General features: G+C 37.4%; 11 protein-coding genes and 2 long non-coding RNA genes across 35 annotated transcripts; 7 read left to right on the top strand and 6 right to left on the bottom strand.

Annotated features, from left to right (window-relative positions):
• The first annotated feature begins 71,245 nt into the window (after positions 1-71,245).
• LOC126757929 (uncharacterized) lies at positions 71,246-157,200 on the top strand. The gene is made up of 4 exons (XR_007666800.1): positions 71,246-72,057; positions 78,600-78,661; positions 156,125-156,800; positions 156,858-157,200. It is a non-coding gene; the product is annotated as an uncharacterized LOC126757929 (long non-coding RNA).
• LOC126757921 (methylenetetrahydrofolate reductase) lies at positions 123,356-130,708 on the bottom strand. Its single transcript, XM_050471848.1, has 3 exons — positions 129,762-130,708; positions 129,257-129,345; positions 123,356-123,847 (listed from the first exon to the last, which is right to left on the bottom strand). Exons 1-3 carry the CDS (start codon positions 130,312-130,314, stop codon positions 123,458-123,460), a joined length of 1,032 nt encoding a protein of 343 aa, XP_050327805.1. The 5' UTR covers positions 130,315-130,708; the 3' UTR covers positions 123,356-123,457.
• On the bottom strand, positions 140,658-170,740 carry LOC126757926 (ADP-ribosylation factor-like protein 5B). 4 transcript variants are annotated; one of them, XM_050471856.1, is made up of 6 exons: positions 170,659-170,740; positions 169,614-169,757; positions 145,068-145,276; positions 144,869-144,994; positions 144,670-144,779; positions 140,658-142,430 (listed from the first exon to the last, which is right to left on the bottom strand). In XM_050471856.1, the coding sequence occupies exons 2-6, from the start codon at positions 169,657-169,659 to the stop codon at positions 142,382-142,384; spliced, it is 540 nt and encodes a 179-aa protein (XP_050327813.1). In that variant the 5' UTR covers positions 169,660-169,757; positions 170,659-170,740; the 3' UTR covers positions 140,658-142,381. The 4 variants fall into 4 exon arrangements, with proteins under 4 accessions (XP_050327813.1, XP_050327811.1, XP_050327812.1 ...); XM_050471854.1 differs by lacking the exon at positions 170,659-170,740 and adding an exon at positions 170,440-170,639 and having other exon boundaries at positions 169,614-170,307; XM_050471855.1 differs by lacking the exon at positions 170,659-170,740 and adding an exon at positions 170,440-170,639.
• A 109-nt stretch (positions 170,741-170,849) lies between these two features.
• Positions 170,850-176,305, bottom strand: LOC126757902 (trichohyalin-like). Of its 20 annotated transcripts, none has more exons than XM_050471805.1 (4): positions 175,508-176,305; positions 175,019-175,354; positions 171,272-174,239; positions 170,850-171,211 (listed from the first exon to the last, which is right to left on the bottom strand). In XM_050471805.1, exons 1-4 carry the CDS (start codon positions 176,199-176,201, stop codon positions 171,160-171,162), a joined length of 4,050 nt encoding a protein of 1,349 aa, XP_050327762.1. In that variant the 5' UTR covers positions 176,202-176,305; the 3' UTR covers positions 170,850-171,159. The 20 variants fall into 20 exon arrangements, with proteins under 20 accessions (XP_050327762.1, XP_050327775.1, XP_050327778.1 ...); XM_050471818.1 differs by having other exon boundaries at positions 171,272-173,771; XM_050471821.1 differs by having other exon boundaries at positions 171,272-173,771; positions 175,097-175,354.
• A 3,353-nt stretch (positions 176,306-179,658) lies between these two features.
• On the top strand, positions 179,659-182,595 carry LOC126757928 (uncharacterized). Its single transcript, XR_007666799.1, has 2 exons — positions 179,659-179,809; positions 181,570-182,595. It is a non-coding gene; the product is annotated as an uncharacterized LOC126757928 (long non-coding RNA).
• Positions 182,596-192,125: 9,530 nt separating this feature from the next.
• Positions 192,126-276,704, bottom strand: LOC126757905 (serine-rich adhesin for platelets). Its single transcript, XM_050471825.1, has 7 exons — positions 275,306-276,704; positions 198,995-200,207; positions 198,712-198,925; positions 197,961-198,643; positions 193,864-194,066; positions 193,575-193,727; positions 192,126-192,477 (listed from the first exon to the last, which is right to left on the bottom strand). The coding sequence occupies exons 1-7, from the start codon at positions 276,215-276,217 to the stop codon at positions 192,343-192,345; spliced, it is 3,513 nt and encodes a 1,170-aa protein (XP_050327782.1). The 5' UTR covers positions 276,218-276,704; the 3' UTR covers positions 192,126-192,342.
• LOC126757901 (uncharacterized) lies at positions 213,562-229,957 on the top strand. The gene is made up of 6 exons (XM_050471803.1): positions 213,562-216,869; positions 221,740-221,928; positions 227,012-227,153; positions 227,299-227,451; positions 227,522-227,894; positions 229,583-229,957. Exons 1-6 carry the CDS (start codon positions 213,572-213,574, stop codon positions 229,850-229,852), a joined length of 4,425 nt encoding a protein of 1,474 aa, XP_050327760.1. The 5' UTR covers positions 213,562-213,571; the 3' UTR covers positions 229,853-229,957.
• Positions 239,590-247,421, top strand: LOC126758053 (carboxypeptidase B). Its single transcript, XM_050472048.1, has 7 exons — positions 239,590-239,869; positions 242,165-242,237; positions 242,429-242,676; positions 245,971-246,168; positions 246,254-246,395; positions 246,504-247,029; positions 247,185-247,421. The coding sequence occupies exons 1-7, from the start codon at positions 239,590-239,592 to the stop codon at positions 247,419-247,421; spliced, it is 1,704 nt and encodes a 567-aa protein (XP_050328005.1).
• LOC126757918 (carboxypeptidase B) lies at positions 261,940-273,287 on the top strand. The gene is made up of 5 exons (XM_050471844.1): positions 261,940-262,143; positions 268,879-269,294; positions 269,584-269,778; positions 269,832-269,985; positions 272,334-273,287. Exons 2-5 carry the CDS (start codon positions 268,985-268,987, stop codon positions 273,097-273,099), a joined length of 1,425 nt encoding a protein of 474 aa, XP_050327801.1. The 5' UTR covers positions 261,940-262,143; positions 268,879-268,984; the 3' UTR covers positions 273,100-273,287.
• Positions 276,705-277,856: 1,152 nt separating the features above from the next.
• Positions 277,857-280,034, top strand: LOC126757916 (inhibitor of growth protein 3). Its single transcript, XM_050471842.1, has 4 exons — positions 277,857-278,014; positions 278,214-278,285; positions 278,344-279,271; positions 279,334-280,034. Exons 1-4 carry the CDS (start codon positions 277,987-277,989, stop codon positions 279,869-279,871), a joined length of 1,566 nt encoding a protein of 521 aa, XP_050327799.1. The 5' UTR covers positions 277,857-277,986; the 3' UTR covers positions 279,872-280,034.
• Positions 279,872-280,768, bottom strand: LOC126757927 (mpv17-like protein 2). Its single transcript, XM_050471858.1, has one exon. It carries the CDS (start codon positions 280,677-280,679, stop codon positions 280,140-280,142), a length of 540 nt encoding a protein of 179 aa, XP_050327815.1. The 5' UTR covers positions 280,680-280,768; the 3' UTR covers positions 279,872-280,139.
• A 69-nt stretch (positions 280,769-280,837) lies between these two features.
• Positions 280,838-281,987, bottom strand: LOC126757924 (mpv17-like protein 2). Its single transcript, XM_050471852.1, has 2 exons — positions 281,867-281,987; positions 280,838-281,707 (listed from the first exon to the last, which is right to left on the bottom strand). The coding sequence occupies exon 2, from the start codon at positions 281,669-281,671 to the stop codon at positions 281,087-281,089; it is 585 nt and encodes a 194-aa protein (XP_050327809.1). The 5' UTR covers positions 281,672-281,707; positions 281,867-281,987; the 3' UTR covers positions 280,838-281,086.
• A 96-nt stretch (positions 281,988-282,083) lies between these two features.
• LOC126757907 (DNA ligase 4) lies at positions 282,084-286,112 on the top strand. Its single transcript, XM_050471827.1, has 8 exons — positions 282,084-282,345; positions 282,409-282,541; positions 282,606-282,779; positions 282,857-283,776; positions 283,851-284,297; positions 284,363-284,506; positions 284,565-284,972; positions 285,038-286,112. Exons 1-8 carry the CDS (start codon positions 282,172-282,174, stop codon positions 285,407-285,409), a joined length of 2,772 nt encoding a protein of 923 aa, XP_050327784.1. The 5' UTR covers positions 282,084-282,171; the 3' UTR covers positions 285,410-286,112.
• The last annotated feature ends 2,246 nt before the right edge of the window (positions 286,113-288,358 follow it).

Raw genomic sequence — 288,358 nt, 5'->3', positions numbered from 1 at the left:
ATGATCTTAAAATGTTCGAAAACATAAATATACTTGTACATAGAGTAAAATTTACGAAAATATTCAATAAAAATTTTAAAATAATCAAAGAAAAATCATAATTTTAGGTTTGACTAAATAACTATTTAAATAGTTTTTATTTATTTTGATTAGTAGTTTTGTTTTCCAATCCATTGCACTTGCACGATAATTTCCACATATCCAAAATCACAAATACAAAATACAAAGACAACACCAATACACGAGTATACGAGTACGAGTAGGAGTTATGCAAATACAAATAAAATTCGTTATTTCAACAAAAAAAATAAACATTTAGTGATTACAACAAATAGTATGCGTCAGTACAACCGAAAAATATATATTATTGTAATATGCACGATCTTCGACAAACAGAAGTTATTTTTTATGAATTTTATGTGATTTTTTTCACATCTTTTTGTAAACATATGAAATTTGGCACAAAAATAACAAGAAAATTTTTCAACCAAAATAGTAAATATTTGGTGTGAACTCACTGGAAGAGCCTCCGCCAGCGCCCGGTGGCGGATATGAGAACCAAAATTGATGTGCCAGTTTGGTGGGGGTGCCCAGAGGGCTATCTGCAATAGAAAAGTATCTAATGAAAATAGATGCGATAGGCATACACATACTTATATAATATAGTTTATAATATACATATATACTCTATAACAAAATATATGTATATAATAATATGTATATATGTATATATTCATAAAGAATATAAAATTTATATTAATAATTTATAGAACTTTCTGCGTTTTTTAGTTCGAAAATTTATTCCTAATCCTAACCACAACACAGATATAAGCGCCTAAACCAACAGTTGGTTGTTGTGACACTCAAAATTAAATAATTCACAAACTCTATGCATTTCCAAACACATTTGTTTGGCTGCCAGCTGCAGTGGTCACACTAAAATCGCACAACAACAACAACACCTAGAACACCCGAGGTGCTAAGCAGCGACTATAAAATTCACACAATCATCATCGGTCACGTTGAGTCGTGCCAAACAATCACATGGATTTGGCGGATTTTGTTGTTGTCGTTGGAAATTCATACCTATAGTACACACACGCTCGGTTGTCGTCCACTTGGCTGAGTGGCAGGCGTTCGCACACATTTGAACGCTTGCCAAAATTGGGTGTTATGAAATTTTCAGTTTCACACCAGTCACAACGAGTCGCACTGAATGAGATGAGATAATGACAGCTCTCAGAGGTAGCACCAAACGAGCGTTAGATCAAGGGGGTGCATTTAAGCGGTTGAGGACCCCGTTTTAGCCATATTCATTTATATCCGAACTGGTCACTAAATTTTTGAAATATCCAAAAGAAAATTTTTTTTAATATTTTGCACACCTCATTTTCTCCACAAGAAGTTACTCTTTTGTATGTGTATGTGCGAAAAGCTTTTTCATTTGACGTAAAATCTTCAACAAATTTGGCATGGATTATTGCTTAAGATAGATTCTTCAGATCACAATAGCATAGATTCCTTATAAACTGACCGATCAAAATATATATAAATAAAATCCCTTAAATCACTTTATGCTAAAGAAATGCACATGTGAAATGTATTTTGGGGTTTCATGGGTTTCCTCGGGTAAAAAACAGCCATTTTTCGACAATTTTTTTCTCATATAACAACTTAGAATTTGTTATGGTTACAAACATATACTATTAACAAAGTAATTCTGAAGTTTTTGGAAAACATATTTCAACCGACGACGCCATTTCCGATGATCCCTCGGAAACAAGATGCAGCGCGTTGGCAGGAAACCTTACAGGATCATCTAACGTGAAAAAATACGTGTTTTAGCTAAAACTGTAACTTAGACCTTTGGTCCAAGGAGAAAAAAACTGAAAATTGGATTTTTGGCAGACATTTTTACAAAAAAAATTAAAATTTCAGTGAAAATTTCGCGAAATTTTTTTTTCAAATAGTTGTAATCGAAAAAATATTCTTCATCCAAGTCTTTAAGAATTGTAACTCAAAGACCTGTGTAAAATTTCATGAAGATTGGTTGAGTAGCTCTCGAGAAATCTTGTCAACCGAATTCGAAAACACAGTTTCGAGAAAAACGCGTTTAAAGACGTCGCACTTAGCCGAGCTAGTCTCGTACGCACAAGTTCTCAAGGCTGTACCTCCGAAACTTTTACTCGGATCATCTTGAGTATTTTGGACAATATTCTAGACGTGTTGTACAATTTATTATTGATATTTTAAAAAGGGACAATGTAACAGAATATTTACTATATTTATTATGTTCAACCGTGTCAATTAGTCAAAGCAATTAGGTTCTAAATAGGGTCAATTAGTTGTAAGTTCATATACACTCAATTTAGCTTCTCTAAATGATATTTTCCTGGAGAAGCTAATTTTATGAATAATGTCTTGTCCTTGTAGCAAATAAGTTTTCTGTCACTTTATATTATTTATAATATTTTCCCATTTTTTCTAGAATTTTTTGACAATTCTTATAAATTTATTATAATACTTGTAAATTTTCTTAGCAATTTTATGTTCCATTTCTTATGCTTAGGTTTGCCCTTAACACTTTGACTTGTCATTTTTGCACTTGACATTTTTCTCTCTTTTCGAACACACATTTTTCTCTCTCACTGGACAGACACGACACGCTTGAATATTGAATTTGACACAAATTTATTGGCAATTAGGCACTAATTGGCAATTACTTACTATGGGAATATGGTAGGTTTATGTATGGGTGTTAGGTCGCCGACTTCATTAATTGGCAATTAAGGCGGAATGTTGGACATAACATACTACGTACAGGTTTGTTTTTTGTTGTTTTCTATAGAAGGAGGAAGCATCGAAAGAGGGAGTGCGGAACTTTAATCTGTTAAACCTAACCTACTCCCATTTCATGGGAACATACCTACAGCTTGTGTTACCTCTTATGTCGTTATGTAAACATTAAAATATTAGGAAGAAACAATCGCCCTAGTAATAGGCTTCTGGGCTACTAACTTCAAGCAAATATGCTTTTTGGCAGCAATAATTTGGGTGAGAATATTTGCATTTAGCTCGTCATTGATCTGAGAATTGTTTGCTTTCAAATATCAGTATAAAAAATAGAAACTAAACTTTCGCGATCTGTGTAACCAGTCAAGGTTATGGCTTTTGAGCGGAAAAATTCAGCAATTTTTGTGGAAATTATTACACAACTGCTTTATTTTTGTAATAAAATAAAGAAAATAAGTAAGAAAGGGCTAAGTTCGGGTGCAATAGAACATTATACACTCTTGCAACTTGCAGAAATCAAAGTCAGGGAAATACCTTAAGGTGTAAAACGTTCCTTACTTTTTTAATGAACAAATACAGAAATCTCAAATTTAATGGAACATGTTTATTATCATTCAAAAGAACATTCTTTGACATTTATTTTTTGAGGATTATCCCTCTCAAATGTTGGCCGCGGCTACGGCTCAGATGGTCCATTCGTTCAGACTAATTTTCGATGACTCGTTCAAGCATTTCGACTTGTAACTGGCGAATGACACGTGTGTTGTTTTGTTCGAAGCGGGATTGTCCGCCTAGACTTTGGACTTTACATATTCCCACAGAAAAAGTTTAACGGTGTGATATCACACGATCTTGGTAGCCAATCGACCGGCCCAAAACGTGATGTGTGGGAAGTGGCACCGGCTTTTTGAAACCAAATGTCGCACGAGCTTCAAATTCAGCCGTCAAATAATCAGTTATCACGGCGCGATAACGGTCGTCGTTGACGGTTACGTTCTCACCGGCATCATTTTTGACGAAATATGGACCGATGATACCACCAACCCACGAACCACACTAAACCGTTGTTTTTTCTGGATGAAATTACAGCTTTTGAATCTCGTCAGATTGTTCTTCATCTCAAATGCGGTAATTTTGCTTTATGTTCGAAAATGTCGGATCTTCTTGAAACTTTTCAAGAGCCCATAGAGTGAAGCGATGACGCATGAGAAGATCGAGCGGCTTCAGTTCTTGCACAATCTGTATTTTGTACACTTTCAATTTAAAATCTCGACGTAAAATACACCAAGTCGCTCCATACGTCAATCAGAGTTGCTGCGAACGACGCGTGCAAGACGTGGTCTTTCGATCGAATATTATGAATGCTGGGTCTCAAGAAGGGGCATGCCGTTGCGAATAATACGCTCAGTAGGCCGAGGCCGATCATATGGAGTAAAGTCAGTCGGGATGTTCGAAAATCCTGATACTCCTTTCGACATACTGATCATTAATATATATTTATATATAACTCTATAAAATACATATATATACATATACGAGTATATAACCCTCTATCTATCTCGCTTAGTTTTAAGTGCTACGTACAATTATTAGGTTAACAAAAATATTATACTCTTTAGCAACATGTTGCAAGGGCATAATATTATGATTATAAAATTAGTATCCCCAAGCAATAAACAAACCCCACTGTGCGCCTTCGTTTATGACTGGATATATAATATAGACAGCTTTCGACAGCGCTAAACAGCTTCTCACAGCTGAAAGCGACCTGTTACGGTGCTCAATATACTTTGTGGTTGTATGATTATTTAGTTTATTTTGCGCTGCCCCTTGCCCTTGTCCGCGTTGCTTCCCCAGAGAACTCGCTCGGCAGCGACAGTTTTATGACCGCCACCGTTGGCAGCCCGAACTGCCGAGAGCATGTGTATGTGTATGTGTGTGCCAAAAGCCACTGACTTGACGCTCCTCCTTTCTGTGCACGCCCCCTTCGGCGCGACTAGCAGCTGTCAAGCAATTGCTGTTGTTGATTGAGCACTTGTGGAATATTGGACCTTTGGTGTGGGCCAGCGGCGTGTTGATGACTATCGAAAGCACATACACACGTTCATGGAAGCTGACTTGTACTGCTTATATGTATGTATATGTAAGTATTTACTACGTATGTATATATATTAACTTTTGCCTCGAACCGTAAATGTTTATGTGTGTATGTGTTTTGTTTTTGTAAATAAACACTATAATTGTGAATATTTGGCACTCTTCTTTGAATTAGCTTGTAAAATGTAATTTTTCTCATCACATTTTTTGAAATATTATATTTTTTAGCAGCAATTTTAGAATATTTCTATAATTTTGGCAAATTGTTTAAGGAGATTTTTGAGAAATGAAGTTATGAATATAGCTGATACCAAACAAACTAATAGAAAGTCACCCTAGCAGTCATAACAAAGCGTTTAAAAGCAGCTTTTCAAAAGCAAGAATATTTGGTCTGATATGAATTGAAGTCAAGACACGTTAAAAGGCGATTTTAGATGACAGAAATGCTACTTGAACGCTATAAAAATCATTTTTGCACCGGATTGAGAATGGTGATGAAAAATATATTCATTACGATAACCCCAAACGCAAAAATTATATTCTAAACCTGTCCAACCTACAAAATTAACGTCACAGCCGAATATTCGTGACGCCAATGTAATGTTCTTTGTATGATGGAATCAGTAAAGTCTGCTGTATTATGAGCTTCTAAAGCTGGGTGAGACCATTCAATTGGAACACTGCATCTAATAAAGCATCAAATTGGAGCGCGCGATTGTCGAAAATAGCCTGGAAATTGCTACTAGACACGGGACAATAATTTTCAACCATGACAACGTTCGACCTCATATTGTAAGAACATATGGTATAAAAACAAAGCAGTCTTTCTTTATAAACGTTGATGTTAAAACTATTTTTAATTGCTGTTATAGTCCACAGCAAACAACAAAGCAAAGTAATTGGTTCGTTTTATGTTACTGCTAACCCGCCGAGTGATCTCCTGTAATTTGGTTACAGCATGCACAACAGTGTCATGTAACAGGAATGTTACATATTTGCGCATACAAGCGCAGTTGTTGTATTGTCATCACGAAGCAGGTGAGCAGCACTGCAGAAAAGAAGTACAACTGAATGATCGAATGTTAATACGATTTCATTCATGTTCGTTAACATTCTCTGTTTAATAGTCGTGTGTCGGTAAGTCGTGATCGCGATCAAAGTTTGTGAAAAAATAATAAATTATTCATTTAATGCATTTTATTAGTTTTATTTAAAATTTATTTGATTTTGTGAATACAAAGTGATAAGTGTGTGTTAATTAATAGAAGTAAAAGTGTGCAAATACAATTTAGCAAAGCAGTGCACAATGTGTTGGTTTGGCATACATGTTTCAGCATGTTCGTGTGAATAATGGGCCTTTACTCGATAGTAGTAAATTTAAGTTTAGTAAGAAATTTATCAATATTGGTGATATGAAATTGTTTTTATTGTTCGATCAAATCGTTTAAAATATCCGACGTGTGTTTAATTGAAAGAAATGTATGTATGTGAAATATGTATGTATGTATGTATGAGCAGGCAATAAAAGGTAATGTGAGCACACGTACAATGTATGTACATATGTATATGTATGTATGTACATCTGTTTTATATTAAAGCTGTTTATAATCATATGTTTATATGCATGTTGTGCATGTATAAATATATATTTATGCTTGTACAATTGTTTGAACAAATGCATATAATTTATAGAAAAAAGCAATAAACATAAATATATGTACATACAAACGTGAATTTCTTAATTAAAAAATATTAAGCCAACAACTCAAGAGTTTTATTGAAATTTGCTCTCTCGCCCTTTTCTCTTTGCTTTAAACAAAAACCCGTAAGCATTTTCCGTGAATTTGTTTTATTTTTGTTTATTTTTTTTTGTGCTGTGCTGTTTTAATTACATTCAAAATTTTAATTATGCCGGTTTTATTGATTATAACAATAAAATTTATTTGTTTACAAACAGTTCGGAGAAAATCGTATTAAAAATCATGTTAATTAGGTGTTCGGCTGAAAAACAAAAGAACAAACATTGGCAAGTAAATATTAGGAAAGGAAAACGCTTGACCGTGATGTTTGTTGGAAATATTATACAAAAAAATTTTAATTTTTTCGATCTGTCTGGTCTAAAACTTTAATAAATTTTGAACATAAAAGAGAATTAGCAATAGTAATATGTTAAATATTTGAGGGGGTATTCCAGTCTATAAATAAACAAGTATAGAAGGTACTATTCTTTAAGTGATTTAAGAAGCCAATAAAAAATGTAGATTGCCAATTTAACAATTCTATTAATATATATTGTTATCGTGATAAATGATATCCTTGACAACAGGAAACGAGCGTTGCCGCCGGGTTTAGGTTAGTTGCTAATAAAAATATAACATGAAATATCGTAAATGTAAATTTTCTGAACTGAACTTAACCAAAACTATAATAAAATTAATTTCTGCTCTTCTTTGTTTTTTCCAGGTATGTGTTTGGTGTCTTTCTAAAACTTTCTTAAAATAACCATTTGAAGCCAGAGTAAGTTTGAAATTATTAAAAACGAACTAAATATTTTTATTTAAAAAAGAAATTTCTTTTCACATAATTAAATAAGAATCATATCTCCTGCTCTTATTATGAATTAATTAATGAATGAATCAAGGCTATATGACGTTTTTCCTACTTTTTAAGGTCCTCCTATCTTTAAGTCAAAATATGGCAACAATATACATAAAATGTGATTGGAGGAGGACTTTGTGTAAAAGGAGTTATTTTAGACGTGTGGTTTTCAATTAAGCAATACATTTTGTAGTGTTGCCCATTGCCACACCTATTACTTGATTTATAGTCAGTTTGGTGTGCCATTTGATAATGAACAGACTTTGTTTGGAATAATATCAGCCATTAGTACATATATATGTATATTTAGAACCAAAATAATGGTTCAGAAAAAAAATTTTGTTCAGAGAAGAAGCTCCTCTCTGTTTGCATGGGTGCGTTAATAAACAAAATTGTCGCATGCAATCGATAATTTTGTACTCATACAACAAAAAGAATGGATTTCCGAGAAAACCCTTCAAGAAAGTACGGAAGTTGGGGATAGTATTGTCCCGATTTTATCTATTTTCCTCACTAAGGTATCTCAAATACAATCACCAATCATATGTCATAAGTCATAAGATGTTCAATAATTCTCATATTGGTTATATCCCCATATAGATCAAATTTTCGCCCAATTGTATCTATTTTAGGCCCAAGGAAATAACACTCTTTCATTTTCATAGAAATACTCTCCTTTTGGCCGCTACATGAGACATCAAAAGTTTTCATACTCTCAATTTGTACTCACATTTAATTGGTTTTTCAATAAAAGCGCTACAAAAGTTTTGAATAAAACAATAACGGTTTGGAATGGTTATGAAATTCTTTATTCCTGTGAATGTACATTTGATGCATTATGTATGGAACTCGATTTCTTTTGCATAGGCACTACGGGCACGCTTGCAGAGGCTGAAACCACTTCTCGACGGTTTTCAGGCATAAATCGGCCGATACTGCTGCAGAGTATTTAAGTTCGATATTCGTATGTAGTTCATCAATCGACGCTGGCTTGTTGCCATAGACCATCGACTTGACGTAGTCGCACAGGAAATAGTCTAACAGCGTGAAATCACACAACCGAGGCGGCTTGTGACGCCGTCTTATTGGAACCAAATATTGTCCAAGTCCATATCAACCAATTCGAGCCAAAAATATTCAGCTATCATTGAGCGGTAGCGATTCCCATTCACAGTAACGTGCCGGTTTTGATAATCAAGGAAGAAGTACGGCCCAATAACGCCGCCGGCCCATAAACCGCACCAAAACGTAATTTTTTCCGGATGGTGACTCATGGAGTACGTGTAGATTGCTACCTAACCAATAACACATATTTTTCTTATTGACGAAGCCATTCAGCCAGAAATGAGCGTCATCGCCGAAAATGATTTTTGTATTAAAATTTCTCCACCAGACGCTTAATTGTTGGTCTGATAGGACGATTATGACGACCATAAATTGGACGTAGCGCTCTTAAAGTTGAGACTGCTGACTCCGAAATTCGGTAATGAATTTTAATAATTTCGACTCGTTGTTGGATCGGATAGCTTTCCATGATGAAATGTCAAACCTTACTGAAGAGAAATGTCAAAAGAACGGGAAAAAAATATGACGTCGTTTGCTGTCCCTATTGGTGTACTTTTGTAGTGTACCTATTGAAAAACCCTTCATTTCAAAGGGCTGGCATAAACGAACTAATCAAAATCAACTTCTTGTATGGAACATGCTTTATTTGTTATTCGAGAATTGTGTCTCAGCTGCGGTAGAACCGAAGTTAACATTTTTTGTTGGCTTTATTGAAAATTCTTAACAGCTAGCAATCCTCGAAAATACAGTTATTTTAGCTTTAAAAAGTCGTGGTAGTTTTTGGGATTTTTTTCAATCAAAATGTCTTAATTGGTGGTAAAGATTTAATTTGTTGAACCCTGCCAGTAATACCTCGAAAAATTGGACTCAAATTTAGCAATGCTAACACTCTGTATGTTGTTGTGTGCATTGAATTTGTGGAGGACCATAATTTCTTATCTTCAAAATATAAAACTAAAATTGCGGAAGTGTACTTTATATTTTCTATCGGGTCAGTTACTGAACGCCCAACTTACCTTGCTCATTCATAATCACTTGCGGTGTCTGCGTTTGCCGCAAAAGCTCATTATGTGAATCGCACATTCTAAGTTTTATTTCAAATAAAAAACAATTACAAACAGCCACTTCTCAGTATTTGTCTGATGGATTCATGCGCTTATTTAAATTTCAATATCGGTGCATTACTAATCACTATGAAATCTATATTTGAACATATTTGCACAATACAGCCGTTAATATTTGTTTATAAAAGCAAATTAAATAAATTTTTTATTGCCACTGAATCGACAAAGCTCCTCCGCACTTTTCACATAACACTCAGGAATCTTTTCACACGTAATAAACGCTTAATACTGGCAATATCCGCCGGCGAGCCACCGCGTTAATGCCGTTGCCATATTTTGTCGAGCCATTCGAAAGAAATCCAATTAAAATTCGCAATTTCGATGATTTTCACAACAAATTAACACCAAAAGCAGCCATAAAACGAGATATTTAAGAGCTTATTTCTTAAATTAGCTTCTCCAAACAAACAGAAATGGCCCACAACACACAGCGCCGGCCGTTAAATGGCAAACTGTCGTCAGTCGCTTTTGCAACTCAATAAAAATTTTAAGTATTTTTCGTATTAGAAAAATTTCAGAAGTGAGCGGCGAGGAGCCCGCAATATATTGGCGACGCGCTTCATTTGCACGACAACGTTTCAAAAAAATTTTTTTATTTTTTTTATTTTTGGGTTTTCTGTTTTGTTTTGCATCCAAAAATACACACTTGCACACAGTGGTCGTGCGAAGTGTCGACCCAAAGGTACGCGCAGCGCCTCGCCTCGCCGCATTGCTTTGGCCGCACCGCACGTTCGCTTGGCAGCGCTCATTTACCGTTACTTTGTTTACTTTTCACATTTTTCGAGCTATCAAAACTCATAAATTCTCGCAATTGGCTGGCTATTGCAATGAGTGTGGCTGACTGACGTCAAGACAAGTGGTGATTTTGGCATTTTCCACCGAACTGAAATTTCAAATTCATTTTCCAACAGAGTGGGTCGTAAGCAACAACAATAAAAATATGTGTAATAATAATGTTGGAGGAAAAGTTTGCAATGAATGTGTGAACATTATTTCCACGTATTGAATATCAAAATTAATATATTTGAAAAAAAAAGTAAAAGAATAATGCGAAAATGGAAGCGCAAAAAGTCACGCCCTTCACTTTTTGTGGTCAAAAAATACTCACCCCAGTTAAATTCCACCAGTAAACTTTGAACAAGTGCCACTATTACTTACCCAAACTTTTGCTTCACTTTAAACTGTTCTTAAGTTTTTGGCGGCCAATTTCACTTTTTACACACTAACACAGGCACAAATACAAGCTCATGCTCATTAATAACATTCACTAATTTAATTCTTAATTTCGCGCTGTGTGGCTTTTTGCCGCTTCTCAGAATTTCAGTGTGATCTTTGTAGTGGGAGTCAAGTGCTCTCTAAACTGTGATGATTGAGGTTAATGTTATCACTTCTATGTTTAATTGATTGTGTTTTGTTGTTGCTGTTTTTAAAAAGTTTTTTTTTTTTTTTTTTTTGCGGGTGAGGAGGTGGAAAATGCCTTCCGCATCATCAGTGCTGTCGTCACAGCAACGGTATGTACCACTTGCAGGTCACTCAAAACCCACCTCAAACAGCCGCCCACCCTGGGACTACGTTAGAATTACTTCAAATTGTTCGTGTTTATTAGGCCAACCAGGTCTTCTACCGCGTTGTATTCTCGTTGCCAACGCACACATTCAAAGCATGACCGGATAGCAGCTGGGTTGTGTAAAATCGATTTCTCCAACCTTACGGCTTGTCCAAAAGTCCAGATCTTTTATTAGTCTGGCCGCTCATCTGCCGCGACTGTCATTCTCCCATCTTTGTTGCCATCTTCCCATGGTCATCTTTCCGTATTTGTTCTATTGCGCTCTTATTATTATCGGATATTTTCATTAGCTCCCACAGCTTTTACCTTTCATATGCCAGAAGGGGCATTACCGCTTATAACTAATATTGCATCGCCTGACACTGTACGGTAGGCTGCAGTGCGGTGCACTCTTGCCACTACCTTACGCCCGTTTTCCTTTTTAAGCACGTCTGCCCAGATCTCAACTCCGTATAATAGCACGCTGATTGTCGTCGACATTAGGACCTTTCTCTTTTTTTTTTTGGCTGGGGCCTCTTATGTTGAACATTAGTCTGCTCAGTTGGCGTGCTGGATTTGTACCCAGATAGTTAGTCTGGGGCCCAATGTTATGCTTAGGTAGTTTACTGCTTTTTGAATCCTAAAAATATCCGTAGACGTTTGCATGTTTATCCCTGGTAGTATGTGCTTATTTGTTAGCAGTAGTAGCTCTGCTTTTTCCGTAGCGAGTGGAGCTTGTGTGAGTCAAGCCATGCTTGCGTCCGTATCACCTGATCGACCTGATTAAGCTTTCTTCGCGCATCTTCTGTGCCTATTTCTGCTATTATTGCTGCAATGTTGATCGCATAACCAATTAAGTACGATTCGTCTGGCATTATGAGTTTTAATATAGCGTCGGAGCTGATGTTCCACAAGTCTGGGCCTAAAATGGTACTTTCTGCTGCTCCTGAAGTGACCGCTAGCTGTCGTGATTCCTGTCTAGTTCGGTATAGCATTTTTCTGTTGATAGCTACGCACCACTACTCTGAGGTAGTCGGGAATTTTAAAGCTTTTTTCGCTAGGCTATTGAATGCTTTTCGGCCATCTAAAGTCGCCAGCAACACTATTATTTTGTATTCTTGCCATTTACGTCTACACTTTCAATTACTCATTTTTATTGCTTCCCAGAGTTTTTAAAAAGTTCGTCAACCAAGTAATAGTATTATTTATCGACTTTCTTCTCCACACATATGCTACACATATGTATTTAGCTCTGGCATTGCATCCAGTATCGTACAAAAAATTGGTTTGGAAAAAACTCCAATTTAGTTTTAAAGGCGCGAAATACATTCGACGACGATCAAACCCAGTTTTATTCATATTCATAACCACATTCTGACCAAGAAAATATTTTAATTTAATTTTATTGATCCCGCCAATACATATTCAAGTGAAGTATGATGCAATGCTCACGGGCAGCCCGCTCATTATTTTAGGACATTGGACCAGACTCGACATCACGGCTGTTTAAACTATCACCATTATATCCAAGAATCACTACAATGTGGGAACATATTGTTAAGATCGGAGCTTATAGCATATAAGTAGCTGCAATTTAAACTTATTCTTCTTCTTTATTGGCGTAGACATCCCTTACGCGATTATAGCCGCATTTAGAACAGCGTACCATCCGAAATTATCCACGAACTCGAAGTTATGACAAACAACAGTGACGTGGGGGCCAAGTGGCGTGCGCGACGACTGTTTGTTTGATGACAGGAAATATTTCGACTTACCCTAGTTCACTACCAGACCCATTTGCTTCACCACTTTGTGCAAGCGGGAGAAAGCAAAATTAACGGCGCGGTTGTTGAGGCCAATGATATGAACATCATCGGCGTACGCCAGCAGCTGTACACCCTTATAAAAGACTGTACCTTCTCTATTTAGTTCTACAGCTCGAATTATTTTCTCAAGGATTATATTGAACTAACGAATCAAAGTCAATATAAAGGTCCTCTTATACGTATACCACTTTATACCATTAGAAATGCATCTATTAAGGGTATTATAGTTTCGGAATTAACCTTTTTTTTACTTTATATAGCTGATAAGAAATATTAGCCAATAAAGTCTCTTTGAAACTATTAAAAGTTTTTAATAAACTTTTTTTTCCAAATCAAAGTTAAACAGCATCAACTCCTACACATGCTTCTCAACTGTTTCTGTGTGGGTATCTCTTTTAGGTCTTTACTGAAATCCTCATTGTTCTGCGTCCTAAGTGCCCGAGGTCATGGTTACCGCAATGCGCTTACCCAACCGAATTGTATTGCGCACCGCTGAATATATTCATATAATACATACATATGTATGTATCAACTTGAGTGTAGGCGGGAGCAGGTCTCTATGTAGGTTAAAGCACTGCTACAATACACGCAATATTTATATAAAAATGGAAATAAACATATGTACATATGCAAATATTATTATAGCATATGAGTTGAAAGTACAGCATTGGTTGCATCCCAGAGGCGCACATACACACACATGTACAAACTAGATTGTATATCGCTGTATATGAAAGCATATTTGTTATTATGTTTCATACTTTTGTTGTTCTCTTTGTGTGCACTTTGAAGGATTAAAAAATAAAAACGAATACTATAAATAAAAAATATTGTAAAAATAGTGAATGAGCGTATGCTTCTGTAGTTTCACCGATTCTTTGTAAATATGCATACGCAGCCTTGAATAAACATATATACATATGTACATACTTAGTAAATAACAAATAAGATTTCTGAAAATTGAAAATATATTTGTATAGCTTACTGCTGACATCGTTAACTAAACTTCTTTAATCCCTTATATGTAAGTACTTATATCTGGCACTAAAATCTTCTTCAAACAAAAAGAAGATTGAACAGCAGAAATATTTGCTTTAATTTGATAATTAAAGTAAAAATATTTAATTCACATAAAGTTTAGAATTTCGTAGCGAAATATAAACAAAAGAAATGTACTCATAGGTCGTTCACCGATTGAAAGCATTTTTTGGTTTCTCGCTTAAAATCTATTGGAGTGAGGCTCCATCGGACCACTATCAAATTCATGAACATAGTGAATGCCGTAAATATTGCAGCAGTGAATAACATATTTAACAGGTCAATTGAAAAGTCCCTGACATATAGATGGCGCTACTGGAATTAAATCAATATGATTTTTACTTAGCTCTAAACTGAAAAAGCCGTTTGTATACATTTGACAACTGTCGGATCATTAGCTTGTAAATTATATCATCTTGAGTGCAGCAACTTTTGATATTGAGAAAATTTATAAAAAGAATTTCGCGTATTGATAAAATATTGCCTTTTGAAGGGAAAAATTCCAGTTGTAGCAAAAACTTTCCTTGATGAAAATATCAAATAAAATCAACCAACAACGATGGGTATGCCAAATTCAGACGTGGTGAAATGAATACCGAAAAAGGTAAACGCAGTGGATGCCCAAAAGAGTTTGTTATCGACAAAAATACCAAAGAGGTCCACAAAATAAATTCGGATGACCCTAAAGAGTCATGTGTAGAAGTTCACGCAAGTGAGGAAAGTTCTCTGATCGCCATTCACTTGGGAGTGGCCAGAAACGATTCTTTTACACATGGCTCAAGCAGCTGACTACTTCCGGTCTTTGACCAAGTATCCTCTGAATAGCCTAAGAACATCCGTTCGAAGGCGAGCTAATGTGAGAAGGCGAAACATCCCCTCCGCAGGTTTGTGCGCTGGGTTTGGGACCCGCCACGTAAAAAATCTTACCAATGAAAATTAACAATCAGCCTCGGATGAGAGACCCCCCTTTTGATGACGACAATGGCAAACGAAATAAGGACTACGATTTGAGGGCATGCACCTGGAATATCCGGACCCTTAATTGGGAAGGTGCCGCTGCCCAGCTGGTTGATGTCCTCGCGAAAATAAAGGCTGACATCACCGCCGTCCAAGAAATGCGATGGACGGGACAAGGACAGAGACGAGTAGGTCCTTGTGACATTTACTACAGTGGCCATATAAAGGAGCGCAAGTTTGGTGTTGGATTCGTGGTGGGAGAGAGACTCCGTCGCCGAGTACAATTATTCACTCCGGCGAATGAGGATCTAGCCACAATCCGCATCAAAGCGAGGTTCTTCAACATATCGCTGATTTACGCCCACGCCCCGACGGAAGAGAAGGACGAAGTGACCAAAGATGCCTTCTATCAGCGCTTGGAGCGCGCTTATGAGCGCTGCCCCGCCACGATTTCAAAATCGTGCTTGGCGACTTTAACGCCAGGGTGGGCAAAGAAGGTACATATCTTTGGCACTACGGTCGGTAAATTCAGCCTCCACGACGAAACATCCCCAAATGGGTTGAGGCTGATTGACTTCGCCGGGGACCGAAATATGGTTATCTGTAGTACTAAATTCCAGCATAAGAAGATTCATCAAGCTACCTGGCTGTCTCCGGATCGAAAAACTACCAACCAGATCAATCATGTTGTGATAGACGGAAGACACGTCTCCAGTGTTTTAGATGTGCGGGCGCTCCGAGGTCCTAACATCGACTCGGACCACTATCTTGTTGCAGCTAAGATTCGCACCCGCCTCTGTGCAGCAAAAAGCGCACGCCCCCAAACACAAGGAAGTTTCGACAGTCGAAAAGCTGCAATCACAACAGACAGCCGAACGATTTTCTACTCGGCTTGCACTCCTGCTCTCTGAGAGCACTCGTCAACAACTCGGTATAAGGGAAGAGTGGGACGGCATTTCAAACTTTTTACGTACAGCTGCAAACGAAACAATTGGTTTTCGGAAAGTGCAAAAGAACAGCTGGTACGACGAGAAGTGCTGTGTCGCAGCGGAGAGAAAACAGGCTGCCTAACTCGCAACGTTACCATCGACCACTACACGTGCGGGATGGGATAGATACCGAGAGTTGAAGAGGGAAGCGAGACGCATTTGTAGACAGAAGAAGAAAGAGGCCGAAATGCGTGAGCACGAAGAGCTTGATAAGCTGGCCGACAGGGGTAATGCTCGAAAATTCTACGAAAAAATGCGGCGGCTTACAGAAGGTTTCAAGACCGGAGCATACTCTTGTAGAACTCCCAAATGTGATCTAGTCACTGATGCCCAGAGCATACTTAAATTATGGAGGGAACACTTCTCCAGCCTGCTGAATGGCAGTGAACGCACAACACCAGGAGAAGGAGAACCCGATTCCCCAATCGATGACGATGGAGCAGACGTTCTATTACCCGACCATGAAGAAGTTCGAATAGCAATTGCCCGCCTGAAGAGCAACAAAGCGGCAGGGGCCGACGGATTGCCGGCCGAGCTATTCAAACACGACGGCGAAGAACTGATAAGGAGCATACATCAGCTTCTTTGTAAAATATGGTCGGACGAGAGCATGCCCAACGATTGGAATTTAAGTGTGCTATGCCCAATCCATAAAAAAGGAGACTCCACAATCTGCGCCAACTACCGTGGGATTAGCCTCCTCAACATCGCATATAAGGTTCTATCGTGCGTATTGTGTGAAAGATTAAAGCCCACCGTCAACAAACTGATTGGACCTTATCAGTGTGGCTTCAGACCTGGAAAATCAACAACCGACCAGATATTCACCATGCGCCAAATCTTGGTAAAGACCCGTGACAGAAGAAACGACACACACCACCTCTTCGTCGATTTCAAAGCTGCTTTCGACAGCACGAAGAGGAGCTGCCTTTATGCCGCGATGTCTGAATTTGGTATCCCCGCAAAACTAATACGGCTGTGTAAACTGACGTTGATTAACACGAAAAGCTCCGTCAGAATCGGGAAGGACCTCTCCGAGCCGTTCGATACCAAACGAGGTTTCAGACAAGGCGACTCTCTATCGTGCGACTTCTTCAACCTGCTTCTGGAGAAAATAGTTCGAGCTGCAGAACTAAATAGAGAAGGTACCATCTTCTATAAGAGTGCACAGCCGCTGGCGTATGCCGATGATATTGATATCATCGGCCTCAACACCCGCGCCGTTAGTTCTGCTTTCTCCAGGCTGGACAAGGAAGCACAGAAAATGGGTCTGGCAGTGAACGAGGGCAATACGAAATATCTCCTGTCATCAAACAAACAGTCGTCGCACTCGCGACTTGGCTCTCACGTCACTGTTGACAGTCATAACTTTGAAGTTGTAGATAATTTCGTCTATTTAGGAACCAGCATTAACACCACAAATAATGTCAGCCTGGAAATCCAACACAGGACTGCTCTTGCCAACAGGTGCTACTTCGGACTGAGTAGGCAATTGAAAAGTAAAGTCCTCTCGACGAACAAAAGCTAAACTCTATAAGTCGCTCATAATTCCCGTCCTGCTGTATGGTGCAGAGGCTTGGGCGATGACAACAACCGATGAGTCGACGTTACGAGTTTTCGAGAGAAAAATTCTGCGAAAGATTTATGATCCTTTGCGTATTGGCCATGACGAATATCGCATTCGATGGAACGATGAGCTGTACGAGATATATGACGACATTGACATAGTTCAGCGAATTAAAAGACAGCGGCTACGCTGGCTAGGTCATGTTGTCCGGATGGATGAAAACACTAAAGCTCTGAAAGTATTCGACGCAGTACCCGCCGGGGAAGCAGAGGAAGAGGAAGACCTCCACTCCGTTGGTAGGACCAAGTGGAGAAGGACCTGGCTTCGCTTGGAATATCCAATTGGCGCCACGCAGCGAAAAAAAGAAACGACTGGCGCGCTGTTGTTAACTCGGCTATAATCGCGTAAGCGGTGTCTACGCCAATTAAGAAGAAGAAGAAAGTGATTTTTACTCGTATACTGGAAAGTCAAAGAGTCAAATGGAATTTAAAATTGTTGTATATTAAAATTGTAGTATATGTAAGCGTGGTTGTAATCCGATTTCGCCAATTTTCTCACTGGGACATAAGAAAATAAAAGCGATGCTATGTACTAAATCGGTCGGTCGAGTCCCGAGATATCGGATTACACCAAAAAGTTGGCGGTGCAACGCTCTTCGTACAATTTTCACACTGGCTCCTATAGATGTTTCCAATACTATCTCGGTGGTAAAATTTAATGTCGCTCGTGTTTAGTTATTGATTTTTATAGTTTTTAACAGTACTAACGGTACGGTATGGGGAGTGAATGTCGGTAGGAGTTTGTATAATATTTGCGCTAGGCGAATTTGGTTGTTATTGGCTTAAGTGTTTAAATGATATGTACATCAAATTTATTAATGCGGGGCCACGTCCATTTGACGACATATTTTCAGGGTATATTAAGTTTGTACATAGAAATAATGTAATATCGAGAAGAAATTGTTGAGACCGTTTGACATGGTATATATATAAATGATCATGGATTATGTTGAGCTGGTCGACTTAGCATGTAGTCTGTCCGTCCGTCTGTCTAAAGTATATATGCGAAGGCTATATTAGCTTCACTGCAGTTTTTAAGATAACCTTTTGAAATTTTGTAAACGTTATTTTCTCTTCTAGAAGCTGCTCATTTGTCTGAAATGCCGATATCGGACCACTATAACACATAGCTGCCATACAAACTGAACGATCGGAATCAAGTTCTCGTAAGGAAAACTTCCTCATTTGACGACATATTTTCAGGAAATTTGGTATGAGATATTGTACATAGAAATAATGTAATATCGAAAGAAATTGTTGAGATCGGCGTTTGACATGGTATCTTCACGAAATTTTACATGGATTACTGCTTAAGGTAATAACATAATCTCCGGTGGATTACTATAGCATATAGCTTCCATACAAACTAAACACATAGCTACTAAAGGAAATGCGCCTGTGAAGGCTATATTAGCTTCACTGCAGCCGAAGTTAACGTTTTTTCTTGTTTCAATCTTTTTTGCACACAGATTACATATTAGTTTCATATCTTAATTTAGTCCTTAGTTATGGCACTTTATAGGTTTTGGGTTAATGGCGTTTTGTGGGCGTGACAGCGGTCCGATTATGCTCATCGACGAACTCGTAATTCTCATTATACTAGAACGTGCACAGCAGTTTCATTAAGTTATCTCAATTTTACTGTTTAAACAGCTTGCACGGATGGACAGTTGTCACCCGAATTTAAACTTTTTATACTCGTAATCCTCAGCATTTACATTTATAAATTTTGTCTATCTCGGTTAGGTTTCGGTAGTTAATACAACCGTTAGTGAACAAGACTATTATACTCTGTAGCAACAAGTTGTAAATGTAAAAAAATGGTATCGAAAAGTTTTTCCTTTGTGTATTACCTTTGAAGGCAACTATGTTAAAAAAAAAATTCGAAAGAATGTGTTTTACATGATAGGTCGGGGACTTAAATGATCTGGCTTATTATGGAAGATGGGCAAAGCGCGAATAACTCCACTAAAAAATGGATTTTTTTCATGAAAACCTTAAAGTGTGTGCAACAGCAACAATTTTAAAGTGAAGCAATATTTTGCTTAAAAAAGTCACAAAACTATCGCATTTTAAACGGTTACTATATGTGGGAAAGTTGTCATGTTATTATTATTATTTTTTGATTTGATATTAAGTACCGCCCAGTTAATTGACTTTTTTTGCATTTAACGGTCTTCAAAACTACTATAGCTATGTCAAAAACCGGTATCACAGAGTCGTTTTTTCAGGCATATAGTCGTCATGTTTCACAGTTCAAAAATGGATTTATGCTGAGAAATCGGATAATAACCACGCCCACCTATTACAAAATTTATATTTATTTCAAAACATATTGCATATATAATATATGGATTATCAATAAAACGTCAGAAACACTAAATTTTACGGATATAAATGGCAGAAGGATATGATATATTTTTTTGGTTAAATTTCCTCTGAGAATGGGTCTCAAAGCTTCCGCCCTTTACTAAAACCATATCGCAGGAGCTACTAGACCGATTTCAATGAAATTCGGTATATAATATTTTCTTAACATTGGGTGATGACATGTTCGCAAATATGGGTGAAATCGGTTCACAACCACGCCTTCTTCTAATATAAAGCTATTTTGAAATCCATCTGATGCCTTCTCTAAATATTAAGATTTTATAAAACCTAGTAAAAATTTGTAAACATTTGTAACTGTTTTTTATTTTTAATACATGTTTTTATGATGACGCGTGATGATGAGCGGAATAATAAAACTTTACAAAATTTTTCGTAAAGCGTACTATTTGAAAAAAATTTGAAAAATATGTAAATGACAAATTATGAAATCTCGATTATCACTTTACCATGCGAGAGTATAAAATGTTCGGTGACACCCGAACTTAGCCCTTCCTTACTTGTTTGATTTAATGTTAAGTACCCTCAGTTTATTGACTTTCTTCATCAGCATATTGCTTCTCTGCTATGGAGTAGGGTTGTTTACGAACTTCGTTCAATATGTTCTACATTCCACTTTTTCAAAAACCGGTATCACTAAAGATTTTATTTGCTTGCAAATTTTGTCAGTGTTTCTATGTAGTACCTGTGTGTTTCTGGTTTATTGAAATCATTATTTATGCTGTGAAGTCACAAATCTAATTATTTCGCTGGTTATGTGCTAATTAAATTACCTTTTTCCGTTGACGTATAGGGTGGAACATAACATATTATTAAATTTTTAAATTTATATTTATTTCATTTAATTATATTTATATGGTATAATATATGGATTATCACATATATTTTCACCATACATATACCGGAGATATTATGATATATGTTTCCGGTATTGGTTAAATTTCCTCTGAGATAGGGTCTCAAAGCTTCCAAACTTTATGCTGTCAAAAGTAGTATAAGGTCGATCTAGGGACGGAAGCTACTCCGTAAAAAATACCTGTAAAAACTTATTTAACAAATATTGGGTTCTATGCTGTTCTATGCTTTGCATTGTTTGTAAAATAAGCCAAACAGTTTTTTATTTTTTTCCTCACATACCATGGAAATTCTCCCGAAAAATACCATTCTGCTAGAGTTTGCGGTCCTAACACAATAAATATTAAGATTTTTGATTTCCCATATATGTAAATAACGCAGGAATATTTTCTTATTTACTTGTGTGGGAGGTGGCGCCATCTTGCTTATTTATTTTTTTTTTTAAGAAATGTTAATCGAATATGGATGCAATGGCAGCTCTTGAATCTCTTCACGTTGTTCTTTGAACCAAATGCAAATTTTCTTGCTTACATACCAATTTAGGCTCGAAAACGTCGGATCTTCTTAGAACTTTCAAGAGCCCATGGAGCGAAGCGATCCCATTTGAGAAGGTAGAGCGGCTTTAGTTTTCGTGTACACTCTCAGCTACGGCTACTATATTTTCTTCATTGTATGTAGGACGTGGTCTATTCGGTCGATTATTATCCAATAATGAATGCTGGGTTTCAAGATGGGTGATAGTGCTGCGAATAGTAGTCTCATTAGACCGATTATATTGACCATAAGTTGAACGAAGCACCCGAAACACATTCTTTCCAAACCTTGAGTTTTCGTAATAAAGACACCTAATGACCTATACTATGCTTTTTGAATAGTATCACAAGTCTACACTGAGCTTTTGAACAACCCTTTACAAGGCGCAATCAAATTACGGCAAAGATTGTAATTTAAATTATGGGGTCTGAAGGGAAAACTTGATGAATTATGAGAAAAAGTAAAACAGTTAAAAAGTGTAGGCTAATTGAACACCGCGTGCAAGCAATGCAATCAACTATAAAGAAGAAGAAGACATAAAGTGAAAAAAAATTAAGAACAAAGTTGAACATACGCTGCAGGAGCGAGGGCGATCCCAAGCGCCAAGGCACCAAGGCAAGAAGAAATTACATTAAAAATGCAACGACAAAGTGAATGCGAAGAATGCCACGACAAGTGCCGCACGTAATAGAAAAAACGTGTGTGGTGCGGAAGAGAGGGGAAGAAAAGGTAGGCTTCATAGATGATGATTGAGGGTAACCTAATATGCGCCTACTTTGCTGAGTGCGTATGTATGTGTGGTGACACATCTCCGTACGAGGGCACAACTGCCGCGCCAGTCGTGCAACAAAAATGTAATGGATAAAAATCGAAGCAGCAACATTAAACATGAACAGTCAAAAGGAAATAGAGTGTAAGCGAATTAAAGTGCATGGGAAGCAGCCGTTGGTTCCAATGAAGCGGGTGCTATGACATAGTGTAGTTTTATACGTATGTGCGTATGTATGTATGTATATCAACCATTTGAGGACATGTGGGAGCTAGCTGTGTCACAGATTCTCCGGCAAGTAGGCTACAAAAGGTTTGCGGATGTATGAATGCTAATGTTTATCTTTATATGTATGTGTGTTTGTGTGTGTCGGCAAGTGTAATCAAGGCGTAAAAAGGATGTGACATTAATAGCATACATCAGCATAGCACTCGAGTAATAAAAATGATGTCAAATAGAGCAAGAAGCGAAATAAAAGGCTATTCATAAAAGACGACTCATTCGGATTCAAAGAGCATGCTCTTACTTAGTATATTCATACAATTACTCCTGTTGAATATACATATGTACACATATATGGATTTGCTATAGTAGGTTTCAATAAGATATAAATTGTTGTGTTTTTCATAATTTCTAAACTGTAACGACATTGTATAACAAAAGACGGAAGCACTTTATTTGTTGCAAATGTAAGATTGTTCAGCTATAGAACTAAACTGATCAGACTATTATATAGTTTGGAGGTCTGTCCAAATATATAAAGCCGTAAATAATTTCTCGCAGCAGCGCTGAAGTATTAACAGGACTTTTCAATATTAGGTGATACAAGCGACTTGTTACCTCTGGACGAAACATTAGTTGTAACCTCATTGGTTTACGTAAAATTTACAACGAGCTCTTACTACAAGTGCCAAGAATAACCGTCTTTAGATTCAGAAGCAGGAGATAGATTAGAGGGAAGGAGCATGAAATCCGAACTTATGTATGAAAAATGAGTGGATTAGAGAACAAAAAAAATATTATTATTATCGTCACTTGGTTTAATGTTCCAACAGAAGCCTTTGTTAAAAGAAAGCTTACGAACTCACATCGGTTATGATGCAGGAATGAATAGAACAGCTAAACAGTCCATCATTTCAAAACCGAGTGCACCTCTAAAACAGCATTACCAAAATGGCATCTAATCTGGATCCCAGGTGGGAAAGAGGTAGCCGGGAATGAACTGGCTGTCGAACATGCCCGCTATGCAGCTACTTCTGAGATAGTAAAAGCGGAACCGTGCATTGTGGTTGGTACCAAAACCATAAAAGAGAGAGTGGCTAGGTGAACGCCAGGCAAAGTTATTAATGGATGGTAAAGACCTCACTATGTTTATGACTAGAACTAATCTTCCCAAAAGCAAATTCCGGCTATTGGTTACATTTCACACTGGGCTTTTCACCACGAAGAAGTGCCTGTTTCACATGGATATATAATAGCCTCTTGTGTTAACTGCCGGTTTTACGCCTTGGAGCCAGAAACTCCCGAGCAGCTGATTTTATACCTCACAGCAGTCAATTGAGGTAGCATCAAGGCCCTTGAATCTACATATATGTATACCCGAATAGTGATCACATCGCCGGCTCTTGACATTTAATAGGGTGATGAGCCTATGTGAGCTTTTGTGACAGAGGAGAATGTACAATAAGGCTTAGATCGCGGTCCAAACCTCAACTTATTTCTATCCATCCCTAATCTAACAATCGATTGTTTCTTTCAAATGATATGTTCGGAATGTGCAAATTATTGGAACTTAGGTTAACAATTGTATATTACTTTAAAAAATATATCAGAACCCAACTCTATTATTGAAGTTTATTTCCCTTTTGGTAATGCTCCTCATAGGACCTTTTCTTTGGTCAGGACGAGATTACCTTCCTTCTTCAACACCATTATGCTGTTTATAGATAGATATTTTCGTTTTTTCGCTGTCCATACTGTTTCATACGACCCTTGGCTCAACCAGATGAGCTGTCGGGTCTACTTGTATGTTTATAAAGAGGTCCGTCGCGCTAGATGCGGTAATGCCACTGTTATTTCTCAAAGCGATCTTTGCTAAATCATCAATCTCTTCCAGATGTTCCACTGCTTTCCATGAAAATCAAAGTCGAAGTTTAGAACAATTTCTCTGAATCTACATTTTTAAAGTTATTAAAGTTTAAACAAGTTTAGATTAGGACTGGGTAAAAACATAAAGAATTTATCAATCAGTTCTAGAAAATGATCTAAAAATATAGAATACGAGTATAACTTTATTCCAAATATCCTCTACCACATGCTCACGCTATGAACTTAACCTCTTGAAACTCTATGCCGACTATAACGGTTGTTTTCTAGCCAGGGCCTTAAAAAATGTCTCTTTGTTGAGCTTGTAGTGTGCAGTAATTCCGATTATTCCATAACTCGCCTGTCATCACTCAGCGGTTATTTTCCCTTCTCCTCCCCTTCATAAAATCCTAAGCTCGAAATTAATTTTGGCCGAACAATGGTGCGCGGAAATGCAGATTTATGGCCCTAAATCTCAACTCAGCTCATTTAAATATTGTCACGTTTTATGTATGCAGGATACTATATAAAATTAATTCTACTTAAAACCAAATCGCATTAAATTGTGGTCGAATAGAACACACACACACACATCAGTACATAAGCAATTGGGCTTGTAAGCTCTTTGCCTTTTAAGGCAAGAGGAAAGGAGTAAGGGCGCACAAAGCAATGAATAAAAAGCACTTTTTCATGTTATTTCGAAATACATTTGTCAAAGCGAAGCATACCAAAGCCAGAATCGGTTGTCAAAAGCGAAATAAAAGTACTGACTCACATTCAAAGCAGATTTCACTCACATTTTTATGAGCTTGCCGAACAAAAAAGGGCGACCAGCATAAAGCAAAAAGGATAAATATTTAATGAAGTGTTGGAACGGATAGAGACATGTAGCACAAATTTAGTTGTGCAGACCGATGCTCGTGTGAGCATTGCTGTACTTCAATGAATCTACATTTTGCTCAGCGCCAGAGTCCTTTTCATATTGCTCTCATAGGACCTTTTTTACCAGCAGCATAAATGTATACATTTCTTGCATTCGACGCCGGTTGGTTGTAGCCGGTTGTCACAAGACTAATGAAGATATACATAGTTAGTTACCCTCATTCACCCACGCCAGCACTTAAATGACAAATGACCCAAAAAGGATGGCCGGTGAATTAGCACATAAGTAAGAAAACTTTGCATTAGTATTCCTAACATGAGTTGACTATTTCACGAACTGCGTATGATGATAGGCACCGGTCACATAAGGTAGAATTACAATATTAAGCAAGAAAAATTACTATATTCATATCTCTTACAGAATTAAGTTATTTACGTTATTGAAACGCGCTTATGGCTAAGAACGAAGCGTCTACGTAACCACAGCGAACCGCTGTACTATGTCCTAGGCTAGGAGTTTTTTGTAGGTTTAATAGATTTCCACGATATCAATCTTTTTAAGAAGCTCGATGTCTCCGATGGATCTTAATTACGAGTGTTTGCTTTTAGCAGTGTTTTAAATGCCGTTATAGTAGAACTGAGTGCACCAATCATTTGATTTCGTATCTTGATGCATTGTAGAAATAGATATAGCTGTCTACAACACGACCTTTGGTCTGCATCACATGTGATCATTAAATGTACTTAACTATACCGATACGTCGATGTTAGGACCTCGGAGCGCACGCTCATCTAAAACACTGGAGACGTGATCTATCACAACATGAATCTGGTTGGTAGTTTTTCGATCCGGAGACAGCCAGGTAGCTTGATGAATCTTCTTATGCTGGAATCTAGTACGATACGTCATATTTGTGACTATACTCTTTGTTGGAATTGCAATGCATTTAAAAAAAAGAAACTCAATGGACTCCATGGTCGAAGAACCATCAGTTTTCTGTCGACAAAATCTCCAGTTTTTGCATATAACTTCAGCCTCCAGTAGCTAGCACAGAAAAAATAGATCAAAAAATTACCAAAAAACCATTAATGAAGAATGCTACCGACAAAATCAAAATGGAACAAGCGACGTCCCTGAATTTGTAACCAAATTCAAGGCTTATGTTGCAAGACCGGTTAAAAATCGGCTATTGGGAAAAGGACGGCTGGGAAGTTTCGCCTCACCCGCCTTATTGCCCAGACCTTGTCCCTTCTGATTACTGTTTGTAGAACGCCCTCACATAGTTAACGTCACCATAGAGTCTGAAAAATTTGATTGATTTACTATTCACCACCAAGCCGGCGCAAGTACTTTTGAAATTATGGGGTGATCCATTTCGAGGTTCCCTACTTTTTTAAAGAAAAAATATAGCAACTTCAAATTTAATGGGAAATTTGTATTATCATTCGAAGGAACATTCATTTAAACCAGTAAAAAAGAAATATTCTCTTTATTTATGCGGATTTTTTCCTTTTTTGCATTAAATTCAAATAGCACACCTTTTTTTTATTAAAACTAGTAAAAAAAAATATTCTCTTGAGCCATTTTTTTTTAAATTCAGTTGTATTATTTCGGCATCTCGATGATCCTTTTTCAAGTTTTGCTTGAAAATTGCCTAATACTTCTCTATCGGACGAAGTTCTGGAGCGTTTGGAGGGTTCTCCTCTTTTTTAACAAAATTGACATTGTTATCCTTCAACAAAGCCAAAGTAGAATGAGCGTAGTGCACTGTGGCTAAATCGGGCCAAAATAATGTTGGCACTATGTGTTTTTTATAAAATGGTATTAGGCGACGGTTTAGACACTCCTTTTTATAATTGTCGGCCGATATAGTACCCTTTCTGAAAAATGGAGTGGTCTTAAGGCCGCAAGATCAAATAGCCTGCCAGATGAGTATTTTCTCGCCAAATTTTTCTATTTGAATTGTTGACACTGACTGGTCGACAGTACCATCTTTTGGTTTCGTATAGAATTGGGGACCTGGTGATGTTCTTGAGTCAATTTTTTCGTATGTTTTATCGTCCATTTTAACACGCTCAACAGAATCTTTTAGCAAACGCCCGTACAACTTCCGTAGTCTTGTTTTCCCTATTTTTATTTGTCGTTGACTTTTTTTGGGAATCTTTTGTTTTTATAAGTTTTTAAATTAATTCTTTACTTCACTCTTTGAATCATAGTATCACTGGTTTTAGCTTTTTTCGCCAAATCGCGCACAGACCAATGTCTGTTTTGGTTTATTAAGGCCAACACCTTTGCTTCAAGATTTGGATCACTAGGGCCTTTTTTTCGCCCACTTTTTGATACATCATTAAGAGAACAGGTTTCATTGAACTTTATTATAATATTTTTTTACCATTTACACTGAATTTAAACCGTTTTGCTAGCTTTCTGTATGAAATCCCTTTTTCAGTGTAGTAATTGTGCACAATTTGGCTACGCACGTGTTCTTTGATTCCAGCCATCGCAAAAATGATATTACGTATTACGAAGAACGAAAAACAATAGAAGCAGAACTGATCATGCTTTTTAACGGTACTTACTGCAATGCGATCAAATCGCTACTTCCTGAGAAATATTGAGTTGAAAGTGTGCAGTTTCTTTTCGGTACAGTCCTTATTATTTGAAGATTATCTCTTTCAAATGCTGGTCACAGGTACGTCCCATCCATTGAGTTCAATTTTTGATGACTCCTACGAGCATTTCGACTGGTAACTGGCGAATGACTATAAGTTATTTCAATTTTTAAATTTTTAAATTTTCATTTTTCATTTTTGAGCATAATTTTCCATATGATCCATTTATAATGGTAAAACTGTTCTAAAAGTGGTAAAACAAAACTTAGCAGCGGTTACACCGCTTCAATGAAAATCTGCGTACTCTCTTGTAACAATGTGTACAAAGTTACTCACACGCGATGTCTTCCTTAGTATAAGCATTACTGATTGATATACAGTAGAGGCCCGCTAATCCGTATCAATTAAAACCGGTCCCTATCCGGAATATAAGGAAATCCGGATTACCAAAGACATAGCAGAACTATGTATTATGAACAAATATTTATAAATTTCTGTTTGTTTATTATAACAAATAATATACATGTTCCAAAAAAACAAAAAAAACTTAAACCAATAAAGCATAAAAGCGAATATAGTGAATAATAAACATGTGATCCGGATTAGAGAATACGGCTAGAGAATGTCGGTCCGGATAACAAGGGACATAATAGAAATTTTGAGTTTTTTAACCCTGTCCAGATTACAGTGGAATCCGGATTAGGCCATGTCCGGATTAGCGGGCCTCTACTGTATTAATATAAACTTAATACATACGAGTATATAATAAACTTTAAAAAATTTCAATATTATTATTTTTGACGAAACAATCGCATTCGCGATTTAAAATTTATTGATAAAACTATTACCTGTATAAATGTGACTGTAATAATAATGTGAATAAGTTATCCAATTGCTTAAATACATACATATCGTTGGTTGAGCCGTGAATTTAAACACCGAGCAAAGAGGAAATTCAATATAATGACCGTTCACAATGGCAATATCCGGCATCAGATAAAAATATTCTTGTAAAAATGGTGCGGCTACATAGCGGATATATTACATATATATACATTGTGACAGAAAAGTACCCAAAAATTGTGTATTAAACGCAAACATTTAATATTTATTTTGCCGCCTTTAAAGTAATCCCCACCAAATGTAATACACTCATTTCAACGAATTTGGTTTTATCTCCTCTATTGGCGGAAAACGGGTTCCACGGAGCGGAAATTTCAGTTTGGGGAACAAGAAAATTCACACGGAGCCAAATCTGGTGATTATGGTGGTTGATCGATGGTATTCATTGCGTTTTTGGCTTTATATTCATGCGATAGTGGACTATCAAACGCCTCAATACGGCCAAATTGAACCGGACCAAATTCAAGATGCACCAAACCACCAATATCGAAAAAACAATGGCATTACCTAGATTTTTTAACGCCTTTGACGTTGTTTTTCGTTTTTTTTTGTTTCGGCTCGGTTTTTCCCTCCATTTCGATAATTGTTGACTATTTTGCATTTCAAACTCATAAACCCTTGTCTCAACGGCAGTTATAATGTTCTCCATGAATGTAGTATCGGAATTCGTACGATCAAGCATGTCAAAAGACACTTGTTTACGATACTCTTTTTGAAAGCATGTTAACTTTTTCAGGAAGAGTCGAGCAAGAACGCGTTTCATACCCAAAATATTCACCAAATCCAAATCACCGTAAGCCTTTTCCAACAATCGCAACGATTCCGCACGCGAATTTGACTAGAAATTCAAAATTTGAGACAATTCTTTGTTCGATATTTTTATCCATTGTAAAAATCGCAAAGCACTACTGTTGTGTACAGACTTAAGCAGATGCTGAATTTAAACTGGCTGACAGATCGCGCTCATATTTGGCATAGTAATTGAGGTTGGTCCTATTATTTTAGCAAAATGCATTTTTTTCAAATTAAATTTATTTATACATTTACTTTTGGGTGTGGGTTTCTTCGCAAGTTGATGGCTGTTTTTTTAAGTTTTTGCCCTAAAAATAAGAATTTAATGCAAACAAACAATTTATTTTCAATTTAAAGCATTTTGGTACGCTGAAACTTCAGATGGCATTTAAAAAGAAACAAACACTCAACTTGAGAAACAACACAGAACCTTAAATATTCTTTTTCCATGTATATTGCATGGGATTTATTACTATTTGGTATTAGTCAAGCAAATGTACAACTTTGAAAAAAATATTTTTGATATTGTAGTACAAAATGTTTCGCTATATAAAAAAGTTTTGTTAACATTTTCCATAATAACAATCCCTTCGAAGTTACTGCGTATAAACTGATGCATCAAATGCGCTGAGCATTCATACAAGTGATCCATACATTCGGTGTTGCTCATACGGCATGGTGTCCTATAATACTGAACATTTAAATTTCTTAGAAAATTGAACGTTCTTCATAAAAGTCGCTTACAAATTTTTCATAAACCTAATAATTTAAAACATATTAGGGCTTGAAGTTTGATTATTTTAAGTCAAAATAATTTTCTCATGGATCTTATAATTCAATGAAACAAAAATCATTATAAATCAGAAAATTCTCATATTCGTACAAAATCTACTGCTCTCCAAAAATGATCTATAATTCTTTTTTAATATTATGAAACGTGGTATTTCTTCAAGTGCTTGGAAGCGAGATACGAATTATTCTATCTGGTAATATGAGAAATAGAAAATAGTGAGGCTCAGGAGACTATGAGCTCAAAGCTAGTCAAGCAGTGTCTGACCTCAGTAGCAGTAGCATCAAACTGCTCCCATATAAAACATGTTAGACTGCATGGCCACTGCGCAATCGTTGGAAATTGTAAGGGCGATGAGCTTGCGATAAAATGCACCCAAACTCCATCAGGAGAGGAACGGGCTAGCTTCGTTAACTCAGGCGCTAAAGGCAGTGAGGCTAAAGATTTTGGCTAACACAACCTGTCAAAGTTGCAATGAGGAAGGTGAGGTGGAATCATTTACACATTTTCTCCTCCACTACCCAGCTTTCGCCAGGCTATGGTTGAGGCATCTCAGTTGCCGTACATTTTACGAACCCGGTGTATTAGCTGGAATTGAGTTTAGCCACCGCAATTAATTTTTTCAGATTAACAAAGAAATTTTTTTTTGTTTTTGACCCACCCTAATATATAATTATACAATTTACATATAAATCCACAATAGAGTTTTACTTCAGGTTAATTATACTCGAATATTCAGAAACCGTCAAATCGGTTAGCTTTATATTTTTGAGGAGCAGGAACATACGAGTACCACTTTTGTATGTATAAAAGCAAAACTTTAGCATTAGGGTAACTAAACATTATATAAATCATACATGTCACTTAAATACCATTTGTTTTAAGATTAAATGACTTTTAGAGTTAGGTTAGAGAAATGAGTGACTCCAATTAAATAACAATTAATGTTTATTATTAAAATTACTAGGCAAACATAGAGTGTAATGACGTCAGCAGAGAAATATGTTGCGACAGATATTATAATATAAGTGAATGCAAAAGGAAACCACACATCACACTTGTTGATTGACACATTTCGGCAATGCACATAACAAATGCCAAATGCAATAAGCTCATATGCGAAAGATATACAAGAATGCAGTTCGGTTATTACGCAATGCGAGTTCGTTGCTATGTATAGTATAAACAACAACACTGTAATTAGCATTGACACATATCTGCTTAACATTCCTATATACATAAATATATACATATGTGCATAACTATGCAGCAGCGTCTAATTTCGCATGCTTGCATAATTATGTGGCTTATCTAGAGATATGCCTGTATATTCATGACTATGTTATATCATCAGCGGTACTTATCGGGCAACTGATATGGCATCTGCTTAGGCGATTAGAAAGTATTGGGTCGTTCACCAAGTAATAAAATTTTCTGACAACAGCTGAGTTTATAGAATTTTTTCGCAGCCAATACACATAGCTTAGGTTAGGTAGGCCAATTAGCCATCAAAAAACCAGTTTTGGTCCTTAGCGATACCAGATGTAGTTCAGTAGCTAGGTCCATGAGAAGTAGTCCTTAAGGATGACTGCGCTTGATGCGAGTTTTAACAGACTCTGTGGCCTCACTGTCGGTACCTCCTCCAGTGTATCATACCGTGGGGTCCCCAGATCCTTACAAATATATACACAGAATATGCTGAATTGTTTCTCTGATGTCTTGCTCTAAACATTTTCTGCAGTCTTCTCGATCTATCAGCCCCATTCTGCGGGCGTGTGTCCCCACCAGTCAGTAACCAATTAGTATTCCCATCATATTTCTACAATCTCTTCTATCGAGTGTCCCTGGGAAGTTTTTGTACTTCTGACCTACTGTTTTACATATGACTTTTGCAGTTTTCACCCAAGTAGCTTGTTCCATCCGGTTTTGATTTTCTTTGCCATACTTCTGTCCACATCGTCATTTTGGCAATCTATGGGTAACCCAATGTTGATCACGTTTTCGGGTGTTAGCCGTATACCATTCGTGGCAACCTCATCTACTAATTCATTGCCCTCAATGCCTTTCTGACCTGGCACCCAGTAGAAGTGAATTTGTTTGCTTTTCGCAACATATTCCACTGCTTCTCAAGACACTTCTGGCCGATATGCGATACGAGTTGACTGCCAAGCAGCGGCTGTCTACGTAGATGTTGACTCTGGAATTGCCTGCAGGTGCATTAGAGGCTAGCTCCGCGGCTTTCGCAATAACATAGACTTCAGCTTCAAATACACTGCATTGGTCCCGCAAGTTAAAAGGCTGCCTTATGCCTAACTCTCACACTTAGCTGCTTTACCGTTATGTATTATAATAACTGATATAGTAAGGCTTGTTTGTAAAAAAAAAATGATTTTTTTTAAATAGCTTTTGGTTGGTGCCCTATCAAAGATGTAAGGTCGAAACGTCTAGAATAAATTTGAAAGCTTGACATATGATTCCTCATATGCTTATAGAACGAACTTGCTTCGTCGGACTAACGACTGTCTTTTGCTTATCAAACGTCAAAGATGTGATTAATTTTTGAAGCGCGTTGTTACTGGCGACCAAAAGTGGATTGGTTACAAGAAAAAGATCATGGTCTGAAATGGATGAATCAGGTTATATTGTCTGTTTTGTGCGAATTCAAAGGAATCGTATATTTCGTGCTTTTGCTCGACAATAGCACTATTAATTCTGAAGAGTTTTGTCAAGCGCTGAACAAATTGAGTGATGCACTCAAACAGAAGAGGTCAGCATTGATCAAGAGTAAAGGTGTAGTGTTCCGACAGGACAATGCGAAACCTCATACAATTTTGATGACCAAACCCACCACATTCTCCAGAATTGGCAACTTAAAGCTACTAGTTCCGGTCTCAAATCAGAGTCGAAAACCATTTGAACCAGTTTTTGCCTGCAAGGATCAACAGTTTTATCAGCATAAAAGCAATTTCTTGCTCGAGCTGGCAAAAGGTATCGGATCGAAATTCCGTACATAAAATTTCATTAAATGCTTTACACATAAAAAAAATCGTGTTTAACTTGTACTAAAAGAACGAGTTTGCTTAGTGAACGACCCAATATACTTGTACTATTCGGTTTTGCCGAAATGTGCAGCTGTTTGATGCGTGAGCGCGCATGCGAAATGTGTGCGATTCAAGTGAAGTCTGGAATTCAAGCGTTCCAAATCGTGTGAACAAATATGTAGCTGTAAATATGTATACTTGTATGTGCATTTAGACACAGAGCCATTGTTTTTGCGTGCGCCCGCAGCTGCGCAAACAATGCGCCATGATTGTAGACAATGGCAGACAAAAGCAACACATTAAAATTGCGCATACATACGTAGCATTGATAAGTATGTACATGCATATACGTGATTTTCACATGCTAAGTTCTTTGCACGCAGATGCGTATTGACTCGAGGGCAGAGAAAAAGCAGCTGCGAATCGAGTGAAAACGTTCAGCGTGGGCGAATGGGCAAACATTAAAACGCAAAATCAATTATGATGATAGCTATTACACACGCCAAGCCGCTGCAGGTCAACAGCGATGTCAGCGAGTGTCATTTTATGTGTGTTGCATGCTGTAGCAATCACGTTTTGCTTGGCAGTGCCCGGTATAGATTTGTATGGATGTGGATGGAAGGAGGTGCTGACATTGCATGGAAATATAAAAGATTCTGATTCACAAAATAATTTATTATAACTTCAAGCACACATTTTGCAAATATACATTGTGACAAAAAAGCAAGCGGAAATTGTAATTAAATTCAACACGGTAAATGATATTTTTCAAAGTTGATTTTGATAGATACTTTGAGTATGGAACGGGTTCTTGTTTGACTCTTCCCGATAAAGCTAAATTTGTTTCAAAAAGTGTGCGATTGTGACCGAATTTAAAGCCAAAGCGCAATGAATACAATCCATCAACCACCGTATTCATCAGATTTGGCTCCGTGTGATTTTTTCTTGGTCCCCAAACTGAAATTTCCGCTTCGTGGAATCCGTTTTATTGAATTGATAAAACAAAATACGCTGAAGGAGCTGAAGGTCATCCTAAATAGTGCTTATGAAAAGTGTTTCGAGAACTGAAAAATCGTTGGCACAAGTGTATTACTTTTTTGTCAAACTCGGCAATTTTATTATATTTAAACATTAAAAAATTAACTAAAAAGCTTGTGAGGTTGTTTTGGATAATCTACGTAAAGTTTTGTGAAATTTTTTTGTTAAATGAGGAAGTTTTTCATACAAAGACTTGCTATTTAATAGCAGCTAACGTACATATGTATAACCTATTTTGGTCTCATAAAAGTGGCCCTATATCAAGCAGCTCCTTGAAAAAAAATGCAGCTTATCGGACCACAAAAATATATACATAAATATACAGACTGCAGAGAGGCATACGTAGCTAAATCTGCTCAGATTATCATACTGATCAGTAGACTAACTAAGTATGCCCTTCTCAGGATATGATTATGAACGAAGTCTAAGCGTATTGTGCCATATACTTCGTTTGAATCTTCAAGTGACTTAAACAACTAATTTAAGAGTAATGAAGCGGTAGTAGTAGTGGAAAGTAATAGATTCAACAGTTGCGCGAAAGAAATTAGTCTACTTGCCACATGAAATTTTTGTGGGGAAATGTTAAATAGGTTGCGTTAGGTTATACTGGTCAGCTGTCACGCTATACATAGACCTGCAAGTCCATAGTAATGCCAGATGAAGGTTAAGGTTTAATTTGAGGTGAGGGTATGTGATCTACTTTATCCACCAAACGCCTTCTTATTGTGTGGGATTCACCTAACGCCGCTAATATTGTAGCTGGCTTTTCTGTAGAGCTTCAGATATGTTGAACAAACTTTCTAGTGGAGCCGTGTAGTGGTCCTTAGAATCTCCGTTATGTAGAAGACGAGTCACTGTATTCGCTCCAACCATTTTCTCTATAAGATTTTGCCAATAAGCCCCATGTAGACCCTAGGATCTTCCTGTATGCATGTAGGGCACAGCCGGGCTTTTTCACTCTCTTCTTCAAATTGAGTTTCCGTAACTATCTAAAAATACTTCCGGATATTTGGTATGCTCTTTAATTTTCAATTCAACCACGTTAAGGCTTGCGGTTTCCATGACGGGATTTAATTTTTTTATTAAATAATCTACGTTAAAAAATTTTACTTTAAATTTTAAATAATGTACATATGTATATCATTAGAATGAAATAATTTTAAATTTTGCATTGAATTTTAGTTTTTGTATTTCTTTTATTGTATTAGTTTTATTTTAATTATATTTTTTTTAAGTTTCAATTTCTAGTAGTAAAATTTTTTGACAAAATGGCGGTTTCTAAAAAAAATTGATTTTTGACCAAACTTTCGGTCTTTAATTGTTTATAAAAAAGAATAATATTTATCGGTGAGAAAAAATCTTGGTTTAGTTACTAAAAAATATATTTAAGAAGCTCGTGTTGAAGTTTGAGACTAATAGATTTGGCCGCTTTTGAGTATGTTAGTGTAAATGCGAGGCGAAAACCTATTTCGTTCTTACCAAATATCAGATCTTGTGTGTGTTATTAAAGGGAATTCACATTACAATTCGAAATCTTGGCTTGTTATCGATTCTTTTAATGACTCGTTTCACAAAACTAAGTTATAGTTTCACACTTTGCAAATGCTAATGGGTATCACATTGAGCTGCATACATATTATTTTGAAAGCATGTCTGAGGTAGATGAAGCCTCTTTTGCACATTTCTTATAACATCTATATCCTCTGACTGTGTAGATACGAATATTTCGAAAATATATTTAAAATTCTGAATTTCTCTGAAAAGCTTAATATATATTTAGACTTCACAATAAGTCATTCAAAAGCAAAATATCAAGAAACATTTTTGGACAGATTTTTTTTATATTTAAGTAATTTCAGATTTGATCCGATTTAAAGAGTCAAAATTCTCCCAAACTTTACGACGAAGTCTAATAAAATAAAAAATGAAATCGTTTATTTTGCTGTTTTAGAACCCGTGTCCTGTGGAGCAATTTCAAATTTTATTTTATTGAAATTGCAAAAATTGCTAAACTTGCGACCACAAAAGCCACCGTGTGCTCAATTGAATGTTGCTCGTTACACTTAAATGACAATAAAACTAAAGCACCGGAAATACTTCGGCAAGCAAACATCACGGACAAAGACCCAAAACGATTGCACAACATACCGCTATAAAATATTGTAATAATATAAAGGAGAAACATTAAATTCTGCTCAGCCAGCATGGAAAAACTAAAATATTATTACCACTTCTTTGTGCAACAACATACAACAACAATATAATTGTGGACAATTTGAATAGCAACAACTTAACCGCAGCAAGCAGCCGAGAAGAAGGAACCACTAAAAGAAGCGATGGGAAAAGTTGCGCCAATAACAATGGGCAGAAAGTCGCCACCGCAGCTGAGAGTTGGACGCACACAATGACAACCGCCGCAATAACGGTCAAGTGTCTCACTTGTTTCGTTGTGTCGCAAAAGGAAGGCAATAGCAGACAATTTGAAAGCGCAAGTAATTGAGCCGGCCAGTAGGTGTGTACTTACTTCCGACTTTCGCCTGTGGTTTGCAGTAACGGTGATCTATATAAATAAAAGTAAGTATATACATCTATGTAAATGCATTTGCTTGGCTGCTTTTAGTGAGAAGAGGAGCACGGGTCAACGCAAAATGTTTTTTTTTTTGTATTAAATGGATGAGGCTTCTCAAGAATAACCTCTTCAGTGCCTGCGAAGATGACAGGACGCAGCAGTTGGTTGAAATAAAAGTCTCCATACATACACATACACATATACACAAATATACACATACATACACACTTATAATATACATAGGTGGTTGTCGTATGTAAAGTAGAGAAGCACTTTCGATTGCTTAGCTGAAAGCGCCTAATAACAATAAGACTTCAGTTGTCTGCATTTAAGTGCTTTGAGTTTTGTTGGGTGGACAGTTTTTATACCAAAAATAGAACACTTTTTTCCGTTCAAGTTTTCGTGACCATCTAATTGAAGGCAATGATAAAGAGAAGTGATTCATTTAACTCCATTAGCCATCATTTTCTTTAGAATTATTATTTTCGTTGTTGACTTAGTGACAGACTGTAATGAAGATCCTGGACTCGTTACTTTGGCGTCGTTATTGTTTTGTGCTTACTTTTGAAAGCTTTCTTCTTTTCTTTTTTCTCTCTTTTTTGATTTTTTTTTTTTTTTTTGTATTATCACATACTATATGATTCCTAAACGCAATAAAATATTTACAGTTAATTCACTTTGAGTAACAAGGAATTTCAAAAGAAACAGTAAATTCATTAGATGTTCGATGAAAAAGTAAGAATATTTCCTTTCAGATTTCACCAAAACTATCAAAGCTTGTGACTTTGAAAGGAAAGAAGTAAATTATAATTTGTTCTTAGGAGAATTCGTAACTTAAAAGCATATCATATAGTTTTAGAAACGCCTAGCTTACCGAAATAAGTAACTCAGACGGACATAACATAGAGGTCATTAAGATGATTCTGCAGCATTACTGATCGATTAGAACTCGGTATTTACTGAGTTGCAATATGGTTAGAAGTCACTCGATATTACTACACATTCAGACGCACACACTATCGAACCAGGTTCTAAATAATGAAGAAACGTTACAAAAAGTCAGGCGTGGGCAAAAAATTTGATTTTAGAGGCTAACAATAACAACATACAGGTAGTACCCAGAATGAAAATAAATACCTTAACTCAAAACTCAAGCGAATGATCCTGGAGAGAGCATTCCTAGTACATTAGGACTGGGCTCTAATATTTTTTCGAAGGTTTTAAATATTGTATAAGACTTTTTGAACTAAAAAAAAGTCGCCCTGAAGAAGGATTCATAAGAAATGTTACATATGCTCTAGAAAAGTCCAATATGTTAAAAATTTTATCATAAATGATTTATGGTATTTTTATTAAAAAAAGATTTTTCAAATTTTTTGTAAAATCAAAAATCTTGTTCATTGTACACAGGTTCACTTTATCTCATACACCCGGTAGTTTGGTTTTTGCCTCATTCTAATGTGCATATCCCACAAAACACTAAAGCTGTATTAGCCATACTTGCTGGTCTTCTAAACCCTCCTCATACAGCGGATGCGCCAGGCGCCATTAACCGAATCCTCGGTATCTCAGGAACTACTCAACCAATTTGTTACATCATATAATTTTGACATTCTTATATCACAGTGTAAAAAGGCCTAATTCCGATATAACACAATTTCAAATTCTAGCTGACTTTACTGTACATAAATCAAGGAGCAATGAAGATATCGGATTAAAAGTTAGCACAGAGTACATTTGAGTAAGCCATCTAAGATACAAATATTGTAGAAATTGAAGTATAGATTTTATGCCTCCTGCCTGATACATAAGTAATATATGGAACTCAGCTCAGTTATTCACGCACTTACTTCATCTTTCCTTGTTTTAATTACAAATATAATTATGTTTTCAGTAATGTCAAAGGTTTTCTGAATACTTTCATGAAATGCAGTTCTCAGTCGCATATAAATACGGTTTCTTTGAGTCGTACTCGGGTAAGTATGAAAATAAATGAATTCTGTAATTAATTTTGGCCAAAGCGAATTTCAAATCAACAAGCATATACGAAATCTTCTCCCGTTGTTATTCCTGATGAAAAGATTTTTAACCAATAAGTTGTAATATACGATTTTATCAAATAAGTAAAGATGAGCTAAGTTGGGGTGCAATAGACAATTTCTTTCATGTACCCTTGTAACTTGTAAGAATCAAAGCCAGGGAAATACTCTTAACTATTAGATCCCCTGGAAACTCCAAACTCTGTATATTAGGTGTATGGGAGCTCAGGGAAGTATTGATCCCACTCAACCCATTTTTTTACTTTTTAATTTAGTGCTTAGTTATTGCAATTTATAGGTTTTGGGTTAATGGCATTTTGTGGGCGTGGCAGTGGTCCGATTATACGAACTCCTCCTTACTTTTTGGCCAAGGAACATATGTATATGCCAAGCTTAATTATGATATCTCATTTTTTACTCAAGTTACAAGCTTCCTTGGACGGACCGACAGTAGACAAACACTCACTCGGATTTTAACTCGTCTCGACATCCTGATCGTTTATATACATATATAACACTATATCTATCTCGCTAGTAACCGTTAGGTGAACAAAACTATTATACTCTTTAGCAACATGTTGATAAAAATAAAAAGATTTTTTTCCATGGAGTGAGTACCGGGAATAAAAACGAAAATGCATAAAAGCTCCATATCTAACTGTCAAAAAATAAAAACTTTTTCTACAAATGAGTGCAAAAATACGAAGGAACATAAAATCTGCGGGAAATGTGACAGATGTGAAAAGTTGTGTTTTACGACTTCCTGACCCAAATATCCGTTAAGTGGATCTACTATTACCCGCACCGAATGCTTGTTTGTAGGCATGAGAGGAGCATTTGATTGTCATTTACAGTGCTTATAATTCACTTTACCGTTAACCTTGTGCGTTATCGCACATTTAAATCAACTTTTTATCATTCAGAAACGCTCTTGGATAGTTTGCAGGCATTTTTAGCGCTCTTAATATGCAAATCATGCAACGACGATGGTACTTAGCAGCAAATGCTGGTTTGAATGGATAATGTGAATGGAATATGTTCAGTAACCTACTAGTAAATGTAGTATGTATAGCAAAGTATGTCATAGAAATAGATTACCGAGTGATTACTTTGCTGTTTCAGAATCATACACATACACACAAATACATACACGTAAATCCATTACTTGCCCCAATCAACTCAGAGGCCCAGCAGTGTTCGCCTGTTTCATTTGCCATCTGCAGTAAGCACTGTTAATCAGCATTAAAATTCGAAGTCACACATGCACACACACACATTCACATGTAGTTGTGGTCATAAGTAGTTCGTAAGTAGTCGTGCAGGCCACACTCTATATATTCCTGTATGTGTGTGCGTTTACGCTTAGTCAATATTGGCAGCACTCAATATTAGTCATATTACGCACTGGGCACATAAAGCGACCGAATTGCTGTCAATAGCAAACACCCAACGGAGGTCATAAATTGCAGCAGCTTGTCAGTAAGGCTCCGCTTGTATGCCTCTCCCTTTGTTGATAGCTGCTAAGACTACTTCTGCCATGCAACCCTATGTGCTACTGCTTATGTGGTCTTTGCAACAGACACATATCTGCAGGCCAATAATTAAGGTTATCACTTCATTAAGTTAAGGATCGCATGTGCGCAAGGCAAATCCTCCATTATATATGTGACCTATTTTAATCCCCGTTTGGTATATTGTGTTAAGATGAATTTGCTGTGTTTTATGCATAATTGAAACTAACAGTAAAATTATTATGCTAGGAAAGTTAGCACCTAATCAAACACAGTATTAATGCTGCGTACGGAGACAATGAGTTGTATGAACTCGATTCAAGTCGGAATCACATAACATGCGACTAAAGAAATTCTATTTATGCCATTTTTTCTCATTGAAGTTAATAATAAACTGCTTTGCAGTTGATGGATACAAGACAGGACTCAAACTATAATAACAAATCTCCGGACTTACTCGACCAATTTCGGTACATAACATTTCCCTAACGATCACATGTTACTTTGTGAAAATGGGCGCAATCGCACATAAATCACGTTTACTTCACATAAAGCATAATTTAAATTTGAGTTGTAACTTTCACTTTCCAGTATACAAATCAAGCTTCTTCTTCTTTATTAGCGTAGACACCGCCTACTCGGTTATAGCCGAGTTTACAACAACTCGCCAGACGTTTCTTCTTTTCGCAAGGTGGCGCCAATTGGAGATTCCAAGCGAAGCCAGGTCCTTCTCCACCTGGTCTTTCCAACTGAGTAGAGGTCTTCCTTTTCCTCTGCTTCTCCCGACAGGTATTGCGTCGAATACTTTCAGAGCTGGAGTGTTTTTGTCCATTCGGACAACATGACCTAGCCAGCGTAGCCGCTGTCTTTTAATTCGCTGAACTATGTCAATGTCGTCGTATAACTCATACAGCACATTGTTTCATCGAATGCGATATTCGCCGTGGTTAACGCGCAAAACAATACATCTTTCGGAGAACTTTTCTCTCGAAAACTCGCAACGTCGACTCATTAGATGTTGTCATCGTCCAAGCCTCTGAATAATGAGTGACTTATAGAGTTTTGTGTTTGTTCGTCAAGAGAGGACTTTACTTCTCAATTGCTTACTTAGTCCGAAGTAGCACCTGTTGGCAAGAGATGTCATCAAAAGGGGGGTCTCTCATTCGAGACAGTTGTTAATTTTTCATTCGGGGCTTTTTTTACGTGGCGGGTCCCAAACCCAGCGCACAACCCTGTGTAGGGGATGTTTCGCCTTCTTACTTTAGCTTGCATTCAAACGGATGTTCTTAAGCTACCCAGAGGATACTTGGTCAAAGACCGGCAGTCGTGAGCTGCTTGAGCCATATGTAAAAGAATCGTTTCTGGCCACTCCCAAGTGAATGGAGTTCAGAGAACCAGAGCCAGAAGTGACACGAAGCTAAATTAAGCGAAAACGAAGCTTGCGGAATGATATTGGTTGAAAATTTGACGAAACTCACGAAGAATCAATACAGTTTTTGACGGTGCATTATTGTGGTGCAAACACCAAGAGTTGACCAATAATTCCGACCTCCTTTTTCGAATATCTTTGCGCAAAACATAGCATAGTACTCAAATAATATTCCTTGTTAATAGTTGGGCAGGCATTGTTTCACTGATCCTTCCGATATTCCAACGCTGCCAGTAAGATCTCGGACTGGATCGGATCATCTATTCTCAAGCACCAATTCCTTTTATTGACGTGTTGATCATCAGGCGATATTGATGGCCGTCCTGAACATAGTTGGTCGTCAACGCCTTCTCGACTCTCTTTGAATAATTTGTACCAATCAAAAACACTTGCTCGCGACAAACGATTATCACAGAAGTCTTTTTCCAATATTCTGAACGTTTTGGTACCAGAAATTTGATTCTAGAAACAAAATTTAATAGAACTTTTTTGTTGCATAATTTCACTCATCGTAAAAATCATCGAATGTCCTACTGTAGAAACAAAATACTAAACACTATTATTTTGATGAATTTGGGTGTCACGGACAATCATTCATGCGAAAATTGAAATTTTAAAGTCTTACTATTTTTTGCCCACTATTTCAATGCCAATATGGGAGTTATTTTAATGAAATTGAGGGAACGTATTTTACTAATAACAGTATATTTTTATACTCTCGCAACAAAGTTGCCAAAGAGAGTATTATAGTTTTGTTCACATAACGGTTGTTTGTAAGTCCTAAAACTAAAAGAGTCAGATATAGGGTTATGTATACCAAAGTGATCAGGGTGACGAGTAGAGTCGAAATCCGGATGTCTGTCTGTCCGTCCGTCCGTCCGTCTGTCCGTCCGTGCAATCTGTAACTTGAGTAAAAATTGAGATATCATGATGAAACTTGGTACACGTATTTCGTGGCTCCATAAGAAGGTTAAGTTCGAAGATGGGCAAAATCGGCTTACTGCCACGCCCACAAAATGGCGAAAACCGAAAACCTATAAAGTGTCATAACTAAGCCATAAATAAAGATATTAAAGTGAAATGTGGCACAAAGGATCGCATTAGGAAGGGGCATATTTGGCGTGGCCCCGCCCCTACTAAGTTTTTTGTACATATCTCGGAAACTGCTGTAGCTATGTCAACCAAACTCTACAGAGTCGTTTCAATCAGGCATTTCCATATACAGTTTAAAAATGGAAGAAATCGGATAATAACCACGCCCACCTCCCATACAAAGGTTATGTTGAAAATCACTAAAAGTGCGTTAACCGAATAAAAAAAAAGTAAGTCAGAAACACTAACGGAAGAAATGGCAGAAGAAAGCTGCACCCAGGCTTTTTTTTTAAATTGAAAATGGGCGTGGCGTCGCCCACTTATGAACCAAAAACCATATCTCAGGAACTACTATACCGATTTCAATGAAATTCGGTATATAATATTTTCTCAACATCCTGATGACATATGGGTGAAATCGGTTCACAACCACGCCTTCTTCCAATATAACGCTATTTTGAATTCCATCTGATGCCTTCTCTGTATAATATATAAATTAGGAACCAATGATGATAGCGGAATAAAACTTTACACAAATATGGTATTTGAGCTGAGGTAACCCTTGTGGAAAAATTGTCGTGATCGGACTATAACTTTTCAAGGTCCCTGATATCGAACACGAAGAACTCAGTGCTTAACCTAACATAACCTAATTTTTCACCGAAAATATCGGTAAATCTCTCAGACATTTTCATGTAATTCAGAGGGCATCATTTTTATGCTCTCGCAAAAAAGTTGCTAATAACTGTATCTCGATTATCACTTTATCATGCGAGAGTATAAAATGTTCGGTGACACCCGAACTTAGCCCTTCCTTACTTGTTGTACCTAAAATGAATAAAATCGGGTGAAAACTTGGCCTAGACCCCATTCAACTAGCAAACCTATGCACCTGAAGGTGTTTCCCCGACTTTGAAATTAGTCCTTCCTTCTTGTTTTGTAAAATTTATTGCACATTTTTTTGAGAAAAATAAAATAGCCCAGGATCGCCATTTTGTATCAAATTGACAATGTAAAAGTTGTTACATGTTTGATAAAGCTTGAAAGGATGATAAGGAATATCGCGTTCGTAGGCTCTAGACTGACCTCAAATCTCAATTCTGGGAAATTTTTTATGTATCTCATGGAAAAGATGTGTTTTATTCGGTGTAGCATTCCAAAGGTGGATAGCATCAAACACATACATAGACAACATTTGAATTTCAAAGAAATTTATTTCCAAATTCGAGTTCTAAGCCACAAGCAAGAAAGAAAATTACATCGAAAATCTTTCACTTTATGCAAACCTTCAGTACTTTTGGAGTATAAATAATCCAAAGGAGACTAGCATGTATAAGAGCGCTGGCATATAGAAAAAATTCCAATGCAGCAACCAGTCAGCTTGAAAACAATATTAAACAAGTTTCAGCATTTAGACAAGAAATAGGTCCAGCTATGCTGGAAAAATTGATACCAAATTCGACTAACAAGATTATGTACGTTGACTGCAGGTGATGATTTGTCTGCAATTCTGTTCAGACGTTAAATGCCCCAAAACTTAGGGTACAGAACAACTGTTCTAACAACTAAGCAGCTTAATGGGAAAAATCGACTTGTTCAAAATTTCAGATCAAAAAAGGCTGAGGGATTAATTCGCACATAGTATGTATGTAGACCGACAGAAATCGCTTCCATACCAAGTCATCGGACAAAATCAAGTTTTTGCATCGACAACTTTTTTATTTGACTAGATATCTTCACGAAATTGGCACAGATTATTATCCAAACCATCATACGTTCTGACCGATCCAAATGAAGATAAGATATATGTAAACCCTTTTATGCTGACCATTTGTGAGGGGTATAACAGCATCACTGCAGCTGCAGTTAACAGGTTTTCTTGTCTATTATACCTATATTTCATTGATATTCCACAACATTTAGGGTCGCGAAAGATTGATTTTAAGTTGAAACTATTTTTTTTTTTTTAACACGCATGCTTCCATATACTTTTTATAATGTATGTAGTAGATGCCATCGATGTAATTGACTACAAAAAAGTATGAAACTCATTATTCTTTCGAAAGTGAGACTGCTACTTGCGTAAACGAATTGTGCTTTCGCTTGCTACTTTGGCGCGCTCAAAAATTTGGAAATGCACTCGGCCAACCGAGGCGCTCACATGTGGCAGCTGACGGAAGCATAAATCAGCGCCTGTCAAAATTTCGCCATAAAATGCTGCAACGCTGCGCCATTTGCCGTGCACACGCACATACACAGAAAATTCGTAGCTTGTAATCTCGGTGGCTGATGTGCATCAAGGCATTCCTTTTACACACGCAGCTGATCGCACACACTTTCGCACATACTTTCAACGCCAGCAACGATTTTACTTTGTCATTTGAACTTTTCGCGACAGCGTTCTTAACAGATGATAAACGACGCTCGCCGTTGCTGCGCTGCTGCCAGCCGTGCTGCCAGAGTTAAGAAAATTAATTCCTTTTCAGTCTACTGTTAAAGAGTAGAACACTTTGTTTTTGTTTCTCCACATTTTTGTTGACATTGATAAATGCTTGTAAATATTCGCGACCTCATATTCGAACACGCACACTCATGCACATATGTACACACATATTTTCTCACACATAATCTCAAGATCTTCTGCAAACGCACCTGTCAGTTTGTAACTGTTCACTTGAGCTAGTACTCAACCCATTTATAACGAAATGAACACCGTGCTTAATCGCTTTACACGAGTTTTGATAACACAGCACGAAAAACAATTTTTCCCTCAGACAATTTTGGTGGTAAAAAATTCAAAGTTCGATGGCAGACTCCCCTCGTAAAAAGTATGGTGAACTTTTTGCTTCGCTTATAAAGGCTGAACCACTTCAAGGCTCTCTACTTTTTTAAAGAAAAAGCAGAAACTTCAAATTTAATGAGGAATGCTTATTATTAGTCGAAAGAACATTATTTGGCCTTTATTTTCTGAAGGTTATCTCTTTCGAATGTTAGCCGCGGCTACGTCTCAGATGATCCATCCGTCGAGTCCAATTTTCGATAACTCGTTCGAGCATTTCAACTGGTAACTAGCGAACGACACGTGTAATATTTTTCTCCAAGGCCTGAATCGGAGCGGGATTGTCCGCACAGACTTTTGAATTTACATGTTCTCATAGGAAAAAATCTGACCGTGTGATACCACACGACCTTGGTGTCCAAACGACCGGCCCAAAACATGAAATAAGCTGCTCACCGAAGTGTTCTCTCAATAAATCCATCCATTGTTGGGATGTGTGAGAAGTAACGCTGTTTTTTTGAAATCAAATGTCGCCCAGATCACGGGCTTCAATTTCAGGCATCAAATAGTCGGTTATCATGGCGCGATAACGGTCATCATTGATGGTGATAAGCTTTTTCATAGCAGACACCATAGATGCTCGGAGATAGCGCAACATGCCTCCTTATTTTCAAATAATCAGAGACAAATTTTGATGAACAGAAACTGAGTTCTGCATAGTGGACCTACCAGAGGTCTTGTCTAGTGTCTACGACGGCCTACCACATAGCATCAAGCATATTGAATAATGTGTTAACTTCAGGTACTCATACAACAACTTAGTTCTGAGCACAAGTACATTCCAATAATAATTCTTGCAATTTCCAATATCAAAGAAGTCGTAAAGGATTTAATGTTTTTTTATTTTAAAGATACAAAATGCCCAAATAGTTTTAGATCAGCTTGCGGAGTTGACAATTATTGGGCAGATAAAACTTCAAATCCGTTCTTTTTACTTTATAAAGACAGATTTCTGATAAGCTCCTAGGGTTGTGGTTCAATTTATTGGTTTGTCAGACTCGTAGCCTTATGCAAAAGCTGATATCATAGGTAAGATAGAAAAGTTCCGAGCTGTGCTTCCCGTTGAAAAATAACACATAATCTGGAGACGTTTCACGCCCTTTTAACAACTGTGGAGTAGTGTCTCGAAAATGGAACGAATAATAAGTAAAACGAGATGAAAGTTAATATCGCTCGCCAAAATTCTAACAAGTGGCTCATAAAGGAAATGGTTTCTACTACTGTGCCTGATATGGGATATGTTCTAATAACAAATGAGAATTTTTGTTTTTGAAACAAATTTTTATTCGTTTGTCTACGTTAATGTTGTGGCCTTCAAAATAGACCCCATTCACTGGCACTTCTCTCAGCACTTCTTTCAAACTAGATTTTTGGGATAGCTTTAACTGTCTGGTAAAAGATAGGTACTTTAAGGTTATCGTTATTTTTTGGAGATAGAAACGGACCGCTGTCTGGCGAATATGGAGGCTGAGCATAGTTACAGTATGATTTTTGGCTAAAATTCACGGCTAAGCAACGAGGTATGAGCAGGTGTATTATACATAGTAGTAGTGCAAAAGCCATGAACTGTTGTTTCACAATCGGGTAGTGTTTTTTGCCGTTGCTTCACGCAAACGGCGTTGAACTTGTAAAAAGTGCTCCTTATTATCCGTTTGACCTTAAGGTTATGCCATTAAGGTCGAGGAACACTCGAGCATTATCTTCATCACTTGTTATAACACGTTTCAGTTATTCTGAAAATCGTTGTTGACTTCTTTTAGTGAATCCTGAGCACTTTCTTTTCCCGCTTTTTTTGTTCAAATCAGGAATTTTGAAGCAAATTTTGCTATTGCTGTAGAAAAAAAAGTAAGCATATTGCTTGCACACAACTTGTGTATATTTTCAGCCTAGCGAATCAACAGTTTCATGTCGTTGGAATGATTATGATTCTAGACAGTCGTTATTGGCGTCACACATCATCAATTTCGGTACATTAATAAGCCATCAATAAGCAGACAATTCGGTTAGCAAAAACATTATTATGTTATTAATACAGCAAATTTTATGTACATATACATGGTTACATATGTATTTATATTTTCGTAAGCTGTGCATGGTGCGTGTATGTATATAGAATTGCTTTTCGTAAACTTTTTTTACCTAAGAATAAATTCTATGAATATACTTAACCAATAGCCAATCAAATCAATCAATAAACATTGTGACAAAAGAATTCATCAATATTTATTTTGTCGGCAACAATTTGTTTAGTCCTCGAAACACTTTCCTTAAGCACTTCTGGGGATAGCCTTCAGCTTCTTCAGCTAATTTTGTTCTACCTCTTCGATCGACTGAAAACGGTTTCCACGGAGCGGCAATTTCGGTTTGGGGAACAGAAAAATCACACGGAGCCAAATCTGGTGAATACGGTGGTTAATCGATGGTATTTATTGCGTTTTTGGCTTTAAATTCGTGCAAAACTATGGATCGATGCGATGGTGGTTTATCAGCGTGAAAAATCCATGAATTAATTATTATTCCACAATTCTGGCCCTTTTCGACGAATGTTCTTACACAAACGCCTCAATACGGCCTTATTGACCGTCTGTCTTTCCGGAACAAATTCATGGTGCACCAAACTACGAAAAAAGAAGAAAACAATGAGCATCCTCTTGATTTTTGAGTGATTTTGACGTGGCTGTTTTGATTCGCCTCGTTGTTTTTCTTCCTTTCCGACGATTGTTGAATTGTTTGCATGTCAAAATCATAAGCCCATGTTTCATCGACAGTTGTAATGCCCTCCATTAATGTGGGATCAAACACTTGCCTGAAGATTTTTAAGTACCATATTCTTCACTTTTTTAATATTTTCATCAGTTGAATAGGTCGAACGTCGTACAACGTCCGGTGTGTTTTACGTGGGCACCTGCTGACGACAGCCTTACTCCACGGCGCTCAAAAACACATGCGTTGATTAGCGCCCTGAGAATGCAAAGCATTTTCAGTACCAATTGGCAGTGTGGAATGGACACACTAACCACCTTGGTAGGGTTCGAGGCCCATCTAAAACCTCTGCCGTGCTTTGGGTCCGGCACCCGGTTGCAATGCAACTCCACATTCAACTGACAAAGTCAGTTCTTCCCGCGATTTGGGTTTTAACCACAACCACCACGATACTCCCCGAGGGGCCAGGTTGGAGCGAACTCCAAGGGCTCCTGCTCCCCGTTGTACCATAATTAAGTCTCCGGACAGACCTCATAGCCGAAACTACTACCAGTTGAGCTTCCATACGGCTCTGGACTGGGGGCCAGGGGTTGGACCCCCTACACACATCACTCACACACACCAATCATACAGAAACTAACCCTAACTTCCACCTAACCGCCTTCGCCGCTTAAATAATTCACGCGCAAACGACCCTAACTGTTCGGTATTTCGACTAGTGGAGATCACACCACTAACATCTAATCGTCCATCAGTCCAGCTAATCCCCATACCACCCAAATCCCTAATGTCCGAGTACATCGGGCACTCCGCAATCAAATGCGACCAATTTTCCGAACGTTGTACAGAACGAAGCATCTCTTCAAAGATCCCTCGACCGTCTTTGAAGGCTTTGTACCACACGTGTTTTTGATAAAATTGATTCATCGTAAGCCTTTTCCGTACACGAAATTCAGTTAGAAATACGAAATTTGAGACAAATTCTTTGTTCGATATTTTTTTGCACTGTAAAAGTCGCAATGCACTATTGAGATGTAACGACTTAAGCAGTTGCAGATCTCGCTCAAATTTGGCAAGTAATTAGTCCTACCAACTTAGTATAGTAATTTTTTATACCATGAGCAGGGTATATTAAGTTTGCCACGAAGTTTGTAACACCCAGAAGGAAGCGTTGGAGACCCTATAAATAAATTATATATTAGGGTGTGTCATTCTGAGTCAACATTTTTTTTCAACTGAAAAACAGAAAACTTTCGAAAATGTGGAAAAGAAAGTCACTTAAAGATGAGCTCTTAATATTAAATTAAGAGGTGATGTTTCAAATTTCCTGTTTTCCAGATAAATAACATATCTTCACGAAATTTGATATGGATTACCGCTTAATCTCCGAAAAAATTGTTCACTTCGGATTACTATAGCATATAGCTTATATACAAACTGAACGATCGGAGGCAGATGCTTGCATTGCAGACTTTTTCAGTTAACGAGATATATTTTGCAAACTCGTCGTGGTTTATTCTCTAAGGCAACACTGCAATAGTTGAAGAAATTTTGCCTTTTAAACATTATAATTTTTTTTCCATTAAGTTTATGTTAATTATAAATCTTCTTAAATTTTGAAATAACTATAAGCGTCTAAAAGATCCAATTTCTTTATTAAATAACCTTAATGTTTCTAGCAAACAACCTGGCTAAAAAGAACTAGTGCAATGTTTTCCTTTGAATGAAAACCACTGGTCGGTTAAGTCCTTAGATTTACTTAAACACATAGTTGCTAAAAGAAATGCACCTGTGAAGAGTATATTAGCTTCGGTGCGGTCGAAGTTAACGTTTTTTCTTGTTTGAAATATCATTTAACCGGAGAATTTAACTACAATTTCCGGGTTCTTTTTTTGGCAAAATGTATGGCAATGTAATGTGGTTTCAACAAATGAGTAGAAAATTTCAGGTCGATATCTCAAAAACTGTGTACGAGTTTCTGTATAAGGAGGATAATTTGTGTGCCTGAATGGCAACTGTAGCGCCACTTGAATACTGAATAGTCACAATTAATTAATTGAGAAAGAAATTACGGTCTAAAGCCTACTCCTCATGTACGCATTATACCCTAATTGCTTCAAAACGGCGTATGAATATGCAATATACAAGCACTACCTACCCACTTCCCCTTAACGAAAGCTAAAAGGTCACAAATTAACTGTTTTATATTATATCTCCCTCCCACACTTCTATCGTTATCATGTCCCATTTTCTTCATACTCACATGAGAGCGGCTGTTAAATTTCATTACCATGACCGCTTTATTAACCTTATGACCTTCGTAATATTACATTATTAAGCTCAAGAGACTTTAGCGTTTTTGTTATGAGAATACATATAAAAACACCAAATTACCAATGAGTCTGCAATTTCGTCTGAATTGCTGAGATTATTAGAGAACAAGGAAAATGGGGAGATTTTGGTGAAATGAAAACAAAGCTGCGGCTAGAAGAAAGCTCTTATATTAATTAGTTGCAGTTGTAAAAAATATGAGTGTAATTTTTGGTTGTAATTTAATATTTTTTAACAACCACTCCCGGTTTTCCGTGAATTACAACTTTTTGAAAATGTATTTACATATGTATGTATACATACACATATATTTCTTTTTATATAGTCGAAAGTAGCGTTGATGAAATATAATATTCATGAATCAAAATAAAATATATCAAATAATTAATTTTTTTTTTCAACTGTATACTCGTAGTTGGAGTCAGAATTTTAAAGCTTCCCACGCAATGATTTGAATCGTCCTTTGATTTAAGGATTTCTCCAACTTGATTTGAAATAAGATTTTTTCATCATTTTAAAATGTAACAAGATAGATAACAGATCAAGCTTGGAAGAGGTTTTGGTCTGAAATAAACTTTGAACTGATGTAACAAACTGGAGTTACTAAGGACAAATGGGTCTATGTATGACGTGATAGTCGGCCAAAATAGCCAAACTTAACCCAATGTAACGCACAGCCTTATACATTTGTATATGGCTTGAATATTTTAAATTTCTAAGAGAAATAGTATATATGAGCTCAAAACTCGTAACTCGTATGACTTGGAATTTCTCACCGCCAGATTAGCTGTTGTACTGCGAAATTTAAAAGGTCATAAAAAAAACTGACACATACGAACGCCCAACCCTTTGATGGTTTTACTATACTGACCTAGTACCATCACCCTGACTTGGAATTTCTCACCCCCGGACAATAATCCCAAAAACGATTCCACAGTGTAATTTACTTCTAAAGTTTGCTTATTCTGCCATCGGTTTTCCTGCTTCCATATTGACCAGTATATATTGAATTTGAATATAGAGCAAGAAGCCATTTCTAGCCGGAGTAAATTGGGAAAATGTTTAAATTCTTAAATTCAATTAACATTGTCTACTATAAGTGTGCTTATACAAAGCAGTGTCGGAAATTATAATGGAATAATTTGGAGTAGACAAAAAAGTGCTAATAATGGGAAAAAAGTCTTCAGTATTGGTATTCATAATGATCAAGATATCCGGAAAAAAATGTATTATCTCACATTCTTAAATTTGGGATATTTGAGGGAGTTGTACTATATGCCAGAACAAAGTTATGCAATTTTAAAAGCAGCTTTGATAAACACTTTTAAATTAATGTTAAGTAATTAATGGAAATGTGGTTGATTCATTATAATTATTTAGTCTTATTAGAAAAACGTAACAAAAAAAAATCATAGTGGAATGAAATCCATCGGAAAATAATATAAACTAACAAAAATGAGAGGAAGAACAAAAAGAAACATTAACTTCGATTGCACCCAAGCTATAATACACTTGACAAATTCAAAAGTTTTCCATACAAGGACTTGAGTTAGATTGACCCACCACAAATAAAGTACTTACTATCCAAACTGAACAACTTCTTCGGATATTTTAGCGTTGCTTTGAGCAATAATCCAAAATAACTCATAAAAAATAAAAAAAATATGTATATTCAAGTCTATGATTATGATCGTTCTGTTTGTATGGAAGCTGTATTCTATACTGGTCTGAAATCGGCAATACCAAGAAATCAGCACATTTTTGGGGAAAGCCAGATCAACGTCTCATTAACTGAAGGACTAACACGTCAATTGAAAAGTCCCCGTTCTACAATAATAAATACATTTGTTCGCCAAATTCCTTTTTTTTATTCAACAAAGTCCCTTTCACTGGTGATTCATTGATTATATCGACTTTTTGATACCATTATTGTAGTACAATTTTCCCTTTGCTTCAAAATACGCTTCAGTTTCAAATGTTGGCTATTGTTTTCAGTGACTTGTGACACAAAACAGCACTTTCTTTTTCGCGATCTCGTCCTTCAAGGGATCTAATAACAGGCTCTCAAGGCTATTCCGGAGAATGCCTTCCGCGACGCCTTCAATGCTTGGAAATCGCACTGGCAGCGCTGCATCGACGCGGAAGGAGCCTATTTTGAAATTTTTTAAATAATTGTAACGATTGGTTCAAAAAATTTATTTAAATCGGCTCAGTCCTAGTACTTTCCGAACAAACCCTGTACTCAGTCTCCTGTATTACTCCTTACAACTGTTATCTTTGGCATTGTTTTCCACAATTGAGCGCGATTTAGAATTGATTACTTAATTGTCCACAGTATGAAAAGTTTGACAAGAATTAATAAAAATGTTTGACTCACAACTGTTTGTCTCAATCTAACCGTCAAAGGACTGGTTTTTTTAGAAATTCAACATCGTTAATAAAGCTTGGAACACATCGTGGTCAACACTTTTAGTAACGCACTTACCTATGTAAGGCATAATTAATTAAACAGTACAAGGACACGCGTTACATACTTCGTTAATCAAAATGAAGCAGACTGCGCCGCACATCTGTTAGAACAAATGTCTACAAGTGCGTAGCGACTAGTGTCGGCAACAAACCCTTGCTTAATATTTATTAGATCTGTTGGCACACTTGCGTGTAATTAACTGTTGACTAGCGACTGCATGCGTGGATTTCCGTCGAAGTACACTTGGCAAACAACTTTCATTTATTATGCAACAACACAGTTGCATAAACACTTACACGCCAATGACGTCAATGACACGGGCTGTGTTGGAGTGCGTGTGTGGCCGGAATTAAAATTAGAATCAAATGCATAGGTGGCAATTCCTACATTATAAATTTATGAAATCAATACTTCAGAAACACGCTGACAATATGTGAATGGAAATGGTCCAAATTCTCTTAGCAACCTGATATAGATTAAGAGAAATATTGTTAATTAATTTTGTACCTCCGTCTTATAATACCAAATATTACTCAAACTCAAATTGAATTCATTTTTTTGAAATCAACAGCAGAGGTGGCAGTTTAAGTATAACATTAGTAGTGCCGAATCAGAATTAAGTGATAGGCACAGAAAGTTCTTGAAATATTCTTCACATATTATTAATGCAATATAGGTTTATCCATCCCACGGTCATCTTAAGGGGTCACACCATTTTAGTGCCACGAAAATTCATGCCGAACTTTTTAATAATTTTGAATATTTATTTATTTAAATAATTTAATGATGTTAGTTTTGAATTTGTTACGTATACAACACGTCGGTCCATATATCTATATATATATATATATATATTATATATATCTATATCCAAATACGTATTTTATGTTATAATGGGTTCTCAAAAAAGTCTTGCGGTATTTTCATTGAATTTATTTTTTTTTATTGAAATTGAAGTGAATTTTTGATGACTCATGCCCAGCTCTTGACCGATGCTACGGCTGCTACTATGCCAGTCTCTTTCGACCAATTTAGCGATTTTATCGCAATTTTCGAGGACAGGCCTTCCGGAGCGTGGCGCATCTTCGACCACCTCTACACCAGAACGAAAACGTTGAAACCATCGATGTGCGGTGGAAATGGAAACTGTATTGGGTTGAGATGCAGGTTTGCCTTTATCGTAGTAGTACTGTAAAAAATGCCGTATTTTCTCTTTATTTTGCTCCATGTATGCGACGCTATAACTCACGAACGACTTAAAAGAAACGAATCAATCAAACACGTGTTAGCGCGTGAAATGCGCTTTCCAAAAAGGTATAGCATGACCCAATGCGACGAATAAAACTAGAATTACGCGCTTTCAGCGCCAATTATATAAAATACCGCATGACTCTTCTGACAACCCATTATGTAAACATGCGCATAAAATCAAATCGTTTGCGTTTTGGCATACTTTATAAGACCTTCATCTAAGCTTTTAATGCTTTAAGCAGCAAAAATAATTTGAAATGGCTTCACTCCAAATCACAATACCTCAAATGAACTTAAACTATACTTAGCAACAGTTCATGAAATCACGTTAAGAATGAAACTAATTACAAATGTCGGGTATTCATTAGCTACTTTAGGGAAAATTATTCGCGTATTTTATACCAACCAATAATTAATAAGTGAAATGTTAACAAAAGATAAGATATTCAACTATATATTTACGTATTTTTTATTAAGAAGTAATATCTTGAGAAGTATCATATGTACAGGTATAAGTAGCATATATCGAGTTCAAATATGAGCGAGCATACTAATTAAAAACAAAAATCATTCAGTTGTTGAGGAAGTCGAGTAGATAGAGTAAGCAGCAATGTCTACTTACGATATGCGACTGAGAGACGGATAATTTGGGAGGATAGATAAAAAGTTTCACTTTAATAATATATTGGGTAGTCGAAAAAGTCTTTTCGTATTTTGTCAATAGATGTCATTGCAGTCGTACATATATCTCCAGTGCTACTAATCACATTGTGTCATACCATATAGCGTTGAGAAGGTGAGATTTTAAGCTTCAGTTAACAAAAACAAGAAAAAAAGTTAACTTCGGCTGCACCGAAGCTAATATACCTTTCACAGGTGCATTTCTTTTAGTAACTATGTGTTCAGTTTGTATGGAAGCTATGTGCTATAGTAATCCGATCTAAACAATTTTTTCGGAGATTATATTATTACCTTAAGCAGTAATCTGTGTCAAATTTCGTGAAGATTCTACGTCAAATGCGAAAGCTTTCCCTACAAGAACTTGATTCCGATCGTTCAGTTTGTATGGCAGCAATATGTTATAGTGGTCCGATATCAGCAGTTCCTACAAATGAGCAGCTTCTTGAAGAGAAAATGACGTTTTCAAAATTTCGAAACGACATCTTAAAAACTGAGGGACTGCAGACAGACGGACATGGCTAAATCGACTCAGCTCAACATACTGAACATTTATACATCTTCTTCTTCTTCTTAATTGGCGTAGACACCGCTTACGCGATTATAGCCGAGTTAACAACAGCGCGCCAGTCGTTTCTTCTTTTCGCTACGTGGCGTCAATTGGATATTCCAAGCGTAAGCCAGGTCCTTCTCCACTTGGTCCTTCCAACGGAGTTGAGGTCTTCCTCTTCCTCTGCTTCCCACGGCGAGTACAGCGTCGAATACTTTCAGAGCTGGAGTGTTTTCGTCCATTCGGACAACATGACCTAGCCAGCGCAGCCGCTGTCTTTTAATTCGCTGAACTATGTCGATGTCGTCGTATATCACGTACAGCTCATCGTTCCATCGAAAGCGATATTCGCCGTGGCCAACGTGCAAAGGACCATAAATCTTTCGCAGAACTTTTCTCTCGAAAACTCGCAACGTCGACTCATCAGTTGTTGACATCGTCCAAGCCTCTGCACCATATAGCAGGACGGGAATTATGAGCGACTTATAGAGTTTGGCTTTTGTTCGTCGAGAGAGGACTTTACTTTTCAATTGCCTACTCGGTCCGAAGTAGCACCTGTTGGCAAGAGCAATCCTGCGTTGGATTTCCAGGCTGACATTGGTGGTGTTAATACTGGTTCCTAAATAGACGAAATTATCTACAACTTCAAAGTTATGACTGTCAACAGTGACGTGAGTGCCAAGTCGCGAGTGCGATGACTGTTTGTTTGATGACAGGAGATATTTCGTCTTGCCCTCGTTCACTGCCAGATCCATTTGTTTTGCTTCCTTGTCCAGTCTGGAGAAAGCAGAACTAATGGCGCGGGTGTTAAGGCCGATGATATCAATATCATCAGCATACGCCAGCAGCTGTACACTCTTATAAAAGATGGTACCTTCTCTATTAAGTTCTGCAGCTCGAACTATTTTCTCCAGAAGCAGGTTGAAAAAGTCGCACGATAGGGAATCGCCTTGTCTGAAACCTCGTTTGGTATCGAACGGCTCGGAGAGGTCCTTCCCGATTCTGACGGAGCTTTTCGTGTTGCTCAGCGTCAGTTTACACAGCCGTATTAGTTTTGCAAATTCAGACATCGCGGCATAGAAGCAGTTCCTTTTCGTGCTGTCGAAAGCAGCTTTGAAATCGACGAAGAGGTGGTGTGTGTCGATTCTCCTTTCACGGGTATTTTCCAAGATTTGGCGCATGGTGAATATCTGGTCGGTTGTTGATTTTCCAGGTCTAAAGCCACACTGATAAGGTCCAATCAGTTTGTTGACGCTGGGCTTTAATCTTTCACACAATACGCTCGATAGAACCTTATATGCGATGCTGAGGAGGCTAATCCCACGGTAGTTGGCGCAGATTGTGGGATCTCCTTTTTTATGGATTGGGCATAGCACACTTAAATTCCAATCGTTGGGCATGCTTTCGTCCGACCATATTTTACAAAGAAGCTGATGCATGCTCCTTATCAGTTCTTCGCCGCCGTGTTTGAATAGCTCGGCCGGCAATCCATCGGCCCCCGCCGCTTTGTTGTTCTTGAGGCGGGTAATTGCTATTCGAACTTCTTCATGATCGGGCAATGGAACGTCGGCTCCATCGTCGTCGATTGGGGAATCGGGTTCGCCTTCTCTTGGCGTTGTGCATTCACTGCCATTTAGCAGGCTGGAGAAGTGTTCCCTCCATAATTTAAGTATGCTCTGGGCATCGGTGACTAGATCACCTTTGGGGGTTCTACAAGAGTATGCTCCGGTCTTGAAACCTTCTGTACGCCGCCGCATTTTTTCGTAGAATTTTCGAACATTACCCCTGTCGGCCAGCTTATCAAGCTCTTCATACTCACGCATTTCGGCCTCTTTCTTTTTCTGTCTGCAAATACGTCTCGCTTCCCTCTTCAACTCTCGGTATCTATCCCATCCTGCACGTGTTGTGGTCGATCGTAACGTTGCGAGGTAGGCAGCCTGTTTTCTCTCCGCTGCGACGCGGCACTCCTCGTCGTACCAGTTGTTCTTTTGCACTTTCCGAAAACCAATGGTTTCGGATGCAGCTGTACGTAAGGAGTTTGAAATGCCGTCCCACATTTATATACATACATATATATTTTATAGGGTCTCCGACGCTTCCTTCTGGATGTTACAAACTTCGTGACAAACTTAATATATCCGGAGAATCTGAAAAAAAGCTTCAGCTGTTCAAAAATGAGTGAAAATAATGAAGTAATTCGCTATATTTTGAAATTTTTGTATAAAAAAGGGATGAATGCCACGCAGGCCGCCAATGAAATTTTTGAAGTTTACGAAGGCGATGCTGTATCAGTTCGAGTAGCGCAACAATAGTTCGCTCGCTTCCCTTCTGGAAATTGCAGTATGAACTCTGGTCGACCTTTCGTTGGAAAAATCGATGAAATAATAGGCAAGATTTATCAGGGCCGTCACATAAGCAGCTAGGTAAGGAACTTAGCAATCATCATCAAACGGCTTTGAATCATTTAAAACAGGATGGCTACAAAAAAAAAAATCTCTATGTTTGGGTATCACATGAAATGTCTGTGAAAAATTTAAACGACTGAATTAACACCTGCGATTCTTTGCCGAAACGAAATGAAATCGAACCATTTCTGAAGTGAATGGTAACAGGAGACAAAAAGCGGATCAAATACAACAATAGTGTGCGAAAAAGATCATGGTCCAACAAATGTTCGCAAAGCCAGGATTGACGCCTCAAAGGTTATGCGAAGCATTTAGTGGAATTGGAAAGGAATCATCTACTATGAGCTGCTCCAGTGGCCGGACGATTGATTCTACATTTTACTGTCAACAACTGATGAGATTGAAGCTATCAATCGAAAAAAACGGCCAGAACTGATCAACAGAAAGAGCTTCGTCTTCCATTAGGACAACGCTAGACCACACACATCTTTGATGACTCGGCAAAAACTGGAAGAGCTTGGCTGAGAAGTTTTGATACATCCACCATATAGCCCTGACCTTGCGCCATCGAACTACCAGTTGTTTCGGTCAATACAGAACTCCCTTAATGGAGTAAAGTTGGCATGAGAGAAACCTGTTGCTTTGATGGAAAAATGTCTCTGGCACAAAAAAAGTAAAAATGGTACATATTTGGTTCATTAGAGCTCATTATAAATATAAAAAAATATAAGTTGAAGTTTAATTAGAAATACGACTTTTTCGACTACCCTATATTTATAGTAGCTGGATTATTGCAACTATCAACACACTAACCTATCTCATTTAAGATGTTGCCGTTGTTCTAGTTCTACATCTTGTTAACCAAGAATTGTTTAGGACTCGGGTATCTACAACTGATTTTAGTTCAGTTTAAAAGCCTGAATCTTCATGAATTGTTTACAGACCACGTGGACGGAAAATCTCTAAATCTAACAATTTGGTTTCCTAGATCTAGTCGTCCATTAATGCACAGTAACATTGTTTATTTATTATTCAATATGGCAACACTTAGGTTAAAAATGTGCATTGAGCAGACTTTCATTTGGTATAACGTTGGTAATTTGTTGTTGGTAATTTTATTTGGGCTTGCATCCGTATAAAATTATCCTCACTCAAGAGCTGAAGCCATTGGGCCACCGTAAACGTCATGGATTTGCTGATTTTGCCTTCGAACAACTTGAAAACGGTAACGATGTGTACTAAGTCTAAGCAAACCATATTTAAATGCGCGTCGCGAATTACAGATATTCCCTTATTAAGCTTCCCGGATCAGGTCCGAAGCACAGAACGATTAATTTTGTAACCGAATTTCACGAAATGGTTTCATTAAATGAGATTGTGCACACAAAAATACAAAATAATTAGCGCAAAATTTTAATTTCTCTAAACAATGAAGTTCAAAAGTGGTTTCAACTCACGCTAGTGACCATATTACTAAAATAATATAGTTGCATTTCATTGGAACTTTCGCATTTGCACGCAAATTTCATGTAAAATAAATATCATAAAATAATGCGCTGTACTTCCGGATTACGGGCAATTCCGAGTAATTCGCGCCATTCGAAAAGTTTTCGCTTAAAATTGCGCAATTGTTGAGCTGCAGTGTTTTTTTTTTTTCTTTTTTATATGTTTTTTTATTATTTTCTTTTTTTATTTTGCGCGCTTTTGAGCTGAACAACAACCAGTTGACGCTTGCTGCCACTAACAACTTTGACAGTCTTGTTGCCGTATGTTTGCGCTTCCGTTGAGCTTATGTGATTGAGTGCTGCTTTTTTATACACACATATGCTTAAATGTGTGTGAGTGTGCGTGTGTGTATGTGCGCGCACATTTCCGACGCATCTTCCAATGCCATTTCGTATTTTTATTGCATATGTATTTGTTTTTATCACCGTTGTCGACAAGCATGCTTTCCCCGCAGCTGTGGTTGTGCTGTCGTACACACACACATGCGAAAAATTTGTATGCACGCATGCACATAACAACAGCTTACCATACATGCTCGTATGTGTCAGTGCTGCCGCAGCTGACACGCTGTCATAGAATTTACACTTTCCCATTGCATACACACAGGCGCTGCACAGCATTATTCCACGCCGCAGTGAGTTGTTTTGCTTATCTGCGCTGCAACTTGTTAAATTGTCTGTCGCGCGCAACAAGCCAGAACACCAAGTGAGCAGGGCAAATGAAATCAGCGATTTCTATGCAGAAAAGTAAACACACTCATACATATACAATACTATACAGTAACCAAATGTATGGTATAGTTTGCGCAAATGCAATTTATTGCAATTGTATGAAGTTTTACAGTTATAGCTGAAAGAAAAAAATCCACCGCTACACCCCACCCCTGCCCCACTTCACAACAAACAACAAACACTTTGTGCCCACGTCGCTACAAATGAGCGATAAGCGAAATTATGTGCGCGAAGTGGCTAACATGCATGTGTATGTGTGTGTGTATGTGATTATGTTTTGTACTATGTTTTCGCTCGTTTCATTTCCTTGCTTTTCGTTTCCGTTGCCATCACAGCGCGCTGCATTTACGCTTTATTCCCGCAGCCATTTCAACATTTCACTAAATTGCAAGTTCACAGCTGCCGCAGGCAAGCAGACGCTCCACAATACAGCTGCGACAAGCAACTGCAGAAGCTGCATTATTGACATACCAGCATGTGTCCTTGTTGCCTGATTGTTATAGGCTATGCCGTTTGCTTGTTTATGTGTGGGCTATGTGTTGCTGCCCTGCAGGAGCAGAGGAAATGCTTTAGTGCAACTCTGAAACTAGATTTTCTATAAACTATTTGTTTATTGAAATCATACCAATACTTATCTCAAAATAGTTGAATTATAGCCGCCTTTAATTTGACCAGCGTTAGAGAGTGGCGAATCGAACAAATTATGTTAGGTAGTTAATTGGCAGCACTTACTGCAACCTTTCGTTAGCTGTCTATATGACATTTCAAAAACTTCAAATAATATTTTAAAAGACCCAGGTTTCGGAAACAAAGCTATAATACCCTTCACAAACCGTTCCCACGACACTCGTGTCCAAGTAACCGGAACGAACCCGGAATTTTATGTCACCTCGGTGCCATACCTCTGTAACATACGTCGAACTTACTTCAGGAATGTTTTCTGCCGCTATAAAAACAACAACAACCCTTTACAAATACGAAAGATGCCAAGAACTTCATTTTGATCGTTTAGTTTGTATGACAGCCATATGATATATAAGTCCCATCTGAACAATTTCTTTGGAGATTACACAGCTACCTAGATCAATAATCCTTGTCAAATTTGGTGAAGATATCTCGTCAAAAGAAAAAGTTTTCCATATGTGGACATGTGTTTGATTGTTTAGTTTGTATGACAGCTATATGCTATAGCTAGTATGCTACATATATCGGACTGATATCAGCATTTCCGGTAAATGAGCAGCTTCTTGGGGAAAAGGTATATATACAAAAATTTAATCTCGAACAGACAGATGAGCATGGCTAAATGTACTCAAAACTAGTATTCAAGGAAATATCGAATCGTTGAAGATTTATGACTATATATGTATATAATAACTGTATACATTTATAAATGTAAACTTTTCGAAAGAAATTTATTTGTTGTATCAAGTAAATCCAGATTAATCAAGAAGCAATATCCAAATAGTTGCGTAGTGTTATAGAATATTATCTTTGCACCAATCATCTACCAGATCCGAACTCTTTTCTCTTGTCAAAAAGTACATATTTGAGCACAACATTACAGTTATACAATTCAATTCATTGTAAGAGAGTGTGTTGTTATTTAATTTAAAGGATATGACTTATTTGATAGTTTAGTGTATTTAATTATACCAGTTTATTGTCTTTATACCACTTGTTTGTTCGATTTGCCACTTTGCAATGTTTGCGTTGCTGCAGACTTTGTTCTTCATACTTTGTTCTTCCACATACCGTATTCCATGTATCAACCGAAAAAGTTGAAGACAAATTGTACACCAGTTGTAAACTATCTTTATATAAACTATCATTTAACTCAAGGATAAATCAAAAATACATATGCGACAAAAACTTGACTGCCAAAAACGGCCTCTCGAACGATTGTTATAAAATGCAAGGAAAGAACGGCATGACTATATATTAACTTATATATAATTCAAAAAACGCTTTACGGTGTATTTTCGTTCCAAAACATCAAAAAAATAAGATTTCAGAAGAAGTTCACTCATTTATCCTACTTGTATAACATGCTAATGATCATATCAAACTACTTTATTCATACCATAAATCACAAGTCCAGGTTTCGACCGAAAATCTGACTAGTGTCACACTACTACTCAAGATGGATTTAAAATCCTATTATAAATTCATTTATTTCCTGAGGAGTTGGGGACTTCGCTACCTAGTACAACCGACAGAACTAGATTCTGCTAAGCAGAACAGTTTAAACGTAATAAATTTTTGTAGATTATCAAAATTAATGGTAGGGCTAGGGCTCCGACAATTGAAAATAAGTTTGTCTATCAAATATAATGTTTCTTATCAGCATCAGCATTATACGAATATACTATGAGCAAAAAATAGTAAGACTTTGTTCATAACTTTAAAATTCTTGACTTCTTCGTCAAAATCTATGTCGTCACTTTCAAGGTACTCCCCCTTGACACCAATAAACTTGTTCCAAAGATTTTTCCAATCCTTAAAACAGTTGTTAAAGTCAATTTCCCGAATAGACTTCAATGCGCGGAGCGCTTCACGTTTAATGTCTTCAATTGACTCAAAACGGTGTCCACGGAACGATTGTTTTAGTTTGCTGAATAACCAGAAGTCACACGGAGCTAAATAAAGACACGATATTAGTTGAAAATTTGGGAAAAGCTGTCGAAGAATTATTTCGGTGCATTATCGTGGTGCAAAAACAAATCATCTGATTCCGGTAGGCCCATAATTCCGGCCTCTTTTTCGAATCCTAGCTTCGGGCAAACGACGCGTAACACTCAAATAATATTCCGTATTGACTGTTTCGCTTGTCTTAGACCTTAAAGATCTTTCAAATGGGCTTTACTGATCATTATGATCTAAGTGAGATCTCTGACTGTAATTCGTCGACTCTCAAGCACCAATTCTTTTATTTTATTGACGTGTTGTTGATCATTCCCGAACCTCTTTGAATGATTTTTACCAATCAAAAACACTTGCTGGCGACAAACAATTATTATCGGCACCAGAAATTTGATTCCGCCTACAAAATTTAATGGAGCTTCTTTGTTGATTTCACTCATCGTAAAAATCGCCGAATGCACTTTATGTACTTCAGAAATCCAAACATATTCTAAACACCAAATATTATTTTGATGTAACATGTGGTGCAAATGTCACTGGAAGTCTAGAAAAAAATATTTCTTCGAGTGGGTATTCGCCCGAAATTCAAAAGTCTTACACGATTTTGCGCGCAGTAGTATACGATAGCAGCATACTTTGTGACGAGTAGAAGATTATGAAAGAATCTAAAAGATATGCTAGAATTAGGCTACATTATGGTTATGCTGCGGATGATTATATTTTGTTGTTGTACCCCAACTCTTTCTGAAAAATAGTGTCGTCTTAATACTCTTTATTATCATCATTGCTTGTATAACCTTTATACGAGTAAGAATCTGCATCAATTTTGATATAACAAAAATGTAACAAAATTGTTCTAGTCCTCAACTAGTAACCCGACTGATTCCGGTTTTTCCTACAGGGTCTGCATTTGTATAGAATGTACGAGTACTCGCGTGACACACACGCTGCGCAAACACTACTAACATGTCTCCCGCTTGCATCTATCAGTGTATAAATAGTATATACATATGTTTGCAACTAGATATGTGAGTGGAGATTTATATACATACATATGTGTAATCAGCATTTGCTTTATGTTTCCATTTCCCTTTTTGCGCCCTTTGTGAGTGAAAATGTATTGTATTGCATTATATTCCATTTTATATGATTTTCTTCCGCTCGAAAACTTCGGAAAGGGATTTGCATATTGTTTGCATGCAAAGTACAGAAATAATTTCATAAGCATTTCGCTAACAACCGTTAGCTTTCATACGAGCGCACAATCGTGAAACTTAAATGAATTGAAATCATATTTTATTCGATTATATATTGTAAGGTTTTTATTTTTGAAGGGAATCGGATTAAAAATATTTTGATTGGTTGCAGATATTATTAATAAAAGATTGCCTTTATATGTATATAGTACACAGGCATATGCAAAGTAAATTTAGATATCTAAATTATTTTGTAGGTATGAAGAAGAGAACGTATTTTTGCTTAATGTTTTGAATCATGAGAAAATATTTTAGAAACAAACTTTGTACAATACGTAACCGAATAAATAATTTTAATGCGAAATTGTATTTTTAAATGCAAAAAGTTTCAAAATATTCTTTAAAATAAATAATGAGTAGGCCTGCATCAATTATTCGAGCAATATAAGTTTGAGTTTGAGTTTAAATAAATCGAAACTGTGCGTGAATCAAAAATCAACCGAAATCATCATTGAAATTCATGGAAATGGAATTGAACATCTCCAAAACATCGATTTATCGAATTTTGACCGAATATTTGGGCTTACGAAAGGTGTGTGCACGGTTTGTTCCGCACAAATTGACTGACGACCAAAAATTGCTCAGAATCCAACATTCGAAGGACGATTAGTTGACCAAAAATCGCATTTTAACCATTAACCACTCTCCGTATTCACCTGATATGGCACCGTGCGACTTCTTCCTTTTAGGAAAAATACATTTGCTCATGAAAGGAAAGCATTGTGCAGACGTAGAAGCCATTCAAAAGCTAAAACACTCGTTCGATTCCAAATTTCATCTGATACTTTGACTTTCCAGAGTACAAGTCAGGAACCAATCACTGTATTCGGATACAAGTTTGCACAAATAGAGCTTCTGAAGTGCCACCCCATGACCGAAAAATTCTCCAAATCAAAACAAAACTGCTTTTCTATATTATGTACATATGTATATAATTTATAACCAGAAAACGCAATCAGTTCCATATAAATCTATCCCTTACAAGCTTAAGAGTAACTTCGACTTTGAATTAATTAACTGGCTTGACACGAATCATTCCTACGCTGCTTAATTGCATCCAATTAATTATGTACACTGTATTAACGGGGTCTCTCTTAACAGTATTCTATTAATTTCGCTGTCATGGCGCTGATAATTAAAGCTACAATTTATTTGTAATTGCCAATTTCAAAGCGATCGTCCGTCATTAGGCAATCAAGGTGTGAACATCCAACATTCAAACCATGCTGACCTCCCCCTGCCATAAGCTCATAATAGTTTAAATTACATTTACCCTGCAGAATGTCGATTTCTTCTTGTGCCCGCCATTTTACTTTGCTTAGCTGACAGCTGCCAGTTTGCCGTGACACTTCTGTTTGCTCAACAAAAGCTACCAGAGTGAGAAATATTAGTCAACTTCTATTCGATTTGCATATATTTAAATAGATTGCTTGTGTATGTATTGTGTAAACCAATATTGATTAGTTAATGAATACACTGACTTAAATACAATTTAATTACATTTTGCTTAAAAGATATTTAAATTATTTTTGTGTTATTTTAATAAATATTGGGTAGTCGAAAAAGTATATTTTGAAATTTTTGTATAAAAAAGGGAAGAATGCCACGCAAGCCACCAATGAAATTTGTGAAGTTTACGGAGACGATGCTGCATCAGTTCGTGTAGCTCAACAATGGTTCGCTCACTTTCGTTCTGAAAGTTTCGATGTGAAAGATGCAACTCGCTCTGGCCGACTTATCGTTAAAAAAGTCGTTGAAATTATGGAAAAGATTGACCAGGACCACCGTCACATAAGCTGCCATGACGCTAAGGAACTTGACATTCATCATCAAACGGTTTTGAACCTTTTAAAAAAGGCTGGCTACAAAAAGAAGCTTGATGTTTGGGTACCACATAATTGTCAATGTTGATTGTGAAAAATTTAATGGACCAAATTAACATTTGCGATTGATGAGATTGAAGGAAGGACTTCGTCTTCCATCAGGACAATGCTTGACCACACACATCTTTGATGACTCGGCAAAAACTGGGAGAGCAAAAAGTGGTCAACCAAAATGGTACATATTTGGTTCATAGAGTTCATTGTAAATGTAAAAAAAATAAGTTGCAGTTTGTTTTGAAATGCGAAACGACTTTTTCGACTACCAAAATTATGGTATATGTATAACCCCATATCAATTTCGGATATTTTTCGGTGACAACACAAACAATCGTCACTCTGTAATAACATGTTGCAAGTGCACAGAAAACACCCTTTATAATATAACAGATTTACGATTCTGTTATTTTCAATTTAGTTGGCCATATTCTGTTAAGGGGGTATTCTGGTCTAGAAGCATGAATTTCAGGTAATTTTTAAAGTGTCGTAAAAAAAGGCAATTAATATTTTTACCATCCATTTTTTATTAGTTATTTGTTAATTTTAGAAGAGTACAGAAAAAAATTAAAAACTAAAAAAAGTAAAAAATTTCAAAAATTATGAGCGGACGAAGTGGGAGGTCCCTAATAATTTCCACGTGACCATACTCATGATTTCAACCCTCCTAATGGCCGGAACTACGGAAAAGTGGGAAAAAAAATTTTCACAAAATGGCGACTGCCTGAAAAAAAGTGGTTTCGGATCACTTTTTCTGACTATTTCGAACTTTTTGAAAATAATAAAAATAAAAATTTGGGTTGGGGCTAGTTCCAACCATAGACAAGCTTATAAAGTAGACTCTTTAAAAAATTTCAAGTAAATCGGTGCAGTAGAACCTGATAAATCGTGGGTATCCTTCCGAAAAAGTCAGTTTTGAGAAAAACGCGTTTAAAGTACACGGGTCAGAAAAATGCCTATATTCTTGAATAGTTAAACTTTGAAAATATAAAAAAAAAAAATCGATTTTTTTAAATTTCTAGACCAGAATACCCCCTAAAGCATTATCTGAGTAAATATCAATTAAAATTTTTAACGGATAACGCTCACGGACTTCTTCAACTGCCAAAATGATTTCAATTATGCAAAACAAAAAGAAAAACCATTTATGTTTGCCTTTAAGTGAAAACTTTGGCAGTATTAGCCACTACAGCAGCTGCCAAACTCAACTCAGCACGTAGGGCTTTACAAGTGCTAGGCGCTCGTTGCCGCTCGCACCAATAACTTCTCATAATTTCACTGAAAGCTAAATGTGCTAAGCGCGCTTGTAAATCAAATTAAATGTGTTGCAAACATCGCTACTTGCAAGAGAAGTTAATATTTAACAGCGCAACATAAGCAGCCACATTTACTCGCATTTATCAGCAAAAACACTGGCAGCATTTCAGTTTAAATATACTTAATTTCTACAATTTCATGCATATTTCGTGTGAAGAGCCCAGAGCAGACCCTCAATACGGCTGCTCGAGGCTCATTGCTCAAGGTTTTGGTGTGCGAAAACTTTTTGCCATTCCTCAAGCCGGCAGCCAGCAAAGTTTAGCAGCGATGCCACAGGATAAGTTATAATTTTTCGTCGATTATTTGGGGGCGAACCCCCCGCAGTCAAGAAGCGCAGTGAGTGTGTGTATGTGCGAGAGTGCGAGCGTTTGCCTTGAAATATGCATGAATGCCTTTTCAATAAACTTCCAATATTAATTTCAAATTTCAGACACGCAAACAATTGGCATTTGGCCAGTCAACTATGAGCTATGTGTGTGTATGGTATTTATGTAAGTATTATTGTAGTATTTATGTAGTTGAAAGTTGGCAAAGAAGTCGCAGGGTTAATGGCAGCAGGAAAAATTAGGCAAAAGTTTCGAATGCCTCTTGCCTTTGAAAGTTTTATTTAAACGCTTTATTTTTTTGTTTATTTATGTTTCGGCAAAATTCACATATTTTGGGCACACGCCACCTAAACTGTGCACAACAGCTAGTTATGGTGTCAGAGATAGGGGAGAGAACAAAATTTATAGTTTGAAACTTTCTCTTTACTCGCCAGATGTTTTGGTGTGCATGCTAAACGAAACAAGTACGGAAGGGCTTAGTTCGGGTGCAACCGAACTTATTATACTCTTGCAACTTGCAAGAATCTAAGCCATGGAAATACTTTAAGGTGTAAAACGTCAAACAGACGATTTTTGGTCAAATAATCGTCCTTAGAATGTTGGATTCTGACCAATTTTTGGTCGTCAGTCAATTTGTGCCGAAAAAACCGTGCACACACTTTCGTAAGCCCAAATTTTCGGTCAAAATGCGATAAATCGATGTCTTAGAAATGTTCAATTCCATTTCCATGAATTTCAATGATGATTTCGGCTGATTTTTGATGAATTCACGCACGTTTCGATGGAATTTCCGGTGATCACGGATTTTGATTGGCCCACATGTTGATCGTGATTTATGTCCTCATGACCACTTTTAAAACGATGAAACCACTCGTGCACTCTGCTACGGAACTTGTTTCATCAATTGAAATGTTTCGGTAAAAGTTTTACCAATTTTGAAACAAAATTTAATGTTGGCTCTTTGTTCGCAGCTCATTTTCGCACCGATAACACAAACATACTGACACTTAAAACGCAATAACTTCACGTCCAATCGATGAAATGTCACGAAATTCTCACTGGACAATCGATAAAGAAATTGAAGATTCTAACGCACCAGTTAATTGGCTATGCGGACGTCAGTGCAGCAGTAATTACAACAAGAGACGCGAATAAAGCTTAATCAGGTCGTGATACGGACGCAAGCACGGCTCGATTCGCACAACCTTCAGCTCGCTACGGAAAAAAACAGAGCTACCACTGCTAACAAATAAGCACATAGCCCTCGAGATAAGTATCTAAAGGAACCTCAGACTAACCTTCTCAATACAAATCCAGCACGCTGCAGGAAAGGTAGCGGAGATCACCTCCCAACTCAGCCGACTAATGGCCAACTTGGAGTCCCCTAAGAAAGCGATAATGCGCTCGACAATCAGCGTCCTATTACGAAAGGCTGAGATCTGGGTGACTAAAGAACCCATAAGTACATTCGATAATAACAAGAACAGTCTCAGGCAATATAACAAATAAAGAAAGATAATGCCTCAATTGAACTTCTAGCATACGAAAGGAAAAGGCTGTGTGAGCTAAGGAATACATCCGATAATAACAAGAGTGCAATATAACAAATAAAGAAAAATAATCAGAGTCACAGCCGATAGAAGGCTAGACTCTAGACTTATGGACAAGCCGCAAATTCGGACAAGTAGACTTTTACACAACCCAGCTGTTATCCGGTCTCGGATACTTCAAAAAGTACCTCCATAGACTGGGAAAAGTCGAAGACCCGGCAAGTCCATACAACGAAGCAACAGATAAGGATGTTGAACACACATTCTTTGAATACGTACAATGGCATCGAAAACTGCCAGAGAAGACCTCGTTAGCCCAATAAACGCGGACAATTTAATAAGCGTCATGCTGGAGAGTAAAGCAAACTGGCGGATTATCCAGAAATTCGCAGCAATTTTGCTACACAGCAAAAGCGGGACCTGGACGCAGGTGCACAGATGCAAATCTCTTGATGAGAAAATTGGAACGCCACCCTGAAGTAATACAAATGTGGTCCCATAGAGGGTGGTTTTAGTGACCTGCAAGTGACACATATCGTTGCTGTGCTTAGCACGAATAATCCGGAAGCCATTTTCTGCCCCCTCACCCACAAACAAAAAAAAAAATAAAATAGTCATGATCTTTACTTTTTTTCGTTATATTCCGTTACGTTTACAATTTCGTCATGAAAAGATATACGCAAGAACAATGCTTATAAATTATTAAACTTTATTATCAAAACAGTCGTTCTCCAATTGTAACTTATGATCGTAATAATCGTCCACCTGTGCTCACTATTCGTCGAATTGTTGAAAATTTCGAGCGGTTATTTTCTTTATAAAATGTTCAAGCGGCATTGCGACAAAGAACCGCTCGAAGTAATGAAAATATTGCTGCCATTTGGGCAAGTGTTGCTAAAGACTGCAATTTGTCGATTCCAAGACGTTCTCAAGATTTGGGACTGTCGTAAACCATAATCTGGCGTGCCACTTAGAACGTACAAACACGAATTATTGCGAGAAAAGTTTGAAGAATAGATTATGTCAAGAAATTGTGACATTGAATGGCCTCCAAGAAATTGTATTTAACACTATTATATTACTTTTGTGCGATTATTTGAAGTCATTTTTCTTTAGCAATAGACCAGACTCCCTTCACGCTTTAGAAGTCAATATAATACGCAGAAATTGAGTCCATCGAATTTATTCCTACAAAAAAAGTCGTGGAGGCCATTTGAGTGATATCATACTCAGAGCATAGTTGTATCGAATGTACTTCATAAAAAATAAAACCAAATTTCCAACAAATTATTAAGTGCTCATAAAACATTTCGTTTTTATGTATTCAACATATTCAGTTATTAGAATAATTTGGTTACTTTAAAAAAATATGAAGAATGGTGTATTTATTTACTGTCTATAGTGATACGTATACTGCCATATCGAACTAGACGCTGCAGGTCTACAATAATACAAATATTTTTTGAGTCAGTATTTCTGTCAGTTTATATAAATAATTTCATTTCACTATTTAGCTTGAAGTTAATTTTTTGATTTTCGAAAATGATCTACCTTGGTCTACTAGCAATATATGATTTCTGCGATTTTTGTTCCATATTTTAGTTTTCGGTGCAGGTAATGTGACTTAGCGTTCAACAAACGCTTCTCCTATACTCGTTGTAGTCATGTAAAAAATGCTATTGATTTATTTACTTTTATTTTATTCAAATAATAAATTGTCGATAAAACACTTCCAAAAGTAGAAAGTAAAAATTAAAGGTCATGATAAACTATATTATTACATTTTATTTTCAGTAAGCATTTTAAAATATTTTCAGATTATATAAAAAAATCGCATGCGAGTTCTCTTATTTGACACCTCTATCGCCAAATTGCTGCTAAAACAACTAACATTACAATGAGAAGCAAAAACACCTACCATAATGCAGTAGGCATGTAACGAGTGCATTACTTCTTCGCGATGCTGCGATGAGCAAACGCAAACGAAGGTGGACAAAAACAACGGACGCCTTCTCCATATTCAGACTGCACCACAAACAACTTACAATAAACACAACAGCATTGCCGCTGTCGTGGAGTTTCTCTACGAAGTCACTTAACATGGGCTCAGCGTCAGTCAAATGGAAATCTTCAATCGCGTTCGGTCAATGGTCAAATTGTCAATAATGAGCTCGTGTTGTCAACGCGTACGAAATTAATAGTAAAAGTGCTTTTTAAATTATTTTATTTGATTTAAAATCTTGAGTCGGAGTTGTGCAAATTATATGAAAAGTTAAATTAAGTGTGAAAAGTTGTAAGTATTCTACATATTAAAAGCAAAAAAATGTGTGCGAAGTGAAATAAAATAGTGTGCATAGGTAATGTGGTTTTCTGTGATATGTGTTAATGCTTGTTAATGGTGTTAATAACGAAGGGAGTGCAAATCAAATATTCTATATCATTTATAAATCGTGATGTAGTGAATTAGTGAAATAATTTCTTTTTAAATATATTTCTTAAAATGTGAAGTCGCTGCGTTCGTTTTTTCGGTGTTCGTCTATAGTCGTTTTCTAATAAACCAACAACGTCGTTCGCACAAACAAACAAATAATATCGGTGCAGCAGAGTAATAAATTTTTTGCTGTAAAACGTAAAGGTGAGTACAGGGTGTTTGTATACTAATTACTTTGTATTTTTTAAGGGAATTAAATATATTTTATTAGTACCTATTATTATTATTTTTTATTTCTTATAATTGAAATTAAAATAAATTTGAAAAAAACTCTAGGAACTAGGGCTATTGGTTAAAATAAATATATTTGAACAATTCATTATTTGCATATTTTCAATAGTTTTATTGTTAATTTCAAAATTGCTGAAAAAGTTAGAATAATATTTAAAACTTTACTTTAAATAAATTTGAAGTTTTTCTTAAGGGAGGAGTTAGGGTTTGAAGGTAAAAAAATACTTTTTTTGCGAATTTATTTTTAAATTTGGATCGAGTAATTTTTTGCGGACCTTTTTTACATTATTGAGCACACTTTTGACAATATAGGGTAAGAACCAAGTGGAATTGTGCTACATGGGAAGTTGGCGTGATTATTGTCCGATTTTTTCGATTTTCGTACTGAGACATAGGAATATCGTCGGTTGGGCCCCGAGATATGTGATTTTACCAAAAAGTGAGTGGTGTCACGTTCATTGTCCAATTTTCACACCGGCTCTCTTAAAGCCCTCTCATACCATCTAGGAGGTATAATTTTAGGTCTCTACCCTAGTACCCTAATATGGGAAGTGAACGGAGTAATCTTCCGATTTCATTTATTTTCAAACTGTTGCTGGGAGTTCGTATAATATTTGGGTTGGATAAATTTAATTGTTATAGCTTTAGTGGTTTTGAAGATATTTACAGTAATCTGGGGCGGCGCCACTCCCACTTTTTCAAAAATATTTTGCCCACAGATGCCCTTTGTTATGGCTCCACGGAACCGGAGTCAGGCCAATAATGTTCTATTATTCATTAATTTAGTGAAGGGCGCGGAAAAAGGCTACTTTATCTAAGAAGCTTTAAATTTTCTTAAGAACGGCTCTCATTAGCAGCTCCTATGCACTCAGGACTACACCAACAGTAGCTCTTAATGCCAGTTCTATGTGTCTCTTGCACATTGTCAACAGGCCCATTGGTGCGAAGTGCGCTCTAAGGCTCAGGGAAGTTGGGTATATGAAAGGTCCAACTAGGGTAAGGCTTAAATTCTCTCCTCATGCAATTGAATCATCAAAAACTTAAACCGCTGCGTCGCAGAGGCTACTCCTGGTGCATGTTTCTCGACTTACATACCGACGACGTATTTATGAACGAGTAAAAGTCCCTGAAGACGAGACAAACTGAGCTTTCTCACGAATTGGTCGAAGCTAGGAGGAAAGGTTGGAAGGGGAGTCCTCTGCAAGGAAGTTTCTGTCAAACTTAGCTTTAGGCTACCAGACTATTGTATTGTTTTTCATACAGAAATGGCTCCTATCAAGGTAGCAGTATACTTACTGATTCGGAAGGAAGTTCCTTTTAGGAGGTGAAAAAGGAGGTCTGAAAGCAGAGCGGTAATACTAGCGTTGAGCTCACAAACTGTGCGCTCAAGGTTAGTCAAGAAGTGCTTAGTCTCACTAGATTTGGCTTTAAGCTACTTCATTATCAGGCCCGTTTGGGTGCTTAGTCATTTTGGAAGCGCTGGAAGCTGCATAGCCCCCCATAGGGGCAGTAGCTTTCTTACATTGGACAGATTGGTATGGGAACGAGTTGGATCCCCATTATCGTCTTGCCTTCTAGCGATGTTTGACAATCAGTCTCTGTGTGACTGCGAGATCTTTCTGGGTCAGAGTAGAATAAGGAAGTTCTACTGAAGAATTTCACCTTCGCAAAGGTCTTCTTACCGTAAACCTAGGAGTTCTTACTAAGCATTTTTAAATACGCATTCTTCATGCTGCAAAGCTAAAATTCCAGTCAAAGTTGTATGGAAGAAGATGAGGTGGAACTATTCACTCATTTTCTCCTCCTTTCCGCTTCACACACACTGCGTTTAAACCGACCTTAAGGCCACAAACATAGCTCCACGCATGTTGGGTATCAAAATTATTATCACTATTTATTTAATAAATGAACATTTTTATGGGCACACTACTGTGTTGCGGCGCATTTCCCTAGCGCATAATCATTATTAATAGCAACATTTATTAATTTACCGATAACATATCAATTAGGAACGTCAGCCATTCTCCTCTTTGTACTTTTTATGTTCGCTGATGGCAGCGCTATAATTTTGAAAACAAAGCCTGGCGGTAATTTCATTCAGTAATATAAAATACAATTAAACAGTGTTCTATAGCGATGATAAACAAAATGTTTAGTAACGAAAAAAAGTGAAAGTATTATTGGAGAATGAGCACATAGCAACAGAATTCAATTTTAATTGTTCGAATATAGTAATCACCTTCCTCTTATGAAATCCCAAGAAAAAAATGAAATATTCACAGATTCATTCATGTTATTTAAAAGCGCTGACCGAATAACACGTTCAATTCGATTATATATGAAGAGATACAGAAATGTAAGGCGGAATAAAAGTCTTTTAAGGGTTATGATACGATAAGCCATCATTTTATTTGTTAACAACAGAGCGATCTCATAATAAACGAGGCCACAACTAGTGTAATCGGTATTCTCTTAAAATTTCTTTTAGGATCGTTGGTTAAAATTCCGTGCGGAAATAACTGTAGCCCTTTTACATCATTCGCTTTACTTTCTTACCAAAGATATAGTATTAGTGACTATAAAGTTCTTACATAGATCGAATTGCCAGTTGTTTGTTCGATTTAACGCTCTGGAAGATCTGGCGAGTCGTATCCAGTTAACAATAAAAGTAGTCAGTGTAGTTTTAAAGGCATATTTTAAATGCTACAATGCTTAGGGCTCTACAAATTCGATCGAACATGAGAACTGAACCATTTAAAGGAAGCAGGATAATGTTAAGGGGTTGCATGAGTTTACGGGTTTCAAAAAATCGTTTTTTTTATTGTCTTACTAAATTCTACAACATCTCTAGAATATTGCCCTAAGTTTATCCGAGTAATAGTTTCGGAGATACAGCCTTGAGAACTTGTGCGCTCGAGGATAACTAGGTTAAGTGCGCCGCCTTTAAACACGTTTTTCTTTAAATCGTGTTTTTGAAGTCGGTTAGCAAGAGTTCTCGAGAGCTACTCAACCGATCTTCATGAAATTTTACACAGGTCTTCTTCACAATTCTTAAAGACTTGGAGGAAAGATTATTTTGCGGTTACAACTATTTGAAACAAAATGTCGCGAAATGTTCACTGAAATTTTAATTTTTTTTGTAAAAAAAAGTCTGCCAAAAATCCAATTATCGGTTTTTTTCCTTCGTCCAAGTTCTACGTTAAGGTTTTAACTAAAGCAAGTATTTTTTCTGAGTGGTCACCGGAAATGGTGTCGCAATGGCCGAGTTTAAATATTTTTTTCATAAATTTCAGAACCAAGAATAAAGCAGGCTGATGGCCAACATTGGAGAACCGACACATAAAAAACGAAAATTTTTGATGTAGATTGCACTGAATGGCTTGCTGTAGGGACACAGTTATGAGCACACTCATTGAAGAAAATTAACCGACTTAAAGCCCAGAAAAATATATCGCATAGATGCCATAAGGGTGGAACCGGCTTTTAGGAGAAGCTGTATCGGTAATAGGGGGAAGCACGCCCATTGCCTTACTGCAATTTGAGAGAAAGACGGTATGGACGTTGAAAAAACAAAGAACAAATGTCACAGCCACCAAAGAGGAGATAAGAAAGAATAAATTGGAACAAACACGTTGTGAGCAGGGACTCATGAAAAATGCTAGGTTAATCAAAGGAAGAAAGAACATGCCTGCTTCAAAACAAGGAAAACTGGAAGACTTAAAAAAACGGTACCTAGGCACAGATAATTACTAGTAAATCTTAAAACGAGAAGCATGGAACGTCATCCTGAAGAAATGCGAAAGTGGCCCCAGTTTCCTAGCGATGAGTGCATTTGTGACCAGCAAATGGCACCTTGCATTGCAGTGTGTCGTCAATGATGATGCGGAAGCTGGTTTTCTCATCATCAACCGAAAAAACAAATCTACAGTGACATTATTTAAGGGGATACTCTCATGTGAACGCACATATTTTACCATTTTTGAGGGAATTTTTTTTTAACAAAATTCAATCATTTTAATTTTTTAATATATTTTTATTTGTATTTTGAAATGTACAAAAAAAAAAAATTTTTCGTTTTTTACATTTTTAATATATTTTTTTTTAAATCAAAGTAGTCCTCAACAAAAAAGGTAGTTCACTGGTCATAGTGATAGCGGCTGTTCATATTGTCTGAAATAAAAAAATTTAATGGATTATTATTCAGTAGTTCTGCGGCTATCGTCCCTACCAAATATAATCAATTACATTAAAAACAAAAAAATGTCGAACTTCAAAAAAATCACGAAAATCTTGTTTTTTTTCGTTAAAAACCGTTTAAAAAAACTATGGAAATATTTTCGAAAATAAACAATTCTGATAGGGACGATAACTATAAATTAGTAGAAGAACATATCGTCACCTGAAATACAAAATAACGTAACAACATTTTCGGAAATTTACAGTGGCAAGAATTAAACACGAAATAAAATAGAACATGAGTGAAACAAAATTTTAATATTGGTTAAAACTGGTTTATATCTGACCGCAGAATCTGAAAATGTTGAACATATGTAATATTATGTATGTAATTTGAAGTAGTGAAGCGTAATCAATAAGACACTCAATTTCGAATTTTTTGATGATACGTTATTTTGCATTTCAGGTGACGATATGTAAATTTTAAACCAATCGGTTGAATACTTTTTTTAGGACCATGACAGTTTCAGAAAATGATGATTCGAGAAAAATGCGTTTAGAAACGTAGCAGCTGCAGATTTGTCATGGCGCCTGGTAGACAGTCGCTTACGACACGTCGGCGACTATGAGCTGTAACTTACCAAATACTATGAATTTCGGTCTGAATTTTTCACAGCATGTTCAATAGGTGATTACATGAGAATACCCCCTTAAAAGACGTCCATACTACGCAAGTATGTTGACATTTAGAAACTGTGACATCTTCTAAACGGTCAGCTTTTGAAACATTAGCTGTAAATTCCGTTGCACAAAAATATCTCAAATCATGAAAATAAGTAAAAAAGGAATTAAATGAATAAAACCACATTTCTCAGCGTATTTCATTCACCATGTTTGATTCACAATTCAAACCCTTACGCTTACAATTGTTATCGCCATTGTTGTTGTCTGTTTAAGACCGCACTGCGTGCTGTTGAGTTAATCCCCGGGATCTACACCAAAATAGCGAACATTCCGATACGTTCATTTCTTATATGATGCACCAGAGAAGGGAGAGGGGAAAGGAAAAAATCGCAATACAACTTTATTTGACACAAGAGCCAAGCAAGTAATGGTTGAATTAAACATTTTCAACTGAATATGCAACAAGTTTGAGGAGAGACAAGGGTTAAAGAGATGACAAGAGAGCTCGACATCTCTCGCGAGTCCGCTCCAATGATTTTGGTGGAATTTTGGGTATGAAACTCGTTCTTGCTCAACTCGTCCCAATAAAGCTGAAATTTTTTCAAAAATAGTATTTTAAAGAGGTCTCCTTGGATATGCTTGATCGTGCGAAGCCCGATCCTAAAAACCACGTCAAAGCCGCCCAAAAATCAAGGTGATCCTCATTGTTGTTTTCTATATTCGAGTTTTGGTGCGTCATGAATTTGTTCTGGAAGGACAGACGGTCAATAAGGATATCTATTTGGCTGTACTGAGGCGTTTGCGTGAGAACATCCGTCGAAAACGGCCAGAATTATGGAAAAACAATTCAAGGATTTTATATGATGATAATGCACCATCGCATCGAGCCACGATTGTGACCGAATTTAAAGTCAAAAACACAATGAATATCATCGATCAACCACCGTATTCACCAAATTTGGCTCCGTGTGGTTTTTTCTTGTTCCCCAAACTGATGTTGCCGCTACGAGAAACCAGTTTTCAGTCGTTCGAAAAAATAACACAAAATTCGCTGAAGGAGCTAAAGGCCATCCCAAAAAATGCTTATGAAGAGTGTTTCTAAAACGGGAAAATCGTTGGCATAAGTATGTTAATTACTTTTAAGGCGACAAAATAAATATTGAGGAATAATTTAATATTTTGCGTTTTATTTACAATTTCCGGGTACTTTTTTGTCACAGCTTAAACAACAAAAATTAAAGGAAAAATAATTTACAGTCAATCTGTGATCGGGGTGAGGAAGAGGAGGGACGTAGTTGAATTTTAATTTTGAAACTTTGAACCGTACAGAAAAATTTATAATTAAAATAAAAGTTGTTGATTATGAAAAAATGTACAACTTTTTGTAAGTTATATAACTTCAAAATTTATGTGAAAAATTCGAATAATCAAGTTTTTGATTATTGTTATTTATATATTGAACAAACATTTTATTTTTTGTAAAGGTATAAAATTTAGAATCAAAATCTCAGCAGTTGAATTCTTTTATTTCTGTAGCTAAGCAGTTTTTCGTTTACTATATGCATGTATACTTACAAATTTTCTCGTCTTTAAAGGTTTGGCGAATTTCGCTCGAAATGAGAGTAATCGTTTACATAAGGAATTTTACTAAGATGAGGTGAGCTCTATATTAAATTAAATATGTATAATAAATTCATTAAGAATTAACAATGTCGACTCTAAGTGTCTTTGCCATGTATTGTTAATATATTTTATATAGCTAAATAGACCATAAATATCCTATTTCATATGTAGTTCATCTCCAAGAAAGGAGTAAATCCACTTCAGCACAGGCGTTCAAAAGCATACTGTAATTGCAGTTAAAATATTTGCAAGAATTTCATATTTTCAGAAGCTTGGTTAAATTATCACTCAACTGAAATGCAAAAAATCATGAAAGAAACCTAATTGTAACTGAAAATATATAAATTTCAGCATGGAAACACTTCGGATTCTTCTTTCATCGAATTAATATTAACCTACATATGTTGGATGGCACGATCAAAATCTGGACTTACGTAGTCCTTTGTTTGCCATAGAAAATAGAACTCCCGTACTTTAAAGATCGGCAAAACGTTTAGTGAAAAAAAATGTGCAAATGCGCTTTATATCTACTTATTATTATATGTTCGGAAGGATGTTGAAGGATACTTAAAATCTAAGTCTTAACCTCCCGAATGCGGGACAGTCAAGAAGGAAGTGCTGGCTCTGCCGCATATTATTCTAAAAGTTTTTGCAAGCGGTCCGACCAGATTCCTAGTCTTACAGCATGCGTGCCAACCAAAAAATTAAATGGCTTTCTTTAGTTTATTAAAGTTTATCTTTCACTGACGTCGAGTTTTTTTTCTTGAATTTTTCAGAATTTTTGGTACCATTGGCCCAGCCAAAATCCGACGATTTTGGACGAAAAAACGACCTATTTGTTATTGTAAATTCTTAGAAATTAAAATTTTGCAAAAACTCGATTCCGTCATTCGAGAGCTATACATATATATGTAGAATATTTGTACAAAATTTCAAAACGATCGATGAAGAAGTTTTTTCTGTATCTGAGTGAATGGTCACTTCCCTGAAGGTGGATACCCTTTGGGAAATCTGCTGCTCACCTTAATGTTTTGTAACCTCAGCCTGGAAGACAATGCAGTAGTCAGTTCTGAAAATAGAGCTGTTATTCAACCTCCTGTAACTTCGTTTGATCCATCCGTAAAGAAGCTTACTGCCCCTCTCCTCCAACGGCTATTCTTCGAGATGTTGATGGTTCAGAAAAAAAAAAATGGAAAAAAAGATCCAGATGATCCGGTATGCAGTCAAAACTAATAAAGATGTCTGGTGTTCAGAAACATGCTCACAACCCAGATTTATTGATCTTAATATTAACCTACATTTACGCTGCAATGTCACACAAAGCGTACTTTAAAACTAATGAATCGCTGAAACAACAAAGATTTATTGAAAATTAAAAAATATTCAGCAATGACAAGACAATGATCGCAACAACGAAATATACGGTTAGAATTAGCGCGAAAAACCAAAATATACACACCGTGCAACCCACAAGGTCTTTACGTAAGAAAAGGACGAACGATCACAACGTACCTACACATATGAGTTTGGAGTAGAATTATTAATTGGACTTTACAAAGCTCCTAACGTAATTTATCTGTAAGAAATTCATAGTTGCAAAGTCAACTCTAAAGCTCGCTTGGTAAATATTATATTTTAAAATGGAAGTTATATGTTTTGAGTCGTTTTTAAATTCAAGATTTTAATCACAAACTTAATTTTTTCAGTCTTCAGTGAAGCATTCTATAACAAAATTTGATTTTTTAAAATTGATTGTACAGATATTAATCAGGTTTCTACATATTATAAGCGAAAAAAACTATTTGCCGGTAAATTTCAAAAAATGTAAGACAATGTGATTTTCTCGTAGATCTGGGTTCCCCTCTCCTTATGTAATAAACGACTATTTGGTAGAGCAAGTTCTTAACTTTGTTGATTTGGGAATTACTATGAACCCTAAGCTTAATTTCAGTCTTCATATTGATAACATAGTCTTGAAAGCAAAATGCATTCTCAGTTTTGTTAAACGTTGGTCTAAAGAATTGAGAGATCTGTACTAAAACACTTTTTACGACTTCGCACCTATATTGAAATATAGCTCTGTTATATAGAATCCTTGCTACCAAATCCATTCTGACAAGTTAGAGTCGGTACACAAACTATTTTATCTTTTCGCCTTAGGGCATTTCAGATGAGATTCTAGATTAAGTCTTCCAATCCATACACTAGCCGTTAAAATCGTTTTTTCCAGACAGTTTAAACCAAAAATTTTTTTGAACTCACGAAGCATTCCCTCGCATATGTTATGACTTGAATTCTCATTCTTCCACATTTGATTTAACTGATTCACTTTTCGAATATAAAAAGACCAAATGGCTTTCTTTCAAAAAATAAAATCGTAACAATTGCTTATAACGTATTTTTAATCTTAGCTGTTGAAATTTTTGTTTCTGTAGCTGAGCAGTTTTAGATCTCGATGCTTAGAAACTTGCTTGCCTTTCGGCGGATGCGCCCTCGCGTCGCTTGGGTCGGCTTAGGGTAATCGTTGGGTTATAGTAATAAAATATAAACATATGTATGTATATGTAAAATTAGTCTAAAGAGTTCATCTTATAACAAAGACAAGTATTTGAGTGGCATATAACATTCAGTTAAGGTCGTGATGTCATCGAAAACTTGCCTCATTCCAGTTCTCCATCCACCACTGTTAATGCTGATATTCCATGCTATCAGCATCAACAAATTTAAGAAACAATGATTGGAATCGTCGTGTTGGCAGAGAATTTCAAAAGCCCTTATGGATCGACTCGACACATTTTGGTAAATGCCGAACTCGAATCAAAAGAGCTTAATCTGTTGGAGAAACGGCCCCCGAGTAGAGGTCACAATAGAGATGTTTGACAAAGTAGCTAAGAATCTAACATTCATCAAACGCATTTTTACTGGTGACGAGACGCAGGTCTATGAGTAAGATGTAGAAATTGTTCAACATTCTACCAAATAATGCTCCAATAGTTAGCCTAACCGAAAAACTTAAAATTAGCAGAAGGTAGTCACTGAAGGCAAGCCCAGCCAAAGACATTTAACAAAATGTGTGCTATATATATTTCTGAAAAAAATGTATATTTATCAACGAAAATGGTTTTATTTTTTTTCAAAATATTCTCCATCAAGATTTATACACTTTTGCATGCGCTCAAACCAATTAGGCGTTGTCAAACTACGAGTAGTAACGGGAGATGCATGTATGTAGAAATATTTTTTTCAATAGCCTTTTTTTTGACAGATCACGCGTGAGTCGTGTGAAGCTGTCATATTATTTTTAGCATTTCATCATGGAAAAACTTACTCCTGAACATCGTTTACAAATCAGTCAACTTTATTACGAAAATTAACGTTCTGTTAAAGTTTCACTCAACTTATTGTCAACATAATCGGCCTACTAAGCTTACTATTCGAAAGACCATCACTCATCTTAAGGCTTAGCATTCATTATTGCATAATTTTTGACCGAATAGACCACGCTTGCGAGCCCGCAGTGAAGAAAGTATAGCAGCTGTAGCTGAAAGTGTACACTAAGACCGTGGAGAGTCGATTCGGCCCCGTTCGGAGCAACTTGGAGTGACGAATGGAACGACTTGACGCATTTAACGTCGAGATCTTAAATTGAAACTGAACAAAATACAGCTTGTAAAAGAACTGAAGCCGCTCAACCTTCCCAAGCGACATCACTTCGCTTTATGGCCTCTTGAAAAGTTCCAAAAAAATTCGACGTTTTTAAGCCAAATTTTGTTCTGCGATGAGACCTATTTCTGGCTTAATGGGTATGTGTATGTGTGTATGTAAACAAACAAAATGGCCGCATTTGGGGCGAAGAGCAACCTGGAGAAATTCAAATTCTGTCATTTCATCCAGAAAAAAATGGACACCACAATCGTGTGATATCAACCAGTTAGTACTCGTATGACGTGTTTTTTGTCAGCCCGTGTCAAATTTGATCATAGGCTACTGCGAAACTGACAGTCAGCTGTCAAAATATCACTGCAAGATTTTTCTCATAAAACCACAAATTCCTACAGGGTGCGCACACACAATTAAATATTGCCATTTCGACAAAATCATTAGGACGCACATTGTGGGCTACAGACAGAAAGTCCCCGCCAATTAGTTAGTGTCTCATTTCCCCCGCTTCTTGTACTCACCAGCAAATGATTTTTCCTTGGATTTTATGTGTTGCGATTAGCTTCTACTGATGTTTACTCATGCACAACGTTGAATTCATTTGTTCCATAGAAAATATATGGCTTCCCTTGGCTACCGTTGTACTCCTTAATTTTCTGTTGTTGCTGTTGTTAAACTACTAACGGCATTTCATTCGCCATTTCGTTCAACATTTGGTGCTTATTTTGCGCCTTTTAGTTTTATTATTAAATATGGTAGATTTTCAGGTCAGTGACGATGCTGTGATCATTAATGTCTCGGACCCATTTATTATTTGTTTTTGCACGTGTTGTTGTGGCATACATGTGTATGTAGGTGTGCGATTGCTGCTGCTGCTGATGGTGGCGCAAAATCTAAATTGCCATCATCAAGCCTAACAGTAGCAACAACAACAATGTTCGACACCAAAAGCTGGCGTTGACAACTGTGATGTTCGACACCGTTAATATGCGAACGTTGTAAGTGAACTACTGTTGTTGCTGTCGGCGTTTAGCCACCAACGAGCGACTAGGGGCAATTAGTGTTGTTGATTAGTTGTTGCTGGGGCTGGGTTTGTTTGTTTTTCACAATTTCTGCTCGTTAATTCGTTTCGTTTAGTTTGTCGTTGCTGTTTTCATAACTTTTTTTTTTATTGAAATATTTGTGTTTGAGGTTATACTCTACGGTGACGAAAACCTAACAATTATTAATTTCAAACTTTTGTGTGTTTTATACTTATGTATTTCGCTTGTGTTATTGTTGTAATCATTTGTATATATATATGTAATTGCGATATTATTTTTGTGTTATATTTTTGTTATTACTATATGAGTATTATTAATACTGTGTTAATATTTCAGAATAATTTGTGGCTTAGCAATAGAGTTACACACACACTTTGCACACTTTTACAGCTTTTTATTAAATTTATTGCTTTTTTAGAATAGTTTAATATCTTCAGTTAACCAGAATAGACGCGAAATGCTGACTTGATGATTTTGCTATTAAATTTGTTAGGTTATAATTAGTTTGTTCTAACTGTAAATTTTTGAAATATATTTTTTACTTTTTGGTATTTTTTTCTGTATATGTATAAGCACTACTTATTTATGAATTTAATTAAATGCTTCTTAATTATTTTTTCAATTTTTCTAATCAGTTTAACTAATGTTTGCTTTCCTTTCGCTGTATGAGAGTAAATAATTTAGAATTTTCACTAACTTTTTTATTTTTATTAGAGAACTTAGTTTTTAATTAAGTCTTAGTATTTAAATATATTTTGAATTTTTAAGTTTTCATTTCACTGTATGGGAGTAAGTATTATAATTTTTAATTTGTTTTTCTTATATAATTTGAGGACTTAGTTTTTAATTATTGTTTCAATTTTTAATTTATATATTTTTATTTTTTTTAATTCACACAATTGTTTTCTTATACATATATTATATATATTTTTTTGATGACTTAGTTTTCAATTAATTTTTAATTATTTTTTTTAAATAATTTATAGTATAATTTCTTCTAAACGCATATTTTAAAAGTTTTTTATTTATTTATTGAACTTTTTTGTATATATATTGTATATTGCACTTATTTTTGAATTAAATCAAATACTTCTTTATTGTTTCTACTTTTTCTAATCGGGTTTACGCATTTTTGCTTTACTTCGCTGTAAGAGAGTAAATAATTTGTAATTTACACTATTTTTTATTGTTTTCGAAGACTTAATTTTTGGCAATTTTTAATTTTTTAATTATTATTTAATTTTACTTAATTTCAATTTTTAAACATTATAATTGTAATAAATTTCCAGTATGTTTTTCTTTAAAAACTTATTAATGATTTAGTTTTATATGATTGTTTCAATTTCTAAATAAATATTTAATACATAGTACATTTATTATTTAAGCATATATATATTTTTTTAACTTTTAACATTTACGTAATTTTTAATTATTTATTTTATAATTATATATAATTTTCATCTTTAAATATTATAATTATAATACATTTCAGTGTTTTTTCTTAATTAATTTATTATTGACTCTTTATTTTTTTTTAGTTATTAAATATTATTTTTATTTATAATTTAAGCATATATTTGTAAGAGCAATTTTTGTGGCTAATATTTGCTCTTATTAAATATCTTCGTAGAATTTTTTTTTGTTTTCACATCAATTGTTTCAGTGAAAGTATCATTTAGCTTTTTAATAATTTCCATTCAAATAATATTTTAAAAATTTGGTATTTGGTATTTGAACAAAACTCCTATTTTAATTTTTTTTTTATATATTTTAATTTTAAATATATTTTTAATTTTTAACAATTTTTATTAGTTTTATAATTTTTTAAATATTTTTTTATAAATAATTTTATAGACTTTCTATTTCTTTTTTTAACTACTGTTTAATTTCTTTTATTTGTGTTATAATTTAACTATATTTTCCTATTATATTGTATATTATTAAATATTTTATATATGTATATTTTGTAATAAATATTTTTTAAGTTAGTATGAAAAATTTGATATATTGACACAATTTGTTAATTTAACAATTTTTTATTTGCGATTACTTTTGTAAATTTTATTAATATTTTTTATAGTAATTTTATGACTTTTTTATTTTTTTGAAATTTTTTTTTATTTTTTGTTTTATATTTTTTTTTTTAATTTTTGGCTTATTTTTTTTCATATAATTTAAATAGAAGTTCTGTTTCATATATTGTTATAAGTTTTCAATAGCTAATTTTATTAATTTAAGCTACAAAATTTGTTAATTTATTTTTTTTTTTTAATATTTTCTTCTTAATAACTGTATAACCTTTTTGTTGTTTTTTTATTTTTATTTTATATATTTGGTATATTTTATTTTTTTTTTAATATTAAAAGTAGTACTTCTACTGTTTATATTATTATAAATTTTTTTATATATTTTTTACAATAGTATATTTTTTTAATCTGAGCTGCAAAATTTATTATTTTTATACAATTTAAACTTATTTATTTTGGTTGAGCTTTTCATTTCTTTAATATTATTGATAAAAATATTTTATTTATTTAATTATTTTATTATTTAATTAATTAATAATCTAATTTGCTTACATATTTTCAAATTTATTTTTTTATTATTAAATGTTTTTTAATTTATTTTTTTTTTGTATTAATTTTCACTAAATTGTTTGGAACCTGCTTTTTATAAAGTATTTGATTTAGATAAGATCTTTTAAACAATTTTATTTTGTTTTAACTACGTAATTTTAAGCATTTTTTACATATATTTATGCACAATTCACTTAAAAAACTAAATTTTGATATTTTTATTTTTTATTGCGAATATTTATTTATTTTGGAAAAAACATTGTTCTCACTTTTCACTTTTCGTTATTTTGTGTTTTGTACTCACATTTACCTTTTTTATATATATTTTTTTAAATCTTTTTCTTTTACTTACATTTACCTTTTTTATTTTTAATTTTTTGTGTTTTTCTTTAAGTTTGGTGTATTAGTTTTGAAATTTTACCGAGCTGGTAAAACCAACACTTTTTGATTTATTTTATATTATGTGCTTTTATGGCAATATTCTTCACTATTTACTTAATCTTTCCGATGTTTATAACATTGTTTTTTTTTGCTTGAATTTTAATCTCTATATACTTACATATTTGTTTAATGCTTTTTGTTAGTAGAATATATTTGCAACCACAATTTGTATATAATATGTACTGATTTGTACTTATAGTTATTAGAAATATTTTTACAATTTGTTTTTTTGTTTGTTTTTTGTTTTTACTTTACACTTGAAATGCTTTTAGGCTTTATTTTTTTTTTAATTTCAAAAATTTGCCGCAAATAACCAGCAGGTGATACTTTCTGTTTTCATAATTTAATATATCATATTAAACACTTTTTAATTAAATTAATCTTGCTAATGACAATTTTTTTTAGCAATATCACTTTTTTTTAACTTTTTAAATCATAATTTTCAATTCTTACTTTAGAACTTTTAATTTATAGGCTTTTATCTATATACGCATAATACATTTTTTAGCTTAACATTTATGAATACATTTGAAGGATATGTTTGAATTACATTATTATTTCACTTGTCTATGCAATTTTTTTATTGCAAATATTTTTTTTTTTAAGAATTTCAAAATTCAAACGATTTTTCCATGAACGCTGCTGTGGCGGCTGCACCTACAAAGGCAATGAAATTGCGTATGAAATACCGTTATTCTCTGTATCCGTCACTTGCTCATTTCAATTTTAGATTTGTGGCTGCACATTGCCACAAATCAAGCCGAATTGTATTTCGCACATAAATTTAAACATTTTATTTGATTTCCATTTGGTTTCGCTGAACGAGCACACATTAATTTTTTTCGATAAATCAGCTGATTTATAGCGAACTTTTTTCGCACGCTTACACAGCACCGCATGCGGGCGAACTTATTTTATTTATTTGATTTCTGTCAGTTTTAGTCACGTTTGGACGCACACACATGACCGTTATGCGCAGGCAGCTGTGTGTTTGTGTGATGTGCTGGTCTTAACGTTTAGGCCACAACTATGCTTCGTGTCATCAACGGCAGCAAATCGTTGCGGCTCTAATGCGCTCTCCCGTACTCTGTCACGAATATTGTGCCGAGTCCTTTTGAGTAACAACTAGTACAGCAACACCTCGCTAGTCGGCTAAGGCAAACAAACAAACACCCACACACACATCCACCCAACCCCGGCGCAAGAGCAACGAGTGTCGGAGGAGGTGCGACCGGCAGCGACAGCAACGACGTGCAATCGGAGCCGCAGCCTCCACGCTCACATACTTATAACACATACATACATATATATAAACACAGCATCTGGCACACACACATAAAGACAGCGTTTGGAACACACACACATATGTATATAACTGTAAAATTGAAACTTTAGCATAAAGATATACTTATGCAATTGCAGTTTTGCTGCTTTTTACCGTTTCTTTCTTCGCACAGATTCCATTTTTTACTAATTTTTCACCTTGCCAAACACGCTAGTTATTTTATGCTTCGGTCTTTCTTTCGCTGCAATTCCTGAATCGCCTTTCGCCGTTCTCCATTTTGTTGCCCAAATTCCATGCTCTGTTATTGGATCGTCAGCGAATCGCTTGAGAAGCGGCATTAGCAATTGAACTGAGCTGGACTATCGGCTTTGACTGCGTGTCGGCGCATCCTCGAATATGCCACACTTATGTATATATGCACACACATATGTATGTATGTGCATCCATTGCAAAGTGTGTGTGTACGTTTGTAAAATGACATTGGCATAGAGCAAAAGACATAACGCTCGCCTGCAAGGGCACTGATGACGCGTAAGCTTTGCTGCCATGAATGCAAGAAGCCACCATTGTGCTGGGATCTACTGAATATTAAGCTGCTAATACAACCGCAGCGCACTGCGTACACATGTATGTATGTGTGTATATGTGCGCAATATAAGCATAGCAAATTCTCTACTTCCTTTCAAACAACTTTCAAGTAATTTAGGTGTTTATTTCATTGAAGTTTCCACTAAGCGCTAAGTTGTTAAATAAATTTCAATTTGTTCGGCAATAAATATGATTTTTGGAGAACAGGCATACGAAGCAATGAAAGCGTTACTTTGTAACTTTACTAATTCTTTAGCCTGTCTAATTTACACTTTTTAGCGAATGAGGAAAGAAAACGCTTTTAAATAACGAAATGTCTGTAAAGCAACAAGCCATACTATATCGACTTCAGTAAAATCGCTTAAGGGGGAAGCCTGCTTTAGAAGCTTCAAAAAACCGAATTTGCTTAAATCTCTTAAAAAACATCTAAGAATATGTCCCCAAAGTTATAGATGGGAATTGCAAATATTGTCGAAGCTAGAGGGGAGAGCGCTTAAGCAAAAAGCGAAAACTTTGACGCGCGATTTCTCGGTTTTTCATTTTTACGATTTTTCTTAATTGGCGGACAGGATAGAAAAAAACTAAACGTCGTATGGAATTGGGGCAAAGTTTATTATCTTTGGCATTAAATTATCTTCTATTTAAACTAAAAAAAACTAAGAAAAGTCAAGTTTGAACATATTTTTAAACAACATAAAGTAAAATTTTTTTGGTCAAAAACCACTTTTTTCAATTTAAAATTTTTTTTTTTAGAATTTTTTTAGTTTAAATAAGTTAGATAAGTTATTAACAAATATAAATCTCTTTGAATTTTTTGTTTCCGATAGAAATTGCGACCTGCATCCTGCCCGCCGTCCGACAAATGCACATGCGAGGTGCATCGGGCAATTGCTTCCCAAAGGCAGAATATCAAAGATTTCGTATCTAAAAAATTTGTGAATGATGCTCAAGTATATAACTATAAACCCTAGAAATTTCGCTTTGATCAATTATTTCTTTCCCTTCCAAAAAAATCTTCAAAAAACTCGAATTTTTGAAGCCTCTAAAGCAGGCTCTCCCCTTAAAGACTTGAAATTTAAAACGCAGTGTCCCAAACAAAGAAGAATGTGTCATTGAAAAATGGAAGAAAGTGTCCGTTCAAAGCATTAAAAATGATAGATGCAGCTCATTTGCATTACTTTCCAAATAAGCGAAGAACTCGATCAAGGTTCTCCATAATGATCTCGGGTTTCACCTCTGTAATGAAGACACGTTTTCTTAACTGTTTAACCAACCAACGATTTTGCAAGACAAGTGGGTTATTCCTTCGAGCAAACTCTGAATTCTAGTATGCATGAACATTAGACTGTGCCAAATAAATAAAATATTTTTTTTTTTCGGTCCCATATCAAAATTTTGTTGAGAGTCACGAAAAAAAAATTGTGTAAAAATTTTAGCCCTTTATCTTCATTTTTCAGTTAGCGCTCGCAAAAATAAGAATTTTCGTTTTTTTATTAATTTTTTGGTTATAGATAATTTAAAATACCAAATAAAAAAACCCTTGGTATGGTTTTGTAGGAAATTAAATTCTCTACAAAAATGATCCTTTCTCGAATTTATAGAATCAACACCGTTTTTTTATTGCGCATTCAATTACAATTTGTTCTATGATTTTTATTTTCAATTATTGATAAACACTTATTAAACTTCTTTCCAACGAAAAAAACAAACTAAATCAATTTTTCTAGAAATGTTTATGATCTAAACAAGTAGTTTTTATACTTTAATAAATGTGAATACTCTTAAGCTGTTAATATTTTTTATTTTTGAAATAATGAATTTTATGCTAATTTTATCTTTTTTTGCTTTTGTCCTTATTATTGTGTCAAAGCTTAGTAAAATTCATGTTTAGAGTCAGAATTCCACAAATCTTCGACTTAGTAGATAGTTACTACAAACAAAATATCTTAAAAAGCTTACATTAAGTAAAGAAATGATGAGCTATTGTCAATTCTGAATTCAGAGGAAAACTCTTATCTTCTACGTCATCTGGTAGAGGTGTTAACAGGCCTTTACTTTTTTCAATAACAAAAAAAGTTCTTCAGGACAGGAGTTATCACATATGTATGTATATCTTTTTTGAGTCTTATATCAAATAATTTATCCAATTTATTGGTGAATTTTTATACCCTGAACAGGGTATATTAAGTTTGTCACGAAGTTTGTAACACCCAGAAGGAATCGTCGGAGACCTTATAAAATATATATATAAATGATCAGTATGTCGAGCTGAGTCGATTTAGCCATGTCCGTCTGTCCGTCTGTCTGTCTGTCTGTATATATACGAACTAGTCCCTCAGTTTTTAAGATATCGTTTTGAAATTTTGCACACGTCATTTTCTCTTCAAGAAACTGCTCATTTGTCGGAACGGCCGATATCGGACCACTATAATATATAGCTGCCATACAAACTGAACGATCGGAATCAAATGCATGTATGGAAAACTTTCACATTTGACAAGATATATTCACGAAATTTGGTATATATTATTTTCCAAGACAACAATGTAATCTCCGAAGAAATTGTTCAGATCGGTTAACAAGGTCTTGTATGGAAAACACTCGCATTTGACGTGATATCTTCACGGAATTTGACTTGAATTACTGCTTGAGGTAATAATATAATCTCCGAACCTGTGAAGGGTATATTAGCTTCGGTGTAGCCGAAATTAACGTTTTCTCTTGTTTTATTTTCAACAGATGAAACTCAGAATGTTTTTTAAACAGCTACTTAACCTAGGTTTCCGCAGCCGCCCTATAGCCCAGATGTGGCCCCTGTACTTTTTTGTTTCCTGGCCTGACAAAACCCATTAAAATTAAGCATTTAGTGACGAAAGAGGGGACCCAAGCCACATGCACCTCGGCTCTCAAGGCTATTCCGGAGAATGCCTTCCGTGACGCCTTCAATACTTGGAAATCGCGCTGGCAGCTCTGCATCGACGCGGAAGGGGCCTATTTTGAAAGTTTTTAAAGAATTGTAATGATTTGTTCAATACATTTTTTTTAAATCGACTCAGTCCTATTACTTTCCGGACAAACCCTGTATGTACAAACAATAGAGTGTCAAAACAAGCTGAGGTTTTTTCGCTTGTTACTCTGGAAAATTGGTTTGATAGGCACCTCTAAGAAAAGCTATCCAAGTAAGAGCTCTTAATTTCAACGGCCTTCGGTTTTCTTTTTTTGATTTTTTCTTATTATCAGATAGAAAATTTTGTATCTTGCTTCCAACTACTTGAAAAAATACTTCATTTTACGGCATTCAAACAAAATTTTAATGCTATTCAAATCGAGTCTATTATGATTTTTTCGTAAACCTAACGGTTTAATATCTTTTAACGGTTAAAATTTTATTATTTTTACGAAAAAATGTTTTCTTTTGAATTTTCTAACATTTTGCAAGAACATAAGTTTCTTTCTACCCTCCCTAATAAACATATATGACAATTTGAATGGAATTATATTAGATAAGATTAAGTAAACAGACTGATTACATTGGGCACGAATGATCCCACTTGAGGTACTAGAGTAAGACTGTCCGTTGTAATGCCCATAAATGCTAGGTGTGGACAAAAAAAAGTGCAAAGCACCAAATTTATTGATACGGCGACTATCAATTGCAGACAATTCGCCGGATTCGTACAAAGTATGGCAACGGATGCGCTTCTTCCTTAGTTTGGCAAAAACTGGACAGTGGAGCAGAAAATGTCTAGGTGTTTCCCCCTGACTTTCTTACTTGCAACTTTGACAAATAGTGTCTGCCAAAATCTTTAGCCTTAGTAAGAGCTTACAGTTCAATGGACATTTTCCATTGCCGACCAATACGTGCAGATCTCGCGGGAAGCCCATTGATGCACCAACCGAATGCGCGAAGGCAGAGGAATTACCAAGGATTTGATTATTCGTGCCTTTTCTTGCAAGCCCATTGACTTAAAAATGTTCGTCGATTCCGCTATGGTTGTAGACAATTTTTGATATGACAGTAGCTTGATGCCACTGCTAGTGAGGTCATGCACTACTTGATAAGCTTAGAGCTCACTGTCAGCGAACAGAAGCCCTATACAGCACCCTGCTATCGGAGTGAATGCATATCTCCTTAAAAACAGCGTTTTCGGAGAAGTACATCCGCTGCCCTTGACTTTCAATGTCCATCCACTTTACAAAAAGTCATATCCTGTCGAAAATTTTTTTGCAATGTTTTGATATATCCAGCTCTGTATTAATGATTTTCGATTTTTTCACGTCACATTACTTAAAAAAACATTTTTTTCCTTTTTAAGAGAGTATTAGTCAGAATCAGTAAAGTTTTCGTGCTGCGTACAATTTTAAAGTATTCTATAGATTTTCTATTGGTGATAAATTTTTGAAAAATTATGTCTTAAACCAAATGAAAGAATCCTAAAAGTTTCAACAAGTCTCCTCTAACGTTTTTCTGCGGGAAAAGACCGTCGTTAGAATCTAAACCTGCCACTGAACTTACTGAAATGTGACGAATTCTCCATTCGAGTGTTATTCTTAAAATCCTTTGACTTTTATTTGCAACTCATCCTATACCCAATGTAATTTTGCACACACGTACTATACAACGAAGCTCAGACGCATTAAAATCGGCTGCCTGAAGCCACTAAGTATTTACCATAATTAAGAACACACACACACAAAAAACCGAAAGGTCAACGTAAACTTGTTGACGCATGCAAATTAGTTGACAGCGAAATTTAAACACTTCGGAAATACATAAATTTCAGAGCAGGAGAGTTCTTATCTCCACCCCACTTTACCCCGCGACGAGCACAACAAGCATACCGTATCGAAGTTCTGGAAAATTTGAAGTCTTTCCAGAGAAAACGCTCTAAATTCATTCCAGCCGAGGCATATTTATAGGCGCTGCAAAGCGTTATGCCGAATGCCAACGCAATAGACGGGCAGTCAGTCAACCAGCAGGCGCGTCAAAAGCGCACAAATGCCAAGTGCTATGCAAAATGCTTGAGTCAACGAAAATAACAACAAAAATTTAAAAAAGGCCTAGTGCTAGACACACATACACACGCATATATGTGTATGTAAACCAACCATGTGCGCGTTTGGATGTGTAGTTGGCAATGGCAATGCTATAGTAGACAGCAATAACTACAAGAGCAACAACTACGAAGGAGTCTGAACGTTGTCAACCGCAGCAACGACGAAGATTGTGTTGACAAGTGGCTAAAACAATTGAAAACGTTTTCTGTGTGCCACCGCTTGCAATCTGCTCTGTTGCGCTTTTTCACTTTTTTGCTCGTTTTTGTGTTTTTTTTTTTTTGTTTTTATCTGTTACACATTTTTCCGAGCGCCTTTTGTGGTTTGTACGTTGTGTGGGTGTGTATATGCAGTTGTGTGTAGTTTCGGCTTTCCGTGTTGTTTTTCAGCTTGACTATTTTTCTGTTTTCCATTTCGCTTCGTTTATTTCTAATCTTTTTTGTTGTTTCTTGTTTTTTGCGATTTGTCATCGTAAGGGTCTTTATGCTCTGCTGCCTTGCGCTTAGTTGCAGTCAGTAGAACGAGTCAAATTAGGGTAATTAATGCGCATTCGTGGTTCGGGATTTTTGCCGTTGTTGTAGTTGTCGATGCAAGTGCGTGTTTTTGTTATGCTTCCTCGTTGTTTTTAAGCTTGTTTCGCAGTGTGCTCATTTTAGGTTACATGGTTGGTATTTTTAATGGTCTTGGCGGAAGATTAACGACAGATCCATTCGTTTTAAATCGATTTACTTAAATCGGCATTCGATTTCAATGATGAATATATGTACATATGTATGTCGAAAGTTGCAAAACACACATCGGTTAACAAACTACGTCAATATAAGTATATATGTATGTTTAAGATCTGCTCACCATTAGCCTTCCATTAAAAAATAGCGAATCGGACAACAACTGGTATAAATCTCATAAGCTGGTATAATAAAGTGAGGCAAGCGACCATTAGCCTTCCCTTAAATTAATTAATAGCGAATCGAACAACAACTGGTATAAATCTCATAAATTTTATAATCAAGTTGAGTAACCATTTAAACCACTTTTTATAAATTTCATTAAAAAAAAATAGCGAATCGAACAACAACTGGTATAAATCTCATAAACTGGCATAATCAAGATTAACAAGCGACCATTAGCCTTCCCTTAAATTAATTAATAGCGAATCGAACAACAACTGGTATAAATCTGAAAAAACTGGTATAATCAAGAATTTATACCACTTTTTATAAATGGATCAATATATTTTTATTAAGGAAAAGCAAGCCTCAAAGATAGTAACTAAAGCGAGAAGTAGTTGTGTAGATACTAATGTTTAACTTTATTTCGTTAAAGAAATTTACAAACTATCATAAATAAAAAATTACTACTTTTGAACACATTTTACTCGGTATGGTCAATTTAAACAACAAAATATTGCAATAACGATGTAAGGAATCCATTTATCGAAAGAGTTAGTATTTGATTGTCATAAAGCTTTCAAGGAAAGGCAATAACACCAAGAAAGTTAAGAGAATTTAACTCGAAAATCGCCTTACTAACGTTAGAGTAGGGTCTAAGAGTGGTGTCTACGCCAATAAACAATAAGCAGAAGCAAAAAATTAGAGAGGTACCAAAGGTGCTCAGCAACTCTCCTTTATCGACTCAAGCACTTTTCTGTTCTAAGATCTATATTTTTTTGTACAAGTAATGTTAATTATGGGACTCAGAGGAAAGCGAATAAAAACAAAAGTCATCACTAAAACGCCTAATTCACAAAAATTGGCCTTTTATGCCATTTTACTGCTCGCGAACGTCAACAAATGGCCGATATCAATCAGAAAACTTTTTTTTAATTTGTTAATTAAATTTAAACAAAAAATATAAAACTATTAAAAATTTAGGTAGAATTTTAAAAGAACCATTTAAAGAAAATCTCGTGAAAAAATTGTGGGAAAAAATGCTATAAGTTAAGACTAAGGATTATTTTTTTTATAAAATATTAAATATTAATAATAATGGGTTGTCAAAAAAGTCTAGCGGTATTTTCATTGAATTTTTTTTTTTTTTATTGAAGTTGAAATGAATTTCTGATGGCTCATGCCCAGCTCTTGACTGATGCTACGGCTGCTACTATGCCGGTCTCTTTCGACCAACTCAGCGATGTTATCGCAATTTTCGAAGACAGGCCTTCCGGAGCGTGGCGCATCTTCGACTACCTCTACACCAGAACGAAAACGTTGAAAGCATCGTTGTGCGGTGGAAATGGAAACTGTATCGGGTCCACAAACTGCACAAATTTTATTGGCGGCTTGTGATGCATTTTTGCCTTTATCGTAGTAGTACTGTAAAATATGCCATATTTTCTCTATATTTTGCTCCATGTTTGCGACGCTATAACTCACGAACGACTTAAAAGAAACGACAATCAATCTAACACGTGTTAGCGCGTGAAACGAGCTTTCCAAAAAGGTATAGCATGACCCGTTGCGACGAATAAAACTAGAACTACGCGCTTTCAGCGTCAACTAGCAAAAATACCGCAAGACTTTTTGACAATTATATTTGCCAAACGATAAATCGGAATTTCAATACTAAATGGTGATATGAAAGGAGGCGTTAAGAGGATTCATTTTACAAAATAAATATTATTTTATATCAATCCAAACTGTACTCGGATTCCAATTTATTATTAAATTAAAAAAATGGTCTGAAATTTTATAAGTGCTCTTTCTTCCTCCTTTCTCCTAAACCGATAACTTGTGTACCCAGAACAGGGTTAAGTTTGCCAAAAAGTTTGTAACACCCACCCAGAAAGAAACGTCGGTGACCCTATAAAATATATACATAAATTATCAGCGTTCTATGTTCCTTTTTCAGTCACTCAGTTTTCGAGGTATCGATCTGAAATTTTATATACGACCTTTTATCCCCTAGAAACGTCTCATTTGTCGGAACTGCCGTTATCGGATCATTATAGCATATTTTCTTCTTCTTTATTGGCGTAGACACCGCTTACGCGATTATAGCCGAGTTTATAATAGCGCGCAGAGGTGACCTAGTCACTGTAGCATATATGTATGTACTACATAGCTGTCATCGCTGAACCATCGTTGTCAAATTCTTCTCAAGAACCTTTTGTATTTGTGAAGAGTATTATTGGCGCATATAATACCTTTTCTTTTTTTACTTTTTTCGTTTATTTTCATAAAGTTTTCTCTTAAGAAAAGTATTATCAAGGTTTGGGCACAGTTTTAAAGTTAACTATTTTACGTTTTGGAATTAATAGCATCCTTAATTTTCACTTTCAAAAACTTTCTCAAAACCAAAATTCAATGCAAACATGAACTTTTTCAACCTATAATTTTTTATTTTATATATGTCTTTTTATTATTTTACAACTCTTTTTAGTGAAAGTCATTTCTGCTTAATTAACTTTAATTTTTACACTATATATTTATATTATACTAAACGTCCTCATTGTGTTTTCATGGAATTTAGTTATTGTTTTTATAATTAAACAGATTCTAACTATGTTGAAATTTCCAAAAAAAAAAAATCAACAGTAAATAGTTTTATACTTCTGAAGGATTTGTCGCGCCACTATATCAACTCCAAACCACAACGTTCTACTGCAGTCACTTCCATAACAGTCACACTGGCAAGCACTCCATAAACTCATTTGACAATAAACACAAAACTTTCCCAAACTCAAAAACTTGCAAGAAATTCCACAGCACATATCTTTCTCGGTCATAAAGCTGACAAAAACAACACGAAAATTGCTGAATTCCAAATCGCGCAGCAAAAAGCAAGCAAATAGCTGTTGAAAATTTAGTTGACCTGCATTTGTATTCGCACATATCATCAACAACTTGAGCGAAAAGTTAAACGCTCAACTCTATTGCAAAGCCACCAACCGGAGGTAGCGAGTGAAAAGTGATATTACTTATACGCCCCGGCTTACAAGCGGAGCATGCACGATATGCATTTAGCAGTGAGTTGTTGCGGATATTCGAGTACTGCAAACTTGTAATATATGCTACAATTGCAAATCGAACGAAACAGCTGAAGAAGCAGACTACTGGAGAGCCACACACACACACACAGATATACAGAGGTAGAAAGTTGCAGGAGGGTTGCAAATGCCACAGCAACCGGGAAATTTCAGCAATTTCACACCTCCAGCACAAACAAACACACGCGTATGCAGGCGGAGAAGCCTAAAATCACCAGCGTTTTCGTGTTTGTTTTTTTTTTTGCAATATTTTTACAAATTTATTTTGACTGCCACCAGCACACTTGCAGGCTCGATAATAGCGTTGATAGTTTTATGGCTGGCGATAATCAACAATAAGAGCAGACAACGCTTCCAGTGGTTGCTACACACATACACATACATACATACATACATACAGACAGCACTTTAGACTTACATACATACACTCAGAAATATATTCATTCATACAAACATACATATTTACATATATGCTTCCCCTTATGTATGTAAGTAATAAATGCGGCCAGCTTATATGCCTCAAAACATACATATGTGTATGTATGTGTGTATATGAGCATGTCTACTTGCCAGCTCGTGAAGGCTGTTGCTAATTTTTTGCCTTAGCTTGCTGTTGTTGTTCTAACAGTGTCTGTATGTTAGCGCGTCGTCTTTGCTGCAGTTTTCGCGCAGCCTCAAGGCATTTCTTGTTGCTCACTTTTTAACACAGTCTACACGGTTTTGAAAAAAATTATCAAAAAATAGCAATTATTTATAACAACAACAAAAATGCTATTAAATTTCCAGCAAAATTTTATTTAAACAGAAAAACTTGCGTTTAAAACTGCCTTCAACCAAATTAATTTCGAAATTTTTTTTTACAAAATTTCAAAGTTTTATGAACTTTATAAATATTTCTGCACTTTTTTCACAATTTTTACAAATTTCCAACAACAAACACTTTTTATCCCATTATTCACTTTTGCTTTGAGATTTAAATTTCAAATTTTTTTTTTTGCTTTATTTGCTTTTCTAAATTTTGCTAGTTTTTTGTTACCACATATAGCGTCGCTCGAAATGAATTTCGTATTTTGAAGACAACCACACTCGTTTGTAGCGAGAAACACTCTGACGCTGGGCCAACTCGCCAGCTGCCTGGCTACTTGGCAGCGCGCTTGTTTATTTAGCTCGCTACTTGCATGTGGCTGTGTGCAAAAATTCGCCTTTATCTGTTGTTGCTGGCATTGCTGTTGCTGCTGCTGCGGCATTGCTGACACAGCTGACTAGCGCACAACACACGAAGCCCCGCACCGGCGGCCGGTCGCTTCGTTTGCAGCAGTGGCAGTAGTGGCAGCAACCTGCAGGTGATTTCCCTCCCTGTGTGTGGTGTTTACCCGGCAAAGCAGCAATCAGGCTGTAAAAGCTTGCAATTTCGTGTAGAAACGAGTGAATTGTTGTTGTTGCCGCTTTTGCTACATAATAACATTAAGCGAGATGTTACAGTAGCTCGTTGCTCATCGTTGCTTGTTTGCATGCTCTGCTCTGCTATTTGGTTGAGAGCACAAGAGAGGAATAGGCTTGGCAAGCGAAGACGCTAGCCGAATAGCAACGAGTACAGCATCGTTGTTGCGATTTCTGTAACGGGGTTTCTGTGTATCAATAATATTGCATCAATTTAAAAAAAATCAGGAATTTACATTACTCCTTGTCAGAAGGTTTTGATTATTTTTTAGAGTTTATTATATTTTGTAGCAAGAATTTTCTTAATTTTATGGGCAGAGCTTTTCGAAAAATAATGGTAGTAAATTTATATTTGAAACAAGACCTAAAGAAGAAAGGAAGACCTAAGTAACCGCACATTTCATACTCTTGCATCTAGCTAGGGAAGAACCTTCAGGTGCATAAGGCTTGTTCGTTATATGGGATCTAGTGCGAGTTTACGCCCGATTTTATTCGTTCTAAACACAAATATGCCCCGTTTTTAGAAAAACACGCTCTCTCAATTTTATGAAGACAACACACATATCGGCCGATATATGTATGTGTTATAAAGTCATCCGGAAGTTCGAAAATCTTTATATTAGTTATATGAGTGTTGATTCCGCACATTTGTAGCAGGCAGACAGACTACTATCAGGAATATATAACTCACACGTTGATCGATATTTTCTGTAAAAAGTCAACTATAAGCATTGGGTCCACATATTCAGTACCTAGGAGCTTGAAAAAATTTTGATTCTATATAGTTTCCTGATATGTTAATCCGGTCTTAATTTGTATACCGGTAAGGGAAACTCTGAAATGGATTTTAAAATTGGGAAGTAGGCGTGTTTTTTTTTGGTTTTGTTTCCGAAGGGGGAATCTTCTAAAGATACTGTCAGGGTGAAACTGGCAGCATGCACTATTCACATTGTCCGCTAGAGTCCCCCCTGCGGGTAGGGGGGCCCCTTGCGCTGGAGGGGGAAGAATATATCCGTGGTAAGGCATGCCTGTCGTAAGTGGCGACTAAAATCCACATGCACTGTGTCTGACATTACAGGTCTTGGTTTAAATGTCAGCATGGTCTAAGTCAGAAATAGTGCTATAATACTCAGCTTGAAATGATATTATAGACTTTATATTAATTCCTGTTGTTCAAGCGACAAATGTCACCAGTCATTAAGTTTGGGATTTTGGGAGCTCAACTGGTAGTAGCAAAAGCTACAAAGTCTCACCAGAGACTATAACCTGGTACCACGGGGAGCAGTTTGCCCTCGGAATCTGCTCATTACTTGGCCCTTTGTGGAATTCGTGGTGGCTGTGGTTTGAGGTTTGTACCCAAATGCAGGCAGGGCATTTAGTCCAATGTGGAGTCGCATTGCGGCCGGGTGCCAGACCCAGAGTACGGCAAAGGTTTTAGGTCGGCCTCGTACCCGACCAAGGCGGCTAGGGTGTCCCTATCCACCCAAACCAATTGAAACCAAGGTATAAGTGCTGAATGCATTTATGCTTTGGGGCGCTGATCAACGCATTGTGTTGACCTACGTGCTTCTATCAATAGAAAGCACCGTGAGGTTAGGCCTTCGCAGGCAGGTACTCACGTAAATCACAACGGACTCTGTCCGCTAAAGTTCACCTCTTTAGGGACCACGCCCAGACAGTTTTAAATAACTATGCTGGACTTCCGAAACAGTATGCCTATGTACTAAACCTTTAACTCCGGCTACCTTGGCTTGTATTTGGACCTGCGGGACTGCCGTTAAGCACTACTTCGCAGGACCAAGCTGGGCGATAAATGCCTCTTCACATCCTACCTCTAGGGTAATTCATATGATCTTATGGTTCTTCGCTGCCTTTCTTTTTCTTTATTGCGGCCCGCTCTTTCATTTTAACCCACACCAGTTGTGATCGCAACATATGACTCACTACGTTGTCGGACATCATTTTTTCATTTGTTAGCTTTTCTATGGGGGTTCTCTGCACTACATAACTCGAGCAGGAGAAAAAGAAAAGTTCTTTAGCTACGATCTTTACGGCAATATCGTTCGCATAGCTGTGCTTCTTTTGGCAGCGGTAGTCCTAATACCCCAGCGTACAGCACATTCCATAGTAATGGACCTAGTACGGACCCTTGTGGTACTCCCCCTGTCACCATGTGGGTTTTTGAACCTGTATCGGTATCGTACAGCAGTAGTCTGTCAGACAGTAGCTGCTAATTGTCCTCAGCAGATACCCCGGGGTGTTTCTTGCCTCTAATGCCCTGAGTATATGTGGCAAGTATGCCGAGTTGAAAGCGTTTTTCACATCAAGCGTAACAACTGCGCACTATTTCTTTTCTTCATGCATCCATCTCGTGCCCTCTATGGCCTTTGCTGCAATGCCCGTCACTTTTCCAACTGTGTCTAACGTTGACCGATGTCTTCTAAATCCAAATTGGTTTTGAAATAACCCAGGAGACTCCTCTTCTAGGTGACGTTCTAGGCGTGTGCAAATGAGTCTTTCCAATATTTTGGCCATCGTGTCGATCATGCAGAATGGACGATATTCACTCGTCTCTCCAGCCGTTGTTTTTCCGAACATTCGCGAAAATTTCTTCATTTAGACATCACTTATAAAGTTTGGCGAAAACCTCTTGTTATGGTTGATGGCGATTTTCAGTGCCTTGTTCGGAATGCCATCAAGTCCTGGTGACTTTGCGTTGCCAAAGCTCTCCGCCACTTCCATTACCTCCTTCTCGTCGACTGTTGAGGATTCCAACGGTATCGTTCTACTCGATTACGGTTCTTGCGTTGGGAAAAGCGTTTTCACCACCTTTTCTAGGAGGGTCGGACAGGACGTTTTTTATTATTATTATTTTTTTTTTTTGAAGCATTTTCGCATCTTGTGTGGTTTGGCGCACCTTGGCTTCTTTAGCAAAAGCTTCTTGCTTTATGGCATTCGCTTATTACTGTGTTCAATCAGTATGCGGGCCTTTGGGTTATGTTGTGCCTTTCCGTACACATAGCAGCATCACAGGCTTTACTTATGTGCTTCACCAGCTTTTCAGCACATCGGTCGACGCTGACATGACTTAGAATATTTCTTCATCCAGTGTTTGCACCTTCCACCTGGATTGTATTCTTTCGCTAATAATCCGGTTTCGCCCATTTTCACACTGTGACATAACAATGTCAGAAGAATGTCACTTCACGTTGGGTGAAATCGGTCGGACATGCCTCGAGCTATGTGATTACCTTCAAAAGTCTGCGGTGCAACGTCCATCGTCCAATTTTGATACCGGCTTCATTTAAGCCCTTACATACCATCTCGGTGGTAGAATTTAATGTCTCTGGCGTATTTAGTTAAGTTACTAGTAGCAAAAGAGATCTTCCGTTACTTATTGGAGTTTCGGGAAGCATTCGCTAATGGTTGCAAAATACTTTAAGAAAAATATTTATTTTCATGTTATTTTTCCTGGAGCAATTTCACCTTTCTTGGGGAACAGTTTTGGTGCTGTAAAGTTTCGAAAATTTAACTAATATAGCGATCGAAAATGGTCTACAGACTGTGGCAGTTCTCACAGAAAAAATTTTATTTAAGAAAATGTCCAATCCACGATGTTATTATCAAAATAATACAAGAAATACAGCCTTAAAAAATCACCACTGAAATATACTCCGAGAAATTGATACCGCTATAACACCTCGCCACCTCTCAGCTTAATGAAATATGCTCACTATGCTCTCATTTTCTGAGCGTAAAGAGTTGAAGTGTTGCACTAACCGAAAAACTCTCAAAATGCAGCATCGCAAGCGAGTATTCTTCGCAATGTGAAAGTGAATTGCATCTAAGGAGCAGATAACAAAGTTTGAATGATGAAAATGGCAGCTACAATGAATTGCAGAAACTACCGCCACACTCTCGCACTAGTTTAATGAGGACATTTAGCATTTAAGTGCAGTTTTAATGGCATGCAATAAGCACTGCTGCTTTTAATGATACTATCACGAGAGCAGAATCATGTGTGGCCTAATAAAGCGGGATTTTGGCTTTAGCCAGCAGCTGCTTAAAGCGAATACGCTCTCCTTTCTTCGTGTTAAGCACATTCTACTTGTCAATTTACACATCCAACCATACATATGTATGTATGTATGCAATATCAAACAGCCATCCAGTGCAATGCTTATCCGTGTTTTAGTCAATGCGAGCAACTTGTCGTAAGTGTTTGTCGTAAACACGTGATTTGCATTATACAACGCCTTCACTTCGTCAGCGTTGAAGGGAGACTTTGCATGATGCCCACTCTCAAACTCATACCCACTTCACATATGCTGCCATGAATTCTCATCACTTATCCACTGCACATCGTGCGGCAAACCGCCAATCAACCCATCAATCTCACACAACATTCACACTCTGCGAGCGCACCTTAAGTGCAATGTGGACAAGCGCTTTTTTTGTTGTTTTCCTCGCATTCACTAACTGCTATTTATTCGTTACTTTGCCACACCAGCCATTTAATGGCGTTCTTTTCACACTTCTTCATTACACACGAGTTAAGTTTTTTTTTATTGGGCAAGTTCTTTTCGTCTCTCTAAGCTTCGCATATGTAGGGAGCTTCAAAAATGAATTCAATCAATTTAATTTGCCAAGCCACAGTTAATTGAAGAATACGCTTGAATTTTCCGTTAAATTAGAATATGAAATAAATCTTTTCTTATTGAAATTAGTAAACTAGAAAATTAAGAATTTTCTAACTAAACATCGGTTAGTAAGAAAAACCAGGTATGAATCGGTTAAAAAATCGGTTAATGAACGTATCACTATCCACTGCACCAAACATGCACATAATATTCTCTTCACTTTTAAAAATGAGAGAAATCACTCACGACCACGCCCAATTCCTTCTATATGCCACCGGAATATCTTCTTCTCTCACTCAGTCCGAAGTAGCACCTATTCGAAAGAGTTCTTCTACGTTGTATGACATTGTTGTTGGTGTTGATGCTGGTTCCAATATGGACGAAATTATCTACAACTTCGAAGTTATGCATGTCAATAAGCGATGATGACAGGAGATATTTCGTTGTGCTGTGTGTGTGTTATCTATTCTGGAGAAAACAGAACTAATGGCGCGGTTGTTGAGGCCAATGATGTCAATATCATCGGCGTACGCAAGCAGCTGTACACTCTTATAAAAATGGTACCTTCTCTATTTAGTTCTGCAGGTCGAACTATTTTCTCCAAGAGTAGATTGCAGAAGTCGCACGAAAGGGAGTCGCCTTGTCTGAAACCTCGTTTGGTATCGGGAGGTTCTTTCCGATCCTGACGGAGCTTTTGGTATTGCTCAGCGTCAGTTTACACAGCCGTATTAGTTTTGCGGGGATACCAAATTCAGACATCGCGGCATAAAAGCAGCTTTGAAATCGACGAGGAGGTGCTGTGTGTCGATCTTCTTTTCACGGGTCAGTTGTTGATTTTCCAGGTCTAAGGCCACACTGATAAGGTCCAATCGGTTTGTTGATGGTGGCCTTTAATTTTTCACACAGTACACTCGATAGAACCTTATATGCGATGTTGAGGAGACTTATCCCACGGTAGTTGACGCAGATTGTGGGGTCTCCCTGTTTGTTAATTGAACAGAACGCACATAAATTTCAATCGTCGGGCATGCTTTCGGCCGAACACATTCTACAAAGAAGCTGATGCATGCGACTTAGCAGTTCTTTGCCGCCGTTTAAATAGCCGGCAATCCATCGGCGCCCCGCCGCTTTGTTGGTCTTCAGACGGGTAATTGTTATTCGAACTTCTTCATGGTCGGGCAATGGAACGTCTGCTCTGTCGTCAAATGATTGGGGAATCGCGTTCACCATCTCCTGGTTCTAAATAAAATTTTTCTGATGGAATGTATCATCCCCTAGGCAGGCTAGAATTTGCCAGCGGTAAGGTCTGCCTGTCGTAAAAGGCGGCTAAAATCCAATATGTCTATTATTTGGCATGCCTCAAAATTTTAGTCTCGTCAGGAACAGTGCTAAAATACTCACCTTGAACTGGTATTATAGAACTTGAATGTGATTCCTTCTAATGTAAAGACATTTGAGGTTCAAGCGACAAATGTCACCAGTAATTGAGTTTAATAGGTGCTCATCTGGTAGCAGCAAAAGCTACACGGTCTGACTAGAAACTTAAATCTGGTACTAGGAAGAGCAGTTAGCCCTTGTAGTTCGCTTTCCTTTGGGAAGACTCGTGGTGGCTATGGTTGAAGCCTAAAGCCAGGTAGAATTGAATATTAAGAGGTTATGGGTAGTCAGAGGCACGAAAAAATGAGAGTTTTCAGTATTTTTTTTTGCTATTAAATCATGTTATTTTACAAGAGTTGTAATATGGCATTATTATAGGATGTGTTGACGTAAAGTCACGAAAATTTCAAAAAAAAAATCTTAATTTCCAAAGTTATAGTTGTTTGTGTTGACCCTGTTCCAAAAAAAGGTACTTGCGGTGACAAGCATGAGTCCTTGGAAATTTATCTAAAATCAATCGGACAAAAAAAATTAGTTTTATAAATAGATAAACTCGGGCCTGATCGAAGGATTTTTTTTTTATTTTCAAAATTAACAAAATGCCGGCCTCAGGAAATTTTTTTCTAAATTTTTGCAGTCGAAATGCTTGCACGAGTCATCGAAAAATGGACTCAACGGTTGAATCATCTGAGACGTTGCCGCGGCCCATGTATGGAAGAGATAATCTTCAGAAAATAATTCCTTTCGAATGATAACAAACATTCCCCATTAAATTTGAAGTTTCTGATTTTTTGCTTTAAAAAATAGATCACACCGTATAAGTGTACCATACATGTCAGGGTGTGTTTTAGAGGGGGTTCAGATGTTTTAGGATATAAATGCCTTCCGAACAAAAACTAATTATCGCGATACCTCACACACACATAAAATGTTTTGAAAAGTAACGTTGCATATACGCAACAGAGGAAGAAAATGGATAAAGGTGAGGTACTGCAAAAAGGTACCCAAATCGGCTACAAATCACAGGAATAAAACTTTTATGAGGTGGTTATTTCTAAACTGCCCTATATTATCTCTGCGTTATTTTAAAATATGAATTAGTCCCATAAATAAGATTTTGCAAGCTGAGAAAAATTACTAACGATTTTACTAATTCTCCCTCCTTCCTTTTCTATTTACTATGTTATGCCTAAAGAGGAGACTCAAAAGGACCAATACTTAGAGTTCTTTCTACTGAATATTACAAGAAGATATTTCTTAATAAACATTCCTGCATTCAAAGACTTTGGTCCAGAATCTTCCTTAAGTTTCTTTAACTTTAATTCCACGGTTTAATTTAGTTCAGACAAGTCAATCAACATAATTTTACTAAACTTTACAGTCAGCTGCCACATAAGATTTAAAATGTATATATGTATATACATCATTAAACATTGTTTAACTCATATGTTTGAACATGTGAAATAAAATAGCAGTAAATTTGTAAATGCACTTTTAGTATAGTCATTATTTTTATTCATCTCCCCACACATCAATTGTTTTTCTGCTGTTGTAAGCATTTTGCTATATACCTGACACGCATGAATTAACGCAGCAACATGAGAAAGAAAGCAGGAGAAGTAAAGAAAAACAAAAATGTGAAAACTAGGCGAAAACAGGAAGTGCATGGGAGCCGCATAAAATGACCGTAAACGAAATGAGTTCAATTAAAAGCAGGAAGAAATAAAAATGTGACAAGTGGCGGTGGCATTATAAAATACATACATACACATGGTATATACCTTTGTATATGCTTGTGGTAAATCGCTCGAAAGAAAAATTAAACAGCAGGAAACATAAAAAGGCTATAAAAGACTTACACTTGGTCAGTACAGAAAAAATTCGAAATGCTTTATTTGAGTATAGTTGCGCTTTCTGACCTTTAAAATTGTTTTATGCTTAAATTAAATCGAGCGGAATTCAAAGCCCATAAATAAAAAGTGGATTTTGGTACAAAATGCAGTAATGATGTTCTTATTATCTATATATACTAACTGATACACAACTGAAATAGTCGATAGCTCAACATTTTTAATAATAATAAAACAGTCACTTTAGAACTTGTCTTTTCATGCTTGCTTTTACGCACCCGCCGAGTGACTCTCAGCCTAATTCTAAGCAAATATCACTTTTCTAACTCTGAAATTCAACTAGCCATTAGTCTAAGGAATACTCACACCTCAAGCATTAAAATAATCAATAGACACTCCATGAGTTAGATTGTATTTATATATGGCGATTATCGTAAGTAGGAGACGAACTAATGACTGTTGGCAAAAATAGTAAGACTTTTTAATTTAAATTTCAAATGAAAGCCAACCCATTCTTAGAATTATTTTTCCTCTAGGTTAGTATGATTGTCGGTGACATTTGTGACATTTGTATTATACAGAGAAGGCACCGTTGGAATTCAAAATGCGTTATATTGGAAGAAGGCGTGGTTGTGAAAATAATATTTCATATGTCATCAGTGTTTAATATACGAATTTCATTGTTTTTCTGAGAATACATTTTGGTCCAAAGTGCATTCGGCGCCATTTTTCCGTAAAATTTAGTGTTTCTAAATTTTTGTTAAACGCACTTTTAGTGATTTTCAACAAACCTTTGTATGAAGCTCTGTTCATTTCTTCCATTTTTGGTGGAGATGCTTGAAGGAAACGACTCTACAGAGTTTGGTTGACATAGCTACAGTAGTTTCCGATATATGTATAAAAAACTTGGTAGGGGGCGGGGCCACGCCCACTTTTCCAAAAAAAATACGTCCAAATATGCCCCTCCCTAATGCGATCCTTTGTGCCAAATTTCACTTTATCGTCTTTATTTATCACGAAAGTTTATAGGTTTTCGTTTCCACCATGATGGTAGTAGGCCGATTTTGCCCACAACTTAACCTTTTTATGGAGATAAGAAATACGTGTACCAAGTTTCATTATGATATCTCACGACAAGAACTTGCACGTCCGGACGGACAGACAGACATCAAACTCTACTCGTCACCTGATCACTTTGGTATATATAACCCTATATCGACTCTTTTAGTTTTATAAAATAAAGTTATGTGAACAAAACTTGGTTTGTTAAGAATCGACGATTAATAAATATACGCTTGTTTTTCTGAAGTACATAAAGTGCATTCGGCGATTTTTACGATGAATGAAATGGGATTCACAAAGAAGCTCTATTCAATTTGGTGTGCGGAATCTACCATTTTATATTCATACTTCAAATAATTTTTTGGGTCCAAGAAATTAATGAAAGCACGATTGCTTCCAAAATCAATCCCTTTTTCCGAAAAACAGCGTCGCGTTAACGTCTGTGAAATAATTCCTCTCTTCTACCAGAAAGTCATGAAACGTATTATTACTGGCGATAAGTTTCTGATCTATGCTTATGACCTGAAAACAGATGATCAATCGGCCAAATATCGTGACAAAGGTGAGCCGAAGCCGAAAAAACCACGTCAAAGGATCAAAGGAGGTCAAAAATCAAGATTATGTTGACAGCTCTCTTCGATTATCGAGGTGTGGTGCACTCCGAAATTCTTCCGACCGGTCAAACTGAGCCGACAACTCTTGACTACAAGGCACCTTTGCATTCTGCATTGATTCTGCGTGAGTTTTTCGCCAAACTTTTAACCAATACCACCGTATTCGCCAGATTTACTCCGTGTGATTTCTGGCTATTCAGAGAACTCAAAAGGCAAAAGGGAAAACCGATTTAAGTCAATTGAAGATAATAAACGTGAATGGGCGTATGATTAATTGACTTTAACAACTGTTTCAAGGAATGGAAAAAATTTTGACACAGGCGGCCTAGGGCCAAAAGGGATTACTTTGAAGGGGCGACAAAGATTTCGAAGAACAAATTAAAAATTTTAAAATTATTAAATTATAAACAAAGCCTTACTATTTTTTGCTCATAGTAGTGTGTACCTACATATATCTGCCATCTATCCTTTCATCTGGCCATACATCGGACAACTTGTGCAATAGCGTAGATCTTTTTTTTATTTTATTAATCCTGGAATAAGAAAAATTTGTATCAGTTTACCTACATTAATTTTACGTTTTATTTTTTCAAGAAGAATGCCACGAGTTTGGAGATACCAAACATGAACAATTCTGGTTTATTGAGACGTTCATGGACTTTTAGAACTTATCCCAAGTTTCAGTTCACGTCAAATGTAGCTTACTTCCGTTCCCATTCATTCCGTGTCTTTGAATGTAACATATTTGAATTAATAATATTCGGTACTCGATTTTTTCAAATTTTATACTGATGTTTCTAACAATTAATGTCTCTAACCAAAAAAATTAAATTCGAGGAAGTTCAAAAAAAAGAAAAATGGAAGAAATTCTCTAATTTTGAAATTTTTGTTTAAAAAAAGGAAGAATGGTCGACCAATGAAATTTGTAAAGTGGTATATAGTATAGGCTTCCGTTCTGTTTTCGATTTGCAGTTTACATGATGGAATAATAAAAAAAATAAGTTAAAGTTTGATTAGAAATACGAAAAGACTTTTTCGACTACCCAATAATCTGATTATTTGTTATCCCTGCTGTCTGAAAATAGTTCTCCTTTATTTTTATAATGATTAATTTCTTTAAAACCCTTCTTGTGTTTATTATTGCCTTTTTTTGTTGGTAGTGCCTTTTATAAATGTTTTAATAGCTTGCGGCACATACTTTTCTCATAAACATCAACAATATTTGTCATTAACAACACGCATGTAATAATAAAAATATTTTTAATAATAATCTGTTTACAACACTAAGTCGATTTTTCAAAGCAACATCTGGGCCATTGTATACATCGTCAATTTTTTTTGCTTTCTTTACGGGGTTGGACGTGGGCGCTCCGTCTACGCTTCGCTTGTCACTTGGTGTTGTAATAAAAAGTGAAATTCGAGAACTCGCATTGTTGGCAATTTTTCAAATGTACTTACTTACATACATACTCAACACATAACAGTGTCAGCAGCAGAAGGTGTTGCAGCTGCACTAAAAAGGTGGGTCAATAATCGCTTGGTTAACTGTCCGAAGTACACACAGCTCTAAAAATATACAAGTGTATAATTTACTTAGAATTTTTTAGTAGGGCATTTAAGAATTTTTTTCTCTGTTCTTTTTTGTTGAAAGTAAATTAGTTCAGCAAAAATATTGGTACAGAAGATGTCGACATATAAGAATGAGCTGTTTTTTTGTTATGCCGGCGAAGTTTTGGAACCAGAACTTTGCAAGAGAAATAGAGGGTTACATATTCAAATTATGTTTATTAGACACAGAGGTCAGAGACAAAAAGTGACATGGTGCTATTATATATACTTGTATATAAGTAGAACGTTATTAACTAAATATTATTTGAAGTGGGGAGCTTAAAAGTTTCATTATCACATACTGACGCAAAAATTCGGTTTTATTACGTTTAGCAAATGTTCATTGTTCATTCGCTATCTTTAGTGCGCCCACTGCCCCCGGTACTTATTTCGCTTCGTTCCAACTTAGCAAACCACTTTTCAATGAATGATATCATTGGTGCAGAGTCCAAATAATATCGATCAATCCAAACCTGGACTTTAAGTGTATTTTTACTTAGTATGAGCAAAAAATAATAAGACTTTGTTCATAATTTTAAATTCTTAATTTATTCTTCAAAACCTATGTCCTCTCATTCAAAACAATTTCCTTTGGATCCCATACAATTGTGCCAAAATGTTTTCCGATCCTCGAAACAGTTGTTAAAGTCAATTTCATGAAAAGCCTGTAATTCGTAGCGATTCACGTTTAATGTCTTCAATTGACTCAAAACTGGAGCGGTCGTTTGAGTTTGCCGAATAGCCAGAAGTCACACGGAGCTAAATCAGACGAAAACGGTGTTTATGGCACGATATTGGTTGGAAATTTATCGAAAAACTCACGAAGACTCAATGTAGTATGCAACGGTGCATTATCGTGGTGCAAAAACCAAAAGTTGTCGGCCCAAAATTCCGGCCTTCTTTTACAAATACCTTCGCGCAAAGGACGCATAATACCTAAATACTATTCTTGGTTGAAAGTTTGCTCTGTGTAAAGGAGTTCGGTGTGCACCACGCCTCGATAATTGAAGGAAATTGTCAACATTGCCTTGATTTTTGATCTGCCTTGCCACAATACTCTGCCGATTGGGCTGTTTCTGGGTTGAAGACATAAATCCAAGACTCATCGCCAGTAATACTTACTATGTTTCATGGCATCCCGAAAGTCGGAAAGCACTGTTTCACAGCTGTTAACGCGACGCTGTTTTCCGAAAAAATTCAAAGATTTTGGTACCAATCGTGCTTTCACTTTTCTTAGGCCCAATAATCTTTTAAAATGGTTATCACTGATCCTTTCGATATTAAAACGATGCCAGTCAGATCTCTGACTGTTAATCTTCGATCCTAAAGCACCAATTCCTTTATTTTATGGACGTGTTGATCATCAGTTGATGTTGATGATCGTCCTGGACGTGGTTCGTCGTCAATGTGTTCTCGACCCCTTTTGAATAATCCAATCAAAACACTTGTTCGAGACTAACAAAAATCTCCAAAGCCTTTTTCGAACGTTTCGGCACCAGAAATTTGATTCCGCACACAAAATTTAATGGAGCTTTTTTGCTGAATAATGTCTGAATTCACTTTATCTACTTCAGAAAGACAAGCTTATACTAAACACTAATGATTATTTTGATATGAAAATTAGCATAGATGTCGCTGACAGTCATACCAACCTAGAAAAAAAAATCAACAATTGGGTTTTCGTGCGAAATTTAAATTAAAAAAAAATACTTTCAGCAGCAACGCACAAACTTACTAGGTGAGTGCTTGCTGCTATTGCAACAACAAAGCACTAGTATGAAAATGGTTAAAACAAGTTAAATCAAACCTATGCCAAAACAGTCCAGCAATCCTCACGATATTTTAGCTATACTGCTGAAAAGCACTACAAAGTATATATGGCAAAAAGTACACATTTTAATAGTTAAGCTCTGAGTTTGATATTACCAACTTTTAGTAGATTTTTCATTTCGCATAAATTACTTTACATCTAAACTCACCATTATTACTTTTATATTAGATTTGATTAAAATTGGTCTACAACTTTCTCTAGCCACCATAAATATTAACAAAATAGCATATGAGACTCCTTACCCTTCATGTTAGCACTATACTGCATACATTTAGTATGTACTATATATCGGTCATAAGAGAATGTTACCTCCTTACATTAAATGTGGCCTTGGAAACATTAAAAAGTATATTTGGACAACTTGTAATTGACAGGAAATGAGTGTTGCAAACAACAACAAGACCCATATATGCAATACAATCTGCAACAAGTACATACAAACAGTGGCATCTGCAACAATGAAACTGTTGACATTTATATTGACAATGGAAAATTCTAACTGAATTTCGGGAAATTTGTAGATGACGAAAATTGGCAAAGAAATAAAAATGAAGTCGAGTTGAATTTCAAATGTGAACATTAATACACATACTATATGTAGAGAAATTCTCAGAAGTATTACAAACCACTCTCGGATACGCATTCGCATATGGTAGAGAAGTTCAGAGTCGCTTGTGTGTGTCCCGATCATGTGTAGTAATGAGCTCATTGATTTAATGTTCCGCAAAAGTCTGCAGTTTGTTGTTTGGGGAGCTTCGAGCTCCTCCATAATAAGTGTTCTAGAACAAATTGAATCCTCAAGGTACGAGCTTTAGTGATTGCCAGCACTGGCCTAACATAAGGTGTAATTAAAATCATACAAGAGGATTTCGTCTCAAGGAAAGGATCATTCGAAAAACATTCTTCCGCATATATTTTTTGAAGATTATCTCTTTCATAAGTTGGCCGCGGCAACGTCTCAGATGGTTCAACCATTGAGTCCAACTTTCGATGACTCGTTTGAGCAATTCGACTGGTAACTGGCGAATGACAAGTGTGATGTTTCGCTCCACTGAATCGAAGCGGAATTGCCTGCATAGAGTGTAGACTTTACATAACGTCACAGGAGAAAGTATAACGGTGTGAGAAAGTCACACGATCTTGGTGACCAATCGACCGGCCCAAAACGTGAAATTACCTGCTCACCGAAGTGTTCTCTCAATAAATCCATTGATTGATGCGGTGTGTGGGAAGTGGCGCCGTCCTGTTGAAACAAAATTTCGCAAAGATCACGAGCTTCAATTTCAGGTATTAAATAGTCGGTTATCACGACGCGATAACGGTCGGCATTGATTGTTCTCATCATCATTGTTCTCACCGGCATATTTTTTGAAGAAATATGGCCCGGTAATTCCACGGACTCACAAACCATGCCAAACCGTCTTTTTCGAGATGAAATGGCAGCTCTTGAATCTCTTCACGTTGCTTGTCGTCCCAATTGTGCAATTTTACTTGTTTACATACCTATTGGCCCAGAAATGAATTCGGCGTTAAACGAAATTTGGCTCGAAAATGTCGGATCTTTTTGGAACTTTATAAGAGTCGTCGTTTGGGAAGGACCAGCGGATTCAGTTCTTACACGCGGCTTCAGTTCTTGTACGATTTAAATTTCTCGGCGTAAAATGCACCAAGTCGTTCCATACGTGAGTCCAAGTTGCTGCGAACGGCGCCAAATCGACTCTTAACTCTCAGCTACGGCTACTATATTTTCTTTACTGCGTGCTGGACTTGGTCTATTCGGTCGAATATTATCCAATATGAATGCTGGCCCTCAAGATGGGTGATGGTATTGCGAAGCTCGCGGCTGCGGCTCAGTAGACCGATTACGTTGACCATAAGTTGAGCGAAGCGCGCGAAACTCATTCTTTACAGAATTTTCCAAGATATCAATCGTGTCGAGCTTATCTGCGTAGACAAGCGACTTCATATAGCCAAAAAATCGGGGTTAAATCTCATGGTCTTGGAGGCCGCTTCACAGACTCAAGACGTGATTTAACGCGGTCACGAAAAGTTTCTTTCAATAAATTGATTGTTTCGTTGGTTGTATGCCATGCAGCGCCGTCTTATTAAAACCAAAGGTCGTCCACATCAACATCGCTTCATTCAGGCACGAAAAGTTCATAAATCATGGCTCTACAGCGTTCCCCATTGATTAAAAAATTATGACCGGCTCCATTTTTTTGAAGAAATATGGATTTCCTAAGAAATATGACCCGATTCTACTATTTGACATTTTTGACAATAATATCATCAGGAAAAACTTTCTCAGATCTCTCAGATTGATCCGATATTTTTTGTTAGTATTAAGATATAGGCAATAAGGATCTCAAAGTTTTATTCGGAAGTCTTCAAGACTACTTTTGATAATGGCATGTCGCAAAGTTAAACGAACTGGATTTGATTATTGTGTGAAAAGCGATTATTATAATTGAGTGGTTGCAGTCCAATTTCGCACATTTTCAAACTATAATTTAAGGGACTGACAATGATATTATGTACCAAGTTTTGTAGAATTTAATCAAGCAACTGCTAAAATTCGGGATTTCACCTAAAAGAAGGCGGTGCCTTGCCTATTATCCATTTTTTATACAAACTCACTTGAGTTCCATCCGTACCATCTTTACTGTAAAAATTAATAATATATTTCTTAATCTTTCTTCTAATGATGCTAGTATGATCATATAAGTACGTGTAAACATATTACCAAAAATAACTTCATAAAAAACACAAAATCCTCGATATTTCTATGCCGGCGTCTTCTGCCGGTTCATAGTATAACATCAAAAGGTGGCGGAATCACTTATTCCAATCGCAAATTGTTTATACAACTGTTGCCAAACCAAAAAAGATGCCGCAAAGAGTCGCACAAAAGATTCTTTGCCAAAAAGCAAAAACATATAAACACAAAATGACGAAAAAACATTAAAACAACATATTTCAATGAATTGTTTGCCCTAGAACACAAATCGTTAAATAATTGTGCTCGTATTTGTTTTCACTTTTTTCGTTTTGCTTTTTATTTTTATTTTTTTTGTTTTGTTTTGTATTTCTTAATACTACTTCTATTATTGTATAGTATGTCGTCGAATCGCCAAGTGGTTGTTGATCAAATTGTCACTCAACTCATTTGTTATTACACTTCCGTCCGCAAAGTGCCAATGCCAAAAAGTTAGCAACAACAAACAACGGATGATTTTAATGGCGAACAGTGGAGCTTTGTGTAGTAATATGTATCATATGTATGTCTAAAGCAGACATATATGTATACCGAAACTAGTCTCAAATAACCATGAGAGCAAGCAAAGAGAATATTTATCGCTCGTAAACCGCCGACTAATATGAAACATTTTGGTCAAACAGGATGGTTTTAAAAGGTGATCAATTTCAAGGTTCCCTACTTTTTTAATGAAAAAACTCAGAAACTTCAAATTTAATGAGAAATTGGAAATAATTGGAAAGATCATTATTTAACATGTATTTTTTGAAGACTTTTTCTTCTTCTTAATTGGCGTAGACACCGCTTACGCGATTATAGCCGAGTTAACAACAGCGCGCCAGTCGCTTCTTCTTTTCGCTACGTGGCGCCAATTGGATATTCCAAGCGAAGCCAGGTCCTTCTCCACCTGGTCTTTCCAATGGAGTGGAGGCCTTCCTTTTCCCTGCTTCTGCCGGCAGGTATTGCGTCAAATACTTTCAGAGCTGGAGTGTTTTCGTCCATTCAGACAACTTGACCTAGCCAGCGTAGCCGCTGTCTTTTAATTCGCTGAACTATGTCGATGTCGTCGTATATCTCGAACAGCTCAACGTTCCATCGAATGCGGTATTCGCCGTGGCTAACGCGCAAAGGATCATAAATCTTTCGCAGAACTTTCCTCTCGAAAACTCGCAACGTCGACTCATCGGTTGCTGTCATCGCCCAAACCTCTGCACCATATAGCAGGACGGGAATTATGAGCGACTTATAGACTTAGCTTTTGTTCGTCGAGAGAGGACTTTACTTTTCAATTGCCTACTCAGTCCGAAGTAGCACCTGTTGGCAAGAGTTATCCTGCGTTGAATTTCTAGGCTGACATTGTTGGTGGTGTTTACGCTGGTTCCAAGATAGACGAAATTATCTACAACTTCAAAGTTATAACTGTCAACAGTGACGTGAGTGCCAAGTCGCGAGCGCGACGACTGTTTGTTTGATGACAGGAGATATTTCGTCTTGCCCTCGTTCACTACCAGACCCATTTCTTTTGCTTCCTTGTCCAGCCTGGAGAAAGCAGAACTAACGGCGCGGTTGTTGAGGCCAATGATATCAATATCATCGGCATACGCCAGCAGCTGTACACTCTTATAGAAGATGGTACCTTCTCTATTTAGTTCTGCGGCTCGAACTATTTTCTCCAGAAGCAGGTTGAAGAAGTCGCACGATAGGGAGTCGCCTTGTCTGAAACCTCGTTTGGTATCGAACGGCTCGGAGAGGTTCTTCCCGATCCTGACGGAGCTTTTGGTGTTGCTCAACGTCAGCTTACACAGCCGTATTAGTTTTGCGGGGATATCAAATTCAGACCTAGCAGCATAAAGGCAGTTCCTTTTCGTGCTGTCGAAAGCAACTTTGGAATCGACGAAGAGGTGGTGTGTGTCGATTCTCTTTCACGGGTCTTTTCCAAGATTTGGCGCATGGTGAATATCTGGTCGGTTGTTGATTTTCCAGGTCTAAAGCCACACTGATAAGGTCCAATCAGTTTGTTGACGCTGGGCTTTAATCTTTCACACAATACGCTCGATAGAACCTTATATGCGATGCTGAGGAGGCTAATCCCACGGTAGTTGGCGCAGATTGTGGGATCTCCTTTTTATGGATTGGGCATAGCACACTTAAATTCCAATCGTTGGGCATGCTTTCGTCCGACCATATTTTACAAAGAAGCTGATGCATGCACCTTATCAGTTCTTCGCCGCCGTGTTTGAATAGCTCGGCCAGCAATCCGTCGGCCCGTGCCGCTTTGTTGTTCTTCAGGCGGGCAATTGCTGTTCGAACTTCTTCATGGTCGGGTAATGGAACGTCTGCTCCATCGTCATCGATTGGGAATCGGGTTCTCCTTCTCCTGGTGTTGTGCGTTCACTGCCATTCAGCAGGCTGGAGAAGTGTTCCCTCCATAATTTAAGTATGCTCTGGGCATCAGTGACTAGATCACCTTTGGGGTTCTACAAGAGTATGCTCCGGTCTTGAAACCTTCCGTAAGCCGCCGCATTTTTTCGTAGAATTTTCGAGCATTACCCCTGTCGGCCAGCTTATCAAGCTCTTCGTACTCACGCATTTCAGCCTCTTTCTTCTTCTGTCTACAAATGCGTCTCGCTTCCCTCTTCAACTCTCGGTATCTATCCCATCCCGCACGTGTAGTGGTCGATCGTAACGTTGCGAGGTAGGCAGCCTGTTTTCTCTCCACTGCGACACGGCACCTCCTCGTCGTACCAGCTGTTCTTTTGCACTTTCCGAAAACCAATGGTTTCGGTTGCAGCTGTACGTAAGGAGTTTGCAATGCCGTCCCACAGTTCCCTTATACCGAGTTGTTGACGAGTGCTCTCAGAGAGCAGGAGTGCAAGCCGAGTAGAAAATCGTTCGGCTGTCTGTTGTGATTGCAGCTTCTCGACGTCGAACCTTCCTTGTGTTTGGTGGCGCGCGTTTTTGCTGCACAGAGGCGGGTGCGAATCTTAGCTGCAACAAGATAGTGGTCCGAGTCGATGTTAGGACCTCGGAGCGCACGCACATCTAAAACACTGGAGACGTGTCTTCCGTCTATCAAAACATGATCGATCTGGTTGGTGGTTTTTCGATCCGGAGACAGCCAGGTAGCTTGATGAATCTTCTTATGCTGGAATCTAGTACTACAAATAACCATATTTCGGGCCCCGGCGAAGTCAATCAGCCTCAACCCATTTGGGGATGTTTCGTCGTGGAGGCTGAATTTACCGACCGTAGTGCCAAAGATACCTTCTTTGCCCACCCTGGCGTTAAAGTCGCCAAGCACGATTTTGACATCGTGGCGGGGGCAGCGCTCATAAGTGTGCTCCAAGCACTCATAAAAGGCATCTTTGGTCACATCGTCCTTCTCTTCCGTCGGGCGTGGGCGCAAATCAGCGATATGTTGAAGAACCTCGCTTTGATGCGAATTGTGGCTAGACGTTCATTCACCGCAGTGAATGATAGTACTCGGCGACGGAGTCTCTCTCCCACCACGAATCCAACACCAAACTGGCGCTCCTTTATATGGCCACTGTAGTAAATGTCACAAGGACCTACTCGTCTCTGTCCTTGTCCCGTCCATCGCATTTTTTGGACGGCGGTGATGTCAGCCTTTATTTTCGCGAGGACATCAACCAGCTGGGCAGCGGCACCTTCCCAATTAAGGGACCGGACATTCCAGATGCATGCCCTCAATTCGTAGTCCTTATTTCGTTTGCCATGGTCGTCATCAAAAGGGGAGTCTCTCATCCGAGGCTGGTTATACCTATTCACTGGGGGTGTTTTTTTACGTGGCGGGTCCCAAACCCAGCGCACAACCCTATGCAGGGATGTTTCGCCTTCTCACTTTAGCTCGCCTTCAAACGGATGTTCTTAGGCTACCCAGAGGATACTTGGTCAAAGACCGGAAGTAGTGAGCTGCTTGAGCCATGTGTAAAAGAATCGTTTCTGGCCACTCCCACGAATGGCGATCAGAGAACTCCATCCTCCTACACATGACTCCATCCCCCATTTTGAAGACTATCTTTTTTAAATTTTGGCCACGGCTGCCTCTCAAATGGTCCATCCGTTGTGTCCCATAATTCCACCGGCCTACAGGCCACACCGAACCGTTGTTTTTTCTGAATGAAATGACAGCTCTTGAATCTCCTCAGGTTGCTTTTCATCTCAAATGCGGCAATTTTGCTTGTTTACATACCCATTGAGCCAGAAATAGGATTCATCGCTTTGGCTCAAAAACTTCAAAACTTCTTGGAACTTTTCAAGAGCTCATAAAGCGAAGCGTGGTCTATTCGGTCGACTATTTTCCAATAATAAATAATGGGTTTCAAGATGGGTGATAATGTTGGGAATAGTACGTTCAGTAAACCGATTATGTGATTATGATTATGAAATACTTCGTAATTTTATGCTATATACTACCATTGTTAGAAAGTTTCCATGTAAATCGAACCTTTTCCTTCGATAATTTGATGTAATTTTAAGGATAATTTCATAATGCCACTCTAATAGAAAAGCTATTGGCCCCCAAGTGCGACAATCGATTTTCACAAACTTCTTTGAGGCGCATTTTGCACCAGCAAAATATTTCGGCATAACCTGGAATAGGTAGTAATCACGTGGTGCCTGGACTTTAGAAATCCTTTAACCAAGCTTCTGGAGCTTTTGGCAAGTCAATATCGATGTGTGTTAGCTGACAATGTCCTTATGGAACACTATGCATCTCACATTCGAATTAAGAGTTTGGTAGAGGAGCAGCTCATAGCAGATGATCCACTACCAGCCACAACAAGCACATAAGGAAGCCTTCTTAACCGCCAATCCTGGCTAGGGCACCGCTTTGAGCTCCTCGCCGAATTCGACCACGACCGTTTTCGCATGACGTTGTCTTAAATGACGCAGTTTTCATCACCAATAAACATCCGCTTCAGTATTACATAAATAGATTTTGTTGCAATTCCAAGATCGAACATAAAATTGTAAAATATTTTCTATTTTCTCTTTGCTGGTGTTCATTTTTAACGCATGTTTACACTATCCCAAAACTGTCGGAAAAGTTTTGTAGTACGAACTCATATCTTTCTAACGCTTAGTCCTAAGGTCTATTTTGCCGTCCCCTAAGTCACAACAACTCACATAGCCCCAGCACTAGTTGCTATTGATGCGATGTGATCCCTATTAGGAAACATGGATTCAAGGTCCTTTATCATGCGTCTGCAGACTGCTTTTGTTAAATAAGTGCTTTTTGTGCTTTCAATAGTGCAGAATGCGACAATTAGCTGGAATTTATCCCTTGGGATAATAATTACGTTTTTAAACCTTCTAAGGTTGTAACCACCCATTAGCAACTTGGCCTGGAGCAGGCCTTGGAGTTGTTGCCAACATGAAAACCGGATTTCGTATTTTGTCAATAGAATAAATTCGAAGTTGAAAAAAAGTTACAGCTGTTCAAAAATGAGTGAAAATAATGAAGAAATTCGCTATATTTTGAAACTTTTATATAAACAAGTAAGGAAAAGCTAAGTTCGGGTGTCACCGAACATTTTAAATTCTCGCATGATAAAGTGATAATCGAGATTTCATTATCCGTCATTTACATATTTTTCAAATACCGTATTTGTGTAAAGTTTTATTCTGCTATCATCATTGGTTCCTAATGTACATACATATATATTATACAGAGAAGGCATCAGATGGAATTCAAAATAGCGTTACATTGGAAGAAGGCGTGGTTGTGAACCGATTTCACCCATATTTCGTACATGTCATCAGGGTGTTAAGAAAATATTAAAAACCGAATTTCATTGAAATCGGTCTAGTAGTTCCTGAGATATGGTTTTTGGTCCATAAGTGGGCGACGCCACGCCCATTTTCAATTTTTAAAAAAAGCCTGGATGCAGCTTCCTTCTGCCACTTCTTCCGTAAAATTTAGTGTTTCTGACGTTTTTTGTTAGTCGGCTAACGCACTTTTAGTGATTTTCAACATAAACTTCGTATAGGAGGTGGGCGTGGTTATTATCCGATTTCTTCTATTTTTGAACTGTATATGGAAATGCCTAAAGGAAACGACTCTACAGAGTTTGGTTGACATAGCTATAGTAGTTTCCGATATATGTACAAAAAACTTAGTAGGGGGCGGGGCCACGCCCACTTTTCAAAAAAAATTGCGTCCAAATATGCCCCTCCCTAATGCAATCCTTTGTGCCAAATTTCACTTTAATATCTTTATTTATGGCTTAGTTGTGACACTTTATAAGTTTTCGGTTTCCGCCATTTTGTGGGCGTGGCAGTGGGCCGATTTTGCCCATCTTCGAACTTGAAAAAAGTTACAGATGGAGCCAAGAAATACGTGTACCAAGTTTCATCATGATATCTCAATTTTTACTCAAGTTACAGCTTGCACGGACGGACGGACGGACAGACAGACATCCGGATTTCAACTCTACTCGTCACCCTGATCACTTTGGTATATATAACCCTATATCTGTCTCTTTTAGTTTTAAGACTTACAAACAACCGTTATGTGAACAAAACTATAATACTCTCCTTAGCAACTTTGTTGCGAGAGTATAAAAAGGGAAGAATGCCACCCAAGCCACCAATGAAATTTGTGAAGTTTACGGAGACAATGCTGTATCAGTTCGTCTAGCACAACAATAGTTCGCTTGTTTCCGTTCTGGAAATTTCGAAATTTCGATTTACACTGATGAAAGTTTTACTCTGATGGAATAATGTCTCTAGCAAAAATGGCAAAAAGTGGTCGACTAAAATGGTACATATTTATTTATTTATTTATTAGTGAAAATATAAAAAATAATTTTTTAAATTTATTTCAAATAAATATCATTACTTATTTATTTCCAAGTTCTTTGGTTGCAGAAAAAAATTTAAAAGCGATTTCATTCATTTCACCCAAGCCAACAACCATTCGATACAGTACAAACTAAAAATTCTTTAATACAATGAATGCTGGGTGATTATTTCAAGTTTTGCAGTAGCTAATTTTAATTACATACATACGTAACGTAAGAACAACGTTCACAAATTATTCAATTTTATTATCAAAACAGTCGTTCTCCAATTGTAACTTTTGGTGTGCTTTTGACTTTTTTGGTCATAATAATCGTGTGAGCAAAGTTCGCTATTCGTCGAATTAATGAAAATTTCGAGCGTACTTATTCTTTACATGTGCAAGTGCCAATACGACGAAGAACCGATCGAAAGGCAAGTGTTGCTGAAGACCGCGATTTGTCGATTCCCAGACGTTCTCGCGAATTTGTACTGCCTCAAACCACAGCTTGACGGATTTTGAGAAAGAATTTGGGCTTGCATCCGTATAAAACTGTTCTCACTCAAGAACTGAAGCCATTGGGTCACCGTAAACGTCGTAGATTTGCTGATTTTTCCTTGGAACAACTTGAAAATAATAACAATTTCTTAAAAAAAATCGGTTTCCTCGTGAGGCTCATTTACATCTAAGTGTTTCTGTAAAAAAAAAAACTGTAGACTCTGGTACGAAGAAAATGCACAAATTCGTTCTCCTAAATTGACAGTTTGGTCTGGTGGAATCATCAGTCGGTACTTCTTTCGAAATGAAGCTGGTGACACTATGATGATAACCACCTTTTTATGGTTGCAATTGGAAAAAGTTGATCTGGTCCCAACAAGACGGGGCTACGCACCACACAGCACGTGCAACAACCAAATTATTGCGAAAAAATTTTGGAGATTTTAGTTTTCCTTGATTTTCCCAATTTCTTGGAAGACAACTGACAAATGAATGACTGCGTATCAGTCAGAATTTACTTTGTTTATTCTACTGGTATGGTTGTGAGAAGTCCTGTTTTTACAAAAAAACAGGCAACCCATTTCCTTTATCCTTTTTCCTTCCGGTCGAGAGATCGTTGAAGACATGCCTCGTTCTGGACGACCTTCGACCTCTTCAACTGATGAAAATATTAAAAAAGTGTAGGTGCTTGAAAATCGTCAAATAAATGTTAAAGAGATGGCAATAGATTGTGTGGGATATTTTGAGTACGAAACGTGTTCTTGCTCGTCTTGTTCCGATAAAGCTAATTTTTTTTTTCGAAAAGAGTACCGTAAACAAGTTTCTTTGGACATGCTTGTTCGTACGAATTCCGTTTCCACATTCATGGAGAGCATTATAACTGCCGATGAGACATGGGTTTATGAGTTTGACATGCAAGCAAGTCAACAAACTTCGGAATAGAGGGAAAACACTAGCTGAAACCAGAAACTCATTGCTCATTGTTTTTTTCGATATTCGTGGTTTGGTGCATCATGTTTATGTTCCGGAGGGACAGAAGATCAATAAGGGTGGTTAGTACGAAGTTTCGGCGGTATTGAGAACATCCGTCGAAAACGGCCAGAATTATGGAAGAACAATTTCTGGATTTTATATGATGATAATGCACCATCGCATCGAGCCATGATTGTGACCGAATTTAAAGCCAATAGCGCAATGAATACCATCGATCAACCCTCGTATTCACCATATTTGGCTCCGCGTGATTTTTTCCGGTTTTCCAAACTGGAGTTGTCGCTCGGTGGAACCCAGTTTTCAGTTGATCGTAGAGATAAAACAAAATTCATTGAAGGAGCTGAAGGCCATCCCAAAAAGTGCTTATGAAAAGTGTTTCGAGGAGTAGAAAAATCGTTGGCATAAGTGTATCACATCTGGTGGGGATTACTTTGAAGGCGACAAAATAAATATTGATGAATAATTAAATATTTTGCGTTTTACTTACAACTTCCCGGTACTTTCTGGGTTTCCGATTTTTTCTTCTGGCTATTACAAACTTCATGACAAACATAATATACCCTATTTAAGGTATGTTGTTAAAAATTAGCTACTTCTCATTGTTACTAGTTCAAGGAACTTTACATTGTTTATATACAAATTTCTATATTCACTATAATTTACTATTTACAGTCTTATTTGAAATTGTTTGAATTGTGCTAATACAAATAACTTAAATTAGTTATGTACTTTCTGTCTGATTCATATTAAGAACTTGTTGTATCGCTTGCTGCACACTCTTCAAGCGATTCATGGTGAAAAAATGAAATCCATAAACATCCAAATTACTATCCAACAACATTTGCACCGTGCGCACCGCATTCTCCACCGCAAACGCCTTAAATGCCTTGCGATCTTCTTCTAGTTCCTTATATTTACTCAACTGCTCTTCGGGAATCACCGCCTTCACGATGTTCATTATGAAGTGCAAGATTCGCATGTTATCCGGCACAATAACGCCGACAATGATCGGCACCGTGATGCCGATATCGCGGCATTTCTGCACAAAACGTATAATGGACTCGGGCGTGAAGCAAATTTGTGTGACTATGAAGTCGGCGCCGGCATCCACCTACATATTGCGTAGACAAATAAATAAATATTGTGTTTTCATTAATGAGTAAGCTAGGCAAATATTAAATGTTTTTAATTACTATTTATATGTTTCATTTAACTAATTTGTTGGAATTTTTTCTTTCATGTACCGATTTTTCATTGTCATTTCGGGGATTTTTCTCAAACCAAATATTAATAATTGTATTATATCCGGTGTTTAAGTGCCAGTTAATGAGTTTAATCAACTTGTCGAGTTTTATTTTAAAATCGCTTGCTCATATAGCTTTTACGTTGTTCTACTTTTTGTGAGATGGGCATTCAGTATTCCAAGTATGTTAATTACAAGTTTCCTCACAATGAAATATCAAGTTTTTCAGGGGAATTACACACATAAGCTGGCCATACTAGCCCAGTTAAGTGTCTAACAACCGGTAGAACATTAATTTATATTTTGCACATCGTAAAACTCGGAAAAAATCAGGAAGACTGCTAGCTACGATATTCGCTCGTCATCATCATAGTAGTCCCCGCAAACTACAAATTTTCAATCGACATCGACCAATGGACTTTCAAAAACATTTTTATTGTACAAGTAGTATATATAATATAGAATATTTCGTCTGCCAAGGAATGACTTCAATAGGTAGGATAGACCTCTAGTGGAGCTAATTTGCACCTTCAATCATTAGCTGAGCCTCAGTGAAGTCAATAATTAACTTGCTCAACAACCAGGCAAATGTAGTATGAATGAAATACAAGTATGAGCCAAACATTCCGACTATTAAAACTCAAAAGAACGGACATAAGAGCTCAAGTTTAAAGAGCTTTAGTAGGAGTGCTTACAGGGCGCTAGGAACACCATATAATGGGTAGCTATCAGGATCTTCTAAAAGAATGCAAAGCTTTGCCACTCCACCAACATACTTATGTCTGATATTAAAAAAGAAACAAACCGGTATTGTAATGATGAATATCAGCTGATCTAGTCATTGATCTCAACCCGTCCTTGTATGTACATTACTTGAAAAAGAAAACTTTCACATGACAAATGTGATAAAGACAGAAAAGTACAAAAAGACTAGAGTCAAGTAATAAAGTGTAATAGTTATAGATTGACAGATTACGCGCGAAATTATAACGGGTTTTTGAATAAGAGCGCCACAAAAGTTGTTTTTAAATAAAACAAAAACGGTTTGGGATATCAATGAAATTCTTATTCCTGTGATGCCCTTACGTATGGAACTCGATTTCGCTTGCGGAATTCCAGACGCTGAACCAAACTTTCGACGGTTTTCAAGCATAGGTTGGCCGATACTGCTGCAATTTCACGTTCGATATTCGTTCGAAGTTCATCAATTGACGCTGGCTTGTTGGCATAGACCATAGGCTCGACGTAGCCGCACAGGAAATAGTCTAACGGCTTTAAATCGCACGACCAAGGCGGCCAATTGACCAGCCCATTTCGTGAGATAACACATTCACCAAACTTGGTTTTCAATAAATCGATTGTGACACTCGCTGTGTGCCTTGTGGTGCCGTGCTGTTGCAACCATATATTGTCCAAGTTTATGTCATCCAATTCGGGCCAAAAATATTGTCGAACGGAAGATGTACGACTCAATGACGCCGCCGGCCCATAAACCGTACCAAACCGTCATTTTTTCGGAATGCAATGGTGACTCATGGAGTACGTGTGTATTGCTGCCTGACCAATAACGCAAAATATGCTTATTGCTTATCATTATCAAGTTGTTGCTCAGCCCAATTTACGAACATACAACAATTCTGGTGGTCATGCGGCTTCAGTTCTTGAGTCAATTTGATCTTGTAAGGATGTAGGCCAAGATCTTTTCGCAAAATTCGCCACAACGACGTCACAGAGATGTCCAACGCTTGAGAACGACGTCTGAGGGACTGATTTGGGTCTTCCTCAATTGATGCGCTAGCGGCAGTAATATTATCGACACTACGCGCACTTCTTTGTCTGGTTGGCAGGGTAACAGTTTGTATTGTGCGATTATGACGATCATAAATTGGACGTAGCGCTTTTAAAGAGGCCACTGACTCCGAATTTCGGTAGTAAATTTTAACAATTTCGGCTTGTTGTTGGATCGTATATCTTTCCATGATGAAATGGCAAACCTTACTGAAAAGAAATGTCAAAAGAGCGAGAAGAAATATGACGTCGTTTGCTGGCCCTTTCGGTCTACTTTTGTAGCGTCCCTATTGAGAACCCCATTGTAATCTTAAAATTAAATTTATTCGTTCTTGAAAGTTGCAATATTTTACACAATAAGTAAAAAACTCCGATGAGTTTCATAATTTGTTAGTATTAAGCCACATATAAGCCATGCGTCATTTAATCTTTCATTCGGATCTCTATTGAAGAATTTAACATTGAAACAGATTTATTGACTTAAAGAGTGATAATCACAACAATAACTAATACTGACTCAAATAGAAAAATAGTTTTTTTCATGTTGTTGTTGCAAAAATGTTGTGAACCTCAACAGATGGAATCACTGTTTATTTACTTGCTACCATAAGCGAATGATCAATGGCAAGAACAAGTTCGCAATGTCAAAAATTAATTTTATAGGCTAAAAATAGTATGGCGTAAAAGTGCGTCAATTTCCGTCTGTTCTTGTTTTCTAAAATTTTGCTATGCAAATAGAGGTTGTTAAAGCTGTTATATTTATATTGAGATTATTAATTAAAACGAACTTAATTTCAATAATAATAGAGATTACAACAATTCATTTTCATTACTTAAAAATTAGTAATCAATTGTAAGTACAAATAAACTGTGATTTAATGATTAAGAACAGTCATGAATATGCAAAATATTATTTAGTTTTTTCGATTACTTTAATTAATTGTACGATTAATATTTAAATAATAGTAGGCAATCTACTTATATAAAATACTTAAATGTAGAACAATAAATGTCAAGTGCAATTACCATTAATGATCATTATTACACGCTTCTGATATCAACAGGGCTGGGTTAATGTTAGAGTTGAACAGTATGTTAACAACATTGCTGTTAAATTTTGCGGTTGAATATTTTACCCAGAGAATGTTTAAGGACATCTTTAACATTTGTTGTTCTAGTATCTATGTATATTACATAGATTAGATTTTAAAAATATTTTTCACAGACTAATGTTTTTTTATATATTTAATGAATGAGTGCAAATCTCTTCTTCAAATGTCACGTTTCTGAAAGCAATCTTAATCAAGCATCAATCGTATTTCTAATCTATAAACTTTGTTACTATATTTCGAAAGCATATTTTTGTTTTATAACACATAAAAGATAAGCTCTGCATTTTTTATGTATTTCAAAAGATTTCTGAAGTTATGCCTAGATGAATAGGTCTTTTATAACCAGTGATCCAGGTAGAGGTACTTTTTTCAATAGCCTTTTTTCGACAGATCACGCTTGAATCGTCTGAAGCTGTCATGTTATTTTTGTTCAGTATTGTTTAGTATTTCATCATGGAAAGAGTTACGTCTGAACAACGTTTACAAATCGTTCGACTTTATTACGAAAATTCACGTTCTGTAAAGAATGTGTTTCGCGCGCATCACTCAACTTATGGTCAGCACAATCGGCCTACTGAGCGTACTATTCGCAACACCATCACACATCCAGAACCAGCAGTCCTTATTGGATAATATTGTATTTAGTATAGATTTGCGAGAAAATGGTTACTCAATTGTATAAAGAACGTAAGAAAATTGGATTTAAGCCATTTTTAAATATATAAATATTAAAAAAGCGAAAAAACGTAAACTTCTGCTGCACCGAAGCTATAATACCCTTCACAACTGCATTTTTTGTAGCATAAGAGAATTTAAATGATCTCTATATTGATTTTAATCGGTCAGTTTATATGATAGTTATATGCTATAGTTCTTATATATCTGTGGTTCCGGCAAATGGGGCGCTTCTTGGTGAGAAAAAGACATGTGCAAAATTTCAGGTCGCCATCTCAGAAACTAAGCTACTATTCCGCATATATGTATGTAGTATATAGACGTGCAGACCGACGGACATGACAAAATCGACTCAGCTAGTCACGGCGATCATTTATATTATATTATATATACATATATTGAATAAGGTTCCCTACGTTTCCTTTTTGGTGCATTGGTACAAACATCGTGGCAAACTAATATACCCTGTTCAAAGTATGTACATATGTATAATAAATTCGAGTAGAGTAAGGTAATGACACCAATATACGAACAATGTAAGTTTGAAGCCAAACAAATTCATTTCTCGATATATTTGGGTTAATTAACCGTATCGACGTTCTATTTTATTTCTAATAATTTCATTAAAGCAAAAAGAACGGAAATAGTGGAATTAGAGTGGAAAAATGAAATCTGCAAAATGAATTTAATAACAGTAATTTTTGTGAAAATTAAATATTTTAAAGCGAATCTGTAGATACATATAATGAATATAATTGACAGCGTCTAGCAATAGGGATGACGATAAAAATAGACTGTCTGTTCTATTATGGCGTCCTCATCGGCCTCTATTTCGTTCGAAATGAGGCAGAACATGCCATAACCAGCAATAGCTAGCTTTATTTTTACAAAAATGTATGGTTTTAGTCGGTTATTTCATTATATGTGAATCTCATGGACAGAGGTTTCATTCAGTTTCGGAAATTGCATTTTTCGAAGATTTTACGAAAATGAAATTTCGTATTTTACGAAAATAAAATTTTTTGAAAATTTTAGTTTTTTTAAAAATTACGTTTTTTAAAAAATTAATTTTATTTATTTTACACATTTCGAAAATTTAATTTTTCTAAGATCGTCTTATGAACAGGAGTTTCGGAAATTGCATTTTTTGAAATTTTCAGTTTTCATAACTATGTACATTTTACGAAAATAAAATTCTTTGAAAATAAATATTTTTCGAAAAAACATTGTTCGAAAACCATATTTTTTCGAAAAGTACGTTTTTCGCAAATTTCACCTTTCGAAAATTGTATTTTTCTAAAATTGTCTCTTGGACAGGAATTTTGTTTAGTCGGAATTTCCTTTTTTCAAAAACTACAAAAAAATTAATTTTTCAAAAATTATAGTTCTCGAAAATTTCGTTTTTTCAAAAATTTAATTTTAGAATATTATGATTTTCTAAAATTATATTTATTTATAATAAAATTATATTTCTTCGAAACAGCATTTTTAATTTTTTTCGAAAATTACATTTTTAAAAACATTTTTCGAAAAATACGGTTTTCAAAATTTAGTTTTTCGAAAATTTCGTTTTTCGCAATTTAGTTTTTTTGAATATTAAATTTCGAAATAGATATTTTCTAAGGAATATTTTTAATTAAATCAACCAAACGGTGGTCCACTATTCACCACAGTCTTAAAAATATTAATAAATAGAACCCACCTTCTCTTTGAGGTACTGCATATCTTCCTCCATTGACTTAGATTCCGGATGTCCTTCAGGATATCCGCCAACACCTATGGATATTGTGTCTGCAAATGGCAAAGAAAGAGAACTTAAAGAGTGAATTCAAAAGCTTTCAGCTAGCGATGCACGTGCGACAAAGTAAACAAACAGAAATCAAGCTAACTCCACGCGCTCATCTATCATGAGAGAGTGCTGCAAATGCATTCTGCTATCAGCTCGTGTAATCAACTATTAAGTATTATACAAACAAATAAATAAATTAATTATACAAGCACATGCAATGCGCTGGCAATTTGCACTGATGTAATAAAATGCACCGTGTTGAATATGACAACAGCAAAATCGAAGACTAATTTGGAATATTTGAAAATGCAACAGTAAATTACTTGAATGTGTAAGCACCAATGTTTTACAATTATGACAAGCAACTATCTATAGATAGCACGGGATATCAGTATAAGCTAGCTCAAGTGTCACTTACCGCCGCGTTTACTGCGTATATACTCGACCATGTCTTTTGCGTGCTGAAATTGTTGTTGCGGCACCACATCATCGCCGCGCAGCGCCAAAACGTTCGTGAAGTTCAGTGTTAAAAAGTCGTCGAGGCGCCGGGAGTCGGCGCGATAGCAAGTGAAATGCGGCATCACCACCACATGTTGTTGTAGCTGGCGGCCCAAGCTGATTGCTTCGATCGCGTTGACATCCTCAACGTTCGCATAGTCCCGACCCAACCACACAAGCGATGTGAAAAGCGGCAGCAGCACGTCAAAACTATTGTAGTCCAGCAGTGATGGTTGCTTGCCATAAGAACGCGCCGTCAGCTCGATACCGTAGAAGAACTCTTTGGCGGCGATTTTTTCCTTAAAAAGCTCCGCCAACTTACGCTGTTCGGGCGCCTGTTGTTTGCTGGAGAAGCGCACATAAACCGGGTGAAATTCCGGTCGCGGCGCTGTTGGAAGCGGCACGTGTCCACCGCAAATGCTCGTAGTCGCATTGCAACTATTCGTCGCCGGCACATAGTCGGGATTATGCATCGTTCTCTGTATTCTTATATCACTTATTCGGAAATTTAGTTTTAAAACTAAAATTTTGTTTTGATATTGCGTTAGCAGCACTTTTAGTTGTGCGTCCGTATCCGCAGGCGATAGCGATCTGATTGACGAATAGTTTATCGAGCAACTGAATGCGTTCGCTGCGATGGAGTGATATTGCCGATGACTTCAGCGTCGCGTAAAAAGCTTTAGTGCGCTCGCAATTCGGCGGTGTTTTGAGCGGCATTAGGGTGGTCATGTTGAAAAGCTGCTCTTTGCTCAGTACACAAACACAGCTTCAGCCTCTCTGGCATGCGTAGATGTGCGCTCTTGATTAGAAAGAAAATCAGAAATTTGATTGACCCAACTTTGACATACCGTGTTGGTAGTAATAATAGAAACGTGTTATTTACACTTTTTGGAAAATCGTCCGCTTTGGCTTGCTTTCGAATATCAATCCTATAGTTACCAATTGGCAGAAACTATTTTGTCTACCTTCACGTTAAAATTTCTGGCCTATTTTTGACGATGGATTGCAAAAAAAATACACACGATACCATTCGGTTTTCGACGCTATCTTTAATGCAGCACTCCCGCTACGACCTTGTCTACCTCTCGGCAATATTTTCAGTATCAGAACCGGGAAACCAAAAAGGTTTTTTTTGCTTAATGTTTATATTTCCAGTTATGTCTGCACACAAGCTTTTTTGAATATTGAAAATTTGACGGCAATTTTTCGAATGATACATGTTTTTGATCATATTTTCCATGCTAAAAAAAATGTAAAAATACAAAAAATTCAAAATAAGGTCTTTTTCTTCTTCTTTATTGGCGTAGACACCGCTTACGCGCTAATAGCAGTGTTTACAACAGCTCGCAAGCCGTTTTTCCTTTTCGCTGCTTGGCGACAATTGGAGCCAGATGTCGAGTGTTTGTTTGATGACAGGAGATATTTTGTCTTGACAGGGACCAGATACAAATGTTAGGTGTAATTCTTTGTTTTTATAACGAAGGTAAATTTTTTTTTTTTTAAATCTTCCTTCTTCACATTTTTTTGTATTATTCAAAAAAAATGCTGATAATATTATACCAAGTCAGAGCTTTCGGAAATATGAATGTCCGGTAACTCATCCCCATGTAAAAGAAGCTGCTTTACCTCATTATCTAGGTATATAGATTTTAGAGTACCTGTATTTTGAGGTACTTATATATTTTGAAGTTATGAAAGAGTCTGACGAAACCAATAGAGCGTGCCTTAAGTCTTCCATCGTGTACAGTCTCAAAGTAATTAGAGTGTGGTTCAGCCTATAATTGCGTAAATCTTTGGTTCTTGCTTCAAGCGCCGGCGATTTTCGTGAATTTAAAAAAGAAAATACTCTATCGAATGTTTTGAAGTTCTTTGGACATAATAAGGTACATTCTCAGCTCTATTTTAAGACTTTTCCTTACAAAAATATTGACAAATAACGGAGTTTGTGCTATCTTCGGAGGTACCAGTTCCCCAACTGTTGGCATGATTCCGGCCGAATGAGTAGCTGAAACAAAAAATTTAAAAAGGTTATTAAGGTGGAAAGTATTTCCAATACAACGACCTACGATTATTGAAAAATATCATAAATTAATAAAATGGCATAGCTCTGAAAAAGTGTAGTTTTTTGGCAAAAAATTGTCGATTTTTTTAATGCAAAAGGAAAAATCCAATAATACCTTGATTTGTTCGTTGTAAAAAAAAAAATTCGGTGTCCTTAAAAATATATGATTTCTCTAAACATCCGCCATGTTGGCCATTTCTTCTACTGTGCATGGCGAGATGTCTTATGAATCAGTTACAAATTTCGAATATATTTTATAGTTTTGTCTGAATCATGATAATAAATATATGTATATTATATTAGGGTGTTTTTTTTAACTATTAATTTTTTTCAATCCTATCATGAAATTTCCTTGGAAATACCTTAAAAAAATTCCCTGAAACTTTGAGCCCTTATTAACATTAAGGACTGGACCAAGGCATGTAAAAGTTTTGCATTGAGAATACACGGGATTCGTGATTTTTTATCTTTAAATTTCTGTAGCTCAGAGGCATTTTATGGCATCGCTTTGACTTTAGACACATATTCCTCAGAATTGAACACTCTACAAAAGTGCCCATTGCGAAAAAGTCGAAACTCACACCGGCGAGGTAGTAGGGGGCTTTAAACCTCACTTTTCCATGAAATTCGCATTTTTTGTATATATCTCATAAATGACAAAAGCTATAGAAAAAATGTACATGAAAAAAATGGGTCCGAGGTCAAAATATCATTAATACTTCTCGACAAAGTAAGGCTATTCTATAAAGCCTTATTATATTCATAAATGGTATGTAATAAAAAATCTATGAAAATTCTATAAATTTCTAATCTGCGAAGGTAGACGCCCTCCTTTAGATAATGATCACTCAGCACCAGGTTCGCAAGACTGCGCTGTAAGCATCTGGGGTTCCCAGGGTATGATACACTGGAGGAGGAATCGATAGTGAGGCCACAGATTCTGTTAATTCGCGTTAAGTGCAGGTATCTTATACTCCTCATGGACCTAGTAACTGAACTCCATTTGGTATCGCAAAGTACCAAAACTGGTCTATGCGCGACTCATTGGCCCACCACGTTAACTTAACCTAACTTAATGGAGCCCAAAGTAAATAAGATCTTAGACTACTCTAACAAAATCTTTGTGATCCCTAAACAGCATATACGGTTTCTTTTTATAGTGAGGATTATTTTTAAAATACCCAAAAGTAATACAAATTATATAGAGGATACAATAAGTTTGCCGCGATGCTTGTAATACCCAAAAGAAAATATCAGAGAACGTATAAAAAGTATAAAAATTATCAGCTTGACGGCCTGATTCCTTTTATCAATGTTCATCTATCTGCCCGTCCGTACATCTGTATATGTAAAAGCGTACTAATCCCTCAGTTTTGAGATATCGATCTGAAATTTTGCACCCGTCCTTTTCTTACCAAGAAGTTCCTCAATTGCTGCCAAAGATTTAAGTTCTTGTCAGGAATATTTTTTATTTGAGAAGGTTATACAGCTTGGAAACAACTGTAGGTAGCGATTTTTCTTCTCTTGGTAAGAAATTATTGATGCCTTATCATCGAAATTATAGTGTGACAGCACCAAGTGTTTTTGTTTTTAAGATATGCAGTTACTGAGCGCACTTTAGACTTGAAAAAGTTTCTCAAAAATGCATCCGCTCTGAAAGTTAACCAAATCGACTTCTAAGGCCCACATTTCAACTACATCGTTCCGTTTGAAGCAAAAAAGTGAATTATCATCATCCTATTAGCAGTCATCATTTTCTATGATAATCTAACTAATGTTGTTTTTAAACAAATTTGCGTCAAGACTTAACCAACCCTATATTTGTTGTTGCTTTAGATTCTTGCTCCATATTTTTGGAGCTCAGCATACATACATACTTGTATTTTCGTTAAGAACTTGTATATGCAAGCACACGTCAAAGGTATTACAAATTATTGCTTTGGAGAATCACTTGTTTTACTCGCTCTCTTTATCTCTTAAAAGCTCTTCTCCGTTTGTCAATATCTATTCAATAAAATGGTATTTACTCACGTGTTCTCTATTGCCGCTGCCGACATACATTTGGTATGTACAACGTACATACTTATATGTAAATTCTGGTGATTCCTCCACAGAAGAGTAGGTTTATATATAGTCATATGCATTGTCTTGTCTCTCATTCAATTTCTTAGATGATAAGACAAGTTAATGTTAGGTCGGGTAAGCTTTGTTAATACAAAAATGCAAGTCATCTTGTTGAAAGCATATTTAAATATAATCCAACATTCTCAAAAATATTGACATATATGCAAGTATACGTACTAAATCTTAACAAGTTACTAGAAAAAATATTGATTGAAAAAGGCTAACATCTTCTTCATATAAAAGTCTGCGCTTTAATTTATATTTGGATTTCTCATTAATGATTTTTAAGATTTGCGGTAATCGTGGGGTTTTCATATGACGACTAAGCACTATGTTTAAACAGAAATAGTTGAGTTCCATCATTATCTCAAACTCTTCGATGGAAATTGAAGAAAACTGATTTCAGTAAAAACTGCCCGGTAGTTTTTAGCATTTACAGATTTGCTGTAACTGCGCTATGGAACAACAACTTATGTAGCCAATTCGTACTAAATTTTCTGAAGATTTTTTTCTAATGTCTGTCTATCTTAAAAGCACTCTTCCACATTTAAGGTCTTTTGAGATTGACCGACATTAAACAAAAACAAAGTTTAGGTTAGATTAATTAATAAATCACACGCAGACCAGTTTGGTTCTTTGCGATACCAGATGAAGTTCAGTTGCTAAGTCCAAGAGGAGTAGTCATTGTTCAGTATGCCTGCGCCTGACACGAATTTTAACAGACTCTGCGGCCTCACTATCGATATCTTCTCCAGTGAATCATACTGTGGGGAGCCCACATGCTTACAGCGTAGTCTTGCCAATGCGGGGCAAGTGCACAAGAGATGCTGCATTGTTTCCCTGGTGCTTTGCTTTATACATTTCCTTCAATCTTCGCGATGTATCGGCCCTAATCTGCGGGTGTGTGTCGCCACCAGACAGTGACCCGTTAGTATTCCGATCATGTTCCTACAGTCTCTTCTATCGAGTGCCAATAGGAATATTGTGTACTTCCGTTCGACTGCTTTGCACATGACTTTTGCAGTTTTGCACGCAAGTAGCTCGTTCCATCGTCGTTTGATTTTCTTTACCATGCTTCTGTCAAGATCGTCATACGAGTATAGACAATACACCATTCTTGGCAATCTTGTCCGCTATTACATTGCCCTCGATGCCTTCGTGGTCTGGCACCCGGTAGAAGTGAAGTGCTTGCTTCTGGCAACACTTTCCACTGCCGCCCTGCTTCCTAAGACACTTCTGGCCGATATGCGATACGAGGTTACTGCCTTGATTGCTGCTTGCCTGTCTACATAGATGTTGACTCTGGATTTGCCTGCTGGTGCATTAGAGACCGACTCCGCGACTTAAAAGGCTGCCTTATGCCTAACTCTGGATAGTATTTCATACATTTTCGAGCCATCCGTATAGATGTTTAGAGCGTTGCGAGGAACTAACATACCGTTACACCAACCATCGTTTTCCATGTTTACTTTGAATCTTCTTTCTCAGTTGAAAAGTGGGATCATTTAGTCGGTGTTTGCCCAACCGCCATTACCCACCGAGCAATGTTCGAAGGTTCTATATGCAAATTCTCCTGCAGCCAGTAGTCGTCTCGCCAATTTTGCTAGGCACTTTTCAGCGAAGAGGTCTGTAGGTGGCAGGTTTAGTACCAGTTCAAGAGACGCCGTTGGAGTTGTTCTTAAAACTCCCGTTATGCACTTTCCATTGGCTTCCGGTTGGTGCATTTTCGTACGCCTATCCACTATGTGACTGCACCGTAGAGCAGAATTGGTCTAACAATAGCGGCGTAGCACCAGTGCATAAGAGAGGTAGAGAGCCCCCAGGTTTTCCTCACTATTTCTTCCACAGCAGTTCGCTGTCAAAGACTACCCCAAAGTATTTGGTTCGGTTATAATTATCGGGGATACAAGTCATTTGTTATATCGATGAACTGACGTCAAAAAAGAAAGGAAGAGCTAAATTCGGGTGCAACCGACCATTTTATACTTGCAACTTCCAAGAATTAACGCCAGGGAAATATGTCAAGATGTAAAACATCAACCTGAGGATCGGAATCTTAGCAATTTTATATATACTTCCCTCCACGATTCAACTCTTTTTGGACACACAGGCATATGATTGACAAGAAAAGATTAACCCCGAATTTCAAATATACTATCTCACATATTGACTGATATTTTTCGTAAAAAGTCAACTATAACCTCTGGGGTCTAAATATTCGGTACCTAGGGACTTGAACAGTTTTTGTTGGATTTGGGCATCTGGTCATAAGGTGGCATACTCTAATGGCATTATTCGTGCAAAGTTGTATCCCGTCATTTTAATTGCTTCCTGATTTATGTACTGGAAAGTGAAGGAAGTGGTAGGCGGGGTTGCAGTCCGATTTCGCCAATTTTCGCCCTGTGACATTAAAATGTCGCGTATCAAATTCGGTTGCAATCGCTCGAGCAGTTCCTGAGTTATGTGATTTATCTAAAAGTGAACGATGCCACGCCCATTGTCCAATTTTCACAACGACTCGTATAAAGCCCTTTAATGCCATCTCGGGGGTAAAATTTAATGCCTCTGAGGTATTTAGTTATTGATTTATCTCGCTTGTAGTAGTTTTTAACAGTACCGTTATATGGGGAATGGGCGGAGTCATCCATGTTCACGCTGTCGGTAAAAGTTCTTATAAGAATTGCTTTGTTCTTTGGCTGTTGAAGCTTTAGTGATCTAGGAGATATGTATATTAAACTTATTAGAAGGGCCACGCCCTTTTTTTGTCTTATTTGCCCACAAGTGCCTCTTACCACTACGATTCCCTGTGCCAAATTAGAGTTCTATTCCCTAATTTAATGCTTATTTATGGCACTTGATAGGTTTTCCCTTAATGGTGTTTTGTGGGCGTGGCGGTGGTCCAATTCCGCCCATCTACGAACTCCGTCTTGCTTTCGTCCCAAGAAGCGTGTGTTCCATGTTTCACCAAAATATCTTAATCTTCAAACTCTACTCAAGTTACAGCTTGCAGGAACGAAGGAACGGACGGATAGACATGCAGTCACCCGGATTTCAACTCGTCTCGTCATCCTGATCTTTTTTATATGTATAACCCCATATCTATCTCGCTTTGTTTTAGCTGATACATACAACTCCCAGCAACATTTTGCGAGAGTATAAAAATCAATCAATTTCTGCAGAAATGAAAATAGCTAGGAACACTAGCAGCAGAGTTCTGCTGAGTTGACAGTCCTAGACCGGATAAAAAATCTGGGTCCATTCCGGTTACGTAGACCCGACTGTCGTGGGAAGGGGAAAAGGCTATGCCTCCCGAATCGCTCATAGTATTATAATGTAGTAAAAGATAGTTTTTTTTCTAGTAACGAGATTTCTTTTATCAACTCATCTCTTTCTTTTCACTACATCTTTACATATTTTTTTTTTTTTTTTGTAAAGTTTCAAGCGGTTTTCTGACGACTGCATCTTGACACTTCGATTGATTATCAAGCTCTAGCAGCGTACGTCACAGCCGCCAATTTAAACCAATTTGACAAGTAATTTATGTAATCAACTTGAAAGCAAGTTGTGGAACGTTGAACTGCTGTGTAATAGCTGTTTTCCATATAACTTTTACTTCGCTTTACCTCAGACATTTGCTTTGACAGAGAAGTTCGATGTATGCTTTTGTATGACACGTACGTTCACACCATCTTTTTTCACTTTGCCAAGCAACAGTCGCCATTTTTATTAACTAGTAGCATGAAAAAGAAAGCCTTCTTTCTAACGAACTCTTCGCTATCAACGCTTTATTGTTAGATATCAATTGTCAAGCAAAGCGTGCAAAGTTGTATGTCAATAAGAGTCGCGTAAACTATTTTTATTACTACCCAAAACAAAATATTTTAATTAAATATTTTATTTCATTCAGTCTGGTTTATTTAACAGACAAATAAGTATTAATAGGTATTTAAATTTTTGCTTGACGTCAGAAAATCGTTTTAGTATCCAGGCAGCTCTTTTCAAAAGTATTTTATAATCTGCAAACATAGTTGCATTCTCAATTTGGTCGGCTGCACTTCATTACCAACCGAAATGTGAAATAAAATGCAATAAAGTGCAACAGTTTGAGTGCCTATGCGTGAATGGTAAACAAATTTTTTAAGATATAACTTTTTTAAAAAAAAAAACGCATAAAATTTGCAAAATCTCATCGGTTCTTTATTTGAAACGTTAGATTGGTTCATGACATTTACTTTTTGCAGATAATTTCATTTAAATGTTGACCGCACTCCTTTTTTTGGGCAACTGCAAATATGTTGTCTTCCAAAGCTGGAATAGTTGCAGGCTTATTTCTGTAGACTTTAGACTTGACGTAGCCCCACAAAAAATAGTCCCAAATAGTGGCCAACTTACGGGTCCATTTCTTGAGATGAATTGTTCTCCGAAGTTTTCCCTCAAAATGGCCATAGAATCGCGAGCTGTGTGGCATGTAGCGCCATCTTGTTGAAACCACATGAAATTCAGTTCTTCCATTTTTGGCAACAAATAAAATAACGTTGCGTCCAACAGCATCTTTGAAAAAATACGGTCCAATGATTCCAAAAACCACACCAAACAGTGCATTTTTCGGGATGCATGGGCAGTGCCGCCTTTAGACTATTTTTTGTGGGAACGTCAAGTCTAAAGTACAAAATAAGCCAGCAACTATTCCAGCTTTGCAACATTTCCGAAGAAATTCGTGCTCGAAAAAGTTTCCCAAATTGGACTTCTTTGAAATTATCTTCAAAAAAACTTAAATGTCATAACCAATCTATCTAAAAACCGATTTTTGAATAAATTATCAATTAAAAAATCACCCGAAAAAGCTGCGATTACTCAGGCATAATGGCTATTTTTTCATATACAAGAAGAAACGTTGACTACGGCTGCGCCGGATCTATAATACCCTTCACATAAACAAAAGTTTTCATACAAAAACTTAGTCTTGATCCTTCAGTTTGTATGGCAGCTATGTATATGCTATAGAGGCCCGATTCGAACTACTTCTCTGCAGACTGTACTATTACCTTGGATAATAATTCATGCCAAATTTTGTGAAGATATCTCATCAAATAAAACAGTTTTCCATACAAAGACATACTTTTTATAACCTGTTTGTAACACCCAGAAAGAAGCGTCGGAGACCCTATAAAGTATGTATATAAATGATTAGTATGTTGAGCTGAGTCGATTTAACCATGTCCGTCTGTCTGTCTGTCTGTCCGTCCGTCCGTCCGTCCGTCTGTATATATACGAACTAGTCCCTCAGTTTTTAAGATATCCTTTTGAAATTTTGCAAACGTCATTTTCTCTTCAAGAAGCTGCTCATTTGTCGGAACGGCCGATATCGGACCAATATAACATATAGCTGCCATATAAACTGAACGATCGGAATCAAATGCTTGCATGGGAAACTTCCTCATTTGACGATATATCTTCACGAGATTCGACATGGATTACTGCTTAAGGTAACAATATAATCTCCGAAAAAATTGTTTAGATCGGATTACTATAGCATATAGCTTCCATACAAACTGAACACATAGTGACTAAAAGAAATGCACCTGTGAAGGGTATATTAGCTTCGGTGCAGCCGAAGTTAACGTTTTTTCTTGTTATCCTTCAGTTTGTATGGCAGTTATATGCTATAGTGGTCCGATATCGGCGGTTCCAACAAAATATGCATATACAAGGTGCCTTGCAAAGTAAACAGGACTTTTTGAATCTAGCGCCCCCTGGTGGCACCATCTATGTATATGTCGACGATTGTCCAGTGAGAATTTCATGACATTTCATGGATTGGAAGTGAAGTTATTGCGAAAATGAGCTTCGAACAAAGAGCCAACATTGACTTTTGTTTTAAAATTGGTAAAACTTTTACCGAAACATTTCAATTGATGAAACAAGTTTATGGCGATGATTGCCTATCCCGTAGCAGAGTGCACGAGTGGTTTCAATGTTTTCAAAGTGGTCGTGAGGACATAAGTGACGATCAACATGTGGGCCAATTAAAATACGTGATCACTGGAAATTCCATCGAAACTGTGCGCCGAAATCATCATTGAAATTCATGGAAATGGAATTAAACATCTCCAAAAAATAGATTTATCGCATTTTGACCGAACATTTGAGCTTACGAAAGGTGTGTGCACGATTTGTTCCGCACAAATTGACTGACGGCCAAAAATTGCTCAGAATCCAACATTCGAAGGAATCATTAAAGAGGTCAAAAAGTACAAAAATCACATTTTTACCACTAACCACTCCCCGTATTCATGTAATATGGCACCGTGCGACTTCTTCCTATGAAAGGAAAGCGTTACGCAGACGTAGCGCCATTGAAAAGGCTTGCACCGGCATACTGGCGGCCATACCGGCCACCGAGCTAAAACACTCGTTCGACATGCTTTTGGACCGTGCAAAAATCTGTATTGAAGCAGGAGATTATTTTGAATAAAATAAATTGATTTTTCCGAAAAAAACCATTTAATGTTTTTTTAAGTCCTGTTTACGTTGGAACACCCCTTGTATAAAAATATTTAATAACTTTTCAATAACCATTTAAGTTTGTAATTTTTTCATCTTAACCGCAAATAATTGAAAACACATCGCTAAAATTAATTTTTGTTTTTATTTATTGCGTTAGCATAACTTTTCTCTTAAAAATCGCTTAATTTGGTTAAACTTACTTACAAATAGACATATTATTTATTGATTTCATTTAATTTTATGTTTAATTTGTTGTTATATTTTGGCAAATGACATCTCTGTGCTAAGTAAATCTCACTGTTTCCCTATGTAAAAGACTATACATAAAGTTACTACACGGTGGCAAAGAGCAAGCAAGTGAGCAGCTCTAACTTCGTTGCTTTAGAAATATTTTTAAATACATTTCGTTTAATAAGCGCTCACTATTGATTACTTTTTCGTTACTATTACTGATTTACTAAACGCAGCAGGCGAATGTATGTATGTAGAATGCTGGTTTATAATTATTACTGTAAATACATAACGTCAACTAAAATGCAAAATAACGGGACATTCATAAGTTGGCAGCCGAAGGAAAAACGATAAAATAGAAACCATTCAAACTGAAACAAAATTTGAGTTTTGGTTATAAAGTGGTTATATATTGGTTATATAGTGGTTATACAACGGTTACATATTGGTTATGTCTGACAAAAGCTGATGAATTTAATGCTACATATATGTTATGAATCGTAAGCAATAAAAAACTCAATTTCGATTTTTGACGTTGCGTTGTTTTGCATTTTAGTTGACGATATGTATGTTTGTATGTAGGCAAATTAGTTGTACAACACTGCTGCTACACAATTATTGAAAAAAAACATACATATATGTTTGTGTAATTGTAACGAGTGCGTTGTGCACACGCTCAGTTTAGTGTTACTACACTTACACATATTTATTTATATGTTTATATATGTACTATCTCAATATTTAACATAATGTTTATAATTATTTAATGGAAGATTCAATTTTCTTTAAATACAATACATGCAAACGTTTTATAAATCAAACACGCTGGCACTAAGAACCATTACAACGGCTCTACTGTTCGTCTAACAGGCGTGCCGCTACATAATTTGTTGTTTTTGTACACATACATGCATGCGTATATGGATTTCATACATTTTATATAATAGCTGCCGCATTGTATTCAGCACTAAATCACTCATTCATTAAATATAATCGGTAGCGCCGGTGAATTGTTAACAATTAAAAATAGAGAAATCTCAAAATGGAATTTGAAAAATTTCTTAATTTATTTTAAGCATCCCAAATGTAATTATAAACTATAAATTGAGAAGCGCGAATTTTGAAAATTTTATCTAACGCACAAATTGGTAACAATTGGTTTATATGTTTTGCAACTTAAACTTACTTAAACTAAACTCAGCGCTTGCAGCGCAGTCACGCGCCGCTAAAGCGTTTGTCGTTATCAATTTCCGTTAAACTTTATGCAACGCTGTCTGCTTGCAGCCTACAAATAGTTAAGGCTACGCTCACAAAAACTTTATTTTTAATATACAAACAGTTATATTAACTTTTTTATATAAACTTATTTGAAAAAAAAAAATAATAATTTTTTATATAAACTTATTTGAAAGAAAAAAAATTATTAACCTATGCGCTTTTATATAATGTATGTTAAATTTTCCTTTTTTTTTTTGTTTTGTTATTTTCTATTTTCTATTTTCTCTTATTTTTTTTTACATTTTGTTATCATAAAGATTCTTTACATACATACATACATATATAAAATTGTATTATTTAATTAGCTATATACTATCGCAGTCCATATTTGACGTCTGTCATTTCTTTTTGATGCGCTGCACGATCCACTCGAGCCCCTGATAAAGCCTAGTAACAAGAAAGAGTTGATTATTAATTTTTTTAAGGATATATATGTATATAGTAATATTAATATATATCGACTCCAAAAATGCAAAAAACGTATCATCAATCATCATCGAAATTGAGTTTTTTATTGCTTATGATTTTCTACATCATATTACATACATACATATGTATATGTAGCATAAAATTTTCAGCATCCGCTGTCAGATATAACCAATATGTAACTGTTTTATAACCAAAACTCTAATTTTGTTTCAATATGTGTGGTTTCTATTATATCGATTTTTCCTTCGCCTATAAAGTTATGTTATTTTGCATTTTTGGTGACGATGTGTATGTATGAATCCATAAAGTAGCAAAATACATTAATAGCTAATAGTTTTTGAAGTGAAGGCAAAGTAGTAAAATTGGGGGACTGCAGGGCAGAAATACTGCACTTCAAGCCGCCACCGATAATTTGCCAAAAGCGCTGCGAAAGATTTCAGTTAAAGTTTCGATGAATTGACAAATCTAACCGAAACTCTTGTGTATGTGTGACCCATACAGTTTCTCATACCTATAATAACCCATAACTTATAAAAATTTGAGGAAAAAAATTAATTAAAGGGTCGTTCATCACTTTCTTACGCAAAGCCCTTATGAGTTTCATAGTGCATGTGTTAGTTTCTGCGGTAACTCTTTCAATGTATTGGGGCTTCGGTTGCTGTGATTAGCTGGGTGCGCTGTTTTTCAATATTTGGGAATGCGTAGGGGCCGTCCGGGATGCGTAATCGGAACGGCCCCTAATTTTTATCTGGCAAGGTCTTCAATTTCAATATATGTATTATAAAGAAAAAGTTAGAGTCTTCAATATACTCATATATCACACTGAATATAAAATAAGCGAATTAATGTATTACAACTATTTTCAAAGTATAAAATATTAATTGTGAAATATTTCAAACACGAATCTTTTAAAATAGTAAATTTTTACTATGTACGCAGAGAAGGCTCAGTACAGGTTTGCAAACAATACATTAAAAAGAATTTAATTGTTTTTTAAATAACAATTTTTTACTTTGTAAACTTGAAAATTTTAATAAAAATTCGAAAATTATTTTCAATGAAATTAAAAAATTAAAAATAAATTGTTAATCTCAAATGTCGGTTGGAAAAAAATTTTATTCCCAGTATTATAATTAAAAATTAAAGAAAAATTGTTTTTGAAATTACATTTTTTCGCTAATAATAATTAATCTCGAAAATATTAATGAAAAATAATTTTCAATCCCGAATGACGTTTTGAAAAATTAAAAAAATATTTAAATCTAAAATGCCGGTTTGAAAAAAAAAATTTATTCCCAATATTAAATCTGAAAATTAAAAAAACAAAACTGTTTTTGAAGTATTTTTTCGCTGGCTTACTTTGTATTGTACCATTTCGTGCTAGAGCTCGCCCAAGAGCCATCATCTTCAATACTCTACAGCAGTGACCGACAAACACATCCAAGAAATTCACATTTTATCAATTTTAATTCTTATCAAATGTTTTAATTAAAAAAAATTTCTACACTGCTTCGTTACAATTTGTATTTTTAATTGTTTTTAATATATTTTTTAAATATTAAGACTAGCGGACAATTTTATTAAAAATATTATTTCCATTAATCCAAGAATAAAATCACAGTTAAATATATATTTCTGGGCACAATACATTGTAGATATAAATTTTTATTTTTATTTATTTATTTTTTTTTTTTTTTTTCAAAATGGAAATTTAGTTTAAGTTATCTCAAAGCCTCGAAAATTATGCACTCGAAATTTGCAAATCTAATAATAAGCCACTTCACATCATAACGCGCTCGGTGAGATAACAAAAGCGGTTAAAAATATACTAAGCACTTCTAAACTCTAAGAGGTCCGAACACGATTATGAAAGCGCATGAAAAGAAAGATTTATTTGTTCTTTTCTCAGCACAAATCAATTAGCAAATATGCATATTTTATTACGTTCGTCATAAGCGGCCATAATAAGTGCTTAAGTGTGCTACTCAAGTTTCAAAGTCAAAAAAAAGTTGGAGCTGATATTTACATACACCGCCTAAAACGATTAAATAAAACCAAAACGAACCGAAAACGTCACGATTACGTAAATACACAAAAGCGTATAATTCGCGTAATACGTCAACACTGTCAAAACGCTTAAGCAAATAATAACAAAAATCATGTTTGTTTATGTTCTTTATGTTATATGTATGCATACCCCTCGCCGGTGAGCGCGCAACACGCCTGTATATGCCATTGATGTTTCTTAATCGAGGTTAAATCCAATTGACGTGAAATTTCCGCGGCTGACATAGCACCCTTGAGATCCTGCACAAAAGTGAATGAAAAGTAATTTAAATATAAATCAAAAATTCCCATTTACATATATAAATAAATAACTATGTATGTATACAAACCTGTTTATTTGCATAAACTAATAGACTGGCTTTGCAGAGGTCTTCATGCTGCAGCATACGATACAGTTCCTCGCGCGTAACAGCCAAGCGTTCGCGATCCGTCGAATCGATGACCATAATAATAAACTGCGAAACAATGAAAGCGGATATATCGATGAATTGGCAACTTTTTTGTGTTAAAATCTCACTTAACTCATACCTCTGTGTTTGTATAATAAGTGCTCCAGGCGGCGCGCAAACTCTGCTGTCCGCCCAGGTCCCACACCAGAAAGTGTATATTCCGCCACACCACCTCCTCCACGTTGGAGCCGATTGTGGGGCTGGTGTGTACGACTTCATTCATAAGGAATTGATAGAGTATTGTGGTTTTGCCAGCATTATCCAAGCCAACCATCACTAATTTGTGCTCTGCGAACAAAAGAAGAAAATGAAAATGGAAAATGAAAAATTACTTTCAATAACAATCAGCAAATTGTTGCTAGCAAGCGTGATTATTATCAATATTTCGCACACGGCTGTTCATAAGCAATTTTTACTACAATAATTATCATGTTTTGCTTTCGTCGTGATAAGGGGGCAATATTTTAAGTTGCTAATTGTGTAATGAATGTGTGAGCTATCCTCGGGAAATCAAGCGCAATAAAAAAGTTGTATTATCAATAACGGCTGAAGTGTTGTACAGCTGTGATATTTATCTCAAGCTTTTACGCGATTTTTTGCGGAAAGTACTTACTATTATTTGCACAAGACTTTAGTAAAATTTTTCCTACATTTATTGGGACAACTTTGTAATACAAAAACAAATATTTAAAACTCAAGCTTAAAATAAACAAGGTAAATTGAGGGAGCTCTTTCGGAAGAGTAACCATAATTTGAATCAAATTATGATCACTAAATCATAAGTGTCAAGTCAATGTCACTCACACCCCCAGACCCATCAAGCGTATACCACCCGTATCCAGACGGATGCCGGGATACCTTGCTAAACCACATCGTAGACGACGCATCCAGCCCTAAGATTAATGGGCTACTACTCGCAAGTAGGTGCTCGTTATATTTGCAATACAACCGAATTACCCGTCTATCGCGACTCATACACCCAGTTGTGAAGAATCCACAACTACGCAGTCGAAGTTGGGTTTACTCACAACTATTGCAGCATTAGCCCTAAGAAGGTCCGTGAAGGCCTTCAAGCCCCCCGGAAGACCCCGAATTATACCATACCATTGGTGGCGTTAAATCACGACTGCGAAGGGGCTGTTGGAGCTTGCCTCAAAATACGAGGCACTCTTGGCGACCGTTATAACCAAGAATGCTCAGCTTCGGGGACGGTTTGACGCCCTTAGAAAGTTGTGGGAGGTATTCCCCGCGATCGAGTAGGTCAATGCCGACTTCATCGGCACCGATGCCTGCGACCTCAGCATCTGTGCTGGACACGATTGCACCGGTAACTCCGAAGCCTGTTGAGACCTGGTCGGTCGTGGTGAGGAGTAAGGAGCCTGCGATCGTTAAGGAGGTGTGTCTTTCTCTAGGAAGTGGAAGTGGAGGGGCGGTTATCCGCACTCCCTCCGTTTTGGAGAGGAAGAAGGTAGCGACCAACGCAAAGTTCGGAGAGGTGGGGTTGGACGTGACTGTCAACCGGAATTAGGATCCTCGGGTTGTAGTTCAGGGGGTCCATACGAAGATCTCCTATGATGAGTTCATGGAAGAGCTACTCCGGCTGAACCTCCAGGACTTTAGCCCGACGTCCCAGAAGTCTGACGTGAGGATGGTCAGTCGTCCCTGGAAGGTGGCCTCTGATGGTAGCACCAATGCCCTGCTGGAGGGTACGGACAAATCAATGTCCACTACATTAAGTGGTTCTCCTTCCGGGTGCGAACAGATAGTCCCGTCACTGGCTGCTTCCGGTGTATGGGTTTCGATCATAAAGTGCCTGAGTGTAGAGCCAAATCAGATATATATTTTCTCAGAAAAAGCGAAGTAATGTAGTCAAAATTTCAATATCTGATTAAAAAGCTATTGGTTCCACTCAAGTAACTATTAATTTTTAACAAAAAAATGCTCCCTAACCTCGACACAGAACTTAAAAAACTACAGTATATAATTTACAGTAAGTGAAAACTAATTTTTGTCAAAAAAGATGCCGCAGTACTACGAACCACAGTTCGCCACAGTAGCGATAAAATAATCATTCAAATGCACTCCCTTGAGATTCTAATGGAAAAATATGTAGTTCATCACAGTTCATATATACAACAACACATTCATTTAAATGAAACAGAAAAGCCGACAAGCATGTGGGTAAAAGTGCGTTTTATTAAAACAGCACAAATGGGAATTGAAGTGTGGTGTCATTGTAGTAGGCAAATCGACAAAGAGCGAATGTGTCACTCATCAACGCTAGACCAAGAAGCATGCAGCCAAAAAGTTTGTCAACTAGCACGTATGCATACTGTCTGCGCAAAAAGTACCTAGAATTCTTCAATGCAGCGAAAACGGTGAAATTTTTCACACGGCATAACGCATTTGTAGATAATTGGAACTTTTTGTAGAAAATATTCGTGAATTAAACAACCTCCGCTTCGTTCACCGACTTTCCTCTTAAAAAAGGGTCGTTCCGTAGATGGGCCAGTAGAAAGAGAAAAACTTGATTTCTTTTCCGTACTCTCAGAATAAATTGTCAAAGTAATGATTTTCTTGAGGGTGCTAGATTGGTCTAACCAATTAAGTTATGACAATGTTAAGTAATAAGTAAAGTGGGGTAAAAACGAAATAAATAAAAAATTTCGGGCACTTATTGCACAGAACATGCGTACATACAAAAATGGATTTCAATCGGTAGGAGGTTGCATGGCGCTCACAATTAGCGCATTGAATGAATTAACCTACGCACCAAGCTCTGTCAAGAGTTACAGTAATCGAGCGCGCTGTCGGCTCTAACAATAACGCGATGTTTCCAATGTAAGCCTTAGAGCAATGCTGGTGTTGCTACACATTTTTGTGGTTTCAGCAGCTGCCTGTTAGTATTCAAGTGTAGCAATAAAATTGTGCCACAATGTGATCATGCATATGTAAGTACATATGCGTAATATACATTGTTATACCCTATATATGTATGTATGTGTGTGTAGGCGTGCCAGTATGCTGAGCGCGCTTGCATGTAACACATCGTCTGGTTTGGTAATTTGGCGGTTCATGGGTTAATGAATCTTTCTGTTAATATTTTTGTGTTGAAAGTCGGTTGACGCTGGCAATTATTTCAATTTCTTTAGACAAAATAAATATTAAAATTACTATAATAATATGTATGTACGTCGTTTACGATTCCGAACTTAATGTTTTGAATGACAGCTAAATGCTATAGTGATCCGATCTGAACAATTTCTTTGTAAATTCTTCCACTTTATTGGCGTAGACACCGCTTACGCAGTTTTTGCCGAGTTTACAACAGCTCGCCAATCGTTTTTCCTGTTCGCTGTTTGGTGCCAATTGGAGATTCCAAGCGTTTTCATCCAGTCGGAAGACATTACCGTTTGCTGAACCCCACGAGTTTTTAACTAATCCCAATAGCGGCAACTTTGTTTGTTGACGAAGACATTAAGCCAGAATTTTGAGCCACCGAACAACATAAATTCTTGATCAATTCCAAACGTTTCACCAAAGTGAAACGTGCTATGATGAAATGACAAACCTTACTGAACACACACTAAAAAAATGGCCGTCGCGAGCTGTCAAAATCACGTCATCCCTATTTGTTGACGCTGTATAACGAATTTTGTAACTGACAACCTCAAATAGGCAAAACAACATGAGCTCATACGTACTTACATATCTGTATTTCGAAACTATAAACGAAACTATGAAAAAAGCGAGCAATCATTGTCACTGTCAATGAACCGCATGAAGGAAAGCGATGAGTTAGTTAAATATTTGAAGTGTGTAAGTGCGTGTTCAAAAATCAATGCCATTGCCATATAAGTAAAGCAACCGAACAGTAGATCATATTAGTTATCTTTATTGGGCGAAATAATGAGCACAATTCGATTTTAATATTAAAAGCATAAGCCTACGAATGATCGAGAGATCGTTGACGACATGCCTCGTTCTGGAGGATCTTCAATCTCTTCAATTCCTGATAATATTAAACAAGTGAAAAATATGATGCAAGTGATGGCACGAGAGCTCGATATCTCTCGCGAACTCATTCGATTAATTTTGGTGGATATTTTTAAACGCTTTCTTCCTCGATTTGTTCCATAAAACAAACTTTTTTTTTTTTAAAAAGTGTACCGCAAAAAGGAGCAAAAACTACAACCCAAAACCTATTCAAACGACTATAATTTTTTTAGTTTGATAATATTTTTATTGATTCCAATGACAAAAATGTATTAATCAAAAATTTAGAATCCATTCACTTTAGCTCGATATGGCCACCTTTTTTCCTTGACTATGGCCCTCAAACGGTCAAAAAACGAGTTGCATGCTGCACGAATGTGAGCTTGTGGTATTTTATTCCACGAGACAATCGCTTTCTTGAGCGCATCCATACTGGTGTATTTTTTAGTCCGCACCTTGACCTAAAATGGACCAGATGGAAAAGTCCATCGGATTTGCGTCTGGTGAATTCGAAAGCCATTGTGTCGACGAAATGAACATGATTTTTTAACCACTCTTGGTTAATTCTCGCTTTATGTGACGTCCGAGTCTTGTTGGAACGTCCATTCTTTCCGGCCGAAGTGTTTACGTGCCCACGGCTCTCATCGCATCGAGCCACAATTGTGACCGAATTTAAAGCCAAAACCCCAATGAATACCATCGATCAACCACCGTATTCACCAGATGCTTCATGGCACCACTCCTGCGGGTTGCCAGAAGTCGCATGCGTGCTGCAACCAAGAGCTGTCACTTCCTAATCTATCAACTCCCGTGCCCATTGAAGCTAGGAGGTGAATTTAACTAACACACTGTCCAATCGGGAAATAACGGTGCCCTTACCGCGTCCTACAACAGCGTAGACCCGACAGCTCACCGCGTTGACTCAAGGGTTGTAAGACAAAGATAACAGATAACAAATCAACAATACGCTAAAAAAGTAAAGCAAGGCAACGAACACTAAGACGACAAAGAACGACGATATAGTCTACAACATCAGCACCACTACAGGTAAGGGGTGTGCAGGATCTAAACGGAAGTTTACCTTCCTGTATGCCCTTACACCGGAGGAAGTCGAATGCGGACTCATATCGGGCGGCTACCGAAGATGCTCGCAGAAGAAGGAAGAAAAGTAGAAGGCCATTTGTCTTCTCTACCACAAGCCGGTAGCCGGTAGCACTAAATCCCCCAGGGTGGAGGATGGACGGTGGAGAAATGCGCATGGCCTCAGAGGCATCCAAATGACAGCATCACTTCCCCTTCCACCAGCGAACTATCTATCTCCGTATCTAAGTTAGCTGGTACAGAGCAGTATTATCTGCTGTGAACCTGCTTGCGATGACAGCCGAGGCTGCCGCTGCGTGGCACAGTGGCATTTCGGCGGAAAAAATAGGATTTTTCCACTTTCCAATTTCAAAACTTTAATGATTTTGTTTTGTAAAGAAATATTTGGATAAGAAAAATTCAAAAAGGTTTTTTATAAAAAGTGAAATTTTATAGTTAAAAAAACCAACAGAAGTCGACGGAAAGTTATTCAATAAAATCAGATTAAAATTATTGTCCAAATAAAGAATTTTTTTTGTGTGTAAGTTTATAGCTATGGCTTTTCTTTTATTTTTTAGTGAAAATATAGCACCTACTTGTTTATAAAAAAAAAAATTTATTGAAATTGGCAAAGTAAGCTAATTTCTATAATTTTTCAAAAATTACACTAAAAAATATCAACTTTTCATTTTTTGATGGAAAAAAACTTTATGTGCTTTGCCTTGCTTAGCTCTCTTACTATAAAAAAATGAAAGTTCCGAGTCTGTACTCAGTAACATCGATTTTAATTTCACCAAATACTGATGTCTTCAACAGACTTCTTATAACTTCGGATCCTTACATAAGTAGCTTAAGGCGTCATTCGAACAAAATTTCCTTAGAACTAGATCCCATTGTTAAAGATATGGTGCTTGCATAATATTACAAATAAAAACTAACACAATTTTTCGCCTGTTACATATTCCATTAAAACATTGCATATTATATTGGATTTTTATCAAGGTAAAGGTATAAAATAACGTCACTTTGCGTTTAAGTTTAGTTTTTTTTTTCATCAGGAGAACTCAATTAAGAAGTGTCCCGAATTTCAAGTCCCTAGGTCCAAAAATAAAAATTTTGGCAATTGCAGTTATATGGGAGGTGGGTGTGGCAGTGGGCGGTTTTCCTAGATTTTTTCAAAATATCTTAATTTAGTCCAGAGAAGTGTTTCTGCAAAGTTTCATTGTTGTACGACCACTCCTTCTAGGGTGAGTTGCTCCGCTCACGATGGCCATTTTAGGCTTATAAGGCCATATGACCACCGAGCTGAACCTGTAGTCCAGGCGGTAGCTTGTCCTCCGGATGTATTTGTCGATACAGAGGTTTACTCTCCATCCGGAGTTCTCGACATTGCTACTGTCTACACGCCAGGCCCTCGATCTGATTCCTTATCAGCCCGAGAGAAAATTCTTACGCCTGCCCAAACCGCTATGCATGAGTGGAATGTCGTCTCCTCTTTTTGCCCAGAGGACGGGGCCTACCCAGCCTACCAGCTCGCGTCGTTCTTAGTGTCCGTTTCCTTGCTTTTCTTTTTTGGCTTGTTGATTTGTTGTCCTTATGTTATACTCAACGCAGTGAGCTGTCGGGTCTCCGCTGTTGTAGGAGGCGGTAAGGACACCGTTACTTCCCGATTCGACAGTACGTTAGTTAAATTTACCTCCTGGCTGCAAAACTTCCAATGGGCACGGGAGGCGATTTACATCCAGGATTAGGAGGTGACATCTCTTGGTTGCCACACAACCCGCAAGAGTGGTGCCATGCAGCATCTTGTGAATACGGTGGTTTATCGATGGTATTCATTGCGCTTTTGGCTTTAAATTCGGTCGCAATCGTGGCTCAATGCGATGGTGCATTATCACCGTATAAAATCCATGAATGGTTCTTCCACAATTCTTGCCGTTTTCGACAGATATTCTCACGGAAACCCCTCAATACGGCCAAATAGCACTCCTTATTGACCGTGTGTCCCTCCGGAACAAATTCATGATGCACCAAGCCACGAATATTGAAAAAAAAAACAATGAGCATCAAATTAAATTTTTGTGCGGCTTTGTCGTGTTTTTTTGGTTTTGGCTTCTTTTACGGTACACTTTTTGGAAAAAAATTTAGCTTTATCGGGACGAGTCGAGCAAGAAAGCGTTTATACACAAAATATCCACCGTAATCATTCGAATGGACTCGCGAGAGATGTGGAGCTCTCTTGCCATCTCTAACAATTGCCTGACGATTTTCAAGCACCATATTTTTCACTTGTTCAATATTATTTATATATTAACGAGGCATCTTTTCAACGATCCCGCGACCGTCTTTCAAGGCTTTGTACCTTTGTGTTTTTGATAAAACTGAATCAACGTAAGCATTTTGCAACATTCGCAACGATTCCGCACACGAAATATCAGCAGGATTAAATACATATGTAATCACCCCCTCTAGGGACAAATTCAGTCTACTTGTCGCACCCTACACTGGCCAGTGCAAGCTGAAAAAGCATTTATATTAATATACCCTCTTCAGGGTATAATTGTTGGGAGCCCTTTTCTCAACGCCTATCCCTTTTCTACAACAATGCCAATATACAGTTTGCTTGGAAATTTCTCAGTATATTTTCTAAGAATTAATAAACGGTTGCGAAATTTCTTTTATTATTATTTTTATTAGACTTTGGTATCCCCTTTATTATGGAAATAATTTTATCCACTGCGCATTATTACTTTTGAATTTCGCTTTTTGTTCGCATTTTTGTTTACACAGAGTAGGAATAAATATATTTAAGTAAGCAATTAACAACGTTGTAATTATATTTTGAAAAATTTTATTGCAAATATTTAGCTTTCTAATGTGAACGCATACAGACATAATAATGCCGTTTTATTGAATTGAAAAACAGCTGTTAATGAGAGATAGAGAGAGTAAATAATAATGTTCGACTAAACAAATGTTTATATGTACATACGTGTTCATATAGCTAAACAAGAAGCACAAAGAAACCATAAAAAAACAAGTAAGGAAGGGCTAAGTTCGGGTGTCACCGAACATTTTATACTCTCGCATGATAAAGTGATAATCGAGATTTCATTATCCGTTATTTACATATTTTTCAAATACCGTATTTGTGTAAAGTTTTATTCCGCTATCATCATTGGTTCCTAATGTACATATATACTCGTATTATACAGAGAAGGCATCAGATGGAATTCAAAATAGCGTTATATTGGAAGAAGGCGTGGTTGTGAACCGATTTCACCATATTTCGTACATGTCATCAGGGTGTTAGGAAAATATTATATACCGAATTTCATTGAAATCGGTAGAGTAGTTCCTGAGATATGATTTTTGGTCCATAAGTGGGCGACGCCACGCCCATTTTCAATTTAAAAAAAGCCTGGTTGCAGCTTCCTTCTGCCATTTCTTCCGTAAAATTTAGTGTTTCTGACGTTTTTTGTTAGTCGGTTAACGCAGTTTTAGTGATTTTCAACATAACCTTTGTATGGGAGGTGGGCGTGGTTATTATCCGATTTCTTCCATTTTTGAACTGTGTATGGAAATGCCTGAAGGAAACGGCTCTATAGAGTTTGATTGACATAGCTATAGTAGTTTCCGAGATATGTACAAAAAAATTAGTAGGGGGCGGGGCCACGCCCACTTTCCCAAAAGAATTACGTCCAAATATGCCCCTCCCTAATGTGATCCTTTTTGCCAAATTTCACTTTAATATCTTTATTTACGGCTTAGTTATGACACTTTATAGGTTTTCGGTTTTCGCCATTTTGTGGGCGTGGCAGTGGGCCGAATTTGCCCATCTTCAAACTTAACCTTCTTATGGAGCCAAGAAATAGGTGTACCAAGTTTCATCATGATATCTCAATTTTTACTCATGTTACAGCTTGCACGTACGGACGGACGGACAGACAGACATCCGGATTTCAACTCTACTCGTCACCCTGATCACTTTGGTATACATAACCCTATATCTGACTCTTTTAGTTTTAGGACTTACAAACAACAGTTATGTGAACAAAACTATAATACTCTCCTTAGCAACTTTGTTGCGAGAGTATAAAAATAGAAATGAAAACACAAAGAACGGTGGCAACATAAATTAAACTGATATGAAATAAAGTGATTAAAATCAACTTGTTTCATTTGCTGTTCATTTTCTTATTTTATAAAACCATATGAATTAAGTTCAATATAACTTCCTTAAGCCTCACCTCGAATTAAACGCGGCATTTGTTGTTGTTTAGCTATTTACTTGGTAATATTATTTGCGTCTGAAAAGCGGTAAATATTTACCGAAAATATACGAATACGAAACGAAATGTGTTGGAAGCTAAAAAGCTTTGCTTTTGACTGTAAAAAAATAGACTTCGGGGATACATGTGTGTGTGTGTTTGGCGTTGCACAAAAGCGCGTTTTGAGTTTGCTATTTTCCCCTCAAGTATGAGTTCATGCACTAAATTCCGCGATTAGCGCATAACATTCAAAACCTGTTTAAATCACAAGGCAAAAACAAAAAACTCACAAAGCAGATCGTTTTGTTCGTGTTTGAAATTATTAAATCGGGGGGGAAGGAATTCAAAGCAAAACAAAGGAAACCACTAAAAAATTGTTTGAAAAAGTTTGCTCATGGAAACATTTTGGTATTTTATTGAAAAGTTTTATTTTGCGACACAATATACATATATACAACAAATTTTAATTAAGCTAATTGTAGTAAAAAGTTTGAGGTAATGCAATGTCCGCCCAGAAACCGGATTTTCCCACTTGTCACTTGTCGAGAAATAGCAAAAAAAAAAAAATATTTTGTAGTCAAAAACACACACTTGCTAGTTACAGATTTCGACACAAATTTAATGGGTAATGTTTATTATCTTTCGAAAGAACATAGTTCGGCATTTTTTTTTTTTGAAGTTTATCTCTTGCAAAAGTTGGCCGCACGACTACGTATCAAACGGTCCATTCGTTGAGTCCAATTTTTGATGACTCGTGCGAGCATTTTGACTAGTAACTGGCAAATGAAACACGTGATGTTTTGCTCCGAAGCCTGAATCGAAGCAGGATTATCCGCATAGACTTTAAACTTTACATAAAAGATTATCTGCTAACCCAAGTGTTCTCTCCATAAAATCCATTGATTATGGTTTGTGGGCCGATGGAATCATCGGTCCTTATTTCTTTAAAAATGACGCCGGTGCGAACGTAACCGTCAATGACGACCATTATTGCGCCATGATAACCGACTATTTCATGTTTGAAATTGAAGCTCGTGATCTAAATAAAATCCATTGATTGTGATTTGTGCCCGGTGGAATCATCGGTGCATATTGCTTAAAAAACGATGTCGGTGAGAACGTAACCGTCAATGGCGACCGTTATCGCGACATGATAACCGACTATTTCATGCTTGAAATTGAAGCTCTTGATTTCGGCAACATTTGGTTTCAATAAGACGTCGGAACTTCCCTCCCATCACATCAATCAATGGATTTATTGAAAGAACACTTCGGTGTGCAGATAATTTCACGTTTTGGGCCGGTCGATTGGCCACCAAGATAGACTTTTACCTATGAGAATATGTAAAGTCTAAAGTGTAGGCGGACAATTCCGCTTCGATTCAGATCTTGGATGAAAACATCGCTCGTGTCTTTGAAAATGGTCTTCAAAAATAAATGACAAAAAATGTTTTCTCGAATGATAATAAACATTCCCCATTCGATTTTTGAAAATTCGTTGACGAAAATATTTTTGTCGTTTCAATTAGAAAGCAAAGCTGATCAACGTTATAAAATCACGAATCGATCTTATTTAGGCACCTGTTTGACCGGTTTTATCAAATCACAATAATTGCTTCATTAACACTCTTTAAATTCTTTGCTAATAGAGTTGATCAAATCATTATTTAGCTCAGTAACTGAAAATTTGAGTCTAAGTCTTCACTTCGGGTCATTTGGACTCATTATTTATGTAAGAATGACTAATCAAAAATTAATGTTTAATGATATTTTCGTGTCTGAATTGCAGGATGTTGATTTGGACGGCCTTTGGTTTCAAGACCGCGGTACATGCCATACAGTCAATTAAATTATTGAGAGAAGCTTTTGGTGGGCACATTACAAGTATCTCGTGTCGTGGACCTGTTGACCTGTGGAGATATGTGACGTCACTTGTCCAAGCCCATAAGCAGCAGATGAAACAATTGATTCCTTGGAAAAGAAAATTCATCGCGTTATTGCTGATATACGGACACGATTTCTGCAAAAAGTGGTCGAAAATTAGGCCTGTCGACTAAAATTTGAGACAGCCGCGGAAAACATTTTCCCAAAAACATTTTTAAAACTTAATGGCGACCATTAATCTAGCTTTATAATATAAAGAAATCGTTTTAAAAAATCGTTTTTGAAAATCACATGTCTCAAAACACACTCTTATAAGAAAAATCTATAATAACTTCAAGTAAAAAATAATAATAATAAAAATTTATACAAATTTACGAAATTCTTGTGTGGCTCTCATTGGTATCTTGAAGACTCAACAGCATCAAATGATGACAGCTGCGTAACGAAATAAAAAGTAACGGAATATGCAACATGAAACCAATTCTGTCCTCGACCATGCTTAAGCATTTGTGAGGTAAATCACAACATCACAACAAAAACAAAATAAGTAAAAGAAACAATGTTTGGCTTTAACTATATATGTATGTATATGACATACATATGTATGTTGGTTTATATATTGTTACTTTTGTTTATAGGTATATATACAGACATACAGGTATACTTTCGTACGGAGTAGGTTGTTCACCTGACTCACACGGTTTCCAGTTAGTAGACGACAAAACAAAAACTAGCAATAAAGCGCAAAGTACGGCAGCTGTTGTGAAAAATTAACGGTATTAACATTGCAAAGTAATGCTTGAAAATGAAGTGGAAAACAAAAATGAGATAAGACAAGACAGACAAACAAAACAAAAAATGTCTGAAAGTGTGCAGAGCCAGCAATCAAAACGTCCGCGTTTCAAGAGGTTTAAAGGTTATCGCGGCTTGGAAAGCACACACACACACATCAACAGTTTATACTTAGATTACCACAAAAGTAGTAAATAAAAATAAATATAATAAATTTATGTATGTTCTATATATATACATATGTTCAAGCTTAGCTTTACGAAGTGAAGAAAAGAGAAATTGTTTCAAGAATGATATATATTACCAATATGTTTTATGGAATTTTTTTTGACAAAACTGTGTCTTAGGGATATCAATGAAATTATTTATTCCCGTGAAAGTACATTCGTGCATATTCCATGAGTCACTATTACATCCCGAAAAAAATACGATTCGGTACTGTTTATGGGCCGGCGGCGTCATTGGGCCGTTACTTCGATCATCAAGACCGGCACGTTACTGTGAATGGAATGGAACCGAATATTTTTGGCCCGAATTGGCGTCAAATGGACTTGGACAATATGTGGTTCCAACAGGATGGCGCCACAAGCCACACGCCGTTACACTATTTCCTGTGCTGCTACGTCAAGCATATGGTCTATGCCAATAAGCTAGCGACGATTGATGAACTTCGTACGAATATCGAACGTGAAATTGCAGCAATATCGGCCGAGTAATGCTTGAAAACCGTCGAAAAAATTTGGGCTCAGCGTCTGATATATATCGATATCTTAAAAACCTAGAGACTATGACAGACGGACATATGTAGATATATAGACTTAGTTAGTCATGCTGATAATTTACGTGTACGATGCGAAAGGTTTGTCTGGCAATTTTTACCATGGAAAATGAACTGAACAACGGACCAGGGAATCTGAAAATATTGCAGAAGTGTTTTAGGGATTCTATCTTAACACAAAAACAAGTATTTGAGTAGCATAATGCATTTAGTGTAGATCGTGAAGTCTTCGGAAACTTGCCTCATGCGCGTCGGCCATCCTCATTGGTTATATTGCCCTGGCATCAGGTAGATGCAAAAGAGATTGCTGAGGGCCCTACATTTATCAAAGCCAAAATTACTGGTGACAAGACGTTGGTTTATAAATAAAACGCCGAAATCGTAAAAACCACGTCAAAATCTGTTAAAAATCAAAGTAATGTACATTCGTTCTACAGAATCAAGCGATTAATAGGAATAGGCCGTTTTAAAGCGTTTACGTAAACCAGCAGTCTCTTGGGCAGTTAATGCGCCATCACATTCCAGCAAGATTGTGATAGACTTTACCAATCGCGAAACGAGCGTCATCGCTCACTGACCGTACTCGTCAGATTTTGGTTTTCGAAACGGAAAAATTCAGTTCGGAAAACTCGCCATGAGTCCATTGAAGTCGTTAAAAGTTATTGGCTGTATGCACTTAAAACCATCCCAGCCGAGGCTCAGAATAATTGTATGGTAAATTGGAAAAGGTGATGGCATGTGTGTTCTGGCCCAAGGCTCAAGGATGTTAGTTTGAAGGCGATAATAAAGATTTGTATTAAAATACGTAAAAGTATCGATTTAAGATCAAAGGTATATTAAGTTTGCCCCGATAATTCATGAGCTGAGTCCATTTAGCCACGTCCGTGTGTCGGTTCGTTTGTATATACATTATATATTTGACGGACTAGTCAAATTTTTGAGATGTCGACCTTAAATTCTGTACACGTCCTTTCCTAAAGGTTCCCACAGAGTGGTTCTTTTAGTAACTATGTGTTCAGTTTATATGGAAGCTATGTATATGCTATAGTAATTCGATCTGAACAGTTTTTTCGGAGATTACATTGTTGCTCTAGAAAATAACCTGTGCCAACTTTTGTGAGGATATCTTGTCAAATGCAAAAGTTTTCCCTAGAAGAACTTGATTCCGATCGTTCAGTTTGTATGGCAGCTATATATTATAGTGGTCCGATATCGGAAGTTCCGACAAATGAGCAGCTTCTTGAAGAGAAAATGACGTTTTCAAAATTTCAAAACGACATCTTAAAAACTGAGGGACTAGTTCGTATATATACAGAGAGACAGACAGACAACAGCTCAACATACTGATCATTTATATATACGTATACTTTATAGGGTCTCCGACGCTCCCTTCTGGGTGTTACAAACTTCGTGACAAACTTAATATACCCTGTTCAGGGTATAATAACGAGATATCTTCAAGAAATTTGGCGTGGCCTATGGTCGGAAGCAACGGTTCAATCTCCGAAGCAATTAATCAGATCGGGCCACTATAGCATATACCTGTCATATCAAATTAAGTTCATGTGAGGAAAACTTGAACCTGTGAAGGGGATTATGCTTCGCTGCACCTGAAGTTAAAATGTTTTTTATACTCTCGCAACAATGTTGCTAAGGAGAGTATTATAGTTTTGTTCACATAACGGTTGTTTGTAAGTCCTAAAACTAAAAGAGTCAGATATAGGGTTATATATACCAAAGTGATCAGGGTGACGAGTCGAGTTGAAATCCGGATGTCTGCCTGTCCGTCCGTCCGTCCGTTCAAGCTGTAACTTGAGTAAAAATTGAGATATCATGATGAAACTTGGTACACGTATTTATTGGCTCCATAAGAAGGTTAAGTTCGAAGATGGGCAAAATCGGCCCACTGCCAAAGTGTCACAAAATGGCGGAAATAAAGATATTAAAGTGTCAAATTTTGCCATAAATAAAGATATTAAAGTGAAATTTTTTTGGAAAAGTCGGCATTAGGGAGGGACATATTTTTTGTACATATCTTTTTTTGGAAAACTATAGGCGTGGTCAACCAAACTCCTACACAGTTTTTTTCAGTACCATATCTCAAAACTGGAAGACTAATCCCACCTCCCATACAAAGGTTATGTTGAAAATCACTAAAGTGCGTTAACCGACTAACAAAAAACGTCAGAAACACTAAATTTTACGGAAGAAATGACAGAAGGCTTTTTTTTTTTTTAAATTGAAAATGGGCGTGGCGTCGCCCACTTATGGACCAAAAACCATATCTCAGGAACTACTTTACCGATTTCAATGAAATTCGGTATTTAATATTTTCTTAACACCCTGATGACATGTACGAAATATGGGTGAAATCGGTTCACAAGCACGCCTTCTTCCAATATAACGCTATTTTGAATTCCATCTGATGCCTTTTCTGTATAATACGAGTATATATGTACATTAGGAACCAATGATGATAGCGGAATAAAACTTTACAAAAATACGGTATTTGAAAAATATGTAAATGATGTATAATGAAATCTCGATTATCACTTTATCATGCGAGAGTATAAAATGTTCGGTGACACCCGAACTTAGCTCTTCCTTACTTGTTTGTTATTATTTTGCTAAAATTTTGTATAACAGATTATAAAAAAATAAACAATTAAGTAAAATATTGACTTTATTGTTGAAGTTATAAAAGTAATTATATACTCAAAATTGGAAAAAGAGTTGTAAACATATTTCTAATGTAATAGAGTATTACAATCTAATAATATTATAAAAGATTGCATAAATTATGTAATATTATTTCTAATTAAAAGTATTATTATAAATAGTTTTTGTTTTGAAAAATAAATATTATCGTATATTTTACTTTTAAATATTTAAAAACATTCTAAATGATCACCGCTGTGCATGTATATTTAAATTTTATATTTTAGTTTTCAGACGAAATAAACGATGTGATAAATTTTAAATAAAAAATGTTTTTGAAGTCAAATAAATTTTTTGCAAAGTATGATTCACGCAATCTTACCACAAATGATTGACGCTCATATAAAAGTATATATTCCAGCTAAGAAGTATTATTTATTGACTCATATTACAAAATTCACAGGAGTTATTTTATCAAATTTATAAGAAATTAACATCAAGCAAAATTTTGCACAGCAAGTAATTTTGCACATTTGTATGTGCATGAAATTGCGGTAAATGCCCTTTTGGCTCGCGCCAAATAAATGTGTCACATATGCCAGTATAAATGCCGAGGAACCCGCACAAGGTCGATGAGTCAAGTTGAATTCAAACAAATGAGTTTCACAGCAAATTCAAGACATTGCGTATTTATCGCAGCACACATTTGTATGTATATTTAGCACTAAGCAATTTCTTTCTTCGCTCTCAAGTATGAATAAAAATCGCAGACACGCAAAATAGTGGCGACTCGAAAGGTGGGTGGATGAGGATGAAAGACGAGTACAATTGTGACGCTGGCGCTTAGCAGTCAAATGCGAAGACACCGCGCACAAAAGACTTGTAGTCGTGCGAACATACATACACACATATGTACATATGTAAGTGAAATAATTTATCATTTAAATTGAGTAGAATCGAGCCGTGAAGGCCGCCCGTAAATGCTATTGATTGAATAGCGCTTTCTTTCCTCAGGTTGATACATGTGCATGAGGAAGTGTCTATTTGTATAATTTATATTGCATTTTCCCCATTACATATTTAAATTATAGTGTAAAACTTTAGACACACACAGTTGTCGGCAATATATGGCGAAACAAAGTGAAATCGTTTGTTATAATGTTAGGCACGGCTCCGACAAGCAATTGCTGCTGACAAATAAAAAAAAAGAAAACAGGAAAGGAAAATCTAATTTCTGGTGAGATCTCCATTTTTCTTTATATTTTCAAAAGACATTGTCACCATCTAAAGCATGGCTTATTGGCCTATCAGATTAACCTAACCTACATATGTATGTAGGTATTTGTATTATTGAGAATTAAGTGTTGGAGTTATGGGTTTCACGGCCTCAAAAAGCGATATTTGTATTGTCTTAATTAATTCTATAACATCTCTAAAATATTATTCTAAATTCTCAAGTTAATCCGAGTAATAGTTTTGGTTATACAACCTTGAAAAGTTGCGATCTCGAGGTCAGCTATATAGTCACTTAAAACTTTAACGCGGATTTCTCAAAAATGTGTGTTCAAAGTCCGTTGTCAAGACTTCTCGCGAACTACTCAACCGATGAAATTTTACACCGATCTTCGAGAAATAATTTACAAGGTTTTGAACAAACGAAGGTCTTTTTTGTTCAATTACAACCGTTTAGAAAACAAAACACTTCGACCAAACTTTACATTTTTTTTTGTAAAAAGTCTGCCAAAAATACAATTTTCACTTTTTTGATTTTCTTAGTCCAATACCTAGTTTATGATCTTACTGAAAACACATATTCTTTTCTTTTTTACTTTAAATGATCTTTTAAGAAGTTCTGCTGTCAACGCGGAGGCATCTTTTTTCGAAAGCTTTTTGGAAATGACGTCGTAATGGACGAGTTTTTTATATTGTGTGGTGCGGAGCTACCTTAGTAACGGAAAACTACTGTACCAAACTATAGAGGAATCACGACAGATAGCGGTCACGTTAGGAGCACCACAAGAATCCATTCCAGGCCCAGACTTGTGGAACATCACCTACTACGCTATACTAAAACTCGAAATGCCAGACGAATCGTATTTAATTGGCTACGTGGGCGACATTGCAGCAGTAATTACAGCATGCAAGCAGGGCTCGACTCACACAACCTCGCTACGGAAACAACGAAGTTACTAATGCTAACAAATAAGCATATACCCCTCGAGATAAGCATGCAAACGACTACGGATATTCTTAGGACACAAAGGGCAGTAAACTACCTAGGCGTAAGACTTTACACCAGACTAGCTTTCTGGGTACAAATTCAGCACGCCGCAGGAAAGGCAGCGAAGATCACCTCCGAACTCAGCAGACTAATGGCCAAAATAGGAGGCCCCAGTCAAGAAAAGAGGAGACCTGAGATCTGGACAGATGAGCTTAAAAAGGAAAATCAGCCTACCGAACATTGTCAGGCGTTGCAATATTAGGTATAAGCGGTAATGCCTCTATTAACTTTCTGGCATACGAAAGGAAAAAAAAGCTTTTGGAGCTTAAGAAAATATCCGAAAATAACAAGAGTGCAATAGAAGAAATAAAGAAAGATATAATAACAACATGGCAACGAAAATGGGAGAATGAGAGACGCGGCAGATGGACGATCAGACTAATAACAGATCTAAACTTATGAACAAGCCGTAAGTTTGGAGATTTTCTGTCACGGATACTTCAATAAGTACCTCCAAAGAATGAGAAAAGTCGAAGGGCCGACATGCCTATACCACGACGCGACAGAAGACGACGATACACACACATTCTTTGATTGTGGGCGATGGTAATAAGAACGCACCGTCGTAAAAGACCTGGTTCGCCCAATTATCGCGGACAATTTAACCTGCGTCATGCTGGAGAGTGAAACAAACTGGGGATTATCAAGAAATATTGAAGCAATGCTTTGGGTAATAATTCACACCCATTTTCGTGACGATATCACCTAAAAATACAACAGTTTTCCATACAAGGACTTGACTTTGATTGGAATCTTTATATAGCAGCTATATGCTATAGTGGTCCGGTATTGGCGGTTCCTGCAAATGAGCAGCTTCTTGAGAAAAAAAAAGACATGTACAAAATAATAAATCAAAACTAAGGGACTAGTTCGTATATTGTGCTGTCTATTGCGTTTAAAGACGGCTAAATCAAAACCAGTCGTCTTACAACTACCGTTATGTGTACAAAAGCTTTATTACGTTACGGCTTATTAATTTAGGCAATGACAACTCTATTTATATTAACACGCTGAACAGCAAAACAAAATTAGTGAGCGACTCTGTGACGTACAGATATAAACAAAAATTAAGTCGTTAACCTTGCGAATGGCACGCGCACGCTCACCCACACAATATCTGCAGTCGGGAGGAAAAACAATATTTGGCGAACAAAAACCATACACTCGGACAAAAATAAAATTCACGAAACCTCATGAAGGTCAACAACATCAAAGCAAATTGTCAATGAACAAGGCTAACAAAGAAATCAAGGACTTGTCGACGGCGGTTGTCCTGTTTGCGATGGGAAAACAGCAGCAAAAACTGGATAGGGGAGAGTGTAGAGCTATGGAAAATGAAGTCGAGAGCTTTTTGCTGTGAACACCCAATAACAAAGCAGCGTGAAATTTGCACTTTCCCACAGTTCATGGCTAAGGCTAAGAAACAGACTGTTTGCAGTTAAATATTAGTGTCGCTCGTCAATTATCCAAACAAACAAACAACAATAAAAAATAAAAAATGAGAAATGGAAAAGGCACAATGTTAGAAAAGAAACTATTTTAAGCAAATATGTACACACTTTCACACTGTACTTGGAAGTAAAACAACTGTTGGGGTGTCGCTTTTGTGTGCTGTGGGCTGTGTGCATACGAAAATATGAAATGGAGCGGACAAGCACAGAAGGCGACCACTAGGCCATTTTGCGGCCATATGCTAATCAGAGTACAAATTGTTCATAATTTAGAGCAGTGGCTCAACGATCTCGGCTGCGTGTCTCAGACAGCTTGTGGGTTTAATTTCTTTGTCATTGTTGGTTGTGTACTTTATAAACATAGACGTGCTGGTGTTTAAATTAATGAAAGCATTATTTAAATACAAGAGAAATCATTCAATTTTGAAATATTCTTTACTTATATTGTCAGATAATTATAATGTTGCGTTGTTGTTGTTGTTGCAGCAGAAAACGTTTTTGAAGTAATTTGAAGGAATGGTGTCGAGCTGGCAGTCCTCGGTCGGATAAAAATTCGGGTTCGTTCCGGTTACTTAGACCCGACTGCCGTGGGAACGGTAATTTAATGGAGTTATATCCCCTAGTCGAGATGTATGATTCTTTGCGCATTGGCAACGGCGAATACCGCAGTCGATGGCACGATGAGCTATATGAGGTATACGACGACAATCACATACACATTTGTCGGGAAAGTAATAGGACTGAATCGATTAAAGAAAATTTATTAAACCAATCGATACAATTCTTAAAAAACATTCAAAAAAGACTCCTTTTGCTTCGATGCAGCGCTGTCAGGGAGATTTCCAAGCATTGAAGGCGTCACGGAAGGCATTCTCCGGAATAGCCTTGGGAGCCGAGGTGCATGCTGCTTGGATCCTCTCTGTCGTCTCTAAATGCTTGCCTTTCATCGGGATCATATTCAAAGATCCACGACTCGTCACCTGTGATTACATTATTGAAAAGTTGGGGGTCACTTTTACATATCTTTAAATTTTCTTGGCACACTTCCATTCGCCGCAATTACTGGTCGTCATGAGCACTTTTGGGACCATTTTCGCGTACACCTTGCGCATGTTCAAGTGCTCCGTCACAATGTCATGAACCAGAGACTTTCATAAATTTAACATCTAGGCAATTAAATTACTTAGTCGACGGTCTGGGTTCAAAACTTTGCGCATACGAGTCACATTGTCGGTGTTTGGAGATGTTACAGGTCTCCCAGCACGATCTTCATCAGTGACCTCATCCCGGCCCTCCAAAAAGGCCTTGTTCCATCGAAACACACCTCTTTTTGCTAAAGCAACATCTGAGTAAGCCTGCTTGATCATATCAAACGTTTTTGTCGCAGATTTACCGAGTTTCACACAGAATTTATTCTCGTCGAGCCTAGATGCTTTAGCATTAGCATGTTGATTCCATCAGGGCCAATGGATTTGGAGGATTTTGCTTTTTGATGACACCTTTGCTCTAATGAACACAGCATTTTCGGCTTGCACTACTCACAGAAACACGTCGCGCGAAAATTTTTGTCACGACTCTCCAAGTGCTCGGAGACAACTGACCAGCCGCTCGTACGTTAGCTGGGAACGCCGAATCCAGTTGGTGCGCGCCGAAGAACAGTCGCGGCGGAAGGAAATCGGTCCTATTACTTTCCGGACAAACCCTGTATAACGCCAGACCGTTGTAGTATCTATATTTCCTATATATTGATCTTAAAAACACTATAAAACGACTAAGCGCTTTGACCCGATCACAAATCAGTTGAGGCAGTTTCCGCATGTCTCCTGTTTCGCCGAAGGTATGACTGCCGATATGTTTCAGCCTTCGTCTTGCAAAGACTGGACAGTGGAAGAAAAAGTACTTGGATGTTTACCTCACTATCTTTCATATAGCTTTGACAAATTGCGTCCGACTTGATTTTTAGCATTGCAGTATGAATGACTATTGGACAATTTCAGTAAGAACTCTTATGTTTGCGGCAATATGAAGGGCAAGTAGTTCAGTAGATTTCCTACATCCTACTCTGACCAGAATGATTTCACAGTCGTGCTGGTTGCCGAGCAGCGCTTGCGAAGCGCTTGCGAAGTCCATTGCCTGAATGCTACACCACAAGATGACAACAGAAATTCACCCTAATTCCACACCGATGTGAACGGATACAGGTGCCCTGCCTTGCTAGCTCATCGGCTGTGCATTTTCTAGCGATTCCGCCATAACCAGGCATCCAGACGAATATGATGATGAAGTAGACGAATATGATGTTGAAGTAGACGAATATGATGATGGAGTAGACGAATATGATGATGAAGTAGCACGTTATTTCAAAACAAAAGTTGTGTTACAAAATACTTGAGCCTTGAAGATAGAAATAATTTTTTTAGTAGTTTAGTATAACTCGACCCATAAAAATGTTTCTCCCTCAACAAATTCTAGGTTATGGGTTGATTGTGCTCGCAGTTTTTTGCAGTCTAAATAAAACAAAAATATATAAAAAAATGTTCATAGAACATATTCACGTGTGTATGCAAAAGCTTGGCAAAGCGTACAAGTAGAATAATGTCACATAATATTCGTGGGCACCCGTACAGGCTTTGGAATTGCGTGAGCACATCATTAACATGCCTGTTGCTTTCTAAACAAATTCAGCGCAACGTTATAGGCACAGCAATTGAAGCAAAATACCGTTTTTGCGTCAGCTTAAGCGCACCATATGCCAGCACCAACAATTTAATTTGATTTTGAAATGTTAAAATTATGGTGGCGTACCCACATTTTCGCCATACTACCTCTCATTGCGCATGTCAAGGTGTTAGTAAATTTTTTAAATTTTTTTTGAAGTTGTTTACATTTGTGGCTGAAGAAAAACTGGAGCAGAAAAACAGCGTGTTCCCCATTCACTGCGCGAAATGGTCCCGCATGCCACTATATTATGCCACTTCACATGTAAACTTTGTTACACTATGAAGCAAATGAGAGGAGTAATTTAAACCCACCAAGCCTCGAAATTACTTCAGGAATGTTTTCTGCCGCTACAAAAACAGCAACAACAATATACACAATTGAAGTGTATATTTGTGTAACGTGTGCGGAAACCTACAATGTATAAAAAACAGCCAATTAACAGCAAAAGTGTGTTGTCTTGAAAACGAGTACAAAGCACCTCAAACCGCACTTTCATTTCTTCTATTTATTATTAATAATAATTATGTACAAATGAAAATTACTCTTTTCTGTTTTAAGTACAGGGCAGAAAGGGAAGGAATTTGATTTTTTGTAAATAACAAATCTTGTTCAACAATCAAAATTGAAGTATAGAAGTGAACTCATACTCATATGTACATATACATATATCCGTACTCATATTTTATTATTATTGTTTTTGGTTTACTATGCTCATATATACAAACAATATATTTTATTTTCTATATACACAAATGTACATACATACATATAAAATATTATCTAAACCGAGAAAAAATGATTTTGAAACTTGCTGATAAGATTAGAAAAGTTACAGCTTGGTACAGCTGAATAAAATGCATACAAATTATTCACACATTTAAGAAATAACGTGTGGGGTAAAACAAAAGCTGTTTCTAAAAACTAATGTAATGTAAATCAAGAAACAACTAATTAACGGAAGAAAACTTTGCACGCAGTGTCGTAGAAGTATGCCACCTTATGACCAAAAATTATCCAAATCGAACCAAAACCGTTCTAGCCACTAGGTACCGAATATGCGAACCCCAATAATTGACTTTTGACAGAAAATATCGATCAATGTGTGAGATACATATATAATTGAATTCCTTACACTTATGTCTGCGTGTCAAAAATTAAATGGAATTAGTTTTTTGTAAAAAGAATTTAAATTCAGAGTGGCTTAAATAACCAGGCTTAAGGGGCTATACCAGTGTGACACTTTCAAAAAAAAATTTTTTTTTTTGCTTTTTTCGATAGCTTATATATTCAAAAATATCCTGTGAAATCGGCGAGGTCGTATTTTAAATAGTTTTTGAATGGCAGCGTTCTAAATAGCGACCGCTCAGAGGTGCAAACATACATATATAAGTGAAACTTTAAACGCGTTTTTCTCGAAACGACATTTTTCAAATTTGCTGACATTATAACTCAACGAGAAATTAACCGATCGACTTTTGGAAATTGTCAATTTGGCATTAAAAAAACGACAATTTTTTTCGTAAAAAAACGATTTTTTTTTTCAAAATGGCGCCATTTTCTTAATTTTTGATATTTTTCAAAGATCGTAGTCCATTGTATAGAAAATATATTTAAGTTTAATAAACATTTTGAATTTTTTTGTTTCAGCTACTCAATCGACTGGAATCAAGCCAGCAGTTGAGGCACATTTTCGGCACTTCCGCAGACAGCACATTACTCCGTTATTTTTCAATATTTTTGTAATTTTTTTTTTTTAATATAGCTAAAAATATACTTTATTACGTCCATAGAACGTCGAAACATTCAATCTAGTACTTTCTTTTAAAAAAATTCACGAAAATCGCCTAATTTTTCATGCGTCACACTGATATAGCCCCTTAATGTAATTATAGGTTATAAACAATGATGCTGTCAAATGTTACTAAAGAAAAAATCACCTAATAAACACTTTTGAAAAAATCGCATAACTTTCGTTTTCTTTTGGCCAAAATCAGAAAACAAATATTCGTAGATGTAAACAAATAACCTGTTTAAATAAAGAAAAAATAAACTATAAAATCAACTAAAAAGATTCAGTATAAAAAGCGTAAAATAGAGCTAGAAGTACGAAGTTGATATTGGAAACTATACAAAACATGTTTCGCATGTCTGATTCAGTTTGAGCTGATTATTATTCCTCAAAAGTTTAAGTATGAGCCCCTCTTCAAGGTCGATTTTGTATTAAATTGAGTTTGATACAAATTTCATACACTTTGCATTTATCTTCAAATTTAAATACGGATGTATAATTAGCATTTACTGTATTATTATTTTTTTACTTATACTGTTAATTGATACCCGTTTATTTGAATAAAAAAATATATATTTCGGGTACTCACAACGTGTCATAAAGCATCGTAAAATCATAAATTTTTATACTAGTTTAAAAAAAATTGTTTTTGGATTGCATACTAAAATAAGTTTACGCAAATACAACTCTGAATGCTGTTTTCGGATCTTTATTACTTATAATGGGTAAATTTTAGAATAGCATCCCCGGATTTCGGGGATCGATCGGATCGCAGCCCTTATAAGTTTATGATACTATGTGAAAACCCTATTTGTATACAAGATAAGTGTTAATTTTTTGTTTTTATAACAATGATCTCTAAACATATAATGTAAGCCCATTGTCTTGTTTTTATATATTAATAATAAAAATATTAATACTAACCTTCATTGCCAAACATGCTCCATAATTTTGAAATTAAAAGTCCCATTTTGTTGTTAGCTGGCGTTATCCGTTTTTAGAACTAAATTGATTAACTGTAGTTTCTAACCCGTAGCTCCACTTCACTTTTACACTATTTGCTGTACACTATTTTGAAAAACAAGTATTTACACGTATTCAGTAGAAATATTGATTACAAAATATACACAAAAAATATATTTATCACCAAAAAAAAAAAATCAGTTACAATAAAAGTAACAGCTTAACAAGTTTTTGGCCAATCACTTGTAGGGGCAGTGGTATGGTACCGGTGGTGCGTAGACCAACTGTTGGCGATGGTGCGATCGTTCGCAATTCCGTTCACTTTCCGCTCAATATAATGACGTAAATTGAGCTAAATTGCAACCAGCTCTCACAAATAATAAACGACTACCAAATAACAAAAAAGCTACGTTTAGCATTGAGTATTATAAAATGGCAGTAACAAATTAAAGAAGGAAATAAGTAGAAGAAATATACAGCTATTCGTTGTCACCGTTATGTCTAGGAAAGTGTAGTAATTTTAGCAACAGCCACACCATACTTTAATGCAGTTCGCATAAAGTTACGCAGTCAAAAACAAGCTTTGTTTTATATTCCGTTTTTTCCGCAGGTATAAACTTTCACTGTTAATCACAATCCTCTGGTAATCGAACCACTGCGTTTTATAGTGAAAACAAATCAGAAAAAATATGCGCTTATATATTTTTTTATTTCATATGGATACCGCTGATGAACTGGAAAGGAATGTGTCCAGTTATTGTTAATGTGCACATGCAATTATTATTACTTTTTTGAACCAAAAAACCTTTGCGCTATTGGCTATGAAGTCTCACTTTTTATTCGAAAATGTATCGACACAAGCTTTCCATTTTTCGTTTTGTTAAACACTATTCGCATATTCAAAATAATTTTTTTCTTAACATCTTCGAAAGGCTCCCAATATGACAAAAAAATAAATTTATATAGAGAAAATAAAGCTAATTAAATTAATACACAATATTCTCACACGCATTAAAAATCTATCAAATATCACGAATGACTGAAAGAAGACCAAACTTTATCAAGCACCTTGACAGCAGCCACCAAATGACAGTGGAAAGCAATAGCATGAAAGGTGGTGTTGCCATTATACAAAAAATTAATAATTACAGGGGCACTCAAATGTTTTAAAACTAAATAGTAATTTTCATGCTTAAATCATTTTCATTTGCTTCTTTATTTGAACAATATTTTAATTTACAGAAAAGTTATTTTATATATCGATATTCATTTATATATAAATATATACACTTGCATATACTACAATAAATAACAACAGATGATTACAAGTTATTTTATTTTAATCCATAACAACTTTATAACTATTTTTCTATTATTAAATATTTTCATTATTTTCGTTAACACAGCGATTTCGCAGATTTGCTTTAGGTACACTTTATATTATTTACAATTCGTAAGCCAAGTAATCGGTTTCATTGTTCGTCATTCTGGTAGCTGGTATGTATTTTTAAAATCCTATGAGAAATGCTGAATCACCAATGTGTTGATGTGAAACTCTCCTGAAACCAAAAAATTAATTAATTAAAGAGACTGAAAACCAATGAGCCAATTACACGTACTTTATTTTAAACTCATAGTCCTTTAGCGCCTTCATTAGGGCAAAAGCCAAAATTGTTCCTTGTCCAAGTAAAATGTATCCATGTTTCCAATTTACGTTAGTCCTGGTCAGTGGGCTGGATTTCACTTCATTAGCAGTAGATTGCCTTTGCAACTGTTCAAATACTCGGATGTCAATTCCACGAGAAAGCTCACGTACCACAATTTCTGGGCGTTCATTTTCTAAACGACTTCTCTCTACCCATGAATCATCACGACTTTCTATACGATCATGCCATACCTGGCGACTACTACGCCTAGCAATATCATTCTGTTCCTCTCTGACATCAAAGCGCTTTGACTTTTGCCGTCGGTCATCTACATGCATTTCGATGGCTCGGCGTTCCTCGCGGTCATCAACACGTCGTGTAATCTCTCGTCCTTCTGGTTGTTCATCACGGCGCATTGATGTTTCACGTCTTTCTTTACGATCATCAACACGTCCTGAAGTCTCCCGTTGTTCCTGTCGGTCATCAAGACGCATTTCAATGGCGTGCCGCTCCTCGCGGTCATCAACACGTCTTGTAATCTCTCGTCGTTCTGGTTGTTCATCACGCCGCATTGATGTTTCTCGTCGGTCTTCACGATCATCAAGACGTCTTGAAATCTCTCGTTGTTCCTGTCGGTCATGTAGACGCATTTCGATGGCTCGGCGTTCCTCGCGGTCATCAACACGTCTTGTAATCTCTCGTCGTTCTGGTTGTTCATCACGGCGCATTGATGTTCCTCGTCGGTCTTCACGATCATCAAGACGTCTTGAAATCTCTAGTTGTTCCTGTCGGTCATCTAGACGCATTTCAATGACTCGGCGTTCCTCGCGATCATCAACACGTCTTGTAATTTCTCGTCGTTCAGGTTGTTCATTACGGCGCATTGAAGTTTCTCGTCGTTCTTCGCGATCATCAAGACGTCTTGCAATTTCTCGTTGTTCCTGTTGGACATCGAAACGCATTTTAATGGTTCGGCGTTCCTCGCGGTCATCAACACGTCTTGTAATCTCTCGTCGTTCGGGTTGTTCATCACGGCGCATTGATGTTTCTCGTCGTTCTTCACGATCAACACGTCTTGAAATCTCTGGTTGTTCCTTTCGGTCATCTAGACGCATTTCGATGGCTCGGCGTTCCTCGCGGTTATCAACACGTCGTGTAATCTCTCGTCGTTCTGGTAGTTCATTACGGCGCATTGAACTTTCTCGTCGTTCTTCGCGACTATCAACACGTCTTGCAATTTCTCGTTGTTCCTGTCGGTCATCTAAACGCATTTTAATGGTACGGCGTTCTTCGCGGTCATCAACACGTCTTGTAATCTCTTGTTCTTCCTGTCGGTCATCTAGACGCATTTCAATGGCTTGGCGCTCCTCGCGGTCATCAACACGTCTTGTAATCTCTCGTCGTTCGGGTTGTTCATCACGGCGCATTGATGTTTCTCGTCGTTCTTCACGATCAACACGTCTTGAAATCTCTGGTTGTTCCTTTCGGTCATCTAGACGCATTTCGATGGCTCGGCGTTCCTCGCGGTTATCAACACGTCTTGTAATCTCTCGCCGTTCTGGTTGTTCATCACGGCGCATTGATGTTTCTCGTCGGTTTTCACGATCATCAAGACGTCTTGAAATCTCTCGTTGTTCCTGTCGGTCATCTAGACGCATTTCAATGGCTCGGCGCTCCTCGCGATCATCAACACGTCTTGTAATCTCTCGTCGTTCTGGTTGTTCATCACGGCGCATTGATGTTTCTCGTCGTTCTTCACGATCATCAAGACGTCTTGAAATCTCTCGTTGTTCCTGTCGGTCATCTAGACGCATTTCGATGGCTCGGCGTTCCTCGCGGTCATCAACACGTCTTGTAATCTCTCGTCGTTCTGGTTGTTCATCACGGCGCATTGATGTTTCTCGTCGTTCTTCACGATCATCAACACGTCTTGAAATCTCTCGTTGTTCCTGTCGGTCATCTAGACGCATTTCGATGGCTCGGCGTTCCTCGCGGTCATCAACACGTCTTGTAATTTCTCGTCGTTCTGGTTGTTCATTACGGCGCATTGAAGTTTCTCGTCGTTCCTCGCGATCATCAACATGCCTTGAAGTCTCTCGTTGTTCCTGTCGGTCATCAAGACGCATTTCAATGGCTCGGCGCTCCTCGCGGTCATCAACACGTCTTGTAATCTCTCGTCGTTCTGGTTGTTCATCACGGCGCATTGATGTTTCTCGTCGTTCTTCACGATCATCAAGACGTCTTGAAATCTCTCGTTGTTCCTGTCGGTCATCTAGACGCATTTCGATGGCTCGGCGTTCCTCGCGGTCATCAACACGTCTTGTAATCTCTCGTCGTTCTGGTTGTTCATCACGGCGCATTGATGTTTCTCGTCGTTCTTCACGATCATCAACACGTCTTGAAATCTCTCGTTGTTCCTGTCGGTCATCTAGACGCATTTCAATGGCTCGGCGGCCCTCGCGGTCATCAACACCTCTTGTAATCTCTCGTCGTTCTGGTTGTTCATCACGGCGCATTGATGTTTCTCGTCGTTGTTCACGATCATCAAGACGTCTTGAAATCTCTAGTTTTTCCTGTCGGTCATCTAGACGCATTTCGTTGGCTCGGCGTTCCTCGCGGTCATCAACACGTCTTGTAATCTCTCGTCGTTCTGGTTGTTCATCACGGCGCATTGATGTTTCTCGTCGTTCTTCACGATCATCAACACGTCTTGAAATCTCTCGTTGTTCCTGTCGGTCATCTAGACGCATTTCGATGGCTCGGCGTTCCTCGCGGTCAGCAACACGTCTTGTAATTTCTCGTCGTTCTGGTTGTTCATCACGGCGCATTGATGTTTCTCGTCGTTCTTCACGATCATCAACACGTCTTGAAATCTCTCGTTGTTCCTGTCGGCCATCAAGACGCATTTCAATGGCTCGGCGGCCCTCGCGGTCATCAACACCTCTTGTAATCTCTCGTCGTTCTGGTTGTTCATCACGGCGCATTGATGTTTCTCGTCGGTTTTCACGATCATCAAGACGTCTTGAAATCTCTCGTTGTTCCTGTCGGTCATCTAGACGCATTTCGATGGCTCGGCGTTCCTCGCGATCATCAACACGTCTTGTAATTTCTCGTCGTTCTGGTTGTTCATCACGGCGCATTGATGTTTCTCGTCGTTCTTCACGATCATCAACACGTCTTGAAATCTCTCGTTGTTCCTGTCGGTCATCTAGACGCATTTCGATGGCTCGGCGTTCCTCGCGGTCATCAACACGTCTTGTAATTTCTCGTCGTTCTGGTTGTTCATCACGGCGCATTGATGTTTCTCGTCGTTCTTCACGATCATCAACACGTCTTGAAATCTCTCGTTGTTCCTGTCGGTCATCTAGACGCATTTCAATGGCTTGGCGCTCCTCGCGGTCATCAACACGTCTTGTAATCTCTCGTCGTTCTGGTTGTTCATCACGGCGCATTGATGTTTCTCGTCGGTCTTCACGATCATCAAGACGTCTTGAAATCTCTCGTTGTTCCTGTCGGTCATCTAGACGCATTTCAATGGCTCGGCGGCCCTCGCGGTCATCAACACTCTTGTAATCTCTCGTCGTTCTGGTTGTTCATCACGGCGCATTGATGTTTCTCGTCGTTCTTCACGATCATCAACACGTCTTGAAATCTCTCGTTGTTCCTGTCGGTCATCTAGACGCATTTCAATGGCTCGTCGTTCCTCGCGGTCATCAACACGTCTTGTAATCTCTCGTCGTTCTGGTTGTTCATCACGGCGCATTGAAGTTTCTCGTCGTTCTTCACGATCATCTACACGTCTTGAAATCTCTCGTTGTTCCTGTCGGTCATCTAGACGCATTTCGATGGCTCGGCGTTCCTCGCGGTCATCAACACGTCTTGTAATCTCTCGTCGTTCTGGTTGTTCATCACGGCGCATTGATGTTTCTCGTCGTTCTTCACGATCATCAACACGTCTTGAAATCTCTCGTTGTTCCTGTCGGTCATCTAGACGCATTTCAATGGCTCGTCGTTCCTCGCGGTCATCAACACGTCTTGTAATCTCTCGTCGTTCTGGTTGTTCATCACGGCGCATTGATGTTTCTCGTCGTTCTTCACGATCAACACGTCTTGAAATCTCTGGTTGTTCCTTTCGGTCATCTAGACGCATTTCGATGGCTCGGCGTTCCTCGCGGTTATCAACACGTCGTGTAATCTCTCGTCGTTCAGGTTGTTCATTACGGCGCATTGAAGTTTCTCGTCGTTCTTCGCGACTATCAACACGTCTTGCAATTTCTCGTTGTTCCTGTCGGTCATCTAAACGCATTTTAATGGTACGGCGTTCCTCGCGGTCATCAACACGTCTTGTAATCTCTTGTCGTTCTGGTTGTTCATCACGGCGCATTGATCTTTCTCGTCGTTCTTCACGATCATCAACACGTCTTGTAATCTCTCGCCGTTCTGACTGTTCATCACGGCGCATTGAAGTTTTTCGTAGCTCCTGACGGTCATCAACATGTCTTTTAATTTCTTGTGACTCCTGTCGGTTATCAAAGTGCATTGTAATTTCGTGCTGTTCTTCGTGGTTATCCAAATGTCTAACGTTTTCCAGTCGCTCCTGTTGGTTAACAGCGCGCTGTTTAACTTCACGGTTGTTAGCCCCATTTGAATAGTCTCGAGATTCTATGCGATCAACATAATCATAATACCGTTGAGGTTCTGGACGCTCTAAACCCGACTGTTTTGAGAATTCAATGTTTCCTCGTACCCAAATTTCACCGTTGCTTGAATATTTGGTCGTGGCGCTGTTTAAACATACAAAGTAATCGTTGTCTTCACAAGTGCGTAATTCCTCATGAGCGAAACTAGTTGCTACTAACAGGTAAAGGACAGTTGCTTGCAACTGCCAAAACCTGAAACCCATTTTATTTACCACTTGGTTCAGTATATTCGCGAACTCTTGTGCTTTGGATGAAATAGTAGTGATGCTTTTGTGTTTGTTGCGATTGTCCTTGTCGAGCGGATGGCTTTGACTTGACTGACCTCCTGCAAGTATTCGCAGCGCTTTTATACCAATTCCTGTGGATTCGCTGCAGGAAAACTCGCAGCGCTGCGCTCATAGTCAAAGATGTGTTCTAATTTCTTCCTTCTCAATGAACTTCATTTCCGCGCTGATTGATTAAATTCGCTTATCGCACATGTGCACCACTGCACCGCGTTAACACGCTTCAAACAGTGCGTGATTGGCCACAAAGACTTCTGTGTGCCTTCTTATGCCGGTACGGATTTGTGTCATTGCGCTTTTTTTATCGTTTTCTTCTTAAACAATAATGGTCCTGGTTTGTGAATGAATTTTCCGAAGCCTTGACAATGACGTCAATGAAGTTTCACTTTGAATGCCAAGGACTTGTTTGAGATTCATAAAAATAACTGGACGCCAGTGGAGTACAGTAGTTAATTTATTAATAATAAGTGATGAAATTGTTTTAAATTCACGAACTTTTAAATAACAGCATTTCGTTTTGAGAAAATTTGTTGATCAAACGCTTTTTTTCAGGGAGAAATTTTGTAATTATAGAAAATTCATTGTTTATAGTCGTCGTTTATTCAATACTTGCTCCAATCTCCCGCGCTTTCTGGTACAGCCTGACATATTTGACCGCAACCGCATCTAAATTTTCTGCACATTTCACAGGATGCGACCTAAAGGTATGTTTTGTTGACGTCTTCGTCTGGTGACTGTGATCGCTAATCTGTAGTAACCATACCGTTCATTTGGTTGAACTACAGAATCTGCTCCTATGTTATGGAACATTGTCTTCTTGCAGTATCCAATCATGGTAATTTTCCCCTTCGAGAGTGTTCTGTGAAACACCTCAAAACCCTAAATCCATGAGCAAATCCATGAAGCATCCACAAATATACATTTTTACGGGTGCTTAACTCTCCTTTGGAAAACAATTTCTCAACTAATTCGATTATCAAATTTCTTTGCTATTAAGCGTTTCCGACAACTTCTTAATTTAGTCGAAAAATATATTTTTCATTGCGGGTTGCGTTCATCCTAATGGACGGTAGGAGATCGCATGTGTCGGACAAGGAGTTTGGACTCATCAATCTCTCCTCTTTTGCACTTAGTAGTATCTCAAGAAATGGACTTTCAAGGGCACATCATTCCTATTGCAAAGGTAGGTCAGTGGTTTGGTTTTGAACCGAACCTTAAGCATCTCATCTTCAAATTTCACTGCAATAAAACGATAGTGGCGGAATGTAGTGGAGTTTGAAGATAAGATACTTTAGGTTCAATTCAAAACCAAATCACAGACCTACCTTTGCCCACACAAGGTGGAGTTCTCTTGCAACTTCTCGGGATCATAGTTGTTAATGATATTCTGGAAAAGCTGGAGGAAGTCGGCTCTCCATAGTTCTCACCGTTAAGGGAATATCAGCGTTAAGGGAATATCTCTGAATACCGTGTACAAGCTAATTAGGGGTATTATAGAATCGTAAGCAACTGAGCAGCTGAAAACGAGCTTTTTATTAATGCTATCTAAACCGAACTGGTTTTATTCACTATAAAGCCAAAGTAGCGTAGGCGCATTCACCATTAATGAGAGAATCGCATCTTCGGCCTGCCGACAGAGTTAAGTACCTAGGGATCCTTCATCGAGGAAGGAGCAAGGTATCGGTTGCCATATACTGCTGGTGGGGACTCTCATCAAATGTAGTTCTTAGTTAAGCCTATAATGTTCCACGGGATTTTATTTGGTGGAAGGCGTTTGAAAAACTACGCGAAAAAATTGACGAGTGTTCAACGAGCTACTCCAATCGGTATTTGTGTGTAAGAACCACAACAATTATGGCACTGAATCTGAGAATCTGGGTACTTAGATGAAAGCAAGGCGATATTGCAGGAAACTGTAAGGCTGTCAGTCTGCTAGGACAGGTACTTCAGTCTCAATAACTGCGGAATGCTAACGGCTAGAAGCTTTCGTTGGCTTCCTGTGGTTTGCTACTAAACCCCCGTGTCTCGGACCAGCTCAGCAAGCGTTGGTCAACTATCGCGAGGTTATTCTCGCACATAGTAAATAGTAAGAGGTCTAGTAAATTCTTCGCTCTCAGCAAAGCCACCTTTCAAAGGTTAGCGGCGTTCTAACTGGACACTGTCCGATTGGGATTCATGCAGTAATTGATTGAATATCTTACCAGCTGGAAGAAGACGAGATAGAATCATTTTAACACTGCAATTCGAGAAAGAGTGGAATCTTTGTCAGTTCAAGCTGATAGAAAATCTCATGAGTTTACTTTTAGAATCCAGGTGAAATAGCTTACACACCTAAACAAATTTCGGACTACTCAGGGGGCCGCTAGCTGATATCCACAGTTCTTTTAATCTGATTTCCCACCATGATGATGAGGAAACAGCCATTTAACATAACCTAAACAATATTTGTCAATAATCTGTTCATATATCACGTCAGCATGTGACGCCAAGGCATTTTGGATTTTTATTTTTAAAACTGAAACTATTTAACTCTCAACTGATACATAATTTATGACTCTTATTTAGTATATCGTATAAAAATAACCTTACATTATTTGAAATCAATTTGTTTGTATGTATGTATTTAAGTACTTCATTCATTCATAAAAAAGGGTTTCATTCACATTTTTGTGACTTGAGGAGGTAATGAAGTGGCAAAAATTACCGTTCAATAAATTTGACATATCATATTTTCAAAATTGACAAAAATAAATCGCCCTTACGACCGTTTCATGACCGTGGGCAATGAGTGCATGACTACCAGCAGATGGGTCCAGAGTTCGAACGCCGGCGAATAAAAAAATATAAAATTTGAGTATTTTAAGTTTTTTACTCCCAAATTTCCAATTTCTGATCAAAAAGCTGCGCTCTAAATGCAGTAGACGTTTGCAAGCGGTTCAATGCTGGCAAAGTCTGTTATGCGAACAGTTTAAGGAAGAGAAACTCGGCCAAAGTGCTAGTCAAGTAAGCTTAACTTCACTCTCTGTTTATTGAATGTTACATTTTTTTTATTTTTTTTTTTAAATTTTGCCACTTTTATGGCGAAATATAAAATTAATAAATTCCTTAGAAAACCCTTTCCATTTAGAAATCCCTTTCCCTTACGATTCTAACAATATGTGTGTTGGCGCAAGTGCACATTTGTGATAAGAAGAAACCAATCAAAGGAAATTAAATCGAACACTCAATACAGAATGATTAATTTTATTTATCGCCGGTTGAGCGCAGCCTGATAGCATATTACTTGACACTCAGTTAGGCGGAAAATTTAAATTGTATTAAAGGATACACTGCACTTGTATGAGTGTCCACATATGCTTTTGTGCTGAGAGAAAAGTATAAAAGAGCGAATCCATTCTAGCTTAGAGCTTAGTGCATGGATACCGCTCCCACTTGTGTGAGCTAAAGTTTCAAAAATTGTGCCGACGCTGATTGCCTAACTGTAACGTATTTTCGTGGAGAGAGTGGATTTTTGCATTTGAAAATGGGTGAGTTTAGTGTTGGTAAATTTTGGAAGTATGAACAATAGTCTTCCTTACCAAACGTTGTAAACTTTTTAGCACACACCAAACCAAATAAACTCTTAAAGTTTTGTCGGTTTCGCATTCTCCTGAATTCTTTTTCTTCTTTACTCACCGCGTACCCGGTTATAGCCGAGCTTACAACAGCGCGCCAGTCGCTACTTGCCGATGCCTCTTAATTCGCTGAACTATGTCAAAGTTGTCGTATATCTCGTACTGCTCATCGTTCTATTGCCTACGATATTCGCCGTTGCAAACGTCCAAAGGACCATAAATCTTCCGCAGAACCTTTCTCTCGAAAACTTGTAACGCCGGCTTATCAGATGTTGTCATCGTTCATGCCTTTGCACCACACAGCGGGACGGGAATGCTGAGTCACTACGAGAGTTTTTTGGTCTTTGTTCGTCGAGAGAGGACTTTACTTCTCAATTTCTTACTCAGTCCGAAGTAGAACCTGTTCTGCAGCTCGAATTATTTTTTCCAGCAGTATTGCTCAACGTCGGTGTACATAGCCATATTAGTTTTGCGGGGATTCCAAATTCAGATCTAGCAGCATAAAGGCAGCTCCTTTTCGTGCTATCAAAAACTGCTTTAAAATCGACGAAGGGGTGAAGTGTGTTTTCACGGGTCTTTTTCAAGATTTGGCGCATGGTGAATATTTGGTCAATTGTTGATTTTCCAGGCCAAAAGCCACACTGATAAGGTCCAATTGATTTGCTGACGGTGGGCATTAACCTTTCACACAGTACGCTCGATAGAACTTTATATGCGATGTTGAGGAGGCTTACCACACGGCAGTAGGCGCAGATTGTGGGGTCTACCTTTTTGTGGATAAGGCAGAGCACACTTAAATTCAAATCGTCGAGCATGCTTTCGTTCGACCATATTCTACAAAGAAGCTGATGCATGCTCCTTATCAGTTCTTCTCCATTTGAATATTTGAATAGCTCGGCCGGCAATCCATCGGCCACCGCCGCTTTGTTGTTCTTCAGACGTGTAATTGCTATTCGAACTTCTTCATGGTCGGTCAACGGAACGTCTGCTCCATTGTCATCGGAGAATCGGGTTCGATATCTCCTGGTGTTATGCTTTCACTGCTATTCAGCAGATTGGAGAAGGGTTTTCTCCATAATTTTACACCTCTGGGGGTTCTATAAGAGTATGCTCCGGTCTTGAAACCTTCTGTTAGTCGCCGGATCTTTTCGTAGAATTTTCGAGCATTACCCGTCAGCCAGCTTGTCAAGCTCTTCGTACTAAAGCATTTCGACATCTCTCGTTTTTTGTCTGCAAATGCGTCTCGCTTCCCTTCTAAACTCTCGGTATCTATCCCTGCCTTTTAATGTACTAAATTAGTAGATTTTCTGTGCGTAGATTTTAAGGACCTGTTTGTAGCGTCCATTGCTTTTAGAATCCGCAATTTTAATATTCGGTTTTTAAAAAAGTATTAATTCAATCGTCCACATTAATATTGTCGATTTCAAAATAGATATTATGCACCCATGCCAGCGCTTCTTTCTTGAACTCGATTTTTGGGTTAGTCTTTAGCTTTCTGTGATTTTATCGTACTTCATGGCATTTTTATCAATATAATAAAAAATATTACAATTGGACTCTTCAAACCCGCGAAATTTATAACTTTAGAAATCTCGTTATCTTCTCAACACACCTCATATATCTAAATATTATACATCTCAAATGTGATATCAAAAACTTTTTTATATTTTCAGAATGACGAAGGCTTACTTCAGGGTGCGAGGCGCCCAAACTCAACACTTCTGTTTATTGCCTTTATTTATTTATTTATCTAGTTTAATTTTGTTTAGTAAATTTGAAGCGTACAACATTTTCATAAAGCCTAATCAGTCGAGACCATCCATGCACAAAACAAAAATGAGTTAAAAACATATTAACGGTTATTTTTTGTGGTTACATAAACGTTGCCGACGCTCCAACAAAACTTTGTGCGCATTGCTGAAAGAATTCTCACTTCAGTTAATATAATTTAACACAATAAAAACAAAAACAATTATGGACAACTTTCGAGCGTGTGTAAATTGGACTACCCTACTAGATGGAAATGTGAATCACAATAACTAAACTTAGTAGCACATAAGTATGTGAAGCGAGTGAAATTAAACGCCATTTCATGTATATATGTATAACTATCTAGTAATTAACCAAAGCTTACTACTTGTTGCAAAATTTTCAAAATATTACAAAAATATGCTAGAAAAGTGTTGAAGAAATTTTCATGCTTTCCTGAAGCCTAGAATTGAAGAATGTGAGAATTATAATCATACCTACATACATAGATGTATATGAAATATGCTATAAATTAATTGTCATTATCAAAATAAATTGTTGTGTGTGTATTAATTAAAGTTTATTATGCTCTACTCAGTCCTTAAGTCATCATCTAGTATGAATATTCGAAGACCTCAAAACATGTTGCTGTTGTTTGGGATTACAAAACAAAAAAAACATAATGACTTAGAAAGAGCATGACATTTTGAATTTTGGTTGCGAAATACAATAAATTTGGCACTAAATCTCAAAATTAAAAATACAAAATTATACGATATTAATTGACTATATAATCATATGTAAATGCACCAATACGGCGATACAAGAAATACATATATACATATATATACTATGTTTACTAAGCGATTTCAGGAGAAATGAGCACTTATGTAACACATTATACCAAGCATTATAAATATAAATAAAAATATGTAAATGTGCAAATTTAACTTAAGAGAGTTTCACAAATATTAATTATTATTCAAATGTTCAACTATAATTGCATGCTTTTAATGAAAAAATATAACTTTAGTGTTGGGTGAAATGAAAAATGAAGTTGTTTCTTTATGTTTCAATGTTTTTGTTGTTACAAAAATTAAGTGGGTTTGGAGAATGGACTCTGGATGTATATAAATTTGGTTTAATTTTGGTTAGGTAGACTTGAGTAGTAAAGAAGAAGAAGTAAATTTGAGCAGAAATTGTATTATTTCATTACTTTGAGATCTAAATTTACATGCAACCGTTCTCAAAAGTATATATATCCACCATAAATCCTTGTTTCTAAACATCAGTTTGTTATTCATTACTATATGAATGATTTATTTAACTGATATAAAGGGTGATCCATCTCGAGGCTCCTTACTTTTTTAAAGAAAAAATACAGAAACTTCAAGTTTAATGGGGAATGTTTATTACCATTCGAAAGAACGTTCTTTGGTATTTATTTTTTGAAGATTATCTATTTCAAACATTGACCGCGGCTACGTCTGCGATGGTCCAATTTTCGATGATTCGTTCGAGCATTTCGACTGTTAACTGGTGAATGGCACGCATGCTGTTTTGCTACATAGGCCTGAATCGAAGCGGGATTGTCTGCATAGACTTTAGAGTTTACATATCCCCACAAGAAAAAGTTTAACGGTGTGATATCACAAGATCTTGGTGGCCAATCGACCTGCCCAAAACGTAAAATTTTCTGCTCACCGAAGTGTTCTCTCAGTAAATCCATCGATTGTTGGGATGTGTGAGAAATATAGCTGTTTTGTTGAAATCAAATGTTCTCGCGATCAGTAGCTTCAATTTCAGACATCAAATAGTTGGTTATTCCAGTCTTTTGGATGTCAAAAATTCCTAGCTTTAAATTAAAACAATCTCATGTATCGACAAAGTTCTTTGAGTCTTATCGTTTAATATAAACTCCCCATAATATGCGCGGTTGACCAAAGGTAAAATGTCTACCAACAAGAAGGACGTGATGTTAAAATGTAATAAAACACTCTAATTTGGTCAAAATGGGTTCTGTTTTTTTTTTGTTATGCGGATAATTGTACGCCATTTATGATCCGTTTGTATATATCCCTTTACGTCAATTTTGAACGGATTCAGCATTTCGGCTATAGTGCGTTATAGGTTGTTTGGGATACCCGAGGGAAGATATTCTTCTTTATTGCTGAACTACATATGCCAATGCCGTCGTATAACTCGTACTGCTCATCGTTCCGTCGAATGCAATAGTCACCTTTGCCAATGCGCAAAGGACCATAAAACTTGCGCAGAACTTTTCTCTCGAAAACACATAATACCGACTTATCAGATGTTGTCATCGTCCATGCTCGTCGAGAGGGGACTGTACTTCTGAATTACACTTGTTGGCAAAAGTTATTTTGCGTTGGATTTCGACGCTGATATTGTTATTGCTGTTAATACTGGTTCAAAGATAGACGAATTTATCTACGTCTTCGAAGTTATGACTGTCAACAGTGATGTGGGAGCCTCGACTGTTTGTTTGATGACAGGAGATATTTCGTCTTACCCTCCTTCATTGCCAGACCCATTTGCTTCGCTTACTTATCCAGTCTGGCCAAGATATGAATAAATTAAAGCAACACTTATAAGGTACAATCAGTTTGTAGACGGTGGGCTTTAATCTTTCACACAGTACGCTCGATAGATCCTTATAAGCGATGTTGAGGAAGATTATCCCATGGTAGTTGGGTTGGGCAGTGCACACTTAAATTCCAATCGTCGGGCGTGCTTTCGTCCGCCTCTTTATTGTTCTTCCGACGGGTAATTGCTATTCGAACTTCTTCATTGTCGGACAATGCAACGTCCACTCCATCGTCATTGAATGGGGAATTGGGTTCACCATCTCCTGGTGTTATGCTTTCTCTGCATTCAGCAGGTTGGAGAAGTGTTCCCTCCATAATTCTAGAGTGCTCTGGCCATCAGTCACTAGATCACCTCTGGGGGTTTTCCAATAGTAAACAATAAACCACCTTGTCCAGCTCTTCGTACTCACGCATTTCGGCCTCTCTTTTTTGTCTGCAAATGCGTCATGCTTCCCTCAACTATCGGTGTGGTCGATGGTAATGTTGTGAGGTTGGCAGTCTGTTTTCTCTCCACTGCGACACGGCACTCCTCATCGTAAAAGCTGTTCTTTTGCCTTTTCCGAAAAACAATGATTGCGATTGCAACTGTACGTAAGGAGCTTGAAATACCGTCCCACAGTTCCCTTATATCGACTTGCTGGTTTAGTGCTCTCAGAGGGCAGAAGTGCAAGTCTAGTAGAAAATCGTTCGGTTGCCTGTTGTAATTGCAGCTTCTCGACATCTCACCTTCCTTGTGTTCGTTAATGTGCTTGTGGTGGTTGGTGTCGACGTTAGAATCTTAACCTTGTTTAAAATCCTGGAGACGTGTCTTCTTTCTATCACAACATGATCGATCTGGTTGGAGGCTTTTCGATCCGGAGACAGCCAGGTAGGTTGATGAATTTTCCTACGCTGCAATCTTGTAATACAGGTAACCATATTTCGGGCCCCGGCGAAGGAGATCAGCCTCAACCCATTTGGGGTTGGCCGTTGTGCCAATGATACCTTCTTTGCCCACCCTGACGTTAAAATTGCCAAGCACGATTTTGACATTGTGGCGGGAGCAGCTCCCATAGGTGCGCTCCAAACGCTCATAGAATACATCTTTGGTCACATCGTCCTTCTCTTCAACTGGAGCGTGGGCGCAAATCAGTGATATGTTGAAGAACTTCACCAGGACTCGGCGACAGAGTCTCTCCCCCATCACGAATACCATACCGATTTTAGCCTCCTTTATATGGCCACTGTAGTAATTGTCACAAGTACCTACTCGTCTCAGTCCTTGTACCAATTCCATTGCACTTCTTGGACGGCAGTGATGTCAGCCTTTACTTTTACGAGGACATCAACCAGCTGGTCAGCGCCACAATCCTAATCAAGGTACCGCACATTCAAGGTGTATGCCCTTAAATCGTTATCTTTAATTCGTTTGCCATTATCGTCATCAAAAAAGGTCTCTCGTCCAAGGCTGTTGTTTCCTTTTCATTGGGAGCGTTTTTTACGTGGCGGGTCTCAAACCCAGTCCACAATGTGTGTGCGGCGCTCCGTCTTGTGGGAAATAGAGATCGCCTACATGGACCTCATTAAATTTCGAGAAAAAAAAATCAGTCAACAACGTGTTATAAGGCTCGCTTTGATGGTAGTGGCATTTCCTGCTCATTTCGAAAGAAATAAAGCCGGATAATGCCGCCATACGACAATCCGCATCAAATGGGAAATTTTAGGGATGCAATTGAGTTTCCTGAGCCGTCGAAGCAATCAAGCTAGGAATGGAACTCATCTGCTAAAAAGATTTCTCGATTACAGTAGCCACCGAAGAACGTGAATTTGCTGTCTGACAAAATCACGTCATCACTATTAGTAGAAGCTGTGTGTCAGCCTATAGGATGAGCATTGCTGAGAGAAAGTAGTTCAATGGACCTCTTGCATTTTACTCTGGACTAGAAAGACTTTGAGGAACTGGTTGAGGATCGAGCTCATTACGCGGAGAATGGGAGAATACTTATACATTCAATTAGAAAATGTTTCAAAACTAAAACTAAAGTCAAAGTCAAAATTGATTAAACTTTTCGAAATCTTTTATTTATTATAATAATTTGTGATGTAATTATATTAAGTTGTATTTTTATACAGTATATACTGCAAGTTACGTAAAAATATTTCAATACGCTATGGAACACAAGTAAAATATGATAATAAGAGGTCAACTACATAAAATTTCTTCATGAAACAATATAGAATAACGAACCATTTTCCAAGATAAGTAAATAAATATTTTCGAAACTAAATAACTTTCCAGCTAAAACTTAGTAATATTTACAGAACCTAGAACTTATACTTAAGTGGAGCTTAAGTGAAGGATATCAGTATTTATAGTAAAGCATTTTGTAATCTTAGGAGGTGAGTTAATTGAAACCGAATGGGTATAAGATTTATGGGTTTAAGATTCAGATTTAGATTAAGATTAGATCTTAATAATAATATTTATGGGTTTAAGATTTAGGTGTAGTTATTTAGATACATGCTCACCATATTTATATTAACATTTCAATCCATGTGCGCTAATATTCATCAAATAAGTTCCTTCATAAAGGAGGACCCAACCTTATTTTGTAATCAATTGTAATATTCACGGCTTTGAGTTAAGTTTTTAGCTTGAGATCAGTGAGTTCATGCTAAAATACATCAGAACAGTGGCGTATTTTGCATAAATTGACAATTTTCAATTTTGTTTTATTTTATAATTTATTGTTTTATTATTTAAAATTATTTATACTTTGTTTCGGCCTAATTCATATTTGGTTACTCTTACGCTTATGGATTTCTTTTTTAACTTTATTGAATCGTCTCGACTTGCTCAATTTTATTTCAATAGTAATTATAACGTTTAATACTTACTGTAAAAATAACACACAACTATTTCTATTACCTATGGCTTACATAATTACTTGTAATAATCATATGAACGGTTTCCGTAAAGAAATTGACGGCAACTGACGGTCTCGAAATCGCACATTTTGGCATTGGCATTCCGTTTACAGGCTTTTATGTATGTATATTCATATATTTATACATAAGTATAAACTCACAAACATATTTTTATTTAAATTTTAGATTTAATAATATTATAGTTTCCGAAGTTTGGCATTTTTTATTCAAGTTCTATGCAGAGAATTTAGTTAAAGAAATGTTAATATTACTTGGTAAAAAAGGAGCAGATTTCAAACTAAAAGTCTGTACGAAAAAATTTTAACTGATAAGAAATTAAAGCTTTTGACTTTCCCAGAATTGAATTTTGTGTAAAGCGGGATGTAAGTCAATGGTCGAGGTCGAGAAATTCTTAATATTTTAAGGAAAGCATTTATTGTCAAATAAAAAAAACGATTATAACGGGTGATCCAATAAGAGGTAAGGGAAACTTCAGGTATCAAGTTAAAAAAAAATCGATTATAACGGATCATCCAAATAAAGGTACTTTTTTCAATAGCCGTTTTTGACAGATCACGCGCGAGTCGTGTCAAGCTGTCATGGTATTTTTGTTCAGTATTTTTGGCATTTCATCGTGGAAACACTTTCGCCTGGGCAACGCTTACAAATCGTTCTACTTATTAACTAAATTCAGGTTGTGCAAAAATGTGTTTCGAGCGCTTCGCTCAATTTATGGTCAACTTATATACACGAAGACGTGGAGAGACGATTCGACGCCTCTCGCAGCAACACTTTTCAACATTTTCTTGATCTAGAAGCAAGAACACCTCTTAAAATGCCACCACTGTATGTCTCACTCTATGGAAGTCATGAAACGGATTTTTTGATGAAGAATAATGTAGGTAGGTATGAGTACTGCCACTTTGGGCTCAATTTCCATAGGTGGAATAAAGAATTAAAAAAAAATCATTAAGTTTGTTTCTTAACTGGTAAATATTACTAGCTACTATACTAAACAGAAAACGACTGTAACAAACTAGAGAGGGATCACTACAGATAGCGGTCACGTCAGGAGCAGCACAATAATTCATTTTAGGCCCAGACTTGTGGAACATCAGCTACGACACTATACTAAAACTCGAAAATCCAGACGAATCGTATTTAATTGGCTACGCGGACGACATTGTAGCAGTAATTACAGCACGAGATATAGAAGAAGTGCAGAGAAAGCTTAATCAGGTCATGATACGGACGCAAGCATGACTCGACTCCCAAAAATCTCCTGCTCGCTACAGAAAAAAACAGAGTTACTATTGCTAACAAATACAAGGACATAAAAAGCAGTAAACTACCTAGGCGTAAGACAGGATCTCAGACTAAACTTCTGGATACAAATCCAGCACGCCACCGGAAAGGCATCGAAAATCACTCCCAACTTAGCAGACCCACATCGGGCCCCAGGCAAGAAAAGAGAAGTTCCTAATGTTGACGACTATAAGCGTTCAATTATACGGTGTTGGGATCTGGGCAGATGTGCTTAAAAAGAAAAACCGGCGTAATGTAGTGGCCAGAGTGCACCGCACCGCAGCCCTTAGAGTTGTATTAGGCTACCGGACAGTGTCATGCGATGCAATATTAGTTATAAGCGTTAATGCCCCAATTGACCTTCTGGCATCCGAAAGAAAAAAGCTGTGGGAGTTAAAGAAAACATCCTAAAATAACAACAGAGAGATACCATAACAACATTGCAACAAAGATGGGAGAATGAAAGTCGCGCCCAATGGTCGACCAGGCTAATAAAAAGCGTATACTTATGGACAAGCCGTAAATTTGGTGAAGTCGACTTTTACACAATCCAGCTGTTATCCGGTCACGGATACTTCAAAAAGTAACTTCATAGAATGGAAAGAGTCGAAGAACTCGGCAGAAGACGGTGCTGCACACACATTTTTTGAATGTGTGCGATGGCAGAAGACCTGATTGGCACATTAACAGCGGACAATTTAATCAACGTCATGCTAGAGAGTGAAGCAAGGGATTATCCTGAAATTCGCAGCAATAAGCGTGACCTGGACGCAGGAGCGCAGATTTAAATCTCTCAATGAGAAAAATGGAACGCCACCCTGATGTAATGCAAATGTGGTTCCAAGGTGGGCGACGGTTGCTTAGAGGGCGAGTTTTTGGTGATATGCAAGTGGCACATAATTAGGGACAAAATAATGTTGAATAAAGAACGCGTTTCAGTTCAATGTTTTTATCACTAAATTTTCGCCTAGGGACCCACTGTAAATTGCAACGGTATATTTTAACTGTGCACAAAAATGTAGCATGTGTTTGAGTGACAAATTTAGACACTTTTACTAAAATTCGGCAGTTTAATGATTTTATTGTATTTTGAGTGTGTTAGTGCTTGGTTACATAATTAAGGACACAAATTTTTTTTTATTGAATTTTTATTATTTTAACACAAAAACTTGCGGTAAGTTGTGTAAATCATTTGTATATTAACTAAATATTCAAATTCAAGTAATGAAATTTTTAGATATGGGTCGAAAAAAGAGTTGGACTCCAGAACTGATGAAAATTATTGTTTACAAGTACGTGAAGGAAAAAATGTTCATTAGAGCCATAGCGAAGGAGCTTTTGCGCTCAAAATCAATGGTTCACAATGCTTTGATTCATTGCGGAAGTACAGGGAATAAAATAAGAAAAAAACGACCCAGAAAAACTACTTCAAAGAACGATCGTGTAATTTGTAGAGTTTGCAAGGTGAAACTTTTTCCAGGCAAATTCTCGCACGATAAAGGATCAACTGACCAACGATGTATCAACACCACGTCGTCTTCTTGAAAATGGGCTACGGGGTTGTATCGCAAGAAAAAAATCACACGTGTCAAACAAAAACTTAGAGTAGTATTAAATTTGCAAAGGAGCAAATCGGAAAACCCTTAGATTTTTGGAAACAAATACTGTGGAGCGATGAATCCAAGTTTAATTTGATTGGTTCAGATGGGAAACAATTTGTTCGGCGCCTGCCAAACAAGGAATTTCACCTTCGATACACTTTAAAAACGGTTAAGCATGGTGGAGGCAGTATTATGGTTTGGTCTGCATTTTCGTGGTACGGTGTAGGTCCTATTCGACGGATAACTCAAAGAATGGACCAATATTTATATAAAGATATATTGTTGAGTACAATGAAGCCATTTGCAGAGGAACACATGCCTGAACCATACATTTTTATGCAGGATAACGACCCCAAGCACACTGCTAGGAGTGTTAAAACTTGGCTTTCGTCCGAAAACATTACGGTTTTGGATTGGCCTGCCCAGAGTCCGGACTTAAATCCAATCGAAAACCTCTGGGCAGATGTCGAAAGAAGCTTGGGGAAAAAATCAAACAAAAATGCTGACGAATTATTTCAAAATGTCAAGGAAATATGACAGAGCATATCAACTGAGCGATGTCAGCGTTTGGTCGGTAGTCTGCCTAGAAGATGTAAAGCTGTGCATGAATCAAAAGACTATCCGACAAAATACTAACTGAAAACATTAGTTCATAATCAAATTTTAATTTTTTTTAGTATTATTTTTAATATACTAACCAAAAATCTGAAGTGTCCTTAATTAGTCGCACGTCGAATTGAAAACAATTTTTTCGTTAAATTTTCAATAAATCTATATCTTAGAAGATAATAAATATGGTAACTTAAGTTTAAAAAAAATATGTCGCTTTTAAATTATAATATAAACCAATGTTTTAAAAGAAAACGGAGTGTCTTTAATTATGTGGCCACCAGTGTATATCTTATAGGTCTCCGATTTTTTATAGCTTTGATTCATTGCGGAAGTACAGGGAATAAAATAAGAAAAAAACGACCCAGAAAAACAACTTCAAAGGACGATCGTCCGATTTTTTATACTGAGTCAATGTGGCAAACTTAATATATGTTGTTCAGGATATAAAAAATAAAATATTAACAAAAATAATAAAAAAAAATAATAAAAAAAATAATAAAAAATTAAAAAAATAATAAATAATAAAAAATTAAAAAAATAAAATTGATAAAAAACAATAATAAATAAAAACAAAAAAATGGGAAAGAAGTAAAATTAGCGATGGGCGCATTGTCTGCACATTTTTGGCAATTCGAGTCTGCCATAAACTCCAACGCAATCTGAATCTTAGAATTATTTTCAACTTGCTTATGGTTAATGCAAAGTAACTTTTCATCAAACTAATATAAAAGTTTAGTTGAAACATTATTATCAGTAATTATACGTACTAATTTGAATTCTATGTGATTACAGCAAATTTCTAAATGGCAGCCACTCCCCTAATTACTCACAATATAACAAAATATTGACGTACCATTACAACTACACACACATATTATATCTAAGCTACATACATACATATATATGTATATATGTATATCTAATTAAAATCTGTCATATCCCGGTAATGGGTGTCACATATGCGCCCAGCACAAGCGCCGCTCAGCGCATGCTTTGTGTAAATATTCAGTCAACTTTGTTTTTGCTTTTAAGCGCATTTTGGACAATTTTTAATTGCATAGTCAATTTACAAAACAATTTAATGGACAATGTGCAATGCAATTTTTTTTTGTTTGATTACAATACTTAATATTATTCGCTTACAAAATAGTGTATGTGTTTTAAAAGTCATACCTTATGATCGTTGAATAATTACTGCATAACCACAATTGAAATGGATGGCAAACATTTGCTGCGCTCCTTAATGCATGCAAACACACATACATATATGGAAAGTAGAGTAACTTTAAAACCGCTCAACAACGCGCATATGACTTGCTTGTTGCATGATGAGCATTGAATTGAATTTAAAATTTTGCAATTAAAACTAAACGTTGTTGTACTTTAAAAGAGGGCGTTGTGTGGGAGCGCGCAGCTATGGGCGGGCACTGTACTTAATACTGAGCATTTTATCTTTAATTTCAATTTTTTTGTTTTTTGCGCTGGCAATGTGCGCAATATGTGCATACAGGGTGCTAAATAGCAGCTAGAAGCTTGGCCGATGCTTGTTGACAGTCGGTTCTACGTAAACGGAACGGACCCGGTGTTTTTATGCGGTCAACTATGGTCAACTCGTCAACTAAAACAACAACAACATGATTGATACTGACGCTTAAACGCGCTTTTAGGTGCTGCGCTGGTTGTTGTTGTCGCCGAGCAAGTCCTCAATAGCGCCAGTGAGACGGCCTTTGCTCAGCGCATCCACGAGCATGCGCAGGCGTTCCTCACGCTCCGAATGGCGACGCTCCAACGACGAAACCTGCGTTTACGTAAGACAAAACGAAAACAAAAACAAAACATTAAACATTGGCTGTTAAAAATTGTTATTAAACTGCAATTAACCTACAAATATACAGTTATACGTTTAAATGAATAACTTTAATTTCGAACATGAATAATTTTTAAGCGGCAACGTTACAAAGTCGTATTTAACTAGCAAAATATTATGTCGTAATACTTAGTTAAGTATGGTTGAGCAACATACAAGCACATTAGTACTTTCGAGATCGAACGCTGAAGTGGTAAGAAGCGCAGCACAACAACAATATATCAAACAAAATATTATTATGTAAAAGTTAATTAGTTGCGCTCGTATATTAAATAATAAATGACCGAAAGAGCGCGAAGAAATGCGTAGCAGCGAATGAACTGTTAACAATTAAAGCAAAGCGGAAGGAAGCGTCAGCAAAAAGCAAAGCATACAAAAAAAATACCGCTTTAAAAATCATAAAAATGCGCAAAATTACAATTACAAAAGTACAATACATATCACATATGTATACATGTATGTATAGTATGTGCGACAAAAATCATAACAATCATAAATAATAAGATTTCCAAAGAAAATAGACTATAAGCATTGTGCCAAACATTATATGGCAATTAAAAAGCAACAAAAATCACATAAACGCCAACAAAAGCGAATAAATTCATTTATAAGTACGTTGTCGCATATTACAAGCTTGAGTTTTGCTGTTGCATTATGATGCTTGTAAAAGTTTTGCACTTCATATGATTGTATTTAATTGATTTTTTTATTATTTTTTTTATTTTTTATTTTTTTTTTAATTTTTTATATTTTTTTTTTAGTTTTTAATTTTTAAATATATTTTATTATTTTTGATTTTTTTTTAATTTTAATTTTTTTTATATTTTTATTCGTGCGCTTTTCTTGTGCTCGGACATTCAGTGGCGCGTATGCTTTTTGCTAGACTTCTTTTTCTTTTTCACTGTTACCGGGCTAACATTGTCGCTATGGCAGCTTTCCAACGCCGCTTTACATTCAGTTTGCAACGCTGCGCTGCATTCGCTAATGCTGCTGTTATCCAGCAGACTAGCAGTGCTCGTGCCACTCACCTTGGCTTTCAGCGCATAGTAGTCAACTGGCAATTTGCGGCGTTTTTGTGTGGCAAATGCTTCGTCGCGCTCGTTGAGCCGTTGTTGTAGTACGCGTACCGTTTCATGACACGAGGCCAACTCACGTTCATGGGCACTCTGCAGGGTCTTCAGCTGTTTAAAATGACAAAGTGTGATACTTCTTTAGTGAATATGTAAAATATGCATACTTTAAAGTATTTTTATTTTAGTGAAAAATTGCTTGAAATGGCATTAGCAAGCAAGCAAGTAATTCTTATGTTGCACTCACATCGTTCAAACGCTTGTCATGTAGTATTTTATAATCCGATTCCAGCAGCTTGAGTTTGTTTTGCGCCTCACGCAACGTTTGACTCTCTGTGGTAGCGGGCATTTGGTCGCTGTGCGCTTGGTTGTGATGCAGTGCCTCGTGACTACGCCGTGCGATATTTAAGCACGTATAGCTGTTCCACTGTGACTTGTCGGATTTTTGTGCTGTTTTGTGGGGAATAGAGAAAAGAAGAAATTTTGTAAAAATTTGCGAACAAAAGTTTCTATAGATATGTAAACAGAACAACAAATATTGTAAACAATCGATAAGTCGATAATTTTTATAGCCTGAACAGGGTGTATAAAGTTTGCCATGAAGTTTTTAATACCCAGAAGAAAACGCATGACGAGCTAAGCCGATTTATCCATGTAAGTTTGTCTGTCCATTTGTCTGAATATAGGCGAACTAGTCCCTCAGTTTTTGAGATAACGCTCTGAAATTTTGCACATAAGAAACTGTTCATTTGTCGGAACCGCCGATATCGGACCACTATATCATATAGCTACCATACAAACTAAACGATTGAAATCAAGTATCTTCACGAAATTTGGGATGGGTTATTTCCTAAGACAATAATGTAATGAAGAGGGAAGCGACCCGCATTTGCAGACAAAAAAAGAGAGAGGCCGAAATGCGCGAGTATGAAAAGCTTGACAACCTGGCCGACAGGCGACGATTAACAGAAGGTTTCAAAACCGGAGCATACTCTTGTAGAACCCCCAGAGGTGATCTGAAATTATGAAGGGAACACTTCTCTAGCCTGCTGAGCGGAAGTGAAAGCATAACACCAGGAGATGGTGAACCTGATTCCCTAATCGATAAAGATGCCATTGCCTGACCATAAAGAAGTTCGAATAGCAATTACCCGTCTGAAGAAGCCGCTGTGATGACCGATGGATCGCCGGCCAAGCTATTCAAATACGGCGGCAAAGAACTGATAAGGAGGATACATAAGCTTCTTTGTAGAATATGGTCGGACGAAAGCAAGCCCGACGATTGGAATTTAAGCCACTACAAAGTGGGAAAAGTTTCCTAAACTATATTCTATAAGGTTTTATCGAGCCTGGAAAATCAACAACTGACCATGCACCAAATCTAGAAAAAAGCTCGTGAAAAGAGGGCCGACACACCACCTCTTTGTCGATTTCAAAGCAGCTCTTGACAGCACAAAAAGGAGTTACCTTCATGCCGCTATGTTTGAATTTGAACAACACAAAAAGCTCTGTTAGAATTGGGAAGGACCTCTCTCTCTCGATAACAAACGTGGTTATAGATAAGACGACTCCCTTTCGTGTGACTTGTTCAACCTACTTCTGAAGAAAATAATTCAAACTGCAGAACTAAACAAAGAAGGTACCATCTTCGACAAGAGTGCACAACTGCTGGCGTATGCTGACGATATTAATATCATTGGCCTTACCAACCGCGCCGGTAGTTCTGCTTTCTCCAGAATGGATAAGGCAGCGAAGCAAATGGGTCTAGTGGTGAACGAGGGCAAGACGAAACAAACAGCCATCGCACTCGCGACTTGTCTCTCACGTCATTGCTGATAGTCATAACTTCGAAATCGTAGACAATTTCGTCTATCTTGGAACCAGCATTAACGCCAACAATAATGTCAGCCTCGAAATCCAACGCAGAATAACTCTTGCCAACAGGTGCTACCCCGGAATCCGTAGGCAATTGTGAAGTAAAGTTCTCTCTCGACGAACAATGACCAAATTCTACAAGTCCCTCATCATCTCCGTCCTGCTACATGGTTCCTAGGTATGGACGATGACAACTTTAGGAGTTTTCGAGAGAAAGTTTGTGAGGAAGATTTATGGTCCTTTCCACATTGGCAACGGCGAATACCGCAGTCAATGGAACGATGAGCTTTACGAGATATAGTTCAGCGAATTAAGAAGACAGCGGCTACGCTGGCTAAGTCATGTCGCCCAGCTCTGAGAGTATTTGACGCAGTAGCCACCGGGGAAAGCAGAGGAAGAGGAAGACCGTCACTCTGTTGGAAATACCAGTTGGAGAAGGACCTGGCTACACTTGGAACGTCTGGTGTGTTTAACGTGGGTACTTACTGACGACAGTCTTACCCCACGGCGCTCAAAAGCACAGTGGATCAAGCCAATGCGTTGATCAGCGCCCTGAGAATGCTAAGCATTTTCAGTACCAATTGGCAGTGTGGAATGAACACACTAACCACCCTGATAGGGTTCGAGGCCCATCTAAAACCTCTGCCGTGCTTTGGGTCCGAATCTCAGATTGGCGCCAAATAGCGAAAAGGAAGAACGACTGACGCGCTGTTGCAAATTCGGCTATAACCACGTAAGCGGTGTCTACGCCAATTAAGAAGGAGAAGATCCGTTCATATCAAGGCTCAAAAAAACCTTCATACGGTTACAATGTTGTTTTAATAATAATGCCGTACAAAAGACCTCTCTCTTAGTAACATAATATGGACCTTTTTTGTTAGAAATTCTTTGGGTGTTCGTGAGTGAACCGAACCGCAGATGCTGTTATCAAATAATTAATATTGTATAGAATTTAAAATATATACATACATATCTACATATATCACTTTCTAAAATATTTTCCTGAGAAAACACAAATTCCAAATTTGTCATTGACTAAGGTCGCCGTTCGACGTGCTTTTATTTTATGTTATATACGAAAATATGCAATATAAACTATTTTGTTTACTTTATTTGCTTTAACTAATTCGCTCAAGCTTGTTTCTTCCCCTACTAACAAGCGCCGCATCACATTAGTTTACAGTGCTAAAGCACCCAGCCACTTTCTTCGCCCACAAACAATCAACACAACACATACAGACACAAATTTATGCGCGTAAATTTCACCGCAGCAAAACGCGTGTACCTCAGTGACATCTTCTTATGCAGATCAATGCACTATTATGCCACTAACCCCACCCACCCGTTCACCACAAACACTCACATCTGTCAATGTCTTATTCAAGTGTGGCTGAAGTTTCTTCTTTTTGTCACTAAAAAATTATGCAGCAATTTAAAATTTTAATTTCTTCCCGCTACCAAGCGAATAAATAAATTGTACACATAAAAAAAAACAACAAAACGTTACATAATAAGCAAAGCGATTAATTTTGAAAACATCGTCAAAGTAGCCGCTAAATAACGAATTAATTAAAAAATCGAATATAAGCCGGTAATAAATGTGTAAAAACAAAAGCAATAAGCTACGGGTATTGTCAAGAAGACACACCGAAGAGCCTGCTACTTTCGCTTTCAAAACAAAACTTTTTCTTTCGACGCAAAGACACAGACAGACAGCAACACACAGCTAAAAAAAAAACACAACTAAAAATAAAAGAAAACAAAACGATGCACACTTTATAGAGGTTATTAACAATAGACAAAGCCAAATGGAGATGATCAATACGCCACGCTGCGTTGACTGCTACAAAATGTTGCGTTCGCTGACATAATAGAGTGAGCGTGTAACGCGTGCAGTTTGCGTCGCATTGCTGCCGCTGGCAATGATAACGGCGACCACAGTGGCATTTAAATGCGACGCACGTGGCGAAGGTGTGCTAATGGATAATAAAACAAAAACGAAACTATACGTTATCTATGCCAAGTAAATTTTACATGCGCGATTGAAAGAAGCTACTACGCACGTACATATATACTTTTGTACATGTTGCGCCGCCGCCCTTCGCTGCGCACAACGCGCACAAAAAATAACTCACCCAAGTGTATTGCACAAACGCGACGGCTGTAACGGCATTTGAACACACTCAAGTAATCAATTTCCCATTTCTATGTACAAGTATGCGATCGAGCAGAGAAAGTCAATTAATCAACGGCATAAATGTACTCTTCACCAGCAAACAGTGGGAATTCACGCTAACGCCACGCGGCGCGCAACCTACCATTAAATAATCGAAAATGTCCATTAGTGGAAAATTTGGCAGCGGTGCTGGGAAGCAAGCGCTTACTGAACGCCTGCACGTGCAGCGCGTTACTTATAAATACACACTACAGTTACTTATATATACATACATTCAAGGCGCACATGCTCACCCTCTTTCTCGCGTTGCAATTTCTTTATTGTCTTCTTGCACTCCTCCAATTCGCGCGTCAGCCGTTGCATGGCCTTGTCCTTGATCGCCAAATCGACGCGCATGCCGCGTATGGTGGCCAGCAAGTGTGCATCCTCTTTGGCCGCTGCGTGTGCGTGATGTGCGGAAATTGTCAAATCCGAATGTGAGACAGGCAGTTTCGATGCTAGCGCCGAGCTGAGTGTGCCCATGGCGGTGGCGAACGGTTTGCGTATGCCGCTCTGTTTTGAGTTTGGCCGTGAGGTGTTGGGCGTTGAATTGGCGGTGCTGCTGGTACTTGAACTTGCCGAATGTACGGCGCTCGAGGTGCCAATGGTGTTGGTGCTGTGATCGCGTGTATGCTTCGTTTGTACCGTTTGTGTGCCGGTAGTGTTGGTGCTGCTGTTGTTCGCACTGGCATTGGCATTGGCATAGGTGGTGGTGGTGGCAGTGTTGCTGGCGCTGCCTCTTTCGCCAGTTGTGTTTACACTGGCGCGTTTGGTTATATCGCCGCTGCAGCCTGCCTCCTGCTCAACGGCCACGACATTGGCATCGGTTTGCGTGCAATTGTTGTAGTAACTCTCAGCCTTCTTGGAGACAAAGTAGTCCAGTGTGCGCACTTGCGATTCGATCTTTTCGTTCAGTTTCGTATTGATCTCCTGGAGGCTGTTCGCATGTTGATTTCCAAATTAAAAAGTATTAATTTGACGTGTGAATTCTTTAACACAACTTACCTGAGCACTTGTGTTTCCAGATCGGCTATGTGCGTCTCATATTTGGACTGTACTGAGTTGAAGCGCGCCTGCACATTTGCGAGTATTTGTTGTGCTTTTAAGTCTTGCTCCTTGGCATCCGACTCCAACTGCGCTATACGCTGCTCCAAGAGTTTGCGACTGTTGACATTCTCCTGGTCATTGCTCGCGCATTTGCCGGAATTTTTGGAAGCAACTATAAAATAAGTCCAAAATTTAGTTTTCATGCTTTTAAGCCCTAACTTAACTATTATGTGGGACTCACCTATTAGCGCCGACACCGAGTCCGGATGCTTGCGCATCAGTATACGCTCCATTTCACGGCACTGTCGCTGCAGATCTTGTATGGTTTTGGCATCTTTGTCTTTTTGTTCCTGCGTACGCTTCCTGTCCTGTCGACTCTCCTCCAGTTCACCCTGCAGCGTTTTCTGCAAGTTCAACGCCTCATCGCGATCGGCGCGCGCAGTTTGCAGCTCGGTACGCAATATATTGGCACATTCGTTCAGATGTTGCACATCCAACTTAAGCATTTCCGACTCTTCCTGCAGTTTCGTGTTACTTTCACGCAGATCTCGATGCAGCTGCGACAGTGAATCGTGTTGTATGCGTAACGATTTGAGACGTTCTTCGGTGTCCTTTAGTTTCTCCTGCAATTGTTCGATTTCATGCTTCAGCGCATGCTCTCGTCCCACATTCGCCGCATAGGGTTCAATGGGCGAGGTGAGCGCGGAGATCATGCGCTTGGGTGACGAGTTTACGGACTTGTCACAGTACGTTTTGGCCGGTAACGGTGTGGAAAGCACTCTGTGGGGACTGTACGGACCAGGCGTGCACGACTGTGAGGATTGCGTTTGGCTGATGCCGCTGTCTGGCGTGGTCATCGAAGAGCGTTGTGCGCCTGTGCAGTAACCACCCGAGCTACGTCGTTCCAGCATGCTGGGACTGCTATGTTGCATGCCGCCGAAGTTGAGTGGGTTGCGACGTGCCGGACTGCCGCCGATCAACTGCATATGTGTTTGTGATGCGTAGTTGACGCTGTGCGCTTGCTGTGTGCTGGATAATGATTGTTGTTGTTGTGTCTGCTGCAGCATTGCATCGAAACTAGGTCGACGTGCCATCACGTTTACGCTGCCGTCTTCACTTTGTTTTAATTTTGTTGGCGCGGCGATACGTAATGACGTCGACATAACGGATGATGATGATGACACGGACAAATGCCCCGTATAAAAGGTTGTTGTGGTTGTTGTTGCGGTATTGGCGGCATTCTCAGCGGTATTAGCATCCAGTGAACTGCCGTCGGCACTCAAAGTGTCGGCGTCGCCACTCGGTTCGTCTTCGAGTTCGTTGGAGTAGTTGTTTGCCGACACTTCATCCAACGCGTTCGACCCACTTGAGCGCGCATTGTTGACCTCTAACGGCTGCCCTTCATCATTCAATATTAGATCAATGTTTTCAATACCTTCAGTGATTTCCTCCATCTGTTAGCGGTAAGCGTGTTGGGAAGAGAAGAAAAATTAAAATATTTTAGTTGTTGCCCACTTCAACGTCAATAAAAAATGATCGGAAAATGTAATGGCTGCCCTAAAGCTAAAGTTATTAGAAAATAACCGTTAGACGTCGGGACGAGTACCCATTTCAGTTTACTCATTCTACATTTTCCTTAATTTTTTTAAGATTCCTATACAGACAGATTGTGTGTATGTAATCGTAGGTATGCTACATATGTAAGAGCTCGTTTGGAAATATCAACTGAAGCTGAAGGCTGCTGGCAGCATCGATAATAATCATGTTGCACGTACAGTCAGTGCGATGGGCGTACAACATGTGAAAGCGAAATCCAGTCAATTTTCGTAATTGCAAATCACCGTCAGCAGCCATTTCTCACCCATAGAAAGGGCGTTTCCTTAAAGATTGTGGTAACTACGCCCACATCTCTCCGACTGTTAACAGACTTTGTGAAAATTTCTCATGTTGCGCGCCGCAAGTGCATTGCGTAATGGCAAATCGATTATAATTGAACCTGTCGAGGCAGAATTAAAGTACTAACGCAAGCATTAGAGCGGCTGAGGTGCATTCGCTGCATTAAAGTTGATTTGATGGCGATTTAAGCGCTTTAAAGTAGTCGGTCTCGAGCACTTGCCTGTTGGTGTATTCGATTACACTTTAAAGATTTTGCAGCGCCGATAATAAATATTAAATATATAGTATAGGAAAATGATTAGCGTGACGAGCTGAGACGATTTATAAATGTCTAACTGTAAATGTCCGTATTAGTTCTTCAGTTTTTGAGAAAACGATCTGACATTTTCAGCGCATCGCTGCCACAAATGGGAGACATCCGTCTGCAAACGGCGGATACAGCGTAATATCTAGGGCTCATCCTGAATAGGAAAGGTTAATGGAAACCGATGGCAGATGGAAGAGAGGCATTGATTTCCTTGTACTGCTATAGGGGAGCCATTAACCAAAGATGGGATCTCTCACCAGAAGTGATCCTCTGGTTTTACGACACCATAGTCAAGCCCATTACGTTATATGGAGCCTTTATGTGATAAAGACCACACTTGCAAAGAAACTCGAGAGCGTTCAACGAGCGGCGCTCATCAGCACTTAACGCCATTTTGTGCATACTGCCCGTAGACAACTTCGGAAGGTGTATGTCTGCGAAAGTGGCTATCAGACTCAGAGAATCTAAGTTCCTAAAAGAGCACGTGTCTGAACACTCGGAAATCCTCACTCACTTTGGCTTCATACCGGATCACATGGAGTCGCCAAACCGTACTCTGGCGGCTCCTTCTCTACCCATATACCGGCGAGGGAGATGTGGGTGCGAAGAAGCCGTTAGTGAGCTTCTTAACAGATGAATCAAAGCTTGGGCGTAAAGTTGGTGGAGGGGTTTACTGTCAGGAGTTCTCTATCAACTCCAGCTGCAGACTTCCTGACTAATCTAGTGTTTTCCAAGCAGTTCATCTACTGTTTCGGAGTTCAGCCTCCTTCCGAAAGTGACCAGTCACTCGGATAGCAGAGTGAAGATACTAGCCTTGAACTCATTAACAGTGCGTTCAGGTCTGGTCAAGGAGTGCCTAATGTAGCTATCAATAGCATCGAGTGTTTTTGTGATAAGACTGGTATGGGTATAAGTCCACAGGGGAATTGCAGAGAATTGTAAAGCTTATGAGCAAGGCACCGTAGAACCGATATCTGTATAAAAGGAGCGGGTCGGTGCTCCCGCATCCTCTTGTGTTCTACTACTAAATAGCTGGGCTTCGCAGAAGCTTGGCCAGCGCTGGGCCTCAATCGTATACGCAATTTCGCAAAAGCCTTTTGACCTGAGATCGATCGCAAGAAATCTAGTGCTCTGAACAGAACATTGCCTTATTGGCACCCATGCTGTAAAGTAGGGAAGAAGATGCGGTAGAAACAACTCAATACTTCCATCTTGACTGTCCCGCGTTTGGGAAGTCAAGACTCAAACAATTGGCGGGAATGGAAATTAAACGCCTGTACAAATTTGGATTGGCTACTAAGCGTTTTGTTAAGTTCGAACACAGGAGTTCTTCTTTTCTATGGTTTCACAAAAGACTACAAAAAGCAGTCCACGTGCGATCTCTGATTAGCCATCTAACCTAACCCCAACATAAGCTCATTTTTCAGCGAATATTTCTTGCGGCATTTGTTTGTGAAGATTATTTAAACCATTTGAGCTAAACTCCGACTAGGACACGTTAAGTTCTACCTATGAATCGATAAGTGAGGTAAATTTTACCGAACACAGTTTTAAGGAGAATAAAATAGAATGGACAATCCTCACATTCGACCCATACAAATCTCCCGGTACGGAAGGAATCATTCCATACATTTACATGGGCAATAATGGCGGTTTGGCTAACATCGACTACATGATCCTACTTTTCAAATGGGAAAGAAGGTTAAACATAGAAAAAGATGGTTGGCGTAAATGTTAGCTGCGCGCAACACTAAACATTTATGCGGATGGCTCAAAAATGGAATATGGAGTTGGTGCGAGGATATACTGTCCAGAGTTAGGCATAAGGCAGCCTTTTAAGTTCCCGGACCAGAATTGTCTTGGGAGGCAGTGGAAAGTGTTGCCAGAAGCAAGCAACTTCACTTCAACTGGGTGCCAGGTCACAAAGCCATCGAGGGCAATGAAATAGTAGACGAGATTACCATGAATGGGAAACCTATATATTGTCTATACGAGGATCTGGACAGAAGAAAATCAATACTCGATGGAACGAGCTACTTGGGTGCATAACTGAAAATATCATGTGCAAAATGGTAGATCGGATGTTCACAAAATTCCTATTGGCACTCGATAGAAGCGACAGGAACGTGATCGGAATACTAACTGAATTCCATCAGATATCGCAAAGGACCAAAACTGGTCTATGCGTGGCCCATTGGCCTACCAGACTAACCCAACCCAACCAACCAGTTAAATGAATAACAAGGCAAAAGAGGAACATATCATTAAAAATAAAACCTCTCACTACTTTATCTGAGTAATTTAGCATTAGACGTGATTTATGTCAGTTGTTTGTTCGATTCACCGTTTTCGTCTTCTGATCTTCGTATTCGAAATGGACCCAAATTTGTATCCAGCTAAGAATTGTCAATATGACAGTATTACTTTTATTATTTGGAAACGGTTTTTTGACATTTCAACAGCAACAAAAATAATGACCATTCCCAACTGGCTGTCAGTGCAAAAAGAAATAGCAGCAGCTTCGACATTAGGATATGGTAGCAATGAAAATACAAAACTACTCTTTGGTTAGCCATATACTGTTGCAAATATGTAGATATGTTTTTAGTTATATGTAACAGCTTTGGAAATTTTTTCCAACGATCAATTTTTCTTCTACATACCACAAATGGCTGTGTGTTATTTAAAAACAATGCGAAACCACTTTCCATTTTTTCTTAAACGAGAAGAAAAGTGCTTTAAGTTAATGCCGTACAGTAGTTCACATTTCTATTATAAGCATTTAGCTACATACGTACATGTAAGTGCATTGTCTATTGTACAAAATCCAGAAAATCCACTAAGACGAACACACAGCAAGCAGTTACAACAATAAACGCTGTCACTTTCAACGATGCCGCATGCGATGCCACCACCAGCAAGCGACCGACCGACCATAATGTGCACCACCGTTGAACCAGTGCGACAAGTAAACAAAACGGCCAACTCTTTACTACTTTCAGACATCCATACAAACATATGTACATATGTAGTATAATGGCGAGTGGCCGAGTGTGTGAGCTTACAGATCGACCGCGCTGAGCAGAGTTTTTCGCTGCACCAAAGCATTAACCCATTTTTCGTCGATGGGAACATTTAATCTCAACCCGGTCACAATGGCGCAAAAGCAAAATAATAACAATAACAATAATGTGGCGCATGCAGCTTGGGCAGGTGTTTAGGCCAAGCTTCAGCGTCGATTTGTAACGTGCCACGGGGCACAACGAAGCCACGGCTGGTGTACCTACAGCCAGACATAAGTAACGGGTGATTCAAGGAGAGGTACCTTTTTCAATAGCTTTGCGTTCAACTTATGGTCAACATAATCGGCTACTGACCCTACTATTCACCACACCAACACACATCTTGAGACCCAGCATTCTTTATTATATTCGACCGAATAGACCACGTCCAGCACACTGTGAAGGAATTTTAGCAGCGGTAGCTGAGAGTGTACATGAAGACTGTGGACAGTCGATTAGGCGCCGCCCGCAGCAACTCGGACTGACGTATGGAACGAATGGATATGTAAACAAGCAAAATTGCCGTATTTGGGACGAAGAGCAACCAGAAGGTATTCAAGAGCTGCCATTGCATCCAACAAGTCGGCGCCACTTCTCATACATCGCATCAATCAATGGATTTATTGAAAGAATACTTCGGTGAGCAGATGAATTCAAGTTTTAGGCCGGTCGTTTGGCCACCAAGATCATGTGATACCGTACCATTAGACTTTTACCTGTGGGGATAGGCAAAGTCTTAAGTCTGTGCAGACTATCCCCCTTCGATTTAGGCCTTGGAGCAAAACATCACGCGTGCCACTCGCCAGTTACCGGTCGAAATGCTCGAACGAGTCATCGAAAATTGGACTCAACGGATGGAACATATGAGACGTAACCGCGGCCAACATTTAAAAGAGATAATCTTCCAAAATAAATGCCAAAGAATGTTATTTCGAATGATAATAAACATTTCCAATAAATTTGAAATTTCTGTGTTTTTTCTTTAAAAAAGTGGGGAACCTCGAAATGGATCACCCGCTATCTACAAGTAAAGTACTAACTGTGGCTACAAGCGCTACAATAACACTAAAGCAAACGTCGAAGGTGCAACGCTTGAAACGCCACGGATTAGAAACTATTGAATTTCGATAGCCTTAGCAACGGTCCGAGCTTGAAGTAACAGCACGAGCACGAGCAATGAAGCGTAGCAGTGTGATCTTCCAGCCGTAATACTCTTCTTTGGGCTTATGACAACAACACAGTTTCAATTTCGGTCTATGCTTTTAATATTTTTCGGCGCTAAGCCCTTCAGCTAACTTGTGTCTCGCTAGATAAGTGTTCGTAAAGCTTAACTTGCGGGCATTTGTTGCTAGTCTTTTCTATAAGTTTTTGTGCCTGTCAAGTGTTCAATAGAAATTCAGCATGATTTGCTATTTAATTAAATTTGCGCGAATTTCTTTGGAACCTTATCGAAAATTGCTTGCATGTACTTGGGAGCATATTGGATTTCTGAGCGCTAAGCGTTTTCGCTAGGCCAATTCAAGCGCCATGGCTTGCTCATAAAACGCCAACGGCATAAAAGCGAAATTATAAAATCTTAACGATGATAAAAAATACCGTTGAGGACAATTTCACTACTTGAAATTAGATTTAGTAATGTGAGCAGAGCCGATTGTGACACTAGTAAGCGACTTTGCTTCGATAGGAAACCAAGAGTGTTTCATTAGAGAAGTGAAAGGTGTTAAAGATCACATGATTTCTATTGTATAAGCATATGCATTGCTTCAAGTGAGGACAGTAATTATTTTTTAAGTGTTCACATTTGCAAAATAAAAACAAATTTCAGAATAAAACTGAACGACAGCGTTTGAGGCAAGCGAAAGTGAGACCGGCACTTATTGATCGGCAAATAAATATGTAATTGAAATAAGTAAATCACAACAATACTCAGGCAGAGTAATTAGTATGTCTAGTATGTGCTTCGAATCGAGTGAAAAGACGTATAAAAAGTTCTTATCTTTTCATTGAGAAGGAGCCACGGCTGAAATTTAAAAAACTCTTAAATGGTTCTTTCTCGTATACTTCCAAGCGGCTCATGCAGCTGGCATCCGTTAAGATGTCCAACCTGACCGTGTCAATCCCGATCGCACAGTATACGCCTAGAACTCCTACGACCATTGAAAGATGGACTTTGCTGAGAGCGAAGAGTTTCCTATACTTCTTTCGATTTACCCTGGGCCAGGCGGACCTTGCCACTGCACAGCTGTTGGTAGTTGGCTAATTCTTGCTGAGCTGGTCTGAGCCCCAACAGTTCTATAGTGAACCACTTTACATACCGTAGTCATTGAGTCTGAAGCATCTCTTCTAAAAAGCTCATCAGCCTTATAGTTTTCTGAAATAATGTGACCAGGTATCTTAGCAGTTTAATCACTAAATAACTTTATTCTCGATTAAGAGTCTAGACGTTCTTTCACTACCCAAGGATAATATCACTGTTCTACTATTGGAGTTGATATTCACCACTCTGAAGAAGTCTGCGTTCCAGAGCAGTAGATTTAATGCTACCTTTATTGTAGCCACCTCCGCATGGAAGACGCTGTAGTGTTCAGGAAGCATAAAACAATACCCGCAAGCTCCCATTCGAAAAAATTTCACCGTATATAAGTAACCCTGGGGCTAGGTCGAGCGACCTTATAATCCAAGTATTATGTAATTCAGACAAAGTGTGCGAGGATTCCAAAGTGCCGAGGCTCGCAGTCATTTAACTACCCTGATTCTGCAATGCGGAGGGCAGCTCTCGAGGTCATATCAGACTCGCAATCATTTAACCACCTCTGAGGCTTTCGCGGCAATACATCTTGCGGCTATGTTCAGCAAAACATTCAGCGCCATAGTTGGGGTGGTTCGCAGTGCACCGCAAAGACTGATGAAAGCAGCCAGTTGAATATTCGCCAATTTTTCGCGAACTTATAGGCTGTTCACGATAAGGTGGTTATCGGGTTATGTGGTTATGTGATTAAGTAAACAACAACAAAATGCGGTATGACAAAATAACCAACTTTGACCAACCTAGGCCCTTGTTTACAGATTATGAGGTTGTTTGCTTATTTCCAGTGTTAAAAGGTCGTTGGAATTTTACTAAATGGCAGCACAAAAAATAAATAAAACTAAGCGATTGGCATTTCCATTTAGGTTTTCTTATTGGAAAATGTGCTATTAACAGCTGTTTATTGTTTACAATCAGCAAATTAAAACCGAAATAAAAAGCATCAAAAAATAGGAGATGAGCGAATTGGCATTTGCTGACGCGCAGCATTTGTAAAAATCTCCATCGTCAAAGCAACACAGAACATTTTCTAGCGAATAAATAGATTTTGGAACATGGAGTTCATCTTCCCGTGTACTACAGATGATTAAAGTTATATCCTCTAGCAGTTCTTCTAATACTTCATCCATTGCATTGTGACACTGTTCAGGGCGCAAGATGTCTGCAAATTTTTTGAACTCTTAAAATTCGGATTATTTAATGAGCACACACCTTCAATAAAGTCCGTTTCCTGAATAGCAGAATTTATTTTAAATTCGATTATTTTGCTTTTTAAACTTTGTTTAGGCTTTTTATAAGTAGGAATTTCATTGAACTAAAATTGTAAACAATGAACAGCTGTTTGTGTAAAAATAAGCAAATAACCATACATAGGATGTTCACGGAGCATAGAGGTTATTTTTAATCTAATAATCACATAACCCGATAACCACCTTACCGTGAACAGCCTATTAGTAGTTTCCAGCGCCTTTCTACCATACAAACACTTCATAGAACTTCAAAGTACTATATTTGGTGAGAGTCCCCACCTTTTCACAATGGCTATACGGCAACAATACGGGGCAATCGATGCTTTCCTTGCATTTTACTCGATGTTGAGCTTTTACAAGTTCTTTCTGTCTAGAATGAGCCCTAGTATTTATCGTTGGATATTGCAGTAGTGGTATCGAAAAGTTGAAATATGGAGGGATAGTTTCATGTCCGATCTATGCAGACTACAATAAAAAAATGGAGTTGTCTTTCTTAATAAATACACTTACGATATGCCATCAATACAGATATTTTTTTCAGGCGATCACCGACCTTAATTATTGCGCATACCGGATACTCTAATAATTTTTTGAAATCCATTAACTTTCCAATAGATAATTTCAAGCATTAAGGGAGATTTAGTAAATTAGATATTTTTGACTGTACATATATCAAATGTTTATAAACATTGGTTCATATATGTATAATCTCGTCTCTAAATGAAGAATTCTTAAATATTGGTCTATCGGGTTGACTTCAAAGTGAACTTTCGGACATTAAATATATCATACGTTCAGTCGAGTGTTAAGCTGTGGTTCCATTGGGTCAACTTTAAGTGAACCTTTAACTTTTTTAAAGATAATTACGGTGTCACATCTTGGGAATGAAGCCTCGGTACCGAAAGCTCATCAAACATCTTTTAACACAGTTTGAGAATAATTTTTGTTTATTGTTGCTAACCTTAAGACCAGCCATGAATTAATTTTTTTAGTGAAGTGTGAGTTTTTAAATAGCGATAACTTCCATAATTTAAAGCCTAGAATTTTCAATGAAATCAAGTCGCAAACTTTGCTCCACAACAAGGTCAGTCAACTAATAAGCTAAGAACAATGTTAGAAATGATCATGATGTAGGCTGAAAGAATTTTTCATTTCTTTACTAGCATTCTGAAAATCTCTGTAATTTCAAAACATTGCTGTGAAGTAGTTCCATAAGTTAAAGTTTTTTTGAAATCCCAGTTTAGAATGTGCTGTGTTTAAAAGTTCAATTATCTTATAAATCGCCTTGTTGCAGATTTGGTGAACAAATATTAAATTCCGACTCTTCTCTTTTTAAATTTTTGGCTTCGAAATAGCTTTTCAAATAAAAAATAATCGGGTTAATGACACGAGATTCCTACTGTAAAAATAGGTATAGAGTAGGCAATTTATATGATAATTGGCGATAGATACTTTAATAGACTAAGAAAAAATAATAATATACGATTTTTTCTTTGCAAAACAATAATGTGGAATTAAGAAAGATTATGTTTAAACTAAGGTATTATATATGCTGGGAAAGCCAACGATTCATACAATGAATGAAAGATCCACATATATACCACGCATTGCAGCATTCATTGATAACCAAACAAAAGCCAGACTTAAAAATGTTACTGGAGAAACTAGGTCTACAAAAACAAAAAATAAAGTAATAAGCACGCATAACTCAATATAAAAAGTAAATAACAGATTGGAGCCATATATTTGTATATAGTAAGTATTTGTAAATATATAAGTACAAATGAAAATATTTACAATTTGACGAAGGAAAGAAGAAGAAAATCAAAAGGTTATTACACAAATATGTTAAGTAAATAACGAAAAGCAAATAAGAATCTATTGACGGTTAGTATTTATATTTATTTTATTTGTTAGCTTATGCCTTACACATCTTCTAAGTTCGTAAGTGGGCTTTATTTGCAGGCAATTTACAGGTAAATGACTCCAGAAAGATTTATAGCTAGATCGTCTAAAGAATGGACTTTGAGCAATCATTAGCCAATGCATTCCATTTTTATTCTCAATTTTTTTAATTTAGAATTTGAACTAATTTCTATTTAGTAATTCTTTTCTACAGATTTCATCTTAAAAGAAGGACAGCAGATCGCTCTCGTCCTATTATACGGCGCGGTACCGAAGCGATATGAGAAAGTATTTGGACCAATCGAGCGAACTTTTCTCCGCAAAGTCCTTGGAGTCGTTTCCTTGGCGGTCAACAAAAACACGGGCGCCCACGCATTAAATGGAAGCAACAAGTGCAAAGCGGGCTGAATGCACTTGGGATGTACAACTGTCGGGACTTTGCAAATTACCATATTGGGGCAACTGGCGAAGTTTTGTGTTGTTGGCCAAGAGCGACCCACGGTTCTAGTGCCAAAGGAGAAGAGGTAATCGATTATTAATTTATTATCCATTATAATTGCTATCTATAAAAATACTATTTTTATACCGATCCTCCCAACAATTATAATCCGATAAAGAGGGAATTTATATGCCTTTACTTACTTGTAGTTATTATATATTTTATGCTTTTCATTGGGGGCGCGCTCACGGCCCGACGGAAGAGTAGGACGATGTGTCATTTATGAGCGCTTGGAGAGCACCTATGAGTGCTACCCGATGTCAAAAACGTGCAATACAAAGGTTGAGGGTTGAGGCCGATCGACTTCCCCTGGGCCCGAAATATGGTTATTTGTAGTACTACATAGATTCCAGCATGGAACAATTCATCAAGCAACCTGTCTGTCTCCGGATCAAAACCCCACCAACCAGATCGATTATTGTGTGATAGACGGATAACACGCCTTTTTAGATGTGCGTACGCTTCGAGGTCCTAACATCAACTCGGACCACTATTTTGTTGCAGGCAAGATACGCATCCGTCTCTGTGCAGCAAAAAACGCACGTCAACAAACACAAGGAAAGTTCGACGTCGGGAAGCTGCAATCACAACAGACAGCGGAACGATTTTCTACTTCTCTTGCACTCCTGCTCTCTGAAAGCACTCATCAGCAACTCGACATAAGGAATCTGTGGGACCGCATTTGAAGCTCCTTACGTACAACTGCAAACGAAACCATGCAAAAGAACAGCTGGTACGATGAGGAGTGCTGTGTCCCAGTGGAGAGAAAACAGACTGCCTACCTCGCAAAGTTACAGTCTATCAGAACACATGCTGGATGGGGTAGATTCCGAGTGTTAAAGAGGGAAGCGAGACACAATTGTAGACAAAAAAAAGAGAGGCCGAAATGCGAGAGTACGAAGAATTTGACAAGAAGGCGACAGGGGTAATGCTCGAAAATTCTACGCCAAGATGCGGCGATTAACAGAAGGTTTCAAGACCGGAGCATACTCTTGTCGAACCCCCAGAGGTGATCTAGTGACTGATGCTCAGAGTACACTGAAATTATGGAGAGAATACTTTTCGCGTGCGTGCTGAATGGCAATGAAAGCATAACACCAAGAGATGGTGAACCCGATTCCTCAATCGATGACGATGGAGCGGATGTTCCATTGCCCGACCATGAAGAAGTTCGAATAGCAATTACCCGTCTGAAGAACAAGGCCGGCCAAGCTATTCAAATACCGTGGCGAAGAACTGATAAAGAGCATGCATCAGCTTCTTTGTAGAATACGGTCGGACGAAAGCATGCCCGACGATTGGAATTTAAGTATGCTCTGTCCATTCCACAAAAGGGGAGTCCCCACAATCTGTGCTAACTACCAAGGGATAAGCCTCCTAGCTCCTTCTATCGAGCGTATTGTATGACAGATTAAACCTCACTGTCAACAACTGACCAGATATTCACTATGCGCCAAGTCTTGGAAAAGACCCGTGAAATGAGGATCGACACACACCACCTCTTCGTCGGCTCCAAAGCTACTTTTGACAGTGTCTAAGTGTCTACGTGTCTACATCAATGAAAAAGAAGATATATTCTATGCAAATGCAACGCTTTGCATAGGTAAAGATTCGTAACTATCGGCCGAGAATGCTTTGATGATGTCTCGGAGGTTTCACAAATAAAACCTTTTGAAAGGAACACAGTTTGGTACATATAGGAGATTTCAGTCCGGGTGGTTTCACAATGGGTCCTCTAAAGGCTTAGGTGCGTCGCTACGCAGCCACAATACCTAATGCTAAACTAAAATCGACTTTATTTTTCATAAAATGCATTGTCTCTACGATGATCTGGACAGAAGCATGGTAATGAAAACAAAAACTTGATGGACCGAGCTACCTGGGTGCAATACTGCAAAAGTTATGTGCAAAATGGTACATTGGAAGTACACAAAATTCCTATTGGTACTCGATAGAAGAGACTGCAGAAACATGATCGGAATACTAACTAGTCCACTGTCTGGTCCCGATACACGGCCGCGGAATGGGGCTGACAGATCGAGAAGACTGCAGGAAATGTCTACAGCAAGGAACCAGGGAAGCAATGGAGCATCTCTTGTGCACTTGTCCTGGTCGCAGAGTCTGTTAAAATTCGCGTCAGGCGCAGGCATCCTAAAGGATGACTACTCTTCTTGAACTAAATCTGGTATCACAAAGGACCAAAACTAATCTATGCGTGGCTTATTGGCCTATCCGACTAACCTAACCTAACCTCATAAATTAGAGAGGAGCAGGCGCTCCTGTTTCAGACTTATTTGGAGGATTCTTTGGTTTTCGAAAAATATTTTCGTTGCGAGTGCCTGTTACCTAACATACCTATGGTTACGTTGCATTGCTGTATTATATATGTATAACCCTCCATAGACAAAATAAACATTTTTCCTAGAAAATAGTTTTTTTTTTTTTTTGATAAAAAGGTATACAAAAGTAACAAGATGTATAGATACTATAATGAAACTGCAAATGAGCGAAAATTAATCGTATTAAGAGCTGGTGATATTTAAAGCGGAAATATGCGCACACAAGCGCACAAACACATGCATGTATAGCGCCGCGACTATTATGAATTCATGCCAAATAAAACGACAACATTAAATGGTATTAAGCGCACTCACACTCACTCAAATTTATAGACGAGAGAAACGTTCAACGACAAGTACATACACACACATATGGACAAATGGGCGAGTGCGCGCTTGCGCGTCGCAAAAGTCATTAAGAAAGTAATGCTCACCGCGCGCCATCAGAATTAGACACAATAGCTGATGCTGAGCGCAAGAAAAAATATGAAATATCGCTGTAGATCAGCGCAGAAGCGCGCGCTATGGCGCTAGCAGCACGAAGTTAAATACAGAAATAAACATTTAACGAGCTTAACGATAAGCGCTCATCAATCAACAGCGCGCCGAGCAGCAGCGGTGCTGTAAAACCGCGAGTGACACTTGACTCTCAACAAAGAAATTACAAGATGCACACATACAAACCTATACGTATGTAGAGTGGACGGGGAGCTTTGTTGAGCTAAGCGCTGAGCGCACCACGAATTATAAGCGGTTTTCAGAGCGTATGCGCATCAAAGGCGCCTCAAACTCACGTCATCATTGGCATCTCATTTACATACACATCACGCTCTGGTATTTGCCTTAAACTCTAAACTCTGCATGTCCAGCAAGTGGTATTTGTGTGGCTCAAAACAAATTTTAAGCAACGCCAACAAAAATGAACGAAGAAGAAAGACAAATAACAAATGGTAAAAACGTTGGCGACAAAACATAACGCTAGCCAGCGGACGGCGGCGCAGCCACTGCACAAGAGACGACGGGAAGCTAGAGTAACTAGACAAAAGAGACACCAGCAGCAACAACAGCGGCGATGGCGACGGCAACGCTGAGGTGGAACAACGTGTTACATGTAGTAACGGCAACGGCTAGCGACGAGCAGCTGCGCGCTGTGTACAACGAAAACGAAATGGAATTACTTTCCCAATCGTGGTATAAAATAGCACTACGGGCATGTGGCTTGTCTTATTAGTGTTTAGTGTCAGATCTCGCAAAGATGTGCGCCGGGAGATCAAAAATGTTTCAAAAATCGACAACGTTGTCGCCTTCAGCGCGGTTCGCGTTCTACGCAATCGCTCTACTGTTACTTTCCTGCGCCACCCAACGCGCGTCGTCAATGTCACTCGAACGTTTGGGTGTCGATCAGAATGAGTTGAATTCGGCGGTCATTGCAAATAATTATGAAGAGAAAACGGAAACGGATAATGGTGCCGTTGTGGTGGATGATATGGAATTGGAAGCAGTGCCCGCTAGCGGCTATACGGATGCCTATCTGTTAGTGCCAGCCGGTGGTGCCGCCGAGCGTGAAAGTGTTGAAAAGAATACAATTGAAAGTGCGGGTGATTCAAATGGTGCTGCCGAAGAACCACAACCCAACGAAGCAAGCGATATGTTGATGGTTGAGTCCAATGATGCGCCCATGCATGTGTCCTTGCTCGCCGTGCCCGCTGAGCAAACTGAAACGGTCGATGCCGATCAAGTGGCGCAAGCAGAAGAAATCATTAACGACGATGAGAGTGTCGTGGACGAAGAACTACCCAATTTAGATGATAAGATTTTGGAGATTCCCATCGAACCGGAGCTTCAGCAGGTCGTGCCTGTAGTCGCTGTGGAAGTACCAGTAGAATCCATTGAAAAAGTGGATAACGCAGCCGCAACCGCTGAGGTGGAACATGATACACAAAATGAGGATACCATTAGTGCCGAACATGAAACTATTGCCGACATGATTGCCGATGCCGTTGTGGAAGTCGAGAAGGATATGGAGAATGCGCAGTTGGCTGATGAGCAGCCAAGTAATTTAGTGCCAGTTGAGAGTGAAATATTGGACGAAAGTGAAACGAATGTGCAGAAAAACGAAGAAACTGATAATATCCAGGAAGCTGCGGAGCAGGATGCCATCGAAAGTTTGTCTGCGATGGAAGAGGATTTACTACCCGAAATCGTTTCAGTGCCCGTGGAAGCAGTGCACATTGAGCCGGAAAACAGCAAACCCTTGCCTATCAGTGACAGCACAGTGAACGAGGTGAATGTAGAGGAAAACGAAATTAAAAAAGAAGAAAACGAGCATTCTCTAGAGAATGAAATTGCTGAAGACGCGGCAAGCAAACCTGATGAAATTATTGCAAATGCAGAGCCGGTGCCAGAAGAAATTGTGGAGGTCCAACCAGAAAGCACTAATAATGAAGATACTCTAAATGAGGAAGAGTCAAATGTGTTACCCGATACTATTATGCAAACCCAAAGTCAAGAAAATGAGATTGCAAATACTAATCCAGAGGCTGAAAACCCAAATACGGAAGATTTGACTAAAGTAGAAGAAAATGGTTCAGTGCTTAAGCACGAAATTAAAGTAGAAGCCAGTGAAGATGTCGTAGCTACGGAAGAGCATGAAGTGAATCCCATGGCCGAAGCCATTGAAAAAGAAATTGAAGCTGAACTGGCAGAAATGATTGCCGAGGATAACAAGGCTGAAGAAACCAATGCTGAGGCGCTGACACCAAACGGAGACCACCTAGAAGATAACAACAAAGACGAGGAAATTACCGGGGATAAACACATCGACGAAACTCAAATCGTTGAAGAAGCGCAACAAACAGAAAACGATCAGATGGCAGAGGAAAGTCAAACTGCGGAAGAATTGCAAGCAATTGAAGAAATCCAAACCCCTGAAGAACATCAGTTGATTGGAGAAACTCAAACTCTTGAAGGAAACCAATTGGCTGAAGCAGCGCAAATAACTGAGAACCAACAGCAAGAAACAATGAATACCGACGTGGAAACCGAAGAGCTAAAACCGGAAGCCGCTAACCAGCAATTAGATGAAGTTACGCAGGATGCTACGGTAATTGGAGAAAGTCTACAGGCCGAAAATATGGAAAATATTGCGGAAGACACTTTACCAGTGGGAGAAGTGGCGGAAGTCGCTACACCAGAAGAAACTCCTGCTGATATCATTTTTGAGCAAGAATCAACGGCTGAAGATGTTAAAGAAAGCATTAAGCTTGAGGAAACTGCTAGTGAAGACATTAAAGAAGAAGCGCCAATTGCAGAAGAATCGCAACCAGAAGAAATTAAAGAAGAGCAATTGGAGCAACAAGTGTCCGAAGCTAACAGTGAGCTGTCAGAATCGGAACAACAGCAGGAATTGACTAATGAAGAAGTGCAAGAAACCGCGGCCAATCAAGCTGAAGTAAACGAAGAGGCAACACAAAATGATAGTCAGCAAATTACAGAAGAGAAATTGGAAGAAGAATCGATGCCAACAGAAGAAGAAGCAGCACCCGAAACACAGGAAATAGTGGAGGAGAAATTGGAAGAAGTGCAACAACTAACAGAGTCCGAAACACAACCAGAAGCACAAAACTTGGAAGAACAACAGGGACAGGAACAAGCCGTACCAGCTGCAGAGTTGGTGCAAGACGAAGAACAACAGCCTCAAACACCACTACAACTTGTAGAAAATCAAGAAGAACAAGAGCAACAACAAGAAGCTCAGAAGACCACGTCTGAAGAGCTGCTACAGCAGGCAGTAGCGGAAGAAGCTCAGGAGCCGCAACAGCAAGCGAACGAGCAAGAAGCTCAGGAAGCTCAACTTGTAATTGCACAACAGCATGCTGAAGAACAACAGGCACAAGAGTCCGAGCAAGTAGTAGAGCAACAGCCATTGGAAGAAGCCGAAGAAAGTGAAAATCTAAAAGAACAAGCAGAAGAACACTTGGAAGAGGAAATCAAAGCGGTGCACGAACAAGTCGAGCAATTGAAGCAAGAGGAATCAGTTGTTCAACAACAGCCAGAAGAACAGATCGCTGAAGAACAACCACAAACTGAGGCACAAACGCCTGTGGTCCAACAAATACTCGCCGATGCACCTGCAGAAGTACCGCTTGAGCTTGTTACGGAACCGCTGAACGCCGCCCCAATCGAACCCAGCAATTCGTTGCTCACAACGATCATCCAAGTGCCACAGCAACAACAACTATTGCCAGTAAAAGTCGAAAATGACGAAGCACCATTAATGGCAGCACTTGTCGGTGTCAACAGTCCACCCGCCGCTGCAGCAGCGCCCACAGTAGCACCACTAAACGTCATGGATAGCGTGCTCAATTATGTGAATGCCTCATTTATGCAACTCAATGGCAACAAACAACAGTTAACCACAGAAAATCTAAAGGATGACGATGACGCTGATTTGAATGCACAGTTAAGACGCTACGATGGTGCTCAGGTCTGGAGAATTGTTGTGCAAAGTGATCACGATAGGAAAATGGCGGATGAGCTGCAAACCAAATACGGTAAGTGTGGCCAGTGGCAACTACAACAACAGCTATCACAACAATAATTAAATAGTAGACAACAGGTCGATGCGAACCGTGTATGGTGGGGGTTAAGGAGGTTAGGGGGTAGAGGACAGCGTGTTGGCACAGTGAAAGTGAATGCTTGGTGCGCTTGTTTAGCGGCTGTGCTGGCATTGGCAGTGAAAAGCGCAGGCAAGTGCGCTGCATGAGGAGCCTGACAGGAAGCATGCCTCTGTATTGGTGCATGCACGTATGTGTGTGTGTGATGGCGCTCATTTTACTATGTGACCAAGAGAAAAATAGAAAAATGTCGGCAGATATGTTAATCACTGGCTGTAGAGGTTAGCGTCAATAAGTAGCCGTACTTACAAACCAACAGACTAACTAACTGACAGACACACAAAAAATCATGGTAATTAGGCTAATGGCACTGCTGCAACGTGACGGCTTTTGAACTATTTTCAATATTATACATATATACATAGATATTTTTCACTTTTTATGCAAGACAAAATGTGCAGTTAGAAAGTTTGCAAAACGTTCAAAAATTCGCTTACGCTTCACGTGCCGTCGCAGGCAAATGCCAATGTGAAAGGGATGCAGGCAGGCACACACAGCAAGCCTTGGGCGTTTACAGTGCCATTTTTGATGTGGCAAATTTATTGCGTTCAAAACAAATAGGAATGTGAAGGGTAAATTGGCTAGATAGTGACTTGGCAGCGAAAGTAGCGTCGTTACTGCGCCACTAAAATATTACTTCGAGATTAATTTTTGAAAAAAGAAAAAATTGTGAAGTACTTTTCACAGTTCCGAACCGAAAAATTTATTTAGAGAGACTCGCATTGCCTAGAACAAACGCAGGCCAAATTTTGTGAAGATGTCTTATTTAATAGAACAAATTTCCATATAAGGGCTTAAGTTTGATCGGTCTGTTTGTATGGCAGCTATATAATATAGTGATCCGATCTGAACAATTTGTTTGAAAATTGTAGCTATGCTTTGGATAATGATCTCAGCAAGATTTTGTGAAGATATCTTAGCAAATAGAGCAGTTTTACATACAAGAACTTTATTCTGATTGTTCAGTTTGTATGGCAGCTATATGCCGTAGTGGTTCGATATGAGCGGTTCCGACGTATTAATAGCACATTGGGAAAAAAGGACGTATGCGAAATTTGAGAACGATATCTAAAGAACTAAGGGACTAGTTCGCGAATATACAGACAGACGAACAGACATACTGGATATGGGTAAATATTGTTTCGTCAATGTTTTTGAAGACTAGTAGACTAAAATTTGCTATATGCATAGTTACACTATCCAATCATTCGTCTACGAGGATGTTATTTACTATTTTCTGCTTTCCTCGAAAAACCGCTTTGTTCAATAGATCAACAAATAGCAAGTATTTATACAAAACAGGAGTATCAAAATCAATAATTTGTGACGATTCATTGTAAACCTTCAGAAAAACTTAGAATATAAAAGTACAAATTATACCACGACCGACATCATCGAAAGAGATATTTCTAAAATATCTAAAATGATAGGCCATCAAAAGTTGTCGACAAACTTTGTCTTATATTCTGCAACGAAAAATTTGATTTTGATATTTTTTTAAATTTTGTTTGTGGAAAAGTATCTTTAACTCAGATCTTGTCGGCTTAATATTTTTGAAAAAAAAAGAAAGTTCATAATGTAAAACATCCTCAAAATAACAAAAGCGAGTCTTAATACCATAAACAAATACAAAAATTTAGAAAAAACTTCGTTGGCCTCGCAGATGCGTCTCTTGCAAACAGTTTATTAATCTGCGCAAGCGCTTTACCTGCTGCATTACTCGGTGGAAAAAGTTGCTGCTGCTCATGCAACACAAATACATACAAAACAGTCGTCAATTGGGCTTCTTTGCTACTCTCTGCACTTACTTAACTGATTTATTTATTTACTTTTAATCATTTGCATAGTTTATTTTTATTGTTATTGGATTTTTTTCTTTTTTTTTTGTTTTTTCAATTTTTGTAATTTCACTTTAAACGTTAACATTTTGAATTTGCCTAACTGATTTTGTATGCTGCAGCATACTTTTCCGCCACTGAGCTGCCGAGTGCATATAAAACTGTGTTCGCGCTTGGCATTTAAAATGGGCAAAGGAAAGGAGCCTCAGCTGCAGCTGGCCACGAGCTGAACAATGAGAGTAGTTAGCTTTCTTTGCACAGCCGCCAGAGCGAAAGTAAAAGTAAAGTAATTGAAAAGTAATGCAAATAAGTAATCTATATTCAGCTAATGAAGCGAGATATACATAAATGCATGCAGAAGGAGAGTAGTGCCACAAAAAAGTCTATGAAAAAAATTTAAGTTTGTTGGCAAAAATGCGCGCTATTTTCAAATGCACAGAGAAAGTGTGCGAAATATAAATATTTTTAAAATTTAGCAACAAACAGTTTTTACTATCGAAAATAATATCTTTTTTATAAATATTTTTTTTTATATGAATATATGAATATGCTGTATCATTCAAGGTCAATGTAGCAAGACATACAAACATAACAAACCTATACCTATGGCAAATGACAACCTAAATTCAATATCAAACGCGTCCAAATAACTGTTTTTATGCATATACAGCAGCTGCTGTTACTTATGTACGTCCGTACATGTGTATATACGTAAATATATACATACATATGTATATATGAACACATATACATATAGCTACAACAAATATGCATAAGTCCATATCCATGCTCTGGCTAATCGCCTGCGCCGTCGTGCAGAGCAGATTCTGATGATATAACGAAATATACTCAACTTTTTTACTCGTGCAATCACAAAAAAGTCTGCAAATAAGAATTTTCTCATGGTTAATGAGTTTGTGATGATAGCAGAAATGTTTATAATGAGTTTTCTCAGCAGGAATTATTAAAAAATATATTACACGCATATTCATATACGCATATATATATGTAGGTACATATATACGTATATAATATACATATATACTTATGTATTTATAAGTTAAGGAGCTTTTTCATAGTAATGGTTAAGAGCACTTTAATTTAAAGTCTTCTCACAGCGTCACAACGTTATTTGATACAAAAACAAATATATCTTATAATTGAAAATAATAGAACCTTTAATGCAGAGCAACATACAATATATAATTTCAAATAATTCGAAAAGTGAGAAACCTCTCATTAATACCAATATTACAATACAACGTTTAGAAATTTAAAAAACAAATTTCCAATAGTGGCCACCCTCAAAAAACAAGTTTTTATTTGGATGGAATCGTTCCCTTATTATATCTGTTTCGAAAAGTATATAATATCTAAAAATATTAAAAAAAATGTTTGAACTAAAAATTTCAAGTAGGTGGCAACTCTGGGCAAAATTTGCAACCTATTTAAAAATTAATATATTTTTGAAACCTAATTAAAACTAGTTTGAAGTTTTGTCTCCCCACCTTTTAATTAAAAAAAATCAAAAGGGTGGCAACCTTCCTGCTTTAGTTTTTGTTAATTTTATTCACTTGTATGTTTTTAGCAATTCATATTGCTAATTTTAACAAATGTTTTTAATTAAAAAAAATGGTGGCAACCTTCTTACTTTGTTTTCATTAATTTAATTCTTTTGTAATTTGTATTTTTTTAATAAAAGAAAAATATTTAAAATTTTCAAGTGGTAAGAATTTGTATTTCTAAAATTAAAAACGAACTATATTTCAAAAATGTGGCAACTTTCATAACAATTTTTTTAAAAGTTGTATTTTTAAAATTAAAAAGAAATTATTTAAAATTTTCAAAGAGATGGCAACCTTCTTAATTTGTTTTTTATTAATTTTAATCGCTTTATTTTTTTTTGTAATAACTTGAATTTCTAAAATAAAAAAAAAATATATATTATTTGTTTCAAAATGGTGGCAATCTTCGTGCTTTACTTTTGGTTAATTTTATTCTTTTGTATTTGTTTTTATATTTTTTATTTCCACGTTTTAAAAAAATTATCAAATTTTCCAAGAGGTGGCAAACTTTTTCTTTTGTTTTTCATTAATTTTATTTTTTTGTATTGTTTTTTAGTAAGTTGTATTTTTAAAATTAAAAAAAACATATTTAAAATTTTCAAAGAGGTAGCAACCTTCTCACCTTGTTTTTCATTAATTTTATTATTTTGTAATTTCTTTAGTAATTTGTCTTTTTAATAGTTAAAAAAAAAATTTTAAATTTTCAAAAAAGTGGCAACCTTTTACTTAGTTTTTCAATAATTTTATTCGGTTGCCTATTTTTTTATAGAAATTTGTATTTTTTAAATTTTACAAATTTATTTCAAATTCTCAAAGAGCTGGCAACCTTCTTACTTTGTATTTGTAAAATTTTAAATAATCTATTTTTTTATATGACGACCATTAATTAGTTTAGCGGCCACAGCGGTTGGTGGTCCATGCCACTGAGCTCTGTTTTTGTAATAAAAAACATATAACTAAATAACTAATAAGCTACCGTTATTTTATGCACTACCATAGGTTAAGAAACTCATAAGGCTCTGAGTGAAGTTACAGTAATTAACAAATTTCCATAATCGATTCGTTCCGCAATTTCGTAGCTCTTCAAACAATTGCCGCCTATTCGTACACACACACATACCCATATGTTCATGAATACTTATACTACTTGAATGTAGCAGAAATTATGAAAAAATTTATTATTAATGTACAATCGATCTATTGAAAAATTTTCTAATTTCTTTATTTTTCACTTTTGTTTTTTTGCTTTCTTCCATTTTCACACGAACGCGGCGCGATTCCCATTTGTGCTTTCAACTAATAATTAACCAACCAACCACAAAAACACCAAAAAACAAACTGCAGGTGGTCAACTGTGGAAGGAGGTGAAACAAGAGGTCGATTACTTGTTGAAGCCACAAGTTTTGGCCGAAGCCGCACAGCATGTACGCGCCGCAAATCTGTCGCGCATCGTTCTCATCGATAATTTACAAAATGTCATCGAAACGGAAAATCCCAGCGCAGCGGAAATCGCACAATACCAGAACCGAAAGGGTAAGTTTTGCTAACTTTTTAACCAAAAACAAGCAAAAGAAATTCACTCCATAGCAAAAAAACAAAAAAATGGCAGACGTTTCCATTAGATGAGCGCCGGTAGGCAAAGCGCGGAGGTGTTGTTTCAGGTGTAAATGTGTAACATGTTGACGCCGTCACGGGCAACAATTCACACTTTATTCAAAGAGCACATGCTTCATCATGCACATATAAATATCCTAACTAAGGGGTATTCACGATGCCAACGTTAACTGTAATTCGTTATACCACAACTCAGTTAAATATTAGTTGCTTGCTGTCTTTTGTTACTTTATTTTGCACAAAAACCTCGCTCACAACGGTGTGGGAACGAGTTGGATCTCTCTTGTCATCTTGCGTTCTAGCACTGGACCTATGGACCACGCATATGCTTAGCAGGCTTTGGTCAGCGAACAGCTCCTGTACGATTGCCAGATCCTTCGGGCCTAGAGTAGAACGTAGAACATCAACTGAACTGCATGCCCTTAGCAATGTGCTTCTTTTGGGAGTTTTGGGTTTTTTCCACTTTTATTCAGTCTCCGGTTTATTTTCACAAACCCAGATCTCGTCACCCGTAACGTTTGATCAATGTCCCGTCTTTGCAAGACTGAGACTGAAACGTCTCGACAGTCATACTTTCGACGAACCAGGAGAGATAGTAAAAACTGGCATGAACTGCTCATAGCTCTTTGTCGATTTGTGATCAATTTTATGGGAGTTATGATTAATCTTATGAGAGTTTTGATTTTTTTTTCAGTTTCCGATTCATTTTCATGAACCCAAGTTTCGTCGCCAGTAATGACGCGTTTGATAATGTAGGGTTCGTTGTAAATCTACTTTTTCGTGATCTCTACCCGACATCGTTTTTGCAAAATATTTAGCTATTTCGGTCCTTGTCTAGCATTCACAAACTTCATACCCAAAAGATTAACCAAAAAATGTTTGATCAAGCCAAAAGTGATATTAAGATCCTCTGCTATCTCTCTGATGCCAACACGACGGTTTTTAAGCACTGTTTCTATAAATTGTCTTTTGCTTTATATACAGTAAACTCTTCAAAATACTTCTAAAACTTTTGCAACAATTCTGCAGCCGTGATTTCATTCTTCTTCTTCTTCATTGGCATAAACACCGCTTACGTGGTTATAACCGAGTTTACAACAGCGCGTCAGTCGTTCTTCCATTTCGCTGTTTGGCGCCAATTGGATATTCCAAGTGTAGCCAGGTCTTTCTCCACCTGGTCTTTCCAACGGAATGGAAGTCTGCCTATTCCACTGCTTCCTCCGGCGGGAACTGTGTCGAATGCTCTCAGATCTGGAATGTTTTCCTCCATACGACATAACCTATTCAGCGCAGCCGCTGTCTCTTAATTCGCTGAACTAGGTTAATGTCGACGTAGTATACTTATCTCGTGCAGTCCATCGTTCCATCAAGTGCGATACTCGCCGTTGCCATTGTGCAAAGGACCATAAATCTTTCGCAGAACCTTACTCTCGAAAATTCGCAATGTCCACGCATGGTTTTTGTTCGTCGAGAGAGGACTTTAGTTCTCAATTGCCTACCCAATTCGAAGTAGACTTTTCCGAGGACATCAACCAGTGGGGCAGCGACACCTTCCCAATTAAGGGACTGGACATCCCATGATTCCATTAATAACACAAAATTTCATATAAACTCGTCGTTTAATGAATATAAGTACGTCGAACTTCACACGAACATAAAAAAAAATTTAATTTTATCAATCGACAGTTTAAATGTAATCAGCTGGTGTGCAAAGCAATAAAATTCGCGTAAAAAATTGTCGAGTTACGAGGTTAACTAGTTTGAATACCCTCAATGAATAAAAAGTGCGCCGTTATCGTGACAAAACTGCCACCGTGTGCCGAAGGAGGTATAGCGAGAGGAAAAACGGAGAAAACTTTTCCGTTGAGCTGCAAAAAGTAGTTGCGTTAAATAAGTAAGAAAATCAACACAATTTGAAAATTTCGGGGGTTGTTGCATTTGCTCGTCTGTGTCGTCTGTATGCCAACACCTTCGCACAAAACTTTGGCAATGCAGACAATTCGATGGGGACGGTTATAACGGAGTTAATGGCAATGGCAGTGGTGGTGCCACTTTTATGCGCTGTTTGTGGGGGGGTGTTGCGCTGTTGGGCCGTTAGTTACGCCAAACTAACTTTGTCGATATGTTTGCAGCCAGCCACTGTCATAAGGCGGTATGAAAAATGACGTTTAGCTGACAATGGCGCACGCTTGTGAGGACAATGCATGGCTTGCAGTAAGCAAGCAGTGTGGCAAGAGCATGTAATTCTTACACGCCTGACTGCGCTAAATGACTTTTTTATTGTTTGGGTTTGAGAAGTGTTAGTTATTTGTCTTCTAATACATTTTCGATTGTTTGTATATGTGACACCACAAATTTTTGGGCGTACTAACTAATTTATCGAAAATCAACACGAGCACAGGAGCTCCAGTTGCCACGAAAATTACGTACATATTCCCAACTTTTACAAGGGGGAGTTGGCCTCTTGACACCTTTGCCATGCATTGCTAAGTTCTCTTCTAAGCACTTACACCCTTCTAAGTTTTTCGGTGATTTTTGGCTACGCTTTGTTATACTTTGGTATGCCGCGCTTGAGTTTATTTTTCGGTTACATAATGATGTGTAAATTTCGGGCTTTCGTGTTTTGTTACGCCCTGATTAAATGATAAAGTCAATTTTAAGTGCGGCAGAATTATTGCTGCAGTTGACAGACGCTATTGCGACACGAATGTAGTTAAAAGAAAAAATAAAGAGACATATAGCGACACTTTGGTAACTTCGATTGAGAGTTAATGATAGTGGATAGATAACGTGGATTACTAGATAATTTAGTAGTAGAATCTCTAAAATTTGCATAACAAGAAGAGTTTTTCGAGAGAAAGGTTCTCCGGAAGATGTATGATCTTTTGGACATTGGTAACGGCGAACACCGCAGTCGATGCAACGATGAGCTGTCCGAGTTATACAATGTCTTTGACATAGTTTAGTGAATTAAGAGACAGCGGCTACGCTGGCTAGGTCATCTCGTCCGAATGGATGAAAATACTCCAGCTCTGGGAGTATTCGACATAGTATCCCTCGGAGCAAGCAGAGGAAAAGGAAGACTTACACTCTGTTGGTGAGATCAGGTAGGGAAGCACCTGGCTGCCTTTGGAATCTCAAATTGGCGCCAAACAGCAAAAAGAAAGAATGACTGGTGCACTGTTCTAAAGTCGGTTATAGCCGTCTACGCCAATAAAGAATGAAATGAGGTCTATGACGACGTGGATATAACAGAAGTAGGAACGCCCACGCATTTATTGTAAGGACCAAGTGCATAGCAACCTCTCTGCACTTGGCATGTACAACTGTCGTGACCTCGCATAGGGTAGAGGCAAGTGGCGAAGTTTTGTGGTGTCAAAGAAGAGAAGAAGAAGAAGACGAATTTCATAAAAGTCAATGTTGTAACAATAAAATATACTCGCAGCGTCGGAATAATTGCAGAGTTATAAAAATTTTCCCAACTAACTGAGAAGGATATAAAATTCCTATTGGCACTCGATAGAAGAGACTGTAGGAACTTGCGGGTCAATGTCTGGTGGCGAAACACGCCCGCAGCATGGAGTTGACGGAACGAGAGGACTGCAGGAAATGTATACAGCTGGGCACAAGAGAAACAGTGAATGTCTTGTGCACTTGTCTAGCATTGGCAAGACTACGCTGTAAGCATCTAGGGACCCCAGATGGTATGATACATTAGCGGATTAGCGGCTGCAGGATCTGTTACAATTTATGCCAAGCGCAGGCATCCCAAAGGGTGACTACTCCTCTTGGACCTAACAACTGAACTCCATCTGGTATCGCAAAGAAACAAAACTGGTCTATGCGTGGCTTATGGCCCTACCAGATTAACCTAACTTTTGCTCGAAAAAAACTTTTTAATATTCTAATAGCCTTCAAAGTCCCAAAATCTTTTTTCAGTAGGCAAATTTGATTTTATTATTCAACTATCGAGAGTCATACATCAATTGTAGGGATTTTTCGTTACTATTTTCTCCGTGCGATTAATCTTTTGACTCAAAACAGGTTTCACTGTATACGATTTTTTTCAGGCGGCTATCTTTTCTGGTTTAGACACATGTAAAAATCGACAGAGCCCAGATCCGGTTAGTAAAATTCTAGCAGGCATTTCGAAGCCGAACTCTTGCGAATTTTGCCATCGTTTTCGCTGATTTCTAACACGATAAATCAGTCCTTTCGATGAGCTCACGCGACATCCACTTTGTGCAGAGTTTTCTAATAATGAAATGTTCGAGAACGCTATGTCTTTCACGTCCCTTTTCTATTCTTAAAGTGTCAGCTAACTCTATCAACCAGTACTGCATCAATTTCCTTAAACAATTCCGCATTCGTGTGCATTGCGTCAATTAAGACTGTCTTCAGTTTTACGGACGGCAATCAATCAAATGCACTAAGGAATTGTTTAATCAATAGGAAGGCAATTTCAATTCGAATGTCGAGCTGTTAAAACAATGACGACTAAAGCAAAATGCGAGTCCCCAAATTCTAAATGTAAAAGTGCAACATTGTAACATAAATGGCGCTGCAATTATCGCGAACCCTCTTTGGTGAACGCACAAACCTTGGACGAATGCCCCAAATGACAAAGGCAATAAGTGCTAAGCCCAAATATACCAATATATACATACATACATATTATATGCGCATTTAGTGCATTTTCCTTTAAATCAAGTTCAAATCACAGGAGGGGCGGGACCCTTGTACTTTGTAGCGCTTACTTAAAGACGACAGAGTCAAGTTGTATTTATTGGCAATTTGATACTTATTGCATACTTTCTGCCATATCCGGCGTTTTTTACGACTGCTTTGGTGGGTGGGTGGTGTTTGTCAAACATTTTATGGATTTCACGCTCGAGTGAATTTAATTTGCGCACCACAAAAAGGAAAACTTTTTCAATCAAAGAAAGCATATGTGATTTGTTGATTTATTTATTTACTGTTCCTTTTTTTTGAATATTTTCAGGACACCGCTTGACTTGGAAGGCCTATCATCGTCTCGCAGACATACATGGTTTCTTTGATACAATGGCAAAAACATATCCCGACATTTGCTCTGTGGAAACAATTGGCTATTCTATACAGAAACGTCCATTGAAAATCTTAAAGTGAGCATAAATATAATATTTCAAAATAATAATAAAAAATTTCCGAACATAACCCAGAAATAAAATTTCACTTGCTTTCAAATCCATGCGCCACACTTTCCACACCCTCACAATAATTTTCATATTCACTTTTTCCGCTTTATAGAATCTCCAATGGTAATCCTGGCAATCCCGGCATCTGGATCGATGGTGGCATGCACGCACGCGAGTGGATTAGCCCCGCAACGGTCACATATATTGCCAATCAATTGATTGAAGATTGGGAGAACTTGCCCGAATATATGCGCAATGTCAATTGGTAAGCCACCGTAAGCCGCACTTATTGCCACTTTCATAGTGAATTCAATTTCCATTTCACTTGCCAACAGGTACATACACGCTGTGGCTAATCCCGATGGTTATGAGTACACACACACCACCGATCGTCTCTGGCGCAAGAATATGCGTTCGCATGGCCGTCAATGCCCCGGTGTCGATTTGAATCGTAACTTCGGTTACAAATGGGGCGGCAAGGGTACATCGGCAAATCCATGCGCGCAAACTTATCGCGGCAGCAAAGCTTTCTCGGAACCGGAGACATTCTATATTTCGAAATTCATTAGCAATTATCCGCGCGACACCTTCAAGGCGTTCCTTTCGTTCCACAGTTATGGTCAGTACATCTTGTATCCATGGGGTTATGATTATCAGCCAACTGCCGATAAAGCGGATTTGGATCGTGTGGCGCGCCAAGCAGGAACGGTAAGTTAAATAATTATTTTTACATTAGGTTAGGTTTTATCTGGTAGGCCTATAAGCCACGCATAGACCAATTTTGGTCCTATTCGATACCAGATGGAGTTCAGCTGCAAGTCATCCTTTAGAATGCCTGTGCTTGACGCGAGTTTTAACAGACTCTGCGACCCCATTATCGATACCTTCTCCAGTGTATCATACCGTGGAAATCCCAGATGTTTACAGCGTAGTCTTGCCAATGCGGAGCAAGTGCACAAGAGATGTTCCATTGTTTCTCTGGTGCCTTGCTCTAGACATTTCCTACAGTCTTCTTGATCTGTCAGCCCCATCCTGCGGTCGTGTGTCGCCAGCAGGCAGTGAACAATTAGTTATTTTTACATTAAGTAACCATAAAAAATTTTATACTTAAATTTTGCCAGATTAGACCACTGTCCCAATGGAGAGATTGCTAAAAAATACTCGATTTTAGTTGTTAAAACAATAGTAGTGAGAAACTGTAGAAACAAAGCATTTATTAGAGGGTAATATTTGTGGTTTTCCCTGAAAATAATCGGTGTTACAATCGAAACTATATAATAGAGTAATTACCAAAAGTATAGTTTTCTATTTTTTGGAAACGAAATTGAAGCACTCTGTAGTTAGCACCCACACGCTAGCGTTTTAAACTAAATTGCATGCCATTAATTGGGTTCCACACTCGGCTGGCCGGCGAACTAGCACGCTCTGCGGCAGCGTCCAGGATGATGGGGCCAGAACCATGCATTGCACTGGGGTCGCACACTATAAAGGAGAGAGGAGAGAGTGGGGAGAGAACAGCATTGGCAGCAGACAGCAGGAATGCGCCATGCCAAACTACTTCTGGGTGGGTATAACCTTGCAAGATTTAAGGAAATGATCAACCTCCCACGAGACAAATTCCGTCCCCTTGTTAAGTTCTATACAGGGCACTGCAAGCTCACGAAGCACTTGTCTAACATGGGCATAGGCTCTGGCGCAAACTGCCGGTTCTGCGGGATGGAACAGGAAATTCCATAACAACTGATTCTAGATTGCCCAGCAATTTGCAGAAGCAGGCTCAAGGCTCTAGTTTCCATCTACGTGGACAGGGATCACATCACCTCAGTCACGCCAGCAAGCTTCTGGAATTGTTCAGGATGCTGGACCTTTGCGACCATATGTGATATAGGGGAGGGCACCATAGGTCGTAGTGCAAAGCCTCAATTTTACTATCTATCTAAGTCCCAAACTCGACTTTGCTAATTTACATCTAAATTGTCTTCGCTAAGAGACTTGCTTAAACATATTGCGGTTGCTAAATATAAAACTAGAGGCATTTTTTAAAAACAATGTTGTTGAAAAGATACTGAAACTAAAACTTTCCAAGTCTATAGTCTATCAATGAATGTTTAGGCCAATTGACTTGTTTTTTGTCCTACAAAATGCATATGACTGAACAGGTCGTAAATCTGATATGGTTTTTTGGTGAGAATGTGGAAGAACCAATTCTATTTTTGACCAAAAACTTCAAATAAATTAAACTTAGCTTTGGAGCTATAAGTGAACTTATAAACCGGACCCGTTAAAATTAACATTATTAAAGCTTATTGTAACAAAAAATTAAAATTAAAAACTATATTTATCACACTAAGTTTATTACTGAGTTCTTAAAATTTAATTTATTTTTCTATAACTAGACCATCACCAAGAAGTCTGGTGGCAAGTACACAGTCGGCCCATCAGCCACGACACTTTATCCAGCAGCCGGCGGTTCGGATGATTGGGCCAAGGGCTTTGCTGGCATCAAATACGCCTACACAATTGAAATGGGTGACACAGGCCGCTACGGTTTCGTGCTACCCGCCAGCCATATCGAACCTAACGGCAGGGACGGTTACACTTTCGCTGAGACGGTGGCGCGCGCCATCACACAGGGCAACAAATACAGTCGAAAACGTGCCTTGTAAAATTGTGGATTAGTTTAATTTTCTAAATTAATTTAACATAATTTATTTAAATTATTTATTTATTAATTTAATATTTATTTATTGCAATGCTGACTTAAAGTTAAGTCTGGCCGGTAAACTACCTAATTAACTGCAAGAAGTGTGTAGTCCAGCAAAAGCCAATTTAGCTTAGTAACGAAAATGCCAATTATAGTAATGCCTATTTATTTATTTATTTATTGTATTTGTAAAAGTAATTTATTACCGTATTTATGTTGTACTGGCTTAAAGTAAGTGTAATTTTGGCCGATTAGTTGCATTTAAATGGACTGAAGTTTGTTTAAACAAATGAAAGCGTACAGACAATCCAAGTGAATAATAAAATGAAATGAAAATGAAAATAATCAAATGTTTTTTTATGTGAAATGCAAATGCAATGGTTTTCGATTGGAATGCGTGCAAGATTTAAGATTCACTACATGTTAGCTGAGTAAGTGTGCTGGCAAAGTTTTCAGACCGCGTGTGTGTGTGTGCGAGTAAATGAGATTTTGGTTATCCACTTGCGTACATCAAAGAAAAGTAAGTAGAGGGGTTCAAAAAAATTCAACGTTAACTTCGGTCCACTTATTTGTGTGCATACTAACCTTTGTAGTCACGCAGAGACATACATACATTTAAATGTAAGCGGACGGTTGGATAAGTAATACTATAGTTTGTTACATTCTCGTAGTTGGCTACTACTAAAAATTTTAAGGGGTTCTATACTCCTGAGAATTTCAAAAAACCGATCCTTGCTTTGAATGTAACGGGGTTTTCCATGGGGACGCCACAAAAGTAGACCGATAGGGACTGCAAACGACGCCATTTTTTCCGCTCTTTTGACATTTCTCTTCAGTAGGGTTTGTCATTTCATCATGGAAGATATACGATTCAACAACGAGTCGGAATTATTAAAATTTACTACCGAAATTCGGAGTCAGTGGCCTCAACTCTAAGAGCGCTACGTCCAATTTATGGTCGTCATAATCGGTCTGTCAGATCAACAATTGAGCGTCTAATGGAAAATTTTGAATCTACAGGCACAGTACAAAATATCCCGTGCCCGTGAGACAAAGAAGTGCCCGTAGTGTCGTGGATATTGCTGCCGCTAGCGCATCAACTGAGACCCAAATCAGAGTCTCTCACCTCGTTCTCAAGCGTTGGGCATCTCTGTGACGTCGTTATGGCGAATTTTTCGAAAAAATCTTGGCCTACATCCTTAAAGATCAAATTGACACCAAAATCGTTGTATGTTCGTGATCCGGGTTGAGTAACTACTTGAAAATGCTTCGTATTTTCATGGCAGAAGCTCATTTCTGGCTGAATGGCTTCCTCAATAAGCAAAATATGCGTTATTGATCAGGCAGCAATCCACACGTACTCCATGAGTCACCATTGCATCTCGAAAAATTTACGGTTTGGCGCAGTTTATGGGATGGCGGAGTCAATGGACCGTTCTTCTTCCGTAATGATCAAGACTGTGAATGGGAATCCCCACCGCTCAGTGATAATCGATTATTTTTGGCCCGAATTGGATGATATGGACTTCGACAATATGTGGTTCCAACAGGATGGCGCCACAAGCCACATCAACGAATGTCACAATCTAAATTAAACTATTTCCTGTGGGGCTACGTCAAGTCTATGTTCTATGCCAACAAGCCAGCAACGATTGATGAACTTCGTATGAATATCGAACGCGAAATTGCAGCAGTATCGGCCGATTTATGCTTGAAAACTCTCGAAAATTAGGTTCAGCGTCTGGAGTTCTGCAAGAGTGCCGGTGGTGGCCATGCGACAAACATCGAGTTTCATACATAATGGCCTCGAATGCACTTCCACAGGAATCAAGAATTTCATTGATATCCTAAACCGTTTTTTTTTATTTAAAAAAGTTTTAGTTTGTAGCGCTCTTATTGAAAAACCCGTTACATACATATATTTGAAAATATTCTCAGAAAATGTAAGTGCATCCAGCGAGTAGTTTCGAAGAAATAAGCGTATTTGTAAGAATCTGAGTGTAATCGGAGGTTGAAATCAGAAAGGTTTACTTTACTTAAGTAAAATTGGAATGATCCGGATAAGGTTACCTTCTGAAAGTGAAGTGAAAAAAGGCTTAGCAAGAGGAGAATATTACCTCTAGAAGGATACAGAAAACATAGCCACGCAGCATTACTAGTCTTGTCAGCGCCACAGATTAATTCAAGCGTGGTTAACAATAGCAGAAAGGATTTAAGCTCACTGGTAGGTCAACTCCTCTTGTCTGTAATTTCGGTTCCCGGTCACAGGAGCAGTTACGTAGACGTGTTGGCTAAGCTCAGGAGTCTCTTTACTAAGTATCATTTGGAACATTTGGCTAAGCTAAGGAGCTTTTTCAAAATATTCTACATTAAGATCTATACATTTTTGATTGAGCTTCAACCAATTGTCAAGGCACTTTTGCCACTCGGATTAAGGTTCCTTCAAAACATGTCTTCTGAACGCATGAATCATTCAGTTTTTTCAAAAAAAAAGAGGCAACCATTTGCTTAGCAACGCTTCATAGTCCAACAGCCTTTGTTAGATGCGGCTCATTTTGAAACACACATACAGCCGACTGCTGTTTACATTCGGGCTCAACCTTCTCCTTCAATGACAACAGTCTTAATTTGGTTCAACGAGTTGTCAGCACTCGTTTTTGGAGCAACCACGTCCACAAATCTAGAAGACGGCTACCACAGAGGATAACGCGAAAATAGCTCAAGATCTCGTATTAGTACAGAACGCTGATTGAAGGTGAGCGAGAAAGCGGCGACTATAGCCGTATCAGAATATGTACACTTTTTTCTTTCGTAGGCTAAATACTTATCGGACTGTCCTCGTAAGTTTATACCTAGACAGCTAATATACAGTATATTGATATGGTTTTGACAACTGCACACACTCATTCATACGAATATGACAGAATCAACAATTGCCAGCGCAGTTTGCGCTCCTCTCTTACCGCTGTGTTTATCATGCAAGTTGCCATGCACAGCCTTGACCTTCTTTCGGCATTGTTCTTTATTATTTTAAGTTTTCTTTTTTCGTTTTCGGCTACAAAGTATTTAGGCAAGTTAAGTAGAATGCATGCAGTTTGCACGGTTCCTGTCTTTGACGGCGCAGTAAATGGCGTTCTTCATCAAATTTACTGCTGTTGTTGTAGCCCTTTGTGGCACATCTTCTTATAGACGGAAAAGAGAGCGTATAATGCATACATATTCATGTTATAGTACTATATGTGCATATATATGTATGTAAATGTTTTATTCAGCGTCGCAATCGATATCCTGACAAGTGGATTTCCTTTGCTTGCGGCAACCTCAAAGTTATTGGCAATTGTCAATTTTATTGTTGGCTTAAGGGACATATTTTGTGTTTGTTGAATATACGAGTATGAGATTGGAAGACACATTTTCTGAGGCATATGTTCATGCATATATGTACTCACAATAAAACTTAAATTTCAGGCAACATATAAATGCAGAAATGACGGATTTGTGGAAGATGGGACATACATATTGACGAAAGTCGGTTAATTTTTTAAAAGTTTAAAAAATGAAAAGTTTTTTTTTCAAAATGACTAGGGAACTGAAAATCCGCTTTGACCAATATCGTTTGAGCTAGTACCTATGTATTTTCAGCCGGTCATTTAAACCAAACGAAAAAGTTGATGAACATGAAGAAAAGCCTCTGATTTCAAAAAGAGATGACTTTGACATTAACCGCCTAAACTGCAGATTTGACGGCACCCCAATTTTTTATATGGGGTCAATTGAGATGTAATGTATGACGGCAGTCCTACCGTTCGACGAGCTCGTTAACTCAACTGTAATCTTTTTCTTTTGAAGAAAGAAAAAAAGTCCAAAAGAAAACTTCGGACACCCAATAAAATATAAATATAAATGATCAGCATAACGAACTGTCAGATTATATGCGAAAGAATCGCTCAGTTTTTGAGATATCGATCTGAAAATTGTCACACGTCCTTTTCTTATCGAGAATCGCCTATATCAGACTATTAAAGTAAAGGATAAAAGTAGACCGATAGAGACAGCAAACGACGCCATATTTTTTCTCGCTCTTTTGATAGTTCTCTTCAGTAAAGTTTGGCATTTCATTATGGAAAGATATCCGATTCAACAACGAGACGGAATTACTAAAATTTAGTAGCGAAAATCGGAGTCAGTGGCTTCAATTTTAAGAACGCTAGGTCTATTTTATGGTCGTCATAATCGTATTGTCAGAGCAACAATTGAGCGTCTAGTGGAAAAATCTGAATCCACAGGCACAGTAGAAAAGGTTATCGTGCCAGTGAGACAAAGAAGTATCCGTAGCGTCGAGAATATTGCTGCCGCTAACACATCAATTGAGGAAGACCCAAATCAGTCTCTCACACGTTTTTCTCAAGCATTGCGCATCTCTGTGACGTCGTTGTGGCAAGTTTTGCGAAAAAATACTGGCCTACATTCTTACAAGATCACACTGACGCAAGAACTGAAGACGCCTGTTTGCCAGAATTGTCGTATGTTTGTGAAATGGGCTGAGCAACAACTTGAAAATGATCCGGATTTTCATCGAAAAATTATCTTCAGCGATAAGGAAGTCAAGTCTATAGTCTATGACAGCAAGCCAGCGACGATTAAACTTCGTACGAATGTCGAAAGTGAAATTGCAGAAGTATCGACTGATTTATGCTTGAAAACCGTCGAAAAATGGCTGCAGCGTCTGGACTTCTGCAAGCTTATCAATGGTGACCAAGCAAAAGAAATCAAGTGCCATACATAATGACATCGAATGTACTTTTCACAGAAATAAAAAAATCTTTTGTAGGGCTCTTTTTGAAAACCCCGTTATATGGCTATAGCTGCCACACAAACAGAGCGATAAAAATCAAATTTTTGTAAAAAAAAATTGGAGAATATTGATATAGACGATTTATGGTTTCAACAAGAAGGCGCTACGTGCCATACAGCCAACGAAGCAATCAATTTATTGAAAGAAACTTTTGGCGAGCACATTACCTCGTATCACAAATCAAAGATCGTGCAATTTAACATCTCTGAACTATTTTTGTGGGGTTATGTGAAGTCGCTTGTTAATGCAGATAAGCCCGAGACTATTGGCGCCTTGAAAGAGATTATACGGCGCGTTATTTATGACATACGGCCCAAACTGCTGCAAAAAGTGATCCAAAATTGGGCTTCTCGGGCCAGACTAAAATTTATTCGAGCCAGCCGTGATTACACGAAATCATTTTTAAAGCATAATGGCAAACTCTTATCTTAATAATAATGCCAAATTCTTGTCCATAACATTAAATTATATTTGTTTATTTTTCTTCTTGAAAATCACATGCCTAAAAAACCACCCTTTAATACTTCGAGGCCCTTAACAAAAACCCATATTACTACAGTGCAATTAGTATACAATTATATTCTCGCCAGAAGGGTTTAAGCAAGTTACAAAAAATTAACTTTAGAACCTCTGTATCTCTACAGTTAAAATATAATATATACAATTATTATAAATCACTAGCAACAAATAGTTAAAAGAAGGAAAGCAAAAGACACGTGTTTTAATGAACAGCAATAAAGTGATCGAAATCACAAAAAAAAACAACAATAACATGAATATATTTTCTCTATCTCTAGATTATTAATTTACTTTCCAATGCTTCATAAATTTTTTTTTAATTTTTTGCGAACAAAGAGATAAATTTTTAATATTTAACAGTTTGTTCAACTGTTTCGTAATAGAGAAACAAGAAATGGATTTTAGAGGAACCGCCACATTTGTATGTCGGTAAGCTGAAGATTTCGTAATAGTAGAAAATGCTTAAATTATTGAACGCAGCTGTGGAGCTCACTCAGTTCATTCAACTGTGACTAATATTTGCGCCCTAACTAAAGTCGAAGTCACACATTAAGGTTAGGTTTCTTAAGTGAAATAAGAAAAGGAAAAGTAAACTAAATAATAAATTTATAGTACAATTAACAACACAAAATGCAAAATATAATGTAATGGAATGAAATTTAAAAGGCAAAAAGTGATTATTTTTGGAGAAGAAATAGTCTTAATAAAAACGGGAAGTTAAGAAGTGCAATGAAGCTCTAAGAATTTTATATGAAAACAAGTGTAGGAGTTTGAAAGAGGAGGGTTGAGCAGAAAAAAGTGTACGACAATCGTGTCGCAGTGAAGAGAAAATAAACTGCCTACCTCGCAACGTTACAATCGACCACAACACCTGCGTGATGGGATAGATACCGAGAGTTGTCGACAGCACGAAAAGAAGCTGCCTTTATGCCGCTATATCTGAATTTGGTATACCCGCAAAACTTATACAGCTGTGTAAACTGACGTTGAGCTATACCAAAAGCTTCATCAAGACCGGGAAGGATCTCTCCGAGACGTTCAATACCAAACGAGGTTGCAGACAAGGACTTGGAGAAAATAATGCTGCTGCGCATTGGCAACGGCGAATACCGCAGTCGATGGAACGATGAGCTGTGCGAGATATACGATGACATTGACATAGTTCAGCGAATTAAAATACAGCGGCTACGCTGGATCGGTCATGTCGTCCGAATGAATAAAAACACTCCAGTTCTGAGAGTATTTAATACAGCACCCACCGGGGAAAGCAGAGGAAGAGGAAGATCACTCAGTCCATTGGGAAGACCAGGTGGAGGAGGTCCTGGCTACATTTGAAATCTCCAATTGTCGCCTAACAGCGAAAAGGAAGAACGACTGGCGCACTGTTGTAAACTTGGCTATAACCGCGTAAGCGCTGTCTACGCCAATAGAGAAGAAGAAGATCATGATGATATACAATGTGGAATTAAATAGAATCCATAGAAAGCCAGTTGTTGAAAATATAGATAAAATAATAGGACGAGCTAAATATTGCACAAAACCCATTCGGAGCCTTTTAAATAAAGCTGGATACAAAGAAAAACTCAACGTATGGGTGCTTCATGAGTTCAAGCAAAAAATAACCTCGTGGACTGCATTTCCATCTGCGAATCGGTGCTGAATCGCAACAAAATTGAAACATTTCTGAAGCGTATGATTATTGGTGATGAGATCACTTTCGACCTTCAAACCTTCTGACCTTCGACGCCAAACCTTTAATTCGAAGCAATTACCCAGAAGCGACTAGTTTTGACCAATAGAAGAGGAAATGTGTTCCAACAGAACAACGGAAGACTACACACAGCGATAGTAACTCGCTAGAAGCTTGGGTAGAAGGTTTTTATACATCTCCTTTATAGTCCGGACAAAGAACCAAATGATTACGACCTGTTCCTTTCAATCGCCAATGATTTTACTTTGAAAAATTTGGGTGATGAGAAGCTTGTGAAAATTAACTGTCCGAAGAAAAAGCGCTAGATTTTTAGGACTTTTTATAACTTTAGAGCTAATAACTAGTAATCGGTCAACTTTTCTAAGTTTACACGACATTATCAGTATTACCTAGTTTTCTTTCAAAAGGGCTACAAAAAATTAAAAAAAAAATACATGGAGTCGCCAAACCGAACTCTGGCGGCTCCTTTTCTGCCCATATATCGGCGAAGGAGTTTTGGGTGGGAGAAAGCCGTTGGAGGAGATGGACAGTGATCTTCTTTACGGATGGGTCAAATCTTAGGGAGAAGGTTGATGAAAGGGCTTACTGTCAGAAACTCCAGCTTTAGACTTCCTGACTATTGCAGTATTTTCCTCCTTCAGATAAGTCACCATTCACCCAAATAGGACGGCGGTACTAGCCTTTAACTCATTAACAGTGCGTTCAGCGTTGGTCGATGAGTGCCTAACCTCGCTATCAATAGCATCGAGTGTATTTGCGATGAGACTGATATGGGTCCCAGGCGTGAAGTGTGAAGCTGAATTAAGCAGAATGGGAGCGGGTCGGATGATTGCTTCCTACAGGCGGCCCATTTGTTGTCTTGTATCCTTTTGTGTTCTACTACTTGATAGCTGGGGTTCGCGGAAACTTGGACAGCGCTGGGCCACCATCGGTGCATGCGCTATCGTAAAAGCCTTTTGTGCCAAGATCGTTCGTAAGAGATCGATATATCTTTTTGACCCCAGTAAGGCTAGTCTAGTTCTAACAGACTATTGTCCTACTGGAGTTCATGCTGTAAGGCTGGAAACTTTCTCAGACACCATCTCCAGAAACTGTATGGATGAGGTGGAAACAACTCAACACTTCCTTCTTGACTCTCCCGCGTATACCTGCAGACATTCCACCGAAGTGGCGGGAATGGAAATAAAACGCCTGTTCAAATTAGTATAGCGGCCTACTAAGTGCTTTGCTAATTTATAATTTCGAACACAGGAAAGTTTCTTTTCAATTGCTTCACAAGGGACAACATATAGCAGTCTACGTCTGATATTTCTATATCAGCCATCTAATCTAACATATTAGGTGTTAAAAACGAGAATAATTGTGGTTCACCCTGTATAAAATACTGCCTATATTGCCAATATATTAACAAGTAGCTAGATAATCAAAAATCTTAATGAAATGCAATTTGTTTTCGAAGCTATGAATTTACTGTTTCAACAACATACTATATACATTAGAGTGATTCAAAAAAAAATTTTTTTTTTCGTTTCGTACTCGGAAAAATAGGTTCCTAGACACCTCTAAGAAAGGCTCTCCAAACATGAGTTTTTAATTGTAACGGGAAGGTCCTCCTTCATACAGTTTTCTATTTTTTCTTATTATCAGGTAGAAAAATTTATATCTCGCTTCCAACTACTTGAAAAAATATTTTGTTCCTTAGATTTTGTAGGAAATTGAATGCTCTACTTAAATGATTTCAACAACAAAAAAAGATATTAACGGTATATTATTTTTTGGGAAATATATGAATTTTATAACTCAATGAAAAAAATCATTATGAATAAGGTTTTTGGAGAGGCTTTCTTAGAGGTGTCTAAGAACCTATTTTTCCGAGTACCAAACGAAAAAAAAAATTTTTTTTTTTTGAATCACTCTAATATACATATATGTACATATGTGCTGATAATCGCAATAAACAAAAGATCATCAAACTAAGGAAAGAAAAAAAATATCGCTAAAATGAGCCACTTCGATCGTTACCTTTCCTACAGCCGGCTGCTCGCCGGTTGAGGTGATTATGCTGCTAATGATCATTACAAACAGCGCACTGTTAAAACAGTTATTTTCGATTTCCCCCCGAAATTTTATTGTTGTTAACTTTTTTTGTTATTATGCAAATTAATTAATTTTGCTCATGTGTTGTCGTTAAAAATTATTATAACCGCTATTTGGGCAAAGAAAAAAGAATAAAAGACAACTCCTCCGTTGGGTGCGCGCAGCTGCATTGTGAATTATGATTATAACAGACAAGTCTGTTGAGATGACTATCACTTTCTTGGCTTACAAGCATAATCGTCACAAAAGAAATTTAGCTTGAAGCTTGACGCGTCGAAATGCTCCAACTTTTTCACCAACAAACTGTCACGCACATTACTAATTAAGCACTTACGACGAGCAGATCGCGCTGACGGTTCGGTATATTTTTGGCGAGTTCGTTCGTGTCAACTTATTAATAGAAATTTAATGCTAAATAGTTTGAGGAATTTAAAGGATGCATATAAACTTTCACTTAATGCTCTTGACACTTCTGCAATTATGCTTGTTGTTGCTGCCGGCAGCAAACGCGCAAGCTATGCTAGAGTTGCCAGTCGATGTGAATGAAGTGCCCGTTAATTTGGTGGAAATACCGCGCACGAGCATCCTGGCGCGTATTCCATTCTTTCGCAACTTTCTACGCGCAGTGCGTCCGAATGCGCACGTCGGCCGAAAATCGGATTATCGCAGTGAGTTCGATGAGAACTATATCAACTATCACGGCGCTCAGTTGTGGAAGGTCATATTTAATGCAACGCGCAAACGCAGCAGCGACAACAAACGCACGGAAATGATGCAGACTTTTGTGGAGAAATTCGGTAAGTCGGTGAATTGTTTAGACGCACATCTTCGGCTTTAGAGTACCATGTACGAATGCGATTATAAATAGGTTATTAATTCCGAGAGGTAGAAAAAATGTCTTAGAGCAGGTAATAGATGGAGAGAGCTCTAAAAACAACGCAAAGTCAGACTCGCATACTCGTTCTTTAAGCAACTGACAGCGAAGTCAGCTCTTGGACTCTGGAAATACTTTATAATACAGGACATCTGCAGTAAGGGACATTCTAAAATACCCAATACCACAGATTTTCAAAATCCTATGGAATTAAACTTAAATTTGGTCCCCAATATAACCTTCTCTTCCGGAGAAGAGTGTAATAGGGGTGCGGTGGGCAGGGAATCAGATATAAGTATCTATACGGATGGGTCCGTACTAGATAATCAAGTGGAAGGCGGTGTCTTTCCGTAAAATTAGATACCAAAATCGCCTTCCGACTAAAAAAAATTAAAGAAAGCCATCTTGTTTTGATAAAGAGTTCAATCACATCAAGATATATTTCTATATAAAGACAGCCAAACGGCTTTGAAATCACTAGTCTCCTAGGGTTTTTCTTATATAAAGAAAAAATTCCTTGATCTCTTAACGAATCTCACATCTCATTTTATGATAACAATACAATGGGTTCCAGGGCAAAGTGGTATTCCTAGTAACTGAGAAGCAAATAAACTAACCAGAGCAGGCACCATATTAAAATTAGACTCCAAGAGGAAACTTAGTTATATGCTTCTGGTTACTTGTGTATGTTATCGATGTTAAAACTAGATCATTAACTTGCTCAACAAGCAGGCAAATGTGGCATGAATAGGATATGAACAGCCTTTGCCAATTACTAAAATTCAACAGGAATGACATAGGAACTCTAGGAGGAGTGTGATGGTCCAACCGTTGAGACTAATTTTCATGACCCGTTCGCGCATTTTGACTTTTAACTGGCGAATGACAAGCCGGATGATTTGGATATTCTGAATCGAAGCGGGATTGTTCGCATAAACTTTAAACTTTACACATATCCACAAGAAAAAATCTAACGGTTTTATATCACACGACCTTGGCGGCCAATCGACCGGAACAAAACGTGAAATTATCTGCTCACCGAAATGTTTTCTCAATAAATCCATTAATTGGTGCGATGTGTGGGAAGTGGCGACGTCTTGTTGAATTCAAATGTCGCCGAGATCACGCGCTTCAATTCCAGGCATCGAATAGTCGGGTTATCATGGCGCGATAACGGTCGTTATTGATGGTTACGTTCTCACCGGCAACATTTTTGAAAAAATATGGACCGATGATTCCGCCGGCTCACAAATCATACCAAACCGTTGTATAATCTGGATGAAATGGTATGAATGTATTTTGTTGTTTCATAGGTCAGTACGAGTTGCTGCAAACGATGCCGATTCGACTGTCTACGGCCTTCGTGTACACTTTCACCTATGACAGTTATATTTTTCACTGTGTGCTGGACGCGTTCTATTCGGTTGCATATTATCCCATAATGAATGCTGTGTCTCAAGATGAGTGATGGTGTTGCGAATAGTACGCTCTGTAGGCCGATTATGTTGACCATAAGTTGAGCGAACCGCGCCAAACACACTCTTCACAGAACGTGAATTTTCGTAACAAAGTTGAACGATTTGTAAACGTTGTTCAGGCGTTAATCCTTCCATGATGGAATGCAAGCGAAACTGAAGATTCTAAAATAACATGACAGCCTGACACGACTCACGTGTGATCTGTCAAAAAAAAGGCTATCGAAAAAAGTTACTCAACTTGGATCACCCGTTATATGAATGTATATAATTGTTCAATAAGTATTTGCAAACTCACTTTCTCAAGAAAGTTTCACTTAATTACAACCATCCGGTGTAGTTGAATAAAAATTAGTTCGCAATGTTCATTCATGTTCATCTAATGAGCGACACCGAAATCGCGAATTAGGCAATCAAAATTGCAAAAAAATTGGCAAAAAAAGAAACAAATATTGAAATGAAGTTGAAAGTAAGAAATGCAAATTAATCTATGGCTGGCCAAAACTGTTCTAACGGCACTGCGATCTCCCAACTCTCCCAATAGTTATTTGCTAAAAATTATGCGCTTGGAGGCAAATATAGCATGACCGCCTCTACCTCATTGGTATCATGCCAATGACATGACACGCAAACCCGTTATTCAGTGTTCTTGCATAAAATTTTCATAAATCATTATCTAAGTTTGTTGGTCAAACCGAAAAAGAACTAAACATAACTTGCTTATTTAAATAACGAAATTCCAGATTTGCGCTTAATCGGTCTGCGAACCGAGTTTATTTGGTCAGTAGTCGAAAACGCTGCGTGCACGCTGGAACTGTAAATGAAATCTGACGATACGCAATATCGCGAAACAAATTCTTCTAAACTGTAAATTGAAACGCTGGAACTCGCATAATGTTAATAAAATACTTGTATTACAATTCGCTTGTGATTTCACTGTTATTGTTGCTGAATCTGCCGACGCATGCTTGCCGGAAACAACATACACAATTCTTTTTATTACGCAGTATACCCGGTTTTCCATCCGCGCTCATTTCGAGTGATGAATTGTATGAGAATACAGTGGAGAGTTTACAGTGGCTGGTGCCGATGGACATACGACAACTTAACATTTTCTCACCGCAATCTTCGTATCAGATTAACTTGCGATATCGCAATAGTAGCTCGGTGAAGCGATATCCCGGTTATCAGTTGTGGAAGATACATGAAAACAATATTGAAAATAAAGTGCTCAGAACGTTTTGGCGACTTTTCGGTTAGTAGTTGTGCAATTGTTGTTTTTGCATGGTGGTTATAGTGAAATATGGCATTTTCATTTGAGATTAGAAAAATTGTGTGTTTTAGTAAATTTATTAAAACAAATTTGTACTATAAAAAGCGCCACTAATCTACTGTTCTCCATTCTGTTTCAAGAGTACAAGCAAAAAGCAAAAAATCAATTTATTTTATTCAAGATAGTCTCCTTCTGCTTCAATAGAGCTTTTTGTACGGTCCAAAAGCATGTCGAACGAGTGTTTTAGCTCGTTGGCCGGTATGGCCGCCAGTATGCCGGTGCAAGCCTTTTGAATGGTCTCTACGTCTGCATAACGTTTTCCTTTCATGGGCAAATGTGTTTTTCCGAAAAGGAAGAAGCCGCACGGTGTCATATCAGGTGAATACGGGGAGTTGTTAATGGTTAAAATGTGATTTTTGGTCAAATAATCGGTCACAAGCGTCGATCGAATGTTGGATTCTGAGCAATTTGTGGTCGTCAGTCAATTTGTGCGGAACAAACCGTGCACACACCTTTCGTAAGCCCAAGTGTTCGGTCAAAATGCGATAAATCGATGTTTTGGAGATGTTCAATTCTATTTCCATGAATTTCAATGATGATTTCGGCTGATTTTTGATGAATTCACGCACAGTTTCGATGGAATTTCCGGTGATCATGGATTTTGTATATACGTTTTACGAAGATCATAAGTAAAGAAAGGGCTAAGTTCGGGTGCAGCCGAACATTTTATACTCTTTCAACTCATAAGCATCAAAACCCGGAAAATACCTTCAAGTGTTGATAAAACCTTATGTTAAATTATGGATGCACTGCATTAGAAAGACTGTTATTAGAATCATTATTACTCCATCTTAACCGATATATACGGTATAAAGTCAACCAGAAGCGCGAACATTTTTATTTTAAGTATAAGGGAAGTATTGACCCATATTTGACACAAGAAATGCTATCATCACAAAAATATTCTCTCCGAATGTCAATACTAGACCTCGCAGATTGAACATATGTTTGGTAGAAACAGCCATATAATATACATAATTTGGTCAAGTAGGTCCTGGAAGATGGACTCATGTATATAGTTCACGCAAGTGAGGAAAGTTCTCTGAGCGCCATTTACTTGGCAGTGGCTATAAACGATTATTTTACATATGGCTCAAGCAGCTCACGACTGAAAGTCTTAGTCCTCTGGGTAGTCACTCATCATCAAAGTCCTGCAGTGCGCGTTGCAGTGCCATGGATGATGACAACATCTGATGAGTCGGCGTAACGAGTTTTCAAGAAAAAGATTCTGCGGAAGATTTAAGGTCCTTTGCGCATTGGCAACAGCGAATACTGCAGTCGACGGTACGATGAGCTATACGAGATATTCGATGACATTGCCATAGTTCACCGAATTAAGAGACAGTGGCTCCGCTGGCTAGGTCATGTCGTCCGAATGGATGAAAACACTCCAGCTCTGAGAGTATTCGACGCAGTACCCGCCGGGGGAAGCAGAGGAAGAGGAAAACCTCCACTCCGTTGGAAACACCTGGTGGAGAAGGACCTGGCTACACTTGGATTCTCCACTTGACTTCACTACCCGAACCCATAAAATCCTTCCCTACCACCTTGGTTGTAAAATTATATGCTTGTGGCCGATTTATTCAGTGAATTATCGACTTTTGGTAGTTTTCAAGATAACAGAGCGTGGTTTTGTACTTGATTTTACCTATTTTCATAGTGTATAAAAATATGCTAAAGGGACTTTTTTCTAACAAGTTTGGTTGATTTAGCTCCAGCGGTTTGGAAGATACATATGTATGTACATTAAATCAATTAGGAGGTTGGGCTACGCCCCACAAAAAAAACTTGTAAATCCAAGGTTTTCTTTTAATACCCTTTTGTGGACATGACAGTGATCCCTCTTGCAAAAACAACCTGTCGATAGGCAGGAAAGGTGGTGGAGGGGTTTACTGCCAGGAGCCCTCTATCAACTCCAGCTTCAGAATTTCTGACTATTGCAGTGTCTTCCAAGCCGAAGTTGCAGCCATTAAGGTAGCAGCAGATCTACTGCTCCGGAAGGAAGCCTCCTTCAGAAAAGTGACCGTTCACTCAGATGGCAGAGCGGCGGTACTAGCCTTGAACTCATGAACAGTCCGTTCAGTGTTGGTCAAGAAGTGCCTAACCTCGCTATCAATAGCATCGAGTGTATTTGGAATAAGACTGGTATGGGTACCAGGCATTGCGGAATCGCAGGAAATTGCAAAGCTGATTAGGGAGTAAGAAAAGGTACCCTAGAAATGTTTTCGGTAGAATGGAAGATAGCTTGGTTTCACTAAAGCTTTGCCAGCGTTGGGCCACCATCGACACATGAGCAAAACCTTTTGGCCCAATATCGAACACAGGAGATCTAGTGATCTCTTTTCCCTCAGTAAGGCTAGCTTCTCCCTAGTTGTGGGGCTTTTAACAGGTAATTATTGGCGTCCATGCTGTAAGGTTGCGAATCTTCCCAGACGCCATCTGCAAGAGCTGTATGGAAGAAGATGAGGTGTAAACAAATCACTTCCTTCTTGACTGTCCCGCATTTGGAAGGTAAAAATTTAGACACTTGCGATCGCATACCTTCAGACTTCACACTGAACTTGCGGGAATGGAAATTAAACGCCTATGCAAATTTGCATTGGCTACTAAGCGGTTTGCTAATTTATAAGTTCGAACACAGCAGTTCTTCCTTTCTATGACTTCACAAAAGACATATAGCAGTCTAAGTGCGATCTTTGATCAGCCATTTACTAACATAACCCTAACCTTTCGCACAATTTCAGTTAAGTTTAGTTAAGAAGTTTGGAGTCGATAGAAGAATAGACTAAGTGTTCTATCATATAAAGGACTGATCTTAAATCATTTTTGGTTTCAACAATGTGAGGCGATTTAGTGTGCGAAAAACCCTTCCTTCATTCAGAATTTCTACTCATTAGCTGATCAAGAAGTCTGGAATCTAGACTCTGTGCAATTGTCCCGACTCTATGTAGTCTCTCGAGCGGTAGACTCTATAGTCGGTACGACTACATCTAGTTCACTACTATAAACACGTGAATAAAATGAATCGGTATCTCCAAGTATGAGAGATACGATAGAAGAAAGTTTACAAACCACCGAGAGAAGTTTCAGCTCTACGCTACGAATATCTTTTAGCTGTTACTATATCTTTATAATGAGTTTAAATTTTATAAAATATTTTCACTGGAGAAAAAACAATTAAATATTAATTTGCATTTCACTTTTCCTGCATTTTAGGCACTGAGGTATGGAATATAAATCAAGATGGCATCGATGTCTTAATTGACTATAAGAATACGGCTAAAGCCAAAGAGTTCATAGCGAAAACAGATTTCACCTACAATATAATGATCGACGATATTGAAACGGCGATCGATGAGACTTATACGGAAGTGAATAACAGCAATGCAAACATGCCGTGGTTAGATAGAGACAGTAAGTGGAATTTGGGTCAAGTGAACTAATTTGGCTTTTATTATGTTTATCGAAAGATAAGAAATGTAATAAAATGTTTTTATAGGTACAATATTGAATTGGAATCGTTACCACGATATTGGTGATATACAGCAGTTTTTGCAGCACATTTTGGAAACATATCCAGATTTGGCGGAGATAGTGCAAATCGGTGTGACGCACCACAAACGACCGTTGGAAGTGCTGCGGTGAGTAAAAACGGTCTTTAGATCTAAAGCAAATTGAGAGTTGATGCAAACTCATAAATAATGAACTTATGAAATAGCAAAACTAAGCGTGCACCGCCATTTTTACAGCATCTCCAATGGCAACCCCAAGAACTGGGCTGTCTTCATTGACGCCGGCATGCAGGCACGCGACTGGCTGAGTCCCGCCGCGCTTACACTCGCCATTTCGAAGCTAACTTGGCTGTGGGACAAGGAGCCGTCGGTTATGCATAACATAGATTGGTACTTCTTGCCCGTGGCGAACCCGGATGGTTATCAGTACGCACGCATCACCGATCGTCTGTGGACGAAGAACCGCTACTTCGATAGTCAAACCGGTTGTTATGGCGTCAATTTGAATCGCAACTACGACTATCAGTGGGGTGGTGCGGGTTCATCCGAAAATCCCTGCAAGAACCTGTTCAGAGGTCCGAAAAAATTCTCCGAACCGGAAACGAAGGCGATACGTACCTTCATGCATAATATGCGTGAGTTTCTGGGCGCATACGTTTCGTTCGGCGCCTATGGCCAGGCAATCGCCTATCCGTGGGGTGATGCGGACTACGTGACGGACAACCAGCGCAAGCTGCACAATGTAGCGCGACGTGCAATGTTGGTGAGTGTTGCAACAAACTAAAAATCAATTTAGAAGCCACTATAAAATGGTTTGCCATTGTTTAACTTTCTTTTTGACTTTTTCTGGCTTTTATTGTTGCCATTGTGTGGCCGCCATTACACGTGTTGATTTTTTTGTTTTATTTGATTTTTTAGAACTTTCGCAAATTGAATCAAGCCGAGTACCGTGTGGGCACCAGCTATCGACTGAAATTGGCACGCGCCGGCAACTCGGCCGACTGGGTGCAGCAACGCGTTAATCCCCAATACGTTTACAATGTATTTCTGAAGGACCAAGGGCGCTATGGGTACTTGATGCCGCCGCATTACATTGTCGAATCGGGCGAGGAGGTTTACGAATTTATGAAGACAATAGCGGCGGCGCTGAATTGAAGCCGAGCCAAAAAGTGCATGCCACAAATCCATGTGGTTGAGGAGAAGGAATATAAAAAACAAGGTGGAAGAAAATACACAAAATGCATGGCGCGATTGGGAAATTTCAAACTCTCAAAAAAACTAAAACAAAGAAAGTATTTAAACAAAGTTTAGCAGACGCTTTCAACTTTTTTTTCAGGCGGTGTTAGGTTTAAGCAAACGTTTAAATTTTATTTATTTATAAATTTTAATGTAAATATGAACGAAAATAATAAATTGCATTTAGTTTAAGGTTTCTGTGTACTACTTCCTCGTCTCGAGGTTAAAAATGCCGAGGGCCAGTTGCCTTAACACGAAGCGGGCCACACATGTTGCAAAAATGACGGTAAATATTTAACAGTTATATTAGGAATATATCTTATTTATACAAGTGCAACACAATAAGTTGAGGTTGCATAAAATTTTAAAGAAATATTAGGCAATTTGCACAAACAACCATTCAAATGCACGAAGATAGGAAAGAACAGTTAAATGTTTTTTTTTCTCTATTAAACAAATTTATGTAGATTTGCTTTCAATTTTAACGAAACTTATTTATTTATCCATATGTAACGCACTTGTAATTGGAGTTCGTTGCATATTTTTAGGCCTCACGAAAAAACGAATATCTGCGAGAGATTGTTACACTCAAAGCCGTACTTAAACACTTACGTGACGGCTGTGCTTAATATGCCACAGAATATATAGTATGTATATGTAGGTATTTGTTCACAATTAAATTTTTACACTTGTTTTTTTATAATTTTACGATTTTACGATGCTTTACGACAGGTTGTGAATTGCTCAATTGTAATATTGGATAGTTGAAAAAGTCTTTTATCATTTTAATGTAATCATGACCATTATTGCCAGCTTACCTGCAAAAAATAAAATAAAATTGCGTTAATTAAAAATTGTATGGCAGATATGATATAATATATGTACATATATAGGTCAAACAAAATAGTAAAAGTACAAGTTGAAATTATAGAATAGATTTAAGTGATCCAAGTAGAGTTACTTTTTTCGCCGTCCGGCGAAACCCATGCATGTAAACAAGAAAAATTGAGGCATTTGGGCTGAAGATCAAGCTGAAGAGATTTAAGAGCAGGCATTCCAACCAGAAAAGAACAAAGGGTTTTTGTGGTTTGTGAAATTATCGGTTTATACTATATACTCCAAGCTAAAACTTATTTAAGAATTTATTGCTACAGGGTTATCAAAGAGCATTGAATATGTAAAACTAATGGAATGAAAAAGTAGAAGGAAAATGCTGTGTTAGTGCCTTGGCGTATAAATATTAGGGTGGGTCAAAAAATTAAATATATTTTTCGCTTGATACTTAGCAAAATACATCCGGAGACGGCTCTAAAAAAATCTCTGCTAGTATGAACACTTAATTGAAACGGAAGGGTTCTCCGCCTTACAGTGTTCTATTTTTACATATCAACAGATAGAAAAATTAATTTCTTGCATCCAGCTACTTGAAAAATTATCTATATCAAATTTTATTAGAAATTTACTGTGTTTTAGACGATTTTTTCATAAACCAAACCGTTATGATATTAACGGTTACAGCTTGATTATTTTAAAGCAATTTTTTTCTCATAAATTTTATAATATAATTTTATAACTGAATTAAAGAAATTGGTTTAAATTGCAAAAATCCAAATTTTATAAGAAAATTGCTGCCTAACCTATTTTTCAGTGTACTCAGCGAAAAAAAAAAATATTTTTACAGCAACTAATTCCAACTAGTTCTAAATAGAGCTAACACTCGCTATATATTATTTTCCTACATACCTGAAGACATCTTAAAGTGATTCTTCTAAAACAGCACACAGCCAATAATGGAAAGCTTTAAATAATATTTTTTTGATAAAGGCTTACAGAAAGTTGCTAACCTCCATGTCGTAGACAACTGAAGCAAAAATTTAAATACCAAAAAAGAGCACACGATCTTTTAGATAGTCCAGATAGAATGATATCCAAAGTTTTACAAAGAAATTATATAAATTATATATTTTTGAATAACCTCGTTTTTTTATTTTAGAGAGTTTAAGGCCTCCAGGATATAGAATGTATGGGATACCGGCAACAATTGACAGTCCTACCAAAATTACCTTCACTACCTGCCACAAAACTCTCAAACTGATTGGTTTTATTTCATCAACGCTTTTAAAATCGTAGCTAGGATTGTTTATAATTATGCCTATGGTCAGAAGACGTAACCTCAACTCCGTTGGCTCCACACCACTTCATTGCGCATATGCCTATATGTTTGGGGTTGTCATCTTGTTAGGATATCAACATTTTGACATATGCCAATTGATCAATGACGCCTTCAATGTATAGTATATCAGGATTTTGACGACTTTTGTTGTAAATCGGCTGTAGGTCAAAACGCTTCGCCGTTCTATAAGGATCTATGGATTATAGAGGTCAAATATCTGTTCAAGTGAGATCTATCGATTTTGGATCAACCCTACGACCTTAATCTAACCGGTACTTTTCGTGGACTTCTTGTTCTATGACTTCACCATCGCTCCTGACTGAGACAAGAGCATAATTGACAGTCATTCATATTTATTGCAATTATTTGAGGAATTTGCTACAATTTGAGCAGAATTTTCTAATTCTTGGATCTTTTTTACTTTCTTTATCTCAGTTTATATCGTATGTATAATATTTTTCTCTACACACTGAAGAAAAATATTTCAAAGATTCGACTAACAATAATTTCAGCAATGAAAAACGAGTGCTCAGTGGAAGAAACGTTTTGAAGCAGCCCCTTCAAGGATGCTAAAAGATCTCAAATGGACTATTAAAATACTGCAAACTGCAAATTATTTAAATACGAGTTGTACATTTGTGAAGAGGCGGTCTGATCATTATGGAAAAACTGGAAACGTAGATGACAAGTCAGGAAGAGGGGCAATCACGTGAGATCTAAAAGTGAGGGCAAAGCTATTGTTCTTCTTTTTAAGCATAAACCAGAGCACAGTCTAGGAGAAAACATAAAAAATTTTTTTAAAAAGAGATTAAATATAACGCAAAGTACATTACGCGACAGACTTGAGAGATCTTGCACGAATCAAATCCCTAACTTTCAAAAACACACATTTAAAAACGGAAATCAGAAGAGGCCATCAGGTGTTTGTTTTGGCTGCTTCTCTACTTATGGATTTGGGGTTTCGAGGTGTTACACAGAACACCTGAACGCCATTAGAATGGTAAATTGTATAAAAAGGACTTGCTGATGCCAGCTGAAATGCTTGGCGGCACAATATTTATGACTTGATAGTGTAAGAAGACAATGAGCCGAAACATCTCAATGATACCAAGAAAACAATTTAACGCAAACAAAATTTTTATACGGATACTCAAGCAAACATGGAGGTCGCTTTCTATAGAATATGTGAAAAGTTTATTAGCAAGCTGTCAGCAAAGATCCGGGTGGGAAATTGGAGCAAGTATTGAATAAACATCCGCGATAACATTTTGCCAATAAACCCAATGTAAGTCGAAAATCCATGTTGAAGAGAACTTTACGCTTTCAACAACCTAATGCAGTTAACATTTTGCTTACGCAAAAGAGATGCTTACAGATAAGACAAATGTATTTTTCCCAATATATGTAAACATATTTTTTTTATTTACAAACATTACTAAATGAATATTACTGGATTTACCCAAAACAATAAACAATATTACTTAATGAGAAAATCCACGACTTTATAGCTATGAGTATATTTACAGGGTGGTCCATAGATTTGTTTCTTTTTAATTTTTAATTTGTTTATTTATTATTATATATTTTTTTTTGATAATACCACTAAGCCAATGGCTTAGTACGGCGCTTAGTTCTTTTTCACGAGATTTTTATATGTTATTGTCTCCCTCTCTCATGTACTGGTGCTACACAGCTATTATAAGACCAATTCTGCTCTATGGTGCAGTAGTATGTATGGTAGACAGGCGTAAGGAAATCCACCTACCCGAAGTCAATGAAAAGGGGTTGCGCTGTGCATAATTTGAGCTTCAAGAACAACTCCAAAGGCGGCTCTGAAATTGGTACTAAACCTGTCACCTATAGATGATGACTACTGGCTGCAGGAGAATTTTCATATACAACTTTCGAGCATAGCTCGGTGGGTAATGGCGGTTAGGCAAACAACGACTACATGATCCCACTTTTCAACTGGGAAAGAAGGTTGAAAGTAAACATAGAAAAAGAAGGCGTTAAGGTGTGTTAGCTAAGCGCAACACTCTAAACATTTTTACGGATGGTTCGAAAATGGACGATGAAGTTGGTTCGGGAATATACTGTCCAGAGTTGACATAATGCAGCCTTTGACGGTGCCCGACTACTGCAGTATATTTCATGCTGAGGTCTTTGTTATTGCGAAAGCTGCGGAGCACCTGCAGTCAATTCCAGAGTTAACATCTACGTAGACTGCCAAGCAGCAATCAAGACAGTAAACTCGTATCCCAGAAATGGGAAGCAGGGAACCAGTGGAAAGTGTTGTTAGAAGCAAGTAGCTTCACTTCTACTGGATGCCAGATCAGAAAGGCAGCGAGAGCAATGAAATATTGAACAAGAGAAGCATGGTAAAGAAAATACAAACCCGATGGAACGAACTACCTGGATGCAAAACTGCAAAAGTCATGTACAAAACGTTAGATCCGAAGTACAAAAAAATTGAATTCTTCGGTTTTACTATGTCTGAATTTTTGAACAAAGAAGTGCGATAATGCCCAATCTCATACTGCATTGGTTATTCGTGATCATTTCGCCACATTTTCAGCTAATATCGTGCCGCAATCCACCGCTCTAAGTGCTATGATGACTGGAAAATTCGTTGGCATAAGTGTTTTTCAGTGGGAGAGGATTACTTTGAAGGAGATGAAATGGACAGAATTCACCTTTCAATTTGATCACAGTAGTATATGATATGACTTACTGTCAAAGTTTTCAGCGAACAAGTTCATTCTAAACTGTCAAAATGTCATATGAACCAACCTGTGACGGTTTATGTTATTGCTCATCGTATTTGTACAAATATACCTACATTACAGACATTAGTATCATCATTAATATTCAAATATTACAAATACTGAGTCACTCGACGTGTTTTTTAAGGAATATACAGGTAGCTGGGCGGGAAACGCATGGGCTTTTACAGCACTGCACTTGGTGACTCTCATCACGTTCAACACAAAACTAAAGAATTTTTCTTTTTTTTTCAAACAAAAAAGCAAAAGAAAAGAAACAATATACCGGTATTTCTTTTTAGCAAGCAAACCAAGATTTAATAAATTCGCGTTTCCTTTTCTGTAAAAAGAAAAAAACACCCAGCAAAAAATTGTCTAACCAAACTTTTTTACGCAACTTTTAAATAAAATGCGACTTTGTTGGCTGATAAAGGCAGCGAAAGAAGCAATCGATTAAAAGGAAATGTTACACAATCACAACAATAGTTAGGTAATGGTGAAAATAATTAACATATGTCAGTTGTTTACAAGCGTCAAATGCAAAACAAACAACAACAAGCGGTAAAGCGTTAATATTTAATTAGAATATTGACATAAAAAAGTCGAAAACGAAACTAATCCGAAATTGTGAGCATTTGTCGTCGTCTTCGCGGGTTGCAAGCAAGCATTTAGAGATCTTTGTGTGCCTTCATAAGTCGCTTTTCGATTTTGGCCGATTTGAGAGATGTATCTAAAGTCAACACTTTCACTTTTGAAGTGAGAAGTGAGATTTCGAGGTGGCGCATTTGATTTATTCAAATAATGCACACATTCACATAAGCATAACTAAGTGTGTATATAGAAGCTTTGTTTGAATTGTGTGCGGCGCCAGATGAAGTGATCATCGAGAGCTCGTTAAGTCATAAAAAAAGTGGGAATTTCAAATGCGTGAAACCACAACGAAATCTGCAAGTAATGCTTTGGCACAAAATATAATCAATAAATCAAATTAAAATTGCATTTAACCGATCTTAATAATGATCACATGAAAATGAAAATTAAAAATAACAACAAAAAAATTTTGTAGGCACAAGACAGACCAAATAATTAATAAAAGTAGATGCCAAGTGAAATGAGAAAGTATTAAGGGACAATACAACAAAGCAATAAGAAGTATAAAAAATACAACAAAATAAAAAAACTAAGCAAAATATTAAAAAACATATAAAAAATAAATAAAAAATAAAATAAAAGAAGTAAGGAGAGGCTAAGTTCTGGTACAACCGAAGATTTGCAGGATTCAAAACTAGGGGAATACTTTAAGGGGGTATTCTGGTCTAGAAATTTAAAAAAATCGATTTTTTTTTTATTTTCAAAGTTTAACTATTCAAGAATATGTGTACAAGAGGATTTTTCAAAGTTCAAATTATTTTCGGAGATATAGGCATTTTTCTGACCCGGCATCCAAACTGGTTCGACCGGAACTAATCGAACAAAAGACTTTACGCGAAACTATAAACGCGTTTTTCTCAAAACTGACTTTTTGGGAACGATACCCACGATTTCTCAGCTTCTACTGCACTGATTTACTTGAAATTTTTATAGAGTCTTCTTCATAAACTTGTCTATGGTTGGAACTAGCCCCATCCCCAAATTTTTATTTTTATTATTTTTAAAAAATTCGAAATAGACAGAAAAAGTGATCCAAAAAAACTTTTTTTCGAAAGTCTTTATATTGGGTAGTCGAAAAAGTATTTTCTTATTTTGTCAATAGATGTCGTTGCAGTCGTATATCTCCAGTGCTACCAATCACATTGTGTCATATCATATAGTGTTGGAAAGGTGAGATTTTAAGCTTCATTTAATCAAACAAAAATTAAATTCGGGGAAGTTGAAAAAAAAAAGTTACAGCTGTTCAAAAATGATTGATAATAATAAAGAAATTCGCTATGTTTTGAAATTTTTTTATAAAAAAAAGAAGAATGCCACCCAAGCCACCAATGAAATTTGTGAAGTTTACGGAGACGATGCTGTATCAGTTCGAGTAGCGCAACAATGGTTCGCTCGCTTCCGTTCTGGAAATTTTGATGTGAAATATGCGCCTCGCTTTGGTCGACCTATCGTTGAAAAAGTCATAGAAATTATGGAAAAGATTGACCACGACCGTCACATAAGCAGCCATGACATCGCTAAGGAATTTAACATTCGTCATCAAACGGGTTTGAACCATTTAAAGAAGGCTACAAAAAGAAGCTTGATGTTTGGGTACCATATGACTTGTCTGTGAAAAATTTAATGGACCGAATTAACATCTGCGATACTTTGCTGAAACGAAATGAAATCAACAATAATGTACGAAAAAGATCATGGTCCAATCGTGGTGAAGCTCAACAAATGGTCGCAAAGCCAGGATTGACGCCTCGAAAGGCTATGCTGAGTGTTTGGTGGGATCGAACGATTGATTCTACATTTTACTGTCAACAACTGATGAGATTGAAGCAAGCATTCGAAAAAAACGGCCAGAACTGATCAACAGAAAGGGCTTCGTCTTCGATAATGACTACGCTAGACCACACACATCTTTGATGACTCGGCAAAAACTGGGAGAGCTTGGCTGGGAAGTTCTGATGCATCCACCATATAGCCCTGACCTTGCACCATCGGACTACCACTTCCTTCGGTCAATGCAGAACTCCCTTAATCAAGAGGTGTTGGCTTCAAGAGAAATTTACCTGTTGCAGTTTTTCGCCGAGAATCCAGAAAATTTTTACGTTGAGGGAATAATGTCTCTAGAGGAAAAATGGCAAAAAATGTTCGACCAAAATGGTACAAATTGGGTTCATTAAAGTTCATTATAAATACAAAATAAAAATAAGTTGAAGTTTGATTAGAAATACGAAAAGACCTTTTTGACTATCCAATATTATGTATAAGAGGACTCAGGGTAGCATGATTCAACCCATTTTTGATACACAAAGATACTATTATCAGAAAAGGGTTATCTCTGTATTTCAATAATATGTATATCTCCCACATTGACCGATATTTTCGGTCAAAAGTCAACTATATATAATTATTGATTTATCACACTTTTAGTAGTTTTGAAGAGTACTGTTATATTGGCAGTGGACGGAGTTATCTTCCGATTTCATCCGTTTTTGTGTCAATAGGGGTTCTTAAGGGATTTGACCTGAGCGAATTTGGAAGGTTGTACCGCCTATCACTTTGCAACCGTGTACCTTTGATCTGGGTAGCCGGCAATGAGCTGGCCGACGAACTAGATCGCTCTGCGGCAGCGTCCAGGATGAAGGAGCCAGAAGTATGCATTGCGGTGGGGTCCCACACTATAAAAGAGTTGTTCCGCACGGAGGAGAGAGTGGGGAGAGAACGGCACTGACAGCAAGAATGAGCCATGCCAAGCTACTACTACTACCTTGAAAGGTTTAGAGATATGATCAACCTCCTCCCGAGACAAATTCCGCCTCCTTGTTGCGCTCTATACTGGGCACTGCAGCCTCAAGAAACACTTATCGAACATGGACATAGTCTCTTGTGCAAACCGCCTGTTCTGCGACATGGAACAGAAAACTCCCAACCTGATTCTAGATTGCCTAGCAATTTTTAGAATCAGGCTCAAGGTCCTAGGTTCAATCTACGTGGACAGGAATCACATCACCTCAGTCGCACCTTGCAAGCTCTTGGAATTGTTCAGAATGCTGAAACTTTGTGACCATATGTGATATAGGAGAGGGCACAATAGACCATAGGTCGCAGTGCAAAGCCTCAATTTTCTATATCTCTAGCTGATGTTGTATACAGAATTTATGTAAGAGAGGCTAATAGTCGAACACGCCTAAAAATAACCGACTAAATGGGATGATGTAATGTGTTGATATGGATTGCTAAATCAATTGGTTCCAATTAAGTAACCTTTGTCAATATTTTTGCGTTTTTTTAACTAGCTTTTTGCCTCTAAGCTAAATATATATGCATTTGTTAGCGATGTTTTTTTACATGTTTCATAATTTAGAACTCTTAAATTCATATTTTTACTAATTTCGTAGAAGCGTCTGCTTTCGAATGCATCAAGTGTCAAATTAGTTATATTATTCTTATAACATATAAGTCTTTACAATAAGTGTAAACAATATATAAACACATTATTATGGCAACAAAAGAATAGAGTACAAAATCATTTTCATACATTGCACGAACACAAAGATTTTTACAATTTGTACAAATCATTAAAAACTATAATTGCTAAAAAGCAGACAAAAGTAAAGCAGCGGTTACTTTTATGTTTCTTTTTTAGTTACTTTCCGTGAAGGAAAGTCGCACTTTTGACTCATTTTGCCCTGTGATGGTATGAATGTGTCTCACGCAGTTTTACAGCTTGTCCACCGGCGTTATCAAGTACTTCATAAAGTAGTAAAAATGAGATTCAAGAATGTAAAGAAGTACAAAAGGTGAAAGTCATAACAGAAAGTGAGAATCGGGTAATTAAAAAAAAACAGCTTGAGCTTGAGCTCGAGCAAAAATATATAATAACACGCTTAACGGCGAGAAGTATGGTAAGTTGTATGATATTTCATTTTTTTATACGAAAATTATTTATTTTAGCGAATATGTAGGGGAAGCGAATCAATTCGATAAATTCTAGTGCTTATGTGGAACAAGCTATATCCCGGTTAGGTCTATGTTTAATTCAAGTCACAACTTTCAACATTATATTTAAATATGTCAGGCACTAAAATAACATACATACATGCATACACACAATATACAAAAACAGTATATACAGGCGTATATACTTGTTTATAAGCACCCAGTAGGAAAAATATAATTAGTTTCGTGAAACAATTGAAGCCGTCTTAATTAAAAGTGAAAGGAAAAAAATGGACGCAAGTCACGATATGTTGCTAAATTGGCTTTATAACGGTTGATGCAAGTAGAAGTACTTTTTCATGTTATTTTTGTGCAATATTGTTTGACATTTCTTCAACGTGTTTCGCGCGCTGCGCTCAACTTATGGTCAACATAATCGGCCTACTGAGCGTACTATTCGCAACACCACGACCCATCTTGAGGCCCAGCATTCATTATTGAATAATATTCGACCGAATAGATCACGTCCAGCACGCAGGGAAGAAAATATAGCAGCCGTAGCCGAGAGTGTACACGAAGACCGTGCACAATCGATTCGGCCATCTTAAATTGAAGGCTTACAAATCACAGCTTATGCAAGAATTCCCAAATGACATCGTTTCGCTCTATGAGCTTTTGAAAAGTTCTAAGAAAATCCAACGTTTTTCAGCCAAATGTTGTTCAGCGATGAGGCCCATTTCTGATTCAATGGGTATGTAAACATTAAACAAGCAAAATTGCTGCATTTAGGACGAAGAGCAACCTGAAGAGATTCAACTATATTTCTTCAAAAATTATGACGGTGAGAAAGTAACCGTCAACGGCGTCCGTTATCGTCCCGTGATAACCGACTATTTGATGTCTGAAATTGAAGCTCGTGATCTCGGCTACATTTAGTTTCAACAAGACGGCGCCACTTCCCACATATCACATCCATCAATGGATTTATTGAAGGAAGACTTTGGTGAGCAGATAATTTCACGTTTTGGGTCAGCGATTGATCACCAAGATCGTGTGATATCAGACCGTTACCCCTTTCCTGTGGGAATATGTAAAGACAAAAGTCTATGCGGACAATCTCGCCTCGATTCAGGCCCTGCAGCTAAACATCACGCATGTCATTCGCCAGTTACCAATCGAAATGTTCGAACGAGTCACCCAAAATTGGACTCAACGGATGGACCATCTGAGACTTAGCCGCGGCTAACATTTTGAGGAGATAATCTTCAAAAAATAAATACCAAAAAATGTTTTTTCGAATGATAATAAACATTTCCCATTAATTTTGAAATTTTTATGTCGAATCGCAGGGCCAGAGGGAATGTATACAAATTTGGTTATACATTTTTGTTCATACCCGAGCACTGATTCTGTCAGTATGTATGATTCATGCATACGAATCGAACTGTTTGTCTTCAAATCAACGACAAAGAACAGTGTTGAATCAGAAGCGATCAGCTTAAACATGACTGGCTTGTGGATCATACTCATATTGGTATCATTGAAATGTTCGGCAGTGTTCGGGTTGTTATATACAATACACTGATTTACTGAAAAACAATTGTTTTATGTTCTGTGGCTGATGTGAGTTCATACCGAAGTCGGCCATACCGTTTACTCGATCGTGATTACAAAAGAATATATTATTCAAAGACTTCGAGTAGAGATCGCGAAAAAATGCTTGACAAAGTAGGGGAGGACACTACATTCATCAAACGCCTCATTACTGGCAATAAGACGTGGGCTCATGAATATGATGTCGAAACTGTTCAACAATCTAGAGAATGGTGATTCAAAAATGAGCCGACACCGAAAAATACCAAAATTCTGTGAAGACGCTGAAGGAAATCACATCCGATGCATATAGCAAGTGTATGAAATATTGAATTAGTATTATTTTTTCTCACGTAAGCGGATATAAGACCCGTTAGCTTTCGAAATGTATTTTCCTACTTGGAATTGAAAAGCGTCAACTGCTTATATATTTATATGTAGTCAAAAGTGGCTCAAAAAACTTCATGCGTACATTTTATGTACATATAGTAAGCACATTTAAACATATGTATGAACAAAAAAAAACGGCGATTAGAATACTAAAATCGGTAAAAGCAACAAGTACGCGACAAAAGAATTTCAAGTTTAGGCCATTTTAGGAAAAAATTTAAAAATAAAAAAATCAACTAAATTTAAATAGTAATTTAAGTTGAGGTGCGCTTAAACCAAAATATTGCACAAGTCAGTCAAATAATTGAACAATAAATATAATTTAATAATAATAAATATATTCGTAGATCATTAAACTTAGGGTTAATAAGGGTTCGTATGTCCTCCTTTTTTTAATTTAAAAAAAAGTTAATGTGAATGTATCAACCTCATTGATCATATTGGTTACAAACTGTGTTCAGTTAGTGCATTATCACCTAGAGAATTTTTGTTGCATATTATCGGCAACTTAATTTTTGTGTTAATCATTAAATTCAATTCTCTTAGTGCAAATTTCTGGCATTTTTTTTCTAAAAATTTTGTAAGCCGCACTCACAAACATTTTATTTAATCATCAATATAAGAATCTTAAGCAAAAAATATCACCTGACGCTATTTTTTCGATGATATCGGTTTTCTTTTGGTTGTTGCGTGTGCACACAGCGTTAAGGTTCAGTGTTCTAATTTTCTCTGATTAGCGAAATGAAGTGAACAATGAGTTGCGACTGCAAAATGGTGGTTTTTTCTGTGATGCATTGAAGGCAATCACACTAATTAAACAAATTGCTCACCCTAAAATCGGGTTCGTTCACTTATTCACATTAGGAAATAAAAATTATAGTATAAATAATTAAATTTTGATAACTTGCTATTATGACAACGCAGTCTTCAGTAGGCCTTCAACTATCGAAGCTGCAAAGGCTCGCCTGCGTCTGTGCTTCAGGGGCAATGCGCAATTCCCCAACCGTAGCACTTGAAGTCATGCTGGAGCTCACATCACTGTATGTAGTAATCAAAAAAGTAGCAAAACATACCATGCTGCTTATGGCAGGTTTTTGGCAAAGGGAAGATGATGTTGTATCAATAAATGAAGGCCTTAAGGGAGGACACACCACTGGCCCTTCTTACAAGGGACGACGTTACGAAGAGGGTAAACTTTACAAAGAAGTTTAGAGTTACACTCGGAAGTAAGGCGGAGTGGAGTGATTCCACGCTCGACATACTACTGAGGGGCAGCACTATCCAGTGGTACACTGACGGCTCGAAAATACCGGAACGCATTGGAGCAAGCATTGCGGGACCGAATACCAAAGGGACGTTTTCCGATCATCTTTCAAGCAGAAGTCTTTGATATAAGTCAGTGTGCAGAAATCAATCTGCATCGCTACTATCACAATCAGCGTATCGCTATGCTCAAGCGACTTCAGTTTATGAATTCAAACCGCTTTTAGTGGAGGAGTGTATAAGAAGGCGGTCGCGCTCTTTACAGGACTCTGCAGGCTAAGGAAGCACTTGTCTAACGTGGGCATAGTCTCTTGTGCAAACGCTGTTTTCAGAGTCTCAGAGGAAAATTTTTTCGAAATGATCGCAGAGATACGCATTTTTGATAGCAATTTTTTCAGCTAATCTGAAGTGTAATTTATTTTAATACAAAACACGACTTTTTTTGGCAGCCATCAAATGTTTACTAGGCTTTAGATGTTTACCTGTATTTATTTTTAGTACAATTTGTTTTTGTTTGGTTTTTAGAATTTATCGGAAAGGCCTTTTTAATAACTTTTTTTTTCATATAAAAAAATTAAATATTTTATTCAAACTTTTTATTATTCTAAAGATAGATATTAAAAGACAAGACCTTCGAAAAAAAGTCGCCAGAATTTCTTACAGTACCATCAAAAGTAAAAAAGAAAAAATACCTCAAACTAAGTATTTGATCTTCAGTACCTCATTGAAATGCGTGCGATAAATGCTTAATCGGCTGTAGAATTTATAATGATTTTTAAGGCTTTTTAAGCTTTCTTTCAAGTTCATGAACGATCTTTCTTACTGCCATTAATTATTCGAAGAATTTCTGAAACACAGCAACATAGTCGAAGAATCAATCATCATTTGTTTATAATTTGGAAGTCAAAAATATTTGTTTTCTTTTCCAATATGTACAAAAATCTTAAGCGTGTCTGTAAACAGTAAATATTAACAACTCGAAGTGTGAAAAAATAAGAGAACGCAACCAAAATAAAGAGCTGATTGCCAATAATAAAAAATATAATATAAAAGTCGCAGTCAAATCCGCGCTCGCAGTGTGACAAATACTTTTTTGAAAACTTTTCCAGACGAGCGCAGCGCACTGAACGCCACCACAATAACACACCTTCATAAACCACGAACGAAAAGTGAAGAAGAAAAAAAAATACGAAAAAAGTAAACGGTAGATAGTTGTAATGAAACACCGCATAAATTGCACAAATATGAATATTCAACTTTGTTGTTGTTGTTATCATTGCGGCCTACGCATAAACAATAAATTTGTGCTATTACAAACGCCATCAGACGCAGTCAAACGCGCAGCAGTGCAACTGCAATCAGAGCAATATTTGCCATTGCAATCGCAACAGCAACAGCCCCTTTCATAGCAACAACAACAACACGAATAATAATCAGTGCATTTACATGTATAGATAATAAGCAGATATTAGCGGCGCAAACGCAACAAAGCGACTGCCTCGCGACAGCACCGAGGCAACGAACGAAGCCCCTATGCGGTGGCGCGATCGCTGCCCCAACACCAAACGACGAACGCGCCATTGCATAGCGCAACTAAGCGTTCGATGCGCGCGCGCGTGCTTGTACGATTGATAAGCGAACGCAGAGCATATAAATTGAGGGCTCAGCATTTCCGACGTTTAGTGTCGACTGACTGCTCTTTCAGACAAAACGCAACGCGGCGCGGATCGCGTTCGGAAAAAAGTGAAAAGTTTATAACAAAAAAAAATTAACGTAAGGTGTGCGCGCTTGCTCACGTAACGTAATAAAAAGTGTGAAACAAAAACGTAACGCAATTGTAGTGACTTGAGAACGGAAAAGGTCTACGAATAAAAAGGTGAATAAGAAAAAAATTTTTTTTTTCGTGTTGTCAAACTACAGTAATAATTTAATTAAGAATTTACATAAAAAATGCAAATAACCAGCAACGTTGCATTGCGCGCATGCGCGGCTATACTGAAAGCAGAAGTTTAACGAAAGTTGCGGCGCCGAGACCAGCAACACTTTGAATTTTTAAGCCAAAGCAAAAAATTACAAATACCTGAAACAACGAGTTGTATTTAATGTAAAAAATATGCAATAAACAAAGTCAGACACGCACACATATGTACATATCGTCACCTCAAATACAAAATAACGTATTATCAAAAAAAAAATCGAAAATCACTGTCAGATATAATAACCAATATATAACCATTTTATACTTCAAACTTAAATTTTGTTTCAATATGCGTGTATGATAACCAAAATATAACCGATATATAACCAAAACTCAAATTTTCTTTCAATATGAGTAATTTTTATTTTAACGTTTTTTCTTCGCCAGCAAACTTACGAAAAGTGATGTTACGTTATTTTGAATTTTAGGTGACGCTATATACTTATGTACATGCACGCATACATAGAAAAGAGAAAAGACAAAGGAAGACGAGTTTTCGAAATTGTTGAAATTTTTTGGTGAAAGACGCTTACAGCCGCGGCCAACACAAATGCAGGCAACGCTGCCCAAAAGCCGTCATAACGGCATAAACGAGTTTGCTGCCACACATTTTTTTGTGAAGCCTGACTCGGCGCTCAGGCGCTTTTTAATTTGTTTGTTTTAATTTCTGCGTTCATTGACGGCGTCACTTGAAAAGTGAACTGAAATGCCCGCGCGCTGCGCCGCAAAGTCAAAGGCAAATCGTGCAACGAGCCAGCGGCGCAGTGGCAATGCAGCAAAGCGCTCACCAGCCTCCTGCGCAGCGGCAGCCTTGGCGTCAGCGTCCAGCAGTTCGTATACTGGAGTTGCGCGTCGATTTTCCAAATCAAACTTTGTGGTTTACATGAAGTTCAGTTTATTTTAAATTTGCCTTTCAGTTGATTTATTTTTTGACTTTTTGTACGCGTTTGTGTTGTGAGTTATTTATTCAGAAGCACTTATAGTTACATACATACATATGCACATAGATTCTATTGGACGCTGCGCAGCTGCATTGCAATGACTGCTATTAATTTGTATTTTTATTTACGGCAAAAACAAAGGTTAATGCCAATGATAATGCAATGCAATTGCTTGGCTAGTGGAGTCTGGCTTTTACGTGCTTCGCATGTGTGCGTTCACGCTCACGAGTTGGCGTGTAATTGATCGAACGCTCGAATAGCAACTGGAGTGCCGCTTATTGGCTTGAAATTTTTTTATTTTATATACATATACATACATACATACTATATATGTATGCTTATAGATTGTTTTATGCATATTTTATTATCACTCTTCTGATTCACTTAGCTTCAGCTCAAGCGCGCAGCTTTACAATAGCTATTTGAATAATTTTCGCGAGGCGATATAATTAAATATCGCGTGTATACACATATATACAATAATTGCGCGAGTACATATAATTATGAATATAACTTTCGAAAGGGTTTTTATCCATTTTAAGATCACAATAAAAACAAAGCTTTAGGGAAATGAAATTTTTTACAAATACAATGTTGACACGAGTAAACAAAAGCAATTATCTATAGCAAGATTAATTTCATATAACTCCAAAGGGTGCTAGGTCCGTCACTGGACTGAAAATGTAAAATACATCGCGACCGTGAACGGTATTTTAAATAAAATGTTGCAAGTTAATAGCACACACGAGCATTGTCAACAAATAAAAGGTTTGTTTCTGAAACAGGAAGAAGAAGCATGCAAAAATTGACAAGTTACAGTCACAGTGAACGAAATATGGAAAAACCAAGAAAAAACGTAAACTTCGGTTATACTGAAAGTACAATAACCTCCACAAATACAAAAGTTTCCTTACAAGTATAACATTTTGAACGTTCAGTTTGTAAGACAACTATATCTTTAAGTGGTCCGATCTGAACAATTTTTTCGGAAATTGTAGCGTTGCTTTAGGCAATAAACCATGCAGAATTTCGTGAGGATCTCGCTTCAAATGAAAAAGTTTTCTATACAACCACTCGTCTCCGATCGTTCAGTTTATATGACAGCTATATGCTAAAGTGGTCTGATCTAAAAAAACCTTAGGATATTAAACTATTGTCTTAGAAAATAACCCATGCCGAATTTCGTGAAGATCTCGCGTCAAATGAAAAAGTTTTCCACACAACCACTCGATTCAAAATGTTCAGTTTGTATGACAGCTATATGCTAAAATGGTCCGATATCGTTGGTTTCGACCAATGAGCAGCCGATTGGGGAGAAAGGGACGCGTACAAAATTTCAGTTTAATATCTCAAAAACTAAAGGACTAATTCGCTTATATATAGATAGACAAACATGGCTAAATCTACTCAGCGCATCATGCTGATCATTTATATACATACATATGTATAAACCTTATAGTGTACCCGATGTTTCCCGCTGGGTGTTACAAACTTCGTGGCAAACTTAGTTATAACCTGTTCAAGTAAAGAAACAGAAAGCTAGCAGATATTAGCAAGAATAATCACATCATATTAACACTTAGAAGTTAGTTGAATAAATTTTTGTTTTAAGAATTTAAAACTAATTAAACAAACAAATTCAAATCAGATAGGTCAAATCTGTTTTAGCAGCTGTTTCTTCAGAAATTTCACCAGCATCTGCTCTGCTTCTTACGCTCGCAAATTTTGCTCGCTTCAGCTAGTTTTTTGAGTTCTAAAAACGCTTTTCCAAAACAGAAACTTAGCTAGCTGCTAGTTGATAGTTAGCCGTACAGAAACAAATCCAAATTTTATACAAAAAACAGCTGATCAGCTGAAAGTTGTCAAAGCGAAATCAGTTGACAAATATAAATATATTTTTCTACAAAGCTTTCCCGAAGCATATTTTAATGTTTAGTTGCGAAAATTTTTGATAGAAAGAGGGGGACATAAACACGACAATTAACATTAATTTATATTAATTTTTCGAACATAAACTGAAAAAGGTTTCTGAAATTCTGCTTAAAACCCGACAGACGTCATTACACCTGCATTCTTTGTAGTTAAGTGCCTTTGTACCTGTCATAAATAACTTTCAGGTTTTCCCGGAACACTATTTCTGCACTTCCCCCTGAAAACCGAGAGACGTCGCATTCATTATGTCATAAGTAACTTTCACTTAAGTGAATTAAGTTTACTTAAGAGGCGATAAACTACTCGAAGATTTTCCTATCCACGTATTTTGGCACTTTAAAGTAGAGATCTGCGGTTTTTGGATTTTTGGGACAACACAAGGCTTCAAAATTCCAGTAACTTTCGGTAGATGTGTTTATTATGCCTTTTGTATTTAAAAAAAAAGCAAGGTCGTTTTTAAAAATGCTACGAATATTAAAGATATTAAAGAAAAAATTGTAGAAATGAACCACACTTGTGTGGTCAGATAGGTAATACCAGAAGTATCAGAATTTACCGCAACTAAACTTCCACTCAAGTGCTCATGAACGCAACAGCTGATGGGAAATCCCGAGACTGCTGACATTTCCAAATTTAAATTAATTCAACCCCAAGCTTTCTGAATAGTAAAAAGGGAATCCCGAGACCTAAAGCCTTAACTATTCTTGTTATATTGTGCACAGAATATATAGAAAATTGTTCATAGAATATATGCTTAAGGATATATCGCTCATTTTCTGCAAGACCGTCATAAGTCAAAAAAATCGATTTGCCAGAAAACGCGTTAAAAGTTTTCAACTGACTCCAACCTTACACGGAAAAAAGGAATCATATTCTCTTCTCAAGCGGAGCATATAAGAGGTATTCATATGAATTTTTCACCCAACATGAAGTATGATATAACGAACAATTCTGCATCATTAACTCAAAAATCACGTTTTTTGAATTATGCCGGTCTTGCAGCAAATGAGCGATATGTTATATAGATATTTATGATAGAATATGTACACATGACAAGAAAATAATCCACGATATTGCTACTCACAAGGTTACGGGCTACGTTACTAATAATGTTACAACCTGAACCTGAAAATAATAACAGTTCTGTAGCAGGTCGTTTTTATATACTTCATTAAAGCAGTATAACCGCTTGCTCTACTTAACTGTGCGTTCCACCAGCCTACAAGTCTTTAAAAGAGCAGCGCTTAGAAGAATTCTAAACTGAATGATTGGAAAAGTTTCAAAAAACGATAAATTCGTCTAGTGGATTTGTTATATAGTACATATGAATATGTGTATGCGACTGCTAGAATGTATTACAGTAGATCAACCGAGATGCGGTATAACCAATGCAATTTTGATTGTAAATATTTGCCTCACCACTGACCTTGCAATATAATGACTTGCGTCAATAACAGTTGTATCCTACCACAAACCAAAGACATTTTATTTGGAAGTATGGTGTTACAATTCAAACGAGAGCTTCTTCGCTCATTTAAAGTGCAGTTCGTGTTCTTTACTTGCTTTCAGCTGTAAGTTTTTTGTGCTGTAACAGAACTCATTAAATATTATTAGCGGTAATGAGTGATAACGTCCTTGTTTACGGCACTGAAACTACTTAAAGTTCGCTTAACTCGCGGTAACTACAATTTGTTATAATTTAATTGTTATGCGAATGAAAGCAATAAACTATTTTCTATATTCTATTTACGTAAGGATTGTTGGTAATTATGGATTTATTTATAAAAATAAAATTTATATTTAATTGAGTAATTTATATAAAATTATGGAAGGCAAATAATTAATTAAATTTAATTAATTAAAAAATTAAAATTAAATTTTATAATTAATTAAATTAATTAAAAAAAATTTAATTAATTATTTAATTATAAAATAAGTAAATTATTAATTACTTTTATTTTTTTTCTATTAAATTTAATTATTAACTTATTACTTATTTTTAATTTTTTATTTAAATTATATGAAAACTAGGGAAATATTTTCAAAGCATGAGTTTTCATTTTCACTCACACAATTGAAAAATAATATTAACCGCCATTGACCCTGATGTCTAATTTAATAGTTTTAAAAAGCTTTTATTGAAAAATAATAGAAGCCGTTTAGTAATTAAAACTATTTAACTTCAGTGGAAAGGAGTGTTGCTTTTAAAACAAAGGTTTGATCAAACAAAGAAATCCAAAAATTCTCAAAGTGTTTCGGCAGCCTTTCTTTCACTTTTGTTGTGATCTTTCATTTTAGTGTGGTTAGATATGGAGGTCAACAATAGACGAAAGAGGGATTACAAAACACTTGCAGGTACACCACACACAACAACACACCGTTTAAGCATTTGTCGCTTGCTTCTCTTGTATATTTATATACCACTTATCGAACGATTTTTTAATACGTGTTCTGAATTGTATATAAAAAGGCGAGGTACGAACAAATATTTTCTCAGAAAATGCAAAATATCGCTTATTATATTTAGCAAAAATTACTCATATTTCATTTCAGATATATGACCATATAAAATTAAAAAAAAAAAATCAAGAAAGTGGGTTCATATTAAAACTAAGTTTCAAAAATTACTCATATTTCATTTAAGAAGTATTACCACATAAAATTAAAAAAATTCCGAGAAAGTTTTTTCGCATTAAAACTAAGTTATCTTCACTTATTGTGTTGTGTTTCGTTTTTTATTATATACAAGTATTAAGCTCGATTCGAAGTTTGAAATACCCAGAAGAAAAAGTGCGAGAACCTATAAGTTAAATACAGTGAAATCTCCCACAAAGTATATGCAGTCAAATATCTCGGATACTGATGGGAGCAGCCTTTCTTTCCGCTTGATTGATTGTTCTTAATAAATATCTATGGATTTTGGCGCCCGTTTAGTGGAGCTTTCACTGTTTATATGTTATTATATTAAAGAAATCAGCGTGACGAGCTGGTCTAATTTTCCCATATCCACCTGTTTGACTGTCTCTATATACGTGAACTGTCCCCTCAGTTTTTGAGGAATCGATCTACAATTTTGCACATGCCCTTTCCTCCTCAAGAAGGTACTCATTTGCCGGAATCGCGACTGACGAACCACTATAGGATACAGCAGCCATACAAACTGAACGTTCAAACGTTCGTTTTGTCACAAAATTACCTACAAGGCAAAAATTTGAAAAACTATAATAAAAAGAAACTAAAAATGCAACAAGACGCATCTTCGGCTAGTCATTTCACACTTTAAAGTGAAAATAAAGTTATAAAGTTAATTCAATGTCAGAGATTAGGTGCATTTAGAGGATTTTACATAGTAGATTTCTATCTTACTAAGCGATTATTTAATTTTAGCGAGCTGTTTATTCGATACGCCAGTCTCTAAGTATTGCACAAATCATATAATGACAACTTTCGAGCGTCTGCGCTATTTTGAGGTCTAAACGCCTGTGAAAACTAAGATTTTTAGAACTTTTCATAGTAAAGCCGTTTAGTTTTGGAAAGTGTCTAACTACAATTACCGCAGTACGCAAAGTTTTCTTTAATTATATAAGTAAGTCAACATCAATTTAAAATTTCTTTAAAAATCATAACGATGAAAACTGCAAAACGCAACAGCAAACCAACAGTGAAAATAATAATATTCAATAAGAAAGTGAAATCAGTAGTAAAAACAAACCATAATGTATAAAATAATTAAAACCGCTATTTTCCTGCTTTTTTACAGTTGCATAGCCGCACACAGCGCGTCCTTCAGCCAGCCGCACTTCTACATACGTGCACATCGCCACAAAACTTAACTATCTCTCTCCCCTACGCCCCACTCCAGCAGAATGCTACGCTGTCAGTGCAGCTTATTTAGCGTGTTTGTGCTTTTTGCGCTCACCAATGCTTTCGATATCACACGCATGGAACCCATTGCCGATAAAAACATACACACCGGAAATCGTATGCTCTACGAAAGGGAAATCAACGCGAACATTTCGCATGCGGCGGCAGCAGAAGAGGATGCAGCAGATGGTGTGCTCGATGTAAATGAGATCCCAGTGCGTTTCGATGATGCACAACTGTGGCGTATCTATAATATATCAGAGCATATGCAGAACAACATGCCGTTGGCAGAGATGCTGGAGAGTAAATTTGGTAAGTGCAGAGAATGTTGAAACGCTTAAGGGAGAAAAAAACTATTTGGCGATGTGTTAAAAGTGCTTAAGTCGACTCGAGATTTTCATACATTTTAACTTAAATTTATGGTAACTTGAAATTGTTTTGGAGGTATAAAAACGTAGCGGAGAGTGTCGAATATGCTTGTCAATGCAACTCTAAACTGCTGAGAATAATTTTACTTTAATTGAAAACAAAACAAAAAAAAACACTTAAAAATATAGAATATTATGAGTTTGGACGCTTATAATCGTGCTTCTTCTTTCAGGCGGCGTTATTTGGAAGGAAAACTCGAAATTTCTGGATATCTCCATAAATAAGGAGAACTTGAAAGCAGCGCGCAGCTATCTCTCTGAGCACAACATCGATAAAGAGGTGATAAATACGAATATACAGGAGATGATCGACGCTGCCGAATTAGAGGGCATCAAGGCGAGCCAAGCGGAGGCGGGCAGTCGTACAAGTGAGTGTAATTTAAAGTAGATTAAAATTTTTTTTATAAAAAACTTTTCGCAGAGAAACAAACAAGCAGCGGCATTGATTGGAAGGACTACCATGATTTGGAAACGATTTATGCGTTCATGCGTGAAATTCGCCAGAAATTTCCGAAAATCTGTCGTTTGTACTCGATTGGAAAGTCGGCGGAGGGACGTGATCTGAAGGTGTTGAGGTAAGTGAATGAAACATTCTATAAGAAGATTAATACAATTCGGGCATGGCAAATCGACTCAGTACATTACGCTGATCAGATTCTAATCGGACCACTAGAGCATGTAGGAAAGGGTTAGGTTAGGTCGTAGAGTTGATCCAAAATCAATGAATTTCAATTAGACAATAAACAGTATTACCCATAAACTCCTAAAAGGTGGAGTACCGAACTCTTATCGATGGACGAAGCGTGTTGTGCTTTGCACAAATTTAGTAAGACGGCTAATTTCGTGTTTGTTAATTTCTAGTGATTTCGCTAGATTTGCTGAAAGTGGTCTAGTGAGATGTTTCCACATCAGTCTGGCAAAAGCGTGAAATAGAGAAGTGTCAACATGATTCCACCTCGCCTTTCTTCACACATCTTTGGCAGAATATTTTGCCGCACAGTTTCCAGTCCTATAATTGTGACGAGATTAACTTTGCTAAGAGCCATAAGTTCGGATAATCTCTTACGGTTAACTCTGGGCCAGAAGGTCCGAAGGTCGAAAAATCCAAAAGTCCAACGCCAGAACGCAAGCATACATCAGACAACCGACTCGACTTCAAACGGACGAAATTCGGCAGTTTCCAGCGAGTCTAACATGGAAAAAGCTTGAAGCTATTGTTAATGACGTCATGCATTCCTTGACTAGTTTTGTGCGCACAGTCAGCGAGCTCAAAGCCAGTATAGCTGCTGTTGGAGTGAAACAACCAAAGCAGTGGAGAATTTCAGTGACCCTGCCCGGGCCGCTTATAACTGTAACCAGCTTCCTTAGGTCTAATAGCAGCCTTCGCCGCCAATCATAAAACTGCCATGCAGACGTTTCGATAAAAATCAAGTTCTTGTATGGAAAATTTTTTATTTGTGAAGGGTATTATAGATTCAGTCACAGTTTTAAAGTGAGTTTGTTTCACAACTGCATGCTTAGAATAGGATAATCAATATTTACAACTGGCCTTCCATACCACCAGACTTATTGAGAATTTTAATGGCCTTTAATTTTTAAAATTTTATGAAAACCTTGAATAGTCATATAATATTTCCAAAATATGACTTTTTATCTATGTGAAAAATAATGAAAAATACATACATACATATGTTTGTAGCTTCTGATAGCTTTTTACTTTGATTTTGCTACCATTTTTTATAACAAAGTTTAACTTTTCTGATAACAAACATGACGTGACATGTCGGCGCAAGTTGTTGACAAACAGTGCTCTTCAGCACACAATTGTTATTGCAACCACAGAAACGCTGCAAATGGTGAGATAATTAAATTTTATGCCCAGCTAGCTAAATGTGTTAAGCACTTTTGAATGAATTTGAGCCATTATCATAATGAGAAAATTACATTCAAACGTAATATCAAGGATGTTACTGTGTATACAGTATGTACATATGTACATATGTATATGGATATTTGCAAATACTTACTTATGTATGCAAACCTGCACATTAAGAGCAGGGAGTTTGGAAAATGTGTTTACAGTTGTTTCTATTATTTGTGTGTTATTTAAAAAAATAAAATAAAAAAATTTTATTAGTGACGATTTTTTCAGCAAATCAGTAAAATTAATTTTTTGAGATTTTTTTTGTGTTCAAATCTTAATAAGAAGACCGCGGAAGTTATTTTTATACTTTTTCTTTAATTTATCGTGACTTAGGCAGGATTCCTGAAAGTTTCACATTCTGATCATATGCAAATGTTTTCTGCTTCAACAAAGTGAACAAGTGGCTGTCATATCAGCTGTTCTTTGTTTATAAGTAGTTGAAAGCAAAATTCATAAAACACAATATTAGAAAAAACTCCTTAAAAATTTAGAATTTTAATATTAGAAAAAAAATCATTAAATATCTAGAATTTTAGCCTCTTTGATTAATAATATTAGAAAACAAGAAATTCGATTATCTACGGAGATTGTGGAGTTGTATTGGCCAAATTTGCTGAAGATATTTATTTTATTAAATAAAAAAGCTTTTTGAGACAAAAAAACGTGTACAAAATTTCAGATTGATATCTCAGACGCGTTTCTCGTATAAACAGGCAGACAGACAGACATTATGATGCTGATATTTTATAGAGTCTCCTATTTGGGTATTACAAACTTCGTGGCAAACTTATTATACCCTTTTCAGGATATGAAAATTCCACAAATCAAACTTTTAAATATAGTATACAAATGTTTAATGTATAACTTTCGAACCAAAACCAAGCAATACTGGAATCAGAGTATTTAAAATAAGTGAAAAATCTTGTCTCTACCTAATTAATGCTACATACTTCCTCTTATCTTACTAATAAATACACACAACTTTTTCTTTCTACACAGAATCTCGGAGAACCCACGTGAGTACAAAAAGATCTGGATCGATGGCGGCATTCACGCACGCGAGTGGATCAGTCCGGCAACAGTTACTTTCATACTTTATCAGTTAATGATCAAATGGGAAGAGCAACCGGATTATATAAAGCAACGCACTTGGTACATTATGCCCGTTATGAATCCAGATGGCTACGTCTACAGTCGCAAAGTGAATAGAATGTGGCGTAAGAATCGGGCACGTATTCCAGGTTCGAAGTGTATTGGTGTCGATTTGAATCGTAATTTCAATATTGGTTGGAAAGGACGTGGCTCGTCGACAGATCCGTGTAGTGACGTATATCGTGGCGCAAGCGCCGGCTCTGAATTGGAAACGAAAGCAGTGGTGAATTTTCTGTTGCGACGCAAACATAACCTAGAAGCTTATTTGACATTCCACAGTTACGGTCAAGCCATTGTCTATCCGTGGGCATACAAAGCGGCGAAGGTGAAGGATTCTGCCTTATTGCAACGCGTTGGCCAAACGGCTGTGCAACGCATTCTCAGTAAGACCAAGTCTGTGTATACAAGTGGTGTGACGTATCAACTCCTGAGTGTTGCCGGTGGCGGTTCGGATGATTGGACGCGCGCAGCTTGTGATGTCAAATATGTTTACACCGTGGAGTTGCGTGATACCGGCAAATATGGTTTTCAACTACCGCCTTCGCAGATAATCGGCACTGGCGAGGAGGGCCTGATCATTGTGGAAGCTGTAGCTCAGGCTATTACACTTTAATCTAATTTATTTATATAAATTTATTTATTTATATAAAGGTATGTGTGTGTTTGATGAATGTGTGCATGTTTTGAAAGAAAAAAAAACTAAATATATACAGACAATTTTACCAATAAGCTATGTGCATATGTACTACTACATTATGTGTGCGTTGAAAAGAAATAATAAAAATCTATATAATTGATAAACTAGCCTTCATTCTATATAGATAATTTTATAAGAAAATCAATGCACCTCAATGGATCTGCTTTGACCCGAAACCCCTAAGAGCAGATTTTGTAAACCGAAAAATATAAAACATAAATACTCGTATGCTCATTCTATTCAGACAAAGCTGACAAAATCTGGCTTAAATGGGAAAATAACTCCCGACAACAAAAGATAACAAGCATAACCTCAAATTGCTTTTGAAAGACATTGGCTGTGGTTGGTCCTGCTTTATTATCCATATAACGCTGTTGTTGTTGTTGTATCAAAAAGTGTTCTTTAAATTATTTGAAGGAAAGGTGCGTGGTTGACAACCGTTGGTCGGCTAAAAATCCGGGTCCATTCCGGTTGCTTAGAACCGGCTGTCGTGGAACGGTTGTTGTTGTTCTAACGGTTATCTAATGCCTCTAATCCCCATTAGAATGGTAAGGATTATCTAAGTTGCCATCGACGTAATCTAACGGGAGGTTCAAGAAACGTGCTGTTTCGACGGGATCGGACCAAAGGGAAAGGGTTTCAGATGAGTGGTGTTGGAGGGACATGCAAAGAAGTGTCATGTAGAGATTCTGGATAAGTAGAAGTTTAACCTGCTACAATATCCAGAACGAAGCTGTGCATGGGTCACTTCGTATCTCGTGACAACTCGGACTCTTCGTCTGCAATGGGTGGTGATTTGACTCCAAGAACGTCATTCACTGGAAGGGAGCCGGTGAAGGTATTGATGCCTCCGCTGTGAATGGCGGCCAAAGGGTTTGTTGGCAGTTAGTGGGAACGATCGATACTGCTGGTAAATGGAGTACAAATTGGGCCTATCATATTTAAGATGGATCAGTAGTAGCGACCATCTGGCCGAAATTCTATTCCAAATAACTAACTCGGCTACCTTTCCGGGAGATGAATAGATGTTCTGAGTAGAAACCTATTAAAAAAAAAAAAAACTTAAAATACCGACGTGGGAAAGGGAAGGTAGTACATGACTTCCTTGAATGGGACTCACCATGAGTCACGCTAGGGGCGGTAAGTTAGTTGGAGCCGGCAAGAGCCTGTGGATAGAAATTATATGTAAGGCTGTAGTGAGAGGTGAAATCGCAATCCCTAAGTTAACATACTTCGTTGCCGGACTCGTTTAGGTATCTGGTCATAGCGGAATCGCTTAAAACTAAAAAGTCAATGAGTTTACAAGCCATGGTAAGGAGGAAAGTTCCCGGCACTTTTTCTCCATTGCAGTCACAATTTCACACAACCAGGTATAATAGTCGTCTCAAATATCTACCCATCTACTTGTAGTATATCATCTGGTACATCATACCATTTGATACCCCGATGGCTACAGCCATTTGGCGCATCATTTATGGCTCAAAATACGCTCAGCTATAAACGCATAATCCCACAAGCAATGGTTTTCAGAATATGAAAATCAAGTAATCTGTTCTTTTAGCGCACAAACATAACCTCAAAAGCATGTTCCATTGTTGTGCAGAGCTGATTTTCTAGCCTTAGGCTTACAAAATCGACAATATTGGAAATATAAACGAACTTCATCGCGTTTATAATCTCTTGGCGAATAGAATATAAACAGTAACCGGCAAAATTTATCAGAGGAAGCAAAAGTAATATACTTTCAGATGTGTCGCGACACATCTAACAGTGTTACAGTCTTTTCAAGAGCTTTTGGCATTAACGACAATAAAATAAAGTTCACCAATCATAAGCAATATGTGTTAAATGTAATAATATGCACTTCTTTAGTTACGAATAAATTTTTATTTATATCCAACATAATATTGTCAGCGGATATAATTTCAGTTCAAAAAAAATTTATCAAACACAAATTTAGATGTGTATATGAACAATAAAAAATCTTTATACAAGCACTCTTATTTATAGCCCTAATTGAGTTTCAGTTAAAAGCCGTTTAAATGTACACACATACACTCAACGACTTGCCGCTTCATTAGGCGGTTGAGGATGTGCTTGCGTAAAGGCGCCCCCCACTCACCGTGTCGGTATCATCGTCGTCGCCGTTTAGCAACGCCATTGTAGTAACATCGGCATCTGTGGACATCATGGTTTGCATATCCTTCGGTGTAGACTCTTCAGAGATGACAGACACCGATGGTAAATTGTCGACAAAAGCGTCAAAGCGTTGGTTTCCATTTGGCGTGGCGGCAGTTGGTGTTTGTGGCGTGTTTGTAGCTGTAAGTGTAGCATCCGCCGTTGCAAGTACACTGTATTCCAATCCGTTTTTTTGTGATTTCATTTTTTCCTTATGTGTACAATTACCGTTTGTCAGTCTTGTATGCGGCACAGATTGTAATTGCTTCGGCATTGGACTAACATTTTCGATACGTTTTGTATACTTGCTATTTAACTTGATATTTTGTGTTGCAACTGCGGGTTGTTGAATTTGTTGATGTACTGCAGAATTTGGCTGTGGTTGATTCAATTGATGACTTTTTGATTTGTTGCCTCCACTTACTTTCAGTTGTTTACATTGCGCTGCTCTATCTGTGCATCCGAAGATCGACTGCTGCTGCATTAGACGTTCAGCTTCACGTAAAATTTCGTCCACACTACGGGTGTCTGAATTATCAGCCAATCGACTTACTTCTTGGAAAATACTTTCTGTGTCTGCCTCAGTGCAACATTCTTGTTCCCTTGCTAGAAACTCCAATATAGAACTGCTGGTAAAATCATCGCAATCGACTGTAATGGGCGATGAAGAGGTTGATGGAGACTCCGAGGAACAAACCACGGAATTGGCGGATGTGCCTCTCATGCTGGTGCAACCATTTATACTACTGCAATTGCTATTGAGCATTTGTACAGTGGGTGTGGTTTTTTTGTGATTTTCAATTTTTTTTGGCTGCTGTGTAGGCAGGACATTTTGTTGAGTCAACACTTTGGACATAATTTATTTAAAAGCTTCCGTAAGTAAAATTTTGTAAGATATTGTTGTTAAATTGAAGCACTAAAGCACAACAAAATTCAAATTGGCCAGAAAGAGGAAAATGCTAATTCGAAATTCAATAAATTTACGTCTACAGAAAACCGAACTTCAAGTTATCTACACAAAACTCTTCACTCAACTTTTTCACATATGTATATATTTCGAACAAAACACTTTTTAACGTTTGTATACAACACTTTCACAATAAGAAAACATAATATTAAATGTTTCCAATATATTTGACAAAAATACCAACTATTTTTCAACACCGTCTTCGCGCAATGAACATTCACAACCGAATGCTCAGAGACAACAACGATAACGATTTCGTATAAACACCCGTACGAAGGAATACCCGAGTAGCATAAAAACACTTGTCCTAGAGTCCTACGAAATCTTGTTTGTGTTTTGTGAATTATCCTTTCGACGATTCAATTTTTTGATTTTGTTATATTTATTTGTTTTGTTATTAGTGTTGTTGGGATACAAACCGCGTTGACGCTTGCCACTCTTTTATAAAATGCTGAATTACCATTAAAAGATGTTGAATCGGTTTACAGGGTTGCAACGAAATATCTCATACAACAAACGCGCAATAAAAATTGAATTTATAAGAGAAAAATGTTTTGTTTTTTGATCAAACTTGAATTTATTTCGATTTTTTTTGTAAAAAGGATTTCATGCCTTTACCTTAAAACTGCAGACACTCTAATTATTGTTTAATGACATTTAAAAGCAAATATTTTAAGATATTTTCCAATAATATTATAACATTTTTGCAGAAAAGAGACTATTCTGCACATTTATGAAAACAAAACTATCAGATCGTTGGTTCATCTGTTAAAAAATTTAAACCACTAATAGCCCTGACAGACGACAGCGCTAATATGCATTAGCGGGCTTAATTTACATTTATTTGCGCATTTGACCCATGTTAATGAAAGTTTGTAATGCACAAGAATTTCGTGCATTTAGCTGAAATTACCAAATTTGAGTAAGCAACACTGCTCAAAAATGGCCGATTTTTGCTATTTTTTGACCGATGTCGCTTGAAGTCTGCTGGCTCCTTTGCGTTTACTGCATCAGAGGTAAGCAGTTTTATATTGCTAAAAAATTATGTGCAAGTATATTAACAAAAACAAATTTTTATATTTTTAGATGGCAGAAAATAAACAACGCACAGTTTGCTATCCATTTTTCCAATATTCTTAACTTTTTCGCACACTTTTCCGCATTACAATCAATTATTGTTTTTAATTTCTCTCTATTATATTTTAACGTAGTCAATAATAAACGAATTTTTTCGTTTAATTTATATTGATTTTCTAAAAATACCAAAATTTCTATTAATAATTTATTCTATTCATTTTTATTTCACTTTTGTTATTTTAATAAATAAACAAATTTCACTATCAGCTGTCTAAATGCACAAGACTGCCGTCTGTCACCATAAAATTTCAATGCGCATTAGCGTTGCTTAAGGCAATAATAGCGATTGATTTATTTTTTATTATGCTCACTTAACATTTCCAATTTAAGACCATTTACAACACTAGTGGTGGTAAAGCAACTCTGTTTAAAGGCAAACCTGTAAAATGTCATGTTTTCCTTTTGACAAATTTGTTGGAAAAGGTGTTATTTGTGATTTATAAAGTTCTATTGATATCAAAATACAATTTGTTAATAAAAGTAATAATTTTCCCAAACTAATATATAAATAATCTGCAAACATGCTGTATCTTGAAGATTATCTGGAAAGTAAGTTTGTTATCGCAATACGAATTAAAAGACCAGGGTGTGCTCTAATGATTCAGTAAAACAAATTTAGAGGTTATGGATTTGCCAAATTTTGTTTATTTTGATGTTTTGTTTATGTTTTGACTTTTGGTTGTGCTGCACCCGCAATATTAGTAAACAATAAGTAGTAATGTTCTTACTAAATTTTTTACAAATCTAGTGATCGAGCATTTGCCACAGGAGCTCCGGGACAGATTTACAGAGATGCGTGAACTGGATTTAACAGTGCAGAGTAATAATTATTTATTTATACATTTTTAGTGAACTCAGAGTAATATTTTTTTTCACAGATAGCATGGATTCTTTGGAGAAAAAAAATCGCACATTTTTTCAACAATGCAAACGTGGAGAATTACAAAACGAACCTGCAGATTTAGAGTTTCAAAATCTTCGTAAGGAATACTACAAAGTTTTGGAAGACGCTGATGAAAAAGTTAACATCGCCACACAAATACATGACTTGGTGGAGCGTTACCTACGCCGATTGGACAGTGAACTATTCAAGTTTAAGTGTGAACTAGAAGCCGATAATAATGGTATAACAGAAATACTAGAAAAGCGTTCGTTAGAGTTAGATGGTGGTTCAAGTGCAGCCACGGCTTTGATGAATGTAATTGGTGTTACACAAAAAGAGAATAGATATTATGGATCAATAGGGACAGCGGCAACAACAAATAGTCATGGTATACTGGGTGTACCCAGTAGTAACATAAGTGGTTTATCACTTTCTACTACACCCGCGGCAACCACAAAAGATCGGTATCGTACACCCAAACCGGAAAAACGCAGGGACAGTACAACAAATTTGGCGCTTCTACCGGAGAAACGTCCAAATTTAGGAAACAATTTAACAACCAATACACCACCGGTTGCGGTGGTTCGTCCTATAACACCAGGTATAAGCACGCATACGGTGCTAAATACCCCGGGCGCATCTGTCACTTCTGCAGGCAATCCCACTGCTGTAGCTTATAATTTACAACAATTAGGTGGCTCGGCATCGAACGCAATCGCTGCAGCTGCCAGTCAAGCCATAGTGGCAACACAACAAATGCCTCAAGGTCGACGTACGGCGAGCCTTAAAGCCAGTTATGAGGCAATACATGGCGCTGGTGGTGGACCACCGGAATTCTGGATCAGTCGTGATATTGCAAATGCTGCAAGCGCAGCTGCACAGACAACACTCCAAACTACAGGAGTTGAGAAAAAACAGAAAAAGTGTGTAGTATATATACGTTTAAAAAACACAAAAGTTTAACTTAACTCCACCTTCATTTCAGAAAAATAAATGCCAACAGTATTACGCACACTAACAGCGCTGGTAGCAGCAGTACTCCTTCATCTGCCATATCGCTGGCATCATCGTCGTCCTCTGTGAGTGTAGACTCTGTAGACATGTTGCCATCTTCGTCTAATTTAGCAACGGTTGGCAGTCTTGGTGTGCCCGCTATTGGCTTATCAACAATGGGAGTGGGTGCGGCTTCTACATCTGCCGCAGCAGCTACGAATCGTGCCAACTCGGCTTCATCTTCGATCTCATCCAATACTCTTACGCCTGCCACTAACATTAATATTAATGAAAGCGGTCTAGTGGTAGAACAAACACCAGAGGGAGAATGGTCTTACGATCCAAATGAACCACGTTACTGTACCTGTAATCAAGTTTCATATGGTGACATGGTCGCTTGTGACAACGATGCTTGCCCATACGAATGGTTCCATTACCCATGTGTGGGTATTACACAACCACCAAAAGGCAAGTGGTATTGTCCTAAATGTACAGCATCTATGCGCCGGCGTGGGAATAGGAAAAACTAGTTGTATTGAAATTAAAGTTTATTTCAAAAGCACGGCTAAATTCAGAGTTTGCTAATTGGACAAAATTTTGGTATATATACGTCTTATATTGAAATGAATTATTCAATGTTATTAGCGCACTTGGAATCAAATTAATAAACTTTCATTAATCGTCGTATACAAATTTGCTTTATTAAAAAAAAATTATTGTACTATTTGTTAAGAACTGCTCTTGTTATGGGAATGTTTATTCTTTACCCTTATTTTTTGGTATTTTTTCATAGACTGATTAATCAGCGTCATGTGTAACATGTGCCGTGTAAGTTATATGTATTAGACTGATCATATAAACGTACAGAACACGTACTTGAGTGGGGAGAAAATAAAAATTTATAAATTGCGCAGGTGGCCACAACATCCACTCAAAGCGATATATTTTCCACATTTTATTCCGCAATTCTTGTAAAGAATGTTCAATAGTATGGCCCTCCATGAAACCTAACGTTGTGAAGAAGACCGTCAAGTAGACTGGTGAACAAATCACTTCATCTAATACAATTTTTAACATCACAGTTTTGAAATTTCTGCCTTGTAGACGTTTATCAAGATATATGTACCAGTGATGACACACAACACCACTACAGAGACCAGCAATACACATGCTGAAAGTACGCCTAGGACTCCATTCTTTACGTTTACCCGAATACTTTTCGTAGCTTTGGTCTATGATGTCCGCAACTCCACTTAATACAAACGATATTCCAGTGTTAGTGTAAAACAAATATTTCTTGGAAAAAGCGATTTTAGAGAGCCGATAGATAAAAGACATAAACGTATTTTACAATTTGTTTTGCTCGCACGTAAAAATTCTCTCAAATTAAATAACAAAATGAAAATGTTTTGTGAAGGTATTTAATTCTTATCATTTCCCCGTACGCCCATAGGGTGATGCAGATATTTCTTTTATTTTTAATTAAAAAGCGCATGTTCTGATGCTTTTCTGTAAAAAAAAATATTTATTTTGGTTTTTTATTAAGCACAAAAGTGTTCCTTTTTATAAAATGTAAGGAAAAGCTAGAATATACATATAAAAATCCACTGAGAATTGTCACAGCTCACGATTGCTTAGCGCCTCATTTGCTTAGTATTAACATTTATATTGTCACATATGATACCAATAACAATGGTTCAACTGATGGTCCATTATATGTATATAAACATAGGTAGGTATATTGTTTAATCATTGTTTTTCACTTGCGATGTATAAACGTCATATCCTAAACTTATGATGTTATCGTAGAATACACGATATCGTGTGGGCAACCAATAGAAGTTCACAAATTGTGCTGGTGGCCACACCATCCATTCAGCCGCATACAATTTCCATGCCTTTTGTTTCATCTCTAGCCAAGTGTCTTCAATGGATTTGTCTTCTAATGCGCCCATTGTCATGAAAAAAGCGGATATGTAAAGTGGTGAGCAAATAAATTGATCCAAAACAATTTTCTGCATAACTACGCGTATTGTGCGTCCTGGCATGCGTCGATCCAGAAACTTATACCAATAGTGACAGATCACGCCAACACCCATACCAGAAATTCCCATATTAGTAGTACGTGTTCTATCCCATTCCTTTAAATCGCCGCTATACATTTCGTAATGTTGTTCTAACAGATCGCCTGCCGTACTCAAGCTCAACGAAATGCCGACATTGGTAACCAGTAGAAATTTATTACTAAACGCTCGTTTGTGTATTTCACGGAAGAAATCCATGGACTTAAGCGCCGCGCTGCGTAAAGCAAGCACTGCAGTAGGTGCCATCGGAAGTGATTTTGATGTTGTTGTTATTTGTGTGACCTTCAATTTTATTGTAAATTATGTAAACGTAAATAATTTCGGCGATTATGGTAATTTTATTTGGTTGTGTGTAATGTTTTTTCGTTTTTGTTTCAATATTTATGTTAATCTTTCTCTGTTGCTGTTGTGTATCAAATTTAGGTAAAAGAACACAAATACCTTTAGGGCGCTGCGCACTTGCGCCCTAAAATCCTCAGCACCACGTCTAATAAATTAAAATCCAGACCAACACCACCGATCACAAATGTATAGAAAAAGAAAAAAAAACAACAACTACAATACAACACGTGCCAATCAGATTTTTTCTGTAGACAACTACATACATATATCAGTAGCTCACAGCTATAGAGCAATGAACACTGCCACCTCTATTTAATAAACAATAAACAGCTGTTTTCTTATGGCCTCAAAAAGGGTGGTGCATACAAACGGTTAAATGAGTAAATGTAGTGTAATTTCACAATATGGATATATCGAAAAATATCAAATTTTTTGAAGCGTGTAATATCCTACAGAGAATACAAAAGGCTCCAAGTCCAGCTGCAAAAGAAAAGCTAGTACGCCACTATTACGAATCATTTCAAAAGTTTCGGCTATTATTCCGTGAGAGAGTGGGCCTCACTGCAGCAGATCGAGAGGTACCTACTTAAATGCCATTAAGCAAGCATTTGTTAACTTTAAGTCTGTTTTCTATTTTGTAGGATGGTGGTACCAGTTTCTTTTGCATCCTTAGATGTTTAGTACCCCGTGAGGATATGTCTCGTAAAGCATATGGACTCCAAGTCAGTACGCTTGGTAGTGTCTACACAGAAGTGCTACAACTAAATAAAGATTGTATGATTGACAATTGCATTTCTAATATTTTAACAGCTATTAAGATTGCAATATATTTAATTAGCACGCGATGCACAGCTTTTACAAGCGCGCACATATAATGGTTCTGGCAATGACTTTGCAGAGATTTTGCGCGAAGTGCTGTATCTGCGAGGCGGTAATGGCAAAGGCATGAGTGACCTGTCGCTTTATGATGTGCATGAGATGTTAGATACTATAGCAGATGGTGATCGCCAGGGTGAATATTTCCTTAATCTACTAATTTATTGCCTAAAACTTTACGTTTTCCCTACTTTCCGCTTGCTTCGCTTGTAGACACGAAAAAGGTATTAACCAGCTTAGCGGAGGTAGCAACGTCCGCAGAGCAAATGTGGTTCGTACGTTTACTGCTAAAAAACCTGCGTCTGGGAATTGGCGAACAACGCATTTTCGCGCTCATACATCCACAGGCGAGAGATCTCCTTAGACGTTGCTCAGATTTGAAACGCGTCTGCTGTTTGCTGGCAAACAACGAAATAAGTAATGAACCTTTAACCGACCAACCAAACGAAACTAAAAATGCTCTTACCACATTCAATCTAAATAATATCGTACAACCCTTCCAACATATAAAAGCTATGTTATGCGAAATGTTTCATGGCAGCTTAGAGCAATTAATGGCTGAGGATGTGCTTTATTTGGAGACCAAAATGGATGGTGAACGTTTTCAATTGCATTACGAAAATGAACGTTTCAAATATATATCGCGTAATGGCATTGACTACACTGATAGTTTCGGTGAAGACTTTTTGACCGGATCATTGACACCATTACTCCAATCGCTATTACCGAATAATCTACAATCAATAATTCTCGATGGCGAAATGATGGTCTACGATATGCGGCGTCAATGCTACCGTGACAAAGGCGAAAATACAGACGTCAAGCATTTGAATAACAGACAAAATTGGAGACCTTGTTTCGTGGTCTATGACGTGCTATATTATAACGGTAGCAGCTTATTGGAAATGCCCTACGTACAGAGATGTCAAAGAGTCGTTGAACTTATAAACAGAGAGGAGCGTGGTGTGTTGCAAATAATGCGTCCAATCAAATTAACATCGGCAGCGCAGTTCCAAGAGCTTTTTCAGCAAGCGCTAGATGCGCAGGCGGAGGGGGTAGTGCTGAAAAAACAAAACTCCATCTACCAACCAGGCATACGCAACGGTGGCGGTTGGTACAAGATAAAGGCCGATGTAATTTGCTATGAATATATATATGTATATATTGAGCTCTATATAATGAGGTGTTTATGTTAATTTTTTAACAGTACATCACTGGCTTGACCACTGAATTCGATTTGCTAGTCATTGGTGGTTTCTACAACAAAACGCGCACTTTCATACAATCCTTCTTGCTTGGCGTACTCAAGTACAACTCCGAATCACAGGACGAGGTTTATAGCGTTGGCAAAGTCGACAATAGAACACGCCAGCGAGCAATATTGAATGACACACTCAAACAACATTGGCACGATTGTAAACGAGAGCCACCACCGAGCTGGTATCATTACAAGCCAAGCAGTGCTGATGGCCGGCCCGATGTGTGGATCGAACCAAATAATTCCGTCATACTGCAAATTAGGGCTACCGATTTAGCGCCTTCCTCCGCTTTCGCGTTGCCTAAATCATTGCATTTTCCGCGCGTAGAAATGTGGCGCAACGACAAACTGTGGAACGAGTGCCTCTCGTGGCATGATTACATGACAATGATACAGGTGCGTGCGCTTTGCTATTACAACTTCAAACATAAAGTATGATTTCTATATACTACTCTACTCAGGGGGAAAGTGGTCTCACGAAAATCCACAAGCGCCAAGTGGAGTTGAGTGATTTGTTATTGCCGCAAAAGAAGCGTAAATTAACTGCGGCCGAGCGGCGCAAATTGGGCGTTTTATCCTATGAACGCCGTTTCAATGCAGATGAGGTAAAAAAAATATTTAAAAATATTGTATAGGCAATTGTTAATAAAATCTCCATCACAGGTAAAACAGCGCTCAAATTTGTTTGAGGGCTTCTCATTTTGCATACTGAGCGCTAGCTTGAAAACCGGTTACACGCCTGAGGCACTCAAAGCATTGGTTGTCACCAATGGCGGCGATATAGTCGAGAATCCCTTACAGGACCCCAGATGCATATCGGTGGCGGGCGATATCACATTTCGTGTAGAAACTTTGTGTAAATCGCGCCGTTATAGCATTGCCAAACTAAGCTGGCTGGTGGACACCTGTGAAAAGCAAGAGTTGGAATTAACGCCAATTGACATGATTTGCACGACGGATGAGCTGGAAGCTGAATTCTCGAAAATATTCGATAAATATGGTGACTCATACAGACAGTGCACGGATGTAGACAAATTAATGCGTGTGCTGGAAGGCATAAAGGATGAAGACGTAAGTATAAATCGTCCAATGCTTTTGTTTGCTTGAACTTCATTTGGAAATTTGCTTCTTTTTAGATCGCTGTCGCGAAGTCTTCCGCCGCCGATTTAGCCGAACTTGAAACGTTGTTGTTTGATGAATCTGTCGATTATTTTACAAATTGCAATGCTGCATTTTATAGCATAGATCAGCAAACGAATTTAGCGAAATTGATTTTCACGTATTTTGGCGGCAAGTGCCTGGAGGCAAATGCGTCCAACTTTCAAAGCATCAAATATGTGCTGGTCAATATCAATTTAATCGATAAAGTTAAATTGAAGGCTTGGATTTCCGAGCGATTTAAGAATTATTTGGGCAATCTTTATGTCGTTAACATTGCTTGGATATTTCATTCACAACGCGCAAACCGAAAACTCGACATACTTGAATATATGTGGAGTGAAATTTAATTGTGATCAATCAGTGTTTTATGTGTATGTATGTGTTTGTGTAAGTTGCTAAAGCTGTTGTTAAATTTTTGTGATGTATTATTGACATTTTTTAAGCGCATTTCACACGCTGCAAATTTTGTTTTTAATTTTACACGTTTCTTCAATATTTGTGTACGCTTGATTGATGTGTAATATTATATAAAATGTTTTAAAAAATATGTATGTAATAGGGCGCTGAAAATTATTCGAATAACCTGTAAACCGATTATTCGAATATCCGGTTTGTAACCTGTAAACCAATTATTCGAATATCCGGTTTGTAATCTGTAAACCGATTATTCGAATATCCGGTTTGTAATCTGTAAACCGATTATTCGAATATCCGGTTTGTAATCTGTAAACCGATTATTCGAATATCCGGTTTGTAACCGTTCGTAAAAACACTAACCAGTTAATATTATTCGAATAGTCGCAATAGTCGACAATAAATGGTTTACCGGATAGTCGAAAATTTGCGGTTAATCGAATAGTCGACGACTTATGACTATTCGGATACTGCAAATCGAATATTATTATTCGAATAATGCCCTATCGGGATAATCCGGTTAGTCGAATACCAAGAGCTCTAGTATGTACCGTATATTGTTTTATATGTCACTAATTTTTAATAAAAATTTATAGTAAAAAATCTAAAGAGTTAATAAATCACTGTTATTTATAATTATCAATAGTCAATATTTATTGTTATAACAACCCTTCCCACGACAGTCGGGTACAAGTAACCGGAACGGACCAGGATTTTTATACAGCCAAAGACTGGATGGTAGGGTTCAAGTTGGTTATCATCAAAGCCATCTAACAGTAGGCACAGGAAACAAGCTGTTTCGACGGATGACAGAACGATGTTGCGCGAGGCACACCTCAAATACTGGTGGTTTAATCCCCATCCCGCCGTCCACTAGAAGGAAGTGGATTAAGGTGTTAATGGCTCCATTGTGAATGGCGACCAACATGTATCTGAAGTTAGTTGCTTCCGTAATCTGTTTGGTGTATTGTTCAATGTCGTCGGCAAAATCTAAGAATGGCCTCTTCAAAAATCCCTAGGAGATAGTTTTGCCTCAAGTGGTCGACTGTAAGGAACTACTGTGAGAGGAGTGCATCGTGTTCTTAACCGGAAGCATTCAAGCCTCACTAGGTAAGTGTTCGACAGGTGTCCTGCCGTTCGCTCTGATAGCTTAACGCTACTAGGATCGTCCTCTCACAGTGTGGTTTTTTATTTAGGTAACAAACTATCTGGCTAAGTGCTGTGCATTTCCAGGAAACTATGTTGATGATCTGCTAGACTCAGGTGGGGAGTAACAAGGTCTCAAGTGTCTACTACTGAAGAAACGGGAGTTATCGGACGATAAGACTCCACTATCGAATTGAATTGAAAGGAGGATAGAAAATCCATGCTTTCTTTCAATATTGTGGGAGTTTGTCTCCTTTGGCCTCTTAAGATCTTTTTCAGAGAAGCTTGCCTAAAATGTTATCTTTTTTATTGTTGTTCAGGGGATGAGCTATCATTATTCGTAGTATTTTCCGACATCCGAAGAGGAAATAGTCGAATTAAATAGACGGATATTCGTATTTGAAATGAAATTTTGATGTTTCGATTTAAAATCTTAAAATATGATACGATGGTGTTTGCAAATCAAGGAAATTTATTACAAAAAGAGAATGGTTAAAGCTGCGATTGCTGCTATGGAGCAGAGCATCGAAGAATATCCGCAACAGCCCCTCCGCCATCGCGGTCAACAATTGGAGCTGTACCCATCTACTTTGTGGAAGATTTCGCAGAAGGATCTTGGTGTGCAGGTTTAAACTCATGCAAGAATTGAAGCCATCAAACATGTCGCACGTTCGGTGAATGAGTCCACAACGAAATGTCATCGATCCCGAATGGCACAACAAAAATACTGTTTGGTTACCTCAATGTGCAAAGGGAGTAATTTGCTCATATTCCTTTAGAACCGAGAGCGGCCATAATGTTACTGTCAATGGGATCGTCATACTCGTAGATACCTGATTAAAGAACTTTTCGTTCCTGGATTGGAGGATGGTGATGTGGATGAGCTCTGGTTCCAACAAGTAGATGCTGTATACCATACCAACAACAAAGCAATCAGTTTATTGAAGGAAACTTTTGTCTAGCGCATTATCTCGTGTCGCGGACCTGTATCGTAGCTTCCAAGATCGAGCGATTTAATACCGCTATACTATTTTTTGTAGGGTTATGTGAAGTCGCTAATCTATGCAGATAAACCCGAGACGATTGACGTTTTGAAAGTCAACATTCGACACATTATTGGTTTCATACGGCCTCAATTGCTGTAAAAGGTGGTCGAAAAACTGACCTCTCGACTCGAATTTATTACCGCAAATTATTTTTAAAACTTAGTATCAAACCCTCAGCTTTATAATTAAGCTATTTACATTCTTGGCCGTAACCTTAAATAATATGTATAAATGTCTAAAATAAAAGTTTTGTGAGGTTTTGAGATCAACTAGGTATACATATATGGTAATCGAAAATATTATGCACGCAGCTGAGAGTGTACGCGAAGACGGTGGAGGGTCGACTCAGCGCCGTTCGCAGCAACTCGGACTGACGTACGGAATTGAAAGTGTACAAAATAAAGCTTGTTGAAGAATTAATATCGCTTCGCTTTATGGACTCTTGAAAAGTTCCAAGAAGATGCGACGTTTTCGAGCCAGGTTTTGTTCAGCGATGAGGCCGGGGAGAACGTAACCGTCAATGGGGTGATCATTATCGCATTATGATAATCGAGTAATTGATGCCTGAAAATGATCTCGTCGACATTTGATTTCAATAATACGGCGCCACTTCCCACACATGGAATTAATTAATGAAGATTTGTTCTGGTATCACACCGTTAGACTTTTTCCTGTGGGGATATGTAAAGT

The sequence above is a fragment of the Bactrocera neohumeralis genome, chromosome 5, assembly GCF_024586455.1.
Source record: "Bactrocera neohumeralis isolate Rockhampton chromosome 5, APGP_CSIRO_Bneo_wtdbg2-racon-allhic-juicebox.fasta_v2, whole genome shotgun sequence".
In the NCBI taxonomy this organism is placed as follows: domain Eukaryota; kingdom Metazoa; phylum Arthropoda; class Insecta; order Diptera; family Tephritidae; genus Bactrocera; species Bactrocera neohumeralis.
The sequence above is the reverse complement of the archived record's forward strand: the minus strand, read 5'-3'. Positions and strand labels throughout refer to the sequence as shown.

What these genes read in the sequence shown, in the direction of transcription:
- LOC126757924 (XM_050471852.1), bottom strand. Translation starts at nt 281,671, where the DNA reads ATGGCACCTACTGCAGTGCTTGCTTTACGCAGCGCGGCGCTTAAGTCC.
- LOC126757901 (XM_050471803.1), top strand. Translation starts at nt 213,572, where the DNA reads ATGTGCGCCGGGAGATCAAAAATGTTTCAAAAATCGACAACGTTGTCG. An exon ending in TGAGCTGCAAACCAAATACG is followed by an intron (nt 216,870 to 221,739) that starts GTAAGTGTGGCC and finishes AACAAACTGCAG; the next exon opens with GTGGTCAACTGTGGAAGGAG. An exon ending in TGGCGCGCCAAGCAGGAACG is followed by an intron (nt 227,895 to 229,582) that starts GTAAGTTAAATA and finishes TTCTATAACTAG; the next exon opens with ACCATCACCAAGAAGTCTGG.
- LOC126757905 (XM_050471825.1), bottom strand. Translation starts at nt 276,217, where the DNA reads ATGTCCAAAGTGTTGACTCAACAAAATGTCCTGCCTACACAGCAGCCA. An exon ending in CTGGAAACACAAGTGCTCAG is followed by an intron (nt 198,644 to 198,711) that starts GTAAGTTGTGTT and finishes ACATGCGAACAG; the next exon opens with CCTCCAGGAGATCAATACGA. An exon ending in ATTGCAACGCGAGAAAGAGG is followed by an intron (nt 194,067 to 197,960) that starts GTGAGCATGTGC and finishes CCCACAAAACAG; the next exon opens with CACAAAAATCCGACAAGTCA.
- LOC126757927 (XM_050471858.1), bottom strand. Translation starts at nt 280,679, where the DNA reads ATGTCTTTTATCTATCGGCTCTCTAAAATCGCTTTTTCCAAGAAATAT.
- LOC126757921 (XM_050471848.1), bottom strand. Translation starts at nt 130,314, where the DNA reads ATGCATAATCCCGACTATGTGCCGGCGACGAATAGTTGCAATGCGACT. An exon ending in TATACGCAGTAAACGCGGCG is followed by an intron (nt 129,346 to 129,761) that starts GTAAGTGACACT and finishes TGCCATTTGCAG; the next exon opens with ACACAATATCCATAGGTGTT. An exon ending in TGCAGTACCTCAAAGAGAAG is followed by an intron (nt 123,848 to 129,256) that starts GTGGGTTCTATT and finishes CGCAATATGTAG; the next exon opens with GTGGATGCCGGCGCCGACTT.
- LOC126757907 (XM_050471827.1), top strand. Translation starts at nt 282,172, where the DNA reads ATGGATATATCGAAAAATATCAAATTTTTTGAAGCGTGTAATATCCTA. An exon ending in GGTACAAGATAAAGGCCGAT is followed by an intron (nt 283,777 to 283,850) that starts GTAATTTGCTAT and finishes ATTTTTTAACAG; the next exon opens with TACATCACTGGCTTGACCAC. An exon ending in AAGGCATAAAGGATGAAGAC is followed by an intron (nt 284,973 to 285,037) that starts GTAAGTATAAAT and finishes GCTTCTTTTTAG; the next exon opens with ATCGCTGTCGCGAAGTCTTC.
- LOC126758053 (XM_050472048.1), top strand. Translation starts at nt 239,590, where the DNA reads ATGCTAGAGTTGCCAGTCGATGTGAATGAAGTGCCCGTTAATTTGGTG. An exon ending in GACTTTTGTGGAGAAATTCG is followed by an intron (nt 239,870 to 242,164) that starts GTAAGTCGGTGA and finishes ACGAAATTCCAG; the next exon opens with ATTTGCGCTTAATCGGTCTG. An exon ending in CGACCGTTGGAAGTGCTGCG is followed by an intron (nt 246,396 to 246,503) that starts GTGAGTAAAAAC and finishes CCATTTTTACAG; the next exon opens with CATCTCCAATGGCAACCCCA.
- LOC126757916 (XM_050471842.1), top strand. Translation starts at nt 277,987, where the DNA reads ATGCTGTATCTTGAAGATTATCTGGAAA. An exon ending in TCTTGAAGATTATCTGGAAA is followed by an intron (nt 278,015 to 278,213) that starts GTAAGTTTGTTA and finishes TTACAAATCTAG; the next exon opens with TGATCGAGCATTTGCCACAG. An exon ending in ACTGGATTTAACAGTGCAGA is followed by an intron (nt 278,286 to 278,343) that starts GTAATAATTATT and finishes TTTTTTTCACAG; the next exon opens with ATAGCATGGATTCTTTGGAG.
- LOC126757902 (XM_050471804.1), bottom strand. Translation starts at nt 176,201, where the DNA reads ATGGGTTTCAGGTTTTGGCAGTTGCAAGCAACTGTCCTTTACCTGTTA. An exon ending in AATGCGCCGTAATGAACAAC is followed by an intron (nt 174,732 to 175,507) that starts CTGAACGACGAG and finishes GTGATGAACAAC; the next exon opens with CAGAACGACGAGAGATTACA. An exon ending in GACTATGAGTTTAAAATAAA is followed by an intron (nt 171,212 to 171,271) that starts GTACGTGTAATT and finishes TTTTGGTTTCAG; the next exon opens with GAGAGTTTCACATCAACACA.
- LOC126757926 (XM_050471856.1), bottom strand. Translation starts at nt 169,659, where the DNA reads ATGGGACTTTTAATTTCAAAATTATGGAGCATGTTTGGCAATGAAG. An exon ending in GAGCATGTTTGGCAATGAAG is followed by an intron (nt 145,277 to 169,613) that starts GTTAGTATTAAT and finishes TTTTGTTCGCAG; the next exon opens with AGCACAAATTAGTGATGGTT. An exon ending in CTTATTATACAAACACAGAG is followed by an intron (nt 144,995 to 145,067) that starts GTATGAGTTAAG and finishes ATTGTTTCGCAG; the next exon opens with TTTATTATTATGGTCATCGA.
- LOC126757918 (XM_050471844.1), top strand. Translation starts at nt 268,985, where the DNA reads ATGCTACGCTGTCAGTGCAGCTTATTTAGCGTGTTTGTGCTTTTTGCG. An exon ending in GATGCTGGAGAGTAAATTTG is followed by an intron (nt 269,295 to 269,583) that starts GTAAGTGCAGAG and finishes TTCTTCTTTCAG; the next exon opens with GCGGCGTTATTTGGAAGGAA. An exon ending in GGAGGCGGGCAGTCGTACAA is followed by an intron (nt 269,779 to 269,831) that starts GTGAGTGTAATT and finishes AACTTTTCGCAG; the next exon opens with AGAAACAAACAAGCAGCGGC.